Source organism: Rhodamnia argentea, chromosome 3 (genome assembly GCF_020921035.1).
Source record: "Rhodamnia argentea isolate NSW1041297 chromosome 3, ASM2092103v1, whole genome shotgun sequence".
Lineage (NCBI taxonomy): Eukaryota > Viridiplantae > Streptophyta > Magnoliopsida > Myrtales > Myrtaceae > Rhodamnia > Rhodamnia argentea.
This window is the reverse complement of record NC_063152.1, coordinates 35,331,443-35,597,551: the sequence shown is the minus strand read 5'-3', so window position 1 is coordinate 35,597,551 and position 266,109 is coordinate 35,331,443. Positions and strand designations below refer to the sequence as shown.

Genomic DNA, 266,109 nt, shown 5'->3' with positions numbered 1-266,109 from the left:
AAAGCTGAAATGTTTGATGAAAGCATTAGCTGCCTTCTCCCAATCATCCATCCGGTAGATCTCGTAGTCTGTATACCATCTCATGGCAGCTTCTTTTAAACTAGCCTGGAAGGTCTGAACCATTAAGGGGCCGTTGGTCGCATGCTTATTCATTCTTGCCTGGTACATCCGGACGTGCTGAACCGGGTTGGAAGTTCCATCATACTTCTCAAAGTCGGGCATCTTGAACTTCTCCGGCACCGTGACCTTTGAAAAGACAGACAGGTCAATCTGGGGTATGTTGTGAGTCCCCTCAACCTCTCGGATCCTCTGTTCCATTTGGGCCAACAGTTTGGCCGTATCACCATTCAACCCAGGGGCCACGGGGCTGGCTTGGGGGATTGGGACTACGGGCGGCGTGCCCGAGCTCACACCTGTGAAGATCACATCTTCTAGCGGCATTGTCCGATAGGGAGCGGTTTCCGGGGCTTTACCGGAGTTGTCAATAGGAGGAATTAAAGCAGGAATGGTTAGCGGCGGGCTGGCGGTGGATGATTGAAGTTTGGCGGCGAAGGCGGCCATCATTTCTTCCATCTTTCGGGACATCATCCCTTCGAAGCGCTCGGTCAAGGAATTAAGTTTCTCGTCCAGGGCAAGACCGATAGTGGCGTTAATGTCGGCCATCCTCTTTGCGACCGATCGAGTAATATGTGGAGGATCCGTGATAAATTACCTGTACACGCAACAAACCCAAAATTAGTACAGGGAGCAAGAACAATGAGCCGGCCCATGGCATCCCTCTAGACTCAAACGAACAAAGTGATTATAACCAAAGGATTGAAACATGTAATTTTCAGTTTGTCCGCTTTTACGAAAAAATTCGTATTAATTTGCACGTTGATCAAAACATGTCCAAATTTTACGAGCTTGTAGTTGAGAAGGTAATGAACAACTTTTATGTTGGCCAATCGGACTAGAAATGCACGGATCAAAGCAGTTTAATTTGTTTTTCCAAAAAATCGCATTCAGAAAACTGTTATAACCGCAGGTAGTTGAAAAAACGAAAGGCCATCTTAAATTATGAATTTAATTCTGAAATTTTGTAGGATATTAGTTGAAACATAGGTCTACAACTTTCGTGTTTGGCACTTACTCAAAGCTCGATCGTAGAATTTAGTAAAAATCGCACAACAAGAACAAGCCAAATCAGAATTGAGGACAACCGATGAAATTGTAAAAGCTACGGAAGCAAAGTGCGAAATTGGAAATAAGACAACGATACTCCTAAACCATGGACCAGCTCAAAATAAAAATGAGATAATAGGGTAAAAGAGACAAGAAATTACCGTTCATAGGAAGAAAATGTCAATCACAAAGACATGCGCATGAATTGTGAGTTTAAATCTTATTCTATCTATCCAAAAGGCTTTTGCAAAGTGAAATGATGAACGAAACGACATGTCGCAGCCTCGCGCGCAATCATCATGACTAGTCGCAGCCTCGCGTACAATAGTCATGACTAGTCGGGTTCAATCACTTCGGCTTGGTTCGGGTCGACAAGGGCAATTCTCATGCATCGTAGCCTCACGTGCATAAGAACGACCCTTGAGCCATTTTTTGAAAAAAAATTTCGGGATCCAGATGGGATAACCTTTAGCGAAGCCTTACCGCCAAGGTTAAAGGACCATCTAAATACCATCTTAAAACTATTAGTGTGACCCAGGTCCGGTCACGGGTTGTGTGCAGTGTAGTGCAAAGACGATAAATCATGCACAACAATTAAAAGCAAACACCGCTTCAATGATTCAAAAGTTAAATCACAATTCCAATTCACCAAGCCTGCAAAACAAAGGGTTAGCCGATCACTCCTCCTCTTATAACTCCCAATCTGCAAAAACATTTAACACCTAAGAATGAGAATTCAACCAAAGTTTACCAAATCAAGTGATTTCTTTTTCATGAAATTATTCCGGCCTAAGTCCTCTTTGGGTCCCCAATGGAGTCGCTAAGCTGTCGCGACCTTCTAAAAAATAGACAGGTTAATTTTCGGGCTAATGGATTATCAGGTTAATTAATTAACTAACCTAACTCGGACTCTCCCAAGTCCATACCAAATCGCAACTTAAGGTTCAAATAATTAACGTGCAACGTGTTTTGAATTTGGAGTCGCCACTAATCATTTTTGGTAGGTTGATTAGAAACCTAAATAAAATAGCGGGAGAAAACTATCTTATTTCCGCGAACCAGAGATTTTGAATTCGGGGATTTGGTTACGCTAGATTACTCTAACGCCCTTTCGGTACCATTTTCATGAAAAAATATTTGATTTGGCAATTTTGATGGATTTTACTTGAAATTCAAAGATGCAATTTTTTTGATTTTTTCTTCTTTTTTATGGGGATGTAAAACATTGAACTTTGTACGATATACACCATGGGTGATTTAGAAAGAAAGAAAACGCAGCCAGTCACGAGTATTTATAAAAATAAATTAACATGTAATAATGCTAAAATTTGAAACACGTAGCATGTCTAAAATAAACAAACAAATGTTCAAACCAAACGATTACATTTTTGTAGATCGAGATGGAAAGGATTACCTTCTATTACACAAAATCTTACTCACATACACGTTATAGTTCCCTTCAAGATCTCGGAGCTGGAAGAACGCGGCTGTCGTCGAAAATGGCAAGCAATGGCGTTGTTGGGTGGCGAGAGGCGAAATATGTGTCGGGACTCGTCGAAGATGATGCTCGACTAAAACTCTTTTCTTCACTCTCGAATTTTCTCTTCTAATTTTTCTCAAGAACTCTCTTTTTCCTCTCTAAAAATTCCACTCAAAAAACTCTCTCAAAACTCTCTCAATTCTCTTCCACTCCCCCCTTAAAACTCTTCTCAAGAGCTCTCTACCTTCTCTATCACCAAAATTCTCCTCCTCTTTTATAGGCAAAGTTCTCCACCCTTCATTCTTCATCTTCATTTCTTCACCTTCCATTTTCATCTTCCCTTCTTCATCTTCATTTCTTCACCTTCCATTTTCATCTTCCCTTCATCATCTTCCCTTCATCATCTTCCCTTCTTCATCTTCCCTTCTTCATCTTCTTTTGGTATTTGCAATACAGTCCCCGAAGTTTCAAGTATTTGCAATGCAATCCCCGAAATTTTAAGTATTTGCAATACAGTCCCTGAAGTTTCAAATCTTCTCGGTGTATTTTTCCATCCCGTGCCTAGTCTAGACGCATGCTAAATTAAGTGTTCTGCTTGCCCAATTATATGCCAATGCAATGTACGCTAAAAATAAATATGTGAGATGATTTTTATTTAGAACTAAAATTAGTTCTAATTTTTATGCAAAAAATAGATTAGTCAAAATTTAGGCGTCAACAGGCCCATATGGTTATATTGTGACAATAACATTGCAATGTTGTTTATTAACAACAAAAGATGTCTTAAGGGGTCTAAGCATATGGAGGTCAATTTTGTGAACATAAAGGAATTCCATGCATAATGGTGACATTGTAGTAGAGTTTATACCAACAGATGATATGGTTGCAATTCCACCAACTAAAGGTCTTCGTCATTGTGTATTTGAACGACATGTCATTGACATGAGCTTAGAAGCATCATTGGATGCTATCCTTTAGTGGGAGCTGTCATGTTTTCGCTTTAATAAAGTTTACATATGTGTTTATTACAATTTGAGATATTATGATTTGTATCAACTCTTTTGCATTCAATAAAGCGTTTATGAATGTGTTGACATTGTATATACAAAGTGTAAACCTTGAGTGAAGGCCAGAGGCATTCAAATATCGGCCTAGGTTTCGTAACACATAAAGGAGAGAGAATGTGACTGATATAGGAGATGACACATAATGTATCACTATCTCTTGAGGTGTCATCCATCTATCACACTATCATATGGAATCCATATCAGTAAAGTTGAAAGCACTCGTGACCATTGATGGCTCTGTGTCTATTGATGCGATTACTGTCATAATTTGATGTTTGAGACTTTATGGAATCTGACCAACTGTGATCCTTATCTCTGTCCAAACGAAGCATCCCAATCCTAAAGTAGGAAAAAGCCCAAAGGAGGAGTCTTTGCCCGTCTGAACCTAAGCACAAGATGTAGACATTACGTGATCTGCATGACCCTTTTTTGCGGGTCAATGCAACGACGCAATAACAACATGCCTCCTCCCTGGGCGCGCGCATGCCACACGAGTGCTCGGTGGTGTTTTCTTTTTGTCCATGGCGTGGCCAGTCGCCAAGTAAGAATGCCGGTCTAAAACCCCGTGCAATCCAACTCTTGTTCAAATTGAATGCTGGTACTAACCTGCTTGTTTAAGATCATGTATCCTATAGGTGACATCGCATTAAGTACGTAAAAAGGGGAAAGAAAAAGTCCTAAAAATCTATTGTACTTATGTCGATTGAGTACTCAACCTTTCAACTATGCCAATTAAGTCATAAAAACCTTTTCAACTTTTGTCAATTTTTGCCGGAAATCGCTAACGTAAGCTTTTGCCATTTTATGTGGCATGGCCAATGTCAACGTATATAATTGGAAGATTTAGGACTGCATTTGGCATAAATGTAATGAGCTTAGAACCTTTTTGATACTTTTCCGTAATAAAAGCCATGAGAGTTCGCCGATTTTACCTAAACCTTTGAAAACTTTAGCTAAATGAGGTTTCCCGTAACCCCTTTGTCAACCACAACCGGTTTCGGTTAAAATGTAGGTGAATTGTTTATGCCGTAATTTGGTTGAGGGGACAGTGGAAACATTAAAAGATTTGTATTAATTTGGATTTCCATCGATAAATCCCTCTCTCTCTCTCTCTCTCTCTCTCTCTCTCTCTCTCTCTCTCTCTCATTTTCATTTTGTAGTTTTATGAGAAATGTCTTTGGCGGGTCTTCGGTTTTTTATGATTTTGTTTGAATGAGAGAGATACCATCCATTTCAATGTGTGAATGGGTAAGCCTTATTGGCTACTTCTAGTCGCAGTGCCGCTTTCCTGCCGCGACGTGTTCACTTCTATAATTCTTCAGAGATTTATGCACATTTGTAATACGTTGTAACCTAAGTGGCACCGATATTGACACGGGACATGACATGACATGCCAACATGCCATTTTTAAAAAAATAAAGAATTTCGACACATTGAGACACGTTGTGTATTAAATGTAAATTTTATATATATGATAAATTATCATGTATATATAAAAATATCAGCGGTGAGTTTCTTCTTTTCCTTTTGTTAGAAATTTACGATTATGTTTATCTAGGACTATCCGGGTATATTAATTTTGGGTGGCTCAAGATTATTTTTTTTTTTTGTCAAAGGGTATATGACCTAAATATGTAAATTTTTTTTTATAGTTTTATCTTTTGACCTATAATCTATTGAAAATACTTAAAATAGGTCACATACATGTCGAAATGGCGTGTCGGGATGTTGGATTCGAGTGTCGCTGGCGTGTTTGGAGTGCCGATCATGTGTTGGTCGGAGTGTCGGAGAGTGTCCGACATGACACGTAAGACTTCGGAGAATATCGGTGCTTCCTAAGTTGTAACGACTCATATTTTATTATCATTTACACGAAAATGAGGTGGCTATATATAAAATTTGTAAACACTTGGAATTGGTGATTTGATATTTTTTCCTTTTTTTTTTTTTGTGATTGGAGGATTAGGAATACTCCTAAAAATTGTAGGATAATTTCAGCTCGTCAACCAAAAAAATGGGCGAAAGTCTTTTCACGGGCTCTCAATTTTGTTTTTTGTTTTTTTTTTTTTTGGTCTTCCGTCAACGCCCGACGCCGTGAAGCACGAGTCCAGTCATGCAACACGAGTCCAACTCACGACGCCGTGAAGCACGAGTCCAACCTGACCAAAAAAAAAAAGTACGAGTCCGACCATGCGACACGGGTCCAACACTAAATGATGGCAAGCTCACCGGCCCTAGTCTCCTCTTGCGGCCTGGTCAATGAAGAAGAATGGCAAAGCAAAAGGAGAAAAAAAAGACCAAAAAAGGAAAAATTTTAAAAGATAATTCTATGGAACATTAAAATATTATAAAAATAGTCGATGTCAGTACCGACCGGCATTCTCGCCCGTCGGAAGGACTAAATTGACACAAATTTAAAAGATTTAAGACTGAATTAGCAAAAAAATGTTTAGAGCTAAATTGACACATATATAAAAGGTTTACGACTGGATTGACAAAATTAAAAAGGTTTAAAACTGTATTGGCAAAAATGCAATAAGTTTAGAACCTTTTTTACAATTTTCCCGAATAATCCTAACGTAAGGCCATGTCTTAGGGCATCTTTCCGCCTTTAATCTGTTTACCGTTCGTTGGAGATTTTGTAATTCCTACGAGATTTATGCTTGTTACTAATTCATCTAATCATGTACTTTTCTGTCGCTCGAAGAAGAATGTTTTCCCAACTTCAAGTTCTCTCGGGCTCTCTCTTTTTTTTTTTTTTTAATAATACAGAAATTTCATCCATAGCTCAAAGCTTCCTTAAGGGTGTTAGAATATGTAAATATTGAAACCACACCTTCATCTATATGGTCAAGCTTAACCTTTTAGAACAGTTGGCGTTGATCCCGTCAAATCTCACATGATATCGTAGCAGGAGGCCCTAAGTTCAAATCTTTTCAAGCCCCTATTTATCTCCCAAATTAAATATTTTCACGCTTAGTACGAAACAAAAAGATGAGACTAAGTATGAGAGGGAGTGTTAGATTTTTAACTAGTGGAAGACTTCGAAGACTTCTTTCATCCATTAGCTCAAAGAGGTTCCATAAAAAAATATGCCCATGGTTGACTGCAATCGTCTGAAAAATAGGGCATTCTATAGTTCCTGAGAGATCTATACCCATTCGTAATTTATCGCGATCACATATATTTTATCGTAATTTTCATATACGAGCTCATAATATATAGAATCTGAAAATGATTTCAATTTGTAATTCAATCTTTTGTTTTTGTGATTCAATGACTAGGAGTACTCCGATTCGTCAATCTGAAAGACGGACAACCTCTAAACTTTGGTCATTTTTGTGGGAAAAAAAAATCAGAGGACACTTTAGTGGACCTGCTGGGCGACTATGATTGCGCGTGAAAGATCAATCGCGGCATGCATGAGGAATCGACCTGGTTTGTACCTTGTGCATGTTGACCCTTTTTTCCCCTTTCGAAATTAAAAAAAGAAAAAGAAATCACCTATCTGCTCGTGAGTCTTAACATTACTTAAATTTCGCTCAGAAAAAAACATAACTTAAAAAAAAGCAGAGAGTATGTTGATATTGTGCCTATTTGCTAATAATTTTTAGGTTCCGTTTGTTTTGCGAAAAAGACGATATTTTATGAAAATATTTCTTGAAAAGTCGTTTTCCAAAACAATGATAATACTTTTTAAAGTTTGACTGAGATCCGAAAGTGAATTGGAAAATACTTTTTTGTGGTCGGTGATTGACGGGGAAAGAAAGAAAAGAATAAAAAATGAAATAAAAGAAAATTAAATAAAAATAAAAAATAATTGAAAAGAAAAGAAATGTGAAGGAGTAGATAGAGGAAAGATCAGGAAAAACGTTTTCATCTTCTCGAAAACTCTTCTCGAAAAGAGGAAATTCAGTTTTTTTCATGAGTGGAAAATGTTTTGCTCAACTCTTTTTTTTTTTTTTTTTTTTGTGAACCGAATGCCTAAAAATCTGAAAAATATTTTCCTAGAAGTTGTTTTCTGCAAAACAAGCGAAGCCTTTTAATATTACAGGGGCAAAAAAAGGCATGGAGACTTAAGCAGTATGTTGATATTGTGAAACAAAACATCTACACATCTTAATCATCGCTTTATCAGTAAGCTTTACATAAAAGTAATATTATGAGGCACAACACTTTCAACTTAAATTACGCGCAATATGTTATTCTATCATCAGTAATCAATCGTGCAGTTGTGATGGGAGGGCGACCGTGACCTGATGGGATCAGTTGGTGGACGCTTTAAAATTATCACATGGTCAATGTTATAAATTGAATAAATGGTTTAAGGAATTGTCTGAATCAACTTTTACTATTTATGTTTTCACATGACTAAAATTTTTCGGATGACGCATGTTGATTGTTTTCAAATTTAAAACTTCTAACACTTTGGAGTATTCCAATGTTGGTACATAGATTCTTAAATAATTTTCTTCATAGTTTTTTCAAAATTTAACTAAATTATGAACTTTTGGGTTGGGGGTTTAGGGAAGGACACGGGGGGGAAGTGGGGGAGGAACAAATGGGGAGAGTTACACAGTACTAGACTTGCCATTTATGTGGATGGTATATCCGTCAAAAGCAATTTACAATTTAATTAGATTGTGTATGCGGTCATTTGAGGTGTGAAAATAGACCCACCCTTTCCTAAATTAGCGGGATAACGACACAAATTGTCTACAAAGTTTGGCCTAATGTCCAATGTGGTCCTTAAAATTTTATTTGTTTAATATGGTTCATGAACTTTAGACTAATATATAATGTGATCCATGGACTTTTATTTTGTTGAATGTGGTACTCACGGATATTTTTTCATTATAAACTCGGAGATCATATGTAAAATCTAAAAATATTTTTAACCAATAATTACGACCTTTTTTTTTTTTTCTGATTCAAGGGCTATCTGTACTGCTAGAAACTTCTTAGTTGTCAATCTAAAAGATGGCAAAAGCAATTTAACCGTTAACACATGAACAAGGGGATCGCTTGTTATCCAACAATCCGCATCCTAAGACTTTGGCCGTGTATAGCACGGGAGTCTACCGGCTTTTTCCATTTCTTAGACCGACTCTTTCTTCAATCAAACCCAAGCGTCTTTTCAGATGTGTATAGTGCATGAATGGCCAAAGCAGCATCAAAGTTCAACGATGGAATTGCTTATGGCTGCCTATAAAAGCTTCTTCACTACAATCGAACTCTACCAAAAAGCGGAAAAAACAAACACAGAGATATGGCACCCTCGATATTCTTCCTGTTTTGTACTTGGATTGTTTGCCTCATTTTGCTTCCTACTTCCTTTGTTGATTCCCTATGCCGTCCGGATGAGAGCTTTTCCTTGATGGAATTCAAGCAAAGTTTCAGAATCGACAGAACAGAGTGGCTTTGTGATTATCCAAAGGTTGAATCGTGGTCACTAGATGGACATGGAGATTGCTGCTCATGGGACGGCGTAAAGTGTGATGAGGCCACCGGTCATGTGACAGGCCTCGACCTCAATGGCAGCTGTCTCGTTGGTACCATAACTTCCAACACTAGCCTCTTTCGCCTACTCCATTTGGAATCGCTCAATCTCACTTTCAACTACTTCAACTTTTCCTCAATCCCATACGGCTTTGGCAATCTTTCCAGGTTACACTACCTCAATTTATCTTATTCCGAATTTTCAGGGAAAGTCCCATCGGACATCTCGCGGCTCTCGAGATTAGTTTCTCTTGATTTGTCTTCGACGTGGTGGGATCTTGAGACGCCCAACCTAGGCAATTTTGTTCAGAACTTAACTATGCTTAGAGAACTTGATCTCTCTTATATAAGCATGTCATCACCATTCCCTCATGTACTTGCAAACTTGTCCTCTTTGAAGTCGCTTAAACTTGCAGATTGTCTATTGCATGGTGAATTTCCGGTGACCATCTTTCAATTACCAAACTTGGAAGTCCTCAACGTTCGAGATAATTACAACCTTTCTGGTTTTATTCCCGAACTACATTGGGGTAATCGCCTGAAATCATTGACTCTTTCGGGAACAAATTTTTCGGGAGAAATACCCGTTTCGATCGGAAACCTCGTTTTCTTGAATGAAATATCAATTTCGGGTTGTGGTTTCTCGGGCTCACTTCCCGCTTCACCGGGTAATCTTTCCGAGCTCGCTCTTCCGGGTATTTCAGCAAATAAATTCCAAGGCCAAATCCCCGCTTCCTTCTCTAATCTTACCCGGCTGTCCTCTCTATATCTCTTTGCCACTAATTTCAGCAGTGGCATTTGGCATTTGCTTGCCAACTTGGCAAATCCGACCAATTTGGGCCTTGCGGGTAATATTTCAACAGGTAGCAAGATTCCTTAACCGAACAAAAAAGAAAAAGAAAAAGAAATGTCGGAGACTCAATCGGTAGCCAAACTAACCATCCATGATTCTTTACATTTGACAGATGCTCAGCTAAGCGGTCCAATTCCATCTTCACTTGGGAATCTAACGCGGTTGGTTCGGCTCTACCTTTCGTCCAACAATTTGCAAGGTGAAATCCCAAACTCATTATGGGAACTCAAGGATCTTGAAATTCTGGATCTTAGTGGGAATAATTTGAGTGGCACCGTGGATTTGCACAGACTCGAGAACTTGGAAGAATTATATTTGGACTTCAACAACATATCTTTTGTTAGCGGGATCGAGATGAATACCATGCTTTCAAAACTTTTCTATTTAAGTTTAGAGTCGTGCAACTTGCAAGAGTTCCCCAAGATTTTAGGCCACCTACGCGGATTAGAGAGAATATATCTTTCACACAATAAAATCGGAGGGAGAATTCCTACTTGGATGGGGAATGGTAGCAGAGAATCCTTGTGGTATGTGGATCTTTCTCACAATATTCTAACTAGCTTTGTGGACAACCGCATCAATATACTGCTACCTAACTTGACCTATCTTGACATTAGTTCTAACTTGCTCAAAACGGAACTCCCTACTCCACCTCCATCGGTGTCTTATTACAATATCTCCAACAACATCCTCTTCGGAGATATTCAATCTATTTGTGGAGCCAAGTCCCTTGTCACTCTTGACTTGTCCAGCAATAGTCTAAATGGCACAATTCCTTCATGTCTCAAAAACATTCATTCTTTGGAAATTTTGGATCTTGGAAAAAATAAACTTGACGGAAGCATTCCTTAGGCTTACCCTAAAGGTTGTGCATTAACTCTTATTGACCTTGCAGAGAATCGATTGCAAGGGCTTGTCCCAAGATCTTTGACGAAATGTAAAATGTTAGAGTATTTGAATCTTGGTCACAATCAAATTCTCGATGGTTTCCCTTCATGGCTATCAGAGTTGACCAACTTGAAAGTTATTATCTTGAAATCCAATAACTTCCATGGTCCAATAAAACCACCTCAAAGCCAGTTCAATTTTAGCAACTTGCATGTCATGGACCTTTCCGACAATAGTTTCACCGGTGAACTTCCTTCCAAGTCGTTGCAGAGTTTCCATGCCATGAAAGTAGTTGCTGCTCAAGATCGCTTGGAATATATGAGTACTACGGAAGAGTTCTCTAGATTTGGAGAGCTCTATGGAGTTCTAACATCCTTGTATTATGGAATGAAATTGACGAATAAAGGCATAGAAAGGGAATACTCGAAGGTTCCATATGCCCTTATGGGAATTGACCTCTCCAACAACAAATTCGAAGGATGCATACTCGATCTCATTGGAGATTTGAAGTCACTTCTCATGCTTAATCTTTCGAACAATGTTCTTACCGGTTCCATCCCGCCTTCCTTAGCAAATTTGACAAAGTTGGAATCTCTAGATCTTTCTCAAAACAAGCTGTCAGGAGAGATTCCTCCACAGCTAGCCCAACTTACATTTCTTTCATATTTCAACGTCTCTCATAATCAACTGTTGGGGCCAATTCCAGGAGGAGGTCGGTTCAACACATTCACGATTGATTCATTTGCCATGAATGAGGGGTTATGTGGAAGTCCTTTGCCAAAAAAATGCACAACGGTTGGGTATAACTTACCAATACCACCATCTCCCCAGGAAGAAATCGGCGAAGAGTCTCCATTCAACTTGGATCGGAAATTTGTGCTAATTGGGGCTGGAGTCGGGTTTCTGATTGGGGTTGTGCTGGGGAATTTGATTATTGACGAGAAGAGTAGGTGGTTTTTACACTATTCCAAGAGAATGGCAAAAAGATGGAACAAATTGAGAAGGCACTAAACAATGAGGAGTTGTACATGCAATCAGATACTTGTGTGACACTATCAGCAATGTAACCCTTTGTGTGTTTCTTTTGTCCTCGAAATAAGAAAAGATGGGCATCCAATATTCCTCTTATTGTACTATAGTTCGTTTGATATCGACAGGAATGCATGCAATCGGCGGGAGCAAAGCGTGCATAACATGAATCCCTCGAGACCAAACTTGAATTTATCAACGAAGTCAACAAATGAGGCATACACTAGCAATAACATAGAAGCGTAAGGAGAATGAAATTGAGGATACTAGACCCGTAATGACGAAGGTAATCAAAGGAACATGAATGCTCTCGCTTCCAACTTGCAGGGGAATACAGGACTTCCAAATTTGCAAAAATGGCTGTAAAGTTCATTCACCGCAACAAACATGCATAATAAAACAGTTGAGGGAAAAAATCAGATGCACGGAAGGCATTCGAATGGGAGGTTACACGCGAAAAGGAAAAGGGAAGGAGTTACGGCCGTGTCAAAGTAAAGGCAACGAAGCACACTCGAGGCCATCGAGACAGCCTCAAACGCAACAGGTTTCACTCCGGCGGAGGCAAAGGCTCTCGGTCTCTGCCTCATGAAACAGAGTATGAGAGTTTACCTTGAGTAAACAGACAGTGATCGGACGTGATTGATGAATGGATCGGAAGGAGGAGGCCTCCCAAGCGGTGACGCCAAGAATTGGAACTAGCGAAGAGAGAGTGAATGAGAATCAAAGGCGGGAATGGCCGAGAACAGAGACGTGCTTGGGATATTCAATTTTAACAAGACCGCTTCAGCGATATCTTTTTTCAAAATACTGACAATCGGGCTCGAAATAGGGTTGATTAGACAATTAGGGTAACCGAATCCCCGATCTTGGGATCTCTGCTTCATAGGAAGTGAGGTGTCCTCTCACGTTTCACTTGGCTCTTAGCCAGCCACAAATATATCGCTAGCAACTCCAATTAAATAGAAAATCTTCATCGATTGACTAAATTCATCAACGTCGCGTATGATAGGGTTTGGGAGAATCTGCTCCAATTCCTCAACGACACATCCGGTAGGACTAGGGAGAATCTGCGGCAGATAGGAGCGAGCATCTCGGATAGAGGGATCATCCATTTCGGCTTACACCCGTTGGGGATGGTCGCGACAAGGATCGAAGAGAGGACAGCAAGACTGTGGCTATTAATAGACGGGAACGGTTTTAAGTTACATGCCCCAAGTGTTCTCGTGTCTATTACATCTCCTTTTGGCTAGCTCGGGTTCAATTTTTCTCGTTTCAATATATCCACTGCCAATAAGGAACAGCAATTTAAAATAATTTTTATTGAAAAGAAATTTGCTACTAACCAGATAAAAAAAAATCATGTTGTAGATATATCGTGATATAACTAGTCAATAACATTTTATGAATTAAATAAACATATATATATTTCAGTTTAAAAAGATTATTCAAATCTCATTTCTTGAACCATGCACGATTGACGTAATATCCGCTTTCTCTATCTTAACGGTGAATGGATTCGAATTAGGGAAAATTTTCAAATAAAGGCTCGAAATGGAGCCAGTTTTTCAAAAAAAGGATCCAGAGTGGACAATATCTCAAATAAGGGCCTCAAGTGATTAGTTAGCCTCAAATAAGGGCCTCAAGTGATGGTTGCATTTCTTTCGGATATTTGTATTTTCTTTCTTTTTTTGCTTTTTTCTTTTCATTTTTCTCTTGCATCTTCTTCTTCGGTCATTCCCCCAAGTCATTCCCCCCAACACCTTCATGCCCGGGTTTGACCCGTGATCTTATAGCCCCGCGAGCCCGAAGTCGCTGAGCCTCCCGTTCAATTCCTCATCCAGCAACACATTGCTGGCCTTCACATCCCTGTGAATGACCTCGTGCAAATAAAGGAGCCCTGAAGCAATGCCCTTCACTACCCGAAACCTTTGTTTCCAGACCAGAGCAACCTTAGGCTCGTCGAACAGGAGCCTGTCCAAGCTCCCATTCGCCATGCACTCGTACACGAGCGGTAGATGGCCCCTCTTCCGACACCAGCCCTGGAGCTGGACCAAGTTCTGGTGGCGGAGCCGCCCAATGCTCGCAATCTCCGACACGAATTCCCGGAGGCCCTGGTTCAACTCGTGCAAGACCTGCTTCACTGCAACCTAGATCTTGGAACTCGACAAGGTCCCCCGGAACACTTTGCCGAACCCGCCTTGCCCCGAGAAGCTCTTTCTCCTTGAACCCATTGGTGGCTTGCTTGAGTTCTTGGTAGGAGAATCGATGGGGACTGATTTCGAGTTCCCACTGCTCGACCACATCGGCTTGATCCTCCAGACAATCAGGACCACAAGAAAAAACATCAGACACTGCAAGAACAGCTGACGACACCGACATTGCATCTCGCATGCCGTTGCCTGGTTTTGCATTCCCGCTAAAATCCAGCTTGGCCTGATTGTCGAGTCGTCCGTGTCATCACATCTTCCGGCTGCCTGCCACTAGCCACCCTGCAAGCCCAAGCCATCTCCATCGATCAGCTTGTGAAATTGATAAGAAATGGTCATGTTCAGCAAAAAAGAAAGTTAACCAGAGAGTTGGCCGGAAGAATAAAGAGGAAGAAGGGGACGAACCTAGGAAATTAAGGAAAAAAAAGAAAAAAATGTTCCGGGACGAGAATACCCCCAATAAAATGGCATGTGAGATGCATGTGTTTGCTCATGCCCTTATTTGAGACTAAGCTAGTCAGTTCAAGTCCTTATATGATACAATATTCATTTTGGACTTTTTTTGAGAAAACGGCTCCATTTCGAGCCCTTATTTGGAAGTTTCCCTTCGAATTATTTCTCGTGTCCCATCCATCATTTTCCAAGAATAGAGTCTGGTTAGGATACACAGTTAAAGGAAATAACAAGATCACGGTTAGAAATTAAACCAGATCAGAAAAGCTGGCTATTTCGCATAAACCAAAAGGAAAAAATTAACACAAAAAAAAGACACAATTGAAAAGGAATTCGATAATGATTTGTGAAAGTTTACAAAATCAAAGACAAGATATTGATGGAGGACGCTGCTTTCGCAAGAATCTTCTTATTGCGCCCTTTGATCTGATTGGAGGTAGGATATTGACTCTGGAGTTAAAGATTTCATAAATTATTACTGTCTTAGACCAGGCCTCAGAGGTTGTGCAAAAAATAAAAAGCACGCCTAGATTTTGGCAGCCATGAATGACGACGACCCTACTTATGTGAAGATGATAAGTCAGCCAGAGAAAAATAATGAGCCCAAAAGACTTGGCCTTTTTTTTTCCCTTTAGTCACCCCCTTGTGTCCTTTGATATAAAATTATGCAGTGGCTAATAAGAAGTCCCAGAGTTGCTATCCACAAAATTGCTATATCCATAAAAGCTATGGCATTACAATCTCCTCTGGCTTTTCTATGACAAACGTGCTCTAATAACAAACACAAAAATTTGAAAAAAGAAGAAGAAAAAGACAATATCATATCACTTTCCTTACCGTAAATGCTTTATGCTTGGATCATTTTTCACATTTTTCGTTTCGTGGATGCTTTGCTAATCCAATGTGTCGTGCTAATGAGAGCTCGGCCAAGATACGGTTTAAGAGGAATTTGAGAGTCAACCGACCCATATTCTCGTTGCGTTTGTCCTAAACTCGAACCATGGTTGTAACTAGCTAGAAATAAAGATTAATGCTCGTGGGAGGGAATGGAGTGCGACGAATTCAACGGTCATGTTGTTGGCCTAAACCTGAGGAGAAGTTGTCTCTCGAGTACCACTATTCATTTGAATCTACTCTGTCGTGTTCACCGAGCGTCAGATTTTATTATTATTTTTTCGGTCGGGACTTCTATAGTTGCGAAAGGATTTATACTTGTTTGTAATTTATCGTAATCGGGTATATTGTATGACTATTTTTATATAAAACGAAGTAATGATGTAAGAAATCTGAAAATATTCTCAATGGATGATGACCATCTTTTGTTTTCGTGATTCGAGGATTACGAATACTCCTAGGAATGGAGAATGACTCCTGTTCGACAGCGTGAAAGATGCGCAAAAGGTTCTTGGTCCTTTCGTGGAAAAAGTATGAGATGCCATCTAAGAGGATCAACTATGCAATTATGACAGCACATGAACCATTAATCACGGCATGCATGAAAAATGGGACCTAAATTGTCCCTTGTGGATGTGTGACCACTTTTTTTCCTTTTGAAAAAGTAATGCCTACTTGTTAATAACTTTTAATATTACTTGGAAAAAACAAAGGGTAGAAGGACATCTAAAATGCCAAAGTTTATGTAGGGCACGTACTTTAGTACCAAAATTTTTTGCCGGCTTACATAAGTGCCAAATCGGAGAAAAAATGATCATTTAAGTGCCAGTGGTGAGATTCTGGCCAAAAAGTCCGCGTGCTATTTTTATTCATTTTTTAAGTATGACGTGGAATTTTTTTTAAAGTCAGTCCATGTGGCAATATTTTTTAAAAAAAATAAGACCACGTGTCAAATTTTTTTAAAAAAAATAAATCCACGTGGACTGACTTTTTACAAAACAAGCTAAACTTTTTAAAAATTTTAAATGAAATTTAATAAAGTACCTAAAAAACTTACAAAAAAAAAAAAAAAAGAGAGAGAAGAGTTCGAACTTTTAACTTGATTGTATCGTATCAAGTTAGATCTCGAGTCAGATTTCATGTGGAAATTAAACTTTCCCTTTGATCTAATTCGAGATAGGTCATCCAAAGGAAAACTATATATGACGATGGCCCTACTTATGTGAAGATGATGAGTCATCGATGAGAAAAATAATGAGCCCAAAGAACTCTTTAGCCCCAGAATTCTTATCCACAAAAATTGGACGTCGTGTGACGTCCTTAGTGTGCATTTTTCCTCCCTATATTTTATCTCGGCGTTCCGTACACGCTTTGCTAATCCAATGTGTCTCTAACAAGAGCTCGGCCTCGATATGATTAAAGAGGAGTCTCGAGATCAACTGAACATATTCTCATCGCATTTAGTGCTCGTGGGAGGGTATGGAGCGTGTCAAAAAATTCAGTGTGTCGTGTCGTTGGCATGAACCTCGATAGAAATTCTCTCTAGTACCACTAATCTTTTGAATTTACTTTGTTGTGTTCACTCTCTGCCGGAGCTTCTACTGTGAGATCGAGGCCATCTTCTCAAAAAGGGGTCAAGAATGGACCTTATCTTGAGACAGGGTTCCCTATGGACTCTCTTTTATGAGACAAGATTTAAAAAGTTGGCCAATTTATACCAATATTGGGGACAATTTTTGGATCTTCTATTGAGAAAGCGGCTCTATTTCAAGTCTTTATTTGAAATTTCCTCTCAGTCAAATGAATCTGTCGTAGCAAGCAAGCATCGTCGGTACGTGATCACGTGTGTTCGGTTGCTCATGAAACACCATAGTTGGAGCTTTACTTTCTCATCCTTGTCTCTGTCCAAAACGAAGCATCCCAATCCTAAAGTAGGAAAAAGCCCGAAAGAGGAGTCTTGGCCCGCCTGAACCCAAGCTCAAGACGTAAACGTTACGTGATCTGCATGACCCTTTTTTGCGGGTCAATGCAATGACGCGATAACAGCATGCCTCATGGGTGCTCGCTTGTCTCTTCTTTTTGTCAATGGCGCGGCGAGTCGCCAAGTAAGAATGCCGGTACAAAACCCTGTGTAATCCAACTCTTGTTCAAATTGAATGCTAGTACAATCCTGCTTGTTTAAGATCATGCATCCTGAAGGTGACATCGCATTAAGTAGGTAAAAAGGGAAAAGAAAAAGTTCTAAAAGCCTATTGTACTTGTGTCACTTCAGTACTCAACCTTTCAACTATGCCAATTAAGTCCTAAAAACCTTTTCGCTTTTTGTCAATTTTGCCGGAGATCGCTGATGTAAGCTTTGGCAGTTTTGTGTGGCATGGTCAATGCCAACATATACAATTGAAAGATTTAGGACTGCATTTGGCATAAGTGTAATAAGTTTAGGACCTTTTTGGTACTTTTCCCTAATAAAAACCATGAGAGCTCGCCGATTTTACCTAAACCTTAAAAACCTATAGCTAAATGAGGTTTACGTAACCCCTTTGTCAACCATAACCGGTTTCGGTTAAAATGTAGGTGAATTGTTTATGCCGTAATTAGGTCAAGGGGACAGTGGAAACATTAAAAGATTTGTATTAATTTGGATTTCCATCCATAAATCCTCTCTCTCGCTCTCTCTCATTTTCATTTTGTAGTTTTAAGAGAAATGTCTTCGGCGGGTCTTCGGTTGTTTTTGATTTTGCTGGAATGAGAGAGATAACATCCATTTCAATGTGTGAATGGGTAAACATTATTGGCTACTTCTAGTCGTAGTGCGGCATTCTTGCTGCAACGTGTTCACTTTTATAATTCCCCATAGATTTATGCACATTTGTAATGCGTTGTAACCTAAATAGCATCGACATCGACACGAAACACGACACGACATGCCGACAAGCCATTTCTTAAAAAATAAAGAATTTTGACACATTGAGGCATGTTGTATATTAAATGTAAATTGTATATATGATAAATTATCATGTGTATATAAAAATATCAGCAGTAAGTTTCTTCCTTTCCTTCCATTAGAAATTCACTATTATGTTTATCCGGAGCTATCTGGGTATATTAATTTTAGGGTGGCTAGGTATATACATATATTTTTTTTTTGGTCAAAAGATATATGACCTAAGTATGTATATATATATATATATATATATATATATATATATTTTGTAGTTTTATATTTTGACTCCTAATCTATTGAAAATACTTAAAATTAATCACGTACATGTCGAAATGGCAGTGTCGGGATGCTAGATTCGCGTGTCATTGGTATATTTGGAGCGCCAATCCCGTGTTGGTCGCATGTCGGAGTGTCGGAGAGTGTCTGACACGACATGTAAGACCTCAAAGAGTGTCGGTGCTTCCTAGGTTGTAACTACTAATGTTTTATTATTATTTACATGAAAATGAGGTGGCTGTATATAAAACTTGTAAACACTTTGAATTGGTGATTTGATTTTTTTTTTTCCTTTTTTTTGTGATTGGAGGATTAAGAATACTCCTAAAAGTTGTAGGATAATTTCAGTTCGTCGACCAAAAAAATGGGCGAAAGTCTTTTCACGGGCTCTCAATTGTGTGTGTGTGTGTGTGTTTTTTTTTTTTTTTTTTGTCTTCTGTCAACCAAAAAGATGTCCAAACGAAGCACCTCAATCCTAAAGTAGGAAGAAGCGCGAAAGATGAGTCTCCTTTGCCCGTTTGAACCCAAAGCATGAGGCGTCAACGCCCGACGCCGTGAAGCACGAGTCCAACCTGACCAAAAAAAAAACTCACGAGTCCAACCACGCGACACGAGTCCAACTCCCAATGCCAGCAAGCTCGCCCGCCCTAGTCTTCTCCTGCGGCCTGCTCATTGAAGAAGAATGGCAAAGCAAAAGGAGAAGAAAAGACAAAAAAGAAAAATTTTAAAAAACAATTTTATGAAATATTAAAATATTATAAAAAAAAATCATCCACGTCGGTATCGACCGACATCCTCGCACAAATGTATTGGCAAAAAATGACGAAGGCAAAAAAAGTTGATTTAGACTTAATTGACAAAATTAAAAAGGTTTAGAACTATATTGGCAAAAATGCAATAAGTTTATGACCTTTTTGATAATTTTCTCAGACAATCCTAACGTAAGGCCATGTCTTAGGGCATGTTTCTACCTTCGATGTGCTTACTGTTTTTTGGAGATTTTGTAGTTCCTATGAGATTTATGCTTGTTACTAATTCATCTAATCATGTAATTTTCTGTAGCTGGAAGAAGAATATTTTCCCAACTTCAAGCTCTCTCGGGCTCTCTTTTTTTGAACAATACAGAAATTTCATTCATAGCTGTAAGTACGCTTAAGGGTGTTTAGTGGACCTGCTGGGCCACTATGATTGCGCATAAAAGATCAATCGCGGCATGCATGAGGATTCGACCTGGTTTGTACCTTGTGCAAGTTGACCCTTTTTCCCCTTTTGAAATTTAAAAAAAAAAAAAAGAAACTACCTATCTGCTCGTGACTCTTAACATTACTTAAATTTCGATCAGAAAAAAAGCATTACTTAAAAAATAGCAGAGAGGTTTAGGCAATATGTTGAAATTGCAAACATCTAAGGCGGGATCAAATTTGAATTTGGATTTACGCTCAAATTATCTTAATTTTTACTTGTTTATATTAAGTGTATACTTCTAGAGTGATTGTTTCGATCGATCCACATCCTAAGACATTGGCCACGCATAGCACGGGAGTCTACTGGCTTTTTCCATTTCTTCGATCTACTCTTTCTTATGTCAAACCCAAGTGTCTTTTCAGATGTGTATGGTGCATGAATGGACAAAGCAGCATCAAAGTTCGACGATGGAATTGCTTATCGCTGCCTATAAAAGCTTCTTCACTGAAATCAAACTCTACCAAAAAGCAGAAAAACAAACACAAAGATATGGCACCCTCGATATTCTTCCTGTTTTGTACTCGGATTGTCTTCCTCATTTTGCTTCCTACTTCCTTTGCTGATTCCCTATGCCGTCCGGATGAGAGCTCTACCTTGATGGAATTCAAGCAAAGTTTCAGAATCAACAGAACAGGGTGGCGTTGTGATTATCCAAAGGTTGGATCATGGTCACTAGATGGACATGGAGATTGCTGCTCATGGGACGGCGTAAAGTGCGATGAGGCCACTGGTCATGGGACAGGCCTCGACCTCGATGGCAGCTGTCTCTTTGGTACCATAACTTCCAACACTAGCCTCTTTCGCCTATTTCATTTGGAATCACTCAATCTCGCTTTCAACGACTTCAACGCTTCCTCAATCCCATATGGCTTTGGCAATCTTTCCAAGTTACACTACCTCAATTTATCTTATTCCGAATTTTCAGGTAAAGTCTCATCGGATATCTTGCGGCTCTCAAGATTAGTTTCTCTTGATTTGTCATGAGAGAGGGATCTTGAGATGCCCAACCTAGGCAATTTTGTCCAGAACTTAACTATGCTTAGAGAACTTGATCTCTCTTCCGTAAGCATGTCATCACCATTCCCTCATGTACTTGCAAACTTGTCCTCTTTGAAGTCGCTTAAACTTGCACATTGTCTATTGTATGGAGAATTTCCAGTGAGCATCTTTCAATTACCAAATCTGGAAGTCCTCGATGTTGGCGGTAATTACAACCTTTCTGGTTTTATTCCCCAACTACATTGGAGTGATCGCCTGAAATCATTGTCTCTTTCAAAATCGAATTTTTTGGGGGAAATGCCTGTTTCGATCGGAAATCTTATTTTCTTGAATGAAATGTCAATTTGGGATTGTGTTTTCTCGGGTTCACTTCCCACTTCACTGGGTAATCTTTTTGAGCTCGCTTATCCGGATATATCAGCAAATAAATTCCACGGTCAAATCCCCGCTTCCTTCGCTAATCTTACCTGGTTGTCATATCTATATCTCTATTCTACTAATTTCAGCGATGGTATTTGGCATTGGCTTGCCAACTTGGCAAAACTAACCGAGTTGGACCTTACAGGTAATATTTCAACAAGTAGCAAGATTCCTTAACCGAACAAAAAAGAAAAAGAAAAAGAAATGTCAGACTCAATCAATCACCAAACTAACTGTCCACGATTCTTTACATTTGACAGATGCTCAGCTAAGCGGTCCAATTCCATCTTCATTCCGGAACTTGACGCGGTTGGTTTGGGTCGCCCTTTCATTCAACAATTTGCAAGGTGAAATCCCAAACTCATTATGGGAACTCAAGGATCTTGAACTTCCGGATCTTTTCAGGAATAATTTGAGTGGCACCGTGGATTTGCACTGAACTCGTAACTTGGAATATTTATATTTGGACTTCAACAACATATCTTTTGTTAGCAGGACCAAGATGAATACCACGCTTCCAAAACTTTCTTATTTAAGTTTAGAATCGTGCAACTTACATGAGTTCCCCAACCTTTTAGGCCACCTAAGCGGATTAGGGTGGTTAGATCTTTCACACAATAAAATCGGAGGGAGTATTCCTACTTGGATGGGGAATGGTAGCAAAGAATCCTTGGAGCTTCTGGATCTTTCTCACAATTTTCTAACTAGCTTTGTGGACAACGGCATCAATCTACTACTACCTAACTTGACCTATCTTTACATTAGTTCTAACTAGCTCAAAACGAAACTCCCTACTCCACCTCCATTAGTGTCTCATTACAATATTTCCAACAACATCCTCTTCGGAGATATGCAATCTATTTGTAGAGCCAAGTCCCTTGTCACTCTTGACTTGTCCAACAATAGTTTGAATGGCACAATTCCTTCATGTCTCAAAACATTCATTCTTTGGCAGTTTTGAATCTTGGAAAAAATAAACTTGAGGGTAGCATTCCTCAGGCTTACCCAAATGGTTGTGCGTTGAATGTTATTGACCTCATAGAGAATCGATTGCAAGGGCCTATCTCAAGATCTTTGGCGAATTGTACAATGCTGGAGTATTTGAACCTTGGTCACAATCAAATTCTCGATGGTTTCCCTTCATGGCTATCAGAGTTGACCAACCTGATAGTTATTATCTTGAAATCTAATAACTTCCATGGTCCAATAAAACCACCTCAAAGCCAGTTCAATTTTAGCAACTTGCATGTCATGGACCTTTCTAACAATAGTTTCAATGGTGAACTTCCTTCCAAGTTGTTGCAGAGTTTCCATACCATGAAAGTAGTTGCTGCTCAAGATCAATTGGAATATTTGAATACTTCAGCAAACATCCCTTGGTCCTTGTATTCACTTGAAGGGTATTTCGATTATGCAATGAAATTGATGCACAAAGGCATAGAAAGGGAATACCCGAAGGTTCCATATGCCCTTATGGTAATTGACCTCTCCAATAACAAATTTGAAGGGTGCATACCCGACGTCATTGGAGATTTGACGTCACTTCTCCTGCTTAACGTTTTGAACAACATTCTCACTGGTTCCATCGCGGTTTCCTTAGCATACTTGACGTCATTGGAATCTCTAGATCTTTCTCGAAATAAGCCCTTAGGAAAGATCCCTCAACAGCTAGCCCAACTTACATTTCTTTCATCTTTCAATGTCTCTCATAATCAATTGTCGGGACCAATTCCACAAGGGAGCTAATTCAGCACATTCGCGATCGATTCATTTGCCATGAATGGGGGTTACACGGAAGTCCTCCGCCAAAAAAATGCACCACAGCTGGGGATAACTTACCATTCCCATCATCCCGCCAGGAAGAAGTCGGCGAAGAGTCTCCATTTAACTTGGATTGGACATTTGTGCTAATTGGTGCTGGAGTTGGGTTTTTGATCGGCATTGTGCTAGGGAACTTGATCATTGATGAGGAAAGTAAGTGGTTCTTATACTACTTGTTGACACCTAAATTTTGACTACCTTTTTAGGATATCAAATTTTGCATATAAAATTAGAGAATGACGGGGAAAAGTACACTAGAAGTGCCATAACTTGTGTGCGGCGTTCACTTGAGTGCCATAACTTTCAAAATGTTCACTTAAGTGCCATAACGTTTAAAAATCGTTCACTTGAGTGCTACGTCGGAGCAAAATCGTTCACTTGAGTGCTACAGTAACTTTTCCGGCGTGCCACGTCGGCTTTCCGGCATGCCACGTCATCTTTCCGGCGTCTACAGTAACTTTTCCGGTTGCCACATCAGCTTTTCCGAGTGCCACGTCAACATAACACTCAAGTGAACGATTTTGAAAAGTTATGGCACTTAAGTGAACGTTTTGAAAGTTATGGCACTTAAGTGAACGCCGTACAAAAGTTATGGTACTTCCAGTGTACTTGTCTCGAGAATGACGCATAGTTCGCATTTAGATTAATTTAATTTCTGCATGCATCACATTTATATTTTAATTGAACCGGTGGTGGCAGATATGGTTCAAATGAATAGTCTTGGACTTAATTGGCATAGTGAACTCGGTCTCCGAGATGGTAATTTACGATCTAACCCTTTGGGTAGCTTGGTGGCCAAAATTATACGAGAAGTGCACATGGGACGATCTTGATTGGGAAAGATTGCATTCATGGAATAAAGGACACCAAGGTTGAAAATATTGAGTCAAATTTGGAACTTAAAGATGTCATCGTGGGAATATTCTTTGGCTGCAAATCAAAAGGAGGCAAATATTATGGTCATAAATAAAGGGGAGGCATGAGTGCATGGTGGGTGTTTATACGGATACGATTGAGAGGAGTTACTGGAATGGAATGAGCTAACTGAAGAACGTGGAGAAGAAAAACCCGATTCTGGTGATTGAGGGACATCGGCAATAAAAAAAGGGAACATAAAAAGGGAGGGAAAGTAAACATAATGGAAAGATTGTTGAAGAGAAGGCAATCACTCAATGGAGTCCCCAAAATGAAGAGATAATTTCTTTCACATTGGGAATTCTTTTTCAAGAAAAGGAAAGAGCATCGGAAAGGAAGCGCACAATGGAATGGACAGATTGGCAACATGAAAATAAAAAAGAATTGATCGAGTCTGCAGATCATCTATTATTCTTTTTTCATCTGTTCATACAAGACAGACGTGCACATGGTGGAATGAATCTGGTTATAGGAGGAAGGGATATTCATGAAGACCCACAAGAGAGAAATACTTCGTGCACTTATTTACAGCCAATTCTTGATGGCAATCCAAAGCAAAATTTCAGTCATTGATCCCACGAGTTTCGGTAATTGATTTAACGGTCCAGGCTTTCCAAAGTTGCGGCAGTGTTATCTGCTATAAAACTAGACTTCGCTCACTTCAACAGGGGGAATGGATGGACAACTCTTGGCGTATTAAAAAAAATTGAAGACGAGAGGCAAAAGAAGTCTGAGAGAAGTCAAGGGAAAAGGACGAGAAGAGAGAGGAAAAGCAAAGAGTTTCTTCTCGTCTTTTTCTTCGATTTGTCCGGACACCCCAGGGGCGTCACCACGATCCCTTCTTAGTTCAACACCTAGCCGACATCACCAACCAGTCGAGGCTAGCCACCGTGACGAGATTTTCTTGCCCTGCCAATTCTGGCTTTCTCGAAGCATTACCGTGATTGCCCTTGTCCGGGAAGGATCCATACTACAGCCTGAGCTCTTGGTACAAGTCATTGAGCCTTATCAGACGATTCCTCATTGTTATCGCCATGTCCATCAAACAATCAGCACGCTTTGTCCACCAAGTCTACTCAACGTCCCATGCGTTAGATCAATGAACCGTTGACTTGTTGCTCACGTACTCATGAAGTTCTTTTTGTTTCTGCAGATCATTTGGTTAAAGGCAAAAGTCCAAGCGGTGGTCAAAGAAAAAAGAAAAAATTGTTACAGGTCCACAAGAGTCAAAAGCGTAAGTCATCGCCACGAGTCCGTCCGCACAATCTGAAAACCGAATCTGTCTGGAGCTGTTCGTGATACACCATGAAGCAATCCCCCTTCATCCTTTTCCAGTAGATTTACTGGCCTCGAGTTCTCATCGTGAACTGCGAATCACCACGAAGCATCACGCGATCCATTGAAAGTGCAATAGTCATTCAATTCCGTCATTCGCAGATTCGAATTTGGAAATAATATCCACGAAATAGGTAGCGATTGTTGTCCGATTCAGTTTTGATATTTGGTTGCCATGTTTCGGATAAATCGATATCTAACTCGAGAAAAGTCAATTTAATTACTAATTTGATCCATAAGACTTTGGATCATTTTTTTAATTATTTTGACTTTATATTGAATACTTATGTTGCCTAAAGTTGCGATAATCTTTAGTGAGACAATGGGTTATTTTTTAGGTTGTCATATTCTTTGATTTGAAATTTTCATGCACTGCACATATGGATTAGGTATGATTTTACCTCTAGCATAGATAATATTCACATATTAAAAACATCAAAAAAATATAAAATCATGCATGCATATCATATGTTTCAATTTGCACACTTGTCATGTCATTCACATTTTCCGTTTTTGACAAGTCAATAGGTTCATTTATTAAAAAGTGCATGTTATAATCTTGCCATCTATTAGAATTAGGTCACGTGATCAGCCATTAAAATGAATCCAACCGCCTGCTGTTGACACCTAAATTTTGACTTTTAGAAAAATCATTTATATAAGCATAAAATGAGAGTTATTCATAATTCTCACAAAAAATAAATTTTCATGCATTGCATATTTAATTTTCATCGGTCAAGTGTACGTCATGTCAGCTAGGGCTAGAGATGAGTTAATTGAGCATGGTTCCGACAGACAACCGAGTTAAAATCGACTCGAAAGTCACTAGAGAGGGTGTAGAATTTTTTTGGACTCAAAACAGCCCGTTCGAGCTCTTAAAATTGCAAAAAGGCCTTAATTAGTTACCCATTTTATTAGTTAAGGTCCAAGTGAGTTCGGAATCACAAAACGAGCCCATAAAACATTGAAAAGTAGGCCGTTTCGCTCCCCTCATTCATTTGGCCGAAAATTGTAAGAGTCTAAGTCTAGTAGGACTCCACAAGATCAGAATTTTCGATCTAACGATCAAAATCTAATTGGAGCTTTTGATCTAACGGTTTAAATAAACCCTACAACTCAAAGCCCTACTTTTCTCTATAAATACATCTTTATGCCTAGGGTTAGGGGGTCAGAAAATTTTCTACTCTCACACTTGAGAACTCACGTGGAATAACAAGGGGTGAGGGAGATCAACTTTTTTGGCTGGGCTCTTAGGTTTGCGTTTCTGCTTGGCCTCTTCTGCTAGTCTTTCTTGGCTGTTTTCACGGTGGTTTGGTGCTTTGTTTTTTCTGTCTACCTTGCTGTGGTTCAGTGTCGATTCCCCTGCTATTTGGCGTTGTTTTACTGCTGATAGCCGCCTGTTTCAGCCGCTGTTTGGAGCCTAAAAGTCCCCACTGTTCGACAAATTTTCCCCGGCATTAATCAAGGCCGAGCTAGCTCGTTCGGCCTTAGTTTTATTATTAATCGCTGCTGTTCGATACCCTAGTTCCACTGCTGTTCTGTGCTAAATTCGCTGCTGTTTGGTACCAAGTTCATTGCTATGCAATAGCCGAATCCGCTGTTCTGCGTGCTGATTTTTTTGGCTGTTCGTGCTGATTTTTACTGCTAATATAAGGCCGATCTGCTGCTGTTTTGTCCTGTTACTCGGCTGTTTCTTTAGGTGAACAGTTCCCTGGACAGGCCAAGAATCACGAGACTTCGTCTGCGCAGAAAATCTGCTTGGAGCTCCTAGGCGTACGCGATACTCCTTAGTCGATCAATCTTGAGAGATTTGCTCACCAATATTTTTCGGCTCAAGCTTTGAATTAGGTAACAAAGAATTCTCTGTCGTATCTTAGAATTTGTTATCTATGTGATTGATTCCTTGCCTTTGTACCTTATTCTTTGTTAAATTTCAATGACTGATATTGGCCCGGGTTACAAGAAGTTGTCGAATTGAAAGCATGCATGAAAAATTCGGATTTTTACTCATGATATCACTAGATCCGAAAATATGAACATGATTTGGTTGAATTTCACTTCGTCTTGTTTGTCTTGATTGAATTTGGATTACCTTGCGTATTCTAAAATTGATTAGATAAAAGCGAATTTTGGCAAATAAGTTAGTGATATTCAATTGAGATTTGGTGGATCGTTCATGGATAATGATTAATATTTACATATCAAATTTGAACTTTTCCGCATATCTTTTGGCTTGTGGATGATTATGCATATCTTGAGCATATTTTCGGATTCTTTAGGGAAAAACTATTTGGTGTATCTTATGGATAATCTTCGAATGGTTGGATCAGAATTTTTTTTTTCGAAAATCTGAATATTTTGGATAAGATCGCATCCCGATTGAAAATTTCAAACATATCTTTAAAATCTGGGAAATTATCAAAAAAAAATTCCTCTCAAATCTCAAGAGATAATCTTTCCTATTTTAAAAGATATGAAATCCTTTGTGGATAGGAGCTTATCTCCTTGAAAATTTCAGAATCCCTTAAGGATTTTAAAAAAATTCAATAAATATTTGCGCATCTTTAAACAAAACTGCTTATAATGTATGCTCCCCGGTGCCTAGTCCCGTCGGAAAATTAAATCACACGCCTTAGCCACGATCTCGTGGAATGGGATGGTGATTTAAATATAGAAATTCGTATTCTGCCCTTTGGCGAAAAGGGACGTTGTATTTCTATATATTATCCGCATATTGGCTCGAATCTTCGAGGATGTAGCGGATAAAATCTCGCTCCGGCCCGGATCTTCGGGAATGAGAAGATTTATTGGAAAATCGGATTTAAAGGTATATTATGGGCATTTTTTTTTTAATTTTGTTCAAATTCATCTGTTTCAATTCAAAAATCCGAAAAAAAAGGGGGAAAATCCGAAAATAAAAAAAAGGGAAAATCCAAAAATAAAAAAAAAAGGGAAAATCCGAAAATAAAAAAAAAAGAAATCAAAATCACAAATCATCAATCAGTGAAAAGGCATTTTCATGAAATTTGGTACCGAAAGGGTGTTAATTAAAAATTAACATAATCAAGTCTCCGAACCCTAAATCTCCGGTTAGCGTAAAATAAAGTATTCTCCCGTACTTTATTTAGGTATCTAATCTACCTACCAAAAAAGATTAGTGGCGGCTCCTAAATTAAAAATCAAATCTAAGTTGCGAATTGGTAGGGCTTTGGAGAGTCTGTATTAGGTTAGTTAATTCATCTAATTAACCTAATAATCCATTAATCTAAAAATTTATTTTTAGGTTGCGACACCCGCCAAACATTTTTTTTTAAATGGTACCGAAAGGGCGTTAGCATGATTTAGCGTAACCAAGTCCCCGAATTTGTAATCTCCGGTTCGTAGGAATAAAATATTTCTCCCAATGTTTTATTCAAGTGTCTAATCGACCTGCCATAAACAGATTAGTGGCGACTCTAAATAAAAATCTCTTGCATGAAATGATTGAACCATAAGTCGTGAGTTGGTATGGACTTGGGAGAGTCCGAGCTAGGTTTAATAGCTTAGTAATCCATTAGCCTGAAAGGGTTAATTTTTAGGTCGCGACACTACTCAAAGAGAATGGCAAAAGGATGGAACAGATCGAGAAGGCACCGAAGAATAAAGAGTTGTGCATGCAATGCGATACTTATGCGATGCTATCAGTAATGTAAATTTTTATCTATTTAGTTTGTACTGAAAATAAGAAAAGATGGAGCTTATAATATCCCTCTTATTGTGCAATTGTTAACTTGAATTTAAAATTTGTCTTATTTTCTATTTTAGAAATGAATAGTTCTGGTCTTTCCTCATTCTCTTTTACCTTTATATGTTTGAAAGAACAATGTTGACACATGAATTTTTGCCAGGAAAATTAAGCATATATTTTTGCCAAAATAAACTAATAAATTATGATACTGAAAAAGACTGGAAAAAATTTATTATAGTTAATAAAAAAATAATAAGAAAGGGCAAAAAGAGAAGAGGAAAGCCCTTAGGTTCGGGCCTATGCAGTTAATGGAGGGCATGTTAGAGGAGCTCATGGAAAAAGACAAGCCCGGTCTCTTTCCTTCATCTCTTCTTCTCTAAAGCTGAGGCGCGCGCGTGAAGGAGGACGGAAGCGAAGCCATATAGGATAGACATTTTTGCTTTGGATTCCCTCTCGATTACCGCCAATCCACCGTGCACCGCCTCCGATCGCCATCGGCCATCCCAGCCACTCGGTCTCATTCGCAGCAGAAACAGAGCACACGCCCGAGTACATAGATCACCAAAAACCTTCGAGACTAGATTCATGCGAGCTTCTCTCGTCGATTTCTCTCACTTTTATAGGTTTTTTCAATTGATTTCAGGCTGCCGGTCGATGCCGTTTGCCATTCCCAAATCGTTCGGCTCTGTTCTTATACTCTTGCTTGAAGTTGATTAGAAACTTCCGTTAATTCACCGATTTTTTCCTTTTACATAGAAAGAATTTTCCACGTAAATCTTGATGTAATTACTCTCTTTGAATCGTCTCTTACTACTTTGGATTTTGTTATTGTGGTCGTTCTCGGTTGGCTTGCTTCCTAACACATATCACAGCAAATATCATTTCTCTTCCATATTAGTATTTAAAAACAAGGTTACATGCTTTTTTTTCCCTTCAATTTAACGGGGAAACAAGGGTTCAAATGTTGGAAATTAAACTAAATTCATTAAGTATTGCTAAGGTTTCGATGAGTCCATTAGACTCCCAAGAGGCATGCACGCGCTAGTATATGAATCAAGAATTGTCTTTAATGCTTTGTAGTCTTTCCAAGTGTTTTTTAGAGTTACAATGTTTTGATTAATGCATTTAGTTGTTCTTTATTTATAAGTCGTGTAATTGAAGAGTCATTGTATTATGCCTATATAAGGGCTTGTCTTGTAACCATTTCGGTATGGGAATGAGAATTTCTACATTGAACAAAATCCCCTCCTATCGAGCTGTCTAAATCGTCCTCCCTCTTTGTCTTATTCCCATCAAATTGGTATCGGAGCTTTTTGGTTCATAATCATGGCCTCAACAAGTAATCTGTTTCCTCTTCAATATCCTCGCCTTAGCAAGGAAAACTATGGTAACTGGGCTTCGAGAATGAAAGCTCTACTCGGCGCCTATAGTGTTTGGGAAGTTGTCAACAACGGATATGATGAGCCGGATGATGAAGTTACCATGAATCAAAATCAGAGGAATGCCTTGGAGAAGATTCGATCAAAAGATCAGCATGCCCTATCAATCATCTATCAATGCTTAGATGATTCGATGTTCGAGAAAGTGTCGAACGTTTCTACTTCAAAGGAGGCATGGGAGATACTTCGCAACACACACCAAGGAGTACAAAAAGTTCAAAAGATTCGCCTTCAAACTCTAAGAGGCGAGTTCGAGGTAATTTGTATAAAAGAATCTGAGTCGATTTCTGATTATTTCACAAGAGTTTTGGCGATTGTGAGCCGGATGAAAAGAAATGGTGAGGAAGTTCTTGATGTTCGAGTCGTCGAGAAGATTCTTCGATCGTTAGACAAAAAGTTCAACCACATTGCAGTTGCAATCGAGGAATCCAAAGACCTTGATACCATGATGATCGATGAACTTATGGGTTCATTACAAGCCCATGAAGAAAGACTCGGAAGAAATAAGCATGAACCGGTAGAGGAAGTACTCCAAACTCGATTGTCGATCCGAAATGAGAAGGAAAAAAGACGAGAACCTATGCAAGTTCGAAGCACTAATCAAGATTGAGGTCGAGATCGTGGTTACTTTCATGAAAGAGGTCGTGGACGAAGCAGAGGGGAATTTGCTCGCAAAGAAGGTGGCTACCGAAATCAAAGTTTTGTTCGTGGAAGAGGGAGAAATTCGAGAGGTCAATGGTATGATAAATCTGAAATTCATTGTTATCATTGCAATAAATCGGGTCATTATGCCACTAACTGTTGGCATAAAGAAAGTAGTGGAGCAGATGAAAAGGCAAACTTGGTGAATGATGCCGATAATGTTCTTTTATTGGCATTCAAAGAAGACGGAGGAGAAAAGAGTGATACATGGTACTTGGACACTGGAGCAAGCAACCATATGTGTGGAAGGAAGGAGATGTTTGCCGAGTTAGATGAGACACTCAAAGGGAAAGTCTCATTTGGTGATAATTCCCAAATTCTTGTCGAAGGCAAAGGTACAATCCGGATTCGTTTGAAGAATGGTGCACTTCAGTTGATTTCTAACGTTTATTATGTTCCAAAAATGTCAAGCAATATCTTGAGTTTGGGACAGCTTCTGGAGAAAGGATATTCCGTGCGCATGAAAGATCTTAGCCTTGTGCTAAGAGATCAAAATAATAAGTTGATTGCATCCGTGAAGATGTCGAAGAACAGGATGTTCACTCTCAATATAAAATATGAAATGGCTCGTTGCTTAAAATCATGTGTGGATGATCCTTCATGGTTGTGGCATAATAGGTTCGGCCATCTCAATTTTGGCGGACTCAATATGCTTTCTCGTAAGACGATGATTTATGGCTTACCACATATTGATCATCCCGATCAATTATGTGAAGGGTGTGTCATTGGCAAGCATTCCGGAACCAGCTTTCCAAAAGAAGCAATTTTTCGAGCAAAGAAGCCGCTGGAATTGATCCATTCGGATGTGTACGGTCCAATCACGCCCTAGTCGTGTGGTAATCATCGATATTTTGTTACATTTATTGATGACTTTACTCGAAAAACTTGAGTGTATTTTTTGAAAGAAAAATCGGAAGTGTTTGAAACTTTCAAACAATTCAAGAAATTAGTTGAAAAAAAGAGTGGCTATTTCATTAAAGCCTTGAGAACCGATCGTGGAGGAGAATTTATTTCTGTAGCATTCAACAAATTTTGTGAAGATTATGGTATTCGGCGTTTCCCGACGGCTCCTTATTCTCCTCAACAAAATGGCGTGGCGGAACGGAAAAATAAAACCATTCTCGACATGGTTCGAAGCATGTTGAAATGCAAAAATCTGCCCAAAGAACTCGGGTGAGAGGCTGTTATGTGTGCAATCTATCTTCAAAATAGATGTCGGACAAATGGACTTGAAGGCGTGACTCCACAAGAAGCATGGACTGGGAGAACACCTAGTGTTTCACATTTGAGAATTTTTGGGAGCATTGCATATGCCCATGTTCCGGATCAGAAAAGATCGAAGTTGGAAGATAGGAACAAAAAGCTCATTTTTATAGGGTATGACTCTTCATCGAAAGCTTATAAATTATTTGATCCTAACACTTTAAAAGTGTACATAAGCAGAGATGTAAAGTTCGATGAAGATGCTTTGTGGGAGGACAATCCAAAAGATCAAGTGAATGTTCATGGTGATTCCAGTCAAATGAAGTTGAAGGATCAACCTTCACCTTCCTCTCCAACATCATTTTCAAGTCCGAGTTCATCAACACCAACTTCTTCAAACGGTGTCGACGAACCAATAGCACAAAGATCGAGAAGATTGTCCGAGCTTTATGAAGTTACCAATGAACTTCACCTTGTCTGCCTTCTTGCGGATTGTGAGCCAATTGTGTATGATGATGCTGTAAAAGAAGAAAAATGGAGGAAAGCCATGAATGAAGAAATCGAAGCTATTGACAAAAATCAAACATGGCAACTTGCGGATCTTCCGAAGGACAAGAAAGCAATTGGTGTCAAATGGGTCTATAAGGCGGAAAAGAACGAGAAAGGAAAAGTCACTCGTTATAAGGCCAGGCTCGTCGCAAAAGGGTACAAGCAAAAGGCTGGAATTGATTATGACGAGGTATTTGTCCCTGTCATTCGCATGGAAACAATTAGATTAATCATTTCTGTTGCAGCTCAGAATGCATGGAAAATTCATCAAATGGATGTCAAATCAGCATTTTTAAATGGCATCCTTGAAGAAGAAATTTATGTTGAAGAACCCGAAGGGTTTCTTGTGAAAGGTCATGAAGACAAAGTGCTGAGATTGAAGAAAGCTCTGTATGGGCTTAAACAAGCACCGAGAGCATGGAATTCCAGAATTGATACTTATTTTAAGGCAAATGAATTTTCTCAATGTCCATATGAACATGCGCTCTATTTCAAGCATGAAAAAGGTGATGTTCTATTGGTTGTCTATATGTGGATGACCTTATTTTTACAGGAAATAATGCAGCAATGATTGATGCTTTTAAGGCATCTATGGTGAAAGAATTTGAAATGACGGATAATAGTCTCATGAATTATTTTCTCAAGATCGAAGTAAAGCAAAGTGGTGATGGGATTTTTATTTCCCAAAAAGGCTATGCATAAAACATACTTGAAAAGTTTGACATGAAGACCGTACATTGGTAAATACACCAATGGAATGCGGAGCCAAACTTTCAAAGTTCGATGAAGGTGTCGATGTTGATTCGACATATTATAGGAGCTTGATTGGGAGCTCGAGATATTTGACACGTACAAGGCCGGACATCCGGTGTAGTGTCAGAATCATGAGTCGATATATGGAGAAACCGAAATCCTTTCATCTTAAAGCTGCAAAGAGGATAGTTCGATATGTCAAAGGTACTGTTTCTCACAGCTTACGTTATTATCCATCTCAAAATTTTCGACTTAGAGGTTTTTCAGATAGTGACTATGGTGGAGATATCGATGACCGAAAAAGTACTTCAAGCTTCGTATTTTTCTTATGTGATACTGCTTTCACATAGTCATCGAAGAAGCAATCCAATGTTACACTTTCGACATGTGAAGCCGAATATGTTGCAGCATCTTCATGCGTATGTCATGCGATATGGTTGAGAAAACTTCTCAAAGAAATTCGTTTGGAGCAAAAGAACGCAATAGAGATTAATGTCAATAATGTTTCAACCATTGCTTTGGCGACGAATGCAGTTTTGCATGAATGAAGCAAACATATTGATGTTTGACATCACTTCATTCGAGAATAGGTGACAGAGGAAGAAATCGAAGTGTCGTATGTAAAGACCGAAGATCAAGTTGCAGACATTTTTACTAAACTTTTGAAAGTCGATGTGTTTCGAAAATTCAAGAGTCTGCTTGGAATGATTGATGGAAGAGAATTTGGTTTAAGGGGGAGTTTTGTTGGAAATTAAACCAAATTCATTAAGTATTGCCAAGGTTTCGATGAGTCCATTAGACTCCCAAGAGGCATGCACGTGCTAGTACATGAATCAAGAATTGTCTTTAATGCTTTGTAGTCTTTCCAAGTGTCTTTTAGAGTTACAATGTTTTGATTAATACATTTAGTTGTTCTTTATTTATGAGTCGTGTAATTGAAAAGTCATTGTATTATGCCTATATAAAGGCTTGTCTTGTAACCATTTCGGTATGGGAATGAGAATTTCTACATTGAACAAAATCCCCTCCTATCGAGCTGTCTAAATCGTCCTCCCTCTTTGTCTTATTCCCATCATCGAAATGTACGGAACTTAACCAAACGAAATTGAAACTTGATAGAGAAGAGTTCGAGGCTGTTTGTTATAGCTTATAGGAAGTAACTTTTTTTACTTGCTCTTCAAAATTCAAAACTTCACTTAAATTCTAAAAACTCACAAAACTACGTGAATTTAAAGGCAAATATTAGCACATTTTGGAATGTTTCGAATATTTTATATTACAGAGAAAATTTCAAAATACATACAATACAATATCCCAAAAAAAAAATCCAGAGACATAAAATAAATCCAAATAGTCCTTCTATATGAGAAAATTTAATTGATCTAAGAATATCCTAAATTTGAGACTTTCTACACCAAAAATATTCTCTTAAATGAAGTTATTCGTGCTTGGATGTGGGAAATGGATTATTGCTTCGCGATAACTATATATATGATGGAACTCTTTTTTATTATAGAATATTCTTAATATTTTTTTTATTTGAAATTGAAATAGCGATTTCCCTCATCTTGTGTCGAATTCATATAAACAAAGGAAATATTTGCTCTCTTTTATAAAAAAAAATTTCGTAAAAAGGGAAGTCGCATCTGTCTCATCGCAAGCACCTATAATGTCATGATCACATTGGTTTATCCTTTTTTTCTCCTCATGTGTTCTAAATGGAAAAGGGGTGGGTGGGATGACCGTCGTTGAATTGTGCCCCAGGACGTCTTTGGCGGATTCAAATAAGATATAGTTTATAGGTTTATAATACTCTTACTTAATTTTTTACCTAAATTTATAAGAGCACCAAAAAATAAGTACATTTTAGGATATAGGGACTTGACGATCAAAGAACCAAAGTTTAAAGTTGATAAATCCCTAAATTGGAGAAACGGTCTACTTCCGCATGCATCGTTAAAGTTGGAATTTAAATGTATATTTGGTCAATGAACCTAAAGTCATGCATTATTAATTTTCTTTCACAGTTCTTTGACAAATAGACCATGTGCAACCAATTTATGTCGTCATTTAATTGACTTAATCTAATGAAATGAACCAAAGTTTCTCCTCTCGCCTCCAATAACTGGCAATAATGCAATGGAAGGTCCCTACACTCGCATTTTTCTTGCCCACGACTCGAAACGCACTTGAGAGAGAGGAGAGGAGGCAATTATGCATTGTGTACAAGCGTAAATCTAGAATTTTTTTAAAAAAATAGGGGGAAAGGAAATAAATACCGGATAGACTAGTAACATGCCTTTGAAATTGGTAACTTTGATTCATGATCACTGAGTTTTTAGCTGACTTCATGTTCAAGTTACTGAATTTTGACTTTTATTACCAAATGCACTACTTTTGCTTTTCTTTTACAACCGGTGCACTGTGACTTCGACCGGTGATTGACAAAACTATTTTAAGTAAAAGGTTGATGCTGTGACCACATCAAATTTTCTGGAGACATAACCCTTGGGATATTATCTAGTCTTCTTGAAACTTTAGGTCTCCGAAAGAGATGGTGAACGACTTTCTTCATTCAAGAAAAATAGCACAAAGAATGGGATTGGATTGCAAGCTATTCACCCTTTATGCAGCAATTATTTGAGGGCAAAAGTGTCAAAAAAGTCTTAAACCTTTTGCATTAGTGTGAATTCAATCCTAAATCTTTTGCATTTGTGTCAATTCAGTCCTAAATTATTTGTATTTATGCAAATTGAGTTAATCCGATTGATTATGGCCGAGAATTGCTGACATGGAAGTCGATTGTCTTACATAGCACTACTGTCACTAACGTGGACATTTTTAAAATATATTTTTTTTATATTTTAAATAATTTTTAAAAATAATTTCAAAAAAAATGCTTAAAAATTATTTAAAATATTATAATATTATTAAAAAATGTCCAAGTCGATGCCTATCATGCCTATAGGACAATCGAAGTTCACTTTAGTAATTCTCGGCCAAAATCAACCGGATTGACTCAATTTGCATAAATACAAACAATTTAAGACTGAATTGGCACCAATGCAAAAATTTTATAAGTGGTTACTCCGTAACTTCTTAATAAAGTTATTTAAAAATTCTCAAGAAAGCTATTACTTAACTTATTTGGGAAGTTTTCCAAAAAGAAATTTATTATAAAATATAATATGAAGAAATAGTTCTTGAATTGATATTAAGTCAATGATAAGTCAATTTTCTAAAAGATAGGATCAATGTCATTTTCAAGTATTTAATGATAGAATAAGATCAATGTTGTTTTCAAACATTTAATGATAGGATAAGATCAATATCATTTTCAAGCATTTAATGCTAAGAGAAGGCAACAACTGTTTGCAGAGTCTCTCACCTAGTTTCTAAAACTCTGTCCGCAGTTTTGCTTGCCATTATTGCCCGGCAAACCTTGGCAAGTGTCCCCTGACACAATACACTATTTTTCCATCTAAACCTAGTTCCAGCAAGAAAGCCAAAAAAAATCTTGCTCCAAAGACAGGTGCTCCACTCTAATTCCCTTATTATTCTCATTCTTTAGCTTAAGGCAATCCATTCTAAAATGGTCCTTCTTGCCACAACTCTAAAACGGATCACACCTACTCAGAAAAAGTATTTTGTTTTTAACCCCACCAGTTCTAGACTAATTATGTTTGCTCAAGTTCACACTTTTCATGCTACCACAAGTATCAATTCTTCCTCTACCTTCACCTACCAAAACAGCATGCACATGTTCATCATATTCTTTTCTACATCTATCTTTACTCATAAATAATGCAAATTTCATCAAACGTCAAGCTTCTTGACATTGAGAAATTACTAGCAACAGTAGCATGTACCTTATCTTTAAAGTCAGTCTTGATCAAACTCAAGTGACTACATTGAATTCATTGATATGCTCCTGAACCAATGTACCTTCTCACATCTTCAAGTGGAACAAATATAGACTTTCTCGATCGTAGAGGGTTTCTTGCACATGTTCGACAAGGCATATATCAGTTTTGCAGTGGTCTTCTTTTTCAAGATGTCAGATGCAGCGATACCAAACAATGTTAATCAAATAACACACAACACATATTTATTCAACAAACACAAATCACCTTCCTTTTTCGAATCTGATGTCTCCCCAAGTAGGAATAAGTGCAGATTCTTTTCGTACAAATGATTATCAATCTACTTCTTCAAAAAGAAAGAATCCTTCCCATCAATCCGGTAAATATTCATTTTTCCTTCTTATGTCACCAACCATTTGCTTCAACTTAATCATGCCTAGCTCTAATACCAATTGTTGTGAACAAAAGAAAACAAACAAAGAAATAATCGAACACCTGATTTACGTACACCGATCGGTGAGATCTACTCCATCGGGAGAGCAGCACAAGATTTCACTATAGATCAAGTAATAAAACGGAAGTTACAAGCACACTGGAGTGACTCAAATACTTTTAGCGTTTCCTAGCTCTCAATTATACCAAATACCTCACAAAATGTTTAGGCCTCCACAATTTCTCATGAAATAATCTTTTAATCGTACAAAGAATTCCACAAATCTTAACACAAGATTTGTTGGCTTCAACAATCTTGGATTGTTTCAGAGTGGAATTCACAAAGAAGGACACTTTTAGATAGTATTCACAAAGAAGACCACTTCTTATATTGAATATAAATGATCCCAAATAGGAACAATTCAAACAAAAAAATTTACTCAAATTAGAAAACTTCTATTTGAATCAGATTTCCTTCATCCTCTCAAACTTGATATATGTTTACGTAATAAAATCAAATGGTCCGCTAAACCAATATAATTTATGATGAAGCCATTTTGAAACTTCAACCTTCTTTTAAGACATAATAGCATAGGACTCGTACTTTTTTTATTTCGATCAAGAACAACAAAGAGGGCTCTCCGGACAATTTGGGGAATGCCCAAGTCCGAACAATTTTAGCATAATGTGTTTACTGAAGTATGGGTGGCTTATCAGGGTTAGCTATCAAAACACATCTACTGTCAACAACCATAGTAAAATACTCAACTTGTTCCCATGGGCTTTCAGCTATTTGTAGCCCAGGCCTATTTTTGATGTCAACATGTCCCTCATTTCAAAAGAATTAAGTATATTAATTCTTTAAAATCCATCAGCAAGGCCCTTTTTTCAAAATTTGTATGAATTCACTTGGCACCTCCTCTTGATAGACTCTGTGTGTTTTTGTATGGCGTGTACCTCGTTCACTTCAGCTTCACCAAAATCATGCTTCCCACTTGGCTCGCCCAAAGTACTAATCTCTTGGTCGTTATCCAGGTAGCTTTATCAAAACCACCTCTTGTCTAACCCTTTCGGATCTCACTACATGACTTTCATTGCCTCTCGAATGACTGGCCTGATGCGGAGGTCTCTTGATGGTAGGTCGCATCGCCTGCTAATCATTCCTAGGACCAAACATCCTAGCATTCCAGCCCCGATATGCTGGTGCATATTAATTCGAATGCTTCCCCATGTGGATCCTCATACCCTGATTCCCATGGCATCGTCTGCCACTTATACCTTGGCTTCCTTCTACCGTACTTGGGCGAACAGTCTTAATTCACCTCTTGATGACATCTTTGGCATAACACCGTCGGAGGCGACGGTTCTCTTTTCAACATTAACGATACCAAGCCGGTCATCTAAGAAAAAGGGTCTCCTTCTATTTCCATCTTCTTATCTTGTTCCTCAGCGAACTTAATCTTTCTCTGATGGATGGCATCTTGAACGTATTGTGGCTCCAAAAATAGTGCCATTTACAGTGTCTCTTATCGGCTAACTCTTCTTTGCTCGGTATCTTCTAGACATTCGGTTAACTTAATCAGGCCATCCTGCAAAGTAAGATCAAATATTTCGTCCAACTTTGTCACGTCAAACAAATATCGTTGGACATCCTTTGTCCTTGCACTGATCGACTCTCTAAACCTCGTTGTTTTTAGAGCTCGGCACAAATAAGGCTTGTCCAGGATAATCTTGGCAACCAAACCTCAATTGGCTCGTCCTAATCGGAATTTTCGTCAGAACTTTCCTCCTGATCTGCCAAGGCCAGATTTTGCTTGTAATCTTTGTGGGGCTTGCTATCTTTCTCTTTCCACAGGTTCTCGAATTTGATAGCCGCAGCAGTTTATGAAAACAAGTCTGTGTGATTAAACTTCAGACCTGCTTTCTAAATAGCACTAACAAGGACATGCAACATGACACGACAGGCCATATCATTTCTCAAAAAATAAAGAATTTCTACATGTTGGGACACGTTATATACTAAATATATATAATTTACCTATAAAAATATCAGCAGTGAGTTTTTTCTTCTTTTATTAGGGATTCATGATTAGATTTTTTTATTTTGACTGAGTATATTAATTTTGGGATAGCTGGGTATATGACTTAAGTAATATTTATGATAAATTTATATTTTGACCCCTAATTTATTGAAAATGATTAAAATTGACTCCGTACGTGTCGAAATGGCGAGATCATAATACGAACTTATCTGCTCCATTTATCTGTCTGTATTACTTACCGGCTTTGCGGCGTCACCGACATCTCGCTAATAAAGCGTAGGTTGGCCATACCCCTGGCTACCAACATGCACCTCATGTCGGGCCTCTGGTTTGGCGTACTGTTCCCATAGGCTTTTTGGCTATTTGTAGCCCAGGCCCATTTTTTATGTCAATAGGCCGCACTCCTTCAGATGTTAAATCCAATCCTCAAAGTTGCTTTCGTGATTGTCTTGTTCAGGTTCAATCGTTGACTGCTTAAGGTAATCCTTCTACACTCTATCAACCGCGCTAGGCTTCATCGAGTCTTGTGTGAAATTGGGTTTGAAAAATTTGGGGAGATGGCTTGAGCTGTGCATATTAGGGTTTACATTTGAGGCAAACATGTAAACGACGTTATTTGAGACTATTACATTTGCTGTCTCCAAGATATAGCGGTTTTTCTGTTCAGTAACATCGTTTTGCTAGGGTGTCTGAGTGCAAGAGGTCTCGCGAATTAACCCATGGTTTTGAAAATAACTTGTGAGGTGTTGGTTAATATATTTGCCGCCGTTGTCGCTATAGAGGACACGGATTTGAGCTCCAAATTGGATCTTGACCATGCAGTGAAATACACGAAAGATTGTCCCTACTTCATATTTATGTTTCATTAAATATAACTAGGTCATCCTGGTACAGTAATCCACAAAAGTTACAAGGCTATAAGCGCACTTATATATAGAGAAGAGAACCAACCCTAATTGACCTACAAATCAGATGATATAAATAGAAACATGGGATATACATAGAAAGAGTATAAAACAAGAAAAGTTCTTCCTATTTGGAATCTAATAGACAGCTCATGCCAACATAGTGATGACACATAAATTTTGACTATCATTTTCTAGTCATTTATATTGCAAAAATTAGGGACTAACTTAGTCCCTTTCCAAAAAAAAAAAATGTTCAAATCATTTTCATATAGTTTTCATTTAAGTTTTATCATCCATCGCATTGCATATTGCATTCCAATTTGGACCGGCGGGTGGGCTTAAATGAATGATTCAAAACTTGACAAAACTAATCAGATTAGGCCCATGATATTTAATTGTCAGTCAAGGTTGTGGGGCTGGAATTAACATTCTTTAACTGCCAATGTCGAATATTGATTTATCTTGAAACTTGGTGAGTAATTAAGCTAGAAATTGTTGCAGATTATAAAAGATAATAAAAATCTTGATATTTGCAATGAAAAAGGTATCTCATAGGAAGAAGGAAACCCTAGCTTTGCTCTATAAAAAGGCTCAGAGCTATTCATTCACGTGGGGACGAATATAGAGAGACAAAAAAAAGGCATGGCCATCAAAGAGAGAACTTCTTCTCCCTCAAGGCGGCTTCGCTCGCAATTCACAAGAAGCAGCCAAGGAACAAAAAAGGGGAAATCGTAAGTTGGAGGGAGACGAAGGTCTGAGACAAGAATTGAGAGGTGCACAGAGAAGTCACACATGGCTTCAATGAGAGATTAACATGTCTTGGCCAAACAAATACCCCGTGCGGAAGAGTACGGTCGTGGTATTCCCGTTCTTAATCCGGCGCACAAGCGTCGTCCTTGGCGTGGTGTCCATCGAGGGCGGTCTCTCAGTCAACCATAACTGAAATAGCCACCAACGTGAACGTCCTCCGAGGAGTCCAGCATACCAGCGTTCCAATTCATCGTCCAGCAAATTGCTCAATCTCCCGTCGAATAACCGTGATCCACAAGCAATTCGGATTCGAATTTGGCAATCAAATCTGCCAAATTAATTAACGATTCTAATATTTAGAATATTCAAAAATTCTGTTATCTATTGATTGGAATTCCAATTATATCTTATCGAAAATGTCGTTGTGAATATCATACCTTTTAAAATGTGATTGCTTGTGGATAGGGCATGATGCCTTTCAAAATTCGGCACACCCCCCAATCTTTTAAGTTAACCGAATTTTGTGGCATAATTTTTATTTTATCTTTTTTAGCTCAAATAATTTAATAATAAATCTTGTGCATAATACATGCTCCCTTACACCTAAAGTCCCGAGGAATATGTAAGCCGAAAGTACGATCTCATCTGCACGTTGAAATTGTCCATCACATCCAATACCCTCTGGATCGGATCGACAATTTCATGAAATTGGATTTCAACCCATAACATTTGGGTACGATTTTGATTCAATACTTCAATTCACCATCCAACCCAATCCCCTGGGTACGACGTGATTATAATTCCCCATCCGACCCGAACCATTGGGTATGAGGCGAGTATGAGGCGAATTAGATAAAAGGTATATTATGCTCAATGTTTATTATTCATTTATTTGACTTAAAATCATGAAAAGAACATTGCATCATGGTCTAGAATGAAATTTTTTCGGAATTGAATGTTGAGATAACCTTTAATATAAAATTAAACTTTGAGCAATCAATTTCTTAACTTATATTAACCGTTATCAATCTTTGTATCAACTTTCATTTTAGTACTTTATTTAATTCAAAAATTCACCAAAAAATACAAACAAAAAAAAAAGGTCGTTCATATGCATATAGAAATCATTCTTGCACGTCATGCTATGTTACATCATATCATATCATGTTTCATGCATCATTATGCTATGTCATTTAAGTTCGTTAAGTCATGTTGTATGTCATCTAAGTTAGAATTCATGTTTTTCTTGCATTAAAATTCAGCTTTTAAAAAAAAAAATGTCATGCATCGTGTCAGCATAATCATTCTTTGCCATTTTACTTGGAATATTTTGTCATGTCAATCATGTAATTAAATTAAATCATCTTGCATGTTAATTGCATTGATAACATGTCATTTTGCATGTTTTAATTGGTTAATGAAATTTTGCATACAGGTTAGTATTTCATGACTTTATATTCTCTTTCTTGCATATTCACGCGTGCGATATAATTATGTCATTTAGAATAATTCGCATTTCATTCGCATTCTAGTTACAATCATATAAGGCATTCATATATATTGCATTCATTAAATCAAGAAAAACCCCCCAAAAAATAATTGCACCTTGAGAACCTTGAGCTGAATCAATTGAATTGCCAATTCAAGTCTTTTCTCATAAAAAATGGTACCGAAAGGGCTTTAATTGAAAAGTTAACGTAATTAAGTCCCCGAATCTAAACTCACTAGTTTGCACAAAATAAAGTATTTTCTCTAGATATTTTATTTGGGTGTCTAATCTACCTACCAAAAAATGATTAGTGACAGCTCCAAAATTTCAATTCTTTTGATATTAATCATATGAACCTAAGCTATGAATTGGTAGGACTTCGGAGGGTCCGAATTAGGTTAGTTGAATAATTAACCTAATAATCTATTAACCCAAAATTTTTAATTTTAGGTCGCGACAATTAGCCAATGAAAAATAATTTCATTATCAATAATAAATTATATCTAAATATTTTCGTAAATGATAAAAATATTATTCGTTCAATCATTTTTGTAAACGACACAAACGATTGTTTGTAAGAAAATATTTTATGAATCATTCATTTTTTCGCAAAACAAATGCACCTTTAGAACTTAGAGTTTGGCGGATGATAGATATTGGTGTTAATTATGCAGTTGGTGTAAGTGTATGTGCGATATCCCAAAGCTTCATACATATTGCAAGCTCCTCATATATTTGCTGAACGAGAAATATTTTGTACACATATTTTAAGGGTTTGGCCCAAAAGAAGTGCGACATAAGGTGCGAGTGATCTAAGATATTTTAAAATCAATTAATTTTAAAGAATCGAGGCCGCATCAAGCACTGATAACAATGCTAACTATAACTATCTTAATCTTTTCTTAGCCACGTGATTTTATTTGTCATTTTTCGGCCATGCACCTATCTAAAAAAAATCATTAGAAAAGTTCATCTAACGTCAAGTCCTGATAGGCGATAGTTGAAAAGCAATTAGGAAGGAAGATCATGTGACTGAGAACTGATAAAGGATTGTAATTCCTTTCTGAGTAGCATAGCCGATTTTGCACTAAGGCATAGTGAAACGGCACACTAATGCCGACACACCATAGTTGAATAGAGTTTTAGAACATACTAATGAATTATATTGGAGAGAGCTCACTATTTAATCTCCAATGCTAGATTGGGAGAAGATTTCTAGGCCAAAGCACTAAATACCACTTATTAGTTAGTGAACAGATCACCATCACCAGCGATTGATGGGAAGACTATTGAGAAAGTGCACTAAAGTCAAGGGCAAGCAAGTGCACATCCCTAGGATTTGCACATGGAACGAAGGGATATGGGGATGCACTAAGGAATATTAACCTGCGTTTATGTTAAGGAGAGGCCTAAAGATGTTTAGAGTGCGTTAAATGTGATCGTGTCTCCAAAATCATTAGATTCCATAGCAGTTGAAAGTTGTTTTTAGGTCACGGTTAATGAAGCTCTGAGGTGATCAACGGAAATGGATGTCATAAAGCGACAATTGTATGGAGACACTGAATTGATCATTTAAATACAGTAGAGTGAAGACTGTTGCAATGTTGCGCGTTACATGAAAGAGTTAAGTCAGGCAAGTACCCCACTTGCTGTGTATCATAATTTGTCCGGACTGCCACTATGCTCTTGGATGGAGGTGGGGCACTTAATCCCATGCTTCACATACTCATATTGTTGGTTGTTTGTCTTATGTCGTGGATAGTACTAGGCTTGATCTTTCACGTGGAGTTGGGAGAATGTATACGGTTAATCCAAATCTAATATTATGATACCATGAATTCGATTCTCCTAGATTTGTTGGGGACAATAGCCATTGGGGTATGTTTGGGAGGATGCAGTTCATGTAGTGTGGCAAAAACTGGTTTTATGAATCAGGATCACTCAGGGAACTTGAAGGATGGTCGGTTCTTTTCAGAAACAATGCCTATGCTTCTATCAGCTTTGTTATGAGTTGGAACGAGTCTTTGAGAGACCCGGTAATTCCATCAATAAATAAAGCTGGAAACATGGTGACAAAGGAGCTGGAGAGGGGTTCGGTGCAATGGGTAGGGGTGTCAAAATCGAACTGGAAAATCGAACCACTTTTCAATTCAATTATTTCGACTTGATTCGATTCGGTTAACCAAATCGCACACAAAATTTTCAAAATTTTTTTTTATTATTTTTTTTCCTTTTACTTTCTATTTTTTTCTTTTCTTTTCTTTTCTTTTTCTTTTTTGTGGCAAAGGGTCGGCGGTGCTTCTGGCCCCTCGAGGGTCGCCGGCCCTCAGCGAGGGCCACTTGGTCGGCCGATCGAACCCAAAAAGAAAAGAAAAAAGGGAAAATATAAATATAAATATAAATCAAAATAAAAATTGAAAACCGAACTAAATTCGATTTTTAATTCAGTTCATATTCAGTTTAGGACGAGATTCGATTCAGTTCAAGCTTGCACCCTAACAATTAAGTTCGGCTCAATTTTTATTCGATTTTTTTGAAAAGTTGAACTGAACTAAATCATTGACACCCTTAGTGATATATTAATGATGTGAACATCAACTCGACACGGTAGGTGGATCCATCAGATCGACTCAGATTGATACAGTTGACAAAACTTTTCTATCAAATGTCGTTCTTGCCCTTTGGACCATGATGCTGGGGATTCATTTATACTAGACAACCACACCATTTGGCTTGAGAGCAAATTTTCTATAATTGCTTGTGGGAGCTCATTAAAATATATGGCCAAAGCACGTGCACAAACAGTTTCAGGAATTTTAATATTTCCACGTGCCCATTTTTTTTATTCAGAAAATTTGCTGTCGAATCAAATGCTACAGCTCTCTAGATTAAAAATACATTTGCATTCTTCTCTCAGAAGGCAAATACTGATAATTTGGGAAAGGAAAATAGATCGGCCGAGGACGAGAATGGAGCTCACTAGAATAAGTTGCCGAAGCGCGTCAATTGTCCTTTGAAAATCCTGATGATTTACCTCTCCATTCTCATCCTCAGCCTAGGGGTATCAAAAAAGCCCGAACCAGACGGATCGGCCCGGTCCGGCCCGAAAATTCACTTAATTTCGGGCCTTATCGGGCCGTGTTTGGTACTCGGGCCAGCCCGTCGCCTAACTTTTTTTAACACCCATATTTTCTTTTTAATTTAATTTATTTTTATTTTTTATTTTTATATTTTTTTCATTTAATGGGCTTGTTAATTGATTTTGATTCCAAAAAAAGAAAAAAAATGAAGAAAAAAAGGGGAATCATGCCAAAATCCCGCCCAACCTAACCTAACCAGGCCCGGGTCGGGCCAGGTCAAGCTCGGATCGTTTCGTTTTCGGGCCGGCTTGAATCCGACCCAACCCGGCCCGTTGACACCTCTACCTTAACCTAACCTTTTTCTTGTCGAATTATCGGTGTTTCCCTTCCAACGATATCTCGTCTATTTCGTTCCATGATCTCTTCCTTAAAAATGACCTCGGCCTTGATGTACAAACATGAACAATCATTTACATACATATAAAACATTTACAAAAAAAATTTTACCTTTACCAAAAATAAAAAATTTACAAATTTTAATTTAATTACTAAGTAAGACATCTCAGCATCTTTGACAACACAGCTCTGACACCCTCTTTGCAAACTTCTAAGCGAGGAAAGGTTTTGGCCCAGAAAACATGTGCGATGATACGTTTCTATGTAAAAGTCGGTCATTTTTCTTGCCAGATTGTCAGCATGTGACTTCTAAGAGAAGAAAAAAAATGGGTTTCTATACTTAAGACTGAACGTGGAAAAAATTTCACAAAAGAAATGCCCCTGAATTAGCTCAAGAGGACAAAAATGGAGGACCTCGCATGACACTGTTTCCCGCATAAATCCTGATGATTCTCCCCTCCCTTCTCATCCTCTCTCTATTTGCCTTCCGAGAGAAGAACAAGAATGGATTTCTATGCCACATGCATCCTCGGCCTCTCGCTTTCTCTTCTCTTCTTCGTGTTTCGGAAGAAGCGCTTCGCTCCTAACCTCCCGCCCGGCAGAAAAGGATGGCCCGTCCTCGGCGAGACCCTTCGATTCATGGCCGCCGGGAAGAGCGGCTGTCCGGAGAACTTCGTGAACGATCGCACCACTAGGCACTCGCCAGATGTCTTCCGGACCAACTTGTATGGGGAGGACATGACCGTGTTCTGCGGTGCCTCCGGCAACAAGTTCCTGTTCTCCGGCGAGGGCAAGTACGTCACCTCCTGGTGGCCCAACTCCATCAAGAAGATCACCCATTTCCCGGAAAACTTGGGGAGGCTCAGTAACACGGATGCCAAGAAGAGGCGCAGCTTCCTGTTGGAGTTCCTGAAGCCCGAAGAGCTCCAACGTTACATACCCGTCATGGACTCCATGACTAGGGACCACTTGGCGACGGATTGGTCTCCAAATAAGGAAGTGCGGGTGTTTCCTCTATCGAAGAGGTATACCTTCGCTCTGGCGTGTCGCTTGTTCATGAACATCAGAGATCCGGAGATCGCGTCGAAGTTCGCCAGCTCGTTTGCTCGAGTCACTCCAGGGCTCATCGCGGTGCCAATCAATATCCCGGGCACGCCATTCAACCGAGCAATGGAAGGAGGAAAAGCTATGAGGCAAGAGCTCTTGAAAATAATCAGGCAAAGGAAGATGGAGATTTCAGAGGGCAAAGACGCGAGTGCGAGGGACCTCTTCACTCGAGCGCTTCTGGAAGGAGATGACGACGGGACCATTTTCTACGAGATGGATGCTTCCAGCAAGATCTTGGGATTGCTCATTGCGAGCCACGAGACCACCAGCACTTCGATCACAGCCATAGTAAACTATTTGGCTCAGTATCCCCACATCTATGACCGGTTTCGTCAAGGTAATACACTTCAAATTTGACTTCGCCGCTTCCGATATGCTTATAAAACGCCAGCCTATCGAGTTAGTCCCGAAAGGATCAAGCATCAATAGAAGAACAGACGAGAACCCTTAATTAAATCCAATAATGTAGGTTAACTAGTTAATCCTCCCGATCTGCCTGTGAAGGCTGAATCTTGAGGCCTGTACATTCATCATTTGCTTAACAATATACTTCTCTTATTTCAATAGAACAAATGGAGATTGCCAAATCTAAGGGTCCAACTGAATTGCTCAATTGGGACGATGTTCAGAAGATGAAGTATTCGTGGAACGTAGCCTGCGAGTCAATGAGATTGTTACCACCTGCACCAGGGGCATATAGAGAGGCAACGAAGGATTTCACTTTCGCTGGTTATACAATTCCAAAGGGATGGAAGGTAATTTTCAAATCTGTGCCGAGTGCTCTCCATCTACTGAGTTGTGTCATGAATGTATAAATAATCAGCCTGTGACAAATGCATTGTGCTTCTAACTCTGTAACAGACATTTTGGACGGTGCACTCCACGCATAAGAACCCCAAGTACTTCCCTGATCCGGAGAAGTTCGATCCCTCAAGATTCGAAGGAAACGGGCCCGCACCTTTCACCTTTGTGCCCTTCGGAGGTGGACCTCGCATGTGCCCCGGAAAAGAGTATGCGAGGCTCGAAATCCTCGTTTTCATGCACAATCTGGTGACCAAGTTCAAGCTCGAGAAGGCCATACCGGACGAGAAATTTATCTATAATCCATCACCGGTTCCCGTCGAAGGTCTTCGGCTTCGCCTCCAACCCCATAACTAGATAGCTTCAAGCTATTTATACAATTTACAAGGCTTATCGAAACTCCACCGCAAGTACTTAGATCATAATGAGTATGATTTCAAGGCTGAACTTCGACAACTGCCGCACAAAATAACATGTGGGGCGTCCAACGATCGCCATTACTCTCTGTGTTTGTTTGCCCTCCATCTTCAAAATGGATGTCATCTTATCATCATTTCTATATTTTTGTGTTCTTCTTGTTCTTTTCAGCTCATAATAATCCTTACGCACTTGACCATTTATTGCTCGCCTGTGAAGTCTGGACGTCACGACATATGAAAAGATTTCAATATCACAAAAGTCTGATTTTTTTTTTTTTCTAATTCTATCCTATCATAATCTATACTGTGTTTGCGAAACCCTACTCTCTCTTCACGAGTCTCCACCTCACTCTTTCCGAAGGTGGAGATTCAAACCCCCCACCTCCCTCTTCCCAAATGAAAAGAGTGACCACTGGGGCATTGAGCAAAATATGTCGCATTTAACGATATGGGTATTAAATGTGGAGAAAAGTAAGACAAGTCCATGGAGAATATAAAGCCTATTCACATTTCCACCAGAAGACAAGGGCCAATTTTATTGAGATGTGCATGCGAATTGTGTTTGAAAAGTCTCATATCAAATAATTTATGCGATGCAAATCCAACTTGATGCATTTCTCTCAAAGTTGCTTCTCAAAACACGTTTTACCAAGCAATCTTCGCGTGTCCCCGAAGCCCTTCGGGCTCAACTGCTTTACATTTTTCAAAAGCCCATTAGGAAAGCTGAACCAAGCACAGCAAAAGGCCTATTCAAGGCATAGGCGTCTTCTGGTACATGATCCAGTTCTGTGGCCATGCACGTGACTAGGTCAAAAGTCCCCTCTTGGGGTGTGCTGTATACAAATTTAGTTCGTCCGGACTAGGTCAAACAGTTGCCTTTATGCATGACCACCTTAATCCACGCATTCCTTTCGAGCATAACTAGCCCGCTAGGTGCATGCCTGAACCGTATCATCTCATAACCAAATCATCCTCGTTTTTCCACCTTAATATGTTGTCGCTTTTCGCTTCCAATGAATATGTACAATCATTTTCGTTGCATTCGAAATACAAGGACCTCAAAACATAAAAGCATAACAAGCATTCATTCCTCTACTCAAAAAGAAGGTGCATAGCGACCTTCGCGATGTCTATTCTCGAACCCTCTCGGCTTAGCTCGCCCCTTTGTCGTGACCACATTCCGACCACGTCCTACAACAATCAATCGTCTGTCTCCGATCCTCGAAACATCAGTTCATGCAAAGAGAGAAACAGAAATGTTGTGCGATCATAAATAATGTTTCACCAATCGAGCGACCCTTGAATCGCAAGCACCAACAACGAAGAGCCTGGCCGATTCGCTTTGGCCCTTTCTTTTGTCGTGAAATCGGTGGGCACGGGTTGCAAGCGGAAGCTCCGAATTGACCGCTAGTAGGACCACTCACGACTCACCGCTACCCTCGTCCGACCTGCGCACATAATTTGCAGGGGACCCAACCTCCAACAACGTCCCCCGATGTGAAACCAAATGGGAAAACGAAAGGACACGTGGATGCGTCCCATTCAGCCGTCATCTACGTCTAGCAAGTGCACGGGTCTAACATCAAGTGCCAATTTCTCTTTGCCCTCCCAAGATGGTCAAATTTCATTTTAGTCCCCCCATTTCACCCTCTCACCGCGAAATTGATTCCATCTTTTGGTTTAAATCTGATCGAATAGGATCCGAGAAAACCCGTTATAGCAAAGTCGAATTAAATCCCAAATCTATGACGCGTTTCAGTAAATTAAACATTTCCAACCGGACTGGGTTTAAATTGCAAATCTTTCATGAGGTTGGGGGGCAATCTCGAATTTTCCTAAAGAAGGAGGGCCCGATGGAAAGGCCCGAAAAGGAAATACGGAAAAGGTTGGAAAAAAAGGTAGCAAACTCTGTCGCGGCACCGTCCAACGCAGCTGGGCCTGGACCCCACCGTCCATGCGCCTCCACGTGGCCTCGCTGTCAATTCCAGCGCGGGTCGCGCTTTGGCCTTCTCTTCCGCCTCGTCACATGACTACCGACAAAGTTCCCACGCTATCGTAACGGTGCGCCGCTAAACACCCGATCGCTACCATCAATACCAGAGCGTCGGTGCTCGCTCGCTACGCTCGGCCCCAGTTAACTAAATCAAGAGAAACTTCAAATCGGAAAATTTAAAATTCCGATACTTAAGAAAAAAAAAAATCACGAAAAATTAAATAAATAAAATCGAATCTCTCAGCAAAAAGAAGGAACAAGATACAACGGATGGATGATGCAGAAACCGAGAAATGGCAAAATTAAAAATAAAAAGAGGAAACCAAAAAAAAAATCGACGTGAAATTACCGCTCAGGACATGAGGAGAGAAGAAACCACGGTGGCAGAGACGGCGACCAAAGCCGCCAGCAATGCAGGTGCCTTCGAGTCGCCGGCAGCGTTAGCCGACTTGCTGTTCGCAGACGCATCCGCCGGGCCCGCCGCCGGAGCCCCCTCCGGTGTCTCCGTCGGCGGAGCAGGTGGCGAGGCCACCAGGGGCGACGGGGCCTCTACCGCCGGGCCTGGAGCCGGACTGACCGGCGCCGGGGAAGGCGCGGTCACTGGCTCCGGCGCCGGTGCGGGGGTGGGGAGTTGCCGAACAGCTCGGCGGGGAGGAGGACGCTGTCAACGGTGAAGATCGCGACGGGCGTGGAGTCGAGCACCGTGCTGGCCACCCGCGAGGAGTCTACCCCAGTGTCGAGCGTGACGGAGTCGCCGGCAGTCTTCACGGTGAAGTCGTACTTGCCGGCGCCGTTCGTGGCGAGGGTGCTGATCGGGGCGTTGCTCGTTTTCAGGGAGCCGATCGGGGTGTAGTCCGCCACCGCGTGGTACAGCAGGAGCGACACGAGCTCGGCATTGGTGAGCTTGCTCAGGTCGGGCACGCCCTTGGCCTTGAAAGACTCGTCGTTGGGCGCAAACACCGTCAGGCCCTTCGCCATCGCCGACTGGTACGTCTTGATGACGCCGCTCGAGAGGAGGAGGCTCGCGAACGTCTTGCACCCGGCCTTCTCGAGCAGCGCCGTCACGTTCGCGTCCGAGGCCGACGGCGCCGGGGCGGCAAGGATCGCCGGGACCATGATCGGCGCGCTGATCTGGAGGACGGAGATGTTGTAGGGGATTTGCTTCACCGACTTGGTGTACGACGAGTCGAGCTTCGAGCCGGGGGCGGCGGCGCCGAAGCCAACCTTCCCCCCCTGGAGGTCGGTGATGTTGACGAACCCGGTGTTCCCAGGCGCATTCCCGGTGGTCTGGTACAGAGTGGTGGAGAGGGTGGATCCCTTGGGGATCTGGTGGAGCTTCTGGGGGTCGAAGTAGTCGAGGACGACGTGGATGGCGAGCTCGTTCTTGATGACGGAGAGGGTCTTCTTGGCGGCGAGGGCGGACATGGCGCCGTTGTCGAGGGCGAGGACGGTGATGGTCTGGCGGCTGTTGATCTCGTCGGCCAGCTTGGTCTGGGTGAGGTAGGAGTTGAAGAGCGAGTACTCGGGGAAGCCCTCGAGTATCTCGGTGATGTTGTGGGCGGAGACGGCGGCGGAGCACAGGACGAGGGGGAGAAGGAAGGCGACGAGGGGGCGTAGTGCGCACATGGTGAAGATTAGCACGAGCAGGTAAAACAGAGTGAGAAAGAGAGAGTGGAGAGTGTGAGTGGAGTGAGCGAGAGGCGATTAATAGCGCGCAGAGGGAGAGAGAGAGAGAGAGAGTGGGCGGCTAACTAGGGTAGGTTAGTTGGTTTAACCATGGTTAATTGGGGTTCAAAGAGCGGGGTCCACTTGGGTGGGGTTTGGTCACAGCTGGAAAACGTTAAAGGCTTCTGCGACTGTGGCAGATGCTCCTTCGCTGGTGCTGTCTTCCTCCTTTTTACCCTCTCCATCTGGTCGAATTGACGAACATACCCCTTGTCCCCTCACTTTCCAATTAATTTTCAGGGGTCGGATGTTAACTTTTTCCAACGAGGATTTGTGCGCGCTTTTTATTTTTAAATCATTTTTATGCGTGCTCTTAATCGCATTTAACGTATCAATTTAGCTAACTAAGATGAACTATTTACCACCATATGCATAGTTAGCTTCCCATCTCTTTCTCCTTAACCACAGTTAAGCGTCATCATTCGCGAAGGCACACCTCTTAATCATTCGCATCTGTTTCGAGAGAGCGGAGAGATAGAGGTTGGTCAAATAGAAAAATGGAGCAGAGACGATTCTTTTTCCTTTTTTCTTTTTTTTTGTGTGTGTTATAAGGCCGAGCTCTTTAATATGTTTTTTTTTTCACCCTCGTAACGGTTTTTTCAATTGGGTTTTCTTTTTGCAACGGTCGAGCGGCTTGAGTGGGGGAAAGCTTTACGGCGTTGGCTCGAGTTCGAATTCAACGGATAGTCAACGGAAATGGAAGGGTCAAGATTTTTGTCATTATGAGAAACTGTCGGCGGTGGGGCGAAAGGCTACGAGGAATAGAAAGTCATTATCATTGTCGGGGGCCGGCTATTTAAGCTAATAATTTTTGCTTGTGGGCATCATTTATATTATAGGTTGAAGAAATGCTACGTAATTATTAATTAGGACTCGGCCCCTCCTATGTGCGGTCATGGAATAATTTGGTCGGGGGAAGGAAGGAAGATAGTTTAATCAAAGGGAATATTCGGAGAATGCGCAATTAATCGATTCTTTAAGGTTCCGTTTGTTTTCGCAAAGAATGAGTAATTTGAAAAAATATTTTCCTAAAAACGATCACTTGTGTCGCTTCTTCATCGGCTACAAAAATATTTGGACATAAATTGTTATCAACAATAAAAATATTTTAGCGATACAAAGGATCATTTTTAGTAAAATATTTTTCGAATCACTTATTTTTCGGGAAACAAACAAAGACTAAAAATGTTAGGAGCGATAATCAGCATGATGAGTCACTATGTCCGGACTTATTGGTGATTATCGACACACTAATAATTATTTTCTTTTTTTCTCTGTCCTACTCTTTCTCATACATTTCGAAAGGGTTTTCCAAACCCATCAAATGACTAAGTCGAATGCGTCGAGTTTCTCGTTTTGTAGGCCATTTAGCATTGACATTGTCGAGAATGGCATCGATCTATTTAAGGAAAGATTGTGATTTTCAATCCTCCACCATCCTCATATTATGTGTAATAAGTACGTTGAAAATCACAAGCATTTTTCTTGTTATATATATATAGAGAGAGAGTATCTCGGGGCACTCGCTAACAAAATTCGTATCCATATCAGCCAATCTCGCAATCGTAACACTTTGGAATTATGGGCATTTCGTGTAATTGCTACATGCAATGTGGAAATAAATAAAAAGTCGAGAAGTTTTTTCAATTTACAGTCCATTTATATTATTTTGATATCGAATTGCTATTAATTCTCATTGTGAAAGCATCCAATCCTAGACATCACGAAGACAGCTGTTCTTTTAGCAGCGCAAGGCAACGACAAGAGCAGGACAAAACGACCAACGGTGGTGGATACCCTAGACAATTGCAATTGGAAGTGACGTCGTTGTTGTTGCCGGTGAAAAATCAATGTTTCATAAACAAAAACCGAATGCTTGCCCTTGATTGAGCATAATTCATGGAGACCATAGTCGAAGAGTTCCAATCAAGAACAATGAATATCACATTAAATATGATCGTCGTCGCACATTAATGAAATAAAAAGTATTGTGTTCTCAACACATATGATTAGATCTATGTTATCGTAATGAAAAACCGGCTTATATCCTTCTATTGTGGTAACGAACACGAATAAATAGTTTTCGAGGGCTTTGTGAGATACTCCGAATAGCGAATGTAAGATAGAAACAATTGATCCTCTTGATGAATACGATAACATTGGCGATACAAGCTTTTAAGACGGAGGAAAAAATTATGAAATAAAGAATTTTGTTCTAAAAAAGACGGCGAATTAGGAAAATTTATATGAGGGATCTAGCGCACGAATTGCGGGCTAATTGATCATCCAATTTTATTTTGCAACGACATAAAATTAACAAAATGGGAATATATAAATTTTAGAAAAGTGACATACGGCATGAAGGCGGGAAATTTAGCCAATCGATCCTAAACCTATTGTACAACTAGTAATTCAGTCTTAAACTTTTCAATTATGCTAATGTAGTCATGAAATTTTTCACAAAATTTCAATGTAGTTCTTCCAGTTAATTTTTGCCGGCGGTACTAACATGGCCAATGTAGCAACAAATTTAGGACTGATTGGGCAATGTTCCGACATGGAGGCTAACATTCTCCATCAAAATTGTCATGGATTACTAAATTATCATACATGGACATCTTTGTGGTGGAATGAGCGAGTCTTTGCGGGATATATTAAGTTGATTTATCTTTCAGATTTCTTGGTTTGTTTGATTTTCATCTTTACCTCGAAGCTATGCACCTCTTTTTCAAGCGAAATGAAAATATTACTTCCGACAAAAAAAAAAAAAGGTAATAGGGAAACATATTCATCATACTCGTGACCTGTCTCTTCTTAAATAGAGAGGGGGGATGGAGAGGAAAATAGGGATTCTCCGTCTTAGGTGCCTTCAAAGTGGCGGCAGAAACCATGAGTTCCTTCATGAGGGTGGTGACAACGGTTTTGCACATCGATATCCGGACAGCCATGGGGCCTCATCATCTCCCCATATGGAGGAACTTCATCTCCGGTAAACCAATATAAAGAAATGCCATGCTTCCAGTTAAGAAATGAAAGTCATCTGAACCCGATGACATCCATCCCGAACCATGCTCATTGTGACACATTTATTCTGAACTTTTTTTGTGACATCCAAAATCATGAATTACGTCTATTATGACATATTTACCCCAAAATTTTTTTGTGGCATCAAAAATCATGAAATACGTCCATTATGACATATTTACCCCGAATTTTTTTTGTGACACCAAAAATCCAAACTTGTATTCATGTAATTCATTTATCCTCGCTTAAGTTTCCGCACATGAACGTCGTTAAAATTCTGACATGGCATCATTAATATGTTCAAAGTATAAATTGGGCTGATGTGGTGCTTATATTGTAAAGGAAAACAAAAACTAAGAAACCCAAAAAAAGAAGGAAAAAAACCATAAAAAATCCTAAACTATGTCCATTATGACACATTTGCCATAAACTTTTTTTGTGACACCAAAAATCCCAAACTATATCCATTGTGACATATTTACCCAATCCATTATAGTTTCGCTTAAGATCACCGTTAAAACTCTAATGTGGATCCGATGTGGCATTTTTGGGGACAAGTGTATGACGTCCCGAAATTTCGACATTTGTAAGATAAATGAATTCGATAGATTTTAACTATGAATTTTAGCCCGATAAATAATATTGGATTTTTTAGAATTAAGGGATAATAGTTGAACGTTGATTTATTTATTTTGAATGGATATTAGATTATCATGAGGCGTTGGGCAAGAGAAATCAACTCGGATTAATCGAGATGTCGGATTGAAGCATCGTGACCTTTCGTGCCCGAGCCTAGTCCCGATCGAATTTTAGATGTAAAATTATCAAATTGCCCTTAATCATTAGTGCCAAAAGACTAATCTACCCCTACTATCAAATTACTTTTTGCCTCCTTGCATTAATTACCTTAAGACAAAAATAATTAATGGGAGTTGACTTGTGGGCTCCACCCCATCACCTCAAGTCTCTTCTTTCTTGTCTCTCATTTCTCTCTCTCTCTCTCTCTCTCTCTCTCTCTCTCTCTCTCTTTTCTTTCTTCCCCCACGGCCAACCCTCTCTTCCTCCCTCTTTCATTTTTTGTGATACCTCCATCCTCACCACCACCAGCATCTCCTCATTTTTCCTCCATAGCCGCCGGCCACCAAGCTCCGTCGCTATTGGTTGCCCATCGTCGTTGCGCCACCCGTCGTCGCCGTTCGGCTTGAGCCACCTGTGACCCCCGCTACTCTTTGAACCCTCGAGCCTTGCGCCGACCCACCGCCCGTTGTTGCTGCCCGAGCCTGTGGACCGCCATTCACCCGAGCCACCGCCGACTTACAACCGCCGTCCGCCTTGTCGCCAAGCAACCCCAAACCGAGCCGACTTGAGCCTCACATCCTCGCGGCCCCCGGCGAGTCATCGCATCGCCCATAGCCGCACTCTAGTCGTCGCCACCATCGTCACCGGTCGTTTAGTAATGAGTTAACTCCCTAACCATTGATTAGGTTGTTAATTATATTTAGGGATAGATTATATTATGTTAATTATGGATTAGGTTACATTAACTATGGTTGGGTTAGGTTAATTGACCATGGTTAAGTTAGCTGACTATGGTTGGATTAGTTGACCCTAGTTAGGTTAACTAACCATAGTTACTTTAATATTAATCATAGTTACTTTATTATTAACCATAGTTACTTTAATTAATCGTGGGTGGATTAATTAATCGTAGTTACTTTAATTAATCGTGGTTGAGGTAATTAACTATAGTTGGGTTAATTAACCATAATTGGATTAATTTAATCAGGGTTCATTAACCATGGTTGGATTAAATAATAACTATTATTATTAATTAAATTATTATTATTATTATTATTATTATTATTATTATTATTATTTGGTGATTGTTTTGTGTCCCCGAATGTATATATTGACATGAAAATAATCACCTATTTTGAGATAGAATTTACTATGTTGAAAAATCAATTTTTGAACGCGTAATTAAGGGCATACTACGAGGTGACGTCAAAACCGCAGGTTTTTGTATATGAAAAATCTAGTATGGTATAGAAGTGGAGAATATCAAGTTTGACGAAGAACGCAAATCCATGTGATCATGTGTGAATTTTTTATTGCATTTTTATGTGTGAAATATTGCAATGAGTTGAAGGGTGAGCACAACCATGTTTGCATTGGGATAAATGCAAAAATATGAACAACCATGATTATCCGGTGTGCTCATGTGATCATATGATGGATACTATCACCCAAGGGTATCTAGGGGACGATGCCCGATATATTTGTGCCAGTGGGAGTTCGGAATCACACGGTTTATCGTACACCCGATAGTCCATGCAGGCGGGAGTTCGGAATCACATGGCCGGACAGATGCCGGTCACGCCAAGTTGCGGGCTAATGTTCCTTATAGGAATGCCTAATATATCTATGCCAATGGGAGTTCAGAATCACCTAGCTTATTGATCACTATGCCCGATGGGTGTGGGACGATGCCCGATCATATCGGAAGAGCACTAACCGTAGAGTGTACTGTGGCAGAGTGGCCATTAATAATCGTAACACGTTTGATGCATTATGCATGTGAGACTATGATGAATGTTCTAGTTATGTGCCTTGATTTGTGTGTTGTTTAAATGCCATATTGAACACTAAGTCGTGTGTATGCCAAGGCGAGGTAAATGTGCATGTGGTTGACGGTAACTAATTTGAGTCAAGTGCCCAATCACGTCGTAATTAGAGCGTTGCGGGACTCGCACACTATTGATCCGTTATAGATATCAACCTCCATGCTTACGCCACCCTAAGCGAACTAGTACCCTACTCGAGCTTAGAGCGTTGACTCATGGAGATTTTGTATCTCATTCGTTGTTGTTAACTATTTTCGGGACCGTAGCTATGGAGAGCTTGCTCTGAGGATGACGTGGATATTGATCTCTCTCTTTGAGTAGTATAGAGTAGTATTAACCTCACCCGATACTATTTTGATGGTTGCAGGAAGTAGCCCAGAGGTAGGGCGTATGTATTCATACTTCCCAGAATCAACAAAAAATAAATAAAATGAGCTTTTGCTGTCTGGTGGTTATTGGTTTCATTTATGACTATCCCTATTTTTATATTCGTTTGGGGAGGTGAATTGTTTCCGTATGTGCTTAATTGAAAGATAAAATGAATGGGTTGACGATGCACCTAGGACATTGCCCTTAAATGGCCCTACTCATTTGGTATGGTTGTGACGTGCTCGGGGATCGGGACGTGACAACCACATCCAAAAGTGGTATCGTAGTAACGTCAGCCTGATCCGCTTGGTCATAACCTAGAGTGATAAGGTGCCATGGGTTTTGGGATAGTTAATAGGATTAAAACCATGTGATGGTGTTTGTTAGTTGAGTTTTAGATTGCTATCATGAGTTCTCATTACGTGTTAACTTTAGGGTGAGCGGGATTCAGTAAGGTTCTTACAAATGAGCAACTATAATGCGAGAGTGCCTAGAGGAAGGCCGACTCAGGAGCATCCCAGAGTGGATAGGATTCCGCAAGCAATAAAAGCTTTGGGAGACATTATAGGACAACAAGTAAGAAATCAAGTCATTCTTCTTTGCCACGCCTAGAAAGATCGGTTGGCTAGAAACAAGAATGGTGGGCAGCCAATGCATAAGTTGGAGGAGCAATTTCTGAAGCTCGGGCCGTCGAAGTTTATGGGAGCGGATGATCCGCAGGCTTCAATCTCATGGATTAAGGAGTTAGAGAAGGCCTTTGCCTTGCTGAGATGCTCCGAAGAGAATAAAGTGACGCTAGTCGATTACCAATTGCAAGGTAACGCTAGCACGTGGTGGAAGCCACGCAGGGAAGGATCTTTCCCAAATGTATGGTCTGAGTGTAGGATGCCTTCGTCGAAGCCTTCAATGGAAAGTACTTTTTGGATTGTGCGCGGGAGCGAAAGATGGCTGAGTTCCTACATCTTCGATAGAGTCAAATGTCATTGGATCGGTATGAGGTGAAGTTCGCCAAATTGTCTAAGTATGCGCCAAGGATGATCGAGGACCCCGTGGATAGGAAAAGAGATTTCAAGATGGACCGAAACTCGCAATCAAGGATCAGCTGATGCTACCGAATCTTAAGGATTATAATGAGCTGTATGAGAGGGCCTAGCTTGTGGAGAGAAACATGATTGAAAGGGTACTCGCATCTGGATTGCGGTTTGCGACCCTCGCTAGGGATGGTCATCGGTTTGGGAAAAGGTCGATGATAGAAGGAAAGTATCCATTCCGCCAAATCAAAGGAAAGTTATAGGGAAGCCGGCATACTACCCTAATGGTGTGTACCGAGTTTGTAATCGGAGGCATGGAATGGCCCCGTGCCCTTTTAGGGCGGGAAACTGTTTTGGGTATGGTCAGTATGGCCACCAATTAAGAGATTGCCTGCAAAGACTTGTGAAAGTGTAAGCGCAGCTATCGCAAGGAAGACATACGAGAGGGAATGCTCCGCAAGACAACCTGAATCGACCCCGGTGCAGGGACGAGTATATGCTATTACCTAAGAGGAGGTGAAGGACTCATTGCCGTCACATGTACGGTCTTCCTACAAGATCTTGTAGCTTATGCATTGTTTGATCGGGGAGCTACGCATTCATTTATTGCTAAGCAATTTGTTAAGTTAGTAGGGTTAAGCCCGAAACCATTGGGAACGGTCTTTACGATTTATACCTCGCTAAAGAATAATGAAGTGTTTGAGGTAGGATGTTTCGGTTGTAAGTTAGTTATAGGTGATTGCAAGGAAAAGATAGATTTGATTGTGCTGGTTATGTTTGATTTTGATATTATTATTGGTATGGATTGGCTCACCAAGCAACGAGCTAGGGTGGATTGCTATCATAAGGCAATTCGGTTTAACCCGTTGGAAAGGGTTAGTTTTGAGTTTATTGGAAACCGAGGAGGAACCTTGATTCCCTTAGTTTCGTTGCTGGATGCGACTCGTATGTTGGATAGTGATTGTCAAGGATATTTAGCAACCATGGTTAACACGTTGGTTGAGGAACCAAGGATGAAGGATGATATTGCAAACCCTTAGGGAACATAAGTTGTATGTCAAGTTCAATAAATGTGAGTTTTGGCTAGCTCGTGTAGCTTTCCTAGTTGTATGCCAAGTTTAGTAAATATGGGTTTTGAAAACCTTTCGAGAACATAAGTTGTTTTGACGAAGGATGTATGTCCCCGAGATCACATGTGAAATTTTTTATTGCATTTTTTTGTGTGAAAAATTGCAACGAGTTGAAGGGTGAGCACGACCATATTTGCATTGGGATAAATGCGAAGATATGAACTGGCATGATTATCCGGTGTGCTCGTATGGTCACATGATGAATATTGTCACTCGGTGGTACCCAGGGAATGATGCTTGATATGTTCGTGCCGGCGAGAGTTGGGAATTACATGGCTAGACGGATGCCCGTTAGTGGCAAGTTGAGGGCCGATGCTCCTTACAAGAATGCCCGATATATCCATGCCGGCCGAAGTTCGGAATCATATGGCTTATCAAGGCGGGACGATGCCCAGTCATGTTAGAAGAGCACCAACTGTCAAGTGTGTTATGGCCAAGGGACTTTAATAACCGTGAACACGTGTGATGCATTATGCACGTGAGATTATGATGGATATTCTAGTTGTGTGCCTTAGTTTGTATGTTGTTTAAATGCCATGTTGAACACCGAGTTATGTGTATGCCAAGGCGGGGTAAATGTGTCTGTGGTTGATGGTTAACTAGTTTAAGTCAAGTGCCCGGTCATGCAGTAACTAGAGCTTTACGGAAGTCGCACGCTATTAATATGTTATTGACATTAACCCGCATGCTTAGGCTACTTTGAGCGAATCGAGACCCTGCTCTAGCTTAGGGCGTTGACTCACAAAGATTTTATATCTCATTCGTTGTTGTTAACTATTTTCATGACCTTAGTTATGGAGAGCTTGCTTTGAGGAGGACGTGGGCGTTGACCTATCTCTTTGAGTAGTATGGAGTAGCGTTAAGCCTAACCCCAACCTGGTACCTTTTTCATGGTTACAAAAAGTGGCCTTAAAGTAGGGCTCGTGTATATGTACTTCCCAGGGTTAGCAATAAATAAATAAAATGAGTTTTTGTTGCCTGGTGGTTGTTGGTTTCCTTTATAACTATCCCTTGTTTTATATTTGTTTAGGGAGGTGAATCATTTTCACAATCGCTTAATTGAAAGATAAAATAAATGGGGTAATGACGTGCCTGGGACGTCACCCTGAAATGACTAGAGGTATTTGGTAGTGTTGTGGCGTGCCGGGGATTGGGCGTGACAAAGTGGCTATGATGTGGTGCCACACCAGTGCAACATTGGAAAAAAAAACTGAAAAAGGAAAGAATTGCACTGTTCATCGTCTCTCCGCGAAGTTCACAGCGTTCATTGGCTTCAAATGCTTGGCCAAACTCCTCTAGCACTTTTTTCCGCTTCCCATTACTATCTATATCTCTGGCGGCACTCGTTGGTGTTTGCCCAACCATCCATGAGTTTCAAAGATCGAGGTCAAACCCTCAAGCCAAGTTTCGATCTCCAGCGGCCATGAGCTTCGAAGCTCGACCTTCAAGTTGCTTCGAAGCTTAGCCTTGGCCTCTTGCGACCACCCACGAGCTTCGAAGGTCGAGGTCCAAGTTTCGAAGCTTGGCCTTAGCAGCCCGTGACTACCCGCGAGCTTAGAAGGTTAAGATCAGAAAAAAATGGGAGAAACTGCGAAAAAATGAAGGGAAATTTTGAACTATTCATCGTCTTCTCTGCGATGAAGAACATTACTTTCATGTCCTAAAAACATAACTTCAAGAAGGTCGAGCTTGAGCAGCTACCATGGCCTCTCCAGCTTGAAGCTTGGCATGTCTCACCTCAACCTTCGAATCTCGCGGGTAGTCGCAAGCTGCCGTGGCCAAGCTTCGAAGCTCACTGCTGCCATGACCGCTCTAGCTCGAAACTTGACTTTAGGGTCTGACCTCGACCTTCGATGCTCGCGAGTGGTCGCAAACAGTCAAGGCCAAGCGTTGAAGCAACTTGAAGGTCGAGCTTTGAAGCTCACGATGGCCATGGCTGCTCGAGCTGAAAATTTGGCTTGAGCATGTGAACTCGATCTTCGAAGGTCATGGATGGTCAGGTAAACGCCGACGAGTGCCATAGGAGGTCCAGGTAGTTGTGGGTAGCGAAGCAAAAGTGCCGGAGGAGTTTGGCCAAGGGATTAAAGGCGATGAAAAGTGCAATTTTTTTCTTTTTTAATAATTTTTTCCAATCTGGCGCCACATCAGAGCCACTTGTTGCTGAAAATGGCATGACAGATCCACATCAGTATTTTAACGGTGATTTTAGACATATTTATAACAGAAGTAAATGTATCACAATGCGAATAGAAATTTCAGGTAAATGTATCACTCTAGGCATAGTTTAGGGCTTTTGGTGATTTTTTTCCCAAAAAAGAATCAAACCAAAGAAGAGAGGGAGGGGTTGCAGATGGTAGGGGGCACCAATAAAGCTCTGACTTGCAGGTGAAGGCCCTAGATCACCACGAGCAAAGTTCCGACTTGCAGCCGATGCACACAAAATAGGACAAATTGCAAATCAAGAAACAACCCACAATTTGAAGACATAAACTACTACAGAAGTGTGTGTGTCTATATATATATATATATACACACACACTCCAACAAACATTTCGAAAAAAAAAAAAACTCCAGCAAACATTCTCAGGCCACAACCAGAGATTCTTAACCTGTGGTCACATTCTAGGCAAGCCCTGTTGTGAAGCTAGAGAGAAGTTCTGGTCATTCTCAAAGCTTCTCGTCATCTGCTAGATTTGGGCAAGCTCGGCCATGACGATGAACTCAGCGCCATCTGGGCCTGAGCTCCGCTTGCCCATGGGGGTCAACGGTCTACGGTGGTCGACGGCCCTAGCTGGCGAAGTTGGAACGACGGTGGCTCCCCGAACCATTTGCAATCTCTCTCTCTCCTTTGTTTTTTTTCCTTTGCATTTTTATTTTTTTCTTTTTAATATTTTTCTGTTGTGAGAAGTGCCACATTAGCCTAATTTAGTTTGGAAACATATAACAATGCCACGTCACCCGTCACATCAAATTCTTAACCGCATTTATTGACATAATCTTAATAGAGGATAAATGTGTTACACGAGTACAAGTTTGGAGTTTCTGGTGTCACAAAACTAAGTTCGGGATAAATTTATCACAATAGGCATAGTTTGAAATTTTTTGTGTCATAAAAAAAGTACATGATAAATGTGTCACAATGAACATAATTCAAAGTTTTTTGTGATTTTTTTCCCTTGAAATAAAAGAGGAAACTCGAAACTCGCCTCAAACCAAATCGTGTATTCAATTTGGGCCGAAGCATGCACACATCCAATACAATTTGATTCGATTCGGGTATCATGTCAACCCGAATCGAATCAATGACATCGCTAAATACATGTAAGCTATTCAACTCACATGCATAACCGCATGAATTCTGAATTAATGAAACGCTCTATTAACCACATAGACTAAATCACGAGCCAAAACCTGAGTGAGCGTTTTAAAGGGTACGTTTATTTTCACATAAAATGAATAATTTGAAAAATATTTTCTTAAAAATAATTGTTTGTATTGCATACAAAAATGAATGAACTAAATATATATTCATCATCCACAAAAATGTATAAACATAAATTGTTGCCAGTAATAAAAATATTTTTCATTGATTAATTCTTTTAAGTAATAAAATAATTATTTTATAAAAATATTTTTCAAATCACTTTTTTTCACGAAACAAACATAACCTTATAATGAAATTCTTTATACTTGTTAGTGAATGGCACGCATGTAATCCACGTATACACATCACTCCTCAAACCCCTCAGTTGATCACGTGGCTTAAGATCTACCACTTACGACTTTTTTTTTTTGCGGAACATAAATAATATTTTTCTAAAATCGATAGCTTGTAAAATGAATAAACGAGAAAGATTTTTATCGTCCACGAAAATATATAAATATAAATCGATAGCTTGTAAAATGAATAAACGAGAAAGATTTTTATCGTCCACGAAAATATATAAATATAAATAATTATTGATAATAAAAACTTCATTTGTTAGTTATTTCAAATGATACAAGAGATCGTTTTTAGGAAAAATATTATCCAGATCATTCATTTTCTCCGAAATAAACGTAATCTTAAATGATTGAATTAGTTCATTATCTTACACATTTTAAAGTCCCAAACGAACATGATTATTCTCGAACAAAGAACGAATCCAATATTGTCTATGCTTAGAGGTGGCAAATGAATGTCGCGGGTGCGAGTTTAGGAAGGTCGATTAGTACATAGACGTGGATCAAATTGACGCAATTTCACATAACCAATTTGAATGATTGATGCTAGACCAAACCTACTACGTGGAAGTAACTCAATGTATTTTCCATTTTTGAGGGTATTGATTGAATTGTCGCGATCGCTACTCCACCGCTATAGTTGCGGCTTCCCCGCTATGGCCACCTCGCAACCACCTCAACGGACCGAATCGACCAATTTTCAAAATCAATTTGAACGGCTCATACCGGACCAAATAACATCTCTTATCTTTTTAATGTTTCATGAATGAATTGCTTATTTCTGCAAAAAAAAAAATCGCATGCTAATTTTTTTTTTTCGGGAAAATCGATTGAATTGTCGGGATCACCCCTCGACCGCTGTAGTCTTCATCGCTGTGGCCGTCTCTCCTACCAACTTTTTTTTTTTTTTTTGTCCAACTCCTACCAACTTAGTGCCCATGAAATTTTTGGTTAAATAGTTATTTTTTCTGGGGCTTGCGGCATTGGAACAATAAACCTTCATCCTTCGCCGCGAATTGAAGTTCTGATAGATCTACTGTTGCTCTAGCGTTGTTAACCCTAAATTCTCTTTTAACTCTTGCCGCTCAAGTCTCATCCGCCTCTCATCTTCCGGTACAACGACTCTCTCTCTCTCTCTCTCGTCCACTCACTCCCGCTCCTCTCTTGGGCTGCAAGCAAAGTCTCCTCTCCGGCAAAGGGGACTTACTCCGAGAGGTGAGCTTTAGCAATGTTTGTCGAAAACTGAGCACTGCTTCGCTATAGATGGAATGGGTGTGTCTAGATTATACGCAGGTCTTCTCTGCAAACCAGAATATGCTTTGCGGACAACCTGTTTGAAGGAATGTCTGTTTGACGATTTGGTGTTTGGTTCTCATGATGATTCCCGTACCTTTGAAGAATCTGGCAGTCAGTGCGCGAGCAGAGGCCGGAGAGTGTGCTATGATGCCGAGAAGTTTGCCTAGATTTCACCTAAATCGTGAGATATAACCGGAAAATTCATATATGCACAGTTGAACAACTCATACATATCACAAACATGGGCTCAACCGAGAAAATATGTCAAATCTCTTTATGATTTTGTTTGTTTCCTCCTTCGTAGTCGTGCTGCCCTCAAACTTTTGAGCATAAATCACTAAGACGGCTGTGAACTCCTCATAAGTAAAAGAAATTAGGGTGGTTCTCGGATAGATTCTGGATTCGGCACTGGAAATCGATTGGCAAGGAAGGTTCTGGATTCCAAAAATTAGGAAAAGAGTTTCGGCAGCCTGGACCTGCTTGCCCCTAATTTGTACTTATCAATTAAGACTATTTTCGGCGAACGAATAATTTGGGTGGCCTGGGCAGGCCTGGCTCACCTTGTACATCTTTTGGGCGAGCCTGGGCACCAAAACAGGCCTGGAGATTTGGGCCTTACGGGCCTGGGCAGATCACCTTATTACCACTTAGGGTTGGCCCACCCAATAATTAAGGTCCATTTAGTCATTTGATCAGTAGACGGATGGACTGTGCAAGAAAAGCCTGTCTTGCACCAAAACCCAAACCGGAAAAAAAAAAAATCCTGGGTCGGGCAATTTCTTTTTTCAGGTGACACGTTAAAGCAGTAATTTTGACGGGTTCCTCGGGTCGGGTATCCTCTTGGAAACCAGCCACAGGTAACTATAAAAGAAAACAAAAACCCAATGAGCCATGGTGTTTCGTGTTTCGTTCAAGCACTGTACCCTCCAATCTCTGCTTGACTCGTCAATCTCTGGACTACTGTGTGAGCTTTCCTCCTCGTCAATTCCACAGATCGTCTTGGGCGACGCCGCCCATCTCCGGTGGCTCTCTGTAAATCCTCAGTAGGTCCTCATTAACTGGACTGGTTATTCTGACTTAAATTAATCGATTAAGCAGCATACGTATAGCTTATCAGGTCGACGTGATTTTTTGCGTGGCATCAACTATTGATGTGCCCATTCGAGTTCTCAAGCTGGGTTGTTCTTTCCCTTTTTGAGCTGTGAGTATGACCCTTCTTTCGTGTTGGGTGTGGATTCTTTGTTTGCTTCAATTCCTGAGTGAACTGGGTGGTTCAGTTTTAGAGCGATTGTGGCGCTTAAGTTATTGGGCCAGGACATTCCCCCATCGACTTATCTCCCCAAGCTTGCTCACATCTGCATGACAGCATATTGAAGTAACTATCATCCACGGGACATGATGGGTTCGGAGGTTGAAACGCTTGAGGAGAGATTAAAGTCTTCCTTGGTTCACCTCCATGGGGAATGTGCCATTCTCGAAAGGATGGTGTACAAAAACAAGAACCAGCATCGGCGTTGCTCCTATTTCCGGTATCTTTTGAAGGTTCCTTTTTTCTCCCACCGTTTGACTTTTGTCATGACCTATTTTTGAGCTTTTTTTTTAAAGTTTAGATGAATAGCCGATGAATGATTTGTGGATCTTAAGTGCTTACTTACTGGTGGTTTTGTTTATGCAGCCTAAAAAGTTTAAACCAATGCACTCAAAGTCAAACTTGTGACTAGCCAAAGATCAACTATTGTGTAATTTTGAATAATGAGTATGCTTGTTTCGGGTAAGAAGGGATCTGAGGCTTTTGCAGTCAGTTAAGCTGGAGGAGTTATTAAGTTCTTGCTTTCTAGTGATAACAGGAAAGAAGCCCAAACAGAAGGTTCATTAGGCTTTCTCATAATATTGTGGGCATTGGAGTTTTTGGCTTTTAATCTTGATCTACCATTAGCTCTTAGTGCGTGCCTTAAGAAGTGATCAGGGATCACTAGTATAGATTGATGTCATGTTTCCCATGTTTCTTGCATATGATCTTTTAGCAATTTTCGGTAGCTTGCTACTTGCATTTTTTTTTAAATAGAACCATAATTGGATAATTTTATCTAATACTTCTAATGTCTCCATAATTTGGTACTGTAGTCTGAAGTGGAGGAAGTGTGATGTTGGGAAGCCTAATTTCATTGAACAACTTCATGGTGTCACACGACTACTGTCACAGGTATTGTCTGACCAATCTCTTTTTTTGACCCCCTTCCATCTTTTTGACCCGACTTAACAAAATGCTCCACCCGTTTGTGATCGATGAAGGTAAATACAAATTTTGAGCAATCCTGAAATTAAGCTAAATATTAGACTCTCCTTCAACCTCAAATATTCAATTTTACTTGTTCCCACTTGCTTACTTTCCTCTCTATATAATTGGATATCTTCGATGTGCCATGTTTCTGCGCAGATGGTTGAAACAATGTTGAAGGCAGCATGGTCTCCTTCTTTTGTTAGCAAGATATATCAAATTCATTGGCATCTTAAATTTGCAAAAGCAGAAAATTCGTTTTATGGAAACATGTCCAATTTTTTTCTTTTAAGTTTGCAGTAGCTACCAAATCATTTTCAATTGCTCTAGATGGACATTTATTGAACTTATGTCCTATCTTTTGCTCCAAAATTAATATTTGTACTCTTGACTTTCAAATAGCGAGATATCAGTCTTACTTGCTCGATCATTTTTCATGGGATTTTCTTTGACAATCTTGTCATTGCTAGCGCATCTCAGAGTACTGGTTCAGCAAGTATGTATTCTTTCCTTATTCTGCTGTTGAGGTAGCTTTGTCCGCTTTGTGCTTTCAGCTTTTGAGAACAATATAGTAACAGACATATGCCGCTTATACATGTGCTGATGTGGCAATGACAATTGATAGATATTGTTCCGATCGCGAGCTTTGTTGGAGCATTGACTAAAGTAGGTCAGCCAAAAGATCTAACTCTGGACCATATGGTCAGACCGGGAGAACACCATGTCTACCACATTTAACCAAGTCCAAACTTTGTGACTTCAACCATTACTAAAGTTGCCATTCCAAGTGAATCAGAAGCCAGAGCTTTGAATGCTTATTCAAAACCTAAAAAGAAATGATGGGTCTGGGTTTTCAGCTTTAGTAAAATATGTTGGAAGATGGGAGAGGAGACCGGAGAATCCTTCACCTTATATATGCTCCTTTCTTACCTAATATATGATGACTTTTTGGATGTTATACCTGATTCATCTTTTGGTGATATTTTGATGCAATGTGATGGGAGATATATCCTTTCTTAGCCCTTACTGACTAGAAAAAATTCTTGCTTACATATCAAGAAAAAAGACCGGTTCATCATCTATCGTGCATTGTATTGAAATATTACCTTTCGCTTGCCGTTATACCTAAAAGTGAAGTCGGACTTTTTAATAGAGTTGTATTTGCTGAAGGCAATAAACAAGAGATCTATTCTAGTTTGCTCCTTTTAGCTGTCGGTCATTCTCCATATGTTTTTCTTTCAAAGTTTAGGTACTTCAGAGGCCATGACAGAGGTTAATATGGATTGTCACATTGAATTGATTGACGCTTTTGTAACTTGCAGATATTACTGGATGTTGTTTCAGTATTCAACATTGTTTCTTCTATTTCACAGAAAAAGCAGTCTGTAAAATTAACCCATGAAGGAGTTGAGGTGAGTCAGGAACTTTTCTCTGAAGTGCAAATCAATCTTCAAATTCTTACTTCTCTTATGATATCAAAATCCATTTAATTGATGCAGGTTTTTAGGGAGTTTCATCCAACACATCAAGATTATATAATGCTAGAGTGCATATGGAAAACTGATAAGTTCGTATTGCTAGAAAGCACATACAAGAATGAGGAGAGCAATTCGGCTGGTGATAGAGAAAATACTTCAGTAGGGGCACCGGCAATACACTACAGAAGCATCGACTGTTTTCTTGAAGGTTAAGATATTTGTGGTGTTTCCCATGTGATTGACGAGCTTTCTCAGTACACCCGTCATCTTCCTTCTTGCTTCTCTCCCTCCTTCTGCTGCCAAAAGTCATTCCATTACGAGATTTTGAGTCTCGCGTGTCTACTATTTCACCACCAAGGCATCTTCCTCTATGCTTTAGCTTCTCCAGCTTATCGCATGGAAATCTGTAATTTTGAGCAAAGGGTTATGCTTGTCGACCTATTTTGCCATTTAGATATTGTTCTCTTCTGCTTTTGTTTTGCGGGGCGGTTTGACCTGTAATCTGTGACTTGCAACCTTAATTTGCTTTGCTTTCGCTCATTGAAAAAGTTCGCTCACCTTGCCCTGCTCATTCTCTAGTTTGCAGATGAATGCAACTCAGTCCCTCAGAAGGCTGAGATGCGTAAAGCTGTCGAGCAAGGTCTGCTTCGGGTTGAAGAGGATGGAACTGGATCTACTCCCAATGCCTCCGTGCCTAGTGGCCATGAGAAACAGGGCAATGTCTTGAGTGAGGATGGGACTGGATCTAGCCCTGAGAACAAGTTGGCTGTGGATGGCGGGTTTCTTGATTGTCCGTCAGAGAGTTCAGTCCCCTCAAACATGAAGTCTGGAACCAAAAAGGTGGCCTTTGTTTCTGTAAAGAAACCTTTGTCATCGAGTAACGTGGATCTCAATTCAAACAAAACTCGTGTGAAAAGCGGCAACGTCGAAGATCCATTCTTCAATTTGCTTGCCGGCGGAAACCTTCGGGAATCTCTTCTAAATGACGATTAGTAGGTGTTGTTCGTTTCTTCTTACATGTTATGTAATTTATCTTAGTTACTATTTTTCGAAACTTATGCATCCAATTTATATGAGCGCACCAGCAAGCGACAAATTGTTGGTGTGATTCTACGAGCTCAAGCTTATTTCAGCTGTGCTTCAATTTCCTCATGTCCTTTCTCCGAGACATTGATGGAAACTTTTTTGTAACATGGGAAGACACCACTGTTCTGTACAATCGGAAAAGGTTCTTGGCACTGGTAATGTTTGATAGTGTTTGTAAATTTTAAAGCCTGTTTGTAAGAAAAATTGAATGGAAACCTGCTTGACATCATGTAACAAATTAGAACCCACTGCGGGTTTTATAAAAGTATAATAAATTATTTGATTTATTCAAAATTCCCAGCAATTCTAATGATTTATCAACATTAATCTGCATAGCTTCACAATGTGTTAAAATTGTTAAACTTTTATATAAAACTACTAATCTTAATTTAAAGGATTTAACAACTTTTACCCAATTTAGTTATGAACTATTTTTAACTTTACCTTATGTTGATTGAGTCACGTTACAACTTTAATAAGATTGTTTCGAAGTTAGCAACCCATTCCATCAAGTACCAAATTTAATTTCAAGTTTCGAAGTTAGCAACCCATTCCGATTTGAAGCTCCTTACAATTCTAATGGATTACCATGGTTTATTTGTTACACTAGCCAACACGTTAAAGAGTTACCAGTTCATACAAGAAATTACAGAACTTAATTTGTGCGATTGATTAACTTTTACCCAATTGAGTTACTAACTAGTTCTTATTTTAATCACTCTTTTATGAGTCACTTTGCAAACCGTTCCAGTAACTAACCAACATTTATTTGTTGAAATTATTAATCTGTAAAAGAGTTACAAACACTTACAAGAAATTACTAACTTTTTTCGAATGATTTATCAGTTTTTCTCCAATATAGTTACTAACTATTTAAAACTTAGCTTTTCTCGCTCTTATTTGGGCCAATTAGCAAAAGTTACCAACCATTCCAAAATTTCTTCAACGTTTATTTACTAAAGCCACCATCAATTAGAGTTACCAAGTGTCATGCGAAATTACCAACCCTAATTTGAATGTTACCAACTTTTATTCAGATTTATTGGCAAGTAATTTTAGCTTTACCTACTCATATTTTAGTCACCTAGCAACGTCAATTAGATTGTTCAAAAGTTGCGACCCGATCCAACTAACATTTAATTTGCAATAGTCAGAAACATGTTAAACACTTATCAACTTTGGTTCGAAATTATCTAACTTTAATTTGAGCGAGTTATTAACTTTCCTCTAATTTAGTTACCTATAATAGCCTTACCCATTTTAACTTAGTTACTTCGCAGCGATAATTTGATTGTTTAGTTATTAACCCGTTAAAAAATTTACTAGATATATTTTTTTATTGAGCTCTCTAACCTTTTAAAGAGTTGCCAATTCTATAGTTGAATTGATTCATCAAATTTTCTCCTGTTTAGTAACCAACTAGTTTTAACTCCACCCACTCTTGGCCGAGTCATTCGGCAACTTTGATTTGAGCGTCTTGGAACCAGAGACCGTTCAAATACTTTCCCAGCATTTATTTATCAAAGCTATTAACCTCTTAAAGAGTTACCAAGTCTATACAATAGTAGTAATATTCATTTGAGTGATTTACTGACTTTTTTCTGATTTAACTACCAACTAATTTTAGCTTTTCTTTTTCATGACTAGTTTTAGCCTTAACAACTCTTACTTGAGTTACTCAAAATTAATTAAATTGCTCCGAAGGTACCATCCCATGCAATAACTTGCCAACATTTATTCGTTGAGTTATCAACTAGTTAAAGATTTGATAATTTTTATAGGAAAACAACATTAATTTGAGTGATTTACCAACTTTTTCAAATTCAATTACCAGCTAGTTTTAACGTTATACTATTCCTATCCCAGTCACTTAACACCGTTAATTTTAATTTTTCTACATTACCAATCATTTCAACAATTTACAAATATTATCCGACTTTTACACGAAATTATCAATCTTAATTTGAGTGATTTATGAACTTTTATTCAATTGAATTACATCTAATTTTGACTTTACCCCCTCTTATTTGGGTGATCTATCAACATCAATTTCATTGCTTAGAAGTTGGCAACCGCTTCAATGTCTTACTAAGATTTTGCTCACGAGTTATCAACATGTTCACAGCTTTCCAACTGTAGGAGATGTCAAAAACTAATTTTTGCTTTGGCCACCATTGTTGGAGTCCTGGCTCACTAGCAATGTTTTGAAATCGCCAACCATTCTAATAAGAGTTATTATCACGAAAAATTTCAAACCGGTACACTTATGACAAATTTACTCTAAGCTATTTTTTTTCACAAAAAACCCCAAATTATTAACCATGTTACAAATTTACTCTAAACATTTTTTTTATCACAAAAAATCCTCGGACCGGTGTACCTGTGATAAATTTACACCGAACTATTTTTTTTACTACAAAAAATTTCAAAATGGTACACCCGAGGCAAATTTACCCGAAACTAAACTATTTTTTCATCACAATAAATCCCAAACTGATACACTTGTGATAAATTTACGTTAAACTAGTCTTTGATCGTCAAAAATCCCAAACTGGTATTCATATAACAAATTTACTCTCTATTAGTTTCCGTTAAATTTTATTATTAAATTGCTGAATTGAATGACATGTGGCGCTTAACGGTGTACCGGTTTGGGGTTTTTATCTCCTGTTTGTCACATGTGTGTAGATTTGAAATTTTCCATGGTATTAACTCAATTTAACAAAACCAACGGAAGGTAAATTTGCCACATGTATACCGATTTGGGATTTTCGGTGGTTGAAAAATTAATTTGGGGTAAATTTATCACGGATGTACCGGTTTGAGATTTTTTGTGGTAAAAAAAAATAGTTTGGAGTAAATTTGTCACATGTGTATCAGTTTGAAATTTATTGTGGCGAAAAAAGTAATTTAGTTTTAGGTAAATTTGTTACAAGTGTACCATTTTAAAATTTTTTGTAGTCAAAAAAATAATTTGAAATAAATTTATCATAGATGTATTAGTTTGGATTTTGTGGTATTAGCCCTTTTGATAATTCGTCAATACTAATTTGTTAACGTTACTAGCTTGTTTTTTTTTTTTTTTAAGAACCTTGTTAAAAAGGTTACAAATTCGTATATAAAATTAACAATATTTGGACCTAAGCAAGTTATTAAACTACTTGGTCTAAACTCTGAGACATAAAATTTGGGAGTATTCTATGGGATTAAGGGAAGAAAAATATTTTCTCTCAATTTAAGGGGGTGACGATAGGGAAGGTAAACTCCACGTCAACTTTGATTGGTTATTGCCCGGTAGTTAAGTATAGAAGCTTCTAGTGATTGGAGTGAGTTGTCGGAGTTTTGGCTCCTGCGTAGGCACAATGCTTGTTAACCGATTTGCTGGCTGCACACCCCTCAAAATAGTCCCACACACATACTGCCGCTCACTAGAAAACTTGCGGATGTTTCATTTGGCTACAGACCTTCGCGCTGGAGCCTGTTCGACGTAATGCCTAAGACGAACCTCCTTTCGTTTTCTTGCATTTAAGTAGTTGGTTCTCTGCACCTTTCATAGTTTTATACGGCAGGAGGTATGTCTTGCACGAAAGATCTCACCTTGAAAGTTGAAATGGTCCCCCCAGACAAGGAATTGGCGAAGGAGAACGATAGGGAAGCTCTGTATTTCGGCATGGATGGGATTTTGCAATGAAGGATGTGCCGGTTTAATAGTAACGTGGCCCCTTATGGCTCAGGCTTGGACATGGCTGATTGGTTGAGCTCATGTGATTCTAGCTTTATGCCAAAGAAGCGGTGATGTGATTCGCCATAAAAATGCATGAATCGATTCGAAACGGAAGCTTGTCTGTCATTAGATAGAAAGGTGGAGTTTTTTTAACCGATTAATGTTGTTCTTATTTTTGTGGGACAAGATTATTGTCAAGGATAGTTCTCAAGAGCTCTTCTTTCTAAGTAATTTCAGACAGCATTAGGCGGATTTGTTGTATCTTTTCCGCTTGAGGACTGACTGAGGTACGATTCTATGATTTGGTTGCTTGATGCATTAGCATGCATTGCCCGCTTTGTCTGGTGCATTTAGGACCTGGGCAATTGCTCTTGTTCTGGTGTTTCACCGTTCCAGGTTCAGTGTGCTATCTGATGCACTCACAGCTTTACTTAGAACAATTTTAGATTTTGTTTCGGTGCTGGAAGGACTGGTTGGTGCACATCATGTCACGGGTTCTCGCCAAGAAAAGATGGATGGTACAACGGGTGGCCACCGGGGACGGGGTTACTCATGGTGCATATTCTCTTGAACACCAGCCTTCTCCTTCAGTGTCATTACCTGACCTTAAGTATTGATCGTGATAGGTTATTGCATGGAATGTGTGAAAAAGACCGATCTTTTGATTTCCCTTGTGCCTCCATTAAACGGATGCGTGCGCGCAAGTTGCAAGGACACCGACTAGCTTTTCTTCTCCTTATCCACGGAGCCATCTCTCTCATCGTTCATCATAGCACCACGTCACTTTCAATTAAGAAGAAAATGAAGATTTTGGCCGGGAAAAGTACACTAGAAGTGTCATAATTTTTGTACGGCGTTCATTTGAGTGCCATAATTTTGAAAACGTTTACTTAAGTGCCATAACTTTCAAAAATTGTTCACTTGAGTGCTATGTTAACATGAACGCCGAAAAAGCTGACGTAGCAGTTGGAAAGCTGACGTGGCATGCCGGAAAACCGACGTGGCTCATCGGAAAGATGACGTGGCATGTCGGAAAGCTGATGTGGCACGCCAGAAAAGTTACTGTAGCACTCAAGTAAATAATTTTGCTCCGACGTGACACTTAAGTGAACGATTTTTAAAAGTTATGACATTTAGGTGAACGTTTTGAAAGTTATGGCACTTAAGTGAATGCCGTATACAAGTTATGACATTTATTGTATACTTATCCGATTTTGGCCCCATTACTGAAAGTATGTCGAACGAGATAACGTCATCGTGATTTTAGTGATTTCTCATTGATTCTGCCTTTGTCATCTTATCTACCATCCACTGTCCACATTCCACACCGTAGATATGACCACCCACTCCATCTCATGTCATTTCACAAAATTTTTTGGACAATCTTGTATCTAGGTTGTATAGGTTCCTCTATATATAACAGAGAGATGCAGTTCTATTTTTGAGGAGAGCAAATATGCAGAAAGCTTGGTTTTATGAAGAGTATGGAAGTAAGGAAGTTCTCAAGCTGGGGGACTTCCCTCTTCCTACTCCCCACCATAATCAAATAATCGTCCAAGTTCGAGCTGCTGCTTTAAATCCTATTGATTTTAAAAGACGCCAGCATCCCATCTTTCCTTCAGACTTTCCTGTGAGTAAGATGATTGAACATGTTGTGAGAGAGGAAGGGAGAAAAGCAAAGAGATAATACTTTTATGTGGTTCTCTCTCATCCTCATTGATGTGCTATTGTTTTCCTATCTCGCTGGCTCTGGCCACACTTTGCTCCAGTAAATTGTTGGCGGCATTCTTGTTAAGTTGGCTAGTTCTATGTGCATGTAGTGTGTCTGTGACTAATTTTGAATTTATTAGTTTACCAGAGAATGGGAAATTTGCTTGTGGAATGAAAGCAGAATGTTGTTTGGGGAACCATGGACTCTTCTATGTTAGTTATTGTAAATCAGGCAGCGCTGGTTAACGATTTCACCTTAGGCCGATTGTACTAGTAAAACAAGGGACGATATTCGATAATCAATAAAAGTCCTGAGCAGATCATTACCCTAGAACAAGCATTGTCATGAATCTAGATTCATTGCTTGATATGGGATGCAGGTGGTTCCAGGCTGTGACATGGCAGGTGTGGTGGTGGCGAAAGGCACTGGTGTCACCAAGTTTGATTTAGGCGATGCAGTTTATGGGAATATTCAGGATTTCAATGCTCCTGGAAAGCTGAAGCAGCTCGGGACACTGGCAGAATTTATTGCGGTGGAGGAGACCCTGGTGGCAATGAAGCCCCAGAACCTGTCATTCGAGGAAGCCGCGAGTTTGCCATTAGCTGTTCAGACTGCAATCGAAGGGTTTGTAACAGCAGATTTTAAAGAGGGACAGACAGTCTTTATTGTTGGAGGTGCAGGTGGTGTTGGGACTTTAGCTGTTCAGCTGGCCAAGCACTTTTACAATGCTTCCTATGTTGTGGCAACATGTAGCTCACCAAAGGTGGAATTCGTCAAGAAACTGGGTGCCGACAAAGTTATCGACTACACGAATACCAAGTATGAAGAAATTGAGGAGAAATTTGACTTTCTTTATGATACCATCGGTGAGTTCCTTGAACAACAGATTCTCATTTGCTAGTTCTACCTTAGTACTTCATACTGCTCAGGCAGTTTGTTCATACTAGATGACATTGTCTTCTTTTCGAATTTATCATGTCATCTGAAATTTTATCACGTTCACTGGTGGTGGAGCAATTCTTTTGTACGAGCACCGTTGGTTGTAGGAGACTTAAAAAGTTCGAGTACCTTAAACAACTTATGTCTTATGTCTGTGCAATCAACTTATGTGTCCAGTGAATTGGCCAAATATAAATCCCATGTAGTTTTTAGAATGGACAAGAAAGAGCTTGTGCGGGTTCTAGAGATTGCTTTGACCACTGGAAGATCAGAAACTAAAATGACGCTCACTTGCATTGAAATGTTATTTCGACGCTATCTCGTGACTTCTTCAGGGGACTGCAAGAACTCCTTTGTAGTGGCTAAGGATGACGCTCCAATCATTGACATAACCTGGCCTCCATCACATCCAAGGGCAGTCTATTCAAGCTTGACGGTTTCTGGAGAAAACCTGGAGATGCTTAGGCCTTGTTTAGAGAACGGAAAGCTTAAGGCCATCATCGATCCTACCGGACCTTATGCATTTTCAGATGTCATTGAAGCATTTCGATACTTAGAAACCGGAAGGGCTCGAGGAAAAGTCATCATTTCTCCGTTCCCCACAGAGAATGCTCCATCGTTCGCCTCACGCAAGCTTGGAAGCAACCAAATGCCGCAAAGGGTTGCTGTAGGGGTATCTGTCTGCTGAGTACATTGCATCCTGTTTTCTGGTATTGATAGCTTCGGTGTTGCAATATCAGAGACCGGAAAATCTCCTTTTTTTATTTGCAATCTAGAAGCATATATATGTCTGTGGTCATATTGTGAAACGAAAATTCTTCTCTGACAAGGATGTGCTGTTTTGAATTGTAGTTTAGACTAAAATTATGGGCATCTGATAGACATCTCATGAGTCATGAACGATCCCACCTGTTGTTTAGGGTTGTCGGCTTCTGATTAAGAAGAAAAATTGTAAGGATGTCGCTTTGATGCGGTTTGATATGGATGGTCGGCTTTCGATTTCGACATGCTGAGGAAATGAGCAAATGAAAATATCTTAGATTTCCTTTGTGATGGATGCATCTTGACCCTTTTCCAGTTATTCTCGTTCAACATGCTGAGGAAATGAGTAACGATCAAAGCACAACGACCCTCTGGGCTACTAAACTGAAGCACAAAAGCTATCTCTGCAACAATTAAGTACGTCCTAAGCTTTCTGAATAGAAGTTGACGAAAATAAGAAAGACGATGAAGTGCATCAATCGCAAAGACACTAGAGTTCAACGCGTTTTGCTATTGAAACGAAACTCCGAGCCGTGATCTTCCCAACTGACCAAAACATGGGAGGATTAGCAAACTTTCAACTGAAAATGGTGCAGTCCAGATCCCTGGTTTCACGCCATGAACATATTGCTGGTCTTGTTGCCCGTGCGTAAGCACGTAATTTTGTTGTCTGTTGCTTGAAGAGCAAGATAATGGAAAATTCATAGTAAAAAAGAAAAATATGGTGTTGACTTTTATAGAGGGCATCTTCACACTTCAATGACAATGACCTCCATCTATGGGCTGTTGCTAGGATCGAAATATGGACAACATACCCAATCGTTTTTGCCAAAAAAGATGTAATTATACGAATTCAGGGAACTAGACATTACATAATTCGATAAAGCCGACCTTTAGTAGTATGACAATGGCCAACATAAAATACTAATGGCAAGGCTTGTGTTCAAGCCTATAGGAAGCAAGGAATCTGTCCATAATGTTGAGAACTAAGGCGTAGGAATCTATTCATCGGTTCTGGTTTTATCTCTTTGTCGTGGTGGAATCTATGCACTTGTTGATACAATCGAAAACTGGATAACCCACCTAATATTTTTGGCGAATCCCATCATTTTGTGAGAACAGGACATAGGTAATTCTATACAGGTGACCTTTGGTAGCATAAGAAACATAAAAGAAGAATGTGAAGCTTGTGAACCGTGCTCTTTTCGGTCCGTCAGAAGCGAGCTGATCCTATTAATATCACTGTGCTGTTTTTTGTACTGTCTATAATGTCTGTCATAGTAAGCCTTTGTTAACAAGAAACATCATTATAAGATTTGACTACTCTGTTGTTTGTGAACTGTAAACTGTCAAATCTGCCATCTTTCTCATTCTTTTCACTAGAATCAGCAACAAAGCTTGTTCTTATAATGTTCAGGTGGCGTAGATGAACCGCCAATTGTCAGGTTCAATCGGTTTAGTTTAGTTAGACTGCCGAACGGCCATCCGCTCGGCACTCACAAAGGCCGAGCAAGACAGGATGCGCAGAGAGAGCAGAATCCTGCTCTCTCGCTGCACGCTCTCTACACGCTTTGCAGAGAGAGAAGAAAGCAGAATTCTGCTCTCTCTCTCTCCACATTGGGTCTTGCTCGGCACTCACAGTGCCGAGCAAGATAAAGCATGCGAGAGAGCGCACACACTGCTCTCTCTCGCATGCTGGCCTTTACCCGCTCGGCAGATACTGCCGAGCGGGTAGGGCCCCTTACGTCGCCAACGCCTTTAATCAGGCCCCGGCAGACGACGTGAAAGGTGCTACGAGTGCTATAGAGCCTTCGGCTCTGCTCTAAGCAAAGCCGAAGGCTCTCCGTTGATAAGCTCATCCACAGAAGCTCCTTTCTCTGCATTTCGCTCCTCCAAGAAAGTTTTTTTCTCTACATTTCGCTCCTCTAAGGAAGCTCATCGCTCCTTTGCATTTCTGCGTTTCGCCTCTCAGAAGTTCATCTCTCCTCTGCATTTCGCCTCCTCTCAGAAGCTCATCTTTCCTCTGCATTTCGCCTCTCCACAGAAGCTCAACTTTCCTCTGCATTTCACCTCTCCACAAAAGCTCATCCCTCCTTTCTTGAAGCCTCCTCCACGAAATTTCTGATTTTAAGTGATCCCGGATATTAAGTGAACAGAGTGTAGAGTCCTTGTTGAAGCCCTCCCTCGCTTTGATTAACTTCGGGGAGATTTGTTCTTAATATCCCGACCAAGTTTTAATCAGACTCTCTAAGACCTCATTTCTTGTTTTCTTCTATATAGCTCACGAAGATTTTCTCATATCCCTCTTTTCTCAGGTGCCTTTATTGATATTAGGGTTTTATTTTATTGCAAATATTTTTGTCATGTTTAAATTAAATTGGGACTTTTTTATTTTTGCGAAGGAGAGAAAAGCAAAGCCGACCTTCTTACTAGTTTGAGGTAAACCTTGTTATAGTTATTTTTTGCGGTTTCGTAAGTATTGTTTTATTTATTTAATTATTATTTGTAGACCGAATAGTTGTAATGTTTACGAATTGCGGTAAATAAAAAGAATGACCATAATCTCATAAAAACAAATTTTCGGGACTCATTTTTGCAACTACATCCATATTTATTTTGACGATTTTCAAAATATAAAAAAGAAAATTAGGAGTGTAAAATGATTATTTGGGAAAATAAAAAAAAAGTTGATCGAGTGGCCCGAGAAGCGGGAGCGGGGTTTGACCCGGTCCGAAAAATATTTTTATAATAAATTCAAAATTCGAATAATAGAAAATTAGAAAATACAAAATGGATTAAAAATAAAGAAAAATCATAAAGACTTTCAAAAAAATGAAGGAAAAATATTAAGAAATTTGAGAAAATGGGAAAATAGCCACAATGAAGTGGCCATAGATTATTTTGGCCGGTGACTTAAAAAAATGACGATTTTGCCCTTTTGAAAAATTATATCTCAAAAAAATTGTAAGAAATCATCAAAATTAGGAAATGGCCACAATCAACTGGCCATAGATGATTAACGGTATTTTGGCCGACGAATTTTGGAAAATGACGATTTTGCGCTTCCGGCAAATTGTCTCCAAAAAAATTCAAAAAAAATCTCAAAAATTAGGAAATGACCACAATCAACTTGCCATGAACGATTAACGGTATTTTGGCCGACGAATTTTGAAAAATGACGATTTTGCCCTTACCGTAAATTGTTTCCCAAAAAATTCAAAAAAAATCTCAAAAATTAGGAAATGGCCACAATCAACCGGCCATGGACGATTGACGACATTTTGGCCGATAACATTTGAAAAATGACGATTTTGCCCTTCCGGCAAATTGTCTCCCAAAAAATTCAAAAAAACATCTCAAAAATTAGGAAATGGCCACAATCAACTGGCCATGGACGATTGACGGTATTTTGGCCGATAACATTTGAAAAATGATGATTTTGCCCTTCCGGCAAATTGTCTCCAAAAAAATTCAAAAAAAATCTCAAAAATTAGGAAATGGCCACAATCAACTGGCCATGGACGATTAACGGTATTTTGGCCGACGAATTTTGAAAAATGACGATTTTTCCCTTTTGGCAAATTGTCTCCCAAAAAATTCAAAAAAAATCTCAAAAATTAGGAAATGGCCACAATCAACTGGCCATGGACGATTGACGGCATTTTGGCCGATAACATTTGAAAAATGACAATTTTGCCCTTCCGGCAAATTGTCTCCCAAAAAATTCAAAAAAAATTTCAAAAATTAGGAAATGGCCACAATCAAATGGTCATTGACGATTGACGGTATTTTGGCCGATAACATTTGAAAAATGATGATTTTGCCCTTCCGGCAAATTGTCTCCCAAAAAATTCAAAAAAAATCTCAAAAATTAGAAAATGGCCACAATCAACTGGCCATGGACGATTGACGGTATTTTGGCCGATAACATTTCAAAAATGACGATTTTGCCCTTATGGCAAATTGTCTCCCAAAAAATTCAAAAAAAATCTCAAAAATTAGGAAATGGCCACAATCAACTGGCCATGGAAGAATAACGGTATTTTGGCCGACGATTTTTCCCTTCCGGCAAATTATCTCCCAAGAAATTGAAAGAAATCTCAAAATGTCGTTTAAACCCTTAGGCCTATACTAAGACATTTATTTCATTTGATATATTGATAGTGGGTATGTTAATTTGATAACGTATACGGGACAATATTTAGGAAATTGTAGTTTAGAAATAATTTCTAATTTATTTAAATCTCAGAATGTCGTCTACATCTTTTGCGATTGTGTGCTGGGGAGGCACAATAGTACGAACCGAATATGGAATTGATTACGAAGGCGGACAATCTACCATGTTCGGGATGACAAACATATCGACATTTGATGAGTTACGTGTGTCGATTGAGAGCGCATTGAATATAACAGGAAACCAGTATATTCAAACAGTGGTGTATAGATATCCGTATGTAACACACAATTGTGTTACATATGACATTACGGAGGTGCATGATGATGCCACGCTTATGATGATTCAGCAATTTGCACTTCAAGCGGGTGGTAAAGGGTTCTTGCGCTTTTATGCAACCGTAGCAAAACACCAAATGAGAGATGATTTCGTGGAGGAAGCTTCGAATGTTGGTGAAGATGATGATGGTCTGCATAATCGATGCGTGCGGGCCGATGATAATGATGATAATGCTAATAATGCTGCTGATGATGATGATGATAATGCTGATAATGCTGCTGGCGATGATGATGATGATAATGCTGATGATGATGATGATGATGATGATGGTGATGAAGAAGATGATCCTTGGATGGACTCCGATGACAATGACGAAGAAGATGTCGGATGTGATAATATGGAGGCTTACTATAATACACAAGCAAGCAATCCCATTTTGCCGTTGGTACATCCACCGCCTTATTCGGAGATCGACTTTGACATGATGCAAGACGACACTAGAGCCAAGCCGCGCCGTATGATATTTGATCCATCAAAAGAATTTGATGTTGGCATGTTGTTTCCATCACGGGACACGGTACAGGTTAGGGTGCGAAAGAGTACTCCCTTAGGAGAAATCAAAATTTTTGCAGTTATTTGACAAAAAAAGAAGAATATGTGATAAGGTGTGGCAATGCAAATGGACCGTGTGGTTGGAGGCTCCGCGTGATTGCTAAATCGGGTGGCATGTTTTGGAAAATAAGTAAATATAATGGGCCACATACATGCAGTTCTCCGTAAATGTCACGGGATCATCGGCACCTTGACCAAAAGTACCTCTGCAGCCAAATAGAAGCAATGGTCGCCGCCCAACCAGACATCAAAATCAAGCCATTGATGGCGGAGATTCAAGATAAGCTGCAATTCGAATCTACTTACCGTAAAACCTGGAAAGCCAAACAAATGGCAATCGCCAGACAATTTGGAGATTGAGATGAATCATACGGTAGGCCGAGGACGTGGATGATCGAAATGAAGAGCCGGAATCCAGGTTCACATTTTGTGATCGATGATCACATCAACCTTAATCGTGGCTGCACGGTTTTCAACCGGATGTTTTGGACTTTCAAGCGGACGATTGAAGGCTTCTCAAGTTGTCGTCCCGTGATTTTTGTTGATGGTACATTTTTGTACGGAAAATACGAAGGAACCCTCCTTTGTGCGGCCTCCCTTGATGGAAATAATCATATTTTCCCGCTGGCATTTGCTATAATCCATCGGGAAAATATTAATAATTGGACTTGGTTTATGAATCTGTTGTGGAGATATGTCACTAGGAGAGATGATATTTGTGTAATATCGGATAGACATATCGGTATTCAACGAGCAATGGAGACAAGACGGTGGCTTCCTCCACATGGTCACCATAGGTATTGCATTCGGCACATTGCCAGCAATTACAATAAACATTTCAAAAATGCCGAAGGGAAAAAACTTATTCGGACGGCAGGTAAATTCTCGAATTTGTCAATTTTAAGAAAATATGTATGGAAAAATTTGAGTACGAAGTACTAATTAATGTTGTCATGTACGACTTACGCGAACCAACGGCGGAAGTTCGACCAATTCATGAGCCAAATTAGGGAGTTTGATCCAGCCACAACTGCATGGTGCGATCAGATTCCAAGAGAAAAATGGACAAAGGCTTATGATGAATGGAGGAGATATGGATCGATGACAACAAATTTAGTCGAATCGGTCAACGGGATGCTGAAGGGTTTCCGTGGTCTACCAATAGCAGCAATGGTCGACAAGATATTCTATCGGTTGGTGCACTATTTTCATACGAGAAGAACAATGTATAAGATGCGAAAAGACAACTAGTGGAAATATACGGAATTTGCCGGTGTCACGCTCCAGCAGAACAGTCAAAAAGCAAATAGGCATGTCGTCACGTGTTTCGACTCTAATAGAGGCGTTTTCGAAGTGACAACTAGACGTGACGCATCCGGAGGTTCAGGGGGTCACAAACACATAGTGCGCCTACACTTGAGAACGTGCACATGTGGGAAATTTGAAGGACTGAAAATCCCATATTCACACGTAATGGCAGCATGTCAAGCATATGACATTGATTACGAACCATACGTAGATGAATGGTATACTTTAGAGAAAACCCTTCAGTGCTATCGGTATATGTTTAATCCGTTGGGGCATCTTCATTACGAGCTTGAACCCGACGAGCTGCCATTAGTGCCGGACCCCAGCCGTATTCGGAAGAAAGAAAGGCCCCGTACATCACGGATTCGGAATGAGATGGACTGGAGAAACGCGAGCAGTAGCACTTCGCGAAATCATTGCACACACTGTGGAAAATCAGGGCACAATAGGAAAACTTGTGCACACAGATCGGCCGGAGAGTATATCATACTTGCTCGATCCTTATGTATTTTGTTCCTATGCGTTGTAAGGATGATCATATTTCTATGTTATAAAATCTCTTTGTCTTCTGAAGTCATCAAATGAATTTATTCATATGGGAAAAAAAGTTGTATTGCTTCCGCTTGCGCATATCGCATCACGTTAAGTCTATCGCCGTCGATCTTGGGAAATAAACGAATAACGGATGTTGGCGCGTAAAAAGGACACGGGGCGTGATAAGTATCATGACTTTTTGTAATGTTATAATATTATTATTGGATTGATATTTATGAAGTTAATTTTTCCCGGATTTTTACATTATATATTTGATTTTTTTTGTAATGTTATAATAGCACAATTGCACGATATTTATTCAGTTTATGTGTTCCATGTTATATATACATATGAGAATTTGTTGTAATGTTATAGTATCACAATTGTGTAGATATGGCGCAGAGTACTTACATTCAGCCGGGCCCGGAGGATGATTCACTACTTACTAGGCAAGCCCGACATAGATCTCGAGCTATATGGGACGCTAAGGTAATTGAAGATTTTTCAGTTGATCTGTACTTTGTAACAATATCATCAAAATTGCCACTAACTGACAATGTCACATGTCACAGATACCTCCGACAGAAGCCGTTCGATGTCGGCGAGCGATGCTACACGTAGGTGATCTTGATCCGCGGATAGTCCCCTATCTGCAAGCTTCAGGATTTTTTGGCGTTTATTTGATGGGATTTGTGCAGCTGGATTGGCACTTAATTACCGCATTGGTCGAGCGGTGGAGGCCCGAGACCCACACCTTCCATATGCCGGAAGGTGAATGCACTATCACGCTGCAGGATATTGTAGTGCTTACGGGCCTTCCTATAGATTGACGTGCGATTCTCGACCCCAATATTGTGAATTGGGCCACTATATGTGACGATCTACTCGGTGATCACCCAGCCCGGCTGCGAGGCACACAAATCGGTTTGAGCTGGTTGAGACAGCGCTTTGAAGAGCTTCCGCCAGACGCCGATGACGTCACCATCGTGCAGTATTCCTAGGCTTTCATTCTCCGTCCGCTAGGAGGATCTATTTTTTCGGACAAATCGGGTGCCCGAGTTAGTTTGCTGTTTCTTCCATTATTGGCGAACCTTAACATCCATACGCAGTATAGTTGGAGTTCAGAAGCACTTGCATGGTTGTACCGAGAGTTATGTCGTGCAACCGACCCGGAGACGAAACAAATGGGCGGTGCCTTACATATACTGCAGATTTGGGCGTGGGAGCACTTCAGATGTGTCTCCCCATCCCCGACGGTTGAGGTTCCTTTAGGACTTGCACCTTTCGGTAGTCGGTATGTGATCTATTGCATTTTCAGTTCGTGCGTCATTAATTCCTTCCAGTGCGTATAATATATGAAAATTGAATGTTTTTTATTTACGCAGTTGGGGTCACGGTCGAAGCACGACGGAGATCCCCACGCATACGTTGGTACATCTGCGCTACCAACTTGATAGATTGACATCCGAAAATGTAAGTAATGATAGCAACGAATGAGTTTAATATAATGTTAGCTTTTAAATTAATTCTTCATTTAATTTCATATGTTTTATTATGATAACAGATTATTTGGGAGCCCTATGGTGGCGACATTTTGGAGAATGTACCGGCTTACCGCTTGCGGGGACGGGATATTTGGAGGGCTCGTGTGCCCCTCATCTTTTGGATAGTTGAGTGGCATTATCCGGATCGGGTACTTCGCCGGTTTGGTATGCAGCAGGTGATACCTACTCCTCACGGCGATCACACATCCTTGCATGATATTGACAATAGGCCACCCGAGAAGGATTGGGCAGCTAAACACGGACGATGGATCGCTATGTGGGACGGACGTACCGAATATATAGTCCATGCTGATCCAGCTACGGAGGAACTCCACTTTCACTCGGGATATATGGAGTGGTTCCGCAGACATACACGGAAGTGGATTTCTATTACGGGAGCTGCAATGGGTTCAATGGTTTGTGCAAATACTTTCAATTTAATTCATTAACTATATTTTTACTAACATAAGTTATTGTAATTTTATAACTTTTGTTGCTTGTCATATCATTACCAGGGTGATGGCGTAGAACAAATCTTACGTATATTAAATTCACGTCCATCTCGTCAGACTTTGGGAGATGTGGGGAGGATAGCTAAGGCAATGCTATACGCCCAAGATGAGGAGAGGCGTCTCACGATGATGCCACCACCCCAACCAGCAACTACGGCGGCAACCGTTGGCCCTCACGATGACGATCCGCCCGAGCCTGTTTAGTCGACCCGGAGGACTCCACGAGGTCATGTAGTTGGCGATGCCGTCCATTACGCCTTCGAGTATCATACGACGGATTTCGCTCCGGGTTTCGCTCCGGGTTTCACTTCAGGATTAGACCGGACGGGTTTCAATGCTGGATTCACCCATTTTGCCGCCCCATTTCCCGAGGGATCTACTTTTGCATTTCCCGATCCGCAGACTCCAACTCCTTCTCCTACTTTGTATGTACCCGATTTCCCTCATTTTTATTTAGGCTTCTCCGGAGAAGGATATGTACCGTCTGGGCGGGGCATATTTTCACAAGATATGCCTTCATCATCTACGCATCCTCCTCGGTCGGATCCTCCTCCTCAGCATCCTCCTCGTCCGTACAATACTAGAGCCGCCGAGCACCGAAGAGAGCCACGTTGCGGAACAGGAGGTCATGTAGGAAGACGACATCGTTAGTACATGTAATTGCGACAATCCGATTATTATCTATTATGAAAATAACATGTTTTTCATATATCTCAACACTTTCATTTTATCAATATTCTTAATTAATTACACTAATAAAATAAGCTTCAAAAGAAACAATTTATAAATAAAATAATAATTATTAAAAAATTAACAAAAATAATGATTTCCCTTTTAAAAAAAACGCCGAGCAGAACAAAATGCCCTAAATCGTCCATGGCCGCTTGATTGTGGCAATTTTCTTTTTACAATTTTTTTGGGAGACAATTTGCTGGAAGGGCAAAATCGTCATTTTCTAAAAGTCGTCGGCCAAAATACCCCGAATCGACCATGGCCAGTTGATTATGGTCATTTACTAATTTTTGAGATTTTTTACAATTTTTTTGAAAGACAAATTGCCGAAAGGGCAAAACCGTCATTTTCTAAAAGTCGTCGGTCAAAATAACCTGAATCGTCCATAGCCAATCGATTATGGTCATTTACTAATTTTTGAGATTTTTTATAATTTTTTTGAAAGACAATTTGCCAGAAGGGCAAAACAGTCATTTTCTAAAAGTCGTCGGCCAAAATACCCCCAATCGTCCATGGCCAGTTGATTATGGTCATTTACTAATTTTTGAGATTTTTTATAATTTTTTTAAAAGACTATTTGCCGGAAGGGCAAAATCGTCATTTTCAAAAGTCATCGGCCAAAATACCATAAATCGTCTATGGCCGATTGATTGTGGCCATTTACTAATTTTTAAGATTTTTTACAATTTTTTTGGGAGACAATTTGCCACAAAGGCAAAACCGTCATTTTCTAAAAGTCATCGGCCAAAATACCCCGCATCATCTATGGCCAGTTGATTGTGGCCATTTATTAATTTTTGAGATTTTTTACAATTTTTTTACAGACAATTTTCCGGAATGGTAAAACTGTTATTTTCTAAAAGTCGTTGGTCAAAATACCCCGAATCGTGCATGACATGTTCATTATGGCCATTTTTGACATTTTTTACAATTTTTTTCGAAGACAATTTGCTAGAAGGCAAAATCGTCATTTCCAAAAATCGTCGGCGAAAATACCCCGAATTGTCCATGGCTAGTTGATTGTTGCCATTTATTAATTTTTGCGAGCTTTTATAATTTTTTTAGAAGATAATTTTCTACAAGGACCAAATCGCCGGGCCGAGATCGGGGCCGGTGGTGGGGAGGGGCGGCAGGGGAAGGGGGGTGGCGGCGCCGCTCGGCGTCGGTGGTGGGGGGCGCCCGCTTGCGCATAACCTGTCGAGCGGATGTCCGGCTCGGCAGTTAAACCGCCAAGCGGATGCCCGCTCGGCGCCATGATCGCCGAGCGGGTTCCGCTCGGCAGTCGGATTGCCGAGCAGACCCCAAACCGGTAATTAAATATTTTTTCCCCTTATTTGGTAAATAATTTTTTTTTTTATGCAATTTGAAAAAAAGCCCCTTAACTCATGACTCAAGAAACTCTTACAAAATTTGAGTAGAACTCTATCATGTGGGGAGCTTTTATGTCTAGTTAATTTTCCATATTAATGACAAATGAAGCTTCACGACCATCATCATGAACAAGATGGCCTTGTCTCCAATAGCATCCATCAAGCCCTTGAAACCAAAAGAGTGACAAGCCATCTGAGTCGTTACTTCCCCCAGAACAAACGGATAAAACCAGAACATGCACATCAATCCCAGCGCAGAATCTCTGCACAGCACCTAGCACATCTCCATCAAGATCACTAATTTAAATCTTCCTCTTGCATTATTACATTCTAAAGTGCTAAGTAAAGACAAATGGACGAAGTCAAGAGTCTTGAGACATAAATCAAGGCAAGGATATCATCTACTTGATCTTCATATTCATCACCTTCCATCTTCTTCACAGAAAAATGGACATCAACATTGTGTCTGTGATGCTCTACTCCGTGGCACTCGTTCCAATCGCTCTCTCTATCGCCTTTTCTCTCCTTCTCCTCAAAATCTTCACTGGCAAGTCCCTCCGAATCTCTAAGTATCCACCTGTCCACAGGACGGTCTTCGGTCAACTCGCGTACTTCAATCGGCTCTACGACTACCAAACCAGAGTCGCGAGGAGAACTACAACGTACCGGCTCCTTGCACCAGGCCATTGTGAGATTTACACGGCTGATCCAATGAACGTCGAGTACGTATTGAAGACCAAGTTCGAGAAGTACACGAAGGGAAAGTCTAACATAGACGTAGCCATGGATTTGTTCGGGGAGGGCATTTTTGTGGTGGATGGAGACAAGTGGAAGAAGCAGAGGAAGGTCGCCAGCTTCGAGTTTGCAACAAGGGTGCTCAGAGATTTTAGCTGTTGCGTCTTCAGAAAGAATTCTGCGAAGCTGGTCAAGGTCGTGCAGGAGTTATCGGCTGCTTCTGAGGGGTTCGATATGCAAGTGAGTAGTTTCAATATTTGAAGGAGGAGAACTCCACGAGAATTAAAAGTGCAGGTAACAGAACATTGTACATTAGTTCGCTCATTGTATTGTCTTATCATCGTGTCTGTAGGACGTACTCATGAGATGCACTTTGGATTCCATCTTCAAAGTTGGATTTGGTGTGGAATTGAATTGTTTGGAAGGATCAAGCAAAGAGGGAAGAGCCTTCATGAAAGCTTTTGATGAGGCAAATGCACTAACCTACAGGCGATATGTGGATCCCGCTTGGAAGCTCAAAAGACTTCTCAAAATAGGATCAGAAGCTCGTCTCAGAAATAACATTAAACTCATTGATAATTTCGTGCATCAACTTATCAGAACCAAGAGGAATTTACTCCCACTGCAGCGTGAACATGTGAATACATTCTTTTCCGATCATTTGAGTGTATGTACATTTACTTATTGTACATATAGCCGTCCAATTTTTGAAGTTTGCGCTCTTCTTCTGTCAAACTACAACTCAAATTTTGAACAGGCAGTATGGCAAGTAATGTTGGGGAAGATTTAAAATAACAAGAACTTTGGAAGAATTCTGTAGAAGCTCAAGTACAGTTAGCTTTCACAGGAGGAATTCTAGCTAGAAAAACTTGTGGCATCATCTAAAGATTATTTTCATCACAGAGCCATAATATTTTGCAGGTTTTCTCTTTGGCAATTCGTCTGAGTGATTTTTCCTTCTCCCTGTTTTCTCTACAAGAATGACAAGGAGGACATTCTCTCGAGATTTTTGCTCGAGAGCGAGAAAGAGCCCGAGAATATGAACGATAAGTACTTGAGGGATATAATTCTGAATTTCATGATCGCCGGGAAAGATACTAGTGCAGGTACCTTATCATGGTTCCTCTACATGCTCTGCAAACACCCCCTAGTGCAGCAAAAGATTGTTGACGAAATAACGGAAGTGATTGGAGATCAAGCAAGTGAAGCTAACCCTGATTGTTTCGTGGAAAGAATAACCGATCCGGTGCTCGACCAAATGCACTATCTTCATGCCGCACTCACAGAGACTTTGAGGCTGTATCCTGCAGTCCCTCTGGTAATCTTCTGTTCACTTGCAAGAATTAAAGTTCAAACCTCTATAACCAACCACAAAAGAGAGAAATAAAAGTTCAAAACTGAGCTTGAGATATTATGAACTCAAATAAAAAAAAAAAAGCAGAACTTGGAGGTTGAGAGAGCTAATCACAGTGGGTTTGAGTAAATGGCCATTGGCCTTGCGCAGTAAAAATCTAAAACATCACAATTTTCCAGACTTTTAGAAGCTACAATGCATTATTGAAGCGTATTTTTGACAGACTACAAGTGATATTTAAATGCATGTCCGGGAATCCTTTCGTTTGCATCAAAATGTATTTTTGACAGACTAAGAGTTACAGCTAAATGCATGTCCAGGAATCCTTTCATTTGCATTACACAACCATACGAGTTGCATTTTTTCATCACAGATCAAATGCTAGCTTTTCGTTCATCACTGAATTCATTAACAAATACTAGTGCTTACCTTCCAATTGCATCATGATCAGATGACAATTCGGAGCTATAAATCCATCAAATTTGGCAATTGCAAATCAAGCAAAAGCCGAAGAGACATGCATTTAACAAGATTCGGCATGCTAACTTTGACCTTGTATCCTTCCGTTGCACTACAGGATGGAAGATGTGCTGAGACAGATGATGTTCTCCCAGATGGCTTCCACGTGAAAAATGGGGACGGCGTGTATTACTTGGCTTACTCGATGGCAAGAATGCATAACATCTGGGGAGAAGATGCTGAGGATTTCAAACCTGAAAGATGGTTGAAGGATGGAATTTTCCAAAATGAATCACCTTTCAAATTTGTTGCATTCCATGTTCGTTTCTCCATCCTAAGTCCTCCTGAATTGATATTCGAAGCGTGCGTACATATTCCAAGCATCTTCAAGTGACAATCTTACTTTCCTATTTGCAGGCTGGTCCTAGAATCTGCCTCGGGAAGGATTTCGCTTATCGCCAGATGAAAATAGTTTCCATAGCTCTCCTTCGCTTCTTCCGTTTCAGATTAGCTGATGAAACTAGACCTGTAAGCTACAAGGTCATGTTCACCCTTCACATCGACAATGGCTTACATCTTCATGCTGTTCCCAGATTGGGTACATAAGAGCAGGGCTATCATTTGGTATGGTCCATCGCGACATATAAGTCTGTAATGTTGGATGCTAGTGGTTTTCACCGATTAGTAAGCATGTGCACTACAAGATCTTACTGTTGCATGTAAATGCTGGAATGCTAAAGTGTTTTACTTGAACTCCGTACAAAATTTGAAGTTATAAGTTCGTCAGGCTTTGAGACAATGCTATTATTATCTTATTCTGATAAAGCCTCTGAAATGCTAACAAGGTGGTATGTCCCTAGAACTGAGTTGGTTTTCAATCTCGGCTAACAATCAGCGATCCAGCACTTCATGATATCATTGACATACCAATCTGATAATCAGCTGATTCACCTTGGTTAAGCAGAACCTATTCATAAGTCTATATACCGAGAACAAGTTTTTCTCTTAGGTATAGTAAAGCACTTGGTTAAATGTCTAAACTATCACAAAATAAGGGAAAGAAGAACGGTTCTCCTCCCGCAATAAAAGAAATGAGATGTCCTACGACAAAAACTACCACAAAAACGACCTCTGTCCAAATATTGTGTGGTGTGATGACGAGTCCTAGTGCCAGTACATTGCTTCACTGAACCTTATGTCATTCTAGAACTCACTTTATTGTTCCTTCGACTCAACAAAAAAGAACGAATTTTCCCCAATTGGCAATATTGCTTCAGACATCGCTAAAGTGGATCTCCCAAATATCCCGCCCCCAGTAGAAACAGAAAGACCCCCTTGCTGGTACGAGCCACGTTCGATCATGTTCATCATCATCTTTATTCAATCCCAAGACCCCTACAACAGATGAAATCTCTTGGAGCGGCAACGATCTCGAGTGTATCCTACTATTATCACTAGCTTACAAATCGAAAGGAAGTGAAGGCAAAGCCTCGACCTGGGAGGCATCGGGTCGAGAAGGCAGGGCGGTGCTTCCACCGCGAACCACCCTGTAATTCTTCTCTCTCTCCCTCTCTCTCTCTCTCTCTCTCTGTCTGCGCTCTGCTCTGCTCTGTTCTGCTGCAGAGGATGATTGGCGACGTAGGACAAGAACTTTGTCTTTGGGGCAGAGCAAATTGATTGTTGGTCCTGTGATTTGCGTGTAATTCTAGTGACAGTCCCCACTGTTTCATTTTTTACTTAAGTTAGCCTCGTACTTTCTATTCTCTTTCAATTGCACCCCTCAGTCTGTTTTGGTGGCCTTTAGGTGAAGAAATGGGGAGCAACGAAGTTTGGTTTATAATATTCATGTGCCCCGTAGGAACCCACCATTCCTTGGTTTGTTTTAACTGATTTTTTCCCTATAAATCATCTATTAACCAAACAATATCCCCATCAACTCCGATGCCTACGATATTTATGAGTATATTGATATATCTCGACATGTCCAGCTAAAGTCAAATGAAAATACTAGTGGATAAAATAATCTTCGTAGTTTCCATTCATCCGATCTTGAATCTCTCAAGTAAAACTACGCGTAAAGTTTCCATTAAAAAAAAGAATTTCAGGGTTTGTATCTATCAACATTGTTTATGATGAATGAAACTTGAAGTTCTTGACTTCCCCCACAACTAACAGCTAAAAACCAGAACATGCACGTTAATTCCTACAGTATTACATTCTAAAGTGCTAAGTGGAACAAATGGACAAAGTCAAGGGTCTTACCGTCTTGAGACATAAGTCAACGCAAGGACATCATCCACTTCATCTTCATCCTCATTGCCTTCCGTCTTCACACAAAAACTGTTGGGATTTGGTTGCAAGAAATCCCATAATAAGTGAATGAGAATGAAGGATGGAGAGTCCCACATGGGAAAATGAGTAGATGGAAGATGGGTTTAAATATTGGAACCTCACAAATGGGTTTGGGGCCCCAAGGGGCACCCCACTTTTGTGGAAGGGAGAGGACCTACGCAAAGCTAGGTCGGCCCACACGCGCGCGCCGCCGCCCGCCCGCTCGGCCCGGGTCCGCGCGTTCCATTGTTTTTTATTTATTTTATTTTTTGCTCTACTTCCTTTAAACCGAATGGACACGATTTGAACAGACACTATTGAAATTTTTTAAACTTCCTTCGTCCGAACAGATGTGTTTGTTCGGGAACTTTTCTTTGAACGAATATGTTTGTTTGAAAGGAGGTGTTTCGGTTCGTAATCCTTCATAGGCGAAATCGTACGGTTTCGTGACTCTTCATCTATTTGATTTACTCGTGACTCTTCAATTGTTTGTGACTATATATATAACTGTTGGTTTTTCCGAAAACATACTTCATCATCATTTCTCTTCGCTCTCTTTCATTACATTCATTTGCTGCGATTATTTCTGCAAAATTGCGTTCGGTGGAATCCTCCGAACACGTACCACTTCGGAGGAACGAGATCCGTTCTATCCTGGGAGACAATCGTCCAATTTCCTCGGGTACTAATTGAGGGGGCGAATTTTGTCTTAAGGACACAACGACAATACGTTGGGCTCGGATCAACTTTCTGCATACTCATCCGCATTGGCTTCAGGTTAGTTGTTCGTCGTTCAATTGCAATTTCTTACATACGAACTTAGCCGACAACAATCTTAAGACAAAATTCTCTACCTTTTTCTTGAAATAATATTCTGTTTCAATTCTGTTCGGTTCCGTTCGTATAATGATCCGAACTTTGTGCGTATTCTTATGCATTGTTCTTTGAGTTGTTTATCAAATATTTATTATGCCGTTCGGAAATCTTGTATATTCCATAGTCGAAATTCTGTGACTTCGTTCATATAGTTATTTCATAGTATATACATTCTGTTTTATAGATTTTGTGATAGAAATGGCATCAACATCGATAACGCCTACACATATTCCGTCGGTTTCGACTCATGGAGAAAAGCCGGAAAAGTTCAATGGAACTGATTTCAAGAGATGGCAACAGAAGATGTTGTTCTATCTCACGACTTTGAATCTGGCAAGGTTCCTCAATGAGGATGCTCCTAAGTTGGATGAAGGAGAGGTAGACAAGGAAAGGTTTGCTGCAGTAGATGCGTGGAAGCATTCTGACTTTCTGTGTCGTAACTACATCCTTAATGGTCTCGACAATTCCCTCTACAATGTTTATAGTCCGCTGAAAACGGCTAAGGAATTATGGGAAAGTCTTGACAAGAAGTACAAGACAGAAGACGCTGGATTGAAGAAATTCATCGTTGGTAAATTTCTGCACTTCAAGATGGTAGATCATAAAACCTTCTTAAGTCAAGTTCGGGAACTTCAAGTGATCATGCATGACATTCATGCTGAAGGTATGATTTTAAGTGAATCATTTCAAGTGGCCGCTTTTATTGAAAAAACGCCACCGTCTTGGAGAGATTTCAAAAATTATCTCAAACACAAGAGAAAGGAATTGTCACTTGAAGACTTGATTGTTCGATTGAGGATTGAGGAAGACAATAGACTCTCCGAGAAGAAAGTTGGCAAGAATCTGGAGAATTCAAGGGCCAATGTTGTTGAAGAAGGATCAAAACCCAACAAGAAGAGAAAAATGCCTAGCAAGTCCGGAGAGGGATTCATCCAAGGCCCGAAGAAGTTCCTTGGCAAGTGCTTTCACCGTGGAAAGTCCGGACATCGAGCCAAAGACTGCAGAGCCAAGAAAAGACAGAAAACTCAGGGGAATGTGATGGAACAGATTTCCAATGGCGTTGATGATATCAATCTTACTGCCATGATATCTGAATGCAGCATGGTGGGAAACCCCAAGGAGTGGTGGATTGATACTGGAGCAACTCGTCATATCTGTGCAAACAGATCGATGTTCTCGTCCTACACTACTGTCGGGGGTGATGAAAAACTCTATATGGGTAATTCGTCAACCTCTAAGGTTGAAGGTGTCGGAAAGATTGCTCGAAGATGACATCTCGGAAAGATTGTGACACTAAATAATGTTCTGCATGTGCCGGACGTTCGCAAGAATTTAGTGTCCGGATCTCTCCTTAGTAAGAATGGCTTCAAGTTGGTTTTTGTATCCGATAAGTTTGTACTCTCTAAAAATGAGATGTATGTAGGAAAGGGTTATCCGAGTGATGGTTTGTTCAAGCTGAATGTAATGACCGTTGTATCCAAGGATGATATGAATAAAGTTGCTTCTACTTATGTGCTTGAGTCTCCTAATATCCGGCATGCTAGACTAGGACATGTTAATTATAAATCAATAAAGAAATTAATGAGTATGGGACTATTGCCGAAGTTTGACTGTCCAAGTGAAAAGTGCCAAGTGTGTGTTGAATCTAAATTTTCTAAACCTCCTTTTCATTACGTAGACAATAGAATCACGGAACCTTTAGATTTAACACACACGGATATATGTGATATGAAATCAATACCGTCAAGGGGTGGTAATAAGTACTTTATCACATTTATAGATGATTGTTCAAGGTATTGCTATGCTTATTTGCTTAGTAGCAAAGATGAGGCGATTAATGCTTTTAGAACTTATAAATCCGAAGTTGAAACTCAGCTAAATAAGAAAATTAAAATGATAAGAAGTGATAGAGGAGGTGAATATGAATTTCCTTTTGAGGAAATATGCTCTGAGTTTGGCATCATTCACCAATTCACCGCTCCTTATACACCGCAATCGAATGGTGTGGCGGAAAGGAAAAATTGATCTTTAAAAGAAAAAATGAATGCATTGTTGAATAGTTCTAGTTTACCGCAGAATTTGTGGGGGGAAGCTGTTTTGACAGCAAATTTTATTTTAAATAGAGTACCCCACAAAAGGACACAACAAACTCCCTATGAGAAGTGGAAAGGTAGAATGCCTAACTTGAATTATCTCAAAGTGTGGGGGTGTTTAGCTAAGGTTGCCGTTCCTAAGCCTAAAAAGGTTAAGATAGGACCAAAGACTGTTGGATGTGTTTTTATCGGATATGCTCAGAATAGCAATGCATATCGATTTCTTGTTCATAAGTCAGAAATCCCGGATATACATGTTAATACGATCATTGAATCAAGGGACACTTCGTTCTTTGAAAATATATTTCCGTATAACATAGTATATGAACCAATTGATAATAATAAGAGGTCTCGAGATACTATAACTAGAAGTGATCCAATGGAGGATGAGCCTAGACGTAGTAAAAGACAAAGGACTTCCACATCTTTTGGACCTGATTTTTTAACGTATCTCTTAGAAAATGAGCCTCAGACATTCAAAGAAGCCGTGACATCGCCAGAAGCCCCATTCCGGAAAGAAGCTATCAATAGTGAAGTCGAATCCATATTATCAAATCATACTTGGGAATTGGTTGACCTTCCTCCCGGTAATAAACCACTACAAAGCAAGTGGATTTTCAAGAGGAAAATGAAAGCAGATGGTACTATTGATAAGTATAAGGCTAGGCTTGTGGTAAAAGGTTACAAGCAACGAGAAGGCCGTGATTATTTTGACACTTATTCACCTGTCACGAAAATTACATCTATACGGATGTTAATTGCTATAGTAGCTGTGTACAGGCTTGAAATCCATCAAATGGATGTCAAAATAGCATTTCTAAATGGGGATCTAGAAGAAGAAATATATCTAGAACAACCGGAAGGGTTCGTTGTTCAAGGACAAGAGAAGAAAGTATGTCGGCTTATCAAGTCACTCTATGGGTTGAAACAAGCACCAAAACAATGGCATGCTAAATTTGACCAAGTAATGTTGTCAAATGGCTTTAAAATTAATGAGTGCGATAAATGTGTATATGTCAAGAGCACTCATAATAGTTTTGTCATTTTATGTCTCTATGTAGACGACATGCTTATAATGGGCAGCAACAATGAAGTTATTAAGGCAACCAAACGCATGCTCACAAGTAAATTTGATATGAAAGATATGGGGGCCGCAGATGTTATTTTGGGAATTAAAATCCATAAAACATCTGAAGGATTAGCACTCTCACAGTCTCACTATATAGAAAACATTCTTGAAAAGTGCAAGAATCTAGACATTGTACCAATAAAGACCCCGATAGATGTTAATTTACATCTTTCAAAGAATACTGGTGAAAGCAAGACTCAAAATGAGTATGCTAGTATACTAGGCGATTTAATGTATGTCATGAACAGTACTAGGCCGGACATAGCTTGTGCTGTGAGCAAGCTAAGTCGATTTACAATTAGTCCAAATGAAAATCATTGGAAAGCTATGAAACGTGTATTGGGCTATTTGAAGCATACTCAACACTATGCTTTGCACTATACAAAGTATCCAGCGGTACTTGAAGGATACTGTGATGCAAATTGGATAACCGGCACAAAAGACACAAAATCAACAAGTGGATATGTGTTCACACTTGGTGGGGGAGCAGTGTCTTGGAAATCATCCAAACAAACTTGTATAGCAAGATCTACTATGGAAGCAGAATTTATTGCTTTGGATAAAGCTAGTGAAGAAGCAGAGTGGCTTCGGAATTTTCTGGAAGATATTCGTAATTGGCCCAAACCAGTGCCAGCCGTGTGTATACATTGTGATAGTCAAGCGGCAATAGAAAGGGCAAGGAATGTCATGTATAACGGTAAGTCTCGACATATACGTCGAAGACATGATACTGTAAGACAACTTCTTTCTAGTGGAATTATTACAATTGACTATGTGAAGTCAAAAGATATTATTGCGGATCCATTAACGAAAGGCCTAACTAGAGAGATGGTTGTGAAAACATCAAGCGGAATGGGGTTAAGGCCAATAAATAAGTCATCATAGCGGAAACCCTACCTTGTTGATTGGAGATCCCAAGATCTAGGTTCAAAGGGACAACTAAGTTATGATGACAGTGTAAAGTACTGTAAATTTTTACTCATTCCCGAATAAAGACAGTACTAATATATGAAGGCTAAGCGAAAGCTTTTAATGATTCTGAATTAAGAGTGCAATATATCGTACATTCAGAAATCACCCATGTGAGTGTGAAGTGAGGGCCGCTTCTGTGAGAATTGCAAAGGCCGAATTCTCTAAAACACTCATGAGACCAGGCGGTGTTCATGGCCAAAACGAACACAACGGTGAGAACCAATTTTGTTCGAGGGACAGTTGTGTGATCTTTATTGTCTAGGTTTACACCAAAGGTCGACAGTTCAAAGACATCAAGTCTACTGATTGACCGAGTAAGTCCGATAGATTTCACTAAGGAAAGTTCAAAGTCTCAGACTACTTATCCCGATGCAACGTTCTCTCGTGAAATAATCGCACATTGCATCTCATGCATATACGAAGAGTCATGATATTTGAATATCTCATTAATGTGGGGGATTGTTGGGATTTGGTTGCAAGAAATCCCATAATAAGTGAATGAGAATGAAGGATGGAGAGTCCCACATGGGAAAATGAGTAGATGGAAGATGGGTTTAAATATTGGAACCTCACAAATGGGTTTGGGCCCCAAGGGGCACCCCATTTTTGTGGAAGGGAGAGGACCTACGCAAAGCTAGGTCGGCCCACACGCGCGCGCCGCCGCCCGCCCGCTCGGCCCGGGTCCGCGCGTTCCATTGTTTTTTATTTATTTTATTTTTTGCTCTACTTCCTTTAAACCGAATGGACACGATTCGAACGTACACTATTGAAATTTTTTAAACTTCCTTCGTCCGAACAGATGTGTTTGTTCGGGAACTTTTCTTTGAACGAATATGTTTGTTCGAAAGGAGGTGTTTCGGTTCGTAATCCTTCATAGGCGAAATCGTACGGTTTCGTGACTCTTCATCTATTTGATTTACTCGTGACTCTTCAATTGTTTGTGACTATATATATAACTGACGGTTTTTCCGAAAACATACTTCATCATCATTTCTCTTCGCTCTCTTTCACTACATTCATTTGCTGCGATTATTTCTGCAAAATTGCGTTCGGTGGAATCCTCCGAACACGTACCACTTCGGAGGAACGAGATCCGTTCTATCCCGGGAGACAATCGTCCAATTTCCTCGGGTACTAATTGAGGGGGCGAATTTTGTCTTAAGGACACAACGACAATACGTTGGGCTCGGATCAACTTTCTGCATACTCATCCGCATTGGCTTCAGGTTAGTTGTTCGTCGTTCAATTGCAATTTCTTACATACGAACTTAGCCGACAACAAAAACAAATGGCCGTCAACATCGTGTCCACGATGCTGTGCTCCGCGGCACTCGTTCCCATCACTCTCTCCGTCGCCTTCGCTCTCCTCCACCCGAAGACCTTCGCCGGCAAGTCCCTCCGGAGCTCCAAGCATCCACCGGTTCGCGGGACAGTCTTCACTCAACTTTTCTACTTCAACCGGCTCTACGATTACTCGACCGGAGTCGCGAGGAGATCTCCGACATTCCGGCTCCTCGCACCGGACCGTAGCTAGATTTACACCGCCGACCTGAGGAATGTCAAGCACGTATTGAGGACCAGCTCCGATAAGTACACGAAGGGAGCAAACAACACAGATATAATTAGGGATTTGTTACGTGAGGGATTTTCGCGGTGGATGGAGGCAAGTGGAAGAAACAGAGGAAGGTTGCGAGCTTCGAGTTTGCGATGTGGGTGCTAAGAGATTTTAGCTGTTGCGTGTTCGGAAAGAATGCCATGAAGCTGCTGAAGGTCGTGGAGGAGTTAACGGCGGCGCTCGAGGAATTCGATATGCAAGTGAGTCGTTTTGGTTTTTGAAGATTGAGAACCCCACGAGGGTCAACTCCACCGTGAAAGATAACTTGAACGGATTAGAAGGTAAAGACTGCATAACAGTAGAAGAAAGAACATTTCCCGATAATGGTCTTTAAGATAGAAGAGAAGGAAACAGGACACTGTACCTTAGTTTGCTCATCGTGCTGTCTTAAATCGTGTCCGTAGGATACACCGATGAGATGCACTTTGGATTCTATCTTCAAAGTTGGATTTGGTGTGGAACCGAATTGCTTGGAAGGATCCAGCAAAGAAAGAAGAGCCTTCATGAAAGCTTTCGATGAGGCGAATGCACCGACTTATCGGCGATACGTCGATCCCTCTTGGGAGCGAATGCACCGACTTACTGGGTCTACATGAAATCACTTCTAATTTCGATTTCTGCGCCGTAAGTCGATCCGCGAGAGAAATTCGTTTGGTAAAAATACTACCGAAGTAGAAATTCGTTTGATAAAAAAATGTAACTTCTGGTTGTGTTTTTCACTTCTAAAGTAGAAAATCTTGCTGGATCAGATTTTTGAACCTCATCCGAGAAGTAAAAAATTTTCACTTCTCTCGTCTAGAATTGCTTCTCTCGAAACTCCTTCTCTGTGGATCAAATTTTGAACGCCCAAGTTCTCTCCTCTTCCGGGCACTTCTCTTGTCCAGAATATTTCTCTTCAATCGACGCCCGACGACACTCTCGGTCGCTCCCAACCACGCATCTATCTCCGCCTCCGCCGTTGCCTCCCGATTAGCATGTCTGACGATCGCTTCTCGGCTGCGATTTGTGTTTTGTGCCGAAGGAACTCGGATTTGTGAGGTTAGGGTTTTCTCTCTCTATTCGGCTTCGCTTTCTTCTCACCTCGGCGGTTGCGCGTTCGTCCTTTGTTCTTGCTTTCTTTTCATCTCATCGCCTCTTTTCGGTTTTGGTGTATCAATCACAGGTTCTCTCCTCTTCTGTGATAGCCGAATGTTTCTCTCCAATCGACGCCCGACGACCCTCTCGGTCGCTCCCAACCACACATCCATGTCCGCCTCCACTATTGCCTCCCGATTCGCACGTCCGACGACCTATTCCGAGCTGCGATTTTTCTTTTGTGCTGAAGGAACTTGGATCTGCGAGGTTAGAGTTTTCTCTCTCTATTCGGCTTCGCTTTCTTCTCACCTCGACGGTTGCGCGTTCGTCCTTTGTTACTGTTTTCTTCTCACCTCGTCGCCTCCTTTCGGTTCGGGTGTATCAATCATAGCTCGAAGGTTGTGAGAAATTCTGGCATCTTTTGGATATTTGGTAGAGAAATCTTGATAGGTTTCGCCTTCCCGTCTTAAGAAGTGCTGGTATGTCTTCATCTTCGTCAAATCTTGCTCTTGCGATTTCTCTGCTACTAATGTGTGCTTTAGCTATATTGAAAACTTCCATTTTTGTGTGGCTTGTGGAATTCCGGTTTGCTCTCCGAATTTTGTTTCTGCGCGCTCTCTCTCTCGCCCTCTTTCGTAAGGTATAGCTTGTAGCTCATCCCGAATCTCGGGATCGGTTTGTTTTTTCTTGCTGGTTGGGACATTGTTTTCGAAGTGTGGTATCTTTGTGTTTTTTTCCTCCGAGTGCTGTGGCGTCTTTGTTCAACTGGTTGTGCAACTTGATAGCTCCCATTCAAGACATCTGTCATATGTTCATAAACAACCGAAATTGAACTTTTTCGCGTAATGCACTCTGTGCATAACATCCATGGAACTGTGCATTTACAAAAGCTTAATAAACTAAAGGGACCAAAGAATCAATCTCTAGCATGAAAAAGTAGGAAGAAAAATTAACAACCAGACTCCGGCACAAGCCCCTTTTGCCATTATCAGCATCCATATCTCATGTCAAATTGAGGGCCTTCATCTATAGTACATTCATTTTTTTAATATAAGTATATATGGGTTCCTTCAAGTTAAATTAATCATTATTTTTATTTCAATACAACTTTTGTCTTAAGAGAGAAAATAAGCAATTGTCCGCCTTCCTCCCCCTACCATAATCTAACAAGCATTTCCAGGTGCGGATTTCATCATCCAAGAATAGTTTTTTTTTTTAGGTTGAAAGAGATTACTATATGTTACGTACACATTAAATGCTACCTTTTTGGCTCTCTGTCTTTAAACATCTGTTCTGTTTCGAATTGGGAGGTAACTTCCCGACATCATAACATAGAATACAATGCCTCTAGGCTGAAACTTCAACATCCATTGATAGAGACATTGACCTACACAAGAACAATACCAATCAAGTGTTTACGCACTCAAGATGATGCCCATTCCAACTAGGCAATATCATCCTTTTTTTTATTTTCCCTCTTTCAAAACTTTTGACAGCTCGACATAGGTACAATAATCCCTACAAGGCAACTTATAAACACATTTGTCAATACATCGCCAATCGGTGGCGGTTTGATCATGCCACATAGAAAAAAATGTTCTTTCTTTCCTGTTTATTGCTAGTGCGAGTGTTACTAGTCTTATGTGTACATAGACGAATCCGCTCAACTACTTTGAACTAGGATCACTTGATAATGCTTACTGTGGTTTAATGTATGTATGTAGACATCTCTTTTTGCAATGAAACTTCCTGCTTCATGCTTTCTATCCACATGACATTCCTTTTTGATGTTTGTATTGTTTTCTTGAATAAGAATAGGAGCATATAAGTGATACCTCCGAAAGGATTCCATTTGGTCAACAAAGTTAGTGATATGACCAACTTTTGCGCTTCAAAATTAATGTTTCAGCAGACTAATTATTATGAAATGCGCATAAGCAAGTTCTTTATGGATCGGACGAATGTTTTAATTCATTTAATGATATAGCTTATGTTATACTCAATTAGTTTACATAAAATGGCATCCCAAAAAGAGTATACGAACATTGCTAAGTAGATCGAGCCATCGACGCAATTATTCGTAAGCTTGATGGTAGACGAGGTTAAGAAAGGGAATCGAACTACCTCTACCTTCAACAAAGCGGGGTGGAATAACATTCAGCGCGAGTTCAATAAGCAGACAGGGTTCCAATATTCTATGGACAAGTTCAAGAACAAGGCATTCAAACCGAAGAAGTTGTATGGCGCTTTCAAGAAGCTCCTTACCCAAACCGGATTTGGATGGGATAATATAAACAACGGGGTTGTTGTGGATGAAGAATCTCTGTGGGAGACGCATGTGAAGGTATAGCTTGACTTTTGAGATTTTTGTTATAGCTTCATATGTATATTTATTAGCACTTATTGATGTGTGTCCTATTGAAAATGGCGCAGGAACATACCGATTGGGCTACATTCGGAAAGGACGGGTTTCCTTTGTATCCCCAGCTTTGTGTGGTGTTTGGGGATACATATGCTATTGGAGAGTTTGCATCGGGAAATGTGCGGGATCAGATGTCTTCAGAGGAAGGTGCCAGGGATGAATTTGATGGTGGTTTGCCATTAGGTACACCGGAGGAAGGAAGGGTGCAAGAACCTCTGCCGGAAGATGAGTTACATAACGAAGACGAAACTAGGCAAGAACCGGACGATGGACCGAGGGGTGGATCAAGGGCTACCCCAATTCCCGAGAAGCACAAGTTGAATAGGACTCCAAATTCGAAGAGGAGGAGAAAGAGCACTTCGTACGAATTTGACCGCGCATGCAAAGCCATTTCAGAATCTCTCCAATTTAGAATGGCTCAATCATCACATACATCTGTCACCTCACAAACCTCACAGCCTGTAGACCCCTACTCCATGGGAGCCTTCATTGCCATATTGAAAAGCATGCCCGACATGGAATCGACACTTTATGCCAAAGCTTTGAATCATGGTTCCACGAATGCTGCTTGGAGAGAGGGTTTCATCTTGATGGAACCCGAATGGCGACGTTATGTGCTTGATTCTATTTAAGTAGATGTTGGCATATGTTATGGATTTCTACATGAATTTATAAGATTAAAAGACCTATGTATTTGAGACATTCTAGCTTAGCCTTTTTTTACGCAACTATGGTTATTTTGTGGCTGGTTTCCTCGTTGATATTGAATTGCGTAGTTATGTGTTGACTATTATTTAGATTTCTTTACTTGTCAATAGATAAAGTCTTTCATTTATTTCTCTCTTTTCACCTTACTATATCGTGTGGTGTCGTCAGTTGATGCCTTTCGTTTTATAGGAAATATGGAGGGAGTTAGTGCGGTAGCTTCAGTTGGAGAAAATGAACCAAGTTGGGAAGACTTTGATGATGACTATTATCATATACTTATGGCATGGTTGTGTCTTGGTAAGCTACACATAGCTATGCGCACGAGAGAACCTATTAGAGATAGTGCTTTGTCGGGAGCGCAATGGATCGGGGAAATTATTCGTGGACATTCTGACGGAGTATACGAAGCATTTAGAATGGAGAGGCATGTTTTTCTTAACCTATGTGGATTGTTCACTGCAAGAGGTTGGTTGGGTGACGATCGATATCTTAAAGTAGATGAACAGGTTAGGATTTTCTTATATCTAATATGTCATGGCAGTTCCAATAGAGACTTGACCGAGAGATTCCAACGTTCGGGACGGACTATTAGTTGGTACTTTAATTTAGTTCTAAAAGTAGTTCGAAAACTTGCAAAGGAGATTATTGCACCACCTTCCTTTGATGTTGTTCCATTGGAGATTCTTATGGATCCTAAGCATAAGCCTTACTTTAAGGTATGTTTCTTTATTCTTGCTTTGCACCATTAGCGTGAAATTTGTTTATAATGTTGGTTAACATTGGACTGTGATAATTGTGACAGGAGTGTGTGGGCGCCATTGATGACACTCATATTAATGCAAGAGTACTTGCTGTGCTGCAGAACCGTTTTAGAGGTAGGAAGGGAACTACCACTCAAAACGTATTATGCGTGTGTTCGTTTGATATGAAGTTTACATTTGTCTACGCTGGTTGGGAAGGATCCGCCAACGATTGTCGGGTACTCGCGTCGGCACTCGAGGATCCCACACTACAATTTCCCCGACCCCCTCCAGGTAATTGTTTGCTTTAAAATGATTAATTGTCCTTGTGAATTTGCTGTGATCATGTATCATGATTAAGACCTTGAATGCTTTATTATAGGCAAATACTACGTGGTAGATTCTGGGTATGCATCAACCCCAGGATTTTTAACACCTTTTAAAGGTGATCGGTATCATATAAATGATTTCGGAAGAAATGCGAGACCAACAACGGCAAGAGAACTTTTCAACTATAGACATTCTTCGCTTAGGAATGTCATTGAGAGATCCTTTGGGGCTTTAAAGAATCATTTTTGGGTTTTAAGACGCATGCTGCCATTTTCACTTAGGAAGCAAGCACATATTGTCATAGCATGTTGTGCTATTCATAATTACATTTGTGACCAAGACAAGAGGGATAGAAACTTTTCCGAATATGGAGATCCCGAGTATGTGTATGAATCTGCGCATGATGAGGTTGTAGAAGATATTATATCGACCGAGGAGGGAACCGAGATGAGCATTCTTAGGAAAAGTATTGCCAATAAAATGGCAATAGACCATGGTATGGATGAGATTCCATGATTTTGGGTTGCTAACATTCGTATTATAACTTTTGCTAATGTGATGTTATATAAGCCGATTGTATATGGCTTTTTTGAGCTTGGCCGGTGAAAATCCTACGGTGAATATGTAACATTTGCCCCTCGAAGCTGGTTTTCCTCCTAATTCCTTCGATGCATAGCTGTTTGGGGATTCCAAGACTTATTTTTGTGGCTCAAGATGTCAATTGAAGTAGTCGAAAATGGGCTGGAATCGACATTGCGGTATTCTTGGCCTGCAACTTTCATCTGTTGGTTTGAAGCTGCACTTTTTCTTGACAGGTATGTTTAAGTTGGCTAGCGACAAGAAAAAAGTTTTTAGATGTGTTTGAACAAAGATATGCTATTGGTCGATTGCTTCTGTTGACCCCCCGGAAGTTGCCTCTTCACCTTGTACTTTGTGGTCTTCTTGTCATGTCCAGCTCTGTTTCTTTTTGGGTTATGCTGGGACGTCTTGTTGGTGCTTTTGGTAGCTATCCTATGTTTTTGTCTCTAGTCTTTCCCGATCGGCTATTCTATAAACCCCCGCAACTTTCGGGTTTTCACGCAGATGGACACTCAAAACCGACTCGCTAAAGCTGGTTTCTTCTATTCCCATACTGTCACAGGCCTTCCCCTTTATGGTCTCTCAGCGCCTGCTTTAACACCGTTAGTTTGGTGTTGGCTGCTGCTGTTACGTCCATGTTACGTGGTCTGCGGCTGGTTCTTCACTTTGTACTTGCTGTTTTGGAGTCCCCTTTCGCTGCAGCTACTTCTTGGAGTTTTGGGGCTCCCTTGAAGCTCGGTTCCGGTTTTCTGATGCAAGCACTATTATGTTGAACCTACCACCGTCTGTCTTGGTCTTTTTTCCTTTGTTTACTTCTAGTTTTTCTTTGGTTTCCCCAGTTGTGTCTGCTGGTGGCTTTACTTTTGTATACCTTCTATTTTTCCTTTGTTGTGGTCTTTGGTTGTATCCAGGTTCGGGTTTTTTGCTACACTTTTGGTTCTCTCACGCTGCAGCTTTCTGTTGAGGCTTCTACCAACCTTTCTGTCGCCGCTCCTGTTGTGCCTAAGCTGTTTAATACTGGGATTGTCATTTTGCATGCATGTTACCTCTACTATCACTAAATCAACCACTAGTACCCTTGGGGTTCTTGATGACTACAACTCGCTTTTTGTTCTGTCATTTTGTTACCCCTTGTCTACGGGATCTGCACCATAGCAAGGATGTCACTCCAAATTGTATAAGTAGGGAAATCAAGAACGTGACGGAGAAGAGAATGTTTTCTGCCATGCTCACCGAGAGTGAAGCATCTAGATTATCCGGTAATGAGTGTTAGGTTCATAAATACTTGGTCATACTGCTGTTACCATCTAGCACATAACATTTTATCTACGGATGCTAGGTGTGGACTGTCTGTGGACTGTGGTGCCATTTGTATGAGCATATCATAGTTGATCATGGCTGTTTATGGGAAAATCATCAACTTTCATGCGCACTTAATGGCTATTCAATTACATCATTTTAGACAGAAATCATCACCTAACATGCTCATTTCTAATGGAACTGTTGGACTCTGTAAAAGCAGGCCACGATAAGGTGTTGTCGGTGTTTCCTGATCATGTGCTTCAACTTCATACCACACATTCTTGGGATTTCTTCGAAGTGGGGTCAAGTGAACAAGCAAGAAGCCAATATCATCATCCATCCAATGATGTCATAATTGGAATTATTGACACAGGTAATTAATCTATCTTAAATATCCTATGCTGAATAATGTCATGAATTAATATGGTGATATCCTCATGATAGGCTTTGACAGTGCTTGGCTAGTAAAAGTTAACACCACAACTTTTTTTCCGAGATGGAAATATGTTTAGTCAAGTTAAGTGTGTATCGTGCATCAGCCTCTCTTATTTAATCAACTAGTTTCGAGTTTTTCATATCATTGAATTGAACTGATTGTACTAAAATTACTAATATTTCTAGTGCTGCTCGAGGTATTTTGAGACTTAGAGTCACAATGCACCAAATTGATCGTGACATTTATGGGCACTTATAAGTCCAAAGGCATGCAATATCATCCACATTCATTGGTCTACTTAGAAAATAATGTTGGCAAGCAGAACATCATCGTGTAATTCTTCCGGCTGATGACGGATCTTAAGCTTATCTCCTTTGGAAATTTGGAACATAGGAAAATTGAGTTTTACGTTGACTATATGCAAAATATAAATGCGATCTTGCAATTTCTACAATCTTTTTCACAGTTCTATTTATTCATTTGTGGATACATGTCATGATGAAACTGCTAACTCTTCAAAATCTCACTCCCCGCTCATAAAGTTAGAATCGAGTTTTGGGATATTCTGTCAATAAATGTCTCTTTGTGGTGTTGCCTGTTTATCGACGAGTAATTAGACCGAGATTGCAGGAAGACGGTATTAATTTGCTAAGCGTCATCAAAGGTACCAACACATACCGTCGGACGAAGAGGCATGATTATGTCTTGGATTTCCTGCCTCCTAGCATGTTAGAATACAAACTAGCATTCAATCAAATAATGGGGTAATTCTGCAAATATAGGCTTCTGCTTGCCTTTTATTGCTCTTACCCGATTGGAATAGAATGAGATTTTTCTGAATTGCAACTAATATTTCTATATCTTCTAAGTCTGTTTGAAGACCTAAATTATTTAGCAAATGTTATCAAGTCAAGCTTTTGGTATCTGATTATTTGCAACTTCACTTTCTATTTCACTTTGCCACATCTCTTTCAAAATTGGTCTGCTGCATTAGTGCATTATTTCATCAACTATCGATGATCGAAATCTCGGGGAAAAGCCAATCTTATCCCGTGATTTGCAAAAGAAGCATGTCATTGATACCTAAAATTCTTTATTTAAATTTCACTTGTTGATAACAATTTATGATCTATTATTACCAACTCTAAGGCTATCAATCTGATGCTGTGGTCGGATAAATGCAGAGTATTTCGCAATGCATTTGGTTCGGCGTTATTCTCAACGTTGGAAGATGGGAAGATAGTGAGAGGTCTTTCAGGGGTTCCTTCTGAAGGACCGATGTTGTTAGTTGGTTATCACATGTTGATGGGACTTGAGATTTATTCACTTGTTGAAGAATTCTTGAGAGAGAAGAACATTATGGTGCGCGGGGTAGCTCACCCGATGGTGTTCTCTGGAAGAATTCAAAATCCATTTTCTGAATTTGGGTTCCTAGATTGGATGAAAGTATTTGGAGCAGTTCTTGTAACAGGAAGCAACCTCTTCAAGTTGTTTTCGACCAAGTCTCATGTTCTACTCTATCCTTCCATTATTTGCTTTTGTAGCAGAGCATAAATATTAAAACCTTTGAGGCACTAAAATTTGGATAAGACTTTAGTTTAGGGATCAATCAATGCAATGCGTGTAATGCCTTGGAGAATTTTAACGTTCGTATAGAGATAGCTCATCTCCGAGTTCACTTTCTACAATGAATGTCCAATGACAGATAATACCCAAGGCTTCTTGGAGAACACATGGACAGTTCCTATCATGTTTTCGGAAGAAAACCAAAGGCTGGTTACATAAGATAGATTGAGAAGAATTTAAGCATGGATTCTCCTTTATGACAATGGGATTCCAATACGCTTTTCCGAGAAAGAAATGCGACCTTCCGTTAAAAAAAAAATGTGAATTTCGACGAAATATATTGCCGAAAGAGATGAGGGAAAATAAGACCGTTTTGCGATGTCCTAAGAAAAGTCAAACTTTTTGGACAAACAAAACGAAAAATGGAGAGAGAGAGAGAGAGAGAGAGAGAGAGAGAGAGAGAGAGAGGATGTGGATAGATGGCAAACGAAGTAGAAATTTCCACCCATTATCAAACGAATTTCTATTTCAGAAGCTGAAATTTCGATTCATTATCAAACGAATTTCTATTTTAGAAGCTGAAATTTCGAGACATTATCAAACGCATTTCTATTTCGGAAGCTGAAATTTCGAGTCGATTATCAAACACATTTCTCAACCAGAAATCAACTTCTGAAGTAGAAATTGAAAAATCAACTTCCGCTCAAAAGTAAAAGTAGAAAAACCAACTTCTTGCTAAAAGCCATTCTCGATTGGAGAAGTGTTTTCATGCGCACCCCAAAAGATTTCTCAAACATCGGTTCAGAAGCTCGTCTTAGGAATAACATCAAACTCATCGATAATTTCGTGCATCAACTTATCAGAACCAAGAGGAATCAACTCGCAGCGCAATGGGAACTCCCACCCCATAGTGGCATTTCAAAACTTTTCCTTTATGTTAACATGGTCAAGAAACTTTTCGCGAAAATCCAATGTAGTTTTTCTAGCTAATTTTTGCCGGAAGTGCCGACGTGGTCAATGTGGCAACAAATTTAGGACTGGTCGGATAATGTTCCGACATGGAGGCTGATATTCTCCATCAAAATTGTCACGGATTACTAAGGTACCATACATGGACATTTTAAGTGATAATAAAGAAGAGCTCCCTCACTACCGTAGGGTTTTCCCCTTCCCAAACCGCCGCCAAGCCCCTCCCGAAAGAACTTTACGAAGGAGAGAGAGGGATCACCCCTCATCCTCTTTCTTTACCTTTTTGTTTTCCTATCTCTCCTTATCCTCAACTCATTGTTTTTTCTTGATTTTGCAGACTATCCCGCCGATTTCTTCCACGTGGAGGGTCTTGTTCAATGAGTTCAGAAGTTTGAAGCATGAGCGCCTTAAAAGAATCAATTATTCTAGATCTACTGGGTCGCTTCCGTTCCGATGCTTGCTCCATATAGTTAAGCGCGGCTCCTCTATTGCTTCAGCAAGAAGCTTATCTAAAAGTAATTTTCTGATCAGCTAGTATCTCCTTTATAGGTTTTCTCTTCCGATCTAGAGTTAGATTTAGATTTGTGTGCTTTTTTATTCCGATCTAGAAATAGATTTGAAATTTACAAGGCGTTCTCCATACTCCTTCAACTTGTTGGCGTTGTTGTTATCTATTTTTGATGATGGTGCTAGGGACATGAATCTAGAGGCGCACCGCCTTTTGATAAAACTGTAAGTGGAGAAGGATATCTAAGCATGTGTTCATCATTGATGCGAGATTCAATAATCGACCGTCGGTAGAGCTTTGATGCTATGACGGACTCATCTTTGCAATGAATGAGCGAGTCTTTATAGGCTTACTAAGTTGATTTATCTTTCAAATTTACATATTTTGTTTGATTTTTATCTTTATCTTGAAGCTATGTGCCTCTTTTTCGAATGAAATGAAAATATTACTTCCGACCAAAAAAAAAAGTAATAGAGAAACATATTTATCATACTCGCGATCTCTTCTTAAATAGAGAGAGGGGGAGGGAGGGAGAGGAAAACAGTGATTCCTCGCCTTGGGTGCCTTCACAGAGGTGGCAGCGACTATAAGTTCCTTCACAAGGGTGTGGTGACAACGGTTTTGCGCATCAATATTTGGACGGCCATGGAGCCCCGTCATCTCCCGATCTGGAGGAACTTCATAAGGAAATGCCATGCTTCCAGCTAAGAAATGAAAGTCATCGGGACCCAACGACATCCATTTCAAATTATACCCGTTGTGACACATTTATCTCGAACTTTTTTTATGACTTCAGAAATCCCGAACTATGCCAATTATGATTCATTTATCCCGAATTTTTTTTGTAACACCAAAAATTCCAGTGATGTATTTACCCTCCATTGAGTTTTCATCCACATAAACGCCGTTAAAAATCTGACGTGGCGGTTGACGTGGCATTATTAATATGTTCTAAGCATAAAATGGGCTGATGTGGTGCTTATATTAAAAAGAAAAAAAATAAGAAAATTAAATTTAAATAAAAAAAAAAGGAATCAAACCAAAGAAGAGAGAGGGGTTGCGGGTAGTCCGGGGCGCTACCAAAGTTCCGACTTACAGGTGAAGGCCCCCGACCACCACAAGCAACGTCCCGGCTTGCAACCGATGTACACAAAATACGACAAACTGCAAATTAGGAATCAACCCAGAACTTGAAGACATAAACTACAACGGAAGAAAAAAATATAAGTTCTCAACTCCAAGAAACATTCTCAGGCTACACCTAAAGATTCTTAACCCGCGGCCACACTCTAGGCAAGTTCGGTGGCTAAGCCGGAGAGAAGTTTTGGTCGTTCTCGAAGCTTCCCGTTATCTGCTCAATTCGGACAAGCTCGGCCATGACGCTGAACTTGGCGCCATCGGGGACCGAGCTCCTCTTGCTTGCGGGGGTCGACCGTCCGTGGCGTTCGGCGGTGGCTCCCCTAACCATTTGCAATCTCTCTCTTCTCTGGTTTTTTTTTTTTTTTTTCCTTTGCTTTTTTAGTTTTTTTTTTTTTTAATCTTTTTCTGATGTGGGAAGTGCCACATTAGCCTAATTTAGTTTGGAAACCTATAGCAATACCACGTCAATTGCCACGTCAAATTATTAACCGCATTTATTGACAAGACCTTAACGGAGGATAAATATACCACACAGGTACAAGCTTGGGATTTTTGGTATCACAAAACTAAGTTCGGGATAAATTATCACCATAGGCATAGTTTGGGATTTTTTGTGTCATAAAAAAAAAAACGTTCAAGGTAAATATGTCACAATGAGCATAGTTCGGGGTTTTGAGTGGTTTTACCTCTAAATTATCACCATAGGCATAGTTTGGGATTTTTTGTGTAAAAAAAAAACGTTCGGGATAAATGTGTCACAATGAGCATAGTTCGGGGTTTTGAGTGGTTTTACCTCTAAAATAAAAGAGGAAACTCGAAACCGAGCCCGAACCAAACCGTTTTGATTTGGGTCAAAGAATACACATCAAATATAGTTCGATTTGATTCGGGTATCATGTAAACTCGAATTGAACCATTGACATCGTTAAATACATGTAAGCTCTTCAAGTCAAATGCATAAGTGCACTAATTCTGAATTTACGAATGCTCTATTAACCACATAGACTTAGTCACGAGCCGAAACCTAAGTGAGTGTTCTAAGGGTGCGTTTGTTTTCACAAAAAATGAATGAGTTGAAAAATATTTTCTTTAAAATGATCGTTTGTGTCACATACAAAAATGAATAAACGATCATTATCCATGAAAATGTTTAAAGATAAATAGTTATCGGTAATGAAAATATTTTTCATTGATTAATTCTTTCAAGCAATATAAGCAACTATTTTTATAAAAATATTTTTCATATAATTTATTTTTCACAAAATAAACATAACCTAATAATGAAATTCTTTATATTTGTTAGTGGATGTCACGCGCGTAATCCACATATACACACACGACTCCTCAAACCACTTAATTTAATCCCGTGGCTTAAGATCTACCACTTAGGCCTCTTTTCTTCTTCTTCTTCTTCTTTTTTTTTTTTTTGCGAAACATAAATGATATCAAAAAATATTTTCCTAAAATCGGTAGCTTGTGAAATGAATGAACGAGAAAGCTTTTTATCGTCCACGAAAATATATATCTATGAATTGTTATTGATAATAGAAACATTTTTTATTGATTAATTATTTCAAGCAATACAAGAGATTGTTTTTAGAAATCACATTATCTAGATCATTCATTTTCTGTTAAATAAACGGGAGGATTGAATTAGTTCATTACTTTATATATTTTAAAGTGCCAAACCGATTTGATTATTCTTGAACAAAGAACGAATCCAATATTGTTTATGCTTAGAGGTGGCAAATGAATGTTGCGAGTTTGATTTTTTTTTTTTTTTTTTTTTTTTGGAAGAGACATTTTCATTGATAATGATCGAGGTGGAATGCCCGAGAGATGGGCTTCATTACATAGTAGATCCCAGAGAGCTCGGGGTGGACAGGATACCCAGTTTCGAGATAATTCTTTCTTTCTTTGTGTCTTGGCTATCCAATCTGCCACCGTATTATACTCTCTAGGACAGAAAAGTACCTTAACTTTACGGAAATTAAAAAGCAAGTCTTTACACAGTAACACCGGAACATGGGCCTCCCAATAGAGAGGTGATGGGCTTGAGATGGCCTCAACGAGCAGTTCTCAATCCGAGTGAAAAGTCAGTTCTGTACTATGTGGGCTTGTAGAAGTCTATGGAGAACGTGCGTTGCCAGCTTGAGGAGAGAGGTTGCCATTGAGGGCTTCAACTTCAAGCATAGCCATGGCTTCCCGTCATCAGAGCAGACGAAGCAGCGACCGATTTGGCCTCTCCGTCCATCAAGCAACCGTTCTCATCGCGAAGTACCCAAGCCGTCGCACCTACAGTAGGTCCCGGATTGAAAGCTCCGTCAACATAAAGGTGCCACCTTTAGTGCTTCCCGAGTTGTTCCTGTTGTGAAACTTCTCGTTCTGTTCTCTCTTCGCTGAATCTGCCATCTTTGGTAGCTTTTGAGGGAGATTATGGCTGAGTCTATAGCTGCGCTCGGGTCAGGTGGCTTCCCTCTGAAGACGTATTCGTTTCTTTCTTTCCAGATTCCCCACAGCACAGATGCCACTAAATCCAAACCTGGTGAGTCGTTTCTGTGCTCTATCAGGGCGCAAAGCCATTCTTCGAAACGAGCTAAGATTCTCCTCCGACGCAGGCTTTCTTTCGTTGGGGGTGCATTTTGGCAGAGATTCCACAAGAAAAACTTGATCTTTGGGGGGCACTTGCAATTTCCTGATCACTGTAGCTCTTTAGGTGGATTAATCGATTAAGCAGCATACGTATATCTTATCAGGGTCGACGTGATTTTTTGCGTGACTTCAGCTATTGATGTGCCTGTTCGAGTTCTCGAGTTAGGTTGTTCTTTCCCTTTTGGACCTGTGAGTATGACCCTTCTTTCGTGTTGGGTGCAGATTCTTTGTTTGCTTCAATTCCCGAGTGAACTGGGTCGTTCAGTTTTTGAGGGATTGTGACGCTTACGTTATTGGGCCAGGACAGTCCCCCATCGGCTTCTCTCTCCAAGCTTGCTCACATCTCCATGACAACATACTGAAGTAATTATCATCCACGGGGCGTGATGGGGTCGGAGGTTGAAACGCTTGAGGAGAGATTAAAGTCTTCCTTGGTCCATCTCCATGCGGAATGTGCCATTCTTGAAAGGATGGTGTACAAAAACAAGAACCAGCATCGGCGTTGCTCCTATTTCCAGTATCTTTTGAAGGTTCCTTTTTTCCCCCACCATTTGGACCTGTGTCATGACCTATTTTTGAGCTTGTTTTTAATTAGTCAAGGAAGGCAATGGAATCTGAAAAATATCTCTTTTGAAGGAATGAAAGTGAAAGATTAAAGTTTAGATGAATAGGCGATGAATGATTTGTGGGTCTTAAGTTCTTACTTACTGTTGGTTTTGTTTATGCAGCCTAAAATGTTTAAACCAATGCACTCAAAGTCTATCTTGTGACTAGCCAAAGATAAACTGTTGTGTAATTTTGAATAATGAGTATGCTTGCGTCAGGTAAGAAGGGATCTGAGGCTTTTGCAGTCAGCTAAGCTGGAGGAGTTATTAAGTTCTTGCTTTCAAGTGATAACAGGAAAGAAGCCCAAACAGAAAGTTCATCTTTTAGAAAGGTACATTAGGCTTTCTCATAATGTTGTGGGCATCGGAGTTTTTTGCTTTTAATCTCGATCTACCATTAGCTCTTAATGTATGGCTTAAGAGGTGATCAGGGATCACTAGTATCGATTAAATGTCGTGTTTCCCATGTTTCTTGCATATGATTTTTTTAGCAATTTTCGGTAGCTTGCTACTTGCATTGCTTTTGAATAGAACCATAATTGAATAATTTTATGTGATACTTCTAATGTCTCCATAATTTTGTATTGTAGTCTGAAGTGGAGGAAGTGTGATGTTGGGAAGCCTAATTTCATTGAACAACTTCATGGCGTTGCTCGACTACTGTCACAGGTATTATCTGACCATTCTGTTTTTTTGACCCCCTTCCATCTTTCTGACCTGACTTAACAAGATGCTCCACCCGTTTGTGATCGATGAAGGTCAATGCTATTGTTAAATACAAATTTTTAGCAAACCTGAAATTGAGCTAACTTTTAGACTCTCCTTAAACCTCAAATAGTCAGTTGTGCTTGTTCCCAATTGCTTACTTTCCTCTCTATATAATTGGATATCTTCAATGTACCATGTTTCTGTGCAGATGGTTGAACCAATGTTGAAGGCAGCATGGTATCCTTCTTATGTTAGCAAGATACAACAAATTCATTTGCATACTAAATTTGCAGAAGCAGAAAATTCGTTTTATTGATACATGTCCAATTTTTTTCTTTTAAGTTTGCAGTAGCTACCAAATCATTTTAATCACTCTAGATGGACATTTATTGAATTCATGTCCTGTCTTTTGCTTCAAAATTAATATTTGTACTCTTGACTGTCGAATAGCGAGATATCGATCTTACTTGCTCGATTATTTTTCATGGGATTTTCTATGACAATCTTGTCATTGCTAGCGCGTCTCAGAGTACTGGTTCAGCAAGTATGTATCCTTCCTTATTCTACTGTTGAGGTAGTTCCATCCGTTTGTGCTTTTGGCCTTTGAGAACAGTATAGTAATTTACGTAGGCCGCCTATACCTGTGCTGATATGGTGATGACAATCGATAGATACGTCTTGATCCAATTGCGAGCTTTGTTGGAGCATTGACTAAAATAGTTCAGTCAAAAGATCTAACTCTACTGTAGAAAAGGTTATGGACCATATAGTCAGACTGGAGGAACACCATCTCTACCGTATTTAACCAAGTCCAGACTTTGTGACTTCGACCATTGCTAAAGTTGCCATTCCAAGTGAATCAGAAGCCAGAGCTTTGAATGCTTACTCAAAACCTAAAAAGAAATGATGACCTGGGTTTTCAACTTCAGCAATACATGTTAGAAGAAGGGGGAGGAGACATCGCAATTTCTATGCTCCTTTCTCACCCAATATATGATATCCTTTTGGATGTTTTACCCAATTCATCTTTTGGTGATATCTTGATGCCATGTGATGCGAACAGACTTCATATCATGTGTTAGTGCTTACTAAGTATATCCTTTCTTAGCCATTACTGACTAGAAAATATCTTACTTGCATATGAAGAAAAAAAGATCAGTTTATCATATATCACGCATCTTACCAAATTATATCCTTTACTTGCCATTATATGTACAAATGAAGTCAGACTTTTTAATGGAGATTGTATATTTGCTGAAGGCAATAAACAAGAGATCTATTCATAGTTTGCTCCTTTTAGCTGTCGGTCATTCTCCATATGTTTTTCTTACAAAGTCTAGGTACTTCAGAGGCCACGACAGAAATAGGGATTATCAAATTGAATTGATTGTCGCGTTTGTAATGCAGATATTACTGGATATTGTTTCAGTATTCAACATTGTTTCTTCAATTTCACAGAAAAAGCAGTCTGTAAAATTAATGCATGAAGGAGTTGAGGTGAGCCAGGAGCTTTACTCTGAACTTTCAATGCTTACTTCACTTATGATATCAAAATCCATTTAATTGATGCAGGTTTTTAGGGAATTTTATCCTACACATCAAGATTATATAATGCTAGAGTGCATATGGAAAATTGATAAGTTCGTATTGCTTGAAAGCACATACAAGAGTGAGGGTAGCAATTCGGCTGGTGACAGAGAAAATGCTTCAGTAGGGGCACCAGCAATACACTACAGAAGCATCGACTGTTTTCTTGAAGGTTAAGATATTTATGGCGTTTCCTCGCGATTGATGAGCTTTCTCAGTAAAGCCGTTATTGGTCATCTTCCCACTCTCCCTTTTTCTGCCGCCAAAAGGAGTTCCATTATCTATGCTTTAGCTTCTCCAACTTATCGCATGACAATCTGTGATTCTGAGCCAAGGGCTATGCTTGTTGACCTATTTTGCCATAATTAGCTAGTGTGCTCTTTTGCTTTTGTTTTGCAAGACAATTTGACTTCAATCTTTGACTTGCAACCTTAATTTGCTTAACTTTCGCTCATCGAAAAAGTTCTCTCATCTAGTCATCTTGCCCTACTCTTCTCGAGTTCTGTTTCTGTCTGTTCTCAAATCCTTTTGCCTCTTTTGCAGATGAATGTGACTTGGTCCCTCAAAAGGCTGAGATGGGTAAAGCTGCCGAGCAAGCTCTGCTTCGGGTTGAAGAGGATGGGACTGAATCTACTCCCAATGCCTCCGTCCCTAGTGGCCATGAGAAACAGAGTAATGTCTCGAGTGAGGAGGGAGTGAGGAGGGGCATGATGCGATGACTACACAAACCCCTGAGAACGAGTTGTCTGTGGATGGCGGGTTTCTTGATGATCCGTCACCGAGGTCAGACCCGTCAAACATGAAGTCTGGAACCAAAAAGGTGGCCTTTGTTTCTATAAAGAAGCGTTCGTCATCGAGTAATGTGGATATCAATTCAAACAAAACTCATGTGAAAAGCGGCAACCCCGAAGATCCATTCTTCAATTTGCTTGCGGGCGGAAAGCTTCGGGAATCTCTTCTAAATGACGATTAGTAGGTGTTGTTGGTTTGTCCTTAGGTATTGTCTAATTTATCTTAATCACTATTTTTAAAAACTTATTCATCTGATTTATATCAGCGCACGGGCAAGTGACAAATTGTTGGTAGTAATTGAAAATGCTACGAGCTCCAGTTTATTTCAGCTTGATCCTTCAACTTCGTCGTGAACTTCCTCAGAGGCAGCGATGGAAACTTTGGATAACTTAGGAAGATTCCGCCGTTCTGTACAATGGGAAAAAGTTCTTTGCGCTGGAAATGTTTGATAGTGTTGGTAAAATTTAATGCCTGTTTGTAAGAAAATTTTGAATTGAAATCTGATGGGACATGTAACGAATTAGAACCTACCAACGGTTATATAAAACTATCATAAATTATTTGATTCAGCCAACATTGCCAATAATTCTTATGATTTAGCAACATTAATTTGCATAGCTTATAGATGTGTTAAAGTTGTCAACTTCTATATAAATCCACTAGCAAAACAACACATGTAGCGTCAAAGTTTGTGTACAATGCTCACTTAAGTGCCAAATGGAAGAAATTCAAGCCAAACTGATTATGGAGCATTTATTATTAAATTTTTAATATTACTTGGCAAAGTTTTTCTGAAAAAAGAAAAATGTCCATGTGAACTTCTAAACATAAAAATAAGCTAACTTTTTATTAATAAATTTAAAAAAAAGCTAATTTTTTCATAAAAAAAAAGTAGTTTTTACGGCGGTAAGGGTTTGCACTGCCTCGGCCAACCATCCCCCACCCTCAATGGTGAGGCGGCGGCTGAGGGCTGTGCAAACTCTAGCCGCTGCATTCGTATATATATGTATATATAGGTTTTTAGCTTATTTTTTATTTATTGAATATTTTTTAAAATTTTTAGCTTTTTTATTACTAATTGTATCTTTCGGCGAGCCACGTAGGCTGAAGTTATTAATAAAAAAAATACCATGTAGGATTTTCAGCCAAGATAATCGAAGTTGGCATTCAAATAATTATTTTTAAAAAAAATGGCACTTAAGTAATCTAAACAAGAAAATTAACATTAAAGTGTACATCGTACACATACTTTGACACTTCTAGTATCCTTTTGCCTAAAACTACTAATCGTAGTTTGAATGATTTAACAACTTTTATCCCATCAACCTTAATCTAAGTGATTTACTGAATTTTATACAACTTGCTTACCAATTAATGTTAACTTTACCTTATATTATTCGAGTCACTTAACACTGTGAAAATGATTATTTTGAAAGCGTTTCAGTAATTCATTCAAATTTATTTGTTAAAATTATCAACCCTTTATAAAATTACCGACTTTCATACGAAATTATGAACTTTAATTTGATTGATTTAAAAACTTTTAATTGATTTTCATTACCAACCCTTTAAAATTATAGACCTTTTTTTTATTATTATTATGAACCTTAGTTTGTGCGATTGATTAACTTTTATCCAAATGAGTTACCTACTTATTTTTATTTTAACCACTCTTTATGAGTCGCTTAGCAAACCGTTCCAATAACTTACCAATATTTATTTGTTGAAATTACTAACCTTTTAAAGATTTACAAACACTTATAAGAAATTACTAACCTTATTTGCATGATTTGTCAAATTTCCTGAAATATAGCTACTAACTTTTTATTACTCAGCTTTTTTGGCTCTGATTTGAGTCAATTAGCAAAAGTTACCAACCATTCCAAAAAAAATTCAATGTTAATTATTAAAGCCACCATCAATTAAAGAGTTACCAACCGTTACGTGAAATGACGAATTCTAATTTGAATGTTTACCGACTTTTATTCCTATTTATTGGCAAGTAGTTTTAGCTTTACTTTACTCATAGTCTAGTCACCTAGCAACGCCAAATAGCCTGTTCCAAAGTCGCAACCTGATCCAATAATTTTCTAACATTTAATTTGCTATAGGGGACCAACATGTTAAACACTTATTGACTTTCATACGAAATTATCAACTTTAATTTGAGTGTGCTATTAACTTTCCGCTGATTTAGTTACCGACTAATTTTAGCTTTACCCATTTTTATCTTAGTTACTTAGCAAAGATTATTTGATTGTTTACTTATTAACCTTTTAAAAAAATTACTGAACATTTAAAACACTTTCTAACCTTTTAAAGAGTCGCCAATTCTATAATTGAATTGATTCATCAAATTTTCTCCTATTTAGTAACCAACTAGTTTTAACTTTACCCACTCTCATCGTTAGTGGTGGTTCTGCTCCCTTGAAAGTTGAAATTCCCTTCACCCCCCACTAAGACAAGGAATTGGTGAAGTAGAATGATAGGGAAGCTCTGTATTTCGGCATGGATGGGATTTTGCAATGAAGGATATAGCGGTCTGTTAGTAACGGGGCCCCTTATGGCTCGGGCTTGGACACAGATGATTGGTTGAGCTCATGTGATTCTAGCTTTATGCTGAAGAAGCGGTGATGTGATCCGCCGTAAAAATGCATGAATCGATTTGAAACGGAAGCTCATCTGTCATTAGATGTGAAGATGGAGTTTCACAGATTCAGATTACTTATATTTTTGCTGGACAAGATTATTGTCATGGATGGTCCAAATGAATAATTCCCAAGAACCCTTTTTTCTGTGCGTAATTTCACACAGCCCTAAGCGGATTTGTCGCATCTTTTCTGCTTGAGGAGGAGAACTGACTGAGGTACGAGTCTACTTTGGTTGCTCGATACATTAGCATATATGGACCACTTTATCTGGTGTATTTGGGACCTGGGCAATTTGCTCTTGTTCTAGTGTTTCACCGTTCCAGGTTCATTGTGATATCATATGCATTCACAGCTTTACTTAGAACAATTTTAGATTTTGTTTTGGTGCTGGAAGGACTGGTTGGTGCACATCATATCACGGGGTTCTCTCCAAGAAAAAGATGGATGATACAACGGGTGGCCATCGGGGACGGCATTACTTATGGTGCATATTCCCTTGAACACCAGCCGTCTCCTTCGGTGTCATTACCTGGCCTTAGGTATTGATCGTGATAGGTTATAGCATGGAATGTGTGAAAAAGACCGTCTTTTAATTTCCTTGCGCCTCCATTATACAGATGCATGCATGCAAGTTGCAAGGACGCTGACTAGCTTCTCTTCTCCTTATCCACGGAGCCATTTCTCTCATCGTTCATCATAGCACCACGTCGCTCTGTATTTTACTGTAAGAAGTGAAACCAGTTTGTTTAGGAGTCCCAAAACTTCAAATAAGATGATTAGAAGTGCTTAAGTGACTGGTTCCCTACTTTAAAAGTGTGCGATAAAGGTACCCGTGCTGCCATTCTTGTTGCTTCTAAACGAACGCCAAAATTGAAAAGAGCAATATAAGTGGCAGAGTTAGAACTGCTTGATGAATTCTCCATTAACTCTCAGGTTATTCCTCTGTGCATAAGGTGGTTTTTGAACGATGGCAAGTGGTGATCAGCAGTGGTCACTGATTAGAACTATCTGAAGTGAGCCAAACCAGTTTCTGCATATATGATAACAGTTGAATTGGGTTGCTGTGATGTAGTAGTTGCTGGATATGTCATTCGACTTTCATTTTCATGGAAAGACTTGTTCTTGGTCTGTGGATTGCTTTTAGCCTATGGATTTATCTGACAAGGAGAGCTTACACCTTTAACTGTTCAAATGAAGATAGTAAAGAGGTAGCTCACACTGTCTGTAGTATATATTAGACTCCAGTAGAAACTTCCTTGTTTGACGATATATATTATGGAGTCCATGTCCTTCTAATTACAAGTTCGAACTCTGCAATCAAATGTTTGGTCCTTTTTGCTTTGCTATGGTTCAGGTTTCTGGTCAATCACGGAGATGTTTTACTGAAAGAGCTCTCTTCACTCGGCGATCTCCTGCAATAAATTTATGCCCCAATAGCAGCGTCTCTCTCAATTAAGAAGAAAATGAAGATTTTGGCCCCATTACTGGAAGCACCTCTAGCAAGATAACATTTTCGTGATATTAGTGATTTCTCGTTGAGTCTGCCTTCGTCATCTTATCTGCTGTCCACTATCCACATTCCACACCGTAGATATGATGACCTGCTCTATCTCATGTCAGATACAAAATTTTTAGGACAATCTCGTATCTAAGTTGTATAGGTTCCTCTATATATAACAGAGAGATGCAGTTCTATTTTTGAGGAGGGCAAATATGCAGAAAGCTTGGTTTTTTGAAGAGTATGGAAGTAAGGAAGTTCTCAAGCCGGGGGACTTTCCTTTTCCTACTCCCCACCATAATCAAATAATTTTCCAAGTTCGAGCTGCTGCTTTAAATCCTATCGATTTTAAAAGATGCCAGCGTCCCATCTTTCCTTCAGACTTTCCTGTGAGTAAAATGATTGAACGTGTTGTGATAGAGGAAGGGAGAAAAGCAAAGAGATAATATTTTTGTGTGGTTGTCTCTCATACGCTTTAACTTAGCCATGGTCGTGTTCTCTTGGAGCAGAGAAAAGTCGCGGCCGTTGACTAGGAACAGTGAAAGGCAAGGCCAAGAAGGGGACAATCGGAAAAGATTTTATTGAAAGGAGGACACAACATGCATCTCTCGTTCAACGACAGAAAAAAATAAATAAACTATGATCTCCAGCACAGAGCCTGCGTTTTCCTCCTTCGCAAATCCAGCTACGATGACGCCTCTGCCATCTCTGCAGATTCCGGCCACAGATCCAGATTTCTCACCCACTTTCCACGAGCAGTCGACATTGAATCTCCACGCTTCCGGTCCCGACGGATTCCACATCTGAGGTGAGTCCGTTCTTTTTCCTCTTGTGCTCCGTTGGCTTAGCAAAAAATCGCACTATCCGCCTCAGCTTCGTCCACTATTAACGCAGATCTGGGTTTTCTCCCTCGAAATACCACGCTGTTTCGTTCTTTCCATAGGCGCCAAAGGATACTTTCCCATCTTCTTCACAAAGAAAATGGACATCAACATTGTGCCGGCGACGCTCTACTCCGCGGCACTAGTTCCCCTCGCTCTCTCCATCGCCTTTGCTCTCCTTCTCCTGAAAATCTTCACGGGCAAGTCCCTCCGAAGCTCTAAGTATCCGCCCGTTCGCGGGACGGTTTTCAATCAACTCGTCTACTTCAACCAGCTCTACGACTACATGACAGGGCTTGTAAGGAGATCTCAGACGATCCGACTCCTCGCACCGGACCAGAGCCAGATATACACGGTCGATCCGAGGAACATCGAGCACATATTAAAGACCAACTTCGATGAGTACACGAAGGGAAAGTATAACATAGATATAATGAAGGATTTGTTCGGGGAGGGGATTTTCGTGGTGGATGGAGAGAAGTGGAAGAAGCAGAGGAAGGTCGCGAGCTTCGAGTTTGCAACAAGGGTGCTCAGAGATTTTAGCTGTCGCGTGTTCAGGAAGAATGCTGCGAAGTTGGTCAAGGTCGTGGAGGAGTTATCAGCTGCCTCAGACGGATTCGATATGCAAGTGAGTAGTTTCGATTTTTGAATTGTGAGAACTCCACGAGGACCAAAACCACTGTTAAAGAAAGATAAGTCGAATGGAATCGAACATAAACACTGCATATCTACTATCGAATATTGAAATATGCGAAAGTCGGTCATCCGGATTTAATAGATAAATGATTGGATATGTATGCAATCTAAAGAGTAAGAAATACCACGCGATGGACCACGATGGTATCTGTCTTTCATAAATTTTTTAACGGGACATTGCTCAATGGTTTCGTATTGTCTTGCTTCGTGTCTGAAGGATATGTTGATGAGATGCACTTTGGATTCCATCTTCAAAGTTGGATTTGGTGTGGAGTTGAATTGCTTGGAAGGATCAAGCAAAGAGGGAGCAGTCTTCATGAAAGCTTTTGATGAGGCGAGTGCACTGACCTCCTGGCGATTCGTCGATCCCTCTTGGAAGCTCAAAAGATTTCTCAACATTGGTTCAGAAGCTCATCTTAGGAAGAACATTAAACTCATCGACAATTTCGTGCATCAACTTATCAGAACCAAGAAGAATCAACTCGCAGAGCAGCGGGAACATGTGAGTACGTTTTGATTCTTATTAGTAAACTTGCGAGTACTTGGTGTACGTTTAGCCGTGCGATTTTTGAAGTTCACGCCCTTCTTTTGAAGCTCAAGAACTATTTTCAGAGGAAGAATGTAGAATAGGAAAACTAATGGCGCCATCTAAAGATAGTTTTCATGACAAAGTCAGTACTATTTTCAATGCCTTTTGATTGGCAATTCCCCTAGCTGATGTTTCATTTTTCCTTTCTTTTTTTTTCCTACAAGAATGACAAGGAGGACATTCTCTCGAGATTTTTGCTCGAGAGCGAGAAAGATCCTGAGGGCATGAATGAGAAGTACTTGAAGGATATAATTCTGAATTTCACGATCGCCGGAAAAGATACTAGTGCAAATACCTTGTCGTGGTTCCTCTACATGCTCTGTAAACACCCCCTGGTGCAGCAAAAGATTGTCGATGAGATAAAGCATGTGATCGGAGATCAAGCAAGTGACGCCAACCCTGATTCTTTCGTGGAAAGAATAACTGATCCGGTGCTCGACCGAATGCACTATCTTCATGCCACGCTCACAGAGACTTTGAGGCTGTATCCTGCAGTCCCGGTGGTAATCTTCTGTTCACTTGTAAGAATTGAAGTTCAAACCCCAAACTGATCACAGGAGAAGAAAACAAGAAATTCAATATTAACTTGAGATGAACTCAAATCAATTCATCAGCAGAAGATTGGCGCTTGGAGAGAGCCAATCACAATGGGTCCGAGTAAAATCGCCATTGGCCTTGCACCCACTAGACATCACAATTTTCCTGACTTTAGAAGCTACAATGCATTGTGATCATGCAGCTAGTCCTTAAATCCTATTCAAATGTCAAATGTCGCGCAAAAGACTCGATTTTCTTCTGAACAAAACGCGATCAGTAAAACAGCAGATGCCAGAAATCCATCAGATTGGCAATTACAAATCAAGCACAAGCCAAAAAGAGCATGCATTTAACAAGCTTCGGCTTTTGTGTCAATACATGCTAACTTTGATCTTTCACACTTCTGCACGATAGGATGGAAGATGTGCCGAGACAGATGATGTTCTCCCAGATGGCTTCCACGTGAAAAAGGGGGACAACATAAATTACTTGGCTTACTCAATGGGAAGAATGCACAACATATGGGGAGAAGATGCAGAGGATTTCAAACCCGAAAGATGGTTGAAGGATGGAATTTTCCAAAAAGAATCGCCTTTCAAATTTGTTGCGTTCCATGTTCGTTTCTTTATCCTTAGTTCTCATGAATTGAATATTAAAAGTTCCTGTACATATCCAAAGAATCTACAGTGACAATCTTATTTTCCTATTTGCAGGCTGGTCCTAGGATCTGCCTCGGGAAGGATTTTGCTTATCGCCAGATGAAAATAGTTTCGATAGCTCTCCTTCGCTTCTTCCGTTTCAGATTAGCTGATGAAACTAGACATGTAACCTACAAGGTCATGTTCACTCTTCACATTGACAATGGCTTACATCTTCGTGCTGTCCCCAGATTGGCTACATAAGAGTTGGACTATCTTCGAGTATGGTCCATCGCGACACATGGATTTCTAATGTTGGATGCTAGCGGCTTTCACTGATAAGTAAGCATGGGCACGACATGATCTTACTATTGCATGTAAAGGTTGGAATATCAAGTGTTTTGCTTAAATTCCGTGTGTAATTTAGAGTTATAAGTTCGTCAGGCTTTGTGACAATGCCAATAAGATCTTATTTTCACAAAGCCTCAGGCCAACAAGGCGATGTGTCTCCGAATTTCTTCTCATGTGTTTCCCTTTTCTTGAGTCTCTATACCTAAATAGACAAATTTATGATCATGCTCGGAAAGACAGTGTAGATGAGGTTTATGCAAAGAAACATCTTGGAACTTACCATGGCTCCCTAGCAAAAGAAGCAAGTCAGACAGGAGTCTAAACTGAGTCATCTACTAGCTCTTGCACATTTGACCATAGATTACATCCCAAATATTCACTATCTGCACAGGCCCGCCGATTCGACAGGTATAGATTGTTACTGTGCGCAGATTTTGGGCAAGACTAGGGATTTCGCATAAATGATCGATATCAACAAACTTCTATCTACCTTTAGCTCCAAAAAACTGTACTTTTCTTAAATACGAAATCAGCGTCTAAAGTGACAGTAGCCCTCTCGTTTAAGTCTATCACTGAGGTTTCCAATCATCGCCAAACTGCATGAGAATTATCCGATGGTGGCCAATGCCATTACATTGCTTCACTGAAACTTTATGTCATTCTTAAAACTCACTATATTGTCCCTTCAACTCAACAAAATTATTAATTTTTTCCTATCAAACATGGCAACTAAGATCAAGGTGCCCATCAATGATGTAAGAATCGAATGCAAACACGCGGAATATGAAAAATGATTGCTGGTCCTGTGTTTTGCGTGTAATTCTGGTGATGGTCCCTACTGTTTTTTTTTATTATAGATTTAACCCCACATACTTTCTAATTGCTTTCTATGTCACCCCTCAGTCAGTTTTGGTCACCCTTTTGGGGCATGGGGAAGAAAAGGTGAGCAACAAAATTTGATTTTTGTTAATATTCATGTGCCGCATAGGAACCTTAAAAAAAATGATCGACTATATTTCTTATAAAAATGAATAAATTGGAAAATATATCATTATTTTTAGGGACTACGAATTTTTTTTTCATTGATTAATTACTTAAAGTGATACAAAGGGTATGGAAACAAGCGGAGCCAATCATTTAGTAACCAAAGAATGTCGTCGATGACTTTCGTCTCCAATGACCACAATGTGTGATGTTCATTACTATCTCAAGACATCCGGTTAAAGTTAGATACATATATTATTGGATGAAATAACCTTTATATTTTCCATTCAGTAAAATAATACCAACTTTGGAATGGTTCAAGTTTCCCTAGTATTTTACCCAAAAAAACAAAAAAACTAATCACCTAGTTAGAAGTAAAATCCTAAAAGTTGAAACGCCTATCACAGTCATCATCGGGGGAGAGCAAACAAGGAAACCAATCATATTAAGAAGTTTAATTGGTTTAGTTTAGTAACTTAACACATGACTCAAGAAACTCTTTGAAACTCGACCTTTTCTTGTTGAACTTGGGTGCTTTTGGTTCACCTTTTCCAAAGACCGTCGTGCCAAAGCTGAGGGATGTGGTGGCACGTTCTAAAGGCCTTTAAGCCAAACTTTAGCATTTCCAAAATTATTTAGCTCAGTACAACTCCCACCCAATGGTGGCGTTTCAAAATTTTCAGAATGATACTGTTAGGGTTAATGAATGTTTTTTCAATTTTACCCTCACTAAATTTTCTAAATTATAATTTTATCCTAGGAAGCACCAACACTCTTCGGGGTCTTTCGTATCGTGTCCGACACTCTTTGACACTCCAACATTCTCCCGACACTCCAACACTTTGACACTTTCCGACGTGCAATCCACACATGGTTAGCGCTTAGATATGTCAATGACACGCAATTCCAGCATCTCGACACGTCATTTCGACATATACGTGGTCAATTTTAAGCATTTTCAACAAATTAGATGTCAAATGTAGATTTATTAAAAATGTATATATTTAATTTATATATTCAGCTACCCTAAAATTAATATACCTAGTTAGTAAAAAAAAAAGACTTAATCGTAAATGCTTAACGAAAGAAAAATAAGAAAAAACTTACTGATGTCTTTATATAATCATGTATATATAAAAATATATATTTAATATACAACGTGTCTCAACGTGTTGGAATTATATTTTTTTTTTTATAAATGATGTGTTGGCATATTATGTCATGTCGTGTTGTGTCTTATCATGTGTCACGTGTCGGTGTCGGTACTTGGGTTTTACCTTCACCCACACTGTCATGTGCAAATATGTTAATGTGACATCGGCAGCGAGCTCAAGTCTAACCGACGTAGCCTCAAGTCTTCTCCCGATGGCCCTTGCTTGGCCTTTTCGATGGTCCGATCCTTGCGGGCTTTGGTTGGTGTCACTAGTTGAGTTTGGATCCTCTCTGTTCTCTTCTATTTCAAAAAAAAAAAAAAAATGCTTTACGGAAAATCCTTAATCTAAAGCAAACAGTATTTACCAAATTCTATTTATATTTCATGGAAACCCTTTATCGTAAACATTTTTGCATTTACATAAAGATTTTGGACAAAGGCTCCCTTGAAGAATTTCATACTTTCTAATTGCGTTCGATGTCACCCCTCAGTCAGTCTTGGTGACCCTTTTGGGCAGGGAGAGGAAAAAGTGAGCAACAAAATTTGCTTTTTGTTAATATTCACGTGCCGCATAGGAACCACTGGTTCCTGGTTTATTTTAGTTGATTTTTTCTGCCACTGTTGGTTTCGCAGAAGATATAAATAATTAAAACTTTTTTTTGAAAGAAATATCGATTATATCTATTACAACAATGAATAAATAAAAAATATATATTATTATTTTTGCAGATAACGAAAATATTTTTCATTAATTAATTACTTCAAACTATATAAATGATATGGAAGCAAACAGAGCCAATCATTTAGTAATCAAAGAATGTCACCATTGACTTTTGTCTCCAATGCCCACAATGTGTGATGTTCATTACTATCTCAAGACGTCCGGTTAAAGTTAGTTAGATACATATACTATTGGATGAAATAATCTTTATATTTCTCATTCATATGAACTTGAATCTCTCAAGCAAAAAGATGCACAGAAAATAATATTTGTCATTCAGTGAAATAATAGCAACTTTGGAATGGTTCAATTTCCCCTAGTTTTTTAACACTCCCCACAACCCCCCAACCGCCCCCCACAACCCAAAAAAAAAAAAAAAAAAAAGTTCACCTAGTTAGAAGTAAAACCCTAAAAAGTTGAAACGCCTATCATAGGCGTGATCGAGGGAGAGCAAAAAGAAAACGAATCATACTAAGAGGTTTAGAGTGCGCATGAAAACACTTCTCCACCTAGGAATGACTTCCGGCAAGAAGTTAGTTTTTCTGCTTTTGCTTTTGAGTAGAAGTTGATTTTTCAATTTCTACTTGAGAAGTTGATTTCCGGTGGAGAAATGCGTTTGATAACCGAAATAAATTTGAGCTTCTGAAGTAGAAATTCGTTTGATAATGACTTGAAATTTCAACTTCTGAAAGAGAAATTTGTTTGATAATGGGTGGAAATTTCTACTTCTAAAATGTTATTAGCATGAAATTCTTTTTTCTTTGGATTCTCATCTTTCGGTTCAGAGCAAAAGATAAAACACGACTCCTGCTCCTCTCAAAAACAGACCAGGCAAATTGAGAACCCTAGTTTGCTTTGGCCACTGAAGATCGTCCCTCCTTTAGGCTGGAAGACCGGCGTCGACGGCCATGGGATGCTCGACGACCCTCGCTCCTACCTTCGTGGCCACTCTCATCGGTCGTTGGATGCTCACCACCGAAGCCCTTGACCTTCGAGCTGTGATTGATACACCCGAACCGAAAGGAGGCGACGAGGTGAGAAGAAAACAGTAACAAAGGACGAATGCGCAACCGTTGATGTGAGAAGAAAGCGAAGCCGAATAGAGAGAGAAAACTCTAACCTCGCAGATCCAAGTTCCTTCAGCACAAAAGACAAATCGCAGCTCGGAATAGGTCGTCGGACGTGCGAATCGGGAGGCAATAGCGGAGGCGGACATGGATGCGTGGTTGGGAGCGACCGAGAGGGTCGTCGGGCGTTGATTGGAGAGAAACATTCGGCTATCACGTAAGAGGAGAGAACCCGTGATTGATACACCAAAACTGAAAAGAGGCGATGAGGTGAGAAGAAAGCAGTAACAAAGGACGAACGCGCAACCGCCGAGGTGAGAATAAAGCGAAGCCGAATAGAGAGAGAAAACCCTAACCTCATAGATCCGAGTTCCTTCGGCACAAAACACAAATCGCAGCCGAGAAGCGATCGTCGGACGTGCGAATCGGGAGGCAACGGCGGAGGCGGAGATGGATGCGTGGTTGGGAGCGACCGAGAGTGTCGTCGGGCGTCGATTGAAGAGAAATATTCTAGACAAGAGAAGTGCCCGGAAGAGGAGAGAACTTGGGCGTTGAAAATTTGATCCACAGAGAAGGAGTTTCGAGAGAAGCAATTCTAGACGAGAGAAATGAAAATTTTTTACTTCTCGGATGAGGTTCAAAAATCTGATCCAGCAAAATTTTCTATTTCAGAAGTGAAAAACACAACCCGAAGTTACATTTTTTATCAAACGAATTTCTACTTCGGTAGTATTTTTACCAAACGAATTTCTCTGCGAGATCGACTTCTGGCAGAGAAATCAGAAATTAGAAGTGATTTCATGCAGACCCTTAATTGGTTTAGTTTAGTAGCTTAACACGTGACTCAAGAAACCCTTTGAAACTCGACCTTTTCTTGTTGAACTTGGGTGCTTCTCCTTTTCCAAAGACCGTCGTGCTAAATCTGAGGTATGTGGTGACACGTTCCAAAGGCCTTTAATCCAAACTTTAGCATTTCCAAAATTATTTAGCCCAGTGCAACTCCCACCCAATAGTGGCGTTTCAAAACTTTTCCTTTATGTTAATATAGTCAAGAAACTTTTTCCGAAATTTCAATGTAGTTCTTCCAACTAATTTTCGTCAAAAGTGTTGATGAGATCAATGTGGCAACAAATTTAGGACTGGTCGAACAATGTTCGGACATGGAGGCTGATATTCTCCATCAAAATTGTCACAGATTACTAAGGTACCGTACATGGACATTTTAAGTGATAAGAAGTAATAAAGAAGAGCTCCCTCACTACCATAGGGTTTTCCCCTTCACAAACTGCCGCCAAGCCCTCCTGCAGCAACTTTCTGAAGGAGAGAGAGGGATCATTCTCTTTCTCTTCCTCACCCCTCATCCTCTCTCTTTACCTTTTTGTTTTCCTCTCTCTCCTTATCCTCAACTCATCATTTTTTCTTGATTTTGCGGATCATCATGCCGATTTCTTCCACGTGGAGAGTCTTGTTCGATGAGCTCAGAAGTTTGAAGCATGAGCGCCTTGAAAGAATCAACTATTCTAGATCTACTGGATCGCTTCCGTTCCGATGCTTGCTCCATATAGTTGAGCACGACTCTTCTATTGCTTTAGCAGTTGGCTTAACTAAAAGTAATTTTCTGATCAGTTGGTATCTCGTTTACGGGTTTTCTCTTCCAATCTAGAGCTAGATTTAAATTTAGATTTGTATGCTTTTTTTATTCCAATCTAGAAATAGATTTGAAATTACAGATGGTGCTAGGGACACGGAATCTAGAGGCGCACCGCCTTTTGGCAAAGCCGTAAGTGGAGAAGAATATCCCGACATGTGCTCATCATTGATGCGAGATTCGGTGATCGATCGTCGGTAGAGTTTTGATCCCGACAAGTCTTTACAGGCTTACTAAGTTAATTTATCTTTTAGATTTACATATTTTGTTTGATTTTTATCTTTATCTCAAAGGGATGTGCATCTTTTTCGAATGAAATGAAAATATTACTTCCGACAAAAAAGAAGAGTAATAAACAAACATATTTATCATACTCGCGATCTCTTCTTAAATAGAGAGAGGGGGAGGAGGGGAGAGGAAAACAGTGATTCCTCGCCTTGGGTGCCTTCACAGAGGTGGCAGCGACTATAAGTTCCTCCACGAGGGTGGTGACACAACGGCTTTGCGCATCGATATTTGGACGGCCATGGAGCCTCATCATCTCCCGATGTGGAGGAACTTCGTAAGGAAATGCCATGCTTCCGGCTAAGAAATGAAAGCCATCGGGACCCAACGACATCCATTCCAAATTATACTCATTGTGACACATTTATCTCGAACTTTTTTTATAACTTCAAAAATGCTGAACTATGCCAATTATGATTCATTTATCCTGAATATTTTTTGTGACACCAAAAGCTCCAGTGATACATTTACCCTCCGTTAAGTTTTCATGCACATAAACGTTGTTAAAAATCTGACATGGCAGCTGACGTGACATTATTAATATGTTCTAAGTATAAAAATGGGCTGATGTGGTGCTTATATTAAAAAGAAAAAAAAAACTAAGAAACTGAAGGAAAAAACAAAATGAATGACCCTTACCAAAAAAAAAAAACAAAATGAATCAAACCAAAGAAGAGAGAGGGGTGGCAGATAGTCCGGGGCGCTACCAAAGTTCCGACTTACAGGTGAAGGCCCCCGACCACCACAAGCAACGTCCCGGCTTGCAACCGATGTACACAAACTATGACAAACTGCAAATTAGGAATCAACCCAGAACTTGAAGACGTAAACTACTACAGCAGAAAAAAAAAAAAAATAGAAGTTCTCAACTCCAGCAAACATTCTCAGGCTGCACCTAGAGATTCTTAACCTGCGGCCACATTCTAGGCAAGTCCAGTGGTTAAGCAAGAGAGAAGTTTTGGTCGTTCTCGAAGCTTCTCGTTATCTGCTCAATTTGGACAAGCTCGGCCATGACGCTGAACTTGGTGCCATCTGGGACCGAGCTCCTCTTGCCCGCAGGGGTCGACGGTCTGCAATGTTCGACGGTCCTAGCCGGCGAAGTTGGAACGACGATGGCTCCCCTGACCATTTGCAATCTCTCTCTTCTCTGATTTTTTTCCCCTTAGCTTTTATAGTTTTTTCTTTTTAATCTTTTTCTGATGTGGGAAGGGCCACATGAGCCTAATTTAGTTTGGAAAGCTATAACAATACCACGCCAGCTGCCACGTCAAATTCTTAACCGCATTTATTGACAGAACCTTAATAGAGGATAAATATGTCACACGCGTAATCCACAAAACCTAATAATGAAATTTTTTATATTTGTTAGTGGATGTCACACGCGTAATCCACATATACACACGACTCCTCAAACCGCTTAATTTAATCCCGTGGCTTAAGATCTACCATTGAGGCCTCTTTTTTCTTTTTTTTTCTTTTTTCTTTGCGAAACATAAATGATATCAAAAAATATTTTCTTAAAATCAGTAGCTTGTGAAATGAATGAACGAGAAAGCTTTTTATCGTCCATGAAAATATATAGATATGAATTGTTATTGATAATAGAAACATTTTTTATTGGTTAATTATTTCAAGCAATATAAACGATTGTTTTTAGAAATCACATTATCTAGATCATTAATTTTCTGTGAAATAAACGGGATGATTGAATTAGTTCACTATCTTATATATTTTAAAGTGCCAAACCAATATATTATTCGTGAACAAAGAATGAATCCAATATTGTCTATGCTTAGAGGTGGCAAATGAATGTTCAGAGTTCGATTTTTTTTTTTTTTTTTTTTTGGTTGGAAGAGACATTTTCATTGATAATGATCAAGGTGGAATGCCCGAGAGATGGGCTTCATTACATAGTAGATCCCAGAGAGCTCGGGGTGGAGAGGATACCCAGTTTCGAGATAATTCTTTCTTTTTTTGTGTCTTGGCTATCCAATTTGCCACCATATTATACTCTCTAGGACAGAAAAGTACCTTAACTTTAGGGAAATTAAAAAGCAAGTCTTTACACAGTAACACCGGAACATGGGCCTCCCAATAGAGAGGTGATGGGCTTGAGATGGCCTCAACGAGCAGTTCTCAATCCGAGTGAAAAGTCAGTTCTGTACTATGTGGGGTTGTAGAAGTCTATGGAGAACGTGCGTTGCCAGCTTGAGGAGAGAGGTTGCCATTGAGGGCTTCAACTTCAAGCATAGCCATGGCTTCCCGTCATCAGAGCAGACGAAGCAGCGACCGATTTGGCCTCTCCGTCCATCAAGCAACCCTTCTCATCGCGAAGTACCCAAGCCGTCGCACCTACAGTAGGTCCCGGATTGAAAGCTCCGTCAACATAAAGGTGCCACCTTTAGTGCTTCCCGAGTTGTTCCTGTTGTGAAACTTCTCGTTCTGTTCTTTCTTCGCTGAATCTGCCATCTTTGGTAGCTTTTGGGGGAGATTAGGGCTGAGTCTATAGCTGCGCTCGGGTCAGGTGGCTTCCCTCTGAAGACGTATCCGTTTCTTTCTTTCCAGATTCCCCACAGCACATATGCCACTAAATCCAAACCTGGTGAGTCGTTTCTGCGCTCTATCAGGGCGCAAAGCCATTCTTCGAAACGAGCTAAGATTCTCCTCCGACGCAGGCTTTCTTTCGTTGGGACTGCATTTTGGCAGAGATTCCACAAGAAAAACTTGATCTTTGGGGGGACTTGCAATTTCCAGATCACTGTAGCTGTTTAGATGGATTAATCGATTAAGCAGCATACGTATATCTTATCAGGGTCGACGTGATTTTTTGCGTGACTTCAACTATTGATGTGCCTGTTCGGGTTCTCGGGTTGGGTTGTTCTTTCCCTTTTGGAGCTGTGAGTATGACCCTTCTTTCGTGTTGGGTGCAGATTCTTTGTTTGCTTCGATTCCCGAGTGAACTGGGTCGTTCAGTTTTTGAGGGATTGTGACGCTTAGTTATTGGGCCAGGACAGTCCCCCGTCGGCTTCTCTCTCCAAGCTTGCTCACATCTCCATGACAACATACTGAAGTAATTATCATCCACGGGGCATGATGGGTTCGGAGGTTGAAACGCTTGAGGAGAGATTAAAGTCTTCCTTGGTCCATCTCCATGCGGAATGTGCCATTCTTGAAAGGATGGTGTACAAAAACAAGAACCAGCATCGCCGTTGCTCCTATTTCCAGTATCTTTTGAAGGTTCCTTTTTTCCCCCACCGTTTGAACCTGTGTCATGACCTATTTTTGAGCTTTTTTTTTAGTTAGTCAAGGAAGGCAATGGAATCTGAAAAATGTCTCTTTTGAAGGAATGAAAGTGAAAGATTAAAGTTTAGATGAATAGGCGATGAATGATTTGTGGGTCTTAAGTTCTTACTTACTGTTGGTTTTGTTTATGCAGCCTAAAATGTTTAAACCAATGCACTCAAAGTCTATCTTGTGACTAGCCAAAGATCAACTGTTGTGTAATTTTGAATAATGAGTATGCTTGCGTCAGGTAAGAAGGGATATGAGGCTTTTGCAGTCAGCTAAGCTGGAGGAGTTATTAAGTTCTTGCTTTCAAGTGATAACAGGAAAGAAGCCCAAACAGAAAGTTCATCTTTTAGAAAGGTACATAAGGCTTTCTCATAATGTTGTGGGCATCGGAGTTTTTTGCTTTTAATCTTGATCTACCGTTAGCTCTTAATGTATGGCTTAAGAGGTGATCAGGGATCACTAGTATCGATTGAATGTCATGTTTCCCATGTTTCTTGCTTATGTTCTTTTAGCAATTTTCGGTAGCTTGCTACTTGCATTGCTTTTGAATAGAACCATAATTGAATAATTTTATGTGATACTTCTAATGTCTCCATAATTTTGTACTGTAGTCTGAAGTGGAGGAAGTGTGATGCTGGGAAGCCTAATTTCATTGAACAACTTCATGGCGTTGCTCGACTACTGTCACAGGTATTCTCTGACCATTCTGTTTTTTTTACCCCCTTCCATCTTTCTGACCTGACTTAACAAGATGCTCCACCTGTTTGTGATCGATGAAGGTCAATGCTATTGTTAAATACAAGTTTTTAGCAAACCTGAAATTAAGCTAAATTTTAGACTCTCCTTGAACCTCAAATAGTCAGTTGTACTTGTTCCCAGTTGCTTACTTTCCTCTCTATATAATTGGATGTCTTCAATGTTCCATGTTTCTGTGCAGATGGTTGAACCAATGTTGAAGGCAGCATGGTATCCTTCTTTTGTTAGCAAAGATACAACAAATTCATTTGCATGCTAAATTTGCAAAAGCAGAAAATTCGTTTTATTGATACATGTCCAATTTTTTTCTTTTAAGTTTGCAGTAGCTACCAAATCATTTTCAATCACTCTAGATGGACCTTTTTTGAATTCATGTCCTGTCTTTTGCTTCAAAATTAATATTTGTACTCTTGACTTTCAAATAGCGAGATATCGATCTTACTTGCTCGATCATTTTTCATGGGATTTTCTATGACAATCTTGTCATTGCTAGCGCGTCTCAGAGTACTGGTTCAGCAAGTATGTATTCTTCCTTATTCTACTGTTGAGGTAGTTCCATCGGTTTGTGCTTTTGGCCTTTGAGAACAGTATAGTAATTTACGTAGGCCACCTATACCTGTGCTGATATGGCGATGACAATCGATAGATAGATCTTGATCCAATCGCGAGCTTTGTTGGAGCATTGACTAAAATAGTTCAGTCAAAAGATCTAACTCTACTGTAGAAAAGGTTATGGACCATATAGTCAGACTGGAAGAACACCATCTCTACCATATTTAACCAAGTCCAGACTTTGTGACTTCAACCATTGCTAAAGTTGCCATTACAAGTGAATCAGAAACCAGAGCTTTGAATGCTTATTCAAAACCTAAAAAGAAATGATGGACCTGCCTTTTCAGCTTCAGCAATACATGTTGGAAGAAGGGGGAGGAGACATCGCAATTTCTATGCTACTTTCTCACCCAATATATGATATCCTTTTGGATGTTATACCCAATTCATCTTTTGGTGATATCTTGATGCTATGTGATGCGAACAGACTTCATATCATGTGTTAGTGCTTACTAAATATATCCTTTCTTAGCCATTACTGACTAGAAAATATCTTACTTGCATATCAAGAAAAAAAGATTGGTTTATCATATGTCACGCATCTTGCCAAATTATATCCTTCACTTGCCATTATATGTATAAATGAAGTCAGACTTTTTAATGGAGATTGTATATTTGCTGAAAGCAATAAACAAGAGATCTATTCATAGTTTGCTCCTTTTAGCTGTTGGTCATTCTCCATATGTTTTTCTTACAAAATTTAGGTACTTCAGAGGCCACCACAGAACTAGGGATTATCACATTGAATTGATTGTCGCTTTTGTAATGCAGATATTACTGGATGTTGTTTCAGTAGTCAACATTGTTTCTTCAATTTCACAGAAAAAGCAGTCTGTAAAATTAACACATGAAGGAGTTGAGGTGAGCCAGGAACTTTACTCTGAAGTGTAAATGAACTTTCAATGCTTACTTCACTTATGATATCAAAATCCATTTAACTGATGCAGGTTTTTAGGAATTTTATCCTACACATCAAGATTATATAATGCTAGAGTGCGTATGGAAAATTGATAAGTTCGTATTGCTTGAAAGCACGTACAAGAGTGAGGGTAGTAATTCGGCTGGTGACAGAGAAAATGCTTCAGTAGGGGCACCGGCAATACACTACAGAAGCATCGACTGTTTTCTTGAAGGTTAAGATTTTTATGGCGTTTCCTCGTGATTGATGAGCTTTCTCAGTAAACCCGTTGTTGGTCATCTTCCTACTCTCCCTTTTTCTGCCGCCAAAAGGAGTTCCATTATCTATGCTTTAGCTTTTCCAACTTATTGCATGACAATCTGTGATTCTGAGCCAAGGGCTATGCTTGTTGACCTATATTGCCATAATTAGATATTGTGCTCTTTTGCTTTTGTTTTGCAAGGCAATTTGACTTGCAACCTTAATTTGCTTAACTTTCGCTGATTGAAAAAGTTCTCTCATCTAGTCATCTTGCCCTACTCTTCTCGAGTTCTGTTTCTCCGTGTTCTCAAATCCTTTTGCCTCTTTTGCAGATGAATGTGACTCGGTCCCTCAGAAGGCTGAGATGGGTAAAGCTGCCGAGCAAGCTCTGCTTTGGTTGAAGAGGATGGGACTGGATCTACTCCCAATGCCTCCGTCCCTAGTGGCCATGAGAAACCGGGTAATGTCTCGAGTGAGGAGGAGCATGATGCGACGACTACACAAACCCCTGAGAACGAGTTGTCTGTGGATGGCGGGTTTCTTGATGGTCCGTCACCAAGTTCAGACCTGTCAAACATGAAGTCTGGAACCAAAAAGGTGGCCTTTGTTTCTATAAAGAAACATTCGCCAACGAGTAATGTGGATATCAATTCAAACAGAACTCGTGTGAAAAGCAGCAACCCCGAAGATCCATTCTTCAATTTGCTTGCGGGCGGAAACCTTTGGGAATCTCTTCTAAATGACGATTAGTAGGTGTTGTTGGTTTGTTCTTAGGTATTGTCTAATTTATCTTAATCACTATTTTTAAAAACTTATTCATCTGATTTATATCATTGCACGGGCAAGTGACAAATTGTTGGTAGTAATTGAAAATGCTACGAGCTCCAGTTTATTTCAGATTGATCCTTCAACTTCATCGTGAATTTCCTCAGAGGCAGCGATGGAAACTTTGGATAACTTAGGAAGATTCCGCCGGTCTGTACGATCAGCGCAATGTTTGATAGTGTTGGTAAAATTTAATGCCTGTTTGTAAGAAAATTTTGAATGGAAATCTAATGGGACATGTAACAAATTAGAACCTACCAACGGTTATATAAAACTATCGTAAATTATTTGATTCAGTCAACATTGCCAACAATTCTTATGATTTATCAACATTAATTTGCATAGCTTATGGATGTGTTAAAATTGTCAACTTCTATATAAATCCACTAGCAAAACAACACATGTAGCGTCAAAGTTTGTGTACAATGCTCACTTAAGTGCCAAATGGAAGAAATTCAAGCCAAACTGATTATAGAGCATTTATTATTAAATTTTTAATATTACTTGGCAAATTTTTTCTGAAAAAAAAATGTCCACATGAACTTCTAATCATAAAAATAAGCTAACTTTTTATTAATAAATTTAAAAAAAAGCTAATTTTTTCATTAAAAAAATAGTTTTTACAGCGGTAAGGGTTTGCAATGCCTCGGCCAACCATCCCCCACCCTCAATGGTGAGGCGGCGGTTGAGGGCTGTGCAAACTCTAGCCGCTGCATGCATATATATATATATATATATATATATATAGGTTTTTAGCTTATTTTTTTATTTATTGAATATTTTTTAAAATTTTTTATCTTTTTTTTTACTAATTGTATCTTCCGACGAGCCACGTAGGTTGAAGTTATTAATAAAAAAAATACCATGTAGGATTTTCAGCCAAGCTAATCGAAGTTGGCATTCAAATAATCGTTTTAAAAAAAAAAGGCACTTAAGTGACCCGAAAAAGAAAATTAACATTAAAATATGTACCGTACACATACTTTGACACTTCTAGTATCCTTTTGCCTAAAACTACTAACCGTAATTTGAATGATTTAACAATTTTTATCCCATCAACCTTAATCCGAGTGATTTACCAAATTTTATATAACTTGCTTACCAATTAATGTTAACTTTACCTTATATTATTCGAGTCACTTAACACTGTGAAAATGATTATTTTGAAACCGTTTCAGTAATTCATTCAAATTTATTTGTTAAAATTATCGACCCTTTAAAAAATTACCGACTGTCATACGAAATTATAAACTTTAATTTGAATGATTTACAAACTTTTAATTGATTTTCATTACCAACCGTTTAAAATTATGGACCCTTTTTCATTAGGAACCTTAGTTTGTGCGATTGATTAACTTTTATTCAAATGAGTTACCTACTAATTTTCATTTTAACCACTCTTTATGAGTTGCTTAGCAAACAGTTCCAATAACTTACCAATATTTATTTGTTGAAATTACTAACCATTTAAAGATTTACAAACACTTATAAGAAATTACTAACCTTATTTGCATGATTTTATCAAATTTCCTGAAATATAGTTTCTAACTTTTTATAAATCAGCTTTTTTCGCTCTGATTTGAGTCAATTAGCAAAAGTTACAACCATTCCAAAAAAAATTCAATGTTATTTATTAAAGCCACCATCAATTAAATAGTTACCAACTGTTATGTGAAATTACCAATTCTAATTTGAATGTTTACCGACTTTTATTCCGATTTATTGGCAAGTAGTTTTAGCTTTACTTTACTCATAGTCTAGTCACCTAGCAACGCCAAATAGACTGTTCCAAAGTCGCAACCTGATCCAATAATTTACTAACATTTAATTTTCTATAGGGGACCAACATGTTAAACACTAAATGACTTTTATACGAAATTATCAACTTTAATTTGAGTGTGCTATTAACTTTCCGCTGATTTAGCTACCGACTAATGTTAGTTTTACCCATTTTTATCTTAGTTACTTAGCAAAGATTATTTGATTGTTTTTTTTTTTTTGGTAAGGAAGATTATTTGATTGTTTAGTTATCGACCTTTTAAAAAAAATTACTAAACATTTAAAACACTTTCTAACCTTTTAAAGAGTCACCAATTCTATAATTGAATTGATTCATCAAATTTTCTCCTATTTAGTAACCAACCAGTTTTAACTTTACCCGCTCTCATCTTTAGTGGTGGGTCTTCTCCCTTGAAAGTTGAAATGGTTCCCCCCAGGAATTGGTGAAGGAGAATGATAGGGAAGCTCTGTACTTCGGCATGGATGGGATTTTGCAATGAAGGATATAGCGGTCTGATAGTAACGGGGCCCCTTATGACTTGGGCTTGGACATGGATGATTGGTTGAGCTCATGTGATTCTAGCTTTATGCTGAAGAAGCGGTGATGTGATTAGCCGTAAAAATGCATGAATCGGTTCGAAACGGAAGCTCATCTGTCATTAGATGGAAAGATGGAGTTTCACAGATTCAGATTACTTGTATTTTTGCTGGACAAGATTATTGTCATGGATGGTCCAAATGATTAATTCCCAAGTACCCTTTTTTCTGTACGTAATTTCACACAGCCTTAAGCGGATTTGTTGTATCTTTTCTGCTTGAGGAGGAGGACTGACTGAGGTAGGAGTCTACTTTGGTTGCTTGATACATTAGCATGTATGGACCGCTTTATCTGGTGCATTTGGGACCTTTGCAATTTGCTCTTGTTCTAGGGTTTCACCGTTCCAGGTTCATTGTGTCATATGCATTCACAGCTTTACTTAGAACAATTTTAGATTTTGTTTTGGTGCTGGAAGGACTGGTTGGTGCACATCATATCACGGGTTCTCTCCAAGAAAAGATGGATGACACAACGGGTGGCCATCGGGGACGGCATTACTTATGGTGCATATTCCCTTGAACACCAGCCTTCTCCGTCGGTGTCATTACTTGGCCTTAGGTATTGATCGTGATAGGTTATTGCATGGAATGTGTGAAAAAGACCGTCTTTTAATTTCCTTGGGCCTCCATCATACAGATGCATGCATGCAAGTTGCAAGGACGCTGACTGGCTTCTCTTCTCCTTATCCACAAAGCCATTTCTCTCATCGTTCATCATAGCACCACGTCACTTTGTAATTGTCTGTAAGAAGTGAAACCAGTTTGTTTAGGAGTCCCAAAACTTCAAATAAGATGATCAGAAGTGCTTAAGTGACTGGTTCCCTGCTTTAAAAGTGTGCGATAAAGGTACCCGTGCTGCCATTCTTGTTGCTTCTGAATGAAGGCCAAAATTGAAAAGAGCAATATCAGTGGCAGAGCTAGAACTGCCTGATGAATTCTCCATTTAACTCTCAGGTTATTCCTCTGTGCATAAGGTGGTTTTAGAATGATGGCAAGTGGTGATCAGCAGTGGTCACTGATTAGAACTATCTGAAGTGAGCCAAACCAGTTTCTGCATATATGATAACAGTTGAATTGGGTTGCTGTAATGTAGTAGTTGCTGGATATGTCATTCGACTTTCATTTTCACGGAAAGACTTGTTTTTAGTCTGTGGATTGCTTTTAGCCTATGGATTTAACTGATAAGTATAGCTTACACCTTTACCTGTTTAAATGAAGACAGTAAAGAGGCAGCTCACACTATCTGTAGTATATATTAGACTCCAGTAGAAACTTCCTTGTTTGACGATATATATATTATGGAGTCCATGTCTTTCTAATTACAAGTTCGAACTCTGCAATCAAATGTTTGCTCCTTTTTGCTTTGCTATGGTTCAGGTTTCTGGTCAATCACGGAGATGTTTTACTGAAAGAGCTCTCTTCACTCGGGGATCTCCTGCAATAAATTTATGCCCCAGTAGCAGCGTCTCTTTCAATTAAGAAGAAAATGAAGATTTTGGCCCCATTACTGGAAGTATCCCTAACAAGATAACATTTTCGTGATATTGGTGATTTCTCGTTGAGTCTGCCTTCGTCATCTTATCTACTGTCCACTATCCACATTCCACACCGTAGATATGATGACCTACTCTATCTCATGTCAGATACAAAATTTTTAGGACAATCTCGTATCTAAGTTGTATAGGTTCCTCTATATATAACAGAGAGATGCAGTTCTATTTTTGAGGAGGGCAAATATGCAGAAAGCTTGGTTTTTTGAAGAGTATGGAAGTAAGGAAGTTCTCAAGCCGGGGGACTTTCCTTTTCCTACTCCCCACCATAATCAAATAATTTTCCAAGTTCGAGCTGCTGCTTTAAATCCTATCGATTTTAAAAGATGCCAGCGTCCCATCTTTCCTTCAGACTTTCCTGTGAGTAAAATGATTGAACGTGTTGTGATAGAGGAAGGGAGAAAAGCAAAGAGATAATATTTTTGTGTGGTTGTCTCTCATACGCTTTAACTCAGCCATGGTCGTGTTCTCTTGGAGCAGAGAAAAGTCCACGGCCAAGAAGGGGACAATCGGAATAGATTTTATTGAAAGGAGGAAACAACATGCATCTGTCGTTCAACGACAGAAAAAAAAAATAAACTATGATCTTTCAGGCTTGAAGAGATGGTTGGTGATGAGGCAGGCTGAAGATGGATGGCTTCCATGCTTCTTTCTGCCACACTTCTTGGGTCACCTCCTTCTGTTGCCCTGGGAAGGGCGAGGGTCGCCCACCAGACGCTGGCCAGGGCGGCCGTCGCTTGAGGCCGGCGATGGCCGGAGGAGGGGAGGAGAGCAAAAAGAAAAAGAAAAAGAAAAAAGAAAAAAAAAGAAGAAAAAATTGCAAAAAAGAGTAAAGGATGAAAGTGCCCTTCGGTCAGATCCTTCTTTGAAATAATGAGGGCACTTCAGACTTCTATTTCAAACAAGATCCACTTTAAGTCCTTAATTGAGAAATGATGGCTTTGGGGCCCTTAATTGGAATTTTCTCTTAATATAATCTTTTCCAATCCTTAAATTCTAAGTAAGACGAATGGACAAAGTCAAGAGTCTTGAGATATAAATCAACGAAAGGATATCATGTACTTCATCTTCAACCTCATTACTTTCCTATCTTCTTCACAAAGAAAATGGACATCAACATAGTGTCCGCGACGCTCTACTCCGCGGCACTAGTTCCCCTCGCTCTCTCCATCGCCTTTGCTCTCCTTCTCCTGAAAATCTTCACGGGCAAGTCCCTCCGAAGCACTAAGTATCCGCCCGTTTGCGGGACGGTTTTCAATCAACTCGTCTACTTCAACCAGCTCTACGACTACATGACAGGGCTTGTAAGGAGATCTCAGACGATCCGACTCCTTGCGCCGGACCAGAGCCAGATATACACGGTCGATCCGAGAAACATCGAGCACATATTAAAGACCAACTTCGATGAGTACACGAAGGGAAAGTATAACATAGATATAATGAAGGATTTGTTCGGGGAGGGGATTTTCCTGGTGGATGGAGAGAAGTGGAAGAAGCAGAGGAAGGTCGCGAGCTTCGAGTTTGCGACGAGGGTGCTCAGAGATTTTAGCTGTCGCGTGTTCAGGAAGAATGCTGCGAAGCTGGTCAAGGTCGTGGAGGAGTTATCAGCTGCCTCAGAGGGATTCGATATGCAAGTGAGTAGTTTCGATTTTTGAATTGTGAGAACTCCACGAGGACGAAAACCACTGTTAAAGAAAGATAAGTCGGATGGAATCGAACATAAACACTGCATATCGCCATAGAATATTGAAATATGCTAAAGTTGGTCATCCGGATTTAATAGATAAATGATTGGATATGTATGCAATCTAAAGAGTAAGAAATACCACGCGATGGACCACGATGGTATCTGTCTTTCATAAATTTTTTAACGGGACATTGCTCAATGGTTTCGTATTGTCTTGCTTCGTGTCTGAAGGATATGTTGATGAGATGCACTTTGGATTCCATCTTCAAAGTTGGATTTGGTGCGGAGTTGAATTGCTTGGAAGGATCAAGCAAAGAGGGAACAGTCTTCATGAAAGCTTTTGATGAGGCGAGTGCACTGACCTACTGGCGATACGTCGATCCCTCTTGGGAGCTCAAAAGATTTCTCAACATCGGTTCAGAAGCTCATCTTAGGAAGAACATTAAACTCATCGACAATTTCGTGCATCAGCTTATCAGAACCAAGAAGAATCAACTAGCAGAGCAGAGGGAACATGTGAGTACTTTTTGATTCTTATTAGTAAACTTGGGAGTACTAGGTGTACGTTTAGCCGTGCGATTTTTGAAGTTCACGCCCTTCTTTTGAAGCTCGAGAACCATTTTCAGAGGAAGAATTCAGAACAGGAAAACTAATGGCGCCATCTAAAGATAGTTTTCCGTACTATTTTCAATGCCTTTTGATTGGCAATTCCCCTAGCTGATGTTTCATTTTTCCTTTTTCTTTTTTTCCTACAAGAATGACAAGGAGGACATTCTCTCGAGATTTTTGCTCGAGAGCGAGAAAGATCCCGACGGCATGAACGAGAAGTACTTGAGGGATATAATTCTGAATTTCACGATCGCCGGAAAAGATACTAGTGCAAATACCTTGTCGTGGTTCCTCTACATGCTCTGTAAACACCCCCTGGTGCAGCAAAAGATTGTCGACGAGATAAAGCATGTGATCAGAGATCAAGCAAGTGACGCTAACCCTGATTCTTTCGTGGAAAGAATAACAGATCCGGTGCTCGATCGAATGCACTATCTTCATGCCACGCTCACAGAGACTTTGAGGCTGTATCCTGCAGTCCCGGTGGTAATCTTCTGTTCACTTGTAAGAATTGAAGTTCAAACCCCGAACTGATCACAGGAGGAGAAAACAAGAAATTCAATATTAACTTGACATGAACTCAAATCAATTCATCAGCAGAACATTGGCGCTTGGAGAGAGCCAATCACAATGGGTCCGAGTAAAATCGCCATTGGCCTTGCATCCACAAGACATCACAATTTTCCTGACTTTAGAAGCTACGGTGCATTGTGATCATGCAACTAGTCCTTAAATCGTATTAAATGTCAAATGCCACGAAAAAAAAAAAAGGTTGATTTTCTTCTGAACGAAATGTGATCGGCAACACAGCAGATGCTAGAAATCCATCAGATTGGCAATTAGAAATCAAGCACAAGCCAAAGAGAACACGCATTTAACAAGCTTGGACTTTTTTCAATACATGCTAAAGTGATCTTTCACACTTCTGCACAACAGGATGGAAGATGTGCCGAGACAGACGATGTTCTCCCAGATGGCTTCCACGTGAAGAAGGGGGACAACATACATTACTTGGCTTACTCAATGGGAAGAATGCAAAACATATGGGGAGAAGATGCCGAGGATTTCAAACCCGAAAGATGGTTGAAGGATGGAATTTTCCAAAAAGAATCACCTTTCAAATTTGCTGCGTTCCATGTTTGTTTCTTTAACCAAAGTCTTCGTGAATTGAATATTCTAGGCTCGTGTACATATTCCAAGCATCTACAGTGACAATCTTATTTTCCTATTTGCAGGCTGGTCCTAGGATCTGCCTCGGGAAGGATTTTGCTTATCGCCAGATGAAAATAGTTTCGATAGCTCTGCTTCGCTTCTTCCGCTTCAGATTAGCTGACGAAACTAGACCTGTGACCTACAAGGTCATGTTCACTCTTCACATCGACAATGGCTTACATCTTCGCGCTGTTCCCAGATTGGTTACATGAGAGCTGGACTATCGTCGAGTATGGTCCATTGCCACAAATGGATTTCCGATGTGTGTGTGTATATATATAAACTTGCGCACTGCAAGATCTTATAATTGCCTGTAAAGCTCGGGATATTTAAGTTGTTTTGCTTGAAGTCCATACGTGAAATGAAGGATATAAGTTCGTCAGGCTTTGTGACAATGCCAATAAAATCTTATTTTCACTAAGCAAGCAGAACTAAAAATGGTTTTGAAGCTCATCTAATAATCAGCCATCGAGCACGTCATGATATATCATTGACATACCAATCTGGTGATCAGCTAATTTGGCTTGGGCTGAGCCGGACCTATCTGAGAATAAGTTTCCTGTTATGTATAGTAAAGCACTTGTCTGGGAAAAGTATCGAAAAAGTCGTAAACTTATTATATTGATACCAATTCAGTCATAAACTTTTCAATTAGATCAATTTAATCATAAACATTTTGCATTGGTACCAATTCAATCAATCTATCCAATTTTAGCTAGATATCGATGATATGGACGCCTATGGTCCTACGTGGCGTCGGCGTTGATATGGACAATTTTTTTTAGTAATTTTTTAAAAAATATTTTTCAATTATTTTTTCCTTATTTTTCTCTTCCACCGGTGAGGGCCAGCAGCCCTCAAGTGTCGCTGAAGAAACCCTTAAAATTTGAGTAAACTCTTATCTTGTTGGCTGGTTTCTACTCAGAACAATTCCCAAAGGTAATTATCATGCGTATGTTTTATTGCCTAGTAAATTGTTCATAACTTTGACCAAAAAAAAAAAAAAATTGCCCATAACAAAAAATAACAAAACAAAAATGAATTTCAGGGTTCATACCAAAAAAGTGATAAACCTATTGTGTTGGTGTCAATTAGGTCTTAAAACTTTCAATCGAACCAATTTAGTCCTAAACATTTTGCATGGGTACGACTTCAGTCCATCCGCCCAATTTTAATCGGAAATAATTGACGTGGACGCCTACCATCTTATGTGGTGTGATCGGCGCTGATGCAAATATTTTTTTAATAATTATTTTCCTTTTTTTTATTTCTATATTGCTTTGGCCGACGGCCCTCCCCGGCCACTAGCGAGGACTAGCAAGCCATTGAAGAAACCGTTGAAATTTGAGTAGAACTCTATCTTGTTGGGAGGTTTCTACTTAGACCAATTCCCAAACAAATTATCATGGTATATTTTATCGCCTAACAAATTGTCCATAAAAAAATAAAGCAAAACAAAAATGAATTTTCGGGTTTATACCAAAAAAGTATATTTTAGTACCAAAGAAGTCATAAGAATGTTGTATTGGTACCAATTCAGTCATAAACATTTTAATTGGACCAATTTAGTCCTAAACATTTTGCATTGGTACTAATTCAGTCTATCTGCCTAATTTTGGCCGGAAATCACATGGTGTAATCGACAATGATGTGGATATTTTTTAATAATATTTTTTTAAAAATTATTTTTATAGTTGTTTTTTCCTTTTTCATTTCTATTTGGCTGTGGCCGGCGACCCTCACGGACCACTGACGAGGACCAGCAAGCCATTGAAGAAACCCTTGAAATTTGAGTAGAACTCTACCTAGTTGGGTGGTTTCTATTTATACCAATTCCTAAACGAATTATCAAGCGCATATTTTATTGCCTAACAAATTATCCATAAAAAAGAAAACAGAAATGAATTTTAGGGTTTACAAACAATGTATATTATAGTACCAAAGAAGTCATAAGCATATTATATTGGTACTAATTCAGTCCTAAACCTTTCAATTAGACTAATTTAGTCCTAAACATTTCGCATTAATACAAATTCAGTTCATCCACCCAATGCTGTAAATCGCTGAAGTGAATGCCTACCGTCTTACATGGCGTGATTGACACTAACGTGTATATTTTTATATAATGTTTTTTACATATATTTTTAAATTATTTTCTCTTTTTTTCTCGCTTTGGCTTTGGTCAACGACTCTCACCGGCCACTGGCGAGGACCAGCAAGCCCTCAATTGCCGCTGAAGAAACCCTTGAGATTTAAGTAGAACTCTATCTTGGTGGGTGGTTTCTATGTAGAAATTCCCAAACGTAATTATCATGTGTTTATTTTATTGCTTAGTTGATTTTCTATAACAAAACAAAACAAAACCAAAAAGAATTTCGGGGGTGTACAAAAATAGTATATTATGGTATCAAAAAAGTTTTAAACCTATTGCATTGGCATCAATTCAGTCTTAAACCTTTTAATTGGATCAATTTAATTATGAACATTTTACTTTATTACCAATTCATTTTGTCTACCTAATTTTGACTGAAAATCACTAACGTGAACGCTTGCCATCCTACATAGCATGATCGGTGCTGAAGTGGATGCTTGTCGACCTACGTGGCGTGATCGGTATTGGCGTGGATATTTTTTAATAACATTTTTTTAAAGAAATTTTTTTTTCCTTTTGTTTTGTCTTTGGATTTGGCCGCCGGGGCCAGCAAGCTATCGACGGTGGCTAAAGAAGCCCTTGAAATTTGAGTAGAACTCGATCTTGTTGGGTGCCAAACGTAATTATCATGTGCATATTTTATTGCTATGTAAATTGTCCATAACAAAACAACACACAAAAAAAATGAATTTCAAGGTTTATACAAAAAAATATATTTTCAATATAAAAAAAGTTGAAAACCTATTACATTGATATAAATTCAGTCCTAAATAAATCTTTCAATTAGACCAATTTGGTCCTAAACAATTTGCATTATGACCAATTTAGTCAATCCGCCTAATTTTTGCATGAAATCGCTAACGTGGGTATCTACCGTCCTAGTAGCATGATCAACACAAACATGGATATATTTTAATAATATTTTTTAAAATTATTTTTAATTATTTTTCCTTTTTATTTTCCTACTTGGCTCTCACCAGCCACTGGCAAGGGCTAGTAAGCCCTCAACGGCCGCTTAAGGAACCTTTGAAATTTGAGTAGAACTCTATCTTGTTGGGTGATTTCTACTTAGACCAATTTCCAAATGCAATTATCATGCGTATATGTTTTTTTGTACCAGAATTATGCGTATATTTTATTGCCTAGTAAATTGTCCATAACAAAACCAATCACAACTTTTATCTAGGGAATAGTTGTAAGATTCTATTGAAAAATAAATCCTAGTAATTCAAAAAACAGAATTTCAGGGTTTACACACACACAAAAAAAAAAGGAGTATATTTTAGTACCTAAAAAGTTCTAAACCTATCGCATCAGTACCAATTTAGTTTTAAATCTTTCAATTGGATCAATTGTATGTTAAACCTTTTGCATTGGTACCAATTCAGTCCATCCGCCCAATTTTAGCCTGAAATTATGATGTAGATATCGGCAGTCTTACGTGACGTGGCTAGAGACCCTCACCAATGCTGTCGAGGGCCAAGAAGCCCTCAACAGCTGTTGAAGAATTGAAATTTGAGTAAAACTATTGGTTTCTACTTACACGAATTCTCAAAAGTAATTATCATGCGTATTTATTATTGCCTAGTAAATTGTCCGTACTTTTGTCCAAAAAAAAAAAGGAATTTGAGGGTTTATATTGATGTAATTTATTTCTGATAAAGGAAGCTTGAAACTTCACGGCCAAGAGCGGCAGGCCATCAGAGTTCTTCACTTCTCCCACAACAAATAGATAAAACCTGAACATGCCCATCAATTCCTACGCAGAATCTCAGCTTAGCACCTAAGCACATCTCAATCACAAATCATGGATTTAATCTTCCTTGCGCATTATCATATTCAAAACTACGGGGCAGCCATCCGCTCACCGGGGAGCGGAACCCCAGCCCGCTAACTGGGCAACGAGACACCCTTGTTGGGGGCGTTGCCCCCGAACCCCCGCATCCCGTGCGCAGAGGTCACATGTCGTCGGATCATACTTCAGTTTTCCTAAGCTCACGTGGGCGTGCCCGGTGTGAGAAACAAGGGTCCCCGAAGTATTCGCCAACTCCAACACGACAGTCCGGCTCCTCACGCCAGACCAGAGCGAGATTTACAAGGCCGATATGAGGAACGTGGAGCACATATTAAAGACCAACTTCGATCAGTACACAGAGGGAGAGTGTAACATAGATATAATGGGGGATTTATTTGGGGAGGGGATTTTAATGGTGCATGGAGAGAAGTGGAAGAAGCACTGGAAGGTCACGAGCTTTGATTATTACATAGGGTCGCGTTCACGCTTCATGGACAATGACCTCCATCTATGCGCTGTTGTTAGGATCGAAAAATGGACAACATACCTAATCTTTTTGCCGAAAAAGATGTATTTACGCCAATCCATCATTTCGAGGGAACGAGACATTCTGTAATCCGATAAACTCAGACTATTAGCAGCATGAGAATGGCCAACATAAAATACTAAAGTCAAGGCTTGTGCTCAAGCCTATAGGAAGCGATCGAGGGTTCTGTCCATAATGTCAAGAACACAGCCATTAAGCAGAGATCATGCGTAGGAAAATATGTGCTGGTTCCGGTTCTATCTGTTTGTCGTGGTGGAATCTATGCGCCTGTCGACACAATAAAAAAAATGGATAACCAACCCAATATTTTCGCCAAGAAGTTACGTGCATTGTATGAATCCCATCATTTTGGGGCTAACCAGACATCAGTAATTCTATACAGGTGACCTTTGGTAGCATGAGAAACGGGAAGGAAGCACGTGAAGCTTGTGCTTAAGCCTATCAGAAGCAAGCTGATCCTATTAATATCACTGTGCTGTGTTTGGTTGTGTCTGCAACGTCTGTCGAAGTATACCTTTCTTAACAAGAAATATCATCGGAAGATTTGACCACTCAATTATTTGTGAACTAACCACCAAATCTGCCATCTTTCTCATTTTTTTCACTGGAATCAGCAACAAAGCTTGTTCTTATAACATTCACGTGCCATATAGGAACCGCCGATTGTCAGATTCAATCGGTTTAGTTTAGTAGCTTAACTCATGACTCGAGAAACTCTAAAAAATTTGAGTAGAACTCTATCTTGCTAGGTGGTTTCTCCTTAGACCAATTCCAAAATTTGAGTAGAACTCGTCTTGTTGGGAGGCTAAACGTCTAGTTAATTTTCCGTATTGATGAGGGATGAAGCTTCACAACCTTCACCATGAACGAGATGGTTCTGTCTCTCATCGCAACCATCAAGCACTTGAAACCAAAAGAGTGGCAAGCCATCTGAGTTCTGACTTCCCCCACAACAAGCAGATAAAACAGAACAAGCACATCAATTCCTGCGTAGAATCTCTGCTTAGCACATCTTAATGACGATCGGTAATTTAAATCTTCCTTCCGTATTATTATATTCTGAAACGTAAGTGAAGCAAATGGACAAAGTCAATAGTCTTGAGACATATATCAAGGCAAGGATATCATACTTGATATTCATATTCATTACTTTCCATCTTCTTCCCAAAAAAAATGGACATCAACATCGTGTCTGTTATGCTCTACTCCATGGCACTCGTTCCAATTGCTCTCTCCGTCGCCTTTGCTCTCCTCCTCCTGAAAATCTTCACTGGCAAGTCCCTCCGAAGCTCTAAGTATCCACCTGTCCACGGGACAGTCTTTGGTCAACTCGCGTACTTCAACCGGCTCTACGACTACCAAACCGGAGTCGCAAGGAGAACTACAACGTACAGGCTCCTTGCGCCGGGCCATTGTGCGATTTACACGGCTGATCCAATGAACGTCGAGTACATATTAAAGACCAAGTTCGAGAAGTACACAAAGGGAAATTCTAACATAGATGTAGTCAAGGATTTGTTCGGGGAGGGTATTTTCGCCGCAGATGGAGAGAAGTGGAAGAAGCAGAGGAAGGTCGCGAGCTTCGAGTTTGCAACAAGGGTGCTCAGAGATTTTAGCTGCTCTGTGTTCAGAAAGAATTCAGCGAAGCTGGTCAAGGTCTTGCAGGAGTTATCGGCAGCTTCTGAGGGGTTCGATATGCAAGTGAGTAGTTTCAATATTTGAAGGACCAAAACCCCTGTGAGAGAAAGATAATTTGAATGGAATCGAACATAAAGATTGCATATTTGCAATAGAATACCGAAACATACCAAAGTTGATCTCCCGGATTTCACAGAGAGAGAGAGAGAGAGAGAGCAATATAATAGTGGAAGAAAGAACATTTTTCTGATAATGGTCTTTATAATAAAAGTGCAGGTAACAGAACGTTGTACATTAGTTCCCTCATTGTATTGTCTCATATCGTGTCTGTAGGATGTACTAATGAGAAGCACTTTGGATTCCATCTTCAAAGTTGGATTTGGTGTGGAATTGAATTGTTTGGAAGGATCAAGCAAAGAGGGAAGAGTCTTCATGAAAGCTTTTGATGAGGCAAATGCACTAACCTACAGGCGATATGTCGATCCCGCTTGGAAGCTCAAAAGAATTCTCAAAATTGGATCAGAAGCTCATCTCAGAAATAACATTAAACTCATTGACAATTTCGTGCATCAACTTATCAGAACCAAGAGGAATCAACTCCCAGCGCAGCGTGAACGCGTGAGTACACTATTTTCTTTTCCTCTTTTCTTTCATTAGAGAGTACTTACATTTAATAGTGTACGTATAGCCATCCGATTTTGGAAGTTTATGCTCTTCTTTTGTCAAACCACAACTTAATTTGGAAGAGGCAGTTTGGCAAGTAATGTTGGGGAAGATTTTAAATAACAAGAACTTTCGAAAAATTCTTAAAAGCTCAAGTACATTTAGTTTCCAGAGGAGTTCTGGCTAGAAAAACTTGTGGCACCATCTAAAGGTTGCTTTCAATTTTCATCACAGACCCGTAATCTTTTGCAGGTTTTCTCTTTAGCAATTCCTCTGACTGATTTTTCCTTTTCCCTTTTTTTCTACAAGAATGATAAGGAGGACATTCTCTCGAGATTTTTGCTCGAGAGCGAGAAAGAGCCCGACAATATGAACGATAAGTGCTTAAGGGATATAATTCTGAATTTCATGATTGCCGGGAAAGATACTAGTGCAAATACCTTATCATGGTTCCTCTACATGCTCTGCAAAAACCCCCTAGTGCAGCAAAAGATTGTCGACGAAATCAAGGAAGTCATTGGAGATCAAGCAAGTGAAGCTAACCCTGATTGTTTCGTGGAAAGAATAACCGATCCGGTGCTCGACCGAATGCACTATCTTCATGCCACACTCACAGAGACTTTGAGGCTGTATCCTGCAGTCCCTCTGGTAATCTTCTGTTCACTTGTAAAAGTTAAAAGTTTCAAACCTCTAACCTAAAACAAAATAAGAGGAAAAAAGTTCAAAACTCAAATTGAGATATAATGAACACAAATCAATAGTTAAGCAGCAGTTGGAGCTTGGAGAGAGCTAATCACATTAAATTGCGATTGGCCTTGCACAGGAAAAAAAAAAATCACAATTGTCCCGACTTTTTAGAAGCCACAATGCATTGTGCAATGTATTTTTGACAGAATAAAAATTATAGTTAAATGCACGTCCAGGAATCCTTTCATTTGCATTAGGCAACTATACGGTAACATTTTCCATCGTAGCTCAAATGCTAGCTTTTGTTTCATCTCTAAATTCATGAACAAATACTAGTGCTACCCTTCTGACTGCATCATGATCATGCAAATAGTCCTTAAGTCGTACGCAAATGTAAAATGCCGCACAACAGAGTCGATTTTCTTCTGAACAAAACACGATCAGTAATATTTCAGAGGCTAGAAATATCAGATTGGCAATTAGAAATCAAGCAAGCCAAAGAGAACACGCATTTGACAAGCTTTGGCTTTTGTATCAATTCATGCTAACTTTGATCTTGTATACTTCCGTTGCACTACAGGATGGGAGATGTGCTCAGACAGATGATATTCTCCCAGATGGCTTCCATGTGAAAAATGGGGATGGTGTATATTACTTGGCGTACTCGATGGCAAGAATGCATAACATCTGGGGAGAAGATGCTGAGGATTTCAAACCTGAAAGATGGTTGAAGGATGGAATTTTCCAACATGAATCGCCTTTTAAATTTGTTGCATTCCACGTTCGTTTCTCCATCCCAAGTTCTCCTGAATTGAATATCTCTAAGTGTGTGTACAAATTCCAAGCATCTTCAAGTGACAATCTTACTGTCCTATTTGCAGGCTGGTCCTAGAATCTGCCTTGGGAAGGATTTCGCTTATCGCCAGATGAAAATAGTTTCAATAGCTCTCCTCCGCTTCTTCCATTTCAGATTAGCTGATGAAACTAGACCTGTAACCTACAAGGTCATGTTCACCCTTCACATCGACAATGGCTTATATCTCCGTGCTGTTCCCAGATTGGCTACATAAGAGCGGGATTATCATTTAGTATGGTCCATCGCGACATATAAATTTCTAATATTGGATGCTAGTGATTATAACTGATAAGTAAGCATGTGCACTGCAGGATCTTACTGCTGCATGTAAATGCTGGAATGGTAAAGTATTTTGTTTGAACTTTGTATGCAGTTTGAAGCTATAAGTTCGTCAGGCTTTGCAACATTGCTATCATCGTCTTATTCTCACTGAATTGGTGTTCAATCTCATCTAACAATCAGCGATCCAGCACTTCATGATATCATTGACATACCAATCTGATAATAAGCTAAATTGGCTTTGGCTGAGCCGAACCTATTCTTAAATCCATATACCGAGAACAAGCTTTCCCTATAACGTATAATAAAGCACTTGGTTAAATGTCTAAACTATAAAAAAACAAGGGAAAGAAGAATGGTTCTCCTCCTGCAATAAAAGAAGTCTCTGTTGAGTTGCATTTTGCAGGGTCTTCAATGCCTTCGCCCAAGATAAAACGAAAAGAATTACATGGATAAATGGGAATGAAACAACCATTTTCCAAATCTGCAGCATTAGTTAATTGACCAGCAAAACATAGAACACTACTTTAGGGATCACGGCCAATATAGGCAGAGCTTCAACAACCTCTCTAGATGTGACCTTCTCATTTCCAGGAAAATCCATGTCATCGTTATCATTGGCCTTATTGCATTCCTTTTTTCTCGACACTCTACACCTGAATAGGCAAAGATAATATCATACTCACAAAGTCTCAATGGTATATATCCAAAGAAAAATATCTTGGAATTACCACGATTCCCTAGCAAAAGAAGCAAGCCTGATATGAGTCTACTAGCTCTTGCATATTTGATTTTAGATTTCAACCGACTTATTCACTAGCTGACAGGCCACATTCAACAGGAATAGATTGTCACTGCATGCCGATTTTGCAGAACTCCCAGGAGAGAGACAGCTAATTTACCCAGTGGCCCAATGCCATGCGAAACGACCTCTTTCTCCAAATGTTGGGTCATATGATGACGAGTTCTAGTGCCGGCACATTGCTTCACTGAAACTTATGTCAAACACATTTTATTGTTCCTTAAACTCAGCAAAAACATTAATTTTCCCAACCACAATATTGCTTCAGACATTACAATAACGCGTCTCCCACATATCCGGACCCAGAAGAAGTAGAATGACCCCCTGCTGGTACGAGCCACAATCTCGTGTTCATCTTTGTCCATTTCCAAGAGCCCCATACAAAAGACGAAATCTCTTCTAGCAGCAACGCTCTCGAGTATTATCCTACTATCATCACTAGCTTAAAAAGGGTAATGACAAAACAAAGAAACTGAAATCTAGGTGTCATCAGCAATGTGAAAATCGAAAAGCATCACGCGGAGGTCGAGAGCACGTGAAGGAGATGAGAAGCTTGGAAGGCAAACCGTCGAGCTGCGAGGGGCATCGGGTGGAGAAGGGAGGGCAGCGCTTCCACCGCGACCCCCCCAGTAATTCTTCTCTCTCCGCCTCTCTCTCTCTCTCTTCCCTAGGACCCCTACTCTGCTCTGCTGCAGAGGATGATTGGCGACGGACAAGAACTACACTTATCATAGCAAATTGATTGTTGGTCCTGTGATTTGCGTCTAATTCTGGTTATGGCCCCTACCGTTTCATTTTATATTAAAGTCATCCTCGTACTTTCTAATCTCTTTCAATTGCGCCCCTCAGTCATTTTTGGTGGCCATTCTGGGCAATTTTTTTTTTTTTTGGTCATAACTTTTGGGCATTCAGAAAAGTTTGTTTTATAATATTCACGTACCACTAAGGGCCTGTATGGTAACACTCCACGAAAAGTGTTTCTGTTTCGAAAGTGTTCCGGGAACACTTTCGGAACAGAAACACGTATGATAAAAAAATGTTCCAAAAATGTTCCGGAGAACATTTTTGAGAAAAAGAACACATTTGAAGCATTACAATACAGACCCTAAGTAACACTCCAAAAAAAGTGTTTCTATTCCCAAAGTGTTCTGGGAACACTTTTGAGAAATAAAAACACTTTTGGAGGAAAAATGAGAAACAACAAAAACTTGTTTCCGGGTTTTGGAACACTTTTTAGAACAACTTGAGGGCGAGCTTGTGCAAGCCACCATTGCTCACCATCGTTGGCGAGGAGTTGAAGCGGCCACCGCCCGCCTACCGCCACCACCGGCCGCCGGTTATAGATCATTCCTTTTTGTGAAAAAAGTATTTTTCTTTTTTGTACTTGTCAAACACGTTTCTGTTCCCGAAAATCGTAGCCGGGAACAGAAACACAAAAAATATTTCTGTTCCAAATATATTCCCAGGAACGAAAACGTTACCATACATACCCTAAGTAACCACCATTTATTGGTTTATTTTAACTGATTTTCCCCTTTAAATCACAAATTGACCGAAGAATATCCCCCGTCCACTTCTAACTCCGATGTCTACAATGTTTACTATCATATTACTATTTTGATATGTCCGGTTAAAGTCAAGATAGAAATAATATTTAGTGAAATAATCTCCATCGTTTCTATACATCAGATTTTGAATTTCTCAAGAAAAAAATGAGGCAAGGATACTATTTATTCCTTAGAAATAAAACCCTAGAGTTCGAAACACAATCTTGTATGATCTATAGACTATAGTAGGCGTGATAGGGGGAGGGAAAAGCAAGGAAAAATGCCATATTAATGTGGCTTAGTTGGTGTAGCTTAGTAACTTAGTACATGACTGAAGATACCCAAACATAATTATTATGCGCAAAAACTTATATCGGGAAAATTATCAAAAAAGTCATAAACCTATTACAATTTATCAATTCAGTCGTTCTGCCAATTTAATCATAAACATCTTACATTTCTATCAATTTTGGCCAGAAATCACTTACGTTGACAACTTTTATAATTTTCTAAAATTTTATAGAATTTCACCAACGACCCTCACTGGTCACAATGTAAAAGCAGAAAAACAAAATCATAAAAATAATCTAAAAAAATTGTCCATGTCAACACTTATGGCTAACTCACAGCAAAAGGCATTCTACTCAATAAGGCACCGTAAGATGGCCAAGATTCAAGTTAGCAATTTTTTATTAAAATTGATCGGATTTAATTGAAACAAATGCAAAAGATTTATGATTAAATTGGTGAAAAAAAAATTTAGGACTGAATGGACACCATCGTGTTAGATTTAAGACTTTTTTCTTAAATTTCCCGATTTAATTTCCCATAACAAAAAAAAATTAATAATAAATAGATTTTGCTAACATAACAGTCTAAATGACTATAAATTCTTAAAAGTGTGAACTGCACAATAACCTTTTTAGTTATCTATTTTTTATGACTCACAATAATCTCACCGTAAATTGAAAAAAAAAAAAAAAACTTTCACATAAGCATAGGAGTTCTCGACTTCCCCACAAGAACAGGCAGACAAAACCAGAACATGCGCATCAATTCTTACATTATTCTTTTCTAAGTGAAACAAATGGACAAAGTCAAGGGTCTCGAGGACATCAGTCAACGCAAGGAAGTCATCTCCGCTTCATCTTCATCCTCATTACCTACACATCTTCTTCACACAAGAAAAAATGGGCATCAACATCGAATCCACGATGCTCTGCTCCGCGGCACCTGTTCCTGTCGCTCTCGCCATCGCCTTCGCTCTCCTCCTCCTGAAAACCTTCACCAACAAGTCCCTCTGGAGCTCTAGGCATCCGCCCGTTCGCGGGACGGTCCTCACTCAACTCGTCTACTTCAATCGGCCCCATGACTACCTGACCGGAGTCGCAAGGAGATATCCGACGGTCCGGCTGCTTGCGCCAGACCAGAGCGAGATTTACACTGCCGATCCGAGGAACATTGAGCACATACTGAGGACCAACTTCGATAAGTACACGAAGGGAGCGAAAAACATAGATATAATCAGGGATTTGTTCGGGGAGAGGATTTTCATGGTGGATGGAGACAAGTGGAAGAAGCAGAGGAAGGTCGCGAGCTTTGAGTTTGCGACAAGGGTGTTAGGACTTATAAAATTGAAGAAGTGGGCGACACTTTTCAGGCGTGTACTTGATATGTTAAAATATCAACGGAACGTGCACTACTTCCATCAACCTGCTTCAGGCTAAAGAACTCTAGAAGTGTTAAAATTTATATTCGGCACTCACTTTAGTGCCAAAACTTTCAAAACGATCACTTAAGTGCTAACTTTAAAAAAAAAAAGATCATTTAAGTGCCAACTTCTTTTAAAAACGATCACTTCAATGCCAACTCCAATTTCAGCTGATGTGACTTACCGAAAATTTGACACGTGCTTTTTTTTTTATTAATATCTGAGCTAACGTGGCTTGGTGGAGTTGACACTAAAATTATCGTTTTTTTAAAAAAATTGGCACTTAAATGATCGTTTTTAAAAAAAGTTGGCACTTAAGTGATCGTTTTAAAAGTTTTGGCATTGAAGTGAACGTTTTTCAAAAACTTTGGCACTTAAGTAATCGTTTTGAAAGTTTTGACACTAAAATGAGTACCGTACATAAGTTTTGACACTTGTAATGTGCTTAAGCCACCTACATCATTGTATCCAGAAGATATGTTTTAAAATATTAGTGGAGGCAAATGGTGTTTCCACTTTATTAGTGGAGGCAGATGCTTTTATTTTTTTATTTTTTTTATTGCTTCTTTTGTTTTCCATCAGAAGTGTTGCCGACTTCTGTTTCTCTTTTTGATTTGTTTTATTGGGGTTTTTGAAATCCATTAGAAATGTTGTCAACTTTTGTGTTATAAGTACGGGAGGGAGTCGTCTGTGTATATATAGAAGCCATTGAAGCAGAATCAGCTATGTGTCGTATCCATCAGTGTTCTCCAATAAAATATTTTCTCCATTCATTTTGTGCCTCACTTCTAAATTTCCAAAGGTCACCTTATTTGTTTTGGTTTCAACATTTGGTATCAGAGCTAGAAATGGCATCTACTAGTTCCGTTCAAACGTAACTTCCAAAGTTGAACGAAAAGAATTTCAACAACTGGTCCGTGTAGATGAAGGTTCTTTTCAAATCGCAAGATTTGTGGAATATGGTTGAAAATGGCTACAACGAAGTGGCCGATGCCGAATTATTCGAGGCTTTAAAAAAGGAGGAGAAAGAATCTTTGGTGGAGTTCCGGAAGAAAGATCAGAAAGCATTGTATGCAATTTTTCAAGTCGTGGAGGAAATGATATTTGAAAAAATATCGAGTATGAAGACCACGAAGGCCGCCTAGGATATCTTGCAAAAATCCTACAAAGGCGATGATCGTGTCCGGTAGGTGCGGCTTCAGACCCTTCGAGGTGATTTCAAGTCTTTACGCATGAATGACTCGAAATCAATCTCGATATATTTTGATCATGTGCAGCCCATCGTTAACCAATTAAGGGTTAATGGTGAAGAACTTCAAGATGTTCGCGTCGTAGAAAAAATCTTGAGGTCCTTGACCAAAAGATTTGATTACGTCGTCGCCGCGATCAAGGAAGGGCAAGATGTGTCAACCCTAACATTGGAGCGGTTGATGGGTTCATTGTGCTCGCATGAGCAAAGAATGAACCAGAAGTCCGTTGGTTCAAATCCCAAGTAAGCATTGCAAAGTCGGGTCACTCAACCAAGCCAAGGAGGTTATCAAGGCGGTCGAGGTCGCGGAGCAGGCCGAGGTAGAGGTGGAAATTCAAATTTCACTAAAAATTTAAAACATGTGACAAATCAAAAGTCAAGTGTTTTAAGTGCAACAAATTCGAACATTACAAATCCGAGTGCCATGCAAAGGTGATGTATGAGCAGGCAGAGCACGCATATACCACTAATGATGAAGAGTACATGGTACTAGCATGTGCAAAGGATGACTCATGAAGTATCATAGATACCAACACATGATACTTAGATACCGGATGCAACAACCACATGACCGGCCGAAAGGAGTTATTCTCACAGTTGGATGAGACGAGTCGTAGTGAAGTCAACTTCGGGAATAAATCAAAAATTAAAGGTAACATTAATATCAAGTCCAAAGATGGTACTAATGTTGCTATTACATATGTTTATTTTGTGCCAGGACTTTTTTAGAGTTTGCTATGTGTTGGGCAATTTTTTGAAAAATGCCACAAAGTTCATATTGAAAATGGAGTTTGCACCATCAAAGGTGTCAACAACAAGTTGATCACGACAGTGCATATGACGAAAAATCGGATGTTTCCCTTAACTCTTCAAACGAAGAATCTCTTGAGTTTTCAAGCGATGACAAAAGACAATAGCTGGCTGTGGCATCTTCATTTCGGGCATCTAAATTTTCGTGGAATGAAGCTATTGGTCCAAAAAAGGATGGTGACTAGCATGCCGTTAATTGAAGATCCAAGTTGTCCTTGCGAAGGATGTCTCATGGGTAAACAACATCGAGATCCCTTTCTAGTCGGGAAAGCCAGAAGAGCAAACCAACCGTTGGAGTTGGTATATACTAACATATGTGGCCCTATTGAGGTAGAATCGTTCGGACAAAAAAGGTACATGCTAATTTTTGTTGACAATTTTACTAGAAAAATATGGGTATATTTCTTGAGAGAGAAATCTGAAGCTTTTGGCAAGTTCAAAGAATTTAAAGTCTATGTTGAAAAACAAAGTGGCTTTAATTTGAAAACATTGAGATCGAATAGAGGAGAATTTACCTCAAATAAATTTCACAAATATTGTAAAATTTACGGAGTGAAATGTCAGTTGACTGCCACAGCAAAAAGAAAGAACATGACAATTTTTGAAATGACAAGAAGTATGCTAAAAGCAAAGAATTTGCCCAAGAAACTTGGGGCAGAAGCTGTTGCTTGTCCTGTATTTTTGCTAAACATATGTACAACAAGGAGTGTTCTTGGAAGAACCTCAGAAAAGGCTTGGATGATCCTGTGAAGATGACCTCAAAAACCACTCACCTTGTCCTTTTCTTCAATGTTGCAGCCGAATGTCATTCTCTTCTTCTTCTTCTTCTTCTTCTTAGAGATATGCCCCAAAGCAACTATGTGATAGTTACATGTTATGGATTTCAGTTGTACTTTTAATTTCTTGTTTAATTAATGGCATAAACGTATTTGTTCATTTGTCCAATTATTTACATATATGAATAAATTCCATAATACCAGTTGTGAGGGGACATATTATTGGGACGTTGAGAATATATGTGACGGGTTCACAGTTAGACTGAATCTTTAAATTGTTCCCGATCGATAGATCGTTGAATGGATATCAATAATCCTGTTGAGATTGGTGCATTTTTAACTTCACCATTAAGTATTGGATACTTAAGGAAATAATAAACTACAAGTCATTGGGTATTACGATGCTTGAGTTAAAACACGGGTGCTTGTACCAAATAAGTTCACTGAACGTGACATGCATTGAACGATTAGCGACATTGAAGCTTTTAGCATGGTCAATGTCTAATCGTTCATACTTTGATATTGTGTAAATAATTCTTAGACTTGAGGCACAATGTTGACTTGTGTGTTGGATGGCTATGGTTCACAAGTATGCATATTGGTGGTTCATTGATTCATTTCTGTGTTTGATGGTCATAGTTCATGCACATACGAAGTCATACGTATGTGCAAAATGAAATTTGTCTCCTTGTTACATGCAGTGTATGACGTCCTATGCAATGTAATTATGATAATGCATTGAAATCCTTGACCGAAGTTGTAATAGAGAATCAAATGTTCATGTCTCATATAAGTACATGTCGAGTTAGATTTGTACATAGGGTTGAATTGGCAGCTTGACAAATATTCCATAGTCTTTGTTTTTTTTTTTTTTTGGTCCAAATTCCATAGTCTTTGTTTGATCGGGACATAATAAGATAGAAGGATTGAATTACATTGTAACTAAAGCTGATAGGTTTACTATGTTCTTAAAGTATTCACACTATTTAGGTAGCCATGACATATTACTAGATGTCACTTATGGCTTGTATGACCTAGAGGTTGATCGGGACAATCAATTCTCTTGAAAGTATTAATGTATTAGTGCATGTCTTATTGGCTACTCGGTGATGAATTAAGGAATATCACATACATTAACCAATATATAACAACGTTCAACGGAAAGATGATATTACAAATATGTTTGCAACTACGATGTACCGAATTTAGTCGAGCTAAAATTAAATTAATTATATTTAATTTAATATTTATCTTTTGGTCTTGAGCGCGTGCATATGATGCACATGCACGTCTGAAGTGGTCACATATTAATGTGCCCAAAAAGACTCACATGCTGATATATAGATATTTATATATTAGATATATAAATAGACATATACATAAATATAAATATGATATATGATATTAATATTAATAGTGTACATTGCACAGGTTAGCAAAGGTTGCTGACCGTGCGCATGTCACCCACGTTCAACAAACAGTTGTCGACCGTGGGAATGTCATGCACAATGCACAAACAATCTGATCGGGTGTGCTGTGCAATGAGCGACAAAAAAAAAAAAAAAAAGGCTTGAGCCGGGATTCTTTAAGAATACAAAAGAACAAAAGAAAGTTCTCTCTCAATTTTTAGAGCTCCGCTGAAAACGGAAGAGCAGAAATTTCGTTCTCCCAATTCCTTTTCTAGTGACCAAAATTCAAGAATGCGAAGAGTTATCACCACGAGATTGCTAGCACAGTTAAGGTGGTGATTTTCGCAAGTTCATCTTTCCATTTGACATTGTGATTGGTGGCGTGTGTGAATTAGAGATCCGACAATTGTGGGACTCGATCTGAAGAACATTTGAACCGACTCGTTTCAATCACGCTACAAGAGGTAATCCGTTTAAGTTCCTTTGACCGAGAGTTACACCACGTTGGTCAATACCCCTTGTTTTTCCTTCAAGCTTTTCCTCTCCTTCACGTGGCGTTTCCTTTGACTAACATGTGTGTCGGTAGCGATGGACTCGAAGATTCAACGAAAAAAGGCTCGGTCGTCACATGGTGGGGTATTTGGCTCTCCGGACTGGGCCCGATGAGGCTTCGTAAGACACGACGTTGCCGACTGTCCCGGCGAGAACAGCATGGGTGCTGGAACGTTGTTTCCGAGGAAGTCGGTCGATGGTGTCGCCGAGTCTAGGAAAAACAGCTGGCCATCGTCACGAGGAATATCGATCTGGGACTCTTCGGAGTTGGATAGGGGCTCGCCTGCCACAGCTATGAAGGATGAATACCAGCAGAGAAACGGACTCCAAAAGAAAGGACTTCCTCTCGTTGATATTATCAACTGAACTGCTCCGCAAGTATTATTAATAAGCTGGTTTTTCACTTGGCACCATGCATGGATTTCGGCCATCTAAAGGAATAATGCGCTCGGCACATGTTGTCGGCTCCTACGTGCGTTCCTCGCGGGTTTTGTCCAGATAATTAAGCTCACAGCCTTGAATTAAATCCATCTACCATCGGTCCGATTAAAAATGCAAATGCAATGTATAAATGCTAAAATTAATGAGGCAAAATGATTTAATTATATTTTGTAGGAACTAAGGTTGGTCCCTGATTTTTTTACGTAAAATAAATGACTAAAAAGGGTAGTCAAAATTTAGGTGTCTACCGTATGCAATCTAAATAGTTAAGAATAGATAGTTTTAAAAAGAAATATAGGATTGATGAAAACCGTCGAGGCCATTCGATCTTTAGAATAGAAGAGAAGGTAACATATCATTTGTACTTTAGTTTGCTTACCGTATTGTCCTACATGGTGCTTGAAGGATGTATTGATGAGATAGCACATTGGATTCCATCTTGAAAATTGGATTTGGTGTGGAATTGAATTGCTTGGAAAGATCAGGCAAAGAAGGAAAAGTCTTCATGAAAGCTTTTGATGTCGCCTTGTTAGAAATGAAACCCTAGAAGTTGAACGCATTCTAACAAGGTGAACAACCATGGTTTAGTTTAGTAGCTTAGTACATGGCTAAAGAAACCCTTGAAATTTGAGTTGAACTCTATCTTGTCGGTGGTTTCTACTTAGACCAATTCCCATAAGTAATTATCATGCTTATATTTTATTGCCTAGTAAATTGTCATAACCAAAAAAAAAAAAAAATGGAATTCCAGGGTTTACATTTATATACTTTATTCTGATAAATTGAAGCTTAAAGCTTCAAGGCCAAGAGCGGCAGGCAATCTGAGTTCTTGACTTCTCCCACAACAAACAGATAAAGCCAGAACATGCAACATCAATTCCTACGAAGAATATCAGCTTAGCACCTCTCAATCATAAATCATTAATATAAGGAAAAATCCCAATTAAGCGCCTTAAGTGTCCTTATTTTCTCAATTAAGAGCTCAAAGTGGACCTTATTTCAAAAAAGACTCACTGAATGGCATTTTCATCTTTTATTTTTAAAAAAAAATTCCTTTTTTTTTCTGTTTTCCTTTTCTTTCTTTCTTTTTATTTTTCCTCTCCCCTCTCCTCTCCTCACTTCCCCAGCCACGGCCGGGCCTGCGATGGTCGTCCTCGTTGGATTCCGGCCGGCAACTCTTACCCGAGCCGGCGTCGGGCAACTCTCGCCCTCGCCTGGGCCGATGCCGGGACTCTACAATCTGTTGGGATTTGGTTGCAAGAAATCCCATAATAAGTGAATGAGAATGAAGGATGGAGAGTCCCACATGGGAAAAGGAGTAGATGGAATATGGGTTTAAATATTGGAACCTCACAAATGGGTTTGGGCCCCAAAGGGCACCTCACTTTTGTGGAAGGGAGAGGACCTACGCAAAGCTAGGTCGGCCCATACGCGCGCGCGCCGCCGCCGCCGCTCGGTTCGGGCCGGGCCCGGGTCCGCGCGTTCCATTGTTTTTTTTTTTTTTTTTTTGCTCTACTTCTTTTAAACCGAATAGACACGATTCAAACAGACACTATTGAAATTTTTAAACACTTCCTTCATCCGAACAGATGTGTTTGTTCGGGAACCTTTTCTTTGAACGAACATGTTTGTTCGAAAGGAGGTGTTTCGGTTCGTAATACTTCATAGAAGAAACCGTACGGTTTCATGACTTTCGTGACTCTTCATCTATTTGATTCACTCGTGACTCTTCAATTGTTTGTGACTATATATATAACTGTCGGTTTTTTCGAAAAAAACATACAACATCATCATTTTTTCTTCGCTCTCCTTCAATACATTCATTTGCTGCATTATTTCTGCAAAATTGCATTCGGTGGAATCCTCCGAACACGTACCACTTCGGAGGAACGAGATCTGTTCTATCCTGGGAGACGATCGTCCAATTTCCTCGGGTACTAATTGAGGGGGCGAATTTTGTCTTAAGGACACAACAACAATACGTTGGGCTCGGATCAACTTTCTGCATACTCATCTGCATTGGCTTCGGGTTAGTTGTTCGTCGTTCAATTGCAATTTCTTACATACGAACTTAGCCGACAACAATCTTAAGACAAAATTCTTCTTTCTTTTGAAATGGTATTCTGTTTTCAATTCTGTTTGGTTCTGTTTGTATAATGATCTGAACTTAGTGCGTATTCTTATGCATTGTTCTTTGAGTTGTCTATCAAATATTTATCACGCCGTTCGGAAATCTTGTATATTCCATAGTCGAAATTCTGTGACTTCGTTCATATAGTTATTTCATAGTATATATATTCTGTTTTATAGATTTTGTGATAGAAATGGCATCAACATCGATAACGCCTACACATATTCCGTCGGTTCCGACTCATGGAGAAAAGCCAGAAAAGTTCAATGGAACTGATTTCAAGAGATGGCAACAGAAGATGTTGTTCTATTTCACGACTTTGAATCTGGCAAGGTTCCTCAATGAGGATGCTCCTAAGTTGGATGAAGGAGAGGTAGACAAGGAAAGGTTTGCTGCAGTAGATGCGTGGAAACATTCTGACTTTCTGTGTCGTAACTACATCCTTAATGGTCTCGACAATTCCCTCTACAATGTTTATAGTCCGCTGAAAACGGCTAAGGAATTATGGGAAAGTCTTGACAAGAAGTACAAAACAGAAAACGCTGGATTGAAGAAATTCATCGTCGGTAAATTTCTGGACTTTAAGATGGTAGATCATAAAACCCTCTTAAGTCAAGTTTAGGAACTTCAAGTGATCATGCATGACATTCATGCTGAAGGTATGATTTTAAGTGAATCATTTCAAGTGGCTGCTTTTATTGAAAAACCGCCACCGTCTTGGAGAGACTTCAAAAATTATCTCAAACACAAGAGAAAGGAATTGTCACTTGAAGACTTGATTGTTCGATTGAGGATTGAGGAAAACAATAGGCTCTCCGAAAAGAAAGTTGGCAAGAATTTGGAGGTTTCAAGGGCCAATGTTGTTGAAGAAGGATCAAAACCTAACAAGAAGAGAAAAATGCCTAGCAAGTCCGGAGAGGGATTCACCCAAGGCCTGAAGAAGTTTGTTGGCAAGTGCTTTGACTGTGGAAAGTCCGGACATCGAGCCAAAGACTGCAGAGCCAAGAAAAGACAGAAAACTCAGGCGAATGTGATGGAACAGATTTCCAATGGCGTTGATGATATCAATCTTACTGCCATGATATCTGAATGCAACATGGTGGGAAACCCCAAGGAGTGGTGGATTGATACTGGAGCAACTCGTCATATCCGTGCAAACAGATCGATGTTCTCGTCCTACACTACCGTCGGGGGTGATGAAAAACTCTATATGGGTAATTCATCAACCTCTAAGGTTGAAGGTGTTGGAAAGATTGCTCTGAAAATGACATCTGGAAAAATTGTGACACTAAATAATGTTCTGCACGTGCCGGATGTTCGTAAGAATTTAGTGTCCGGATCTCTCCTTAGCAAGAATGGCTTCAAGTTGGTTTTTGTATCCGATAAGTTAGTACTCTCTAAAAATGAGATGTATGTAGGAAATGGTTATCTAAGTGATGGTTTGTTCAAGGTGAATGTAATGACCGTTGTATCCAAGGATGATATGAATAAAGTTGCTTCTACTTATGTGCTTGAGTCTCCTAATATCCGGCATGCTAGACTATGACATGTTAATTATAAATCAATAAAGAAATTAATGAGTATGGGACTATTGCCGAAGTTTGACTGTCCAAGTGAAAAGTGCCAAGTGTGTGTTGAATCTAAATTTTCCAAACCTCCTTTTCATTCTGTAGACAATAGAATCACGGAACCTTTAGATTTAATACACACGGATATATGTGATATGAAATCAATACCGTCAAGGGGTGATAATAAGCACTTTATCACATTTATAGATGATTGTTCAAGGTATTGCTATGCTTATTTGCTTAGTAGCAAAGATGAGGCGATTAATGCTTTTAGAACTTATAAATCTGAAGTTGAAACTCAGCTAAATAAGAAAATTAAAATGATAAGAAGTGATAGAAGAGGTGAATATGAATTTCCTTTTGAGGAAATATGCTCTGAGTTTGGCATCATTCACCAATTCACCGCTCCTTATACACCGCAATCGAATGGTGTGGCAGAAAGGAAAAATCGATCTTTAAAAGAAACAATGAATGCATTGTTGAATAGTTCTGGTTTACCGTAGAATTTGTTGGGGGAAGCTGTTTTGATAGCAAATTTTATTTTAAATAGAGTACCACACAAAAGGACACAACAAACTCCCTATGAGAAGTGGAAAGGTAGAATGCCTAACTTGAATTATCTCAAAGTGTAGGGGTGTTTGGCTAAGGTTGCGGTTCCTAAGCCTAAAAAGGTTAAGATAGGATCAAAGACTGTTGACTGTGTTTTTATCGGATATGCTCAGAATAGCAATGCATATCGTTTTCTTGTTCATAAGTCAGAGATCCCAGATATACATGTTAATACAATCATTGAATTAAGGGACGCTTCGTTCTTTGAAAATATATTTCCATATAACATAGTATATGAACCAATTGATAATAATAAGAGGTCTCGAGATACTATATCTAGAAGTGATCTAATGGAGGATGAACCTAGACGTAATAAAAGACAAAGGACTTCCACGTCTTTTGGACCTGATTTTTTAACGCATCTCTTAGAAAATGAGCCTCGGACATTCAAAGAAACCGTGACATCGCCGTAAGCCCCATTTTGGAAAGAAGCTATCAATAGTGAGTCGAATCCATATTATCAAATCATACTTGGGAATTAGTTAACCTTCCTCCCGGTAATAAACCACTACAAAGCAAGTGGATTTTCAAGAGGAAAATGAAAGCAGATGATACTATTGATAAGTATAAGGCTAGGCTTGTGGTAAAAGGCTACAAGCAACGAGAAGGCCTTGATTATTTTGACACTTATTCACCTGTCACGAAAATTACATCTATACGGATGTTAATTGCTATAACAGCTGTGTACGGGCTTGAAATCCATCAAATGGATGTCAAAACAGCCTTTCTAAATGGGGATCTAGAAGAAGAAATATATCTAGAACAACCAGAAGGGTTCGTTGTTCAAGGACAAGAGAAGAAAGTATGTCGGCTTATCAAGTCACTCTATGAGTTGAAACAAGTACCAAAACAATGACATACTAAATTCGACCAAGCAATGTTGTCAAATGGTTTTAAAATTAATGAGTGTGATAAATGTGTATATATCAAGAGCACTCATAATACCTTTGTCATTTTATGTCTCTATGTAGACGACATGCTTATAATGGGCAGCAACAATGAAGTTGTTAAGGCAACCAAACGCATGCTCACAAGTAAATTTGATATGAAAGACATGGGGGCCGCAGATGTTATTTTGGGAATTAAAATCCATAAAACATTTGAAGGATTAGCACTCTCACAGTCTCACTATATAGAAAACATTCTTGAAAAGTGCAAGAATCTAGACATTGTACCAATAAAGACCCCGATAGATGTTAATTTACATCTTTCAAAGAATACTGGTGAAAGCAAGACTCAAAATGAGTATGCTAGTATACTAGGCAGTTTAATGTATGTCATGAATTGTACTAGGCTGGACATAGCTTGTGCTGTGAACAAGCTAAGTCGATTTACAATTAGTCCAAATGAAAATCATTAGAAAGCTATGAAACGTGTATTGGGCTATTTGAAGCATACTCAAAACTATGCTTTGCACTATACAAAGTATCCAGCGGTACTTGAATGATACTGTGATGCAAATTGGATAACCGGCACAAAAGACACAAAATCAACAAACGGATATGTGTTCACACTTGGTGGGGGAGTAGCGTCTTGGAAGTCATCCAAACAAACTTGTATAGCAAGATCTACTATGGAAGCAGAATTTATTGCTTTGGATAAAGCCGGTGAAGAAGCAGAGTGGCTTCGGAATTTTCTGGAAGATATTCCTAATTGACCCAAACCCGTGCCAACCGTGTGTATACATTGTGATAGTCAAGCGGCAATAGGAAGGGCAATGAATGTCATGTATAACGGTAAGTCTCGACATATACGTCGAAGACATGATACTGTAAGACAACTTCTTTCTAGTGGAATTATTACAATTGACTATGTGAAGTTAAAAGATAATATTGCGGATCCATTAACGAAAGGCCTAACTAGAGAGATGGTTGTGAAAACATCAAGCGGAATGGGGTTAAGGCCAATAAATAAGTCGTCATAGCGGAAACCCTACCTTGTTGATTAGAGATCCCAAGATCTAGGTTCAAAGGGACAACCAAGTTATGAAGACAGTGTAAAGTACTATAAATTTTTTTCTCATTCCCGAATAAAGACAGTACTAATATATGAAGGTTAAGCGAAGGCTTTTAATGATTCTGAATTGAGAGTGCAATATATCGTACATTCAGAAATCACCTATGAGAGTGTGAAGTAAGGGTCGCTTCTATGAGAATTGAAAAGGCTGAATTCTCTAAAACACTCATGAGACCAGGCGGTGTTCATGGCCAAAACGAACACAACAGTGAGAACCAATTTTGTTTGAGGGACAGTTGTGTGATCTCTATTGTCTAGGTTTACACCAAAGGTCGACAGTTCAAAGACATCAAGTCTACTGATTGACCGAGTAAGTTCGATAGATTTCACTAAAGAAAGTTCAAGGTCTCGGACTACTTATCCCGATGCAACGTTCTCTCGTGAAATAATCGCACATTGCATCTCATGCATATACGAAGAGTCATGATATTTGAATATCTCATTCATGTGAGGGATTGTTGGGATTTGGTTGCAAGAAATCCCGTAATAAGTGAATGAGAATGAAGGATGGAGAGTCCCACATGGGAAAAGGAGTAGATGAAAGATGAGTTTAAATATTGGAACCTCACAAATGGGTTTGGGCCCCAAGGAGCACCCCACTTTTGTGGAAGGGAGAGGACCTACGCAAAGCTAGGTCGGCCCACACGCGCGAGAGCGCCGCCGCCGCCCGCCCGCCCGCTCCGCTCGGCTCGGTTCGGGCCAGACCCGGGTCCGCACGTTCCATTGTTTTTTTTTTTTTTTTTTTTGCTCTACTTCTTTTAAACTGAATAGACACGATTCGAACAGACACTATTGAAATTTTTAAACACTTCCTTCGTCCGAACAGATGTGTTTGTTCGGGAACCTTTTCTTTGAACGAACATGTTTGTTCGAAAGGAAGTGTTTCGGTTCATAATACTTCATAGACGAAACCGTACGGTTTCATGACTTTCGTGACTCTTCATCTATTTGATTCACTCGTGACTCTTCAATTGTTTGTGACTATATATAACTGTCGGTTTTTTCGAAAAAACATACAACATCATAATTTTTTCTTCGCTCTCCTTCAATACATTCATTTGCTGCGATTATTTCTGCAAAATTGCGTTCGGTGGAATCCTCTGAACACATACCACTTCAGAGGAACGAGATCCGTTCTATCCTGGGAGACAATCGTCCAATTTCCTCGAGTACTAATTGAGGGGGCGAATTTTATCTTAAGGACACAACGACAATACGTTGAGCTCGGATCAACTTTCTGCATACTCATTTGCATTGGCTTCAGGTTAGTTGTTCGTCGTTCAATTGCAATTTCTTACATACGAACTTAGCCGACAACACAATCGTACTCCAGAATCACTTGCGACTCTGCAATCGTGACCCCCCGTCCAAAAGCACCGAGACCTTCTTGTGCAATGGGTTCGATTTCAGAAGCAACCCGCTCTTCCCCTTCTTCAATTCTTCAACAATGAACTCGTACTCGAGGCCCTTCAGTTTTAGAGCCCACGCGACCCCTGTGCAGAACAAGCTCGTCCCGGAGACAATGAGCTTTAACTTAGCCATGGTCGTGTTCTCTTGTTCTGAGCAGTGCAATCGAGTTGGGATCTCCCGTATACAGACAAATATGAGATGGGTTCTCGAGAATGGCCACCATGTTCAGTCAAATGCTGCGAAGTTCGAATCTTGGAGCGGAGAAAAGTCGCTGCCGTTGACAAGGAACAGTGAAAGGCAAGGCCAAGAAGGAGAAAATCGGAATAGATTTTATTAAAAGAAGGAAACAACATGCATCTCTCGTTCAATGACCAAAAAAAAAAAAAGATAAATTATGACCTTTCATGCTTGTCTCTGCCACACTTCTTGGGTCACCTCCTTCTGTTGCCCAGGCAAGGGCGAGGGTCGCCCACCAAACGCCAGCCAGGGCGGCCGTTGCCTAAGGCCGGCGATGGCTGGAGGAGGGGAGGAGAGGTGAGGGAGAGGAAAAAGAAAAAAAATGAAAAATGAAAAAATTGCATAAAAAGAATAAAGGACGAAAATGCCCATGAAAGAAAGAGAGTATTTCATGCCCTCTTTTCAAATAAAGTCCACTTCGAATTCTTAATTGAAAAAATGAGGGCTCTGAAGTCCTTAATTGGAATTTTCCCTTAATATAATCTTTTCCAATCCTTAAGTACGAGGACGAACGGACAAAGTCAACAGTATTGTAGTATAAATCAACGCAAGGACATCATCTACTTCATCTTCATCCTCATTACTTTCCCATCTTCTTCACAAAGAAAATGGACATCAACATCTTGTCCGTGACTCTCTACTCCACGGCACTAGTTCCCCTCGCTCTCTCCATCGCCTTTGCTCTCCTCCTCCTGAAAACCTTCACGGGCAAGTCCCTCCGAAGCTCTAAGTATCCGCCCGTTCGCGGGACGGTCTTCGCTCTATTCATCTACTTCAACCAGCTCTACGACTACATGACAGGGCTTGTGAGGAGATCTCTGACGTTCCGGCTCCTTGCGCTGAACCACAGCGAGATATACACGGTGGATCCGAGGAACGTCGAGCACATATTAAAGACCAACTTCAATGAGTACACGAAGGAAAAGCATAACGTAGATAAAATGAAGGATTTGTTTGGGGAGGGGATTTTCGTGGTGGATGGAGAGAAGTGGAAGAAGCAGAGGAAGGTCGCGAGCTTCGAGTTTGCGACAAGGGTGCTCAGAGATTTCAGCTGTCGCGTGTTCAGGAAGAATGCTGCGAAGCTGGTCAAGGTCGTGGAGGAGTTATCAGCTGCTTCAGAGGGATTCGATATGCAAGTGAGTAGTTTCTATTTTTGAACGGTGAGAACTCCATGAGGACCAAATCCACTGTGAAAAAAAGATAAGTTGAATGGAATCGAACATAAAGACTGCATATCTACTATAGAATATCGAAATATGCTAAAGTTGGTCATCCGGATTTAATAGATTTTCTTGCTATGCCTGAAAAAAAATGGCTGGATATGTATGCAATCTAAGGAGTTAGAAATGCCACTCTATGTCGAGTGACCCCGATGGTTTCCATCTATCCTAGATTTTGTAATAGGACATTGTTCATTGGTTTTGTATTGTCTTACTTTGTGTCTGAAGGATATGTTGATGAGATGCACTTTGGATTCCATCTTCAAAGTTGGATTTGGTGTGGAGTTGAATTGCTTGGAAGGATCAAGCAAAGAGGGAGCAGTCTTCATGAAAGCTTTTGATGAGGCGAGTGAACTGACCTCCTGGCGATTCGTCGATCCCTCTTGGGAGCTCAAAAGATTTCTCAACATCGGTTCGGAAGCTCGTCTTAGGAAGAACATTAAACTCATCGACAATTTCGTGCATCAACTTATCAGAACCAAGAAGAATCAACTGGCAGAGCAGAGGGAGCATGTGAGTACTTTTTGATTCTTATTAGTAAACTTGCGAGTACTAGGTGTACGTTTAGCCGTGCGATTTTTGAAGTTCACGCCCTTCTTTTGAAGATCGAGAACCATTTTCAGAGGAACAATTCTGAATAGGAAAACTAATGGCGCCATCCAAGGATAGTTTTCATGACAAAGTCAGTACTATTTTCAAGGCCTTTTCTTTGGCAATTCCCCTAGCTGATGTTTCATTTTTCCTTTTTCTTGTTTTCCTACAAGAATGACAAGGAGGACATCCTCTCGAGATTTTCGCTCGAGAGCAAGAAAGATCCTGAGGGCATGAACGAGAAGTACTTGAGGGATATAATTCTGAATTTCACGATCGCCGGAAAAGATACTAGCGCAAATACCTTGTCGTGGTTCCTCTACATGCTCTGTAAACACCCCCTGGTGCAGCAAAAGATTGTCGACGAGATAAAGCATGTGATCGGAGATCAAGCAAGTGACGCTAACCCTGATTCTTTGGTGGAAAGAATAACTGATCCGGTGCTTGACCGAATGCACTATCTTCATGCCACGCTCACAGAGACTTTGAGGCTGTATCCTGCAGTCCCGGTGGTATTCTTCTGTTCACTTGTAAGAATTGAAGTTCAAACCCCGAACTGATCACAGGAGAAGAAAACAAGAAATTCAATATTAACTTGAGCTGAACTCAAATCAATTCATCAACAGAACATTGGCGCTTGGAGAGAGCCAATCACAATGGGTCCGAGTAAAATCGCCATTGGCCTTGCACCCACTAGACATCACAATTTTCCTGACTTTAGAAGCTAACGATGCATTGTGATCATGTAGCTAGTCCTTAAATCCTATTGAAATGTCAAATGTCGAGCAAAAGACTCGATTTTCTTCTGAACAAAACGTGATCAGTAAAACAGCAGATGCCAGAAATCCATCAGATTGGCAATTACAAATCAAGCACAAGCCAAAAAGAGCATGCATTTAACAAGCTTCGGCTTTTGTGTCAATACATGCTAACTTTGATCTTTCACACTTCTGCACGATAGGATGGAAGATGTGCCGAGACAGATGATGTTCTCCCAGATGGCTTCCACGTGAAGAAGGGGGACAACATAAATTACTTGGCATACTCAATGGGAAGAATGCACAACATATGGGGAGAAGATGCAGAGGATTTCAAACCCGAAAGATGGTTGAAGGATGGAATTTTCCAAAAAGAATCGCCTTTCAAATTTGTTGCCTTCCATGTTCGTTTCTTTATCCGAAGTCCTCATGAATTGAATATTCAAAGTTCCTGTACATATCCAAAGAATCTACAGTGACAATCTTATTTTCCTATTTGCAGGCTGGTCCTAGGATCTGCCTCGGGAAGGATTTTGCTTTTCGCCAGATGAAAATAGTTTCGATAGCTCTCCTTCGCTTCTTCCGTTTCAGATTAGCTGATGAAACTAGACCTGTAACCTACAAGGTCACGTTCACTCTTCACATGGACAATGGCTTACATCTTCGTGCTGTTCCCAGATCTGCTACATAAGAGTTGTACTATCGTCGAGTATGGTCCATCGCCACACATGGATTTCTAATGTTGGATGCTAGCGGCTTTCAATGATAAGTAAGCATGGGCACGACATGATCTTACTATTGCATGTAAAGGTTGCAATATTAAGTGTTTTGCTTAAGTTCCGTGTGTAATTTAGAGTTTTAAGTTTGTCAAGCTTTGTGACAATGCCAATAAAATCTTATTTTCACAAAGCCTCAGGCCAACAAGGAGATATCTCTCCAAATTTCTTCTCATGTGTTTCCCTTTTCTGGATTCTCTATACCAAAATAGACAAATTTAAGATCATGCTCGGAAAGACAGTCTGGATGAGGTCTATGCAAAGAAACATCATCTTGGAACTGCCATGACTCCCTAGCAAAAGAAGCAAGTCAGACTGGAGTCTAAATTGAGTCATCTACTAGCTCTTGCATATTTGACTATAGGATTACATCCCAAATATTTAGCTGCACAGGCCCGGGATTCAACAGGTATAGATTGTTACTGCGCGCAGATTATGGGCAAAGACTAGGGATTTCGCGTAAATGATATCAACAAACTTCTATCTACTTTAGTTCCAAAAAATTATACTTTTCTTAAATTCGAAATCAGCGTCTAAAGTGACAGTAATTGATTTCTTACATGGCCCTTTCTTGGGAAGTACCCTAATACTTGAACTTTCTGAGAATTATCCAATGGCCAATGCCAATACATTGCTTCACTGAAACTTCATGTCATTCTAAAACTCACTGTATTGTCCCTTCAACTCAACAAAAATATTAATTTTTTCCTAATCAGACATCACAATAATGGATCTCCATGCATCATTATTTTGGCAACAGAAGAAGCAGAATGACTCTCTGCTGGTACGAGCCACATTTCATCATATTCATCTCGAGTATGATTAGACGAAGAAACCTCTTGTAGTGGCAATTTTCTCGAGTAGATACTACTCTCATCACTAGCTTAAAAAAGGGCATTGACAAAAACATGGCAACTAAGATGAAGGTGCCCATCAAGGATGTAAGAATCGAATGCAAACACACGGATGTCGGCAGTGGTGGGCAACGGCGACCAACGGATATCGGCAGTGGTCGGCGGCAGCCGACGATAGTTGTAGCAACCAGCGGAGGTTGGCAATTGGCGGAAAAGGTTGGCGGTGGCGAGTGGCGGCTGCCAGCGGTGGGTGGCGACAATCAGCGATGAGGGGGGGCACGACGGCGGTGGGTGGCGGCGGTGAGGCGAAAGGCGACAACGGGCTAAGGTGGGTGGCGGCGATCGACAGTGAGGCGGGGGGCTGTTGCGCTAAATAAGCGATCGAACAATAAAATAGACAGAACAAGAAAACAAATCAGACACCCGATGTATGTGGTTCGGTCGTAGAGACCTACGTCCACGGGGAAAGCAGCAACGAATTCCACTATAGAACGAGCGATACGCAGAGATTACAGACCAAACTCGAGTAACTCAAACACTCTCAGTGTTTCCCAAGCTCCAATTACATCCAATAACACATACAGTGTTTAGCCCCCAATTCCTAACGAAATAATCTCTCAATCTCGCAAAGGAATTAACACAAATCTAACCTCAAGATTTAATTGGCTTCAACACTTGAATTCTTGATGTAATTCCACGAACAAAACGAAGTCCTAATGTCAAGCACTCGCTTGAAAACGGCCTTCAAGAACTCCTACGATTTCTTCCGATGAAATTCACGAATAATGAAGCAACTTCTGCCAAGCACTCAAGAGAATGGCGCTTCAAGACTTCTGCATCACCCGATCAACCCCCTTTTTCAAGTTTATATACGTGCCCATGTTGACCGAATCAACTTTTGCCCAAGTTGACCGAAACCGAATCCCAGTTCAATTCAAAGTCCAGTTGCAATTATCCTATTCAAATCGTAGATATCATCATCCAAGAGAAAACCCGATACATCCTCCAACTTGGGATATCACCAAACGGAGGATAATTATCGTGGGTTCGAAACAAACTTTATCCAATTTTGATCGCATCTTCAAAATTACATCCGTTAAGATAACTTTCACAAAGATATAATTATTTCAAAATTCAGATTTTCGTTTCGGGCTCAAACTCGAGACATATTTCTAACAGGGGCGACGACCGTGGGCGGTCGGCGGTGAAGCAAAGGGCGACGACAGGCAGTGGTGGGTTGCAGCAGTTGGCCATGAGGCGGGGGGTGGCGATGGGCTGCTGCGAGTGGTGGTCGGCGGTGGCTAGCGGTGGGTGATCAAGGGCGGTGGTTGGCGGCGGCGGCCGGTGGTGGTCACGGTGATGGACGACGGTGGCGACAATCGATGGGCTAGGGGGCAGCGGAAGGCGGTGAGGTCGGCGGCGGGCGACGGTGGGGAACCGAGGGTAGTGGTTGGCGGTGGCGAAGGTCGACGGTAGTTGGCAGCCGCCGGCAAAGGTCAGCGGTGGTTGGCAGCCGCCGGCGGAGGTCGGCGGTGGATGGCAATGGATGAGGTGGCTGGTGGTGGTTGGCGGAAGAGCAACTATGTAATAGTTACATGTTAAAGATTTCAGTTGTATTTTTAATTTCTTATTTAATTAATAGCGTAGACATATCTATTCATTTATCTAATTATTTACATAGATGAATAAATTCCATAAGATTAGTTGTGACTGAATCTATTCTTGAGACGTTGAGAATACGTGTGACGGGTTTACGGTTAGATTGAATCTTTAAACTGTTTCTGGTCAATAGATCATTGAATGGATATCAATAATCCTGTTGAGACCGGTGTGTTCTTAACTTCACCATTAAGTATTGGATACTTAAGGAAATGACGAGTCACAAGTCATTGGGTATTGTGATGCTCGAATTAGAACACGGGGGCTTGTACCGCACAAATTCACTGAACGTGACACGTATTAAACGATTAGCAGCATGGAAGTTTTTAGTGTGGTCAATGTCTAATTGTTCATCCTTTGGTCTTGTGTAAATAATCCTTAGACTTGAGGCATAGTGATGACTTGTGTATTGGATGGCTATGATTCACAAGTGCACATACCGACGGTTCGTTGATCCGTCTATGTACTTGATGGTCATAGTTCATGCACATACGAAGTCATACATATATGCAAAATGGAATTTGTCTCCTTGTTACATGGGGGGTATGATATCCTGTGAAATCTAATTATGACAATGCATTGAAATCCTCGGTCGGAGTTGTAATCGAGAATGAAATGTTCATGTTTCGTATAAATGCATGTCGAGTTAGATTTATACATACGATTGAATTGGCGGCTTGACAAATATTCCATAATCTTTATTTAATCGGGACATAATAAGATAGAAGGATTGAATTGCACTGTAGATAAAACCGATAGGTTCGCTATGTTCTTAAAGTAGTCACACTGTCTGAGTAGCCAGGACATATTGTTAGTTGTCACTCATGACTCGTAGGATCTAGAGGTTGATCCGGACAATCAATTCTCTTGAAAGCACTAATGTGTTAGGGCATGTCTTACTGCCAATTGAATGATGAACCTTGGGATGTCACACACCTTAACCAATACATGTCGACATTGAACGGAAAGACGATATTACAAATATGTTTGCAATTATGATATACCGAATTTAGTCGTGCTGAAATTAAATTAAATTAGATTTAATTTAATATTTATTTTTTGGTCCTAAGTGCGTGTGCGTATGATGCACATGCATGTCCGAAGTGGTCAAATATTAATGTGCCCAAAAAGACTCACATGCTGATATATAGATATTTATATATTAGATATGTAAATAAACACACATATATATATGATATTAAAATTATATTAATATTAATAGTGCACGTCACCCGCGTTCAACAAACAGTTGTTGACCGTGGGGACGTCGCGCACAATGATCGTGTGTGCTGTGCAATGAGCGATAAAAGAAAACAAGCGTGTGCATGGATTCTTTAAGAATACGAAAGAACAAAAGAAGGTTCTCTCTCGATTTTTAGAGGTCTGCAGAAAAAGAAGAGTAGAAATTTTGTTCTCTCTGTTCCTTTTCTAGTGACCAAAATTCAAGAACACGAAGAGCTATCACCACGGGATTGCTAGCACAATTTAGGTGGTGATTTTGGCAAGTTCATCTTTAATTTCGTTTAACGATGCGATTGGTGGTGTGTCTCAACTAGAGGTCCAATAATTGTGGGAATGGAGCTGAAGAACATTTGAACCGACTCGTTTCAAGCCCGTTACAAGAGGTAATCCTTTTAATCCTCTTTGTTACGATGATTTTTAATTGAAATGCACGAACTACGCCTCTAGAGATACATGTAAGGATTTTTTATTTATTTCCGTCGCATTTTATGTTTTATTTATCTATGCATGTTACGTGTTTTCCAACATCTTTTTCCTTTTGACCGAGAGTTACACCACTTTGGTCAATACCCTTGTTTTTCCTTCAAGCTTTTCCTCTCCTTCACGTGTCTTGACGAGCGTGTGTGGCGGTACAGATGAACTCGAAGATTCAACGAACAAAGGCTCGGTGTTCACATGGTGGGGTATTCGGCTTTCCGGACTGGGCCCGATGAGGCTTCGTAAGACACGACGTTGCTGACTGCCCCGGTGAGAACAGCATGGGTGCTGGAACGTTGTTTCGGAGGAAGTCGGTCAATGGTGTCGCCGAGTCTAGGCAAAACAGCGGGCCATCGTCACGAGGAATGTCGATCTGGGACTCTTCGGAGTTGGATAGGGGCTCGCCTGCCACAGCTATGAAGGATGAATACCAGCAGAGAAACGGACTCCAAAAGAAAGGACTTCCTCTCGTTGATATTATCAACTGAACTGCTCCGCAAGTATAATTAATAAGCCGATTTTTCACTTGGCACCATGTGTGGATTTCGGCCATCTAAAGGAATAATGCACTTGGCACATGTTGTCGGCTCCTATGTACGCTCCTCGCGGGTTTAGTCCAGATAATTAAGCTCAGAACCTTGAATTAGATTCATCTACCATCGGTCCGATTAAAAATGCAAATGCAATGCCGAAATGCTAAAATTAATGAGGGAAAATTATTTAATTATTTTTTGTAGGAACTAAGATTAGTCCCCAAATTTTTTGTGTAAAATAAATGACCCAAAAGAGTAGTGAAATTCATGTATCAACAGTATGCAATCTAAATAGTTAGGAATAGATAGTCTTACAAAGAAACCTAGGATTGATGAAAACCGTTGAGGTCATTCGATCTTTAGAATAGAATAGAAGGTAACCGATCGTTGTACTTTAGCTTGTTTACTGTATCGTCATGCATTGCACATGAAGGATGTATTTTTTAGATAGCACATTGGATTCCATCTTCAAAGTTGGATTTGGTGTGGAATTGAATTGCTCGGAAAGATCAAGCAAAGAAGGAAAAGTGTTCACGAAAGCTTTTGATGTCACCTTGTTAGAAATAAAACCTTAGAACGCATCCTTTTATGATCTCGACTATAGTAGGCTTGACGGGAGGAGCAGAAAACAAGGAAAATAACTATGGTTTAGGGTGGTTTCAACTTTGACCAATTCCCATATAAGTAATTATCATGCGGTAATTTTATTGCCTAGTAAATTGTCATAACCAAAAAAAAAAAAAAAAATTTCAGGGTTTATATTTATATACTTTATTCTGATAAATTGAAGCTTAAAGCTTCAAGGCCAAGACCGGCAAGCAATCTGAGTTCTTGACTTCTCCCACAACAAACAGATAAAACCAGAACATGCAACATCAATTCCTACATAGAATCTCAGCGTAGCACCAAAGCACCTCTCAATCACAAATCATTACTATGAGGAAAAATTCCAATTAAACGCCTCAAGTGTCCTTATTTTTTCAATTAAGGGCTCAAAATTGACCTTAATTCAAATAAGGGGATGAACTACATTCTTTGTTTCAAAAAAAGGTCTGACTGAAGGGCATTTTCGTCTTTTACTCTTTTTTTGTAATTTTTTCCTTTTTTTCTTTTTCTGTTTTCCTTTTCTACTTTCTTTTTTATTTTTCCTCTCCCCTCTCCTCTCCTCCACTCCCCCAGCCATTGCCAGCCTTAGGTGACAGTCACCCTCGCTGGCGTCTAGTAGGCGACCCTCACTCGAGCCGACATTAGGCACTTGCCCTCGCCTAGGCCTGCATCAGGACTCTGCAATCATACTCCAGATTCCATCTTCAAAGTTGGATTTGGTGTGGAATGGAATTGCTTGGAAAGATCAAGCAATGAAGGATAAGTCTTCGTGAAAGCTTTTGATGTCACTTTGTTACAAACAAAACCCTAGAAGTTGAACGCAATCTTGTATGATCTTGACTATAGTAGGTTTGATAGGGGGAGAAGAAACCAAGGAAAATAACCATGGTTTAGTTTAGTAGCTTAGCACATGGCTAAAGAAACCCTTGAAATTTGAGTAGAACTCCATCTTCTCAGGTGGTTTCTACTTAGATCAATTTTCACACGTAATTATCATGCATATGTTTTATTGGGCAAAAGGATACTTGAAGTGCTAATATTTGTATGCGATGCTCACTTTAGTGCCAGTATATATATATATATTATCGGTTAAGTGCCAAATTTTTTAAAAACTAGTTATTTTAATGCCCAACTCCGGTGAGTCTCGCGGAAAAGCATATGTGGCATCTACGTGGCTTGCTAGAGCATCCTAGTCAGCAAAAAAATAAAAATAAAAATCAATAAAAAAAATTACGTAATACTAAAACTAGTAAAAAAAAAGGGGGTCAATGTTGCGGCGGCGAAGGCAATGAGGATGGGTGGGGGAGTGCTCGGGAGGGTCACGGATCACTGCCGAGGCCTGCCAAAGGTCAGCAAGGCCTAGCAATTGCTAGGCGAGGCCTCGCAGACCCACGACGAGGCCGACCTCGCTTAAGGCTCGCTTTGGGGTCCGTAAGGCCTTGACCAGCCTTGGCCAGGCCTTACCGATCCTTGGTGAAGCCTCGGCGAGGGTTGCCGGGGCTCGGGGACCACGTTGGCCACTCCCCCCACCCATCGCCGGCCATTGCCAGCAATGGTGGACAGCGGCGATCGAGGGCTAAAGTCCTTGGCGTTGCAAATGCAAGGTTTTTTTTTTTTAATAAAATTTTTTAAGTTATGTTTTTATTTCTTTTATTTTTTTTAAAAAAATTAAGTTAAATTTTAGTTTAAAATTCCACATGGTATCCATGTGGGTTGAATTTTTTGCCATGTGGACAGACTTTTTAAAAAAAAATTCCACATAATATTAAGAAATTAATATAAAAAAATGCCACGTGTACTTTTTGGCAAGAATTGGCACTTAAGTTATTGTTTTTTCTTTGATTTGGCACTTAAGTGATCCGAAAAAAATATTGGCATTAAAGTGAGCGTCGTACACAAATATTGACACTCTAGATGTCGTTTTGCGCATTTTATTGCCTAGTAAATTGTCATAACAAAAAAAAAAGAATTTCAAGGTTTATATTTATATACTTTATTCTGATAAATTGAAGCTTGAAGCTTCAAGGCCAAGAGAGGCAGGCAACCTGAGTTCTTGACTTCTCCCACAGCAAACAGATAAAACCAGAACATGCAACATCAATTCCTACGAAGAATATCAGCCTAGCACCAAAGCACCTCTCAATCACAAATAATTAATATAAGGGAAAATTCCAATAAGCGCCTCAAGTATCCTCATTTTCTCAATTAAGAGCTCGAAAAAGGACCATATTTCAAAAAAAGGACTGGCTGAAGGGCATTTTCATCTTTTATTCTTTTTTTGTTTTCCTTTTCTTTCTTTTTTTTATTGTTTTTATTTTTCCTCTCGCCTCTCCTCTCCTCACTTCCCCTAGCCATCACCGACCTACAACGTTCGCTCTCACTGGCGTCTGGCAGGCGACCCTTGCCTGGGCCGGCGTCGGGCAACCCTCACCCTTGCCTGGGCCCGATGTCGGGACTCTGCAATTGTACTCCAGAATCACTTGCGACTCTGCAATCGCGACCCATCGTCCAGAAGCACAGAGACCTTCTTGTGCACGGGGTTCTATTTCAGAAGCAACTCGCTCTTCCCCTTATTCAATTCTTCAACAATGAACTCGTACTCGAGGCCCTTCAGTTTCAGAGCCCACTGGACCCTCGTGCAGAACAAGCTCGTCCCGGAGACATTGAGCTTTAACTTGGCCATGGTCGTGTTCTCTTGTTCTGAGCAGTGTAATCGAGTTGAGATGGGTTCCTGGAAATGGCCGCCATGTTCAGTCAAGGCCGTTGACAAGGAACAGTGAAAGGCAGGGCCAAGAAGGAGAAAATCGGAATAGATTTTATTAAAAGAAGGAAACAACATGCATCTCTCGTTCAATGACAGGAAAAAATAGATAAATTATGACCTTTCATGCTTGTCTCTGACTCTCTGCCACGCTTATTGGGTCACCCACTTTTGTTGCCCAGGCAAGGGCGAGGGTCGCCCGCCAGACGCTAGCCAGGGCCGCCGTCGTCTAAGGCGGCGATGGCGGGAGGAGGGGAGGAGGGGAGGAGAGGAGAGGAGACGGGGAGAGGAAAAAAAAAAAAGGAAAAAATTGCAAAAAAGGGCGAATGACAAAAATACTCAGATGAAAGAAAGAGGACACTTAGGGCCCTCATTTCAAACAAGGTCCACCTTAGATCCTTAATTGAGAAAATGATGGTTCTTGAGACTCTTAATTGAAATTTTCCCTTAATATAATCTTTTCCAATCCTTAAGTGCTAAGTAAGATGAACAGACAAAGTCAGGAGTATTGAGATATAAATCAACGCAAGGATATCATCTACTTCATCTTCCACCTCATTCGTTACTTTCCCATCTTCTTCACAAAGAAAATGGACATCAACGTCTTGTCCGCGACGCTCTACTCCGTGGCACTAGTTCCCCTCGCTCTCTCCATCGCCTTTGCACTCCTCCTCCTGAAAACCTTCACGGGCAAGTCCCTCCGAAGCTCTAAGTATCCACCCGTTCGCGGCGCGGTCTTTGTTCAACTCGTCCACTTCAACCGGCTCTATGACTACCTGACAAGGCTTGTGAGGAGATCTCCGACAATCCGGTTCCTTGCCCTGGACCAGAGTGAGATTTACACAGTCAATCCGAGGAATGTCGAGCACATATTAAAGACCAACTTCGATAAGTACTCGAAGGGAAAGTACAACGAAGGTATAATGAAGGATTTGTTCGGAGAGGGGATTTTCGTGGCGGATGGAGAGAAGTGGAAGAAGCAGAGGAAGGTCGCGAGCTTCGAGTTTGCGACAAGGGTGCTCAGAGATTTTAGCTGTCGCATGTTCAGGAAGAATGCTGCGAAGCTGGTCAAGGTCGTGGAGGAGTTATCAGTTGCTTCAGAGGGATTCGATATGCAAGTGAGTAGTTTCTATTTTTGAATTGTGAGAACTCCAAGAGGATCAAAACCACTGTGAAAGAAAGATAATCGAATGGAATCGTACATAAAGACTGCATATCGCGATAGAATATCGAAATATGCTAAAGTTGGTTATCCAGATTTAATAGATTTTGTTACTATACCTGAAAAAATGATTGGATAATATATGCAATCTAAAGAGATAGAAATACCGCGCGATGGTCACTTCTACCGTCGAGTGACCACGATGGTTTCCATCTATCCTAGATTTTGTAAAGGACATTGTTCATTGGTTTCGTATTGTCTTACTTCGTGCCTGAAGGATATGTTGATGAGATGCACTTTGGATTCCATCTTCAAAGTTGGATTTGGAGTGGAGTTGAATTGCTTGGAAGGATCAAGCCAGGAGGGAAGAGTCTTCATGAAAGCTTTTGATGAGGCGGGTGCACTGACCTACCGGCGATACGTCGATCCCTCTTGGCAGCTCAAAAGATTTCTCAACATTGGTTCAGAAGCTCATCTTAGGAAGAACATTAAACTCATCGACAATTTCGTGCATCAACTTATCAGAACCAAGAAGAATCAACTAGCCGAGCAGCGGGAACATGTGAGTACTTTTTCATTCTTATTAGTGAACTTGCGAGCACTTGGTGTACGTTTAGCCATGCGATTTTTGATGTTCACGCCATTCTTTTGAAGTTCAACAACTATTTTCAGAGGAAGAATTCTGAATGATAGTTTTCATGACAAAGTCAGTACTATTTTCCAGGTCTTTTCTTTGGCAATTCCCCTGGCTGATATTTCATTTTCCCCTTTTTTTTTCCTACAAGAATGACAAGGAGGATATTCTCTCGAGATTTTTGCTCGAGAGCGAGAAAGATCCCGAGAATATGAACGAGAAGTACTTGAGGGATGTAATTCTGAATTTCATGATCGCCGGAAAAGATACTAGCGCAAATACCTTATCGTGGTTCCTCTACATGCTCTGTAAACACCCTCTGGTGCAGCAAAAGATTGTCGAAGAAATAAAGCATGTGATCGGAGATCAAGCGAGTGAAGCTACCCCTGACTCTTTCGTGGAAAGAATAACTGATCCGGTGCTCGATCAAATGCACTATCTTCATGCCACGCTCACAGAGACTTTGAGGCTGTATCCTGCAGTCCCGCTGGTAATCTTCTGTTCACTAGTAAGAATTGAAGTTCAAACCCCGAACTGATCACAGGAGAAGAAAAAAAGAAATTCAATATTAACTTGAGATGAACTCAAATCAATTCATCAGCAGAACATTGGCGCTTGGAGAGAGCCAATCACAATGGGTCCGAGTAAAATCGCCATTGGCCTTGCACCCACAAGACATCACAATTTTCCTGACTTTAGAAGCTACGATGCATTGTGATCTTGCAACTAGTCCTTAAATCGTATTCAAATGTCAAATGCCTAAAAAAAAATAGGCGATTTTCTTCTAAACAAAACGTGATCAGCAGCACAGCAGATGCCAGAAATCCATCAGATTGGCAATTAGAAATCAAGCACAAGCCAAAGAGAACACGCATTTAACAAGCTTCGACTTTTTTTCAATACATGCTAACAGTGATCTTTCACACTTCTGCACAACAGGATGGAAGATGTGCCGAGACAGATGATGTTCTCCCAGATGGCTTCCACGTGAAAAAGGGGGACAACGTCAATTACTTGGCTTACTCAATGGGAAGAATGCACAACATATGGGGAGAAGATGCAGAGGATTTCAAACCCGAAAGATGGTTGAAGGATGGAATTTTCCAAAAAGAATCGCCTTTCAAATTTGTTGCGTTCCATGTTCGTTTCTTTATCCTAAGTCCTCTTGAATTGACTATTCAAAGTTCGTGCACATATCCAAAGAATCTACAGTGACAATCTTTTTTTCCTATTTGCAGGCTGGTCCTAGGGTCTGCCTCGGGAAGGATTTTGCTTATCGCCAGATGAAAATAGTTTCGATAGCTCTCCTTCGCTTCTTCCGTTTCAGATTAGCTGATGAAACTAGACATGTAACCTACAAGGTCACATTCACTCTTCACATGGACAATGGCTTACATCTTCGTGCTGTTCCCAGATTGGCTACGTAAGAGTTGGACTATCGTCGAGTGTGGTCCATCGCCACACGTGGATTTCTAATGTTGGATGCTAGCAGCTTTCACTGATAAATAAGCATGGGCTCGACATGATCTTACTATTGCATGTAAAGGTTGGAATATGAAGTGTTTTGCTTAAGTTCCGTGTGTAATTTAGAGTTTTAAGTTCGTCAAGCTTTGTGACAATGCCAATAAAATCTTACTTTCCCAAAGTCTCAGGCCAACAAGGCGATATCTCTCCAAATTTCTTCTCATGTGTTTCCCTTCTCTTGATTCTCTATACCTAAATAGACAAATTTAAGATCATCCTCGGAAAGACAGTCTGGATGAGGTTTATGCAAAGAAACATCATCTTGAAACTACCATGACTCCCTAGCAAAAGAAGCAAGTCAGACAGGAGTCTAAATTGAGTCATCTACTAGCTCTTGCATATTTGACTATAGGATTACATCCCAAATATTTAGCTGCACAGGCCCGGGATTCAACAGCTATAGATTGTTACTGCGCGCAGATTATGGGCAAAGACTAGGGATTTCGCGTAAATGATATCAACAAACTTCTATCTACTTTAGTTCCAAAAAATTATACTTTTCTTAAATACGAAATCAGCGTCTAAAGTGACAGCAATTGATTTCTTACATAGCCCTTTCTTGCGAAACTACCCTAATACTTGAACTTTCTGAGAATTACCCAATGGCCAATGCCAATACATTGCTTCACTGAAACTTCATGTCATTCTAAAACTCACTGCATTGTCCCTTCAACTCAACAAAAATATTAATTTTTTCCTAATCAGACATCACAATAATGGATCTCCATGCATCATTATTTTGGCAACAGAAGAAGCAGAATGACTCTCTGCTTGTACGAGCCACATTTCATCATATTCATCTCGAGTATGATTAGACGAAGAAACCTCTTGTAGTAGCAATTATCTCGAGCAGATACTACTCTCATCACTAGCTTAAAAAAGGGCATTGACAAAAACATGGCAACTAAGATGAAGGTGCCCATCAAGGATGTAAGAATCGAATGCAAACACGCGGATGTCAGCGATGGTGGGCAACAGCGACTAGCGGATATCGGCAGTGGTCAACGGCAGCCGACGATGGTTGCGGCAACCGGCGAAGGGTGGCAATGGGCGGAAAAGGTTGGCAGTGGCGAGTGGCGACGGCCAGCGGTGGGTGGCGACGGTCGGGGGGGACGACAGGCGGCGGTAGGTGGCGGCGGTGAGGCAAAGGGCGACGACAGGCTGCGATGGGTGGCGGCGATCAACGGTGAGGCGAGGGGCGATGAAGGTGGGCGGTCGGCGGTGAGGCGAGTGGCTACGACAAGCGGTGAGTGGGTCGCAGCAGTTGGCCATGAGGCGGGGGGTGGCGACGAGCGGCTGCGAGTGGTGGTCGGCGGCAGCTAGCGGTGGGTTATCAAGGGCAGTAGTTGGCGGCGGCGGCGGCCAATGGTGGTCACGGTGGTGGGCGGAGATGGCGATGGGCTGGGGGGCTGTGACAAGCAATGAGGTCGGTGGCGGCCGACGATGGGGAACCGAGGGTAGTGGTTGGCGGTGGCGAAGGTCGGCGTATGTTGGCAGCCGCCGGCAAAGGTCGGCGGTGATTGGCAGCCGCCGGCGAAGGTCGACGGTGGATGATGATGGATGAGGCGGCCGGTGGAGATCGGCAATGGGCAATAGAAGTTGGCGGTGGTTGGCGGCAGAGCAACTATGTAATAGGTACATGTTAGAAATTTCAGTTGTACTTTTAATTTCTTATTTAATTAATAGCGTAGACGTATATATTCATTTATCTAATGATTTACATATATGAATAAATTCCATAAGATCAGTTGTGACTGAATCTATTCTTGAGACGTTGACAATACGTGTGACGGGTTCATAGTTAGATTGAATCTTTAAATTGTTCCCGGTCAATGGATCATTGAATAGATATCAATAATCCTGTTGAGACTGGTGTGTTCTTAATTTCACCATTAAGTATTGAATACTTAAGAAAATGACGAGTCACAAGTCATTGGGTATTGTGATGACCGAATTAGAACACAGGGGTTTGTACCAGACAAGTCCACTGAACGTGACACGCATTAAACAATTAGCAATATAGAAGTTTTTAACGTAGTCAATGTCTAATTGTTCATGCTTTGGTCTTGTGTAAATAATCCTTAGACTTGAGGTACAGTGATGACTTGTGTATTGAATGGCTATGATTCACAAGTGCACATACTGACGGTTCGTTGATTCGTCTCTGTTCTTGATGGTCATAGTTCATGCACATACAAAGCCATACGTATATGCAAAATGGAATTTGTCTCCTTGTTACATGCGAGATATGATGTCCTATGAGATCTAATTATGACAATGCATTGAAATCCTAGGCCGGAGTTGTAATCGAGAATGAAACGTTCATGTTTCGTATAAATGCATGTCGAGTTAGATTTGCACATATGATCGAATTGGCTTCGCGGACTGGGCACGATGAGGCTTCGTCAGACACAGCGTTGCTGACTATCCCGGCGAGAACAGCATGGGTACTGGAACGTTGTTTCGGAGGAAGTCAGTCAATGATCTCGCCTAGTCTAGGCAAAACAGCGGGCCGTCGTCACGAGGATGTCGATCTGGGACTCTTCGGAGTTGGATAGGAGTTCGCCGACCACAGCTATGAAGGATGAATACCAGCAGAGAAACGGACTCCTAAAGAAAGGACTTCCTCGTTGATATTATCAACTGAACTGCTCCGCAAGTATTATTAATAAGCCGATTTTTCACTTGGCATGATGTATGGATTTCGGCCATCTAAAGGAATAATGGGCTTCGCACATGTTGTCGGCTCCTATGTGCGCTCCTCGCGGGTTTTATCTAGATAATTAAACTCAGAATCTTGAATTAGATTCATCCACCGTCGGTCCGATTAAAAATGCAAATGCAATGCGTAAATGCTAAAATTAATGAGGCAAAACGATTGAATTATTTTTTGTAGGAACTAAGATTAGTTCCTGATTTTTTTTATGTAAAATAAATGACTAAAAAGGGTCGTCAAAATTTAGATGTCAACAGTATGCAATCTAAATAGTTAGGAATAGACAATCTTAAAATGAAACCAAGGATTGATGAAAACCGTTGAGGTCATTCGATCTTTAGAATAGAAGAGTAGGTAACATATCATTTGTACTTTAGTTTGGCTGTCGTATTGCCTTGCATCGTGCCTGAAGGATGTATTGATGAGATAGCACATTGGATTCCATCTTCAAAGTTGGATTTGGAGTGGAATTGAATTGCTTGGAAAGATCAAGCAAAGAAGGAAAAGTTTTCGTGATAGCTTTTGATGTCACCTTGTTAGAAATAAAACCCTAGAAGTTGAACGCATTCTAACAAGGTGAATAACCATGGTTTAGTTTAGCAGCTTAGTACATGGCTAAAGAAACCCTTGAAATTTGAGTAGAACTCTATCTTGTCGGGTGGTTTCTACCTAGACCAATTCCCATAAGTAATTATCATGCGTATATTTTATTGCCTAGTAAATTGTCATGACCCAAAAAAAAAAAAAGAATTTCAGGGTTTATATTTATGTACTTTATTATGTTAAATTGAAGCTTAAAGCTTCAAGGCCAAGGTTGGCAGGCAATCTGAGTTCTTGACTTCTCCCACAACAAACATATAAAATCAGAACCCAACAATCACATCTTGTGAACTTATTCGGTGACATTGGCATACCCCCATCACCCCGAGAAGTAGTCCATTGCACGTGAGAAACCTCGATTATCAAAAAAAAATAAAACAAATAAAACCAGAACATGCAACATCAATTGCTACCAAGAATATCGGCTTAGCACCAAAGCACCTCTCAATCTCAACTCATTAATATAAGGGAAAATTCTAATTAAGCACCTCAAATGTCCTCATTTTCTCACTTAAGAGCTCGAAGTGGATCTTATTTCAAATAAGAGCCTGAAGTGCTCTCTTTATTTTAAAAAAGGGCATGATTGAAGGGCATTTTCATCTTTTACTCTTTTTTGTAATCTTTTCCTTTTTTTCCTTTTTCTTTTTCTGTTTTCCTTTTCTTCTTTCTTTTTTATTTTTCCTCTCCCCTCTCCTCTCCTCCACTCCCCCAGCCATCACCAACCTCGGGCGACGATCTCCCTCACCGACGTCCGACAGGAGACCCTCGCCCGAGCCGACGTCGGGCCCTCGCCCTCGCCTAGGCCGACGTCAAGACTCTACAATCGTACTCCGGATTCCATCTTCAAAGTTGGATTTAGCGTGGAATTGAATTGCTTGGAAAGATCAAGCTTTTGATGTCACCTTGTTAGAAATAAAACCCTAGAAGTTGAACGCATTCTTGTATGATCTTGATTATGGTAGGCTTGATCGGGGGAGAAGAAACCAAGGTAAATAACCATGGTTTAATTTAGCAGCTTAGCACATGGCCAAAGAAACCCTTGAAATTTGAGTTGAACTCTATCTTGTCGGGTGGTTTCTACGTAGATCAATTCCCACACATAATTATCATGCATATATTTTATTGGGCAAAAAGACACCTGGAGTATCAATATTTTTGTACGGCGCTCACTTTTGTGCCAATATTTTTTTTTATCAGTTAAGTGTTAATTTTTTTAAAAAAAAAACTAGTTATTCTGGTGCAACTTGCCACCAATTCTTCAACGATCCAATAACTATTGGTGAACTCAAGGAGGACTTCATAAGTGCTGTATTCTGTGAAATGCCTAGTGATTAGCCAGGCATGAAATTCTTCTAGTCGCTTAGGCCACTTATAATATGGAAGGTCATTAAAGGTAAAGTATGTCTTTGATGAGGAAGAAGATCTCTCCATATCGGTTTGGACATTTGGCATGTGAAAAACTTCTGGTTCCAAAGCCATTTCTTTTTCTTTAACAATGGGATCTGCAACTCTGGTGAGTATCGCGGAAAAGCATACATGGCATCTACGTGGCTCACTAGAACATCCTACTCAACAAAAAATAAAAATAAAAATCGATAAAAAAATTCACTTAATATTAAAAAGAGTAAAACTAAACTAAAAAAAAAAAAAAGGTTAACGTTGCAACGGCGAGGGCTCATAGCCCTCGCCACCGCCACCCACCATCACCGGCCGACGATGGGTGGCAGAGTACCCAAGGGGGTCGCCAATCCCCGTCGAGGCCTTGCCAGGGGTCGACGAGGCCCGGCCGTTCTTGGTCGAGGCCTCGCGGACCCACGGCTAGGCCAACCTCGCCGGGGGCTTGCTGTGGGCTCAGTAAGGCCTTGGCCAGCCACGACCAGGCCTCGCCAACCCTTGGTGGGGCCTCGGCGAGGCTCGCGGACCCCGCTGGCCACTCCTCCCACCCATCATTGGCCACTGCCAGCAATGGTGGGCAACGGCAATCGAGGGCTCAAGCCCTCGACATTGCAAATGCAAAGTTTCTTTTTTTAATTTTTTAAAGTTATTTTTCTATTTTCTTTTAATTATGTTAAAAAATTTATGTTAATTTTTAGTTTAAAAGTCCACGTGGCGTCCACATGGACTGAATTTTTTGCCATGTGGACATGTTTTTTTTTTTTTAAATTCCACATAAAATATTAAGAAATTAATAAACAAAATGCCACGCATACTATTTGGCCGGAATTAGCACTTAAGTAATTGTTTTTAACTGAAATTGGCATTTAAGTGATTGCTTTTTCTCCGATTTAGCACTTAAGTGATCCAAAAAAAATATTGGCACTAAAGTGAGCATCATACACAAATATTGGCACTCTATGTGTCCTTTTACGTATTTTATTGCCTAGTAAATTGTCATAACAAAAAAAAAAAAAGAATCTCAGGGTTTATATTTATATACTTTATTCTGATAAACTGAAGCTTAGAGCTTCAAGGCCAAGAGCGGCAAGCAATCTGAGTTCTTGACTTCTCCCACAACAAACAGATAAAACCAGAACATGCAACATCAATTCCGACGAAGAATATCAGCTTAGCACCAAAGCACCTCTCAATCACAAATCATTAATATAATCTTTACCCATCCTTAAGTGCTAAGCAATGACAATTGGACAAAGTCTAACAGTCTCAAGACATAAATCAACTTAAGGATATCATCTACTTCATCTTGATCCTCATTACTTTCCCATCTTCTTCACAAAGAAAATGGACATCAACATCGTGTCCGCGACGCTCTACTATTTGACCTCACAAAAATGTGCGCATATCTTCACATAATCTATTGAGGAACAAGAAATTGTTTTACCAACCAACTTAGCAACGTACTGATGTGGTTGAGATATACGATCAATTTAGTCCTATGATACTCTGTTTTCAAGGTTACCAATCTTGCTATGTTGATTATGATGCGTAAGCTAGTATGTAGAGAGTTGATACGTGTGATGGGGTCATCCCATTTTTCAATTACCTTGCCAAGTGTTATGGAAAATAACAAGCAAAAGTGGATTACCTAAGCTCATAGTAATCATGCCTAACCTATGAGTGCATGTGTCTTCATCTGAAGGAAGCAAGTGCCTACTCATGCGAAATAGAATTGCGCACTGCAAGATCTTACTGTGCCTGTAAAGGTTGGGATATTTAATTAGGCGTTTTGCTTGGAGTCCATACGTGAAATGGAGGTTATAAGTTCGTCAGGCTTTGTGGCAATGCCAATAAAATCTTATTTTCACAAAGCAAGCAGAACTAAAAATGGTTTTGAAGCTCACCTAATAATCAGCCGTCGGGCAAGCACTTGATTATATGTCTAGGAAAAGTACTGACAAAATTGTAAACCTATTGCATTGGTACCAATTCAACCCTAAACATTTCAATTGAACCAATTTAATTCTAAACATTTTGCATTAGTACTAATTCAATCCATATACTCAATGTTGGCCAGAAATCGATGACGTGGATGCCTGCAGTCCTATGTGGCATTGACGTTGATGTGATATTTTTTAATAATTTTTTAATTATTTTTTTCCTTGTTTTTCTCTTCCACTGGCGATGGCCAGCAAGCCCTCAACTGTCGCTGAAGAAACCATTGAAATTTGAGTAAACTCTATCTTGTTGGCTGGTTTCCACTTGGACCAATTCCCAAAGGTCATTATCATGCGTACGTTTTATTGCCTAGTAAATTGTCCATAACTTTGACCCAAAAAACAAAATTGTCCATAACAAAACAATAAAGAATTTCAGGGTTCATACCAAAAAAGTATATTTTAGTATCCAAAAAGTCTTAAACATATTATATTGATATCAATTCAATCCTAAAACTTTCAATTTGATAAATTTAGTCCTAAACATTTCACGTTAGTACCAACTCAGTCCATCCACCCAATTTTAATCGAAAATAACTAACGTAGACACATGCCATTTTACGTGAGGTGATGGGCACCGATATAGATATTTTTTAATGATTATTTTTTCTCTTTTTTATTTCTATTTGGCTTTGGCTGACGACCCTCATTGACCACTAGCGTGGACCAGCTAGCCGTTGAAGAAACCCTTGACATTTGAGTAGAACTCTATCTTGTTGGGTGATTTCTACTTAGACCAATTCCCAAACAAATTATCATGGTATATTTTATTGCCTAACAAATTGTCCATAAAAAAATAAAACAAAACAAAAATGAATTTTCGTGTTTATACCAAAAAAGTATATTTTAGTACCAAAGAAGTCATAAGCATGTTGTATTGGTATCAATTCGGTCATAAACCTTTCAATTGAACCAATTTAGTCCTAAACATTTTGCATTAGTACTTATTCAGTCTATCTTCCCAATTTTGGATAGAATTCACCGACGTGGATGTCTGCCGTCCCACGTGGCATGATCAAGACCGATGTGGATATATTTTAATAATATTTTTTAAAAAAATTATTTTTATAATTGCTTCTTCCTTTTTCACTTCTATTTGGCAATGGGCGGTGACCCTCACCGGCCACTGACTAGGACCAGCAAGCCATTGAAGAAACCATTGAAATTTGAGTAGAACTCTACCTTATTGGGTGGTTTCTATTTCGACCAATTCCCAAACGAATTATCAAGCGTATATTTTATTGCCTAACAAATTATCCATAAAAAAATAAAACAAAAATGAATTTTAGGGTTTATACAAAGAATGTATATTATAGTACCAAAGAAGCCATAAGCATGTTGTATTGATACCAATTTAGTCCTAAACCTTTCAAATTAGACCAATTTAGTCCTAAACATTTTGCATTAGTACTAACTCAATCTATCTTCCCAATTTTGGATAGAATTCACCGACGTGGATGTCTGCCGTCCCACGTGGCGTGATCAACACTAATGTTGATATATTTTAATAATATTTTTTAAAAAATTATTTTTATAATTGCTTTTTCCTTTTTCACTTCTATTTGGCAATGGGCGGCGACCCTCACCGGCCACTGTCTAGGACCAGCAAGCCATTGAAGAAACCATTGAAATTTGAGTAGAACTCTACCTTATTGGGTGGTTTCTATTTAGACCAATTCCCAAACGAATTATCAAGCGTATATTTTATTGCCTAACAAATTATCCATTAAAAAACAAGAAACAAAAATGAATTTTAGCGTTTATACAAAGAATATGTATCATAGTACCAAAGAAGTCATAAGCATGTTGTATTGATACCAATTCAGTCCTAAACCTTTCAAATTAGACCAATTTAGTCCCAAACATTTCGCATTAGTACCAATTCAGTCCATCCGCCCAATTTTGATCATAAATTGCTGAAGTGGACGCCACTCGTTCTACGTGGCGTAATTAGCACTAACGTGGACATTTTTATATAAATTTTTAAATATATTTTGCCATTATTTTTTCTTTTTCTTTTTTCTCTCTTTGGCTTTGGCCGCAACCCTCACCGGCCACTAGCGAGGACTAGCAAGCCCTCAATAACCGCAGAAGAAACCCTTGAGATTTGAGTAGAACTCTATCTTCCAAACATAATTATCATGAGTATTTTTTATTGCCTAGTAGATTCTCTATAACAAAACAAAACAAAACAAACAAGAATTTCAAGGGGTGGCCAAAAAAGTATATTGTAGTACCAAAAAAATCCTAAACATATTACATTGGCATCAATTCAGTCTTAAACCATTCAATTGGACCAATTTAATTCTGAATATTTTTGTATTGGTACCAATTCAATCTATCAGCTTAATTTTGATCAAAAATCAATAATGTGGACGTCTGCCATTCTACATGACGTGATTGGCGCTGAAGTGGATGCTTGTCAACCTACGTGGCTTGATTGGCAATGACGTTAACATTTTTTTAATAACATTTTTTTAAAGAAACTATTTTTTCATATTTTTTTCCTTTTGTTTTCTCTTTGGATTTGGCCGCCGGGGTCAGCAAGCTGCCAATAGTCGCTAAAGCAGCCCTCGAAATTTGAGTAGAACTCTATCTTATTGGGTGGTTTCTACTTAGACCAATTCCCACACGTAATTATCATTCGCATATTTTATTGCCTTGTAAATTGCCCATAACAAAACAAAAATGAATTCCAAGGTTTATAAAATATATATATATATATATATATATATTTTTAATAGCAAAAAAGTCCTAAACATATTATATTGGTATAAATTCAGTCCTAAATAAATCTTTCAATTAGACCAATTTAATCCTAAACATTTTGTATTAGCACCAATTAAGTCAATCTGCCCAATTTTTGCATGAAATCGCTAACGTGGGCATTTGTCGTCCTAGTGGCATGGTCAACACCGACATGAATATATTTTAGTAATATTTTTTTAATTTTTTTTTTTTTTTGGCTCCTTGGCCCTCGCCAGCCACCGGCAAGGGTGAGCAAGCCCTCAACGGCCGCTTAAGGAACCCTTGAAATTTGAGTAGAACTCTATCTTGTTGGGTGATTTCTACTTAGACCAATTCCCAAATGCAATTATCATGCGTATATGGTTTTTTTTTTTTTTTTGGTCAGAAACATGCGTATATTTTATTGCCTGGTAAATTGTCCATATCAAAACTAATCACGACTTTTATCTAGGGAATAGTTGTAAGATTTTATTGAAAAATGAATCCTAGTGATTCAAAAAATAGAATTTCAGGGTTTACACAAAAAAAAAAAGTATATTGTAGTACCAAAAAAGTTCTAAACCTATTGCATCAGTACCAATTTAATCATAAATCTTTCAATTGGACCAATTTTATCATAAACTTTTTGCATTGATACCAATTTAGTTCATCCGCCCAATTTTAGCCTAAAATCGTGATGTAGACGTTGGCGATCCTACGTGATGTGGCCGGCGACCCTCGCCAATGCTAGTGAGGGCCAACAAGCCCTCAACGACTGCCGAAGAATCTCTTGAAATTTGAGTAAAACTCTATCTTGTCGAGTGGTTTCTACTTAGACCAATTCCCAAAAGTAATTATCATGCGTATATTTTATTGCCTAGTAAATTGTCCGTACCTTTGTCCAAAAAAAAAATTTGCCCATAACCAAAAAAAAACAAAGAATTTCATGGTTTATATTGATATAATTTATTTCTGATAAATGAAGCTTGAAACTTCACGGCCAAGAGCGGCAGGCCATCTGAGTTCTTAACTTCTCCCACAGCAAACAGATAAAACCAGAACATGCAACATCAATTCATACGAAGAATCTCAGCTTAGCACCGAAGCACGTCTCAATCACAAATCATTAATCTAATCTTTACCCATCCTTAAGTGCTAAGCAATGAGAAATGGACAAAGTCTAACAGTCTCGAGACATAAATCAACGCAAGGATATCATCTACTGCATCTTCATCCTCATTACTTTCCCATCTTCTTCACAAAGAAAATGGACATCAATATCGTGTCTGCGATGCTCTACTCTGCAGCACTCATTCCCCTCGCTCTCTCCATCGCCTTTGCTCTCCTCCTCCTAAAAACCTTCACGGGCAAGTCCCTCCGAAGCTCTAAGTATCCGCCCGTCCGCGGGACGGTCTTCGCTCAACTCGTCTACTTCAACCAGCTCTACGACTACATGGCTGGACTCATGAGGAGATCTCCAACGATCCGGCTCCTCGCACTGGACCAAAGCGAGATTTATACGGTCGATCCAAGGAACGTCGAGCACATATTAAAGACCAACTTCGATAAGTACACGAAGGGAAAGAATAATATAGATATAATGAAGGATTTGTTCGGGGAAGGGATTTTCGTGGTGGATGGAGAGAAGTGGAAGAAGCAGAGGAAGGTCGCAAGCTTCGAGTTTGCGACGAGGGTGCTCAGAGATTTCAGCTGTCGCGTGTTCAGGAAGAATGCTGCGAAGCTGGTCAAGGTCGTGGAGGAGTTATCAGCTGCTTCAGAGGGATTCGATATGCAAGTGAGTAGTTTCTATTTTCGAACGGTGAGAACTCCATGAGGACCAAATCCACTGTGAAAAAAAGATAAGTTGAATGGAATCGAACATAAAGACTGCATATCTACTATAGAATATCGAAACATGCTAAAGTTGGTCATCTGGAGTTAATTGATTTTGTTACTATGTCTGAAAAATGATTGGATATGAATGCAATCTAAAGAGTTAGAAATACCGCGCGATGGTTACTTCTATCGTCAAGTGAGCACGATGGGTTCCGTCCATCCTAGATGTTGTAACAGGAGATTGTTGATTGGTTTGCTTATCGTATTGTCGTACTTCATAACTGAAGGATATGTTGATGAGATGCACTTTGGATTCCATCTTCAAAGTTGGATTTGGTGTGGAGTTGAATTGCTTGGAGGGATCAAGCAAAGAGGGAACACTCTTCATGAAAGCTTTTGATGAGGCGAATGCACTACTCTACTGGCGATACGTCGATCCCTCTTGGAAGCTCAAAAGACTTCTCAACATCGGTTCAGAAGCTCGTCTTAGGAATAACATTACACTCGTCGACAATTTCGTGCATCAACTTATCAGGACCAAGAGGAATCAACTCCCCATGCAGCGAGAGCGTGTGAGTACTTCCATTATTCTATAAGTGAAGGTGTGAGTATTTAGTGTACATTTAGCTATTCAATTTTTTAAGTTTACGCTCTTCTTCTGTCAAGACACAACAAAAAATCGGAAGAGTCATTATGGCATGTGGTGTTGGGGAAGATATTAATAACAACGAAATTTGAAAGAATTCTGTAGAAGCTCGATTACAGTTTGGTTTCAGAGGAATTCTGGCTAGAAAAACTTGTGGCGCCATCTAAAGATTGTTTTCATCACAAAGTTGTACTATATTCCAGGTTTATTCTCAGGCAATTTCTCTGAATAATACTGATTATTCCTTCTCCCTATTTTCTTCGTACAAGAATGACAAGGAGGACATCCTCTCAAGATTTCTGCTCGAGGGCGAGAAAGATCCCGAGAATATGAGTGAGAAGTACTTGAGGGATATAATTCTGAATTTCATGATCGCTGGAAAAGATACAAGTGCAAATACCTTATCATGGTTCCTCTACATGCTCTGCAAACACCCCCTGGTGCAGCAAAAGATTTTCGATGAAATAAAGGGAGTGATAGGAGATCAAGCAAGTGAAGCTAACCCGGATTGTTTCGTGGAAAGAATAACTGATCCGGTGCTCGACCAAATGCACTACCTTCATGCCACGCTCACAGAGACTCTGAGGCTCTATCCAGCAGTTCCGGCGGTAACCTTCTGTTCACTTGCAAGAATTAAAGTTCGAACCTCTAACCCATCACAGAAGAAGATAATAAAGCTTGAGATATTATGAACTCAAATCAATACATCAGCAGGATGTTGAGCTTGAAGCGAGCTAATCTCAGTTGGTCTGAGTAAACCGCCATTGACCTTGCAAAACAAAAATTTAAGACGTCACAATTGTCCTGACTTTTAGAAGCTACGAATCAAGCACATGCCAAATAGAACACGCATTTAACAAGATTCGGCTTTATGTAGCAATGCATGAACTTTGATCTTTGGTGCTTCTGCACAACAGGATGGAAGAGGTGCTGAAACAGATGATGTTCTCCCAGATGGCTTCCACGTGAAAAAAGGGGACGGCGTATATTACTTGGCTTACTCAATGGGAAGAATGCATAATATATGGGGAGAAGATGCCGAGGATTTCAAACCAGAAAGATGGTTGAAGGATGGAATTTTCCAGAACGAATCACCTTTCAAATTTGTTGCATTCAATGTCTGTTTCTCTATCCTAAGTCCTCGTGAATCGAATATTCAAAGCGTGTATGCATATTCCAAGCATCTTCAGTGACACACATTTACTTTCCTATTTACAGGCCGGTCCTAGGATCTGCCTCGGGAAGGATTTTGCATATCGCCAGATGAAAATAGTTTCGATAGCTCTCCTTCGCTTCTTCCGTTTCAGAGTAGCTGATGAAACTAGGCCTGTAACCTACAAGGTCATGTTCACCCTGCACATCGAGAATGGCTTACATCTTCGGGCTGTTCCCAGATCTGCCACATAAGAACTGGACTACCATTGAGTATCGTCCATCCCCACTTGGGGATTTCCAATGGTGGATGCTAGAGGTTTTCGCTGATAAGTAAGCATGTGCACTACAAGATCTTACTATTGCATGTAAACATTGGAATATTAAGGTGTTTTGCTTAAATTCCGTATGTAATTTGTAAGTTATAAGTTCCACGGGCTTTCTGATAATGCTAATAAAATCCTATGCTTATAAAATCCTACCCTTTCTGATAATGCTGATAAAATCCTATCCTTAACAAGCTGATGTGTCCCTAGAAATGAAATGGTTTTGAAGCAAATCTAATAATCAGCCATCCATCAATTCATGATATCATCCACATACCAATCTGTCAATCAGCTAATTGGCTTCGGCTGAGCCGGACCTATTCTTAAGTCTACATACCGAGAACAAGTTTTCCTGTTATGTATAACTAAAGCACTTGGTTGACTGTCTACAAAATAAGGGAAAGAATTATGGTTCCACCTATTATAAAAGAAATGAGACATCCTCTGACAACAATTAGATATCACAAAACTAACACTATAATTATCATAAAGGGAAAATACAGAATACCATCATAAATCACCCCAAAACATATGGCCTAATTTATTGTCCCAAAAGGAGGTCACGATGATAATGAAGAGCCTATTGTTGAAGGAAGTTGGCTGCCGGGCTGGGGTGCCCATCCTCTGCGATTTCTGTACGCCTCAATGGCCTGTAAACGAAGTCGCTGTTGGGACACATTTTGCCGGGTCTTCAATCCCTTCACCCAAATCAACATGAAGAGTTAAAGGGTAATCGGGAATGAAATAACTATTTTCAAAATCTGCAGCATTAGTCAATTGACCACAAAACATAGAACATTACTTTAGGGATTGCAGCCAATTTGGGCGGAGCTTCAACAATGTCTCCAAATTTGACCTTCTCATGTCCGGGAAAGTCCATGTCATCCTTATCATTGGCCTTCTTGTGTTTCTTTTTTCTTGATTCTCTATACCTAAACAGACAAAGATAAGATCATACTCAGAAAGACAGTCTGAATAAGACATATGCAAACAAAAGCATATTGGAACTATCATGACTCCTTAGCAAAGAAGCAATTCAGATATGAGCACTAGTTCTTGCATATTCACATTACATTTCATCCGAAATATTCACTAGATGCACAGCCAGATTTAACAGGTATAGATCACAACTGCATGCGGATTTTGCAAAACTCAAAGGAATTTGGGCAAGACTAGGGATCTCACATAGATGACAGTCAAAGACTTTTATCTGTTTTTAGTTCTTAAAAATTATTCTTTTCTTAATTTAGAAATCTGTCTAAAGTGACAGTAATGGATTCGTATCCGTTTTCTATGCAACAACTCTGATACTTGAAAAGCTCCAGCCCTCTCATTTAAGTCTATCACTGAGGTTTCCTCCATCCCTAAACAGTACGAGAATTACACTACGGCCAATGCCTTGCGAATGAGCTCTTTCTGCATATGTCACGTTATAGGATAACTAGTTCTAGTGCCAGTACATTGCTTCACTGAAGCTTATGTCATTCTAGAACTCACTTTATTGTTCCTTCAACTGAACAAAAAGATTAATTTCCCCTTTAACAAATATTGCTTCAGACATTACAAAAGTGGATATCCCCCATATCCGCCCCCCAGAACAAAAAGATTAATTTCCCCTTTAACAAATATTGCTTCAGACATTACAAAAGTGGATATCCCCCATATCCGCCCCCCAGAAGTAGCAGATTGACCTGCTAGTACGAGCCACTTTTCATCATGTTCGTCTTTATTCAATCACGAGAACCTACAAAAGGCAGAATCTCTTCTAGTGGCAATTATCTCGAGTAAATCCTATTATCATCACTAGCTTAAGAAAGGCATTGACAAAAACGTGGAAACTGAAATCTAGGTGCCATCAATAATGTAGAAATGAAAAGCAAGATGCGTTTGTAGAGAAAACTTATCAGGCAATACATTTTCTTGCGTTCCTTCCTTCTAGAACTGGTGCTTGACTCCACTGCTTGAAATCGAAGATCTTCGGGTTGCCCTTTCTTTCCCTTTCTCTTTCTCTTTTTACTTGCATTCTTCTGACTGATTTCATTGTTGTTGTTCCAAGGTGTTGTTAACTTTTCATCACCACCTCCAACTTCACTTGTAGTAGCTTTTGATTCAAGCCCACCCTTCCCAGAGTGTTTCTGCAAAATAAAATTAAAATGGCAGAACTTAACGTGCTTCCTCGAATATCTGGTGTAGGAAAAAAAGAAAGAAAAACAATGATCAGAAAGGGCAAGTCAGCAGGAGAAGGGATGCGTGGAGACAAAATATGCATCCCTATTCTAGGTTCACTGGAGAATTGTTTCCGTGATCAGTTCCAGTTATAATCTGGCTAGAGGAGAGGGAGCAACCTCTAATCATGAGAACATTCCATTCAAATACAGAAGAAACTACCCCACTCATGAGCTCATCTAGAATTGTAGCACGTATACATAATGGCATTTCTAATCCGTTTTTAATCAAGCGGGTCACAACAAGCAGAAGCTTCTGCCTTTGTAACTCCATAACAACAATGAGATAAGCATTTCGAAACCCATTGAACTGCAAGGAACCATGAATACACGACTTCTATAAAAAAAAAGAAATCTATCGGAACGAAAATCTCAAGGGAAAATAAACATTGATACTGAGTCAATGAGGCAAAGCTTATTCGAGAAAAGAAGCGCAATCAATACTCGGCGACGGATTCAAAAAAAACAACTAAAAGCAGCTCTCCAGGAGGAAAAGAAGCTGAATTCAACCAAACGCCACAGCATCAACAGTCCAATCTTTCGCAAAATTTCTTACTGGGATTTCGGAAATGACAAAGGCGAGCCCCCCCTCCACAAAGTACTGAATCAACAACAACATTACTTGGGAAAGAGATAAGACTCAGGAGCTAAGGAGTACCACAAACATCGCCCGAAACCAATCGAATGAAGTCACGGAACCGGACTAATAGAAAGTAATGTCGACAGCTTACTTCATCCTCTCGCATCTCCCTCTTTTTGCTGGCCTTATAGTCCTTCGAATCCTTTGCAGCATCTGAAAAGCACAAAACGAAAGATGAAAAGAGAATGTCTCAACAAAAGCAGCAGAGATACAACAGAGCTGGCTCGAGAGTGAGAAAGAGGGACCTTGGGGAGGTGGAGGTCGAGAGGAAGCGAAGGAGATGAGCTTGCGAAGCTTGGAAGGCAGAGCGTCGACCTGGGAGGGGTCGGGTGGAGGAGGGAGGGTGGTTCCACCGCCGTGAGCCGCCCTAAAGTTCTTCTCTCTCCGCCGCCTCCCTTTTCCCACCATGTCTCTCTCTCTGCTGTTGAGGAAATTTGCCGCCCCGCCGTCGGCAGGCGCTTGGGGAAGAAGCACAAGAACCTCGCTTCTTTTTTTTTTTTTTTTTGGGGGGCGAAGAAGATCAAATTGATTGCTGGTCCTGTATTTTTTACTTAATTCTAGCGATCGTCCCTGTTGTTTCATTTATATTTAATTTTAGCCCAGTACTTTTTAATCGCTTTCAATGTCACCCCTCTATGAGTTTTGGGGGCACTATTGGAGGAAAAAAATTCGGTCTCAGAGCCCCACGTCAACATAGCTGATGTGGCGTTCATTTTACTTAGTTTTTTTGTTTTTTTTGCGGTCAAACATATATTTTTTTTGGATAATAACATTTTACTTAGCCGATACCTTCACTAGTTGACACATGTCTTAAAATACAAAATGAAAAATCTAGTTAGAGCTCTTACCCTCTTTTCTCTCTTCACCTTCATCGTACCCACGACTGAGCTCGAGCTCCGCCGCACTTCCCGGTGTTGTCTCCAGGCCGACCACCATCACTGTCGTCTTTGTGGTCAGCTTTGCCCTTCCCTCTATTCCTTTGCCTTAAATATTGGGTTTTGAGTTCGGTTTCCTTGCTCGTCGCGGTGACTCGTCCAGGGCCACCGGAATCTCGACTGAGCTGTCAAGGGTCACAGCCATGGAGAAGCCGTCGTCGCCAGATTCTAGAGGCATGGCTCCTACTCCGTCAATGGCCTTCGCCAGATTTGGCCGTTCGTCTTTGTCAGACATCACAATGTCTAAGGTTAGATCCGTTAAGGGTCGTGATAGTCGCGCTGTGTCCCCGTCAAGCCAAGCCACTCCCTCTGTTGTTTTGTCGAGCTCGTGATCTCCGTTAAGGCTGCCTCATGACTCGTAGTTTCTCTCTTTCTCCCTCCTGTCCCGTTTCTTGCATGATCAGTGCTGCCACCTGCCAATTTCAGACGAACAATCTTCGCTCCATACATCCTGTTCGTTTCCCAGCTCGATGATTTGGGCATTTTCAGCTGCGATGCTGAACGCCCGTTGAATGTCGGGCTAGGTTTGGGATTCGAGTATGTCACTATGTGCGTGGAAGTGCTTTGAAGGAGTCTGGGCCTTCAATCTCTGTTCAGTCGGAGATTCTTCCCGATCTGATTGGCTTCTGGAAACCATCTTGTGATCTCTAGTTTCTGATACCATCTTGGCTCTCAAAGTTGAGGCACCCCCTTCTTTTGCTCGCCTTTCATGCCCTTTTACTTTTTGGTCGTGTGATTCTTGATGTTTTGAACGCTATATGCTGATTAGAATAGCTTAAATGAGTCAAATGGGTGCGTATGAATTTTCCTAGAATATTCGTATGCTTAGGTAATGGGGTCGGGTACGGGTATAAGTCATTAAAATCGCATTGCAGGAAAAGTAGGTCAATATAGGTCGGACAGTTTGGATCCAACCCACCCATTTGACGCAAGCTCTTTATTATGAATTGACATCACCATTTTTCTTTTCAATCTCATTTACGAGAACTTGTCGCAACTACACATGAAAGAGCCGTAGGGGAGTCAGGGACATTATCTCTTTCAAACAAAAAAAAATCTGATTTTTTTTAAATCGTAATTCTAGTTTTTTTCCGGTGATTTTGGCATTTTGTAAATAGTAAGGAATGTTGGCTAAACTATCATTGATTTTAGCTAACAAAATAAGAAAATAATGTCGGCTAAACTATCATTGATTTTAGCTGACAAAATGAGAAAATAACGTGCATGATGCCATTCTAGGTTTCTCATTCAATCGTTTCAAAGCTTCTATTAATACAATTAGATTAGCTATCACTGAAAGGTTCGATTACAAAATACAATTAGCACTATAGAGCGGAAGATAAGAACGAAGAATTTCGCTATATTTCGATGTGCCCAGAAAAGAGTGCATGAAATCTACGTATAAGCTTTATTAGAAGACCAATTGAGGTAATAAGAAACATAATATCAAACATAATTAATCAAGAATATAAACTAACAAAAAATACGCTAGATCAACTCATTATCCTAATATTGGTACACAATACAATCACCGTTGGTTCTACCTGAGAATTGGTTCGAACCGGTGCAATTCCCCAGATTGAAACGGCTTTCAAACCAGTTTTGAAGCCTCTTTTAGGGCCCAAAAAAAAAAAAATAATAACCAACGCACCCATCAAGAATTAAACCATAGTCTTCATTATGAATAAACACCAACATAACGACTTTGATCGAACTATGTAATTGTCTTAAGTATGGTCTTGAGCAATTTCTTGGCCCAAACTCTAAAAAATGGACCTTTAGGCTCACCAAGTACCGACCCATCATTTTTTTTTTATCTCGGATAGTTGAGTTACAACTTGTGCAGCTAGTCAGTAAATTGTTTTTCGACCGAATCACATGAACTCTATACGTATACAAATTTGAGTATATCATCCATTTGTTAATACCGTTTAAACGACAACAATGTAAAATTACTTTTATTTTTATGGATAGGGATCGAACCTCGATCTCATGCCCTCCCTCCCTCAAATCCCAAACATCGTGCAGTTTTGTTTGGCGTCGAACAACAATACCAAAATCAATTCTGCAGAAATGTCAACTCTCAATGACTATTCGATTGGACTAGATTCATCATGCATTCATTAACATGCACGATATTTAACTAAAGTAGCAAATAAACGGCACAAATAAGTAGGCGTTGGATATTTAAGTTGAGATAAAGGCAGGCGTTGGAGATTCAAGTTGATTTTTGATTTAAGGAAATCGGTTTCATTCCAATAGTTGTGAGTATATCCGTATACATGCCCCACTTTTTACATGCCGGTCCATAACAAGAGCAACTACATAGAAAAATAACCAAAACATATTTATTTTATAAGAGTCTAAAGAATAATTCTCGAGTATATCAACTCCTCGTATATTGCACACCTGTCTGAGGTACCCACAAGTCCCCATGTACGAGGCTTGAAATGGTGAAGTTTGCCGCATCCTTGGCACCAATCATGTGGTACTCCGGCCACTTGACACGTTTCTTCATGTTTGGTCCGGGCCCTCGATTTTCAAACTCTGCGTAGTATACTTGCTCCAGTCGAGTCTTCTCCCATGTGTCCCATCCGGCAGGATTGATAAGGTTGTCCATGAAACTCTACATGAACACCACCCTCGCATAGTCCCTCCACGGCCTCCCCGGATACGCCCGCACGGAGATGTTGCTTGAGGCTAGGTCGTCGGCCGCTTTGATGGTGCATTTGTGAAGGGACATGCCCGTGGGCCATCCCTCAACCAAATGGCTCTAGGCGGTGATTATGTTGGCCCTGGCTAGAAATGGGAGGCAGGAGTAGAGGTTGCAGTTTTAGAAGACTATGGTTGAGTCACTAAAGATGAAGTCGACTGTGCCGTAGATGTCACGCTCGCAATAGAACTGGTAGTTAAAGTTTCATCCAAAGGGTGTCTTGGTAGGCCTCAAAGCTATAGCAATAGAGCACCAACATGTTGCCTTGAGTTTGGACAGCCACAGCCAGGCCCTTCTCTGGCTGGCCCGACCGTTTTCCAGAAGGTGATATCCATCGCCACAAAATTCGATGCCATCAAGGCTGCGGTAGGGTCAATGAATTCGTGAGATAAATTATACAATAAAAATACTGGTTAAATCCTACCTCTTCTCTTCCATTCAACTGCACGATACGTGAAGGTGCTTTATGAAAGCTTAATTATACTTCCATTTTTCTAAATAAAAAATTAACTTATTCACCAAAATGCTTAATTGATGGGATAAATTAATTATCTTGACAAAAGTGTAATCCGGCTTGCACGTGACTTGCACGTGCAAGTCACGTGCAAGCCACGTGCAAGCCGGACTTCTCTCATTTAGTGAGGTTGTAGATAGTTTATAAGCTTGTAATATTATCCATGTAAATCGGATGTTTTCATTTACTCTCAAAATAAAGAAATTATATAAACTAAATGACACCCTTTTCCAGAAGTGAACGCCAAATATTCCCTTTGGTGCTCTATGAGACCTATTATGAGGTGGATGTACTCTGAAATGGGTTCTCTTTTGAACTTGTGAATTGGAATTTCCAATGATTTAAGATTAAGAGAGGGCCAAGTCAGACCAAGGTCAAATATAGGAGTTCTTAACTAATAAGTTTAATGTGACAATCCATACACACGTCATGATCAAGTGGCGGTGATTTAGGTCTTGTAGGCTGAATTAAATGAATAAGATTCAAATGTATCTTATATACTATGATTAACCTTTTTGGTGTTTCATAAGTTGTGGTATAAATGTGTATCCCGGGTAAATATTGGGGAAAAAAAGAATTATGTGCCTAAAAATCAAGGGAAAGCTTTGGTTTGCTTTGCTTCTTTGCCTTTTAGTTGTAAATGTGCCTTATGAAACACCAAAAAGGTTAATCATAGTATATTAGATACATTTAAAAAGATGATGTAACAGTATCACGATGCAATCCTAACTACAAGAATTATGAAATAAAAATATATATATTTCAATCATGACGGGACCCACTTTTGATCTTATATCCGGCATTCCATCGTCATACTATCACACTGTCATGCTAGCGAGACACTCCAAAAAAAGCAGGCAAAGTAATAGTTTTCAAGTCGAGGACAATATCTCTCACCTTCATTTATCACGATTTGAGAACTAAAAATGATATTGTATATGTTTTTTTTTTTTTTTTTTTGGAAGTTACGCGCTAATAGGGCCTCCTTGGATTTTGGCGAGGGTCTTCGCCAGCCTCCGAATCCAACTCGTGGAATTGTGCTTTCCTTCTATCAACATGACAAAGCTGACAACGAGCAAGACACTTCGAGCCATAGCAAAAGGGATAAAATGAGGAAAACGGAGACAGCATCATGAAAAAGCACAACCATGAACAGCAAAATGTCTCAACAATCACATAATTAGCCAGAAACATATCGCCAAATGATCACCATGAGACTAACTCTTCACTTTGGAATGAATTATCAAAGAAAGGATTGCTCACCTAGCAAAGACAGCAGCTTCGCCGCAACAAAAACTCGAAGAATGACTATTCGATTGGACTAGATTCATCATGCATTCATTAACATGCACGATATTTAACTAAAGTAGCAAATAAACGGCACAAATAAGTAGGCATTGGATATTTAAGTTGAGATAAAGGCAGGCGTTGGAGATTCAAGTTGATTTTTGATTTAAGGAAATCATTTTCATTCCAATAGTTGTGATTTGTCGACCGGTAAAGGATCTCCGTTCATAAGAATCCCATTTGCAAGAAACAGAACGTACAGAATATTAAGAATACCAAACACTATGACGGACAATTGAAAAATGACAGCATTACGATTTGTCGAAGGTGGAACCATGCCTTTCTTCTGCGATAGTTGAGTATCACAACAATCTTCCACAGTTACCACTCCAGCCACCCAACTTTGCACGGCGGTGTAACTCTTCGCCTTGTAAACTGGGGTTCATGTCTTTCCCTTCAACGATAACGTAAAAATCCAAGCAAAAACTCGAGAGAGACTTGAGTAGGCGTGGTCCCGATTTTTGCTTCAGTAGTTGCTCAGTGTACTCAGTCATGCTTGTCAAGTTGGCTTGCAGCATCTTGAACCCGATCAGCCCTGGTCCCTCGAGATCCACCTCACAGCTCTCCGGGCCTCACCCAAGAGAAGTCGAAGTTCAACTGTCTGTCATTGGCTACAATCTTCTTGCAGGTGTCCTGAACGATATCGTTTGCAGATCGGACGGGGGAGAAGATCATGAGGAAAAGGACCAAGAATAAGGAAGAGGCTGAGGATCCACCATTCATTTTTCTTGTCACAAAGATAGAGCTTTTCATCTAATTTTCTTATGAAGACAGCATATTTCTACCGAAAGGACTAGTCATGTCACATATCAAAGAGGTAGGTCGATTAGACAATCTTATCGGAGTCTAATAAGATTGCCTAATCAGATGGTCTAATCGACCTGCCTTCAGCCATAATTACCAAAAATCCAAATCATATACAAATTAATACTGAATTCTCCGGTAAGATTTCCAAATTGACCAATGTCCAAATCTTATCGTAATTAAAGCTGGGTTCTTCGACAAGATTGCCAAATCGGCTTGTCTCTTCCAGAATACTTATCCTCATACACTGTCTAAAGTAACTTATATGCATATATAAATATATTTTTTCTGCATTACTGTCAAATGTGCGATTTCAATTGTTTAACGTTATCATAAGACTTCGACCCAAAAAAAAAAAGTTGTCATAAGACTGCTGGGCTCTCATTTAAAATACAAAGTGCAACATAACTTTTCAGGACGAAATCATCTTGCTCATTGGCTTGCTAATCTTGAATCGGTAAGCGCTTGGACACTAGTCAAGGACATATTTATTCCTATATTTTTTCCCTATCGCCAGAACCAGCGGTATATTATTTGTGCACAAGTAGATCTCGTATTTGGTGACAATTGTAATGTATATTTAACCATGTTACTTTTATGATATTAAATAATTGAAAGATCTAGTCTCAATTTTTAATTTCTGTTTTTGCTGCAATATCTAAGAGTATACCATTGTATTGATATTTGTTATCACAAAAAATTGAGATCTTTCGGTGTTAAGATAAAACGAAAGCAACTTAGGGCACGCATGGCAATACTTCTACTCTAGAAATAAACCTCTAGCTAGAAGTTGATTTTTCTATTTCTCCTTATGAGCAGGAGAGAAGTAATTTTTATTTTTTTTTACTTTTTTAAGTGGTTTTGGAGCAAAAAAAATGCTCCAGAAATATAAAAATGAACTTGTGTAACCAAACGAATTTCTGCTCCGGAAGTTGCATTACCAAATAGATTTCTACTTCAGAAATGTTATCACGCATGCCCTTAAAGTTGTATGGAGCCCGTTGGTCATAATTATGTACTTAAGTTTTTTTTTCTTGAAAGAAAAAAAAAAAAAGAATAGCTATGAGATGAAAACACCCTTTGGATGCCTGCTAATAAAATCAGTAATTCCATAAACAAATACAAAAAAAAAATTAAGAAAAGACAATCAATTATCTCAAAAGAAGAAAATTTTTGTTTCTCATAAGCATAAAAATAATTCTTTCTATCCTTACCAAAAAAAATAATAATAATTCTTTCTATCTGTAATTTAGATCAATAGAAGGAAACTTTGGCCCAAGTCTCGAATTCCAACCTAATTGGACTTGTTAACGTATCATCATAATGTAATTTTTGTCAAATCTTATTAACTTATCTCAATGATTGTAACATTCATTTTGCACTTTGTAAGCTTAAGACTCCGTTTGTTCGCGAAAAATGAATGGTTTGGAAAATATTTTCCGAATAATCACAAATTTATGTTCGATATAGATAAAGTTCCGTTTGATGACGTATGTCCTTTCAAAGCGCGGAGTATGTAACTAGTTAAAAGTAACAAAGTTTACGTCCACCATTCTATTGATAGAGTCTTACTCAATACACTTGGACTTGGCATCCATTTACGATAACTCGTCAAGCGAACCTTGGAATATGCAATGTTATCCAAAGAGAGAATAAAGAAAAAAAAAAGGGGAGGCTATGTTTAGGAAAACTTTGGCACGATGATGCTGCTATGATGTGAATCAAGAAAGCACAAAAGTCCCTTAATTATTTTGACTGGGCTTTCGGGATTATTGCTTGGCTACCTGCTAAAAATTCCCATCTCCTCTCCTCTCCCTCACGCTTACGACCCTTGCTTTTGCAATTCGCTCCGTCAAGCATGATCTCGTCAAATGGAGATCTTGGATCGGATCAGCGCCATGCTAACCGCTCGGCATTTTCGTTCTCACCTGACGGCATCGATCGTGTTTGCAATGATCTTTGTTCTCAAGTTGGCCGCTTCTTGGACTCTCTCTCTCCTGCTGTAATGGCGTCGTAGACTGTTGCGTTCAAGCTTGCTTCTTTTCGATGACTATGTGCCGCTACTGAAGGATGTGATATCATGTGGAGGCTTTTTGCAAAATTGATGGTTGGTTCAAGCTTTGCTTCTTTCTGTGTTACTATACTTTGTTGTTTCTGATTCTGACGTATCGTGCAGCTGAATGGATGTGAAGGGGTAGTTTTAGTTCTCCCTTGATATTGGAGATTAGTTATACAATTAAGTTGAGTATATCCGTATACATGCCCACTTTTTATATCCCGGTCCATAACAAGGGCAACTATATAGAAAAATAACCAAAACATCTTTATTTTATAAGAGTCTAAAGAATAATTCTCAACTATATCAACTCCTCGTATATTGCACGCCTGTCTAAGGCACCCAGGAGTCCCCATGTATGAAGTTTGAAATGGTGAAGTTTGCCACATCCTTGGCACCAATCATGTGGTACCCGGGCCACTTGACACGTTTCTTCATGTTGGCTCTAGGCCCTCGATTTTCAAACTCTGTGTAGTATACTTATTCCAATCGAGTCTTATCCCATTTGTCCCATCTGGCAGGATTGATAAGGTTGTCCATGAAGCTTTGCATGAACACTACCCTTGCATACTCCCACCACGGCCTCCCCGGATATGTCTGCATGGAGATGTTGCTTGAGGCCAGGTCGTTGGCTGCTTTGATGGTGCAGTTGTGAAGGGACATGCCCGTGGGCCATCCCTCTGGGCGTGATTGTGTTGGCCCCGGCTGGAAATGGGAGGCGGGAGTAGAGGTTGCAGTTTTGGAAGACTACGGTTGAGTCACCAAAGATGAAGTCGATTGTGCCGTAGATGTCACACTCGCGATAGAACTGGTAGTTAAGTTTCATTCAGAGGGTGTCTTGGTAGGCCTCGAAGCCGTAGCGGTAGAACACCGACATGTTGCCTTGAGTTTGGACAGCGACGGCCGGGCCCTTCTTTGGCTGGCCCGACCATTTTCCATAAGGTGATATCCATCGCCACAAAATTCGATGCCATCAAGGCTGCGGTAGGGTCAATGAATTCGTGAGATAAATTATACAATAAAAGTATTGGTTAAATCCTGCCCCTTCACATCCATTCAGCTGCACGATACGTGAAAGTGCTTTATGAAAGATTAATTATACTTCCATTTTTCTAAATTAAAATTTAATTTATTCACCAAAATGCTTAATTGATGGGATAAATTAATTTTCTTGACAAAAGTGTAATCCGGCTTGCACGTGACTTGCACGTGCAAGTCACGTGCAAGCCACGTGCAAGCCGAACTTCTCTCATCTAGTGAGGTTTTAGATAGTTTACAAGCTTGTAATATTATCCAATGTAAATCGGATGTTTTCATTTCCCCTAAAAATAAAGAAATTATATAAACTAAATGACACCCTTTTTCAGAAGTGAACGCCAAATATTCCCTTTGGTGCTCTGTGAGACATATTATAAGATGGATGCAGTCTGAAATGGGTTCTCTTTTGAACTTGTGAGTTGGAATTTCCAATGATTTAAGATTAAGAGAGGGCCAAGTCAGACCAAGGTCAAATATAGGAGTTCTTAACTAATAAGTTTAATGTGACAATCCATACTCACGTCATGATCAAGTGGCGGTGATTTAGGTCTTGTAGGCTGAATTAAATGAATAAGATTCAAATGTATCTTATATACTATGATTAACCTTTTTGGTGTTTCATAAGTTGTGGTATAAATGTGTATCCCGGGTAAATATTGGGGAAAAAAAGAATTATGTGCCTAAAAATCAAGGGAAAGCTTTGGTTTGCTTTGCTTCTTTGCCTTTTAGTTGTAAATGTGCCTTATGAAACACCAAAAAGGTTAATCATAGTATATTAGATACATTTAAAAAGATGATGTAACAGTATCACGATGCAATCCTAGCTAACTACAAGAATTATGAAATAAAAATATATATATTTCAATCATGACGGGACTCACTTTTGATCTTATATCCGGCATTCCATCGTCATACTATCACACTGTCATGCTAGCGAGACACTCCAAAAAAAGCAGGCAAAGTAATAGTTTTCAAGTCGAGGACAATATCTCTCACCTTCATTTATCACGATTTGAGAACTAAAAATGATATTGTATATGTTTTTTTTTTTTTTGTTTGGAAGTTACGCGCTAATAGGGCCTCCTTGGATTTTGGCGAGGGTCTTCGCCAGCCTCCGAATCCAACTCGTGGAATTGTGCTTTCCTTCTATCAACATGACAAAGCTGACAACGAGTAAGACACTTCGAGCCATAGCAAAAGGGATAAAATGAGGAAAACGGGGACAGCACGATGAAAAAGCACAACCATGAACAGCAAAATGTCTCAACAATCACATAATCAGCCAGAAACATATCGCCAAATGATCACCATGAGACTAACTCTTCACTTTGGAATGAATTATCAAAGAAAGGATTGCTCACCTAGCAAAGACAGCAGCTTCGCCGCAACAAAAACTCGAAGAATGGTGCGACGAATCGGACACTGAAAATGTCGCAAGAAAGAAAGAGAATGAAATCGCCAACCTGACCTAATCGAAATGGGATCTTCAGGAAGCTTACCAGTAAGAGAAATCAGGAAGAAGCTGAGCAAGAGAACTCTTTTTTGTAGGAAAATGAGGAGATGAAGAATGAAGAATACGATGCGGAGGTGGGAATGATTCAGAAGAGTTGCTGGAGCACAGTGTGCAATTGCCGTGAGTTTATGCTCCTTCAAAAGAAATTACCATGATATAATTCAAGAGCCAAATGTAGAATGACCATAGTTTACACACCATGCCAATTATCATTTTAATAGAGTAATCCAATATAAGGAACAAATTATTGGCTCACCACTAAACTTTTCTGATAATGGAATTTGCGATTTTGCTATGTGATGACGCGTAAATTAAAAAAAAAAAAAACAAGAAGAAGAAGAAGATGCTTCCTATAGAGACATAGTTGAGTAAAACGAAGACATGTTGATGTCTATGGCAAGTAGTGTTTTCTTCGCAATGATTCAATTCCTAGGTATCGATATCAGACATCAAATTCACGTAACGCAGTGTGCAATTGCCGTTTCTAGCATTTATGCTCCTTCACAAGAAATTAACTTGATACAATTCAAAAGCCAAATTTAGGATGACCATAGTTTAGACACCAATTACCATTTTGATAGAGTAATCCAATATAAGGAATTATTATTGACTCATCTCTAAACTTTGCTCATAATGGAAGTCGAGTCACAAACATTCGAGTTGAGTCGACAGTTGAGGTCAAGTGTTGCATCGTGCCGACTTAACTACACCTCCCATAATGGTCTCGAAGTGTGAAGTAGCCTAACCTGTCGGTAACACGCAATCTTGCTCATTTTAGTAATTCTTAGCATGCCCAACTATGTGACCGTTCTTTGGAGGTTCGCACAATAAGCTTATTTTACACCCGTATTATCACATGGATAATATAACACCACAACAAATAAAACACCACATTCCCGTCAGTTATGCCCAAAATTAAACATGTACATGATCCACATTAAACTTTACACCTGTATCATCATAACACCCTTTGAGGGTGGCCCCTCCGTATCGCATGCTTCAGGAAATCCCCTCCTCTGAAGTCGGTTTTATATGGCTTTGACTCTCGCGATGAGGCCGTCAAAAGGAACCAAATCGAGGGTCTAAAGAGATAGATAGAGCGTATCGGTGACATGCTCTCCCATTGCCTAGTGAGAGACGTGGACTAGGTCACAGAGAGTTGGAAGGCGAGATGAAGGTGCACCACGCCTCGATAGACTACATACACCGCCAAGTCGAGCCTGAACCATCATTAAAGCTCTACATGCTGAATCCCCCGCTCATGGCCACGCTGAGTTCTGAACCAAGGTTGGAGAGCTGAAACTAATCTCTGTGTAGGCCTTGATACACTATAAACACTGCTCTCCTCGCGCCCCCCACCCCCCAAAAAAAAAAAAACAGTCGAAAACTTAGTTACAACTGAAAAGGCAAAGAAGTAAAGCAAACCAAAGCTTTCCTTGATTTGTAGGCACGTGATTCTTTTTTTCCCCAATATTTACCCAAGGATACACATTTATACGACAACTTAAGAAACACCAAAAAGGTTAATCATAGTATATAAGATACATTTGAATCTTCTTCATTTAATTCAGCCCACAAGACCTAAATCACCGCTACTTGATTATGACGTGGGCGTAGATTGTCACATTAAACTTACTAGTTAAGAACTCCTATATTTGACTTGGTCTGACTTGGTCCTATCTAATCTCAATCACTGGAAATTCCAACTCACAAGTTCAAAGGAGAACCCATTTCAGACTACATCCACCTTATAATAGGTCTCACTGAGCACCAAAGGGAATATTTGGCGTTCACTTCTGGAAAAGGGTGTCATTTAGTTTATATAATTTATTTATTTTTAGAGGAAATGAAAACATCCGATTTACATGGATAATATTACAAGCTTGTAAACTATCTAAAACCTCACGAGATGAGAGCAATTCGGCTTGCACATGACCTACACATGCAAGTCACATGCAAACCGGCTTACACTTTTGTCAAGAAAATTAATTTATTCTATCAATTAAGCATTTTGGTGAATAAATTAATCTTTTATTTAGAAAAATCGATGTATAATTAATCTTACATAAAGCACCCTCACAAAGAAAATTCTCAACATCATTAAAACGAATACAAACCCAATCCCAAAAAGTGTATGGATGCATAGAAAGTTCAATCATTTTTTACAAGCTAGCCCTTGAAAAATCTAGAGAAAATCACATTCAATTTTCTACCATTTATTATACACAAAAGAATCGTTTACATTCACAGCTTCGCATTCGCAAAATTCGACTACATCAACAAAACCAACACATTCTAAAACAATCCCATCCATCAATCGAGAAAATACATATGTAGTTTCAAGAGATCGTCAAGCTTTCCGAGTAAGCAGCTTATACATTTTTCTTTTCAAACACTTGTTTTTCAATTTTCTGCACTAGGGATTAGCTTTTGATTCCCACTGAATGATTTGTTGGGGGCCAATTTAATCTTTTTAACGTGGAAGATTCAAGAACCTCGATATACTATGCGATAGGAATGAAAGCTGACAACGATCCACGCAAATCGTATTCTTGACTACACGTGAAAATATGTAAGCTGAAGGAGAAGAGTAAAGAGTAACATGAGATAATAGCCTTTTTTTTTTCCCTAGCTATTCTAATTAAACGGAGTTAACACTTGTAGAAATGCGGGAGTTGTGTTCGAGTTGGCAACTGTCTATACCTGGTTTTATGTGCAGACGACGAATCTTCCGGGTCTGACTTTGGGAGTTGTCATTGTCGTGTTTTTATTTTTGTATTCGTGACTAAATGTTGTGTGATGATTGGGTAGCTGACATAGTGTAGCCAGAAATGGATTTGCCGAGGCAACATTCTGAACCCAGAAAGGAAAAGATACATCAATATATAAATGAATAAATTCAAAAAAAATTAAAATAGTATTAAAAATTATCGACGTCGGCGTCAGGCGTGCCAAGTAAAACGGCCAGCATCCACATCAGCGATTTCTAGCCAATGGAACTGAATTGGTAAAAGGCAAAAAGGTTTAAACTGAATCGGCAAACTTGAAAGATTTAGGACTGAAATGACAAAAGAAAATTTTTTGTCAATTTTTCCATCATGGCTGTACTGAGCATCTGCAGATTTGGAAGAGAGGCTTGTGTTTCGTTCTGTTACTTTGATGGAACTGCTGTTGGTTTCTGTATGCATGTCTATATGCATGGATGCGAATTCGCCGTAATATGCGCTCTCTGTCAACATGTCCGATAGTTTGAAATGCTAACCACCTAGTACTGCTTTTGCCTGTTGAGTGTATCCTCTGGTTCAAAGTCTTCCAATGCCTTTGGAGCTCATTGGAATTACGAACCACCAAAAGACACACCATGTGTCCAAAGTTAAAGCTTGTGCTACATTTTGCCTTGTAAATACGGGGTGCCAAAGGAATGGAAGCTGGGATCCTGATTGGGCTGGGGAGCCAAAACAAGAACAACCTCAGGAATTAAGCCACTTTAAGAGTTTTCTAGTAAATGGAGTTCAGCTGCTCCCTTACAGGATCCTGACAGTTGAAACTTCTGTTAAATTCCATTCAAAAAATGAGGAAGGAAACAAAAAATATCAGACCGTAGAAGCTGAAAATCGCAAATCGCTTCTGCATATTCAGGTGTACAGATGAGTTTTGATTAATATGAAGATTTAATTTACAAGACCTTTTCCAAAGGCACCGAGTAGCCTCACCATTTACAGACAATTAAAAGAAATGGATTACAGGAATTAAAAATGAAAAAGGCTATACTCTCGTATATTCTACTCTAAATGAAAAAATGGTCGACAAAAATGAATAGCTCAATCCACGGAGCCTCTCTCTCACATACTCAAAAGAGTTGCAGGTTGATCCGCTTGCCTGATACAACATTGTAAACTCCCAATAATTAGTGAAGCCGCGAGTCCAGCATTGACAAAAAAGTCACGAATGCCCGCTCAAATCTGTGCTTGCAACCTTTGCTCTCCCGTCTAGCTGTGCAGTTGCTCCCTTTGACTCATCAATTGGACACGGTTCAACCTCCTTCCACTATGGTTTTATAAGAGGGCTAAGCCCGTCACCCTCCCAACCCAGCTTGAGCATTTGATCCACGACTCTCAAGCTCAACTGAGAGAGAGAGAGAGAGAGAGAGAGAGAGAGAGAGAGAGAGAGAGAGAGAGAGATGGATTAAGAAGAAGACAAGCAAATATTCTGCAAGCCAAAAGTCCTAACCATGGCAACCAACAATTCCAATGATTCTTAATATTTGTATCAACTTTAAATACTAACAATGCTAATCGAATTATATGTTGGATCGATTTCTTGCACATCAACTGACTCTCAGACAAGGCTCGGACAATCCAATCAACCTACGGGGATCAATAAGAAGGAACCAAGGGTCAAAGAAGAGTTTCACTTACTGCTGGATCAGTGAATATTATCAACTGCTTGTCTGCAGTAGACACCAAAAGATTTGTGTTGTCCTCGTTCAGCGCCACGGCTGTGATATCTTGTCCATGCACCAGCTTTAATGTGTGATACACCTGCAAGATCAAATTGCAGATTAAATTTCAAAATATAAGGAGAAACCGTCAGCTACTGAAAGTTTAAGGACCACCATCCAAGAAAGCACAGAACAATTCTGATAGGTAAAAACAAATGAGCAACAGCTACAAGGTTAAAAATAAACTGATATGAAATACCAGCTAGGGCATGATAACTAATTATATGCTGAACTGCATTTGATGGCATCACATAATAGAGAAATTCTAGCTCTTGGAAACCTGAGCCATATTTCTCTCTTACTGCCCGATCTCCACATTGAAATTGCTATAGCAATTGCGTTCATGCTATTTATATGATTACGTGGAGCGGACGGTAATAACTATTTACCTACTTCCTAAACTTAGGTCAATACTAAACATCATCCCTCTCATTGTTGAAGCCACCGTCTACGGCATGACAATTAATGCGGATGGTCGTGCTGAAGATCAAAACTTGTTTGTTACCTTAAGAGTATGGAGATCTAGGAAACAAAGTGACGGTGACTGAATATCTAACATTTGACCAGTTTCATCCAACTCCTTATCGTTCTCTTGAAGGACAGAGGCTTTGAAGTTCAAATCCTTGTTACTACTAGAGGATCCAGAGTTTTCTGAAGATGAATTTATTCCCAGCAGAGCATTTTCTCCATCCGTAGAAATCTGCATGCAGCTGATGTTGCAAGAAAAAGGGAGTCGTGCTGTAGCAATTGGTACACCATTGAGAGTAAACGTGCTGAGTGCATGTCTTAATGCATTCCAAGTCATAATAACTCCCTTGGCTGAAAGGGAAATAGCATGTGCCTCAACCCCAGCCAATCTTCTGATCAATCGGCCCCTCCTTACCGAATGCAATAAAACATCAGATGAATAGGAACATGACACAACAATCCCTAGATCTGAGCTAACACAGCAGCAACTTATTTCCCTGAGGTGGCCTCGAAGAACATGTATGGGACCTTCAATACGACGTCTTCTGCTTCTGTCAGCCAAGATGTTTTGAGTACTGTTGGTGCTTGATGTTGGTGTGCCTGCACTGGTAGGAACATCTGGTATGCTACTTGAACCAGTACCAAAGCCCCGATGAATCTTCCAAAGTAAAACTGTCGCATCTCGCGAGCCGCTTACAAGGTAGTAGCTATCTGGTGAAAGAGCAAGGCAAGTCACTGGAGCACAGTGTGCAATTGCCGTTTCTAGCGTTTTTGCTCCGTCAGATGATATTACCTTGATACTATTATCCACATGTCCACCTGTCCAAAAACCAAAGAATTTAGGATGACCATGGTTAGACACCTTTAGACAATACATCAACAAATTACAATTTATTAGGGTAATCCAATATAAGGAACTCACGCATGGAAAAGCTAAGAAAGACAATATGTCAACAAATTAACATTTAATGGAGTAACCCAATATAAGGAATTCACATCCATGAAAATGCTGAGAAAGAAAACTCTCTCCCCGCCCTCTCTCTGGGTCCGACTCTTATAGAATACACAAGCATAGAGCCAATAACACCAAACAATTCTAAAATAAAAGCACACTAATTGCTCCATAAGATTCCAGACCTCAGCACCATTAAACGATACTGCTAGTCAAGAATGGCACATCGATAATATGACAAGCTTGTGAGCTATCTAAAACCTCATCCTCGAAAGAATAACAGAGTAAAGGTACTTCTGTAGACTTTCCATTCATGCATACTTTCTCTGTCCTGAAAAATACTTCGCATTCAGGTACATGGACCCTTGCAAAGATTTTGGAGTTCTAACTTTGGCAAAGTGAGGATTCCATTTCGCATGCCCAAACCAGTTCGGATAAATCACTCTATAAGTCTCAGGGCAACACCAGCTTTATGCTGGATATTCACAACAGGACATTTTTTTTATATAAAAAAAAAAAAACAGTATAGTGGCATGTTTTGAGATAGATATGGAAGCATCCTCATCTGGCCCATGTTGGTCAGACAACTAACTCATTCTTGCCCGCACCAGCAAACTTATTATTGATTCATCACTAAATATTTCTCATATTCAAAGTCACGATTTTCTGTGTGATGACACGGAAATCTCAAAATTAACAAACGAGACGCTCCGTACAAAAGACTTTTAGCAAAAGAAGACATGGTGATGTCACTGCCAAGTAGTGCTTTCTTCACAACAAATTCTATGGTATGCAATGTTCAAACATCAAGTTTACATAATCTCTCCACTCTTAATTAAGCCCAATCCCCTGTAATTACCCTTGATAATGAGAAGCACACAACTATCTTAAAAGGTTATTGAATTATTTTCACTTTCTTTTGTTCTGTTCCTCCTTTCGTTCATGTATTTGAAGCAAAGCGATGATGAAACCCTCCGGCTTTTGGGACAATGTGATTATCCATAGGAAAAAAGGGCATTTGCACAAGTTGGTTACCTGTGATGATTTCTTTGTCAGATGTGATGGAAACTATTGCTGAGCTTCTAATTCCTGATGTGGCAAATGCTAGTGCTTGGGGAAATTTCCACTCATCTGAACCAGGTCCAGCTGTGCCTTTGAACATGCGCATGAATGTTACACCAGTAGAGTTTGTAGCAGCCCTTGCATGCTGGAAGAGGAACGGAGTTCCTTGACCGTCAGGTGTGTTTGGCTGCCATTTATGCTGCGCAACATGTGCCGCTGGAGCATTTATATTAACAATGACAACTGAATCTGAAGATGCATGCATTGCAGCTGCGGGTAGATTGCATCTCTCAGGTGTTGGGACAGTATAAGGTCTGACTTCTTTAGGGTTCCGAAATATTGTCTGAAAAAAAGGAATGTTAATGAATGCCACTTAAGGCAATATCACTTATGCAAGATGTAAAAGAGTTCAATTCAACCAGATTTCTCTATATTCAGCAAACAAACAAGGTCCTTTTCTTCTAAATTTCAGCTCAGCCTGAAGATAATTTACTGCCCAGCCTACAGATTCCCTACAACAAATCAGTAAAAGTGCAGGTTTTATTTTCACATCCTGCAACTATGTCTATTGGATTCTGACATTATAACAGGTGGCATCTCCTCATTATATATCTACTGATGGAAGCCTGTACGACATGTAACTTGACAATCAACAGAACTAACTTCACACCACCTGTTCCAAAACATGGCTGTCCTTCCTCCGCTATTTAGCTCACCATCTCTCACAAGGAAGGCACCTTATGTATCATTCTAGTAACGACCCAGCCCTTTCCACATGGGCCAAACCCCAAACATTGTAGTCGAGCGGAACCACAGAAGGTGGTGACCATTTGGGTGTCTTATTTATGAATCACTTCACAAGGCCACTCTCATCCAGTGTGGGACATCGGAATGTCATAATTCCAGTTTTGTTTTATTCTGTTAATGATTGGAATGGGCTTTTATGCTATCAATACTGAGATTGGAAGGTTTTCTGGTGACCTAATGGCTAGTGCAGGCATGTTATCAGCTGATGCATGACAAAATCGCAATAAGGCATATTCACTTGTGTAAGCACTCCTCACACGTTTTAAGAAATGATTCGGTAGAAAGAGCTGGTACATGCCTAATCCTTCTCAAGTTACCAAATGATGTCATTGAAACCATGCTCCACAAAAAATTCTATTTCGGCATTATACTTTTCTGAGAGCACAACCAAAAACATGCATTAAGGCAGAAGTCTCTACTTCTCCACATGGATAATGATTGAGAATGATGATTTATAATCCATCCAACAGCAAGCAAAAGCACAGCTTTCTGAATGTATGCTTAAAACTGTTAGCAACTGGATTCACGAAGTTCATGCATACCAGCATGTGAATCTGTAAATGTTGCAGATCCTTATATTGAATGAATAAAAGGTGTAGATTTTGGCGCAGAAAGATGTCATCTCTTTTCAACAAAAGATTCACTGGATAGATAGCAAGAAGGTACCACCCCCATACTAAATCATTTACAAGAAAGAGAATTCAATAAATACTAAAATCCAGGATAAATTTCTCAGTGAACTAGTATCATGTAAAAACTCCATTTGCAGGCTTTTCATGTCTACATAGAGGAAAGAGTGTCAATTTGACAATATGAAATAGTTGTTACAAGATCACCCACAGAACCTTCCAACTGGACAACGTCTACACTACGAGCCAAAACAATTTGTATTCCTCTTTGTGACAGAAAAAAGCGCAAGACAAATTACTCGGAATTTAAGCTCCTTGTCTCTTGAATCATTGCATTCTAGAGCAATGTGTCTATATGAGCAGATTGAAAAAGCATCAGTATCTTACAGAGCATTAATGATTAAGTAGTCTCCATAACCTAAAATTACTTCCTATTTAGCAACATATTTACTTTCCATACACTTGTTGGTTTTGAATTTCCAATGAACTAAACTAGCGTATTGTATTACTACGACCTTGTTAGAAACTAAATGCAACAAACCTATTCATGTAAAAACATCATCATTAAATACATTATGCCATAGAAGCATCCCTGATATTACCTGTACATGAAGAACATCAGCTAATGGCAGCCTCTTCATATGTGGTACTGTTAGGAGCTGGGATGGCGTTTGTCCAAAATAAGCTATTTGATCTTGTGTAGCATGCTGCTGTACCTATTTTTTCACAAATGCTAGTTTATAAGAAATAGAAACCAGCATGGAAAAAAATAAAAATAAAAAAGTAGAAGAACAAGATTATTTTACTGGGTCCGAGATCTTGTCAATATCGACGGCTCCTTCATAGGTTACATAGAAGAAGACATTGTTTGCTGATATAGCTTCCTTCCCACGTTGTTTATACCTGTAAAGATTCATAATTTTAAAACCTTGAGTTTACCTAAAAATTTAAAAAAACAATTCTGTTTTTCATCCACAGGTTACAAGATGGAATAGAGAAAAAGCAAAACAAAGAACAGAAAGGTTTGGAGTATACCCAAATATAAGATCGATCCACTCATGCAAATGTGCTGATACATGCTCACTTTCAAGAGCCATCCGATGCTTATGGATGAAGTCAATTGGGCTTTCAGCCCAAGGTGGAAGTTTCACTCTATCTGGTACCAACAACAAAATAGAACCACGAGTTATAGTTTGGAAATTTTAAATTTGTGCCATCAAAACATACTTCAGATACATACCAAGCTTGTCCCCCATCTGCGTTGTACCAAAATCAATGCAATTCTCATTTGTTAAAATCTCGGGAAGGTAAAATAGCTCAGGAACCTGACAAGAAGGACATCAGCCGTTACTTCCTCATAAAGCAAAGTTGGATGAACGGATTTTCATGTGAATCATGATAGGGGAAAAAACATCCATAGAAAAACATACCAGTTCCTTCACATCGCTCATGTCCTCAAGAACTCCATTCCATGTAGCAGCTATGTCTAAAAACATTCTGTCTGCATGGTCGAACTTACCACCTTGCAGTTGAATGGACAAAGTTGTGAAAGGTTCAACCCTTACAAGATAATATAGCACCTGTGAAAGAAACATTGTGACCAGAAAGCATTACTTCACACTGCGTACACATTAGACTGGAAGCAGAAGACATGCACAGATGCCAATGAGATAGATGGAAGAGTAACATAAAGGACATTCGAACACATTCACCAAAAGGTCCAGCAAATATACCTTTCTAGGTAACTGGGAAGTCAAATGGAAGGGAAGGTCATGAAACAACAAAACTTGGTTCCATTTATACACAATAAAAAAGTGAAACCAGTCCTTGGTTACCGGACCATGTAAAATCCAGAAATCCAACAAGAAACAGTATGCTCAAAATTTGTAATGACATCAATCTCAAGGATCAGCAAGTGCGTCCTATGTATTCAAAGCGGAACATAGATCTGCCATTTACAATTTCGCCTGGTCACAGAACAGTTAGCCAATAATATGCTGCACGGATCTTAGATGAGGTCAAACACCTCATAGGATAGTGTCATGAATGGGCCATAAATTTTGAAAATAACTGCAAGGAGACGAGAGCAATCTGAAGAGTTTAAAATCCTCATGCCGACAGACAGACTTGAGATGAAGCTTCTCATATGAAGCCAAAGGACTTCGCGAATACAAATGACTAGAAGGAAAGTGAACTGAAAATTCCTTAATATCTTGTCCCAACAATCTGATATTAGGGCATATATAATCACCAGAGATGGGTGGGTCATCTGTGCAAGTACGATGAAAGACACCACACATCCTAAAAGAGATGTTAAGTGGGGAAATAAACTGGATATGATATTTCGAGCGGGTTAGGTCATTATAGTGCATCTCTTATTGCCAGAAGACTTGATCTTCGAATATGCTTCTGTATCATGGATTTCAAGCCCAATTGCACGGGGTCATCTTTAAAGGCAAGACACATTACCGTTTTGAAAAAACAGCAACCTTTGTCATTTTTTAAGTGAGATATTGGCTAGGGCTCAGGAATAAAGATCCATTTGTGCCAAGAATTGATAGCAAAGAAAAAGGATAGGCATAAGAACGATTTTACAGCAATAGATATTAATAACAAGAGGTAAGCATAACATTACTGATAACAAGGATGAGTAGACTTACTGTTCCGGCACTAGAATAATGTGAACCATAATGGAATTTGGGGATAATGGGATCATCAAAACTAGAATATCTTTCTTGGAATTTTTCTAGCCGATCAGGGTTCAGGGCACCAACAGGCTGCAAAATGACAATTCCCTTTAATGGCACAAACTAAGTTTCTATAGTCAGGAGAAGTAAAAGTTCAAGTTTTCTCAGTCACCTTTGATAGATCTCGATAGGAAGAAGGATCAGAAAGATCCAAATTCTTCGAACTGTAATCAGCAAGAATCCAAGGAAAAACTGGATACTACAGACAAAAGAAAGGAAGTTAAGAAGCGCAGAAGTTCAACAAATGACAGTAGAAGTTCATTATAAAATGTAAGAGATGAAAAAGGTCACCTGAGTGATGTCATTGTAACTGCGTCCTGCCAGGGTATTCAGATGCATTAAATATTCAAAGTTGCTAATCTGCAGGTGGACACTTTTCTGTTAGCATTGTTTTCCTATACTATGCATTATACAGCACACTGCTAAGGAAAGTGCAAGCATCAAACAAAATCAATCATTTCTATAAGAAAAGGCCAATAAAACCTTTCCACCCCTTCTCACCTCTCGCCTAGCCCAACGCTCCATCAGCTGAGTTCTCTTGAGAAGTTGTTCTGGTCTCTGTGATAAAAATAAAAAACAAATTATTGATTGTAAATGACGGGGGCACAGTAAAGTCCAATCAGATGTTGCAACAACGAAAAAATGGCATTATTGTAACTTGCATTTTAAAGCGTCCTAGCATATCTATGAAACCCAAACCTCATTTCACTCCACAAAAATGAATGTTTCAGTAAAATTCGTCAACCCAGAGTACCCTCCATGTCAACCCACTCAGAAGAGGCAAAAAATAGAAAGAGAGAAAAGGAAGAGAAAAGAACCAACACCATATAAGGTGCAAACCTGGGTCGCAAGATAAATGTTGCTCAAATGAGGAGGATGTGCTTGAACTATGGCTCGGTAAGCATTTCTTCTGCCTTCTATACTCTGTGGAAAGAGCAACACAAATTCACAATAAGCACTAACATCACTAGCTAGCCTTTAAACTTTGGAATAACATTGCTTTTTGAAAAACATAAATTTCAGAAAAGCAATGAGAGATACCCCGAAGTCAAAGAAGAAATTTGAACGATCAACCATAAATAATTCCAGAGCACTTCGTCTTAACAAGTATCTGTAAAAGAAACGTATAGCATAAAGTCAACTGAGAAGCCAAAGTCCCAAGACCGAAAGGAACGATAACTTAAGGCCTATAACCCCATTTTAATTTGCATTAAAATAGGATCTTTATTGGGCTCACTGCCAGTGTAAAGAACTTTTTACACATCACCATTTGATGGGTGACATGTGTACTGGACATAATCGCTGCATTTAGTAAAGATAATTACCGCAAATATATCATTTTTTCTCTTAAGCAAACAAGGTAGAATGTAAGCATGAGAAGACGGATGCAAAATAGACCTTAAAGCCAAAGTGATGAGATTCTTCCAGACTAGAACATTGTTTAGAACCATAACAGTTTAGGCCTCTGCTTCACAGTTCAAACAGTCGAACAGTTTCAACAAGCTAGTTGGAGGACCAATCTATCGTTTGAATAGCCGATCAATGTAATCTAACCTCAATGTCAAACGAATGCACAGTACCGCATGGAGGCATGCCTAAGATGACTCCATTATAATCTGACCTAAGCCAATTCGGCCTTATTTGCTTAGCACACATGTTTCATGACATAAATGAAAGAGCTGCGCAATGTTTGCTAAAAGAGAGCCAATAAAGCATTAACAAAGTAGATGTTATTTGACCTTCGGCTGTAGATCTGATGGAGTGTAGATATCGGCCAGCTGTAATCCTTTTCATCCTCTGTTGATTCAGATTTGCCTTCCACATCATCTGTGCAATTATTGTCCACAAGATGCTCGACAATGAAGTTTATTCTCCTGGTTGTTATCTGACATACAGAAATTTCTCCATTAACTACCAATAAATAAAATAAAAAAAAACTGGAAAAACTACACATCATTAGATTAAATTTCATCCTAAATGTGCCAAAATCAATAACAAGATTTCCATATGAAACTGAACATCTAAGACTGCCATGGCAGCAAGAACCACACTACTTTTCCTAGGATAGATTTTCAGGCTCAGGCGTCATGTAGCACAGAAGGCTATTTGCTTATAGAAGGTACATCACCCCAAATGGAAAGGCAAAATGAGTTCAAGACCCAACCAAATTGGTAGGTCACCCTTTCCTAGGCAATAGACTCGAGTTTGAGTCTCACTGTCCCCTCCCCCATTTCATGTTAAAAAAAAAAAATCACTATCCTCTCTAGACCATTGCCTATCTTCGGAGGTCCCTCAAGAACTACTATTCTGGTTACTTTGGTTCTTTGCCTCTGCAACTCGGAACTCAAAGCAAAGAGAATACAGAAGCTTGGCCCATAATCAAATCAACACAAAAGGTATAATTTAACTTTTCCGATTCAATCATTTTTCCATACACACACACATATACATGTTATCCAGATATGCAGACAGAATGCTGTGAGTAAGATCTAGAACGCACTTGGAAGGTTCCTTGTACAACCCTCAGAAGTCGGACCATAGATGAAGGAAGCTCAAGCACAATTCTTTCATCCACTTGACTCGGCACATAGCCAGGAGCAACAGCAGATGAACTTTGAACCGAGTCTTGCTCACTACCAAATTGAATATCGCCGGATTCCACCACCACCTGCAGGTTTTGCTGTGCTTTTCCAGACAAACTCAATTGGTTTTCCTCATTCTGACCAACATTACTGCTTTTTCCCTCAATATTGTCTATTTCTGCCTGTTCATCGTCCTCATTCACAAGCTCCATTGAAATTGCATCAGCCGTGAGAGGCGGAGCACCAGACGGATCCATAACATTCCTTTGGTCTAGTTTCTTTTCAACTTGATCCTCATGATCAGCAGCAGCACCATAATGGTCACATCCTTTATAGTTCCTTCTCAAACACAGTCTCATCCTGGAGGAAGTTTCCATGGAATCCAACTTCCAGAAAACCTACCCAAATATATATCAGGTTAATCCTGGACTTCAACAATGAACTTGACAAGAGAGAGAGAGAGAGCATGAACTAATGAGATTCTAAATGAATGCAGAAGCTATAATAAACAGTAGTTTATACCCTAGCAGAGTCATACAAGCGGTCTCCAAATGGTGCAAAAAGACTGTTCATTTCTATTAAACAATGGATGAGTTTGCGCCATCCATGAATTCCAGCATACTGATGATGCCTAGCGAAGTGATCAACTTGTGCACGTCGGTCAACCTAGAACAGCAAAGACAGGCGAGGTAAGACTGGTATGCACCGCCACAAGATGTGGGAAAATCAGCAAAACAAGCAGGGATCATACCTCTGACCGCTGCATGTTTCTTGCTAGAGCAAAACTTGCAACAAGAACAGCAACGAATTTGTAGGTTAGAGCATTAAAGTCCTTCCCATACACTGATTTTCTGTCAACGGATTGAAGACATTCCATCCAGGCAACTCCCATTGCTTCAGAAAGATTCCATCTCCTGACCCGCTCCAGATCACTCGCATTCCTACGCTGAGCAGATGTGGCCATTGCCACAGCACTCAGACCCCTACCTGAACCGATTTTCGCATTACGCTCAAGATCACGTGCTGCAGCCAAAGCAGCGGCTTTTGCAGCAGCCCTGTCCTTCAGAACAGCTGGTGATTTGCTAGGTACCTCCCCAGTATGTTGGAAGCTGGAAAATGTATGGAGCCTAGCTGTTTTGCGCTCAAGCAATGACGAGTCACGCTTGAGCTGAGTACTTGGTATAGGAGCAGGAGCGTCACCTCCAGCTGCTCCTGCAGCAATCATTGCCAATGCCATTGCAGCAGGGGGTGATGCAAAAGCAGCTGCCCAAGAAGGAGAAATCATGGAAAGAGCAGCCTAAAAAATTACAAACAGACATTAATAGCTTGCTTGGTGCATAGGCAAATACTCAATAAATCATGCTATAGAAAGCAAAGGCATAAGATAAAGCTGATACAACTAAATGAACAAACAAAAGCTGCAATAGCACATATCCCTCAGCATAATCAATAGAAATCAAAGGCAAACTTTTTGGAAATCCCAACTGGAGTAAAGGAAACTTGCGCAATTGTCTGCCGTAATTATAATTGTTTGCAGAAATGCGAAAATATCACTAGGAAGCTATAAGAAAGAGATTTCGGAAAAAGTGCAGCATCAACAACCAATATCCCCATCCTCACCAGAAAAAAAAAAACAACCAATTGGCCCAACATCATAACATCATCTCTCAGGGGCTCCTGGATGTCACATAGAATATTGGCATTTATTACATTAGCTAGGGAAAACTTTTCTCATTGTGTTTGCTAATGCAATAAATGACGAAGTAGGAAGATGGTGCAGCAGCTAAGCTGCCAAACTACAGTCTAGCATGTGAATGTTTTGCACTGGCTTCAGTTTTAGGGCAAATTTAACTTGCATGCAAATGCATGCCTTCACCTCACACAGCCAAAGAGAAAAAGAACATGCACTTGCACGAGTGAGTGATATTATGGATGATTTCAACAATCTCCAGCACCATACTTTACATTCAGTTCCATTCAGATGCAGCAGAAATTATGCTAATCAAGCACATACATTATTCACAGTTCAAGTAAATATGCAATCGAACTTTGAGCACTGAATTTAAAGTGTGGACTGCTGAAATGCAAAATTGAATCAGTTTGATGTTGTGCAAATTCAGCATAACTGGGAGTGCACTGTTTGATAACCATTTATTAACGAATTGAAAAGTCCAAGTATTTTATTGTACGCTGATTGTTCATTCAAACAACTGATTAAACCTCCTAAAAGAACTTCAGTAAAGTTTTCTGTAAAGCGTGTACAAATGACAACTCGTATAAGAAGAGCACCGAGTTGCTTTAGATACATGCAAGAGCCACCATCTCCATGGCTTCCATCCCTGCTGTCTTTTCCTCCATCTCCACCTCCTTCGAGCAATGCATGGTCAATTTGGTTGAGGCAAGAATCGAAGAGGGAAAAAAGCTTGCCTATGGAAACTTATGCCTTAGAAGACAAAGTGCTAAAGAATAGTATGCTGATAGGTCACAAATAGCTGATTAGTTTTTCCATTTTGAGTTCTCTTGTGAATAGATTCTAGCTACAAGATGATAATTTTTTTCAGTCACGAGCTTCAATTAATAACGTTGCTGGCACACATATGAAAAAATAAAGAAATTTTATGGGTTCAGTAGGACTTTGTTCTGAAAGCCTGCACTAGCATGCCAGTCATTGCATCGTCCACCATTTCTCACCCCACTAACAAGATCAACCCTTGTCTTATTCATCTAATTGTCCACTAGATCGCATTTAAACCATCACCATTATTGGAAGCATTGACCATTTGGAAAAAGAAGCAGTGTAAGAAAATGCATCGAGGGCATACACGTTTTACAGATTTGCATTGCTTCAAAAAATTGGGATATAATGGTTAACATGATGACAACTATTGACTCAAACCGACTTCACACGTGCAGAACAAATTATTAAGTAGGCATCCTCCTGCTTAAGCTATTAAGTATTTCTTTTATGAAATTTTCCATTTAAGTAGTACATTATTTAAAGTCATCAAACAAATTGAATACGCTAACTGCTTTTTTTCTAAGTTTAAGCAGATAATGAAGCTATCAAACAAGCACTTAGTTTTCATAAAAAAAAAAAGCACTTAGTCTTATGGGACATTCTAATTCCCAAATCATCCCACGTAGTCCTTGCAAAAGATGCTACACAAGTAGCAATCGAGAGTTGAGCGACTCTACTATATCCCCATATAATCATCATTGTGATCCCCAGAAAATAAGGAAGAACTGACAATCCATATAGAGATTAAAACTTAAAAAAGCTGCCGCCTCACTGGAGAATAGTTCACAATTACCTCTACAGGAAGTGCATCGGCTGCCAAGGCACGATCATCAACAATTAGAGGGTTCAGACCATCTGCAGTTGCAAGCTCATGTATTCCCGCCAGGAGTGGTCGCCACCTCCGCAATACTGCGACAAATGGAGGTACAATAGCCTCAAGATACTGTTTCCGAAGAGGTTTTCTGTCCCTGCCCACTGCATGCCATACCTACAAGGTTTAATGGAAGGAAAAAAAAAAAAAAAAGTCAATGACAATGCCAAAGCGTACCACATAAGAATTTGAGGGAAAGTTATCCATCAAAGCAGGCTAAACTAGAAACTGACCTCAGAGTACAGAACACATGATGCAACCAGCACCCTTTGCCTTTTGGATTCTGAAATAGGCATGTTCAGAACTGGTGAAAGCACACTGTATGCAAAAGCCCTTCCTTAGAAATCATAAAATATACTTCCACAACCGCAAAATTTACACTACTTCATTTCGGTAAAAGGGGCAAATTATCCATGGTTGGAAAATCCATATAAATATTGGTAACTAGCATTGGTAAAAATAATGTAAACCACAACTTGTTTACCTGGTAACTCATTGATAAGTTACCAATGACGTTGAAGTATTTACCAACACAAATTCAGTAGTAAGTTATCGACTTGATTTTAATTTTGACATCGAAAACAATATTTTACCAGTCAAAATAGTAAATTACACAGAAATTAGTAATTTGTACCTCTTCCGACTTAGATTTATTTGATCCACTTCCAATTTACCAACATGCATTTGGATTTACCAACTTGTGGCCACATATATGGTTGTAACTTACCAACAATTCAATAAGGTTTACACTTAAATTCAGTAGTAAGTTATCAACTTATTTTTCAATGTACCATCGGAAACACAATCTTAACCGTCTAATTAGTAACTTTCAAAGGAATTTAGAAATACCTATTAATTACCAAGGCTCTATTCGAATTTCTTAAGGTGGAAAATTAACCAACTTTAGGCTGCTTTTCCAGTCATCAGTTACTGGCAACTTGACACATAACTAATTTAAATTTAGTAGAAATTGATCAACTTGGTTCCTATTTATGTGTAAACAAAACCTTACAAGACGAATTAGCAAGTTAGTAGTCAATTACCAACATGCATTTAAACATACTAATGCTTGGCAAACTTACGAACTTTAGGCCACTTTTACGACTATAAGTTACCAGCAATGTATGGCATTTACCAACGAAACAATGATTTTACCATTTTCAAATTTCCTTGTATATTAATGATTGTTTATAGAGTTTATGTTTAAGTACAATTTTAATCTTTTAAGTTTATTCTTTTGTACACTTTGGTCCTTTATTGTACAATCGAATCTCTGGCTATATCAATTTGTGCAACCAAGTTCTTCCGTCAATGATCGTTGGTAACACCAAATTGCTAACACGGTGTCACAGTAATGTGCCACAACATGGACCTATGGTGTTGATGTGGCACCAAATAAGCTCCACATCAAGCAAACACAAGCAACAAAATATTGTAAATTTACCAACATGCATGCCAATTCACTAAGGTTTGTCAAACAAAAAAAGATAAATTCAATCACAGGTGTTTTGAATTTTGAAATTTTCAATAGTAAACGTGTTTAACAAGTAGTTTTAATTTTGTAACTCATCACTTATAAAAATATATATTTACATTTCAAATTTAACCTTTCAAAGAGCTAAACATTACAAACCAAGTTGAAAGACTAGATCAACTTATACCATCCAAAGCACCCAAGCTTTACCAAAATTGTCCTTATATTTTATGAAAAAAACACATACAAATGAACCAAACCTAATCCCAATTTCCCTCTTCTCTCTCTCTCTCTCTCCTCTCAACCCAGCACCAAGCCCGTCACAGCTCACCGGCCACCTCGGTCACTAGCCACAGCCAGCAACTGTGGAGACAACCCTAGGCCCCCATCTAGACAACCCCCCCGCGCCGCTAAGCATCACTAAGCCACCCACGTCGATTTGCCCAGTCCTAACCTCTGCGTCACTCACCACCACCACCCTTCCACTCACCATTCAATAGGTCGACAACCTCACACGACCATCTGTTGTCATCACTCATCTCCACTCGCAACCTCCACATGTGACGTCACAATCTCCACAGAGAAAGAGAAAAGGGTTTCAAGTCTTGCCAATACAGGTGTTGTCATTTTCTTAATCTAAATCTATCTGACAAGTATTATATAAATTATGGTTGACAATATTTGAAATGGTGTAGGTACAGGACTACTAGATAATATTCAAGCTGAAGAAGTTCCCATATTATTACAAAATCTGCAACCCAAACTCAAGATTTGCACCATCTAATGTTCAGAACACTCATTAACAAAATGAAGCTTTCAGATAATTGGTGTTGCCTTATCATCATTATAAACTTCCAAGAGTTCAAGCACAATGATTCAATTTTTATGAAGTAACATGCGAAGGAAAGAGCTTTAGGAGGACCCTCTTCTTTCCTTCTTTCTATTAAGAGAACACGAGTAAAAGTCAGGAGCAATCCTGCAGTGCTTAGGAAACATGATAAATGGAATTTTCTGCATACCTCCAGAGCAAAGCTGAGCGTGGTTTCCGCGTTGACATTCGAGAATTGCTATCTAGAGCCATTACGTTGCCCACCAGGCGATTTGGTGCATCTGATACACGATCTTCTATGTTAATATTCCTCATTAGCATTCTTTCCTCACCATCATCCTCTTCCCTCATTGAAAGAAGGACCATTCTGAGCATGCATAAGAATGGCTGATCACTGTCTAGTAAGTGGTAGAGCGCTGCCATTCCTCCCATACCAGTGCCTGATCCTCCACCAATACCAAGACCACCCCCAAGTCCAGACTCATCCAGTAATAGAGCTTGAAGCATGGCAACTGACTTCTTTACCAATGGAAGTTCAATCCAGTTTCCATTTGCATCTTTTTCCAAAGCAGACTTCCAGCATTCCCAGCCATTACCTCCACCGCCAAGGACAGAGGCTTTTGATGGAAGACCGACACCATACCATAGCCGGCTCCTAAATTTCCAACCCTCCGCTAAATCAACTGCACAGCTGCCGTAAGACACAAAAGCACAGGAAACAGATTCATAAGGCTCAGCTGCAGCTGCAGCAGTCAGACGCTCCATAACTGCAGCAGATATTTGCCCATTAGCATCAGCCATAGAAGCAAGCACCTGAAAGAAGATAATTGCCAATTCCACAATAAGATAGAGGAATGTGTCCATAAAATAACAAGGAAGAGACAGAAAAGTAATGGAAGATAGTGCTCCTTTTCAGTGTAAACCGAGGTAGATAACTACTATTCATAGCAGTAACAGGAAAACTGATATACTTTAGTAAAAGTTCTCCACATAAAATAACAAGGAAGAGACAGAAAAGTAATGGAAGATAGTACTCCTTTTCAGTGTAAACCGAGGTAGAGAACTACTATTCATAGAAGTAACAGGAAAACTGATACACTTTAGTAAAGGTTCTCCTACATTTTGAGTAAAGAATTAGGAAGGATTCTCGCAGCATGACTTCTTATATTTTAGTAAACACCATTACCAGGCAAAATTGTTAGAAGAACAGCTCGTTTGCCCAGATTTTCCAACAGTTCACTTGATTTATGGAAAGTGATTGGCTTCGCCGCTTTTAATAAAAACTATTCGAATTTCCTTTTTTATTTTATGAACGGTGCAAAGAAAAGTACATAAACAGATAACATATACAAGTGAAAATAGACCATTTGTTCTTGCAAAGCTTGACATAATACGTACATCAAGAGGGAGTCCAGTAGAATCCCTGGACAATGATCTGCGGTCATCCATAGGTTCTGATAATTCTCCAACATTTGTCGATGAATTTGAGAGGTTATTCAACGGAGATACAAGAGAAAGGGGAGAAGGGGAAATATCAGTTGCCCTTGATGCATTAGATAATTTGCTTTGCAATCGTAAATGATCTTCAACAAGCATCAACATCACTATTGCATTCTCCACAAGAGCCACAGAGAGCTGTGCAGCATTCTCTGCTTCCACTTTTGCCTCTCTTGGGGATAACCCCTCGGCTGCAACACCAGCAGCTGCTGCAGCAATAACTTGAGTCTGTTGCATAAGTGACACATTTAGGAAAGACGTTAGATTTTTCACCCTATTCTTCATCAAAAGCTCTAGAGCATATATGACTATGCTAGAGGAAAAACAGTGCAAAAACATTAACAGGGAATTCACAATTGGCATGAAAAACCAAGACAGAATGCTTGAGACGAGATACTGAGGATATGGCAACTCGCGTCACGTCAATTAAGGAGGCCCTTCTAGTCAACATATAATGACTGACTTGCACTTATAAAGAAAATTCAAAGCAATGATGAAACAAACTACTAGGCTTTACCTGAACTTGTAATTCTCTTGCCGCAAAGTCCAGCAAACCACCCAGAAGCCTTCTCTTGAATATAGGCAAGGATTCCTCACGTCTTCAGAGAACCATGAAAGATGCACATTGCATGCAAGGCAACCGATAAGGGTAATTTGACAAAAAGAACACTACGTGTTGTGTTATTAAATATATTGAGGCCATTTTCCATTGTTAAATCATACAAGCAAATTAGAGTCCCCTATATTAGCACGAGCAATGCTCAATCATAGCTTGAGTTAAACATGTAAGATTTACCTTTGATCTACAGTGACTAATTTGTCATACAAAGAAAATATAAAATCTCTGTCCTGTACAATGAAAAATGAATATTTATGTTCTAATAGGTAATGTCAAGGTGCACCTGATCATCAATATATCTATGACTCAAAGGATCACATTTTAAAGAAGATGCGTAATTTAGGGCACATTACACTAACTCATTGATGATTTTCCTACTCTTGTAAGCTACATCACAAGACTGAGAAACAATTTTTTTTTTTTGAAGAACAATACATATTTCATGCATCTCCCATTGCACATATGTGTCTAAAATCGCCAAGAACTAGATAAACGTTTGAGAGGCAGAAAATCACTGAAATAGTTAATTGATCAATTCAAATGTGTTAAGACCACTCCCTACCAATGAAGTCAAACCAAAAGGTGAAAAAGCAGCTGCATAAACAGAGCAATGTGACTTTATGCATAAGGTAGTAAATTAAAGGTATTGCTGCCATTAGAAACGACACGAACTTGTCATTTCAAGGAAAATCAACAGTAGATCCTCCATTTTAGATACGTAAAAAACAAAATTAGTATGAAAGCAACAAGAAAAAATATCGATACCTAATTCGTTGATCTCCTGTGCTAGAACCACCAACTATAGAGAGCCATTCGGCACAGTGAATTGTAGCTTCAATATCCTGCAAGAGAAAGAACTGCTAAGCAAACTGCACGACTGAAACTGCTTTAATTCATAAACATGTAAAATAAGCAAGTATGCCAGTCAACAAAGAGAAATACTCATCTCTTGGTAGCAACACAATGAAATCACCGTGGCATGCTATCTACAGTACTATAGGTCCTGGCAGGCCACTTCTAAAGCACAACCAACCAAGCAAACAAGTCATAGAATAGGTCGCGTAGCCACACAAGTATGAAAATATCATCAACGAAGCTTTACAACACAATGAGTGACAATCCCCAAACAATCAAATACTTACGGAAAATTTACTTCTACAATAAACTCATGTAAGTATGCATCTACATCAGATTTCCACATCCTAATTCACTGCCCCAGAATGAGAAAACTGGGGCAAACCATGTGGGGACTATCAGCACTTTATTGGTCTGAGGGATTCTACAGTTAGGGAAGAACTTTGGGCTTGGAATGGGTTTGTTATGTAAGTAACAAATAGCGAAAAACAATGTTTTTCTGCAATCCCCCAGCAATGCTCGGCCTTACATGGAGGGAGAGAAACGTGAGGGGTTTTGAGAGTTTCAAATGAAATTTCTTTCATGTGCAGATTAGATAGCAACATGTTGAGTTATTGCGCTTCCATAAAACCACTTTCCTATTTGGATAATTGGTTAGACTTTGAAGTTTCCTCTTAATTTTCTTGTAGTTGCAATACCAATTTGGTTCCTTGCTTATTGTTTCTTTTTCACTTTGAAAGGGATAAACGTTGTTTGTGCAGCGAATGAAAATTTGAAAGTAAATGACGCCCTAGAAAAAATAATGCTTGACATCTTATTTTACACTTGCATTTTGAATGGAATTTAACTGTTTTAGCTATGTGATGCTATTTTTTGGATTTGAACCTGAAGGAATAAGGGTATGTGATGTTATGGTTGTTTTTTTCATGTGTTATGGCATGGTCAGGGGTGCTGATTCTATGAGAATTGTGAAATTATATTTGTCTCTGGTTCAATTATTTGTTTGGAGTTTTCTGATACATTCAGTAGGGTGACTTTAAGATAGGACCTCACCGTACAAGTTAAGTTTGACTACCTTGATTGAAGCCCCTTGATACATTTTAAATATAGTACACCACATTGATTGCAATTAAACATCTTGGAGGGAGTCAAGTAAATAGAAGAATTATCAAAAATTACAGTTTAACCGAAAAATCTGTACACGCTACAGCATTAAAGGCCTTGATAAAGATAATAGAAACAAAAAAGGGCTTGGATCAACCGACATCACCATAGAAGAGAATATAGCAGAGGTAGGCAGAGCTTGGCAGATAGGACTTTTAACAATGACCTAAAGAAAAGTTTACCAAGTATTTATCGAAATTGAGGAAAGAGACTAACATATCTAAGATTGACTTGAATATATGCCGAAGTAATTGACTAGAATGATCACTATTTCTTGCCAACATTTACAATATGGTACGTGGATAGACATAGCAACCACAAGTTGTAATTCATACATGTAAAAGATCACTTCGCATGAATTTGGAAAAGGGTTACAAAAATGGAAGCAAGTTTCATGGTTTTTTTTTTTTTTTGGTCAAAGGTTTCATGTATTGAAGCTATAAAGAAATGCGAGTCTTTGGCTGGTCAAATTAGGTAAAGGACCGCCACCTGGAATAATAAATATCCAGCAGTCTGTAAGCACAGTGTGTGAAAGCATGCCAAGAAAACAACAGCAAGGATGCAATTATCAAGGACCACTGGCCCCAACACTGAAAAATATGAAATGCCATACAACATCAACATCAAGAACCTCATATTAAGTTGGAAAAAAGAGGCATGGTCGGGTTATATAATAAGACAAACCTTCCATCCATCCTTTTGGCGCATTGAATACTCTAAGATGATTATCAAGAAGTTGTGTATAAGATCCTCTATATCTCCTAAGCTTGGTGAAGTCGAGTGGTTATTGGCACCCATCTGAAAAATCAAGTGTCATGATAGGCATCATCTCCCAAAAAGAAGGCATCTCTTGAAACAAGAAATAGTGAACTAAAAGTTAAAAAAGTGTTTTTCTGAATACTGCAAATTCTTACATCCTGCAAATACTTCCATCTTGCTTCTTCAAAAAAAAAATAGAAAAAAAAATAGAATTTCTTGTCAGCATGCAAGCCGTCAGGCGCAAGCATGATAAGTTAGACTGCTTGTCTAGCAAGCAACTTGACTGAAATAGCCAATGGTACCTCATAATTGGAGATAAGGATTTCAAGGATCCACTCAGGCCATTCCTCCATTGTAGTAAGACTATTTCTATTTTCCGGATGACTGCAAGCCAAAAACAGAAGATCCTGAAATCGTATAGGAAAAGAAAATTGCTCAGGCAAGAGAATCAGAAACACTACTTTTTATAGAGGATACAATCGACTCTACTAGGAAAACAATGGGGGTAAAGATTCGAGAAACACTGTGAGAGCACTCAATATATTACACATAGCCAGCAAGTAAAGGGATAGAAGCAACTTGCTGGAACATCTTGAGCTGTCAACAAACAAAAATGGTAACATGTTCAAGATGTAAAGGAAGAAAACCTACAATCTTAAATGAAGCTATTGAGACAAATGCTTCTTGTATCCAGCAATATATCCAGTGAGCTGAACTATCAAAATTTGAAAAAGCCTTCGCATAATGTAAATCAAACGGAAGAAGACCCACCACTGTTGAACAGCTCAAGGAATCACAGATTAATATTAGACTTGCATAATCTCTACAAATTTGCATTCATCAATTGCAAAACCCAAGCTTCTAGCTCAATCCAGTAAGTATTATCTTAGTTTATGACCAAAAAAAAAGGTCGTCTACCTAATTAAGCAACAAAAAATAAGATATGAATCTTTAATTGCACCTCAATCAGCAAATAGATCATTTTATCTAACCTTACTTTGCACCAGTATAGGGAGTATGACACTAGAAAGCGAGGGTTGGCTTCTGAAAGAATAAAGATTTATGAAATTCCACCCACTTGCCCGACCTTCAATAAAACTTCCTCCTCAAAAGAACTAGTCCAACGATTATCGTCAGGAAGCACACAAAAGATTTCTGTATGTTCCTTAACAAGCTCTCTGGAATTCAGAATATTAAAACTTCCATGATGTAGGTTCAAGTAAGAAACTTAAGGTTGCACGACCAACTGACACAAGCCTCAGATACCAATTTCAAAGGGAATAGTAGCCAAAATGACTAGGCCATGGGGATGAATAAAGTATACACGAACTTAACCTGCAGGGCCCTGCTCTGCAAGGACCTCGAAGCGTAGGGGAGTGACCATAAAAGGACCAACAGAAGCTGGGAGTGCTCAAAGCGATGACCAGAGTCATAAAAATTCAGCCCATCATCTGTTGAAGAAGCATTTATCTGAAATGAAAAAAGATGTTTGAGCAAGCAACTCAAAATTATTTATCATACTGCTTGTTTATGTTAAACAACCAGACATACACAGTTAAGATAATCCGACCCTGCCTGTACAATTTTCACTCAAAATGTGGACATGGTGGCAGGAAAAACTTTTTGAGGAGTATTTCAGGTAAAACTCTCTTTAGTACCATACCAATAATCGATGCCTATAATACAGAAAGTGCTGTTTCGCTTGTAGACCAATTGCACATCTGCACAAAATCTACACTAGCAGCAAGGCTTTTACTTGGACTCGACAATGTTTTTAGTGCAACTTTCATCTGGTTTATATCTCTAATTGGGGACATCTAGAAATGATAGAAAGCATGGGCGGTGGTGCTTTATATGTCGGTATAGATAATGCAGATCTTATTCTCTCAGACCTAGAATACAACACATGGTTTTTGTGTATTCCATCATAATCACAAGGATGACAATTTCTTAAGTACTGAACATGGGTGACACCATGAAGTAAAGCAAAGGGACCACAAGGACAAGCATATGAATATTGAGAAAAGAAAGGTAAGAATCCACTTAAAGCAAAAGGGAAAACAGATATTTGACTACCAGATGGAACAAACAAAATAAGTTTTCAATTGCACACTACTCCAATTGCACCATACAACGCAAAAAGGACAGCCTGTTAATTGTGAAAGCTCATGTTAATCGGTATTAAAAGCCTTTTCTTCCCCAGTTGTCAAGCCAAGGGTATATTGCCTACTTTACAAGGATTTCAAGATATTTTTTTGGCTAGATAACTTTGGCACTCACATATCCGGGTGCTTTCAGGCAAGTTTTTGAAGCACTCACTATTGATGGACCACTATTTTCATTCATAAGAACAATATGGAAGAGGTTTTCTATGCAATACCGAGGCTGCCAGCAGAGCCGTGTACACATTGTTCGTCAGTAGCCTGTTGGGTGCTGCCTGAATTGCCTTTTGTAGCGCAAAAAGCAAAAGAGAAACTCTATCGTTAAACATGGTACTGCCTCCTTCATGTAATCCACTTCCCATAAGATTAGTCGTCATGTCGGAGGGGGCAGGAGAACCAAAATTCAGGAGTCCCAAAGATACCAAAGCACCTAATAACCCAATAATTGCAACAACTATTCCATCACTCTTATCAACATTGTAGACATTATTCCTCGCATTATCAGCACTAATTGATAAGGTTATACCCCCCAAATTCTTCAAGAAAGGATTTTCAGACACGGATATCATCCTTTCAATCATCAAGCCTGAAGAAACGGGAGTGCCACTACTACCAGTGGGGGAATGATCATGATGCTGCTCATTCAAAATTGATTCATTCAATTCCAGAGCACCTACTTCATTGTCTTGACTAACTTCAGAAAACCCAGTACTGCCCTCCAGTAGCAGTCCATGAGGTGAAAGACTTATGTTATTTTCAGTCGACAACTCTGGAATACTCTCATCGCCAGCTTTCGTTTCCTGTTGCAACAAAACAAGAAGTGTTTCTATGCCACCACATGCTATAAATGCCTCAGCAAACAGGTGAGCTCTAGATGTATTAGGCTGTATCACCAATCTGTAGACCAGATGCAACACCCTGGCAACCTGAACAGGTATTACAACAAGTCAGTCTACAAATTAAACATTTGTTTCTAGGACATATTATAGATGAGAAGGATTCCCTTTAATAGTGAATCAGAAAGTCAATTACGCAGCACATAATCCAGTGTATGAGTAACGTCAAACTAACACTGCCACTATCAAGTCACCATTTTGCTTGTTCTAAAAATAAAGTGCTCAATACGAGTGTACAAGAAATGGCATGTCCAGAAACTTTATCTGACTACTTATCTAAGCAAACAAAAAGAGAGGACCTAACAGTTCATGAAGGTAACATAGAAAAGAAGAACTTGACATCAATGTTAACTTGGATTGAGGACTATTGATTAGCAGAAACTGTTGCTGGTTAACAGTCTTTACCCAGTCAACTCAAAACTTAATTCTGTATACTCAATAAATCAACTTAGGATCAGTACACAACAAAGAGACTACATGTTCACTCAATCATTTGCTCTTTCTTTGTACAAACTCAATCATCCGGGACAACAATTTACCTGATTGAGCTGGGGACAATCAACCAAGAAACCAAGCAGGCACCGAATGTCATCTGCAGCTATTGATGGAGGTGCTGAACCAATTAAAAGCTCAATAATCACCAAGAGTTCGTCTACTAAAGCATTGACTTCACCTACTGGCCGGGTTGTATCATTCAAAGAAAAGTTATTGACAGAGTCCTTTTCGCGAATTGTCCAATAGCATTTTCTGCAGCCATCCAGAAGCACTTGAATAGCGTTGGCATCTCGCATCACCGATGACTCTGTAAAAACCATGTCTGCAAGTGAAGAAAGAAGCTTCTTCTGCAAACCGTAGTTGCACAAGCTCCAAATTTTTAGATCCAACAGCAGCCTACTGAAAAGCTGCACTTTGAGAGCATGGTTAATCTTCTGAGACTGACATAAGGAGACAATCGCTGCAACAAGTTCCTCATCTGCTACACCATCACTCTGGCCAACATTGATGGCTGACAAGGTCTGCAAAAGGTGGTCAAGAAGTCTGGAGAGAACTTCAGGTCCCTTGACACGAGACAACTCTTCGTTGTTCCAAGGGTGTTTGATAGCTCTGGATATTATACGGAATATTGGAGCGGCAAGATTAGTTGTGGCCAAAGAAAGTGAAACATCCCCTTGTTGAGGTTCAAGGCTATCTTTATCAACATTGGCAACCACAAAAGGAAGTAAAGACATGGGACCACCATAAGCCAAGGCCCACAATGCCTCCACTGGCCGCATTCTAGTCGCAACATGAACTTGCCCAAGAACCTCTGCTGGTCGTCTGAGTGTACCTGAACCACCAAAAAGAAACTTCATGAATCACGCTCCATCAAGATGCATGACAGGACGCAATGCAAACCTTTCCATAATGCATGAATTGTTGCAACAAACTAAGCCAAGCTTCAGAATTATTATTCATGAGTTTTGATAGATCCCAAAAGGTACCCTACATTAAACACACAACCTAGTGATAATCATGAGATCTAGACAGACATGCCTTAGCAGACTTCATTATTCAAATTGAAGATGCTACAAACTCACTCTCCTCCTACCTTTTCTATGTCCCTTGCCTCTTAAGAACCATATATAAAATTTTTATCATTCTTCATTCAACTTTCAAACTAACTGCATTTTGCTAATTCATCTGCTTCCTAAAAGCCAGACTGTATATACTGCTGATATCTCCATAAGAAATAGTTCGTGAATTTCTAGCTGTCCTCATCACATGGATAAGAGCTTGCAAGGGCATAACCATGGACAAAACCCAAAGAGACAAGGCTTGCTTGATTAGTGGTAATGATAAGATCAAACACAATCCAGAATTCATAGGAGCATATCCAAAACAAGGTAAAGGTGAGTGGCCATATAAGCAATTCTTCCATTTGTATTAAAGTATTGCGACAGGTAACTCCAACAACCATAACAAAACCATCAGAATATTATACTAGCGCAGGTACAACAATCTATACCTCAGCCATCAGGATTTTACAAATGCAGATGGCAAGGCACGAACACTCTATAAAAGTATCACCGCAGTAACAATGAAGCACAATACCTAGTAGAGTAGCTACTCTTGATAGTTAACAGAGAAATGCATGACATACCAGCAGCACCACTGGGAGAAGCATCTGGACAAAATCGGCCAGAGAGTAGACTGGGATGATAGAGAAGGTGGATGCATCCTCCAATTTCGGCATCAAGAACTGCACTTGCTTCTGCCATATTTCGCACATAGTCATTTGTCGCCAGCCAAGGCAACCCAGCTCCTGAGCCAAATGCAGGCAGCACATCCCCTCCTCTGGAAGCTAAGCGTGCCATCCTCTCAGGGCCAATTGGTTCCTTGAAAATATAGACAGGCCCCATCTCAGCAAACAAAGGGCATTGGCGGCGACGTCTTTGCAAACCAGCCATAGTAGGGGGAGGATTTGTTCCAATACAGCAAAAAGAAAGGGGCTTAGAAATTCGAGGGAATTCAAAAGGGCGACTTTCATACAAAGATCCATCAACATACAACCTGAGCTCACTGTCTGCTTTGCCAAGAATCCCCTGCTTGCTTGTATGTTCGAGACCAATGAAATACCAGCATTGCGGCTTAAATGCATGAGTAAAATGCAAAGAGGCCTTCTTGCCCTTTCCACTACCACATTCAACAACTAGAAACTGGGCATGAAAGTATGCCTCCACCCCGTGATTATCAGCTGACAGGAAACTGAACAACCTTGGCATGTGTGCAGTGCCTTCACCAGCTAGTGCACTGGCAGCAGCAGCTGCAGACATGGCTGATGATTTGCCAGACTTAGCTGCAGCTGCAGCAGCAATTGCTGCTGCAGCAGTTGCAGCATTTAATGTATCTGCAAAAGATTCAATATATATCCACGTTACAAAACCGTAACCATTCGTAAATGGCCAACGGCTCTCTCCAGGACCAAGCAGGCCAGAGCTTTCGCCATCAAATTCGAATGTACATGCAGGCCCCCTTGACTCCTTCCCACCCATAGCCTTCTCCAATCCAAGCATTAACCTTTTCGACCATTCAGTGTTCAGCGTTCTATTGATGACTTGAAACCATCTATGCAGATCAACAACACTGAGTGAATGCCCAGCCAAGTATTGTATGCAGTAGCATAAAGGAGTTCCATCCCATGTTGTTGCCTCAGTTGAAGTATCTTCCCGGAGAAAAATCCTCTCGGAAGATATCAATAGAACACCCAACAAACCGGCCATGGAGCACATTGCTCTGTTTCTAGTACATGCCCGTAATATAGCAAGTAGTCCTCTGACCATCCTTGTCCTGGGAGACATAAACTTATCACTATCTCCCACCCAAGGAAGCCAAGGGATAAGCTCACCTGCCACAATGGCCGCACGCGAGTTTAACATCACACTTGGGGGATTGTTGTCTTCATCCTCTTCAAAACTCTCTACACCACCCATCGTGGCAATAAGAGAATCAACTACCAAGAAGGCGATACTATCCATTTCATCTCCAGATCCAAAATTCTCATCGCCACTAACAATATTCTTCAGCTTTTCTAAGCTCTCAGGCTTCCCCATGATTGCAGAATCCACCAAATGCAACAACTCTGGAGATACATTCGGCATAACAGCTCTCAATTTATTCTTTTGTGGGGAATCAACAGCAGAGTATCCAACATCCCCGTGAAAAACTGAATCAAGACTGGTTGCAGAGGATGACTGCTCTATTGCTTCGACCATCTGCCTGTCAGGCCCAGGACTTGATGTGGAGTGGCCATGGTGTATTTCAGCAGCAGGTGAAAAGTCAAACTCTGCCGAGTATGACCCAGATGTGTGTCTAGCATTGTCTGAAGTTGATGACCTGTTTGAATCTACTAAACTGTCATGGTCTTGGCCAAAAGATTTCTCTTGATCTTTCAAAGAAACCTGCTCAAAGTGGTCTTCGTCCGTGATTGCAGCTATAGAATCAATTCCTTCCTCAATGCCATTGTTATTTTCTACTTCTGTTGCACCATCATTATTTATATCATGAGCTTGATGAGATGGTCTTGCAATTTCCTCTATCTGTCCAATATCGCCTAAATCTTTGGAAGGTAAATTTAGCTCTTTAGTTTCTTCTTCTTCTTCCATTGTATTGTCCATAGACTGAGTCAACTTTCACTCCATCTACCTATCAAGCCACTTAGAATAAGACAGAAAAAATGAGTAAAGGGCAGAGGAACTAACATAACAATGAATCAGAATGCCGTGCCTCTATGACCAAGCAAAAATATTGCATACTAAATCTCTTTCTCAATAGACTTGAAAACGGAAATAGATTTGAAGTCAAGACGCAGGAAATCTTCAACGTATGAATGACATCAAATGGTCACGATAATGCAGTTCTAAAGATATTTGATATTTGATTTACCGATGGCAATCAGTCCAAAAATGCATAGACACAATACTTTCTCAGAATAAGGACACTAAAAGTGCCATAACTTTTGTACATCGCTCACTTTGGTACCATAATTTTGCAAGTGATCATTTAAGCGTCAATAACTTTCAAAATCAAATCACTTAAGTTACATAGGCGGTTTTCTTGCTGGAAAATCCTATTTGAGATTAATTTCCAGCCCACATAACATTTTAAAGTAGGATTTTCTGGCAAGAAAATCACGCATGTAACTTATGTGGTTAATACTTAAAAGTTGCAGCGCTTAAGTTAACGTCTTATGAAAGTTATGACATAAAAGTGAGCTATAGGAAAGTTATGGCACTATCAATGTTCTTTTCCCATACTTTCTCAATCACTTTTAGCCCCCTCGGGGATAATGTAGTTTGATAGAAATATTATATATGATATCCATCCTCATTATGCTCCACATAAACATATACAAATAGATTCTCTCCCTCAAACACCCCTCCCCTTAAAAAAAAAGAGAGAACAGAACATGTTCGTCTAGATCAGTCCACATTCCACATAAACAAAAACGGCAATAAAAGAATTCCTAGTTTTGGAAGATTTTCTCAGTTTTCAAAACTCCTTAGGTGTTTAAGTTCTTCTGACCATAAAGAACTCCAAGAAACATCGCCACATACGACATAAGCAAATAGGTTAGGCTACCCAAGCCAATTCATCAAATTGTGTTCAAATAGATATCACTGTTCATAATATAAAGTCTTAAACAAAAAATTTGATTGATATTTGCATGCTCTAACGCTCACCCTTACACGTATTTACCGAAGAGTAAAGCCTGGACACAGGATTATCCTACTCCAATCACATATATATAAAACCGATCTGACTGATTTAAAAGTTTAAGTTGCTAAAGGAAGGTGAAGGAGTACTTTATAGTTACGTGATTTAACAAATAGGATAAGGGAGAATTGAAGCAAATTGAGTCCTTAAACCTACCTTATTCAGCATAAAATCTTGAAATCAAAATCAATGGAATATTACTCCACCTCTTAGCAAAAATGTGTTCTTACGATAGCTAGAACAACAGCAGCAGCTACATCAACTAAGCCTTATCCCACTATGTTAGGTCAGCTATAAAATCCTTATGACATTATGATCCATTCTATATCAGCTCTTACCTAAGGCGTAGGGTGAAAGTGGAACGACAAAATAATGGAATAGAAAGAGTAATAGTGACTTCAATTTCTATTTTAGGTTGTGACATAGAAAGGACGAGTATGAGAGAGAAAAAAGGAAGGGGTACACTTGGAAATATAAATTTCGAAACTTTATTTAGGGAATCAAATGTGCACTCTCTACTGAAGGAATCTTATCTGATAAACTATACCAAACATAAGGAAAGAGGGTACGGGAAAATGAACAGTTCCTCTTTCATGCTCATTCCTACATACCATACAGCGCCTAAGCATTCATTTCTTTCCTTATCGTCTTTTTAGGGGACAAAATTGGCAGAACCACTAAAGAGAAAGACCTGAGAATCCTTATGCTATGGGCGTTTCGGTTTCTGCCACAACTATAGTAAAACTAAGAAAATAAAGGCTTCATAAACCCTCTCCCAGTTAGCAATTTCTGAAAATAAAGTACTATGTGTCTCCTAGAATAATTCAACTGGCAAACTTAATAGACAGCAGACTATAGCTCGTTTCCACTCTAAAATCAAAGTTTCCACTGCCGTAAAAAAAGCTCCCTAAACAAAATTCCAAACTTCAAAGCTCGCTCTCCTCTCCACCACTAATCAAACAGGAAAACTTAGTCAAATAAGACAGCCATTACCGCGAGAGAGAACAAAGAAGCGGCCAGCTACAACGAGGAGCTTAAAACAAAGATTTTGACAGATCCAATTACACGCAGGCCTTCATTTGTCACTGGAGGGGCAGGCAGCGCATCAAGAGCAGCCCACCTACAAAACGTGACAAGACCAAAAGCATACACAAATCGAAATCAACCAATTGCAAACACCCCAGACACCTACTTTAAGCAGTGGAGCATCGAGAGATGAGAGGAGCAGCGATCCCGGCTGAAATATAACCGATTCGAGCTCCACAGATTCCGCGGATTAAGTATCACCCGCAAAAGATCATGCAAACGCGGTTGATGCACTCAAACGAAAACGAAAACGAAAATGCCGAGCGATTACCGTTGAGCAAGAGATTGGCGCGGCGCTGATCCGATTCAAGGTCGCCGCTTGACGAGATCACTGATCGACGAATCGAATTGGGAAGAATGCTGCAGCAAGAAATGGAGACAGATCGAAGAGTCCGAGCGAATTGCGAAAGCAATGCGTCGTGGGCGCGAGGTTCAGAAGAGGAGATGGAAATTTTTAGCAGGGGAAGCCAAGTAATGATCCCGAAAGCCCAGTCAAAAACCAAGATGAACCAAAGTCAAGGTTATATGGCAATTAACGCCCAGTTCCATGGGGCTTTTGGTAAAAGCAACGCATGCTTTTTTCACCTTCAATTTTCTTTTTCTCCTTCTATTTGCCTTTTTTCCATTTTAATTATTTTAATCATCAAGGCTTCATATCGTATCCTTTTGGGGAAAATCAATAATGAATTATCTTTGCTTGGCTTGCACGTGAAGAGAGTTAGCTTGAGTGATATTCACTTCTTTTCACCTTTTCTGGCTCTTGATAAGGTCATTTTCGAAACTAGGAGCTATTTTTTTTATAGAATTACATGCTCTATAATGACTTAAAAAAAAAAAAACAATGTCTTCTATTAGCATCATGTGTATAATTAACGTTTCATGACAAGGTTGATATTTTGATGCTCGTTGATCGGAAATTTTAATCACCTCGCACATCCCACGGGATAAAAGGCTTGTTGATTGGAAATAGCAAAGAAAAGTTTTCTCGTGCTCTCTTGATTCACATTATAGAGGCGTTATCGTGCCAAAGTTTGTTAAGGGCTGAAAAATGAAATAAAGAATGATCAATAATATCAAAGTATATTGCCTCACCCAAGCTTCATTCTGGTCATGGATAGATCACTCGGGTTCGGGCCCGTGTACAATGAAAAATGACCAATAGTATCTCGACCTTTAACTACCGGAGCATTATAAATATTAGGCATTTTTTCCACAAATAGTTGAAGGGAATTCTCCGAAGAGACAAATTTATACAATAAGATTTTACCTTAGCAAGTCACATACCGCGAAAAATCTCAAACCGATACATTTGTAATAAATTTATCATAAACTAATTTCTTGATCACTAAAAACCTTAAACCGGTACACATGCAATAAATTTACCCTCAATTATTTTTCGTTAAATTTTACCATCAAATTATTGAGTTATATGATACGTGGCGGTTGACGAGTGTACGAGTTTTGAGATTTTTTACCATCTGTTTGTCACAATCATACCAATTTTGGGTCTTTTGTGGTATTAATCAAATTTAACAAAAATTAACAGAGCGTTTAAATAACATTTTAATCAAATGGAAGTGTCATAGAATAATAAAAAAGATGGTTAATACCACGAAAAATCTAAAACCGATACATCAGTGATAAATTTATCCCAAATTGACTTTTTTAAATACTAAACTTGTATATATATGACAAATTTACTCCAAATTAATTTTTTGACCACGCAAAACCCCAAATGGATACACACATGACAAATTTACTCTCCGTTAGTTTTCGTTAAATTGAGTTAATACCACAAAAAAAAAATCTCAAACCGATACACATGTGACAAACATAGGTTAAAAATCCCAAACCGAAACGTCTGTCACATGTCATCCAACTCAGCAATGTAATGGTAAAATTTAACGAAAACTAACCGATAATAAATTTATCGCAAGTGTACCAATTTGGGATTTTAGGTAGTCAATAAATAGTATGGGATATTTATCACATGTGTATTAGTTTGAGATTTTTCGTGGTACTAACTCTAGAAAAGAAGTGCATAAAAGCTATTAACATATTCTTAAACACAGTTCTATATTTTTCATGTTAATTAAAAGCACACGATCACCCTTACTTATCTAGTTCTATAGTCTTTGAATGCAATTTACATTTAATTATCTTAATGACTAAGGGCGCACATGGCCACACTTCTACTTTAGAAATCAACTTATGGCCAGAAATTAATTTATCTACTTCTACTCCATAAGTTGGTTTCTAATCAAAGAAAAGCATTTGATAATAGAACAAAATTTCTACTACTGGAATAAAAATTCGTTTGGTAAAGATCGAAAATTTCTACTTTTAGAATATTATTAACACAAAATCTTCTACAAAAATTATTTTCGGAGGCCGAAAAATTTCTACTTTATTTTTAATTTTATTATTAAAAATATTATTTAATTTTTAGAAATAAAAAAGTATTGTGCATTTTTCACTTTGGCGGTGGCGGGCAAGATCACCGGGCCGGTAATGGCCTATGGGAGGCGATGGTCGGGGGCTAACGGTGGGTGGCAATGGTCGGCGATCGAAGGTCCGCGGTGGATGGCGAGGGCAACCGCCGACTGCTAAAGGGTGGTTGGGAGAGAAATGAAAATGAAAAGAGGCCGAAGTGAAATAGATATTGATGTTAAGAGATGGCTACTTCTAAAAGAGAAGTAACGTTTTTTAATTTCTGGAATTAGCTCAAAAATAATTTTAGAAGTAGAAATATAATGTTGCATAACCAAACAAATTTCTACTTTATAAGTTGGCTTACCAAACGAATTTCCGCTCTAGAAGCACTTCGGGAGCAGAAATTCATTTCGAGAAGTGTTGCCATGCTCGCCTAAGATATTATCGAAATTAATTTCTCTATATTTGTTATTGTGGATGAATTGCAAGTTTAAGATAGATGAACATCAACAATAAGAATGACTACATGGACTAAGCAATAAAAAAATAAAGTATATAAAATATGTTACTACAATATTATCTCAACGTAACATAACTCCGGTGAAAATTTATTTTAAACAGTGAGTTTCTTTTTTAGTACAATATAATGTCGCACTAAATGATCGTAATAAGTTGTATTTTAATTTACCAAGAACTCGGTTATTTTATTCCTAGTTACATATATTATTGCTGAATCAAATAAAATTGTCGTTCAAAGAACATATGTAAGCAATTATGTTATAAAAAAGAGAGCGAGATTTTTTTTTCTTATTTTCTCTTTATTCAAAATTGTTTGATTTTAAACTCAATAAAACAAGTATGGGGATAATAAATCAGTAAGATAATGCTTATGGAACATGGTCCATGTAGCAAGACAATGTCATCTGTCGTGTTTTCACGTGATAATCATAGAGACAAAGTGAAGTGCCCCTCGCGAGCACATAAGCGAGTAACTGTGTTGTGGCATTGTAGAGCCACATTGCCGGCCTTCTATCTAAGGGCATGTATGGTAATACTCCCTGGAAAGTATTTCTGTTCCCAAAGTATTTCCAGAACACTTTCGAAAAGCAAATGCGTATGGTTGAAAAATGTTCCAATGTGTTCTGGGGAACACTTTTGAAGCCAAAAAAAGAAACAAAAAAAATCTTGTTTCAGGGTTTTTGAACACTTTTGAGAAACAACTCGAGGGCGAGCTCGTGCAAACCACCACCGCCCACCATCGTCGGCGAGGAGCCGAAGTGGCAGTAGCCGCCGCCATCGGTCGCCACCGGCCGCCGCCTCCACCGCTCACCGGCCACCGGCCGCCGCTGCCGGCCTCTAGCGGGTTGCCGCCCGCCGCCACTCGCGGGTCACCGCTATCCGCAGGTTGCAGATCCTTCCTTTTGGTGAAAAAAGTATTTTTTTTGTACTTGCCAAACATGTTTTTGTTCCTAAAAATCGTAGCCAGGAACAGAAATACCAAAAAATATTTTTGTTCCAAATATGTTCCCGGGAACAAAAACGTTACTATACATAGCCTAATTATCCTTGTTAACATGGGAACATAGTGAAGTTCAATTCAAACATGGTTACTTGTGACTCGTCGAGTAAGTAGTTCGTCAGTGATCAAATTTGCTAACCCTAACTATTTGAGGGTAAACTACAAAACCGTCCTCAAATTTTATTCTAATTTTAACTTTTACGCTTTTGTTGTTTTCCTCATAATTGCCCGTATTATCGACTACGCAAATTTAGGGCAGCCAATTCCTTAGGAAAAATTGTCGAAAATTTTCTAAATTTTTTGCATTGTTGCCAATTCAATCCTAAACTTTTTAAGTTTGTCGATTCGGTCTTAATACTTTTCACATTTTGCCAATTCAGTCATATTGACAAGAAATCGGTGACGTGAATACCGGCCATCCTATGTGGTACCGTTAGCACCGACGTTGACAATTTCTAATAATATTTTCATATTTTTAAAAAAAAATTCTCAGCTTTTTTATTTTTCAATTTTTGTTTTTTCCCTTTTTTTTTTATTTTTCTGTTTTTCCCTCCGCCCGGCTTCAAACAAGGGCCACCCTCGCCTGTGCATGCAAAATTTTTCTCTAACTTTAACTTTATGCTTTTGCTGTTTTCCTCGTAATTGTCAATATTATACGCAAATCTCGGACACCCAATTCCTTGTCATAAATATTGTAGGGCTTCCAAGACACTAAACATTGGGATTTTCTACTAATCATTGGCCGCAAAATTTTAAGGAAAATTTTCAAATAAGGACTTGAAATGTCCTCTTTATTTTAAAGAAGGGTCTGATCAAAGGGTATTTTTATCATTTTTTTTTCTTTTATATTTCTTTTATCACTCTACCCTTCCCCTTCCCCTTCCCATCCATCGCTAGGCCACCGACGGCGGTCATCGGCATAGGGAGAGGGTTGCCCTCGCCGGGTATCGCCAGACGCCGGCGAGGGCAAACCTCTCCTTTGCTTAAGTCGGCATCGGGCAAGAGTGAGAGTGGGCGACGAGGGCAACCGAGTAGGCGAGGGGGGGTTGACAAGGGTAACCCTCGCCCTCGCCTCGATATGGTTAAGGGAGGGGAGCGGGAAAAAAAGAAAAAAAGAAAAGAAAAAACATAAAAAGAAAAAAGAAATAAATAATAAATGACAAAAATATCCTTCGATTTGCCCGTTTTTTAAATAATGAGAGCACTTCAGGCCCTTGTTTGAAACAAAGTCCACTTCAAACCCTTATTTGAGAAAATATGGATATTTCAAATCCTTATTCGAAATTTTTTCAAGCTTTAGTCCCGACTTTTCTCTGCCATAATTAACGATTTTACATGTTACACCGGACAATTATTTCTCCTCTACCATATCAGTTTTCCATGTCTTTTTTATGTTATATGGATAATATTTCTATTTTTCTAGCTTTCTTTTATTATGTAAAGAACGCGCGGATGAGATAATCATTTTGCCCCACGTAAATCCCAGATTGAAAATGAAATAATGACACCGCAAGCGACAATGAGGATTTATTAATCGAGAAGTTTTATGATGCTCGATCTGTTTGGATGCTTCGATTATTTCTCTATCTTGTTTCGGTGTTTCTCAAAGCTCGATTCCTATGGAGAAGAGTTTCGACCAGATTAGGCTTAATATAAAGAGGCTGGGTGTTGGTGCTCTCTATGAAAAGCAGATGCACCTGAATACACATGCACAGAGAAAATTATCAAAAAAATTCTAAATCTATTACAATTATAGCACTTTGGTCTTAATCTCTTTTTTTTTTTGTCGATTGAGTCTTAAATCTTTTGAAATTATGTTAATTTAGTCCATTTAACCAGCCGACAGCCTCCCGTTGGCCTATACCCTAAAAAACAAAAAAGAATTATCAAAAAATAAAAAAATTCAAGAAATATTGAAAATTATTAAAAAATTATCACATTAGCGCATATGGCGACACGTAAGCGCCGACCGGCTAAATAGACTGAATTGACACAATTACAAAAGGTTGATGACTCAAGTAGCCAAAAAAATTAGTCAAAAAAAAGTTTATGATTGAATTGGTAAAATTGGAATAGGTTTAGGACTTTTTTGGTAATTCTCTCCACATGCACACAAGTTGAATATGATTCAAAACCAAATGCGATCGCTACAGAAAAATATAAAAGTTTTGCAAGGACCATCCCTTCTGTTTGTGCTAGGATGACCACTTTTGGACCTGAAGTGAAGCGGCCGGTCCTTGGGAAGCCTCGCTTGAAGCAACGACTGGTAAAACAGGGTGGGCCGAATTGAATTTGCGTCAGGTAAAAAATTATTCGATCTAAAATGCTTAATTTAAGCATTTTTGTTCCATTTTAAAAGAAATATAAATTTAATAATTCATACTCGATGTAAAATTGCTATCTATAGTGTCTAAAAAAAATTCGTGAATGAACAAAGATCATCATCATTCACAAAGAGTTTTAGCCGAAAATTATTGTCTATAGCGTACCCTTTCATTGATTAATTATTTAGGGCTATATAAGTGATTATTTTTAAAAAAATATTTTAAAATTAAGTATTTTTTACGAAATAAACGAAGCTTTGTAATAAAAAAATTATTTTTTTAAAAAAATCTCGCGTCGATTGACTTTTTTTGAATTTTACAAGGAACGTCCATGTATCCGGGCCCACGGCTCTTTCACAATTTTTTGTCTCTCTTGGTCGGGCACGGTTTCTTGACGTTGGCTACGTGACTTATCGACAGATAGTCTCTGCTAATAAAGCAAAAATAAAAAATAAAAATTAGTTTCTTGTGATAATAACCGAAAACAATCAAATTAATTAATCAACACCGACAGGTGAAGATTAATTTGCGTAAGAAAGCACTCTCTGCGTCTCTTGCTTTCTCCATCCTCATCGCCTTTCCCTCCTCCTCCACGTCTTCCCCGCGATTCGCATTCCCGACCGTCCCCCGCCGCCGACGCCGCCGCCGACGAAGCGCTCCGCGGGACGCAACTCGTCGGAAGCTTCACGAGCAGCAACGTAGCGCGGAACCGCGAGTACCTCGGCTCGTTCGCTCATTCGATTCGAGGAGCAAGGTCCACAGGGGGAGTGACAGAGAAGCCGTCGCTTCATTTTTTTTGCTTTGCTTTTTTGTGCCGATCCTCTTTCGTCAATCCAATCCAAGTCGCTAAGTCGCTGTTCCTCCGATCGTCGGTGCATCCGTTGGTTCGGCTGACTAGTTTCTCGCGGCGGCGTTGGCTTCTCGGAGAAGTTGACGGGAGATTTTTTGGTTCGAGAGCGAGAGGAAATGGGGTTGACGTCGGGGCTTTTCATGGGGACCGTGGTCGGCGTGGCGCTGATGTTTGGATGGAGTTACATGATGCGGTATCGCAGCACCAAGCGCATTTCCAAGGTAACCGTCGGGTTTCGTTTCGTGAGTGACCGGTTCGGTAACGCTTTGAATCGATCGCGGTCGTCTACTCGTTGCGTTGCTTTGTTGGACTTAACTTGAAATGCGAGATAGAAGTTGGAGTTGGGATGGACATCAGTGACCGATTCAATGACAGTTTGAATAGGTCATAGTTGGAAGTCCAGTAATGCTGCTTTGATGAACTTAATGTTGAATGCTAGATGGAAGTCGGATTAGAATGTAGCTTTTAAGTACGGAATATCGAGATTGAGCGGCAGTGTTGTGGCTTGCGTAATGCAAGTTATGGGCAATTGATGCAGTCCTATACAGTTTACGCCGAATCTTTAGTAATAATCTGAAGTGAAAGTTTTCACAGTGCTACAAATTCACGATTCCTCACAATATCATGCACAGGGAAATAGAATCAAGCACCTGATTGGCCCAAATATCAGGCATAGGCAGATTGCAGTTTTCCACAAGCTTTAGCTGTTGGTGCATTGTGGTATTCTAGCATTAGTTTTTGCCAAAATGCATCGCCATAATTTTATGGATGCTGAAGATTCGCTGGCTTTAATTTTTAATTGTCTTTCTTTTCTTGATTAAGCGACATTTTTCTTAGCCATTGATTGTCCTTTTTTTGTACTATCTTTCACAGGCAATGGATATTAAACTACTGGGTTCTCTTGATCGGAATGACTTGAAGAAGATTTGTGGTGATAACTTTCCTGAATGGATATCTTTTCCAGCATTTGAACAGGTTGGTTTTCACCTCTCACGCATCTCCACTTGGTCCTTTAGCGTGACAAACCGTATGTATTCTTTCTTTACATTAAACTGCAGATTCTTCTGTCAGTTATTTCTTTTACCTATGCTACAACATTTATTAGTATCACATAATCATATGTAGAAGATGGTGACCAGAGAAAAGCTTTTGAAACATTTGAAGATATTCTTAGTTATCAGTTGAACAATCTTGCAATTCTTGGCTAGTCAATCCACTGGTGTATAAGTACATATTTGTTTAAATTTGTGAATGTCGATGAAGATACTTATTCGTGCTATAGAATATGCTGCTCTGAATCTGAATTGAACCTCATCAATATAGTACTTGTTGAGAAGCAAACTCATTTAATATATTCTTGTTCTTTTTTATACTTGGACTTTCTATTATAATACGGTGCATCCTCCTTCTTTTTAATAGGCTAAATGGCTAAACAAGCAACTCAGCAAATTGTGGCCATTTGTTGCAGAGGTAATGTGTTTTTTTTCTTTGCCTTTGCTGCTATGAAAATTACTAAAATAACCATCATTTCCTGTTCATTCCTAGTAAATAAGATTTTTGGAGTTGTTACTTTGCAGCACAAGCGTGTGATGCTTTAACACTCAATTATCATCTTTGTCAATGCAACCTTTCTCAACCAGGGACAAGAACAAAGCTAGCTTGGTTTGAGTGTGTGAACTGTTTGCTTATGTTTTCTCACAGTGGTTGTTATTTTCTTTTTCTCCCCTTATTTACTGATTCTTAGATATGTGTCAAGAGAGAAAATTTTACTTATAAGCCATTAAAAACTCCCTATCAGCATGCTTCTGATGTCGTCTGTCCCCTTGCAAATTAGCTATATGTTGTAATTAATAATTTTCTTCAAATGGAGCTTCATTTTTTAACACGGAATAGAGATCTAGATTGATTGCTTGATAAACGGTTTGAATCATGACAGCACTATATTGGAATTGGATCTCTGAATATGTTTGGTATGCATGTTGTGCGTGTTTTACCTTCCGAAGGATCAATCAGAGGGGGAGAATGATAGCAGAGTGAACTGAAACTGAATTGAGGGCAAGGGGTCGATAACAGAGAAATGGAGCTGTGTGATTATTCCATGGCCCAATTTTACGAGTTCTTTAATAGAAATTCGTGTCTGTGTTCTCAGGCTGCAACAGCAGTGATTAAGGAATCTGTTGAACCATTATTGGAAGACTACCGACCTCCAGGAATAACTTCACTGAAGTTCAGCAAGTTGTCTCTTGGAACTGTGGCTCCAAAAATAGAAGGTATGAATCAACAAACACATGGCGTCCTTTCTCCACAACTTTTAATTTACTTAGGTTTGCTGCTCTCTCAGCCATGACATATGCTGCAGCTATTATAATGTCTTGTACATAATGTGTGGAGATTCAGCTCCTGGTCACTAAATATTTGTGACATAACATATAATTGTATAAGATATTAGTAATTCATGTTGAATGTAATCTCTTGTAATTCCTTATCTTCATTTCCTTATATATGTTTCTTTTGGGGGTGCATTATTGCACACTTTTCTTTTACTTTGTAAATTGAACAATGTAGGTATCCGTGTTCAGAGTCTCAAAGAAGGTCAAATTACTATGGATATTGACTTTCGATGGGGAGGAGATCCCAGCATTATATTAGCAGTACAAACTGCACTTGTAGCGTCAATACCCATTCAGGTTGGTGTGGCGCGATTTTTATTATTTAAAGATAATAATGCTCTGGGCACAGTATTCTGTCATTTTGTACTGTCAATTCTTCATCAAATCTTTTAGTTTCTGGAAAGGAATTGGTTGAGTACTTTAATTTGGGAAAATACCTATTGCTCCAGTTAAAGGATCTTCAAGTTTTCACTGTTGTTCGTGCTATCTTCCAACTGGCTGATGAGATCCCGTGCATTTCTGCTGTTGTTGCTGCCCTACTTTCTGAGGTACATATCTTCAATGGAAATATGCATTATTTGAATTCTTCTTTAAAGTTGGTGTCTCTTTGAATAGTTGGTTTTGACGAAATAGTATTCCATTGCTTGATATATCATTGTTTGTTCCCCTTTATTAATTTTCCCTTCATCTTAGTGTACTGGGCATTAATAATAACTTCATTGGAAGGAACTGTTCATTTTGTATACAAAGACTTTGCTAGTAGTTAATTGTCGAAGTCACTAACTATCCTGTACAACTTACCAGCCAGAGCCGAGAATTGACTATACCCTGAAAGCCGTTGGTGGAAGCCTGACAGCCATTCCTGGAATTTCAGACATGATCGATGTGAGTTTTGCTACAAGGGAACTCTAAACTTGCTCTGGGTTTTTTGCAAAGGTTGACTTCTGCTAACATCATGCAAATGGTAGGATACTGTGAACTCAATTGTGACAGATACGCTTCGATGGCCCCACAGGATTGTTGTTCCGCTAGGTGGTATACCTGTAGATACAAGGTAAATAAGTTATCTGCCTTCTCATTTTGGTCTTCAGATTGAGAGTATATATATGTACTTAAAGCTTGGTCAGATGGCTTACTGTTCCATTTGACTGACTTTGTAATGACAGGAGAGAGGTTATATGTTGATGGATAAATTTTTAATTTTATGAGGTTGCAACATTTCTTGATGAGCGAAGAGAGACCTGACTCTTTTCTTTTCTGTAGTTGGTGTATTCTGCCTTCTTTGTGTGGGAATTCTTTAATGAAGCATTTTACATAGCAGTTTATCAAAAGAGAGAGATTTTACATATCAAAGCTGAAGATAATATGCATCATATCAGGCACTAGTTTTAGCTGTTATGACGGTTCATGGGCGGTTATGATAGTAGCTTGTGTAATTTGCTTATAAAGGATAAAATATCACTAGCCTTTTCTATCTCCAGCATTTGTTTTCTTGAAGATACTTATTCACTGATTTGCTCCTTAGATGGTACACATTAATTCTCTTTGGTCTTGTCTTGGTGCTTAATGTTGTAGATTATGGCTGCAAGATATTTCTTTTTATCTTGGTAGTGTTGGTTACTCGATGCTTAATTGGTTGAGTTAGATGGCTGTGGTTTGATGTTAGTTGGAAGTTAAAATGTGGCCGAACCTTACGTTTATGGTGGTCTACCTTTTGGATTTCTTGCCTTTAAAGCATTTTTAGTGGTGTTCAGCATATTAGAAATGAAGGAAATCATGAATGATTTGCCTGGATCATCTAAATTTCTTGTCAAAATTAAAGGATTTCATATAAAGTTTTGTTTATTATGCTGCAAATGGCAAAAAAAAGTTTTCCCTACTATAGTTTCTTCATGAAAACATCCTATTGGGGAAGAGGACTCTAAATAGAATAGAATCAATCCAATGCTACTCTGTCTGCTACATTCGTTTTCTTAGAAATCCTGGTTTGAATATTACCCTTCTTATGATGCAGTGAATTAGAACTGAAGCCACAGGGCAAGCTTACAGTTACCGTAGTTAGAGCAAATGATTTGAAGAACATGGAGATGATTGGGAAATCTGACCCGTATGCAGTTGTTTACGTCCGCCCTCTTTTCAAGGTCAAAACAAAGGTTATTGAAGACAACCTGAATCCAGTTTGGGATCAAACTTTCGCTCTGATTGCCGAAGACAAGGAGACGCAGTCACTGATCATTGAGGTTCTGAATTGTTTTCTGTTTTCAGCTCATATTTTCTCCTTTATCGGGGACTTTTACCTTTGCTAGCAATGAATCAAAAAGATCATTTTCCTTCTTAGATAGCAGTAGGTGGCGGCTTGCTAGCTGATAAACATGGAATCATAGCTAGTGAACCACTGTTAAGTTAAGGAACCTGTTTCAGATCTGCAGATAAATGCAGACGCAGAGACACAAATCTTTTTGTGTTCATGCTGATTAAATTTGTTAGCATTAGACCATAACCCATCCATGGATTTTCCAAGCAGGTTTTTGATGAGGACATTGGACAAGACAAACGGTTAGGAACTGCAAAATTGCCCTTGATTACGCTGGAAGCTGAAACTGTGACAGAGGTCGATTTGAGATTGCTTCCATCACTTGATATGCTGAAAATAAAAGACAAGAAGGACAGAGGGACTGTTACCGTCAAGGTACTGTGTGTCTCTTACAACTTAAGTTACTTCAGCACGAACCAGATATGCTTCTACATGGCTAATAGTGGGGGCAACCATCCCTGCTGATTTTTCTAAGAAGCCTGTATTTATTTAATATTTTCAAGAGAATTTTGTATTATGCCGTAGAAAATTTGTTTAAAAAAAGAAGAAGAAAAAATTTAATCTAGACATTGTCTCACTAGTTTTTCCATCTTACTGCAATGTTTAAGAATCGCAGCAGATAAGTAAAGATATAATTTCTATTCATAGGTAAAATCTATTCAATATTACTTTTTTTTAACTTGATAGTCAATATTGCTTGACACTGTAATTTTACAAGCACAAAACATCAGTTTTTATTAGAGCCACAGTTAATGTACAACATAATTTGCACATGCATATTGAAAATTAATTTCAAATTCGCATGCTACTCATCCAACAATGAATTTGCAAATTTCTTTTTTCCATCTGCCGTAAACCTAAAATTTCGTTTCACATTTCTACATATAAAATTTTCCCAATTTATAAAGTTTCTGGATACAGGGGGGCGTAGAACTGGAAGCTCTAGTGGTTATTTTTATTTGTTACCATTCATTGAGTTTTACTATTTCTTGGTTCTCTAGGATGTTTCTCATTTTTTCCTTTCTCAATTGATGCCGGTTTGGACTTTCAGGTTTTCTATCACGAATTCAATAAGGAGGAACAGGTAGCAGCTCTAGAAGAAGAGAAGCAGATCTTAGAAGCGAGAAAGAAGCTGAAAGAGGCTGGAGTCATCGGAAGTACAATGGATGCACTCGATGGAGCAGCATCCTTGGTTGGATCCGGGGTGGGGATGGTTGGTACAGGCATTGGTGCTGGAGTGGGGCTTGTTGGGAGCGGACTAGGAGCTGTTGGAAGTGGCCTAAGCAAAGCAGGGAGGTTCATGGGACGGAGCATTACAGGACACTCGAGCTCGAGCAAGAGGAATGGCAGCACAACCCCAGGGAATGATACTCCAGAAAATGGCGGTTCTCAGCCTCTGCAGTAACTATGCGCCGCTACCGAAGGATGTGATTTCATGTGGAGGGCAAATTGATGGTTGGTGCAAGCTTGCTTCTTACTCCGTTACTGAGTTATCGAAGTGAAAAAGGAACTCATCTTCAATTTTCGCTTCTCTTCTGACGAATCGTGCAGGTGAATGGATGGAGGGGGAGGTCTTGGTTCTCCTTTGGTATTAGAGCTTGGTTATGCCCGCATATGTGTGATTTTATACATAACTGGACGATATGCTGCTTCACTTGCTGCTGCAGTGACTTCTATGGTGCCTTTGTTGTCTTGTCGTGAAGCATGTTCCCAGTTGGAGCGATTGCTTGCTGAATTGTCATTGTGATGCAGGTGTGATTTTCACATTTTGGGTGTGTGTGATGTAAAAATGTCATTTTATGAGATGATTTTCCGAACTTCTATGTATGTAGTTTGCTGAAAGTGGAAAATCCGACAGAGAAAACTTTACGATCGATAAGTTTGTTAATTGCTCGGATTTTCTTTTTCTTTTGATTCTTTTTGCATCTTCTTAGGTTGCTTTCTTTTGATAATAAAAATAAATAAAATTTACACTTCATATAGCAGTAATAGTTTAGAGAAGCACTCCAATATCATCTTAATATCTTTTTTTCAAAATAAGTTTAGTTATAACTGAGAGAGTAACTCCTCGAAACTAAATTCTGAATATCGAAAAGTTTTTTTTTTTTTTTCATCTCTTATTACCACATCCTTTTGTTTTCTCCCATATCTCCCCCTCTCTTTATTTTTTTTCGTTTCGGCTATATTTCAATTCTTCAATCCCATCTTGGGGATAATTTCATGTTAGCAAGAAATTAAATATCAATCCAGACAGACCGAAATAATCTTATGCAATCGAAGTGAGCACGTTATTTGAAGATCAGGGCCGGTGGCCTTGGAAACGCCGCACAGGGCGGGTCAGCCCCCCCGACAAACTTTCGTGTCTCCTTTTCATCCTTTCTTTACATTTATCGGAGGAGAGAGTGGGGCTCATGTGATCTTCATTCGAGAAGGGCAGCCTCGTTGCATGAGCATGCAGAAAGTTGAATTGTTGTTTCAAACATTTTTTAAAGGGGGGCCGAAAAATCCGCGGAAAGAGGATTTCATAATACACATCATGTGACGCTCGAGCCGTGACTCGAATACTTTGACTCGAATCGAAACTGCATGTACTCGGTGATACAGAAATCGATCTCGTGTCATAAGTCTTAATCGTTATTTTTTAATACCGGGGTGAACACATGAGGGCTGACATTTTGAATTCTTTGATGTGTGCATCTTCCACATATGTGACGTGAGGAAACAAATGCTAGATTAATTAGTACCATATTCATCTTACGATATTCTGATTAATCTTCTCTCTATCTCTCTCTCTCTTGAAGCAAGTGTTTTGCTTCTGTCCACTGTCGTTTTGCTCTTTCTGTTCGGACTATGCACTTTTTCCTGGTCGGCAAGTGAGCCTGGCTTTTGGCGGTATCTATTCTCTCAGTAGATTCCCTTTTTTTACCAAGTTCAGAAGTCAATGAAAAGCATCGTGCGGCCACTCGCTGGAGATCCTTTCTTGTCCAACTGTTCCCTCGGTGATTTTCACGATTCGCCCCGCACTCTATTTGTCTGTGGAAATTGCAAGTTGTTCGTTTCTATTGACTTGTAAAATCACATGCTGCTATCGTGTAGCACGACGCCGGACGAAATACTATAGATCCTTTCTTGTCCAACTGTGTCCTTGGTGGCTTTCACGAATCGCCTTGAACCATATTTGTCTTTGTTACGTGACGTTTAGGAATTGCAACTTGTTTGTTAGTATTGGCTTGTTAAATCACATGCCAGTGTCATGTAGCGCAACGCTAGATGAAATATCTACTTCATATGTGAACCGTCTCTTTTTCGAATCGCTTTATTTTGCTGGTACTTGTTTTACTTTGTTCGGGACCTTTTAATCGTGATGTGGGCCAGGAAAGACCGCCGGCTGGTGTTTCGGCTCGGCTTGGCCCACTCCACGATCAAAGTTTAACGACAGTCCATAGCCAAATAGACCGATAAAAATCATGGGATTATTCTACACGAAAAATTCGTCCACCAAAGCTATATAGAAAGCACAATCTCTTTGGCGTAGCTTATAATCCAATGCAATTTTGATATTTGCCAATATTGGCGAATGTCTTGATCCTCGATGTTTATAGTCATAGCTTTTTTTTTTTTGGTCGAAATTATAGTCATAGGTTAAAGGGTGAGAAAAAGGTTACCTTATGTGTGCACTTATTTTCGTACCCATAAATCTCGAAGAAATTCTTCATTATTCTTGGGAGAACGACAATCGCAACATTTCTAGCACCGTAACATCCGTTATTTTCTCTAAAAAAAAATCTTTTTAAAACGATGGTGTTTTCGGTATGTCGTCGTGATCGGCTCCTACACATGATAATGCCGCACTTCTACTATGCTTCGACGATTTTCTTGTCAATTTCACCTTCTTACGCGAATCTCGTCACCACTTTGATCATTGTGCCCGCATGATTTTGAAAGCATCCAAGACATTTTTCCTGACGGATTCTAAGGAAAAACAGAAAAGAAAACGAAAAGGAGAGCACCAGATTGCTCCGACGGGGCCAGTCACGGGTCACGGGCTCACGTGACTGGCCGTGGACGGCACGCGCGCGGCAGCTGGCGCGTGAGCGTGCTCCGTATTTCCCGAGGAGAGTTTAAAAGGAATCCACTAACCGTGAACCGCCACCAGACACTCACGGGTCAACGCCTCGCAATAAATGACCACGCGCGCGCACTGCTACACGCGCAGTCGCTGTCAAAACGTTGACAGGAGATAAAGTGTACGGGAACAGCAGGTAAAATTGTTGGGAATTCAATGTGTCCTTCTTTGCAATTTGCAGCCCCCGTTCTCTGGGCCAAAAACATAAATAAAATAAAATAAAATAATTACAACACCGCACTCTCTAATTTCTGTCTCAACAGAAAATTTCAAAACGATACTCCGTTTCACCCACCAATTAATTTTCGTCGCACATGCAATCTCGAATCAGTATCCCGCACCCAAATCTATGCTCCATTAGCATTTGGTCGATTGTGTCGTTAAAATCTCGAATAAGTATCTCGCACACAACACCACACGTCGGATCTGTTACTCTCCACCTCGCATCGGTCGTGCGGTTGTCGGCCATGCGTGCTGACACGCGCGCATTTTAATAGGATATTCAACGGCATGCTCATGAATGGTAGATTCGAGCCAATGGTGTGAATTTGAAATTTTTCGTGAGATAAAGATCATTTTAGAGTAAATTCATCGTTACAATTCGTTGTAAGAGGAAAATTAGTTCGGCGTAAATACATCATTAGGATGATAAATAATTCCCAGATAAATATAGAAAAAACTATATTGAATTCTGGTTAAGATTCGTAATCAAAGACAGAGATATCTTAACGTTCGAGGATTTTTATAATGGTTCAGTCGCATTTTTGTCCTCTTAATAACTACCGCATTTCAAATATGGAGCTGAAAGAAAGCTACGCAAAAGCACAAAAGACAGAGTATACACTGTCCAAACATGAAATATTATAAAATAAAACACATCATTTGTAGGTGAAACATCATAACTTAGGAGTTTGATAAGTTTGTTGGATAAGTATTGAACACGTAGATCGGGAAATTCGGTGGCCAGTCGATAAATTTACTCGCAATTTTTCACATGTATAAATTTTCTGGGGAGACATTTGTGTAGGAGACGTGAAATTGAATCTTAAGATTTGCTTAGAAAAGCTATCAATACATGGCTATAAGACCGAAACGAGTCAAATGAAATGCGTTTCCTACACTATCTATAAATTCATTCACGTTGAATAGAATTAATTCGTTTATAAAGGGTTAATTCCACATTTGAGTCCTCCAAGTTACGTTCTCTCCACAATTCTGTCCTCGGACTTTTTTTTTTTTGAAAACGAGTCATCTAATTTTTGCTCAATTTGTGCAATCAAATTATCGACATGACATTACCGACGTGGGTAACGTTGATACAACACCAAACTAGGCGCCGCATCGACGAAAAAAATAGAAAACTTAATGCAGACATCAAAATCGCACACTTACGATAGGGAAAGATATTCTTCGATTTTTTTTTTTTTTGCAGTGACGAAATAGTGTGTTTCTGCGATTGGAGGCATAGTTAGAGAGCCCGATGATTCGAAAGTACTTAAAAGGATGAAATTGCATAAAAGTAGGAACCTAATCTCGTTCGAAAAACAAGTTTACATTTTCTTCTACATGCATACAATTTATTCAAAATCCTAATTATCAGTGAAAATACATCTAAAAATCACGATATCCTTCGCACCCTTATTTCCCATTTTGAAAAAACACGAGCGATAGCTCATGCACGCCACGTGGGCCGATAACGTAGCGGTTACCGACCACCGAATATTTTTAATGATTTTAATATTACAATTGTCATTTAATCCTGAATAAAGAAAAAAAAATAAAAGCGAAAAAAAAAAAATTTATCTACCTGCTTCCTACTACAAATCACACTCGACGAAATTCTTTCATTAATCTTATGGTGTAGCAACCGATTTCACCTTTCTCTCGGTTTCTTATATCTAAATCTCGAATGATCATTATCCTAAGAAATATTATCCATCCGATGTTTACTTTTCGAAAAAGAATAACGAGAATCATATTAAGCGCTTTATTTC

The 266,109-nt window shown here is 39.5% G+C and overlaps 16 protein-coding genes, 1 long non-coding RNA gene and 2 pseudogenes across 26 annotated transcripts; 15 read left to right on the top strand and 4 right to left on the bottom strand.

Annotated features, from left to right (window-relative positions):
- The first annotated feature begins 8,980 nt into the window (after nucleotides 1-8,980).
- On the top strand, nucleotides 8,981-10,916 carry LOC125314190 (receptor-like protein 39). Its single transcript, XM_048275694.1, has 2 exons — nucleotides 8,981-9,264; nucleotides 10,177-10,916. Exons 1-2 carry the CDS (start codon nucleotides 8,982-8,984, stop codon nucleotides 10,914-10,916), a joined length of 1,023 nt encoding a protein of 340 aa, XP_048131651.1. The 5' UTR covers nucleotide 8,981.
- Nucleotides 10,917-11,006: 90 nt separating this feature from the next.
- Nucleotides 11,007-11,963, top strand: LOC115726898 (receptor like protein 27-like). Its single transcript, XM_030656982.2, has one exon. It carries the CDS (start codon nucleotides 11,007-11,009, stop codon nucleotides 11,961-11,963), a length of 957 nt encoding a protein of 318 aa, XP_030512842.2.
- Nucleotides 11,964-47,218: 35,255 nt separating this feature from the next.
- Nucleotides 47,219-49,126, top strand: LOC125314246 (beta-amyrin 28-monooxygenase-like). Its single transcript, XM_048276120.1, has 3 exons — nucleotides 47,219-48,267; nucleotides 48,498-48,685; nucleotides 48,792-49,126. Exons 1-3 carry the CDS (start codon nucleotides 47,328-47,330, stop codon nucleotides 49,086-49,088), a joined length of 1,425 nt encoding a protein of 474 aa, XP_048132077.1. The 5' UTR covers nucleotides 47,219-47,327; the 3' UTR covers nucleotides 49,089-49,126.
- A 2,213-nt stretch (nucleotides 49,127-51,339) lies between these two features.
- On the bottom strand, nucleotides 51,340-52,836 carry LOC115726909 (fasciclin-like arabinogalactan protein 8). The gene is given in 2 exon segments (XM_030656994.2): nucleotides 51,340-51,770; nucleotides 51,773-52,836. Coding segments are annotated over 2 exon segments (1,272 nt in total). The 5' UTR covers nucleotides 52,770-52,836; the 3' UTR covers nucleotides 51,340-51,495.
- A 13,638-nt stretch (nucleotides 52,837-66,474) lies between these two features.
- On the top strand, nucleotides 66,475-139,186 carry LOC115730690. 4 transcript variants are annotated; one of them, XM_048276607.1, is made up of 10 exons: nucleotides 66,475-67,029; nucleotides 115,321-115,628; nucleotides 115,923-116,035; nucleotides 116,294-116,372; nucleotides 116,620-116,648; nucleotides 116,862-116,955; nucleotides 117,819-117,908; nucleotides 117,984-118,170; nucleotides 118,542-118,693; nucleotides 138,791-139,186. In XM_048276607.1, exons 2-10 carry the CDS (start codon nucleotides 115,485-115,487, stop codon nucleotides 139,055-139,057), a joined length of 1,155 nt encoding a protein of 384 aa, XP_048132564.1. In that variant the 5' UTR covers nucleotides 66,475-67,029; nucleotides 115,321-115,484; the 3' UTR covers nucleotides 139,058-139,186. The 4 variants fall into 4 exon arrangements, with proteins under 4 accessions (XP_048132564.1, XP_048132563.1, XP_048132562.1 ...); XM_048276606.1 differs by having other exon boundaries at nucleotides 66,475-67,097; XM_048276605.1 differs by having other exon boundaries at nucleotides 66,475-67,108.
- On the top strand, nucleotides 68,140-70,917 carry LOC115726904. Its single transcript, XM_030656989.2, has 6 exons — nucleotides 68,140-68,268; nucleotides 68,503-68,531; nucleotides 68,746-68,839; nucleotides 69,666-69,755; nucleotides 69,843-70,029; nucleotides 70,408-70,917. Exons 2-6 carry the CDS (start codon nucleotides 68,503-68,505, stop codon nucleotides 70,812-70,814), a joined length of 807 nt encoding a protein of 268 aa, XP_030512849.1. The 5' UTR covers nucleotides 68,140-68,268; the 3' UTR covers nucleotides 70,815-70,917.
- LOC115726903 (2-methylene-furan-3-one reductase-like) lies at nucleotides 76,036-78,163 on the top strand. Its single transcript, XM_030656988.2, has 3 exons — nucleotides 76,036-76,261; nucleotides 76,722-77,208; nucleotides 77,617-78,163. The coding sequence occupies exons 1-3, from the start codon at nucleotides 76,088-76,090 to the stop codon at nucleotides 77,967-77,969; spliced, it is 1,014 nt and encodes a 337-aa protein (XP_030512848.1). The 5' UTR covers nucleotides 76,036-76,087; the 3' UTR covers nucleotides 77,970-78,163.
- LOC125314422 lies at nucleotides 89,410-89,915 on the bottom strand. The gene is made up of 2 exons (XR_007197917.1): nucleotides 89,775-89,915; nucleotides 89,410-89,685 (listed from the first exon to the last, which is right to left on the bottom strand). It is a non-coding gene; the product is annotated as an uncharacterized LOC125314422 (long non-coding RNA).
- Nucleotides 89,518-92,766, top strand: LOC115726900 (cytochrome P450 704C1-like). Its single transcript, XM_048276602.1, has 4 exons — nucleotides 89,518-90,083; nucleotides 90,196-90,480; nucleotides 90,823-91,161; nucleotides 91,775-92,766. The coding sequence occupies exons 1-4, from the start codon at nucleotides 89,556-89,558 to the stop codon at nucleotides 92,048-92,050; spliced, it is 1,428 nt and encodes a 475-aa protein (XP_048132559.1). The 5' UTR covers nucleotides 89,518-89,555; the 3' UTR covers nucleotides 92,051-92,766.
- Nucleotides 100,346-101,268, top strand: LOC115734084 (annotated as a pseudogene).
- Nucleotides 123,917-126,743, top strand: LOC115730692 (cytochrome P450 704C1-like). Its single transcript, XM_030661295.2, has 5 exons — nucleotides 123,917-124,448; nucleotides 124,734-125,018; nucleotides 125,270-125,608; nucleotides 126,057-126,257; nucleotides 126,356-126,743. The coding sequence occupies exons 1-5, from the start codon at nucleotides 123,921-123,923 to the stop codon at nucleotides 126,542-126,544; spliced, it is 1,542 nt and encodes a 513-aa protein (XP_030517155.1). The 5' UTR covers nucleotides 123,917-123,920; the 3' UTR covers nucleotides 126,545-126,743.
- Nucleotides 139,187-144,031: 4,845 nt separating the features above from the next.
- LOC115726902 (cytochrome P450 704C1-like) lies at nucleotides 144,032-146,983 on the top strand. 2 transcript variants are annotated; one of them, XM_030656986.2, is made up of 6 exons: nucleotides 144,032-144,264; nucleotides 144,358-144,692; nucleotides 144,977-145,261; nucleotides 145,502-145,840; nucleotides 146,291-146,491; nucleotides 146,590-146,983. In XM_030656986.2, the coding sequence occupies exons 1-6, from the start codon at nucleotides 144,165-144,167 to the stop codon at nucleotides 146,776-146,778; spliced, it is 1,449 nt and encodes a 482-aa protein (XP_030512846.1). In that variant the 5' UTR covers nucleotides 144,032-144,164; the 3' UTR covers nucleotides 146,779-146,983. The 2 variants fall into 2 exon arrangements, with proteins under 2 accessions (XP_030512846.1, XP_048132558.1); XM_048276601.1 differs by having other exon boundaries at nucleotides 144,032-144,692.
- A 5,156-nt stretch (nucleotides 146,984-152,139) lies between these two features.
- LOC115726906 lies at nucleotides 152,140-155,252 on the top strand (annotated as a pseudogene).
- On the bottom strand, nucleotides 155,020-204,004 carry LOC115726911 (protein PXR1). 3 transcript variants are annotated; one of them, XM_048276609.1, is made up of 7 exons: nucleotides 203,754-204,001; nucleotides 203,600-203,661; nucleotides 202,558-202,778; nucleotides 201,446-201,575; nucleotides 201,221-201,341; nucleotides 188,828-188,835; nucleotides 155,020-155,113 (listed from the first exon to the last, which is right to left on the bottom strand). In XM_048276609.1, exons 1-7 carry the CDS (start codon nucleotides 203,914-203,916, stop codon nucleotides 155,111-155,113), a joined length of 708 nt encoding a protein of 235 aa, XP_048132566.1. In that variant the 5' UTR covers nucleotides 203,917-204,001; the 3' UTR covers nucleotides 155,020-155,110. The 3 variants fall into 3 exon arrangements, with proteins under 3 accessions (XP_048132566.1, XP_048132567.1, XP_030512855.1); XM_048276610.1 differs by lacking the exons at nucleotides 155,020-155,113; nucleotides 188,828-188,835 and having other exon boundaries at nucleotides 201,038-201,332; nucleotides 203,754-204,004; XM_030656995.2 differs by lacking the exons at nucleotides 155,020-155,113; nucleotides 188,828-188,835 and having other exon boundaries at nucleotides 201,038-201,341; nucleotides 203,754-203,999.
- Nucleotides 173,004-175,844, top strand: LOC115726901 (cytochrome P450 704C1-like). Its single transcript, XM_030656985.2, has 5 exons — nucleotides 173,004-173,587; nucleotides 173,900-174,184; nucleotides 174,436-174,774; nucleotides 175,224-175,424; nucleotides 175,523-175,844. The coding sequence occupies exons 1-5, from the start codon at nucleotides 173,060-173,062 to the stop codon at nucleotides 175,709-175,711; spliced, it is 1,542 nt and encodes a 513-aa protein (XP_030512845.1). The 5' UTR covers nucleotides 173,004-173,059; the 3' UTR covers nucleotides 175,712-175,844.
- On the top strand, nucleotides 184,475-193,803 carry LOC115726907 (cytochrome P450 704C1-like). Of its 2 annotated transcripts, XM_048276604.1 has the most exons (6): nucleotides 184,475-185,046; nucleotides 185,368-185,652; nucleotides 185,876-186,214; nucleotides 186,664-186,864; nucleotides 186,963-187,233; nucleotides 193,690-193,803. In XM_048276604.1, exons 1-5 carry the CDS (start codon nucleotides 184,519-184,521, stop codon nucleotides 187,149-187,151), a joined length of 1,542 nt encoding a protein of 513 aa, XP_048132561.1. In that variant the 5' UTR covers nucleotides 184,475-184,518; the 3' UTR covers nucleotides 187,152-187,233; nucleotides 193,690-193,803. The 2 variants fall into 2 exon arrangements, with proteins under 2 accessions (XP_048132561.1, XP_048132560.1); XM_048276603.1 differs by lacking the exon at nucleotides 193,690-193,803 and having other exon boundaries at nucleotides 184,494-185,046; nucleotides 186,664-186,883; nucleotides 186,963-187,045.
- On the top strand, nucleotides 197,918-200,572 carry LOC115726899 (cytochrome P450 704C1-like). Its single transcript, XM_030656983.2, has 5 exons — nucleotides 197,918-198,478; nucleotides 198,807-199,091; nucleotides 199,435-199,773; nucleotides 200,083-200,283; nucleotides 200,384-200,572. Exons 1-5 carry the CDS (start codon nucleotides 197,951-197,953, stop codon nucleotides 200,570-200,572), a joined length of 1,542 nt encoding a protein of 513 aa, XP_030512843.1. The 5' UTR covers nucleotides 197,918-197,950.
- A 14,027-nt stretch (nucleotides 204,005-218,031) lies between the features above and the next one.
- LOC115728428 (BEACH domain-containing protein C2) lies at nucleotides 218,032-248,636 on the bottom strand. 3 transcript variants are annotated; one of them, XM_030658762.2, is made up of 32 exons: nucleotides 248,431-248,636; nucleotides 243,961-246,013; nucleotides 242,360-243,147; nucleotides 241,143-241,850; nucleotides 240,098-240,232; nucleotides 239,065-239,169; nucleotides 238,688-238,801; nucleotides 236,750-236,826; nucleotides 235,883-235,964; nucleotides 235,267-235,593; nucleotides 234,059-234,681; nucleotides 231,799-231,883; nucleotides 231,488-231,682; nucleotides 228,928-229,473; nucleotides 228,699-228,842; nucleotides 228,095-228,574; nucleotides 227,334-227,479; nucleotides 226,636-226,705; nucleotides 226,435-226,518; nucleotides 226,096-226,152; nucleotides 225,886-225,954; nucleotides 225,707-225,793; nucleotides 225,508-225,624; nucleotides 224,278-224,427; nucleotides 224,088-224,172; nucleotides 223,883-224,003; nucleotides 223,654-223,750; nucleotides 223,450-223,563; nucleotides 221,385-221,754; nucleotides 219,435-220,216; nucleotides 218,847-218,969; nucleotides 218,032-218,553 (listed from the first exon to the last, which is right to left on the bottom strand). In XM_030658762.2, the coding sequence occupies exons 2-32, from the start codon at nucleotides 245,972-245,974 to the stop codon at nucleotides 218,476-218,478; spliced, it is 8,973 nt and encodes a 2,990-aa protein (XP_030514622.1). In that variant the 5' UTR covers nucleotides 245,975-246,013; nucleotides 248,431-248,636; the 3' UTR covers nucleotides 218,032-218,475. The 3 variants fall into 3 exon arrangements, with proteins under 3 accessions (XP_030514622.1, XP_030514621.1, XP_048132147.1); XM_030658761.2 differs by having other exon boundaries at nucleotides 243,961-246,002; XM_048276190.1 differs by having other exon boundaries at nucleotides 243,961-245,998.
- A 6,320-nt stretch (nucleotides 248,637-254,956) lies between these two features.
- LOC115728429 (calcium-dependent lipid-binding protein-like) lies at nucleotides 254,957-261,848 on the top strand. The gene is made up of 12 exons (XM_048276191.1): nucleotides 254,957-255,506; nucleotides 256,159-256,260; nucleotides 256,705-256,755; nucleotides 257,435-257,555; nucleotides 257,851-257,972; nucleotides 258,125-258,223; nucleotides 258,480-258,560; nucleotides 258,644-258,729; nucleotides 259,690-259,915; nucleotides 260,200-260,364; nucleotides 261,041-261,444; nucleotides 261,541-261,848. Exons 1-11 carry the CDS (start codon nucleotides 255,402-255,404, stop codon nucleotides 261,392-261,394), a joined length of 1,512 nt encoding a protein of 503 aa, XP_048132148.1. The 5' UTR covers nucleotides 254,957-255,401; the 3' UTR covers nucleotides 261,395-261,444; nucleotides 261,541-261,848.
- The last annotated feature ends 4,261 nt before the right edge of the window (nucleotides 261,849-266,109 follow it).

Bases quoted from the DNA above. Each gene is read 5' to 3' on its own strand.
- LOC125314190 (XM_048275694.1), top strand. From the start codon at position 8,982: ATGGCACCCTCGATATTCTTCCTGTTTTGTACTTGGATTGTTTGCCTC. The intron at 9,265-10,176 runs GTACCATAACTT...TACATTTGACAG, and splicing joins CAATGGCAGCTGTCTCGTTG to ATGCTCAGCTAAGCGGTCCA.
- LOC115726898 (XM_030656982.2), top strand. From the start codon at position 11,007: ATGTTAGAGTATTTGAATCTTGGTCACAATCAAATTCTCGATGGTTTC.
- LOC125314246 (XM_048276120.1), top strand. From the start codon at position 47,328: ATGGATTTCTATGCCACATGCATCCTCGGCCTCTCGCTTTCTCTTCTC. The intron at 48,268-48,497 runs GTAATACACTTC...TTATTTCAATAG, and splicing joins CTATGACCGGTTTCGTCAAG to AACAAATGGAGATTGCCAAA. The intron at 48,686-48,791 runs GTAATTTTCAAA...ACTCTGTAACAG, and splicing joins CAATTCCAAAGGGATGGAAG to ACATTTTGGACGGTGCACTC.
- LOC115726904 (XM_030656989.2), top strand. From the start codon at position 68,503: ATGGTTGAAACAATGTTGAAGGCAGCATG. The intron at 68,840-69,665 runs GTATGTATTCTT...TGTAACTTGCAG, and splicing joins TCAGAGTACTGGTTCAGCAA to ATATTACTGGATGTTGTTTC. The intron at 70,030-70,407 runs GTTAAGATATTT...TCTAGTTTGCAG, and splicing joins CATCGACTGTTTTCTTGAAG to ATGAATGCAACTCAGTCCCT.
- LOC115726903 (XM_030656988.2), top strand. From the start codon at position 76,088: ATGCAGAAAGCTTGGTTTTATGAAGAGTATGGAAGTAAGGAAGTTCTC. The intron at 76,262-76,721 runs GTGAGTAAGATG...TATGGGATGCAG, and splicing joins TCTTTCCTTCAGACTTTCCT to GTGGTTCCAGGCTGTGACAT. The intron at 77,209-77,616 runs GTGAGTTCCTTG...TGACTTCTTCAG, and splicing joins CTTTCTTTATGATACCATCG to GGGACTGCAAGAACTCCTTT.
- LOC115726900 (XM_048276602.1), top strand. From the start codon at position 89,556: ATGGACATCAACATTGTGTCTGTGATGCTCTACTCCGTGGCACTCGTT. The intron at 90,084-90,195 runs GTGAGTAGTTTC...TCGTGTCTGTAG, and splicing joins CTGAGGGGTTCGATATGCAA to GACGTACTCATGAGATGCAC. The intron at 90,481-90,822 runs GTGAATACATTC...TTTCTCTACAAG, and splicing joins TCCCACTGCAGCGTGAACAT to AATGACAAGGAGGACATTCT.
- LOC115730690 (XM_048276607.1), top strand. From the start codon at position 115,485: ATGGGGTCGGAGGTTGAAACGCTTGAGGAGAGATTAAAGTCTTCCTTG. The intron at 116,649-116,861 runs GTATCCTTCTTA...ACTGTCGAATAG, and splicing joins CCAATGTTGAAGGCAGCATG to CGAGATATCGATCTTACTTG. The intron at 118,171-118,541 runs GTTAAGATATTT...CCTCTTTTGCAG, and splicing joins CATCGACTGTTTTCTTGAAG to ATGAATGTGACTTGGTCCCT.
- LOC115730692 (XM_030661295.2), top strand. From the start codon at position 123,921: ATGGACATCAACATTGTGCCGGCGACGCTCTACTCCGCGGCACTAGTT. The intron at 125,019-125,269 runs GTGAGTACGTTT...TTTTCCTACAAG, and splicing joins TCGCAGAGCAGCGGGAACAT to AATGACAAGGAGGACATTCT. The intron at 125,609-126,056 runs GTAATCTTCTGT...TCTGCACGATAG, and splicing joins TGTATCCTGCAGTCCCGGTG to GATGGAAGATGTGCCGAGAC.
- LOC115726902 (XM_048276601.1), top strand. From the start codon at position 144,165: ATGGACATCAACATAGTGTCCGCGACGCTCTACTCCGCGGCACTAGTT. The intron at 145,262-145,501 runs GTGAGTACTTTT...TTTTCCTACAAG, and splicing joins TAGCAGAGCAGAGGGAACAT to AATGACAAGGAGGACATTCT. The intron at 145,841-146,290 runs GTAATCTTCTGT...TCTGCACAACAG, and splicing joins TGTATCCTGCAGTCCCGGTG to GATGGAAGATGTGCCGAGAC.
- LOC115726901 (XM_030656985.2), top strand. From the start codon at position 173,060: ATGGACATCAACATCTTGTCCGTGACTCTCTACTCCACGGCACTAGTT. The intron at 173,588-173,899 runs GTGAGTAGTTTC...TTGTGTCTGAAG, and splicing joins CAGAGGGATTCGATATGCAA to GATATGTTGATGAGATGCAC. The intron at 174,185-174,435 runs GTGAGTACTTTT...TTTTCCTACAAG, and splicing joins TGGCAGAGCAGAGGGAGCAT to AATGACAAGGAGGACATCCT.
- LOC115726907 (XM_048276604.1), top strand. From the start codon at position 184,519: ATGGACATCAACGTCTTGTCCGCGACGCTCTACTCCGTGGCACTAGTT. The intron at 185,047-185,367 runs GTGAGTAGTTTC...TCGTGCCTGAAG, and splicing joins CAGAGGGATTCGATATGCAA to GATATGTTGATGAGATGCAC. The intron at 186,865-186,962 runs GTTCGTTTCTTT...TCCTATTTGCAG, and splicing joins TCAAATTTGTTGCGTTCCAT to GCTGGTCCTAGGGTCTGCCT.
- LOC115726899 (XM_030656983.2), top strand. From the start codon at position 197,951: ATGGACATCAATATCGTGTCTGCGATGCTCTACTCTGCAGCACTCATT. The intron at 199,774-200,082 runs GTAACCTTCTGT...TCTGCACAACAG, and splicing joins TCTATCCAGCAGTTCCGGCG to GATGGAAGAGGTGCTGAAAC. The intron at 200,284-200,383 runs GTCTGTTTCTCT...TCCTATTTACAG, and splicing joins TCAAATTTGTTGCATTCAAT to GCCGGTCCTAGGATCTGCCT.
- LOC115726911 (XM_030656995.2), bottom strand. From the start codon at position 203,916: ATGGTGGGAAAAGGGAGGCGGCGGAGAGAGAAGAACTTTAGGGCGGCT. The intron at 202,779-203,599 runs GTAAGCTGTCGA...TTTATTTTGCAG, and splicing joins GGGAGATGCGAGAGGATGAA to AAACACTCTGGGAAGGGTGG. The intron at 201,342-201,445 runs GTAATGTTCTAT...ATTTGGGTGAAG, and splicing joins AATTGGCTGCAATCCCTAAA to GGATTGAAGACCCGGCAAAA.
- LOC115728428 (XM_030658762.2), bottom strand. From the start codon at position 245,974: ATGGACAATACAATGGAAGAAGAAGAAGAAACTAAAGAGCTAAATTTA. The intron at 231,683-231,798 runs GTCAGTTTCTAG...TAAACCTTGTAG, and splicing joins CATGTGTTCTGTACTCTGAG to GTATGGCATGCAGTGGGCAG. The intron at 226,153-226,434 runs GTTTGCACCTTA...TTTTTATCACAG, and splicing joins ACATTTATCTTGCGACCCAG to AGACCAGAACAACTTCTCAA.
- LOC115728429 (XM_048276191.1), top strand. From the start codon at position 255,402: ATGGGGTTGACGTCGGGGCTTTTCATGGGGACCGTGGTCGGCGTGGCG. The intron at 257,973-258,124 runs GTTGGTGTGGCG...CTATTGCTCCAG, and splicing joins TAGCGTCAATACCCATTCAG to TTAAAGGATCTTCAAGTTTT. The intron at 258,561-258,643 runs GTGAGTTTTGCT...TGCAAATGGTAG, and splicing joins GAATTTCAGACATGATCGAT to GATACTGTGAACTCAATTGT.